The sequence below is a fragment of the Triturus cristatus genome, chromosome 11, assembly GCF_964204655.1.
Source record: "Triturus cristatus chromosome 11, aTriCri1.1, whole genome shotgun sequence".
NCBI lineage: Eukaryota > Metazoa > Chordata > Amphibia > Caudata > Salamandridae > Triturus > Triturus cristatus.
The window spans coordinates 731,812,759-732,101,116 of record NC_140594.1 but is presented as its reverse complement, the minus strand read 5'-3'; the positions used below and the strand labels follow the sequence as shown (position 1 = coordinate 732,101,116).

At 43.2% G+C, this 288,358-nt stretch overlaps 1 protein-coding gene across 1 annotated transcript; it reads left to right on the top strand.

The window, feature by feature from the left end:
- Positions 1–142,584: 142,584 nt before the first annotated feature.
- IRS1 (insulin receptor substrate 1) lies at positions 142,585–265,587 on the top strand. The gene is made up of 2 exons (XM_085634375.1): positions 142,585–146,919; positions 264,595–265,587. The coding sequence occupies exons 1-2, from the start codon at positions 142,911–142,913 to the stop codon at positions 264,597–264,599; spliced, it is 4,014 nt and encodes a 1,337-aa protein (XP_085490501.1). The 5' UTR covers positions 142,585–142,910; the 3' UTR covers positions 264,600–265,587.
- Positions 265,588–288,358: the final 22,771 nt, after the last annotated feature.

Below are 288,358 nucleotides of genomic sequence, written 5' to 3'. Positions count from 1 at the left end.
ATGGATTCCTATGGAAAGAAATACAAGTCACTGGTAAGTACGCTTAGAATTATTTTTCAGGGTCAGTGCTTGTCTAAATGATGCAGCACTGGGTTCTCTCCTGCGAACAGGTGAGTAAATCGGAATTCGTAGTTCGGCTGATTTTAGAGGAATATTTGTACGTTTCAAAAAGGATACTTAGAAACTTTTCTGCTGAAAACCACACAATGGATTCCTATGGAAATAAATACAAGTTACTGGTAAGTACGCTTAGAATTATTTTTCATGGTCAGTGCTTGGTTAAAAGATGCAGCCCTGGGCTCTCTCCTGATAACAGGTGAGTAAATTGGAATTCGTAGTTCGGCTGATTTTAGAGGAATATTTGTACGTTTCAAAAATGGACACTTAGAAACTTTTCTGCTGAAAACCCACAATGGATTCCTATTGAAAGAAATACATGTTACTGGTAAGTACGCTTAGAATTACTTTTCAGGGTCAGTGCTGGTCTAAAAGATGCAGCACTGGGTTCTCTCCTGATAACAGGTGAGTAAATTGAAATTCGTAGTTCGGCTGATTTTAGAGGAATATTTGTACATTTAAAAGATGGACACGTAGAAACTTTTCTGCTGAAAACCACACTATGGACTTCTATAGAAAGAAATACAAGTTACTGGTAAGTACGCTTAGAATTAATTTTCAGGGTCAGTGCTGGTCTAAAAGATGCAGCACTGGGTTCTCTCCTCAGAACATGTGAGTAAATCGGAATTCGTAGTTTGGCTGATTTTAGAGGAATATTTGTACATTTCAAAAATGGACACTTAGAAACTTTTCTGCTGAAAACCACACAATGGATTCCTATGGAAAGAAATACAAGTTACTGCTAAGTACGCTTAGAATTACTTTTCAGGGTCAGTGCTTGTCTAAAAGATGCAGCACTGAGTTCTCTCCTAAAAACAGGTGAGTAAATCGGAATTCGTATTTCGGCTGATTTTAGAGGAATATTTGTACATTTCAAAAATGGACAATAGAAACTTTTCTGCTGAAAACCGCGCAATGGATTCCAATGGAAGGAAATACAAGTTACTGGTAAGTACGCTTAGAATTAATTTTCAGGGTCAGTGCTGGGCTAAAAGATGCAGCCCTGGGCTCTCTCCTGATAACAGGTGAGTAAATTGCAGTTCGTAGTTTGGCTGATTTTAGAGCAATATTTGTAAGTTTAAAAAATGGACACTTAGAAACTTTTCTGCTGAAAACCACACAATGGATTCCTATGAAAGGAAATACAAGTTACTGGTAAGAACGCTTAGAATTACTTTTCAGGGTCATTGCTGGTCTAAAAGATGCAGCCCTGGGCTCTCTCCTGATAACAGGTGAGTAAATTGGAATTCGTAGTTCGGCTTATTTTAGAGGAATATTTGTACGTTTCAAAAATGGACACTTAGAAACTTTTCTGCTGAAAACCACACAATGGATTCCTATGGAAGAAAATACAAGTTACTGGTAAGTACGCTTAGAATTAATTTTCAGGGTCAGTGCTGGGCTTAAAGATGCAGCCCTGGGCACTCTCCTGATAACAGGTGAATACATTGGAATTCGTAGTTCGGCTGATTTTAGAGGAATATTTGTACATTTAAAAAACTGTACACTTAGAAACGTTTCTGCTGAAAACCACGCAATGGATTCCTATGGAAAGAAATACAGGATACTGGTAAGTACGCTTAGAATTACTTTTCAGGGTTAGTGCTGGTCTAAAAGATGCATCCTTGGGTTATCTCCTGAGAACAGGTGAGTAAATCGGAATTTGTAGTTTGGCTGATTTTAGAGGAATATTTGTATGTTTCAAAAAGGATACTTAGAAACGTTTCTGCTGAAAACCACGGAATGGATTCCTATGGAAAGAAATACAAGTTACTGGTAAGTACGCTTAGAATTACTTTTCAGGGTCAGTGCTGGTCTAAAAGATGCATTCTTGGGTTATCTCCTGAGAACAGGTGAGTAAATCGAAATTTGTAGTTTGGCAGATTTTAGAGGAATATTTGTATGTTTCAAAAAGGATACTTAGAAACTTTTCTGCTGAAAACCACACAATGGATTCCTATGGAAATAAATACAAGTTACTGGTAAGTACGCTTAGAATTATTTTTCATGGTCAGTGCTTGGTTAAAAGATGCAGCCCTGGGCTCTCTCCTGATAACAGGTGAGTAAATTGGAATTCGTAGTTTGGCTGATTTTAGAGGAATATTTGTACATTTAAAAGATGGACACTTAGAAAATTTTCTGCTGAAAACCACACAATGGACTTCTATAGAAAGAAATACAAGTTACTGGTTAGTACGCTTAGAATTATTTTTCAGGGTCAGTGCTGGTCTAAAAGATGCAGCACTGGGTTCTCTCCTGAGAACATGTGAGTAAATCGGAATTCGTAGTTTGGCTGATTTTAGAGGAATATTTGTACATTTCAAAAATGGACACTTAGAAACTTTTCTGCTGAAAACCACACAATGGATTCCTATGGAAATAAATACAAGTTACTGGTAAGTACGCTTAGAATTATTTTTCATGGTCAGTGCTTGGTTAAAAGATGCAGCCCTGGGCTCTCTCCTGATAACAGGTGAGTAAATTGGAATTCGTAGTTCGGCTGATTTTAGAGGAATATTTGTACGTTTCAAAAAGGATACTTAGAAACTTTTCTGCTGAAAACCACACAATGGACTTCTATAGAAAGAAATACAAGTTACTGGTTAGTACGCTTAGAATTATTTTTCAGGGTCAGTGCTGGTCTAAAAGATGCAGCACTGGGTTCTCTCCTGAGAACATGTGAGTAAATCGGAATTCGTAGTTTGGCTGATTTTAGAGGAATATTTGTACATTTCAAAAATGGACACTTAGAAACTTTTCTGCTGAAAACCACACAATGGATTCCTATGGAAAGAAATACAAGTTACTGCTAAGTACGCTTAGAATTACTTTTCAGGGTCAGTGCTTGTCTAAAAGACAAGGCACTGAGTTCTCTCCTAAAAACAGGTGAGTAAATCGGAATTCGTATTTCGGCTGATTTTAGAGGAATATTTGTACATTTCAAAAATGGACAATAGAAACTTTTCTGCTGAAAACCGCGCAATGGATTCCAATGGAAGGAAATACAAGTTACTGGTAAGTACGCTTAGAATTAATTTTCAGGGTCAGTGCTGGGCTAAAAGATGCAGCCCTGGGCTCTCTCCTGATAACAGGTGAGTAAATTGCAGTTCGTAGTTTGGCTGATTTTAGAGCAATATTTGTAAGTTTAAAAAATGGACACTTAGAAACTTTTCTGCTGAAAACCACACAATGGATTCCTATGGAAAGAAATACAAGTCACTGGTAAGTATGCTTAGAATTATTTTTCAGGGTCAGTGCTTGTCTAAATGATGCAGCACTGGGTTCTCTCCTGCGAACAGGTGAGTAAATCGGAATTCGTTGTTCGGCTGATTTTAGAGGAATACTTGTACGTTTAAAAAATGGACACTTAGAAACTTTTCTGCTGAAAACCACACAATGGATTCCTATGGAAGGAAATACAAATTACTGGTAAGTACGCTTAGAACTACTTTTCAGGGTCAGTGCCGGTCAAAAAGATTCAGCACTGGGTTCTCTCCTGAGAACAGGTGAGTAAATTGGAATTCGTAGTTCAGCTGATTTTAAAGGAACATTTGTATGTTTCGAAAATTGACACTTAGAAACTTTTCTGCTGAAAACCACACAATGGATTCCTATGGAAGGAAATACAAGTTACTGGTAAGAACGCTTAGAATTACTTTTCAGGGTCAGTGCTGGTCTAAAAGATGCATCCCTGGGTTCTCTCCTGAGAACAGGTGAGCAAATATGAATTCGTAGTTCGGCTGATTTTAGAGGAATATTTGTACATTTCAAAAATGGACACTTAGAAACTTTTCTGCTGAAAACCACTCAATGGATTCCTATGGAAAGAAATACAAGTTACTGGTAAGTACGCTTAGAATTATTTTTCAGGGTCAGTGTTTGTCGAAAAGAAGCAGCACTGGGTTCTCTCCTGAGAACAGGTGAGTAAATCGGAATTCGCAGTTCGGCTGATTTTAGAGGAATACTTGTACGTTTCAAAAATGGACACTTAGAAACTTTTCTGCTGAAAACCACACAATGGATTCCTATGGAAGGAAATACAAATTACTGGTAAGTACGCTTAGAATTAATTTTCAAGGTCAGTGCTGGGCTAAAAGATGCAGCCCTGGGCTCTCTCCTGATAACAGGTGAGTAAATTGGAATTCATAGTTTGGCTGATTTTAGAGGAATATTTGTACATTTAAAAAATGGACACTTAGAAACCTTTCTGCTGAAAAGCACACAATGGACTTCTATGGAAAGAAATACAAGTCACTGGTAAGAACGCTTAGAATTAATTTTCAGGGTCAGTGCTGGTTTTAAAGAAGCAGCACTGGGTTCTCTCTTGAGAACATGTGAGTAAATCGGAATTCGTAGTTTGGCTGATTTTAGAGGAATATTTGTACGTTTCAAAAATGGACACTTAGAAACTTTTCTGCTGAAAACCACACAATGGATTCCTATTGAAAGAAATACATGTTACTGGTAAGTACGCTTAGAATTACTTTTCAGGGTCAGTGCTGGTCTAAAAGATGCAGCACTGGGTTCTCTCCTGATAACAGGTGAGTAAATTGAAATTCGTAGTTCGGCTGATTTTAGAGGAATATTTGTACATTTAAAAGATGGACACGTAGAAACTTTTCTGCTGAAAACCACACTATGGACTTCAATAGAAAGAAATACAAGTTACTGGTAAGTACGCTTAGAATTAATTTTCAGGGTCAGTGCTGGTCTAAAAGATGCAGCACTGGGTTCTCTCCTCAGAACATGTGAGTAAATCGGAATTCGTAGTTTGGCTGATTTTAGAGGAATATTTGTACATTTCAAAAATGGACACTTAGAAACTTTTCTGCTGAAAACCACACAATGGATTCCCATGGAAAGAAATACAAGTTACTGCTAAGTACGCTTAGAATTACTTTTCAGGGTCAGTGCTTGTCTAAAAGATGCAGCACTGAGTTCTCTCCTAAAAACAGGTGAGTAAATCGGAATTCGTATTTCGGCTGATTTTAGAGGAATATTTGTACATTTCAAAAATGGACAATAGAAACTTTTCTGCTGAAAACCGCGCAATGGATTCCAATGGAAGGAAATACAAGTTACTGGTAAGTACGCTTAGAATTAATTTTCAGGGTCAGTTCTGGGCTAAAAGATGCAGCCCTGGGCTCTCTCCTGATAACAGGTGAGTAAATTGCAGTTCGTAGTTTGGCTGATTTTAGAGCAATATTTGTAAGTTTAAAAAATGGACACTTAGAAACTTTTCTGCTGAAAACCACACAATGGATTCCTATGGAAAGAAATACAAGTCACTGGTAAGTATGCTTAGAATTATTTTTCAGGGTCAGTGCTTGTCTAAATGATGCAGCACTGGGTTCTCTCCTGCGAACAGGTGAGTAAATCGGAATTCGTTGTTCGGCTGATTTTAGAGGAATACTTGTACGTTTAAAAAATGGACACTTAGAAACCTTTCTGCTGAAAAGCACACAATGGACTTCTATGGAAAGAAATACAAGTCACTGGTAAGAACGCTTAGAATTAATTTTCAGGGTCAGTGCTGGTTTTAAAGAAGCAGCACTGGGTTCTCTCTTGAGAACATGTGAGTAAATCGGAATTCGTAGTTTGGCTGATTTTAGAGGAATATTTGTACGTTTCAAAAATGGACACTTAGAAACTTTTCTGCTGAAAACCACACAATGGATTCCTATGGAAAGAAATATAAGTTACTAGTAAGTACGCTTAGAATTACTTTTCAGGGTCAGTGCTGGTCTAAAAGATGCAGCACTGGGTTCTCTCCTGAGAACAGGTGAGTAAATCGGAATTCGTAGTTCGGCTGATTTTAGAGGAATATTTGTACGTTTCAAAAATGGACACTTAGATATTTTTCTGCTGAAAACCACACAATGGATTCCTATGGAAGGAAATACAAGTTACTGGTAAGTACGCTTAGAATTACTTTTCAGGGTCAGTGCTGATCTAAAAGATGCAGCACTGGGTATTCTCCTGATAACAGGTGAGTAAATTGGAATTCGTAGTTCGGCTGATTTTAGACGAATATTTGTACGTTTCAAAAATGGACACTTAGAAACTTTTCTGCTGAAAACCACACAATGGATTCCTATGGAAAGAAATACAAGTTACTGGTAAGTTCGCTTAGAATTACTTTTCAGGGTCAGTGCTGGTCTAAAAGATGCAGCACTGGGTTCTCTCCTGATAACAGGTGAGTAAATTGGAATTCGTAGTTCGGCTGATTTTAGAGGAATATTTATACGTTTCAAAAATGGACACTTGGAAACTTTTCTGCTGAAAACCACACAATGGATTCCTATGGAAAGAAATACAAATTACTGGTAAGTACGCTTAGAATTACTTTTCAGGGTCAGTGCCGGTCAAAAAGATTCAGCACTGGGTTCTCTCCTGAGAACAGGTGAGTAAATTGGAATTCGTAGTTCAGCTGATTTTAAAGGAACATTTGTACGTTTCAAAAATTGACACTTAGAAACTTTTCTGCTGAAAACCACACAATGGATTCCTATGGCAGGAAATACAAGTTACTGGTAAGAACGCTTAGAATTACTTTCCAGGGTCAGTGCTGGTCTAAAAGATGCATGCCTGGGTTCTCTCCTGAGAACAGGTGATCAAATCGGAATTCGTAGTTCGGCTGATTTTAGAGGAATATTTGTACGTTTCAAAGATTGACACTTCGAAACTTTTCTGCTGAAAACCACACAATGGATTCCTATGGAAAGAAATACAAGTTACTGGTAAGTACGCTTAGAATTATTTTTCAGGGTCAGGGTTTTTCTAAAAGATGCAGCACTGGGTTCTCTCCTGATAACAGGTGAGTAAATTGGAATTCGTAGTTCGGCTGATTTTAGAGGAATATTTGTACGTTTCAAAAATGGACACTTAGAAACTTTTCTGCTGAAAACCACACAATGGATTCCTATGTAAGGAAATACAAGTTACTGGTAAGGACGCTTAGAATTAATTTTCAAGGTCAGTGCTGGGCTAAAAGATGCAGCCCTGGGCTCTCTCCTGATAACAGGTGAGTAAATTGGAATTCGTAGTTTGGCTGATTTTAGAGGAATATTTGTACATTTAAAAGATGGACACTTAGAAACTTTTCTGCTGAAAACCACACAATGGACTTCTATAGAAAGAAATACAAGTTACTGGTAAGTACGCTTAGAATTAATTTATAGGGTCAGTGCTGGTCTAAAAGATGCAGCACTGGGTTCTCTCCTGAGAACATGTGAGTAAATCGGAATTCGTAGTTTGGCTGATTTTAGAGGAATATTTGTACATTTCAAAAATGGACACTTAGAAACTTTTCTGCTGAAAACCACACAATGGATTCCTATGGAAAGAAATACAAGTTACTGCTAAGTACGCTTAGAATTACTTTTCAGGGTCAGTGCTGGTCTAAAAGATGCAGCACTGAGTTCTCTCCTGAGAACAGGTAAGTAAATCGGAATTCGTATTTCGGCTGATTTTAGAGGAATATTTGTACATTTCAAAAATGGACAATAGAAACTTTTCTGCTGAAAACCGCACAATGGATTCCAATAGAAGGAAATACAAGGTACTGGTAAGTACGCTTAGAATTAATTTTCAGGGTCTGTGCTGGGCTAAAAGATGCAGCCCTGGGCTCTCTCCTGATAACAGGTGAGTAAATTGCAGTTCGTAGTTTGGCTGATTTTACAGCAATATTTGTAAGTTTAAAAAATGGACAATTAGAAACTTTTCTGCTGAAAACCACACAATGGATTCCTATGGAAAGAAATACAAGTCACTGGTAAGTACGCTTAGAATTAATTTTCAGGGTCAGTGCTTGTCTAAATGATGCAGCACAGGGTTCTCTCCTGCGAACAGGTGAGTAAATCGGAATTCGTAGTTCGGCTGACTTTAGAGGAATATTTGTACGTTTCAAAAAGGATACTTAGAAACTTTTCTGCTGAAAACCACACAATGGATTCCTATGGAAATGAATACAAGTTACTGGTAAGTACGCTTAGAATTATTTTTCATGGTCAGTGCTTGGTTAAAAGATGCAGCACTGGGTTCTCTCCTGAGAACAGGTGAGTAAATCGGAATTCGTAGTTCAGCTGATTTGAAAGGAACATTTGTACGTTTCAAAAATTGACACTTAGAAACTTTTCTGCTGAAAACCACACAATGGATTCCTATGGAAGGAAATACAAGTTACTGGTAAGACCGCTTAGAATTACTTTTCAGGGTCATTGCTGGTCTAAAAGATGCATCCCTGGGTTCTCTCCTGAGAACAGGTGAGCAAATCGGAATTCGTAGTTCGGCTGATTTTAGAGGAATATTTGTACATTTAAAAAACTGTACACTTAGAAACGTTTCTGCTGAAAACCACGCAATGGATTCCTATGGAAAGAAATACAGGATACTGGTAAGTACGCTTAGAATTACTTTTCAGGGTTAGTGCTGGTCTAAAAGATGCATCCTTGGGTTATCTCCTGAGAACAGGTGAGTAAATCAGAATTTGTAGTTTGGCTGATTTTAGAGGAATATTTGTATGTTTCAAAAAGGATACTTAGAAACGTTTCTGCTGAAAACCACGCAATGGATTCCTATGGAAAGAAATACAAGTTACTGGTAAGTACGCTTAGAATTACTTTTCAGGGTCAGTGCTGGTCTAAAAGATGCATTCTTGGGTTATCTCCTGAGAACAGGTGAGTAAATCGAAATTTGTAGTTTGGCAGATTTTAGAGGAATATTTGTATGTTTCAAAAAGGATACTTAGAAACTTTTCTGCTGAAAACCACACAATGAATTCCTATGGAAATAAATACAAGTTACTGGTAAGTACGCTTAGAATTATTTTTCATGGTCAGTGCTTGGTTAAAAGATGCAGCCCTGGGCTCTCTCCTGATAACAGGTGAGTAAATTGGAATTCGTAGTTTGGCTGATTTTAGAGGAATATTTGTACATTTAAAAGATGGACACTTAGAAACTTTTCTGCTGAAAACCACACAATGGACTTCTATAGAAAGAAATACAAGTTACTGGTTAGTACGCTTAGAATTATTTTTCAGGGTCAGTGCTGGTCTAAAAGATGCAGCACTGGGTTCTCTCCTGAGAACATGTGAGTAAATCGGAATTCGTAGTTTGGCTGATTTTAGAGGAATATTTGTACATTTCAAAAATGGACACTTAGAAACTTTTCTGCTGAAAACCACACAATGGATTCCTATGGAAAGAAATACAAGTTACTGCTAAGTACGCTTAGAATTACTTTTCAGGGTCAGTGCTTGTCTAAAAGACAAGGCACTGAGTTCTCTCCTAAAAACAGGTGAGTAAATCAGAATTCATATTTCGGCTGATTTTAGTGGAATATTTGTACATTTCAAAAATGGACAATAGAAACTTTTCTGCTGAAAACCGCGCAATGGATTCCAATGGAAGGAAATACAAGGTACTGGTAAGTACGCTTAGAATTAATTTTCAGGGTCTGTGCTGGGCTAAAAGATGCAGCCCTGGGCTCTCTCCTGATAACAGGTGAGTAAATTGCAGTTCGTAGTTTGGCTGATTTTAGAGCAATATTTGTAAGTTTAAAAAATGGACACTTAGAAACTTTTCTGCTGAAAACCACACAATGGATTCCTATGGAAAGAAATACAAGTCACTGGTAAGTACGCTTAGAATTATTTTTCAGGGTCAGTGCTTGTCTAAATGATGCAGCACTGGGTTCTCTCCTGCGAACAGGTGAGTAAATCGGAATTCGTAGTTCGGCTGATTTTAGAGGAATATTTGTACGTTTCAAAAAGGATACTTAGAAACTTTTCTGCTGAAAACCACACAATGGATTCCTATGGAAATAAATACAAGTTACTGGTAAGTACGCTTAGAATTATTTTTCATGGTCAGTGCTTGGTTAAAAGATGCAGCCCTGGGCTCTCTCCTGATAACAGGTGAGTAAATTGGAATTCGTAGTTCGGCTGATTTTAGAGGAATATTTGTACGTTTCAAAAATGGACACTTAGAAACTTTTCTGCTGAAAACCCACAATGGATTCCTATTGAAAGAAATACATGTTACTGGTAAGTACGCTTAGAATTACTTTTCAGGGTCAGTGCTGGTCTAAAAGATGCAGCACTGGGTTCTCTCCTGATAACAGGTGAGTAAATTGAAATTCGTAGTTCGGCTGATTTTAGAGGAATATTTGTACATTTAAAAGATGGACACGTAGAAACTTTTCTGCTGAAAACCACACTATGGACTTCTATAGAAAGAAATACAAGTTACTGGTAAGTACGCTTAGAATTATTTTTCAGGGTCAGTGCTGGTCTAAAAGATGCAGCACTGGGTTCTCTCCTGAGAACATGTGAGTAAATCGGAATTCGTAGTTTGGCTGATTTTAGAGGAATATTTGTACATTTCAAAAATGGACACTTAGAAACTTTTCTGCTGAAAACCACACAATGGATTCCTATGGAAAGAAATACAAGTTACTGCTAAGTACGCTTAGAATTACTTTTCAGGGTCAGTGCTTGTCTAAAAGATGCAGCACTGAGTTCTCTCCTAAAAACAGGTGAGTAAATCGGAATTCGTATTTCGGCTGATTTTAGAGGAATATTTGTACATTTCAAAAATGGACAATAGAAACTTTTCTGCTGAAAACCGCGCAATGGATTCCAATGGAAGGAAATACAAGTTACTGGTAAGTACGCTTAGAATTAATTTTCAGGGTCAGTGCTGGGCTAAAAGATGCAGCCCTGGGCTCTCTCCTGATAACAGGTGAGTAAATTGCAGTTCGTAGTTTGGCTGATTTTAGAGCAATATTTGTAAGTTTAAAAAATGGACACTTAGAAACTTTTCTGCTGAAAACCACACAATGGATTCCTATGAAAGGAAATACAAGTTACTGGTAAGAACGCTTAGAATTACTTTTCAGGGTCATTGCTGGTCTAAAAGATGCAGCCCTGGGCTCTCTCCTGATAACAGGTGAGTAAATTGGAATTCGTAGTTCGGCTTATTTTAGAGGAATATTTGTACGTTTCAAAAATGGACACTTAGAAACTTTTCTGCTGAAAACCACACAATGGATTCCTATGGAAGAAAATACAAGTTACTGGTAAGTACGCTTAGAATTAATTTTCAGGGTCAGTGCTGGGCTTAAAGATGCAGCCCTGGGCACTCTCCTGATAACAGGTGAATACATTGGAATTCGTAGTTCGGCTGATTTTAGAGGAATATTTGTACATTTAAAAAACTGTACACTTAGAAACGTTTCTGCTGAAAACCACGCAATGGATTCCTATGGAAAGAAATACAGGATACTGGTAAGTACGCTTAGAATTACTTTTCAGGGTTAGTGCTGGTCTAAAAGATGCATCCTTGGGTTATCTCCTGAGAACAGGTGAGTAAATCGGAATTTGTAGTTTGGCTGATTTTAGAGGAATATTTGTATGTTTCAAAAAGGATACTTAGAAACGTTTCTGCTGAAAACCACGCAATGGATTCCTATGGAAAGAAATACAAGTTACTGGTAAGTACGCTTAGAATTACTTTTCAGGGTCAGTGCTGGTCTAAAAGATGCATTCTTGGGTTATCTCCTGAGAACAGGTGAGTAAATCGAAATTTGTAGTTTGGCAGATTTTAGAGGAATATTTGTATGTTTCAAAAAGGATACTTAGAAACTTTTCTGCTGAAAACCACACAATGGATTCCTATGGAAATAAATACAAGTTACTGGTAAGTACGCTTAGAATTATTTTTCATGGTCAGTGCTTGGTTAAAAGATGCAGCCCTGGGCTCTCTCCTGATAACAGGTGAGTAAATTGGAATTCGTAGTTTGGCTGATTTTAGAGGAATATTTGTACATTTAAAAGATGGACACTTAGAAAATTTTCTGCTGAAAACCACACAATGGACTTCTATAGAAAGAAATACAAGTTACTGGTTAGTACGCTTAGAATTATTTTTCAGGGTCAGTGCTGGTCTAAAAGATGCAGCACTGGGTTCTCTCCTGAGAACATGTGAGTAAATCGGAATTCGTAGTTTGGCTGATTTTAGAGGAATATTTGTACATTTCAAAAATGGACACTTAGAAACTTTTCTGCTGAAAACCACACAATGGATTCCTATGGAAATAAATACAAGTTACTGGTAAGTACGCTTAGAATTATTTTTCATGGTCAGTGCTTGGTTAAAAGATGCAGCCCTGGGCTCTCTCCTGATAACAGGTGAGTAAATTGGAATTCGTAGTTCGGCTGATTTTAGAGGAATATTTGTACGTTTCAAAAAGGATACTTAGAAACTTTTCTGCTGAAAACCACACAATGGACTTCTATAGAAAGAAATACAAGTTACTGGTTAGTACGCTTAGAATTATTTTTCAGGGTCAGTGCTGGTCTAAAAGATGCAGCACTGGGTTCTCTCCTGAGAACATGTGAGTAAATCGGAATTCGTAGTTTGGCTGATTTTAGAGGAATATTTGTACATTTCAAAAATGGACACTTAGAAACTTTTCTGCTGAAAACCACACAATGGATTCCTATGGAAAGAAATACAAGTTACTGCTAAGTACGCTTAGAATTACTTTTCAGGGTCAGTGCTTGTCTAAAAGACAAGGCACTGAGTTCTCTCCTAAAAACAGGTGAGTAAATCGGAATTCGTATTTCGGCTGATTTTAGAGGAATATTTGTACATTTCAAAAATGGACAATAGAAACTTTTCTGCTGAAAACCGCGCAATGGATTCCAATGGAAGGAAATACAAGTTACTGGTAAGTACGCTTAGAATTAATTTTCAGGGTCAGTGCTGGGCTAAAAGATGCAGCCCTGGGCTCTCTCCTGATAACAGGTGAGTAAATTGCAGTTCGTAGTTTGGCTGATTTTAGAGCAATATTTGTAAGTTTAAAAAATGGACACTTAGAAACTTTTCTGCTGAAAACCACACAATGGATTCCTATGGAAAGAAATACAAGTCACTGGTAAGTATGCTTAGAATTATTTTTCAGGGTCAGTGCTTGTCTAAATGATGCAGCACTGGGTTCTCTCCTGCGAACAGGTGAGTAAATCGGAATTCGTTGTTCGGCTGATTTTAGAGGAATACTTGTACGTTTAAAAAATGGACACTTAGAAACTTTTCTGCTGAAAACCACACAATGGATTCCTATGGAAGGAAATACAAATTACTGGTAAGTACGCTTAGAACTACTTTTCAGGGTCAGTGCCGGTCAAAAAGATTCAGCACTGGGTTCTCTCCTGAGAACAGGTGAGTAAATTGGAATTCGTAGTTCAGCTGATTTTAAAGGAACATTTGTATGTTTCGAAAATTGACACTTAGAAACTTTTCTGCTGAAAACCACACAATGGATTCCTATGGAAGGAAATACAAGTTACTGGTAAGAACGCTTAGAATTACTTTTCAGGGTCAGTGCTGGTCTAAAAGATGCATCCCTGGGTTCTCTCCTGAGAACAGGTGAGCAAATATGAATTCGTAGTTCGGCTGATTTTAGAGGAATATTTGTACATTTCAAAAATGGACACTTAGAAACTTTTCTGCTGAAAACCACTCAATGGATTCCTATGGAAAGAAATACAAGTTACTGGTAAGTACGCTTAGAATTATTTTTCAGGGTCAGTGTTTGTCGAAAAGAAGCAGCACTGGGTTCTCTCCTGAGAACAGGTGAGTAAATCGGAATTCGCAGTTCGGCTGATTTTAGAGGAATACTTGTACGTTTCAAAAATGGACACTTAGAAACTTTTCTGCTGAAAACCACACAATGGATTCCTATGGAAGGAAATACAAATTACTGGTAAGTACGCTTAGAATTAATTTTCAAGGTCAGTGCTGGGCTAAAAGATGCAGCCCTGGGCTCTCTCCTGATAACAGGTGAGTAAATTGGAATTCATAGTTTGGCTGATTTTAGAGGAATATTTGTACATTTAAAAAATGGACACTTAGAAACCTTTCTGCTGAAAAGCACACAATGGACTTCTATGGAAAGAAATACAAGTCACTGGTAAGAACGCTTAGAATTAATTTTCAGGGTCAGTGCTGGTTTTAAAGAAGCAGCACTGGGTTCTCTCTTGAGAACATGTGAGTAAATCGGAATTCGTAGTTTGGCTGATTTTAGAGGAATATTTGTACGTTTCAAAAATGGACACTTAGAAACTTTTCTGCTGAAAACCACACAATGGATTCCTATTGAAAGAAATACATGTTACTGGTAAGTACGCTTAGAATTACTTTTCAGGGTCAGTGCTGGTCTAAAAGATGCAGCACTGGGTTCTCTCCTGATAACAGGTGAGTAAATTGAAATTCGTAGTTCGGCTGATTTTAGAGGAATATTTGTACATTTAAAAGATGGACACGTAGAAACTTTTCTGCTGAAAACCACACTATGGACTTCAATAGAAAGAAATACAAGTTACTGGTAAGTACGCTTAGAATTAATTTTCAGGGTCAGTGCTGGTCTAAAAGATGCAGCACTGGGTTCTCTCCTCAGAACATGTGAGTAAATCGGAATTCGTAGTTTGGCTGATTTTAGAGGAATATTTGTACATTTCAAAAATGGACACTTAGAAACTTTTCTGCTGAAAACCACACAATGGATTCCCATGGAAAGAAATACAAGTTACTGCTAAGTACGCTTAGAATTACTTTTCAGGGTCAGTGCTTGTCTAAAAGATGCAGCACTGAGTTCTCTCCTAAAAACAGGTGAGTAAATCGGAATTCGTATTTCGGCTGATTTTAGAGGAATATTTGTACATTTCAAAAATGGACAATAGAAACTTTTCTGCTGAAAACCGCGCAATGGATTCCAATGGAAGGAAATACAAGTTACTGGTAAGTACGCTTAGAATTAATTTTCAGGGTCAGTGCTGGGCTAAAAGATGCAGCCCTGGGCTCTCTCCTGATAACAGGTGAGTAAATTGCAGTTCGTAGTTTGGCTGATTTTAGAGCAATATTTGTAAGTTTAAAAAATGGACACTTAGAAACTTTTCTGCTGAAAACCACACAATGGATTCCTATGGAAAGAAATACAAGTCACTGGTAAGTATGCTTAGAATTATTTTTCAGGGTCAGTGCTTGTCTAAATGATGCAGCACTGGGTTCTCTCCTGCGAACAGGTGAGTAAATCGGAATTCGTTGTTCGGCTGATTTTAGAGGAATACTTGTACGTTTAAAAAATGGACACTTAGAAACTTTTCTGCTGAAAACCACACAATGGATTCCTATGGAAGGAAATACAAATTACTGGTAAGTACGCTTAGAACTACTTTTCAGGGTCAGTGCCGGTCAAAAAGATTCAGCACTGGGTTCTCTCCTGAGAACAGGTGAGTAAATTGGAATTCGTAGTTCAGCTGATTTTAAAGGAACATTTGTATGTTTCGAAAATTGACACTTAGAAACTTTTCTGCTGAAAACCACACAATGGATTCCTATGGAAGGAAATACAAGTTACTGGTAAGAACGCTTAGAATTACTTTTCAGGGTCAGTGCTGGTCTAAAAGATGCATCCCTGGGTTCTCTCCTGAGAACAGGTGAGCAAATATGAATTCGTAGTTCGGCTGATTTTAGAGGAATATTTGTACATTTCAAAAATGGACACTTAGAAACTTTTCTGCTGAAAACCACTCAATGGATTCCTATGGAAAGAAATACAAGTTACTGGTAAGTACGCTTAGAATTATTTTTCAGGGTCAGTGTTTGTCGAAAAGAAGCAGCACTGGGTTCTCTCCTGAGAACAGGTGAGTAAATCGGAATTCGCAGTTCGGCTGATTTTAGAGGAATACTTGTACGTTTCAAAAATGGACACTTAGAAACTTTTCTGCTGAAAACCACACAATGGATTCCTATGGAAGGAAATACAAATTACTGGTAAGTACGCTTAGAATTAATTTTCAAGGTCAGTGCTGGGCTAAAAGATGCAGCCCTGGGCTCTCTCCTGATAACAGGTGAGTAAATTGGAATTCATAGTTTGGCTGATTTTAGAGGAATATTTGTACATTTAAAAAATGGACACTTAGAAACCTTTCTGCTGAAAAGCACACAATGGACTTCTATGGAAAGAAATACAAGTCACTGGTAAGAACGCTTAGAATTAATTTTCAGGGTCAGTGCTGGTTTTAAAGAAGCAGCACTGGGTTCTCTCTTGAGAACATGTGAGTAAATCGGAATTCGTAGTTTGGCTGATTTTAGAGGAATATTTGTACGTTTCAAAAATGGACACTTAGAAACTTTTCTGCTGAAAACCACACAATGGATTCCTATGGAAAGAAATATAAGTTACTGGTAAGTACGCTTAGAATTACTTTTCAGGGTCAGTGCTGGTCTAAAAGATGCAGCACTGGGTTCTCTCCTGAGAACAGGTGAGTAAATCGGAATTCGTAGTTCGGCTGATTTTAGAGGAATATTTGTACGTTTCAAAAATGGACACTTAGATATTTTTCTGCTGAAAACCACACAATGGATTCCTATGGAAGGAAATACAAGTTACTGGTAAGTACGCTTAGAATTACTTTTCAGGGTCAGTGCTGATCTAAAAGATGCAGCACTGGGTATTCTCCTGATAACAGGTGAGTAAATTGGAATTCGTAGTTCGGCTGATTTTAGAGGAATATTTATACGTTTCAAAAATGGACACTTGGAAACTTTTCTGCTGAAAACCACACAATGGATTCCTATGGAAAGAAATACAAATTACTGGTAAGTACGCTTAGAATTACTTTTCAGGGTCAGTGCCGGTCAAAAAGATTCAGCACTGGGTTCTCTCCTGAGAACAGGTGAGTAAATTGGAATTCGTAGTTCAGCTGATTTTAAAGGAACATTTGTACGTTTCAAAAATTGACACTTAGAAACTTTTCTGCTGAAAACCACACAATGGATTCCTATGGCAGGAAATACAAGTTACTGGTAAGAACGCTTAGAATTACTTTCCAGGGTCAGTGCTGGTCTAAAAGATGCATGCCTGGGTTCTCTCCTGAGAACAGGTGATCAAATCGGAATTCGTAGTTCGGCTGATTTTAGAGGAATATTTGTACGTTTCAAAGATTGACACTTCGAAACTTTTCTGCTGAAAACCACACAATGGATTCCTATGGAAAGAAATACAAGTTACTGGTAAGTACGCTTAGAATTATTTTTCAGGGTCAGGGTTTTTCTAAAAGATGCAGCACTGGGTTCTCTCCTGATAACAGGTGAGTAAATTGGAATTCGTAGTTCGGCTGATTTTAGAGGAATATTTGTACGTTTCAAAAATGGACACTTAGAAACTTTTCTGCTGAAAACCACACAATGGATTCCTATGTAAGGAAATACAAGTTACTGGTAAGGACGCTTAGAATTAATTTTCAAGGTCAGTGCTGGGCTAAAAGATGCAGCCCTGGGCTCTCTCCTGATAACAGGTGAGTAAATTGGAATTCGTAGTTTGGCTGATTTTAGAGGAATATTTGTACATTTAAAAGATGGACACTTAGAAACTTTTCTGCTGAAAACCACACAATGGACTTCTATAGAAAGAAATACAAGTTACTGGTAAGTACGCTTAGAATTAATTTATAGGGTCAGTGCTGGTCTAAAAGATGCAGCACTGGGTTCTCTCCTGAGAACATGTGAGTAAATCGGAATTCGTAGTTTGGCTGATTTTAGAGGAATATTTGTACATTTCAAAAATGGACAATAGAAACTTTTCTGCTGAAAACCGCACAATGGATTCCAATAGAAGGAAATACAAGGTACTGGTAAGTACGCTTAGAATTAATTTTCAGGGTCTGTGCTGGGCTAAAAGATGCAGCCCTGGGCTCTCTCCTGATAACAGGTGAGTAAATTGCAGTTCGTAGTTTGGCTGATTTTACAGCAATATTTGTAAGTTTAAAAAATGGACAATTAGAAACTTTTCTGCTGAAAACCACACAATGGATTCCTATGGAAAGAAATACAAGTCACTGGTAAGTACGCTTAGAATTAATTTTCAGGGTCAGTGCTGGTCTAAAAGATGCAGCACTGAGTTCTCTCCTGAGAACAGGTAAGTAAATCGGAATTCGTATTTCGGCTGATTTTAGAGGAATATTTGTACATTTCAAAAATGGACAATAGAAACTTTTCTGCTGAAAACCGCACAATGGATTCCAATAGAAGGAAATACAAGGTACTGGTAAGTACGCTTAGAATTAATTTTCAGGGTCTGTGCTGGGCTAAAAGATGCAGCCCTGGGCTCTCTCCTGATAACAGGTGAGTAAATTGCAGTTCGTAGTTTGGCTGATTTTACAGCAATATTTGTAAGTTTAAAAAATGGACAATTAGAAACTTTTCTGCTGAAAACCACACAATGGATTCCTATGGAAAGAAATACAAGTCACTGGTAAGTACGCTTAGAATTAATTTTCAGGGTCAGTGCTTGTCTAAATGATGCAGCACAGGGTTCTCTCCTGCGAACAGGTGAGTAAATCGGAATTCGTAGTTCGGCTGACTTTAGAGGAATATTTGTACGTTTCAAAAAGGATACTTAGAAACTTTTCTGCTGAAAACCACACAATGGATTCCTATGGAAATAAATACAAGTTACTGGTAAGTACGCTTAGAATTATTTTTCATGGTCAGTGCTTGGTTAAAAGATGCAGCCCTGGGCTCTCTCCTGATAACAGGTGAGTAAATTGGAATTCGTAGTTCGGCTGATTTTAGAGGAATATTTGTACGTTTCAAAAATGGACACTTATAAACTTTTCTGCTGAACACCACACAATGGATTCCTATGGAAAGAAATACATGTTACTGGTAAGTACGCTTAGAATTACTTTTTAGGGTCAGTGCTGGTCTAAAAGATGCAGCACTGGGTTCTCTCCTGATAACAGGTGAGTAAATTGGAATTCGTAGTTCGGCTGATTTTAGAGGAATATTTGTACGTTTCAAAAATGGACACTTAGAAACTTTTCTGCTGAAAACCACACAATGGATTCCTCTGAAAGGAAATACAAGTTACTGGTAAGAACGCTTAGAATTACTTTTCAGGGTCATTGCTGGTCTAAAAGATGCAGCCCTGGGCTCTCTCCTGATAACAGGTGAGTAAATTGGAATTCGTAGTTCGGCTTATTTTAGAGGAATATTTGTACGTTTCAAAAATGGACACTTAGAAACTTTTCTGCTGAAAACCACACAATGGATTCCTATGGAAGAAAATACAAGTTACTGGTAAGTACGCTTAGAATTAATTTTCAGGGTCAGTGCTGGGCTTAAAGATGCAGCCCTGGGCACTCTCCTGATAACAGGTGAATACATTGGAATTCGTAGTTCGGCTGATTTTAGAGGAATATTTGTATGTTTCAAAAAGGATACTTAGAAACTTTTCTGCTGAAAACCACACAATGGATTCCTATGGAAATAAATACAAGTTACTGGTAAGTACGCTTAGAATTATTTTTCATGGTCAGTGCTTGGTTAAAAGATGCAGCCCTGGGCTCTCTCCTGATAACAGGTGAGTAAATTGGAATTCGTAGTTTGGCTGATTTTAGAGGAATATTTGTACATTTAAAAGATGGACACTTAGAAACTTTTCTGCTGAAAACCACACAATGGACTTCTATAGAAAGAAATACAAGTTACTGGTAAGTACGCTTAGAATTATTTTTCAGGGTCAGTGCTGGTCTAAAAGATGCAGCACTGGGTTCTCTCCTGAGAACATGTGAGTAAATCGGAATTCGTAGTTTGGCTGATTTTAGAGGAATATTTGTACATTTCAAAAATGGACACTTAGAAACTTTTCTGCTGAAAACCACACAATGGATTCCTATGGAAAGAAATACAAGTTACTGCTAAGTACGCTTAGAATTACTTTTCAGGGTCAGTGCTTGTCTAAAAGATGCAGCACTGAGTTCTCTCCTAAAAACAGGTGAGTAAATCAGAATTCATATTTCGGCTGATTTTAGTGGAATATTTGTACATTTCAAAAATGGACAATAGAAACTTTTCTGCTGAAAACCGCGCAATGGATTCCAATGGAAGGAAATACAAGGTACTGGTAAGTACGCTTAGAATTAATTTTCAGGGTCTGTGCTGGGCTAAAAGATGCAGCCCTGGGCTCTCTCCTGATAACAGGTGAGTAAATTGCAGTTCGTAGTTTGGCTGATTTCAGAGCAATATTTGTAAGTTTAAAAAATGGACACTTAGAAACTTTTCTGCTGAAAACCACACAATGGATTCCTATGGAAAGAAATACAAGTCACTGGTAAGTACGCTTAGAATTATTATTCAGGGTCAGTGCTTGTCTAAATGATGCAGCACTGGGTTCTCTCCTGCGAACAGGTGAGTAAATCGGAATTCGTAGTTCGGCTGATTTTAGAGGAATATTTGTACGTTTCAAAAAGGATACTTAGAAACTTTTCTGCTGAAAACCACACAATGGATTCCTATGGAAATAAATACAAGTTACTGGTAAGTACGCTTAGAATTATTTTTCATGGTCAGTGCTTGGTTAAAAGATGCAGCCCTGGGCTCTCTCCTGATAACAGGTGAGTAAATTGGAATTCGTAGTTCGGCTGATTTTAGAGGAATATTTGTACGTTTCAAAAATGGACACTTAGAAACTTTTCTGCTGAAAACCCCACAATGGATTCCTATTGAAAGAAATACATGTTACTGGTAAGTACGCTTAGAATTACTTTTCAGGGTCAGTGCTGGTCTAAAAGATGCAGCACTGGGTTCTCTCCTGATAACAGGTGAGTAAATTGAAATTCGTAGTTCGGCTGATTTTAGAGGAATATTTGTACATTTAAAAGATGGACACGTAGAAACTTTTCTGCTGAAAACCACACTATGGACTTCTATAGAAAGAAATACAAGTTACTGGTAAGTACGCTTAGAATTAATTTTCAGGGTCAGTGCTGGTCTAAAAGATGCAGCACTGGGTTCTCTCCTCAAAACATGTGAGTAAATCGGAATTCGTAGTTTGGCTGATTTTTGAGGAATATTTGTACATTTCAAAAATGGACACTTAGAAACTTTTCTGCTGAAAACCACACAATGGATTCCTATGGAAAGAAATACAAGTTACTGCTAAGTACGCTTAGAATTACTTTTCAGGGTCAGTGCTTGTCTAAAAGATGCAGCACTGAGTTCTCTCCTAAAAACAGGTGAGTAAATCGGAATTCGTATTTCGGCTGATTTTAGAGGAATATTTGTACATTTCAATAATGGACAATAGAAACTTTTCTGCTGAAAACCGCGCAATGGATTCCAATGGAAGGAAATACAAGTTACTGGTAAGTACGCTTAGAATTAATTTTCAGGGTCAGTGCTGGGCTAAAAGATGCAGCCCTGGGCTCTCTCCTGATAACAGGTGAGTAAATTGCAGTTCGTAGTTTGGCTGATTTTAGAGCAATATTTGTAAGTTTAAGAAATGGACACTTAGAAACTTTTCTGCTGAAAACCACACAATGGATTCCTATGGAAAGAAATACAAGTCACTGGTAAGTACGCTTAGAATTATTTTTCAGGGTCAGTGCTTGTCTAAATGATGCAGCACTGGGTTCTCTCCTGCGAACAGGTGAGTAAATCGGAATTCGTAGTTCGGCTGATTTTAGAGGAATACTTGTACGTTTAAAAAATGGACACTTAGAAACTTTTCTGCTGAAAACCACACAATGGATTCCTATGGAAGGAAATACAAATTACTGGTAAGTACGCTTAGAATTACTTTTCAGGGTCAGTGCCGGTCAAAAAGATTCAGCACTGGGTTCTCTCCTGAGAACAGGTGAGTAAATTGGAATTCGTAGTTCAGCTGATTTTAAAGGAACATTTGTACGTTTCGAAAATTGACACTTAGAAACTTTTCTGCTGAAAACCACACAATGGATTCCTATGGAAGGAAATACAAGTTACTGGTAAGAACGCTTAGAATTACTTTTCAGGGTCAGTGCTGGTCTAAAAGATGCATCCCTGGGTTCTCTCCTGAGAACAGGTGAGCAAATCGGAATTCGTAGTTCGGCTGATTTTAGAGGAATATTTGTACGTTTCAAAAATGGACACTTAGAAACTTTTCTGCTGAAAACCACTCAATGGATTCCTATGGAAAGAAATACAAGTTACTGGTAAGTACGCTTAGAATTATTTTTCAGGGTCAGTGTTTGTCGAAAAGAAGCAGCACTGGGTTCTCTCCTGAGAACAGGTGAGTAAATCGGAATTCGCAGTTCGGCTGATTTTAGAGGAATACTTGTACGTTTCAAAAATGGACACTTAGAAACTTTTCTGCTGAAAACCACACAATGGATTCCTATGGAAGGAAATACAAATTACTGGTAAGTACGCTTAGAATTAATTTTCAAGGTCAGTGCTGGGCTAAAAGATGCAGCCCTGGGCTCTCTCCTGATAACAGGTGAGTAAATTGGAATTCATAGTTTGGCTGATTTTAGAGGAATATTTGTACATTTAAAAAATGGACACTTATAAACCTTTCTGCTGAAAAGCACACAATGGACTTCTATGGAAAGAAATACAAGTCACTGGTAAGAACGCTTAGAATTAATTTTCAGGGTCAGTGCTGGTTTTAAAGATGCAGCACTGGGTTCTCTCCTGAGAACATGTGAGTAAATCGGAATTCGTAGTTTGGCTGATTTTAGAGGAATATTTGTACGTTTCAAAAATGGACACTTAGAAACTTTTCTGCTGAAAACCACACAATGGATTCCTATGGAAAGAAATATAAGTTACTGGTAAGTACGCTTAGAATTACTTTTCAGGGTCAGTGCTGGTCTAAAAGATGCAGCACTGGGTTCTCTCCTGAGAACAGGTGAGTAAATCGGAATTCGTAGTTCGGCTGATTTTAGAGGAATATTTGTACGTTTCAAAAATGGACACTTAGATATTTTTCTGCTAAAAACCACACAATGGATTCCTATGGAAGGAAATACAAGTTACTGGTAAGTACGCTTAGAATTACTTTTCAGGGTCAGTGCTGATCTAAAAGATGCAGCACTGGGTATTCTCCTGATAACAGGTGAGTAAATTGGAATTCGTAGTTCGGCTGATTTTAGACGAATATTTGTACGTTTCAAAAATGGACACTTAGAAACTTTTCTGCTGAAAACCACACAATGGATTCCTATGGAAAGAAATACAAGTTACTGGTAAGTTCGCTTAGAATTACTTTTCAGGGTCAGTGCTGGTCTAAAAGATGCAGCACTGGGTTCTCTCCTGATAACAGGTGAGTAAATTGGAATTCGTAGTTCGGCTGATTTTAGAGGAATATTTGTACGTTTCAAAAATGGACACTTAGAAACTTTTCTGCTGAAAACCACACAATGGATTCCTATGGCAGGAAATACAAGTTACTGGTAAGAACGCTTAGAATTACTTTCCAGGGTCAGTGCTGGTCTAAAAGATGCATCCCTGGGTTCTCTCCTGAGAACAGGTGAGCAAATCGGAATTCGTAGTTCGGCTGATTTTAGAGGAATATTTGTACGTTTCAAAGATTGACACTTCGAAACTTTTCTGCTGAAAACCACACAATGGATTCCTATGGAAAGAAATACAAGTTACTGGTAAGTACGCTTAGAATTATTTTTCAGGGTCAGGGTTTTTCTAAAAGATGCAGCACTGGGTTCTCTCCTGAGAACAGGTGAATAAATCGGAATTCATAGTTCGGCTGATTTTAGAGGAATATTTTTACGTTTCAAAAATGGGCACTTAGAAACTTTTCTGCTGAAAACCACACAATGGATTCTTATGGAAGGAAATACAAGTTACTGGTAAGTACGCTTAGAATTACTTTTCAGGGTCAGTGCTGGTCTAAAAGATGCAGCCCTGGGCTCTCTCCTGATAACCGGTGAGTAAATTGGAATTCGAAGTTCGGCTGATTTTAGATGAATATTTGTACGTTTCAAAAATTGACACTTAGATACTTTTCTGCCGAAAACCACACAATGGATTCCTATGGAAAGAAACACAAGTTACTGGTAAGTACGCTTAGAATTACTTTTCAGGGTCAATGCTGGTCTAAAAAGTTGCAGCACTGGGTTCTCTCCTGAGAACAGGTGAGTAAATCGGAATTCGTAGTTCGGCTGATTTTAGAGGAATACTTGTACGTTTCAAAAATGGACACTTAGAAACTTTTCTGCTGAAAACCACACAATGGATTCCTATGGAAGGAAATACAAATTACTGGTAAGTACGCTTAGAATTAATTTTCAAGGTCAGTGCTGGGCTAAAAGATGCAGCCCTGGGCTCTCTCCTGATAACAGGTGAGTACATTGGAATTCGTAGTTCGGCTGATTTTAGAGGAATATTTGTACGTTTCAAAAATGGACAATTAGAAACTTTTCTGCTGAAAACCACACAATGGATTCCTATGGAAGGAAATACAAGTTACTGGTAAGAACGCTTAGAATTACTTTTCAGGGTCAGTGCTGGTCTAAAAGATGCATCCCTGGGTTCTCTCCTGAGAACAGGTGAGCAAATCGGAATTCGTAGTTCGGCTGATTTTAGAGGAATATTTGTACGTTTCAAAAATGGACACTTAGAAACTTTTCTGCTGAAAACCACTCAATGGATTCCTATGGAAAGAAATACAAGTTACTGGTAAGTACGCTTAGAATTATTTTTCAGGGTCAGTGTTTGTCTAAAAGATGCAGCACTGGGTTCTCTCCTGAGAACAGGTGAGTAAATCGGAATTCGCAGTTCGGCTGATTTTAGAGGAATACTTGTACGTTTCAAAAATGGACACTTAGAAACTTTTCTGCTGAAAACCACACAATGGATTCCTATGGAAGGAAATACAAATTACTGGTAAGTACGCTTAGAATTAATTTTCAAGGTCAGTGCTGGGCTAAAAGATGCAGCCCTGGGCTCTCTCCTGATAACAGGTGAGTAAATTGGAATTCATAGTTTGGCTGATTTTAGAGGAATATTTGTACATTTAAAAAATGGACACTTAGAAAACTTTCTGCTGAAAAGCACACAATGGACTTCTATGGAAAGAAATACAAGTTACTGGTAAGAACGCTTAGAATTAATTTTCAGGGTCAGTGCTGGTCTAAAAGATGCAGCACTGGGTTCTCTCCTGAGAACATGTGAGTAAATCGGAATTCGTAGTTTGGCTGATTTTAGAGGAATATTTGTACGTTTCAAAAATGGACACTTAGAAACTTTTCTGCTGAAAACCACACAATGGATTCCTATGGAAAGAAATATAAGTTACTGGTAAGTACGCTTAGAATTACTTTTCAGGGTCAGTGCTGGTCTAAAAGATGCAGCACTGGGTTCTCTCCTGAGAACAGGTGAGTAAATCGGAATTCGAAGTTCGGCTGATTTTAGATGAATATTTGTACGTTTCAAAAATTGACACTTAGATACTTTTCTGCCGAAAACCACACAATGGATTCCTATGGAAAGAAATACAAGTTACTGGTAAGTACGCTTAGAATTACTTTTCAGAGTCAGTGCTGGTCTAAAAAGTTGCAGCACTGGGTTCTCTCCTGAGAACAGGTGAGTAAATCGGAATTCGTAGTTCGGCTGATTTTAGAGGAATACTTGTACGTTTCAAAAATGGACACTTAGAAACTTTTCTGCTGAAAACCACACAATGGATTCCTATGGAAGGAAATACAAATTACTGGTAAGTACGCTTAGAATTAATTTTCAAGGTCAGTGCTGGGCTAAAAGATGCAGCCCTGGGCTCTCTCCTGATAACAGGTGAGTACATTGGAATTCGTAGTTCGGCTGATTTTAGAGGAATATTTGTACGTTTCAAAAATGGACAATTTGAAACTTTTCTACTGAAAACCACACAATGGATTCCTATGGAAGGAAATACAAGTTACTGGTAAGAACGCTTAGAATTACTTTTCAGGGTCAGTGCTGGTCTAAAAGATGCATCCCTGGGTTCTCTCCTGAGAACAGGTGAGCAAATCGGAATTGGTAGTTCGGCTGATTTTAGAGGAATATTTGTACGTTTCAAAAATGGACACTTAGAAACTTTTCTGCTGAAAACCACTCAATGGATTCCTATGGAAAGAAATACAAGTTACTGGTAAGTACGCTTAGAATTATTTTTCAGGGTCAGTGTTTGTCTAAAAGATGCAGCACTGGGTTCTCTCCTGAGAACAGGTGAGTAAATCGGAATTCGCAGTTCGGCTGATTTTAGAGGAATACTTGTACGTTTCAAAAATGGACACTTAGAAACTTTTCTGCTGAAAACCACACAATGGATTCCTATGGAAGGAAATACAAATTACTGGTAAGTACGCTTAGAATTAATTTTCAAGGTCAGTGCTGGGCTAAAAGATGCAGCCCTGGGCTCTCTCCTGATAACAGGTAAGTAAATTGGAATTCATAGTTTGGCTGATTTTAGAGGAATATTTGTACATTTAAAAAATGGACACTTAGAAACCTTTCTGCTGAAAAGCACACAATGGACTTCTATGGAAAGAAATACAAGTTACTGGTAAGAACGCTTAGAATTAATTTTCAGGGTCAGTGCTGGTCTAAAAGATGCAGCACTGGGTTCTCTCCTGAGAACATGTGAGTAAATCGGAATTCGTAGTTTGGCTGATTTTAGAGGAATATTTGTACGTTTCAAAAATGGACACTTAGAAACTTTTCTGCTGAAAACCACACAATGGATTCCTATGGAAAGAAATATAAGTTACTGGTAAGTACGCTTAGAATTACTTTTCAGGGTCAGTGCTGGTCTAAAAGATGCAGCACTGGGTTCTCTCCTGAGAACAGGTGAGTAAATCGGAATTCGTAGTTCGGCTGATTTTAGAGGAATATTTGTACGTTTCAAAAATGGACACTTAGAAACTTTTCTGCTGAAAACCACACAATGGATTCCTATGGAAGGAAATACAAGTTACTGGTAAGTACGCTTAGAATTACTTTTCAGGGTCAGTGCTGATCTAAAAGATGCAGCACTGGGTATTCTCCTGATAACAGGTGAGTAAATTGGAATTCGTAGTTCGGCTGATTTTAGAGGAATATTTGTACGTTTCAAAAATGGACACTTAGAAACTTTTCTGCTGAAAACCACACAATGGATTCCTATGGAAAGAAATACAAGTTACTGGTAAGTTCGCTTAGAATTACTTTTCAGGGTCAGTGCTGGTCTAAAAGATGCAGCACTGGGTTCTCTCCTGATAACAGGTGAGTAAATTGGAATTCGTAGTTCGGCTGATTTTAGAGGAATATTTGTACGTTTCAAAAATGGACACTTAGAAACTTTTCTGCTGAAAACCACACAATGGATTCCTATGGAAAGAAATACAAGTTACTGGTAAGTATGCTTAGAATTACTTTAAAGGGTCAGTGCCGGTCAAAAAGATTCAGCACTGGGTTCTCTCCTGAGAACAGGTGAGTAAATTGGAATTCGTAGTTCAGCTGATTTTAAAGGAACATTTGTACGTTTCAAAAATTGACACTTAGAAACTTTTCTGCTGAAAACCACACGATGGATTCCTATGGAAGGAAATACAAGTCACTGGTAAGAACGCTTAGAATTACTTTTCAGGGTCAGTGCTGGTCTAAAAGATGCATCCCTGGGTTCTCTCCTGAGAACAGGTGAGCAAATCGGAATTCGTAGTTCGGCTGATTTTAGAGGAATATTTGTACGTTTCAAAAATTGACACTTATAAACTTTTCTGCTGAAAACCACACAATGGATTCCTATGGAAAGAAATACAAGTTACTGGTAAGTACGCTTAGAATTATTTTTCAGGGTCAGGGTTTTTCTAAAAGATGCAGCACTGGGTTCTCTCCTGAGAACAGGTGAATAAATCGGAATTCGTAGTTCGGCTGATTTTAGAGGAATATTTTTACGTTTCAAAAATGGGCACTTAGAAACTTTTCTGCTGAAAACCACACAATGGATTCTTATGGAAGGAAATACAAGTTACTGGTAAGTACGCTTAGAATTACTTTTCAGGGTCAGTGCTGGTCTAAAAGATGCAGCCCTGGGCTCTCTCCTGATAACCGGTGAGTAAATTGGAATTCGAAGTTCGGCTGATTTTAGATGAATATTTGTACGTTTCAAAAATTGACACTTAGAAACTTATCTGCTGAAAACCACACAATGGATTCCTATGGAAAGAAATACAAGTTACTGGTAAGTACGCTTAGAATTATTTTTCAGGGTCAGTGCTTGGCTAAAAGATGCAGCCCTGGGCTCTCTCCTGAGAACAGGTGAGTAAATCGGAATTCGTAGTTGGGCTGATTTTAGAGGAATATTTGTACGTTTCAAAAATGGACACTTAGATACTTTTCTGCTGAAAACCACACAATGGATTCCTATGGAAAGAAATACAAGTTACTGGTAAGTACGCTGAGAATTAATTTTCAAGGTCAGTGCTGGGCTAAAAGATGCAGCCCTGGGCTCTCTCCTGATAACAGGTGAGTAAATTGGAATTCGTAGTTTGGCTGATTTTAGAGGAATATTTGTACATTTAAAAAATGGACACTTAGAAACTTTTCTGCTGAAAACCACACAATGGACTTCTATGGAAAGAAATACAAGTTACTGGTAAGTACGCTTAGAATTAATTTTCAGGGTCAGTGCTGGTCTAAAAGATGCAGCACTGGGTTCTCTCCTGAGAACAGGTGAGTAAATCGGAATTCGTAGTTTGGCTGATTTTAGAGGAATATTTGTATGCTCCAAAAATGGACACTTAGAAACTTTTCTGCTGAAAACTACACAATGGATTCCTATGGAAAGAAATATAAGTTACTGGTAAGTACGCTTAGAATTACTTTTCAAGGTCAGTGCTGGTCTAAAAGATGCAGCACTGGGTTCTCTCCTGAGAACAGGTGAGTAAATCGGAATTCGTAGTTCGGCTGATTTTAGAGGAATATTTGTACATTTCAAAAATGGACACTTAGAAACTTTTCTGCTGAAAACCGCACAATGGATTCCTATAGAAAGAAATACAAGTTACTGGTAAGTACGCTTAGAATTACTTTTCAGGGTCAGTGCTGGGCTAAAAGATGCAGCCCTGGGTTCTCTCCTGATAACAGGTGAGTAAATTGGAATTCATAGTTCGGCTGATTTTAGAGGAATATTTGTACAATGGTAAAGGAAGGAGGCGGGGCCTGAGGTGACGTGTGCAAACACGCCTAGTGGCGCGTTTTAAGTTGGGGAATTAATTCCTCTTCAATCCTGCGGTCCCCTGGGGGCCAACTAGCCCACCAGGTACCTCTAGTATGCGTCAGGGAGCTGTGTTGCAGAGCGGTGTTCAGAGGCCACGCCCCTTTTTACAACACTCTGCAACGCAGCTCCGTGGCACTTTCTGGAGGTTACTGGTGGGCTAGTTGGCCCCTAGGGGACCTCTGGCTGAAGAGGAATTAATTCCCCAACTTTAAACACGCCACAGGGCGTGTTTGCACAGTATCACCTCAGGCCCCGCCCCCAACCTCACCACTGTGCAAACGCGCCCGTGGCACATTTTAAGTTGGGGGATTAAGTCCCCTTGAATCCTGAGGTCCCCTAGCGGCCAACTAGGCCACCAGGTACCTCCAGTAAGCGCTACGGAGCTGCGTTGCAGAGAGGTGTAAAAAGGGGTGTGGCCTCATTACACCTCTCTGCAACGCAGCCCCCTGGCACATACTGGAGGTTCCTAGTGGGCAAGTTGGCCCCCAGGGACCCCCAGTATTCAAGACGAATTAGTTCCTCCTCTGCAAACGCACCAGGGGGCGCGTTTATCAGAGTGGTGTAAGGAGGGGGCGTGGCCTCCGGCACGATCCCGGTCTTTTTTTTCTTTCTTTTTTTTTTAGAAGGGGGGCTGTGTAGCCCCCCTTCTTTTTCCATTTTTTTGGCCCTGGGGACCCCATCCCCCAGGGCCTGCCCCCAATTTTTGTTTATAAAAAAAAATCGGCATGGCCCTTTTTCTTTTTTTTTTAATGGAGGGGGGCTGCGTAGCCCCCCTCCTCTGGCCACTTTAAGGCCCCGGGGACCCTATGCCCCGCGGTCGGCCATTGTTTTTCTTTATTTTTTTAATGGGGAGGGGGGCCGCGTGGCCCCCCTCCCAGGCCACTTATGGCCCCAGGGACCCCATCTCCCGGGGCCTGGCCTCTGTTGGGGGCCGTGGGGGGGTCCCCAATCCCCCCACGGTCCCAGCCAGCTCCCCGCGTTGTGCGGGAGCCGGCATTGCTTTTCCACATGGGGAGCAACTAACATCCTGCTCCCCATGTGGATCAGCTTTGCTTCATTGAAGGGAGAGCAGGTTTCCCTGCTCTCACTTCAATGAAGCAAAGCAGTTTGCAATGACAGGGCCTATTCAAGGCTCCAGGAGGGGGGCCGCGTGGCCCCCCCTCCCACACTGACAAGTGTTTTTCTACTAGCCAGGGATTTTTAAAGTAATTTTTGTATTTCGCACTTAATCCTATCACTCACACCCTTTCACTACACATAGCCTATTTATTCATAACAACAGTGCTCCCACATATTCGCAGGTAGTAGCAAGCCCCGCCCCGTAGAGGGACGGGAAGACCCCCATGATGAAGCATGACACTATGGGACTCATAGCGTGTGAGGGGTATTTTAAAAACACATAGTGACTCCCGTGACATCTCATGGATCACTAAATGCACCTTACTTATCATCACTTGAAAAATAAAGAAAAATTATATTCTTACATTTAGATAGGGTAGAATCACTTTGTTTATTAATAATCATACATGAGGTAGGTTCTATCCAGTTACCTCTCTACTCCCCCTTTTGATATTGATTTGCACTACAATATACCACAGAAACATTGGGATGCCATTAAATCCTTAAATCCAGGCATTGAAATAAAACTGTCGGACAAAGGGGACAACATGGTTGTCTTCAGTAACCAACAATACTACAGGGAGGCAATGCGACAACTGGACGAGGTAGAATGTTATGCGCCTATTCAACGAAAAGAATATGCAGTGTGTACAAACACATACCATCAACTATTAAGGGAGTGGAGGGACAATGGCATGTAAGCCAAGATGAATACTTGTTTCTCCATTGCGAAACACCTACCCTACCAGTATTCTACCATCTTCCTAAAATTCATAAAGATCCCCTCAACCCCCCAGGAAGACCTATTGTTGCCTCCATTAACAGTCTGCTAGAAAACACTGCCATTTACACAGACTCCTTCCTTGCTCCCCTGGTTAAAGACCTGACATCCTATATCCAGGACACTCAGGACTTTTTAAGGCTGATTGAAGGGGTAATATGGGAAGAAGATATGCTCCTGATAACTCTAGATATCACTAGTCTATACACGTGCATCCTACATCAAGATGGACTCAAAGCGGTCAAATGGTTCTTAGAGAAAAGACATTTGAGATTCATGAACCATAACAAAATGTTGCTTGATATGATATTGTTTTGTTTGCATAACAATAACTTTATCTTTGCAGGTCAGCTCTACCGACAGAAACGGGATACAGCTATGGGTACATGCTTCGACCCAGCTACGCAAATTTATTTGTGGGCTGGTGGGAGAACCACGTAGCCTGGGGAGAGGGAAATGAGCTGTGGATGGACAATATTATAACATGGTCACGGTATATAGATGACCTTTTTGTTGTTTGGCGCAGCAGCTGCTCCTCGGCCGAGGAGTATGTTGCCTCGCTGAACAATAATAATTTGAACTTGAAATTCACGAGTCACATTGGTGACTCTTCAGTCAGCTACCTTGATCTGGAAGTATATATTGAAGATCTGACTTTATTAACACGACTGTTTAGAAAGCCTACAGCGGGGAATGCTGTCCTGCACGCGGGCAGCCATCATCCAAAGAGCCTGATAAAAAGTATACCCTATGGGGAGCTTTTGGACCTCAAACGTAATTGTACTACGGATACTAGCTTCAAAATAACCAAAGATGAAGCGATAAAACGATTCAGAGAAAGAGGGTATAGAGATGCAGATCTAAAGCAGGCAGAAACTAAGGTCCAACAAACCAACAGAAAGGATCTTTTAGTGACTAAAAAACAAAAAACACTGCCAGCTCAGGCCCCAGCTAGAATGATTACAAAATACAATGAAAAATCAGCTAAACTCTTAGAAATTTTCAAGAAAAACTGGTATGTATTACAGACTGATAGTATCCTGAAACACCATCTTCCAGAGCATCCACTCATTACATAGAAGAGATGCCCCTCTTTAGGGGATCATCTAATACACAGCCATTTCAACCACACACCATCAGTAAAGAGTAAACTGGGAATTAATGGTTTATTTCCCTGTAAAAACTGCAAAGCATTCAAACACAGCAGCAAAATGCCCACTTTTGAGGTCAGACCAGGAGATCCTAGGCCCGTCTGAGAAATTAAACTGCAACTCTGACTTCACAGTATACTGTCTGACATGCCCCTGCCAGAAAAGATGTGTTGGTAGCACCATTGATCAAACAAAGAAGCGCATTGAAGAACATATGCGTGCCATTGCTAACAAGGATGCTACATACCATGTTGCTCGACACTTTGAAACACACCATCAAATCAACAGGGAATTGTTAAAATTCTACTGTATAGATTGGGTAGAGAGGCATGAAAGAGGTGGGGATAGGGTGAGAAAACTTCGAGCCCTAGAGTCAAGATATATCATTGACCTTCAGAGTAAAGCCCCAACAGGATTGAACAACGACGAGGAGCTGTGGACCCACTTAGAATAAACTCTAATTTTGGGACACAGTTAAAAATGAGATTCCACAAATAAAGAGGAAGGGCTATTAACATCATAACTAGTATAATTAAAGATACTTAATTAGGAGGTTGTGTTCTCTTTTACATCTCTCCTCTTTCCTCCAATCGTCCCTAATAAAGAAATGGTTAAAGATAATTAGGGAGCTTTACAATGTGATGGCCCAATCAGGGCACAATTATGGAGGACATTTGGGTGAAAATGAATTGACGTTAATTTGAATTTTGATAAAATTGTTAAGTCACCCAAAGTCCAATCACTATTATGTACGATTCTTTTTATACATGTTACATAAGCACTTTGCACTTTTGTTTGTTTGCACTATATTCACTTTAGTAGAATTAACACACTATAAGATGGCTGCCATAAATTGTACATTCAATGAGGCATAAGTCAGTTTTTTATGTCTATCTTATCATGTGACGTATGATGATTTTAAATACTTGCGCGTTTTTACAAACAAACTGACATTGACGAAGCCTTGAGGCGATACGCATCTGTTAGGGGGGGTCTGCACAATAAAAGTATCAGCTTCAAGATTTTCGCGTTTGGTTTCCATTTTTGCATCAAATTCAGTTGCTGTGTGTGTGCCAGTAGATAGTTATAGTTAGGACCTATTTTCCAAAGGAAATCCGCAACATTCTATTTGGAATAACATTGGCGCCGGTTGATGAATCCTCGCGAAATTTTCCAAAACTTTTGGCCAGCTCCGGTCCGCTCCTACCATGAAAGTTTTGCGGTGATCCGTCAAGCGGGGTCGAAAAAAAAGAGGGGTCCCAAAACGCATTTTAACCATGCAATTTCCCATAGGATCTGTTGTCGCAGCTACAGCCCAAACCGCTGAACGAAATGACACCAGATTTGGCAAAGAGGTAGTCTTCAGTTCGGACGTGTGCCTTTTGCATATATGGTGTGAATCCGTCAGTAGTTCCTGAGAAAATTAGGGTAAAAATGTTAGTGATATCTATGGCCGCAGAGGATCCGCGGACCGTACCCGCATCGTAAGCGCACCCTTCCCGAACCGAGCGCGCACCCTCCCGATCGCGCGCTGAATGCTATTTGGCTGTCGAGTGTCTCTCTACATTCGAAACCAGGAACTGTTGGCGGCCATTTTCTGCCTCGGTAGAAGCGAGGCTGAAAAAGCAAGGGGAATAAGTGTGTAAAACATATAAAGGGGGCAGAGTGGAAATACTCTGACCCTCTAGAGGTGCTTAGGGGGTCCCAGAAGGACCCCCTGGGGCCCCCCTTTTTTTAAAAAAAAATAAACGGCGAAATGCGCGCACGGTGCGCGCATCCTATCGCGTTTGATGCACGGATCCTCTCGCGGTGGGTTCCCGGATCCAAGGGAAAAAAAATGAAATTGTTGGGAGATAAAGATTAAGCTTAAGCGTTTTGTTCTTGAGTGGCTCTAAAAAGAGCTGTTGTGTTCATTGAGAGTTTTTGGTATTTATAAGTAAGTACCTAAACAGAGTCTAAAGTTGTTGAGGAAGACTCTGTTTCCTTCATCAGTAAAGTGTACTCCATCTCTCCTATACATCTCTTGCATATGAAAGCGCAGATTGTTATTGTAAATGGACCCCATTCTGTAGTCTCGGAGAAAAGCAGAAACAGATTTATTCACATGTTTCCTATCTTTCTCAATCTGTGGACAAAAATGATCGGACCAGTTCCATTTCTGCCTTTGGCATATGTTAGAGTACAGAAAGGCAGTTTTAGGGAAAAGTGAAATCAGTTCTGCAAAGGTGTCCTTCATAAGCATTTCGAGACCTACCCCAGTCAAAGTGCCTAGGTCATTGCCACCACAGTGCACTATTATAAGGTCAGGGTGTTGGATTTGCATGAAGGATTTTACAAATGGCATCAATTGGTGCCACTTTAACCCTCTCTGTCCAATCCATTTAATGTCTACATTTGGCAAACCTAGGTCTTTGTGAAAGCCTTTGTTTTCTGCATACCTTTGGCTCCAGAAAATGTAGCTGTGTCCCACAATCCACACCGTAAGCATCTTGTAAGGAGGTCTGGATGCACTCAGATGGTCTCTGTAAATGAAATGGCAGTTTGGAAAGTAAGATGTTTCTAAAATGGTGGCTACGATGCAATTTTGAAAAAAGACAAGAAATCGTTGGTTGTTTAACAATCTTCTACACTGAAAGGTAGGGTGCATATATCTGTTTTTTAAACGCATGATTCTAATTGGTTAACAAAAACTGATTGTAAGGAACATCATATATGATAAGCTGATATGTTGAGAAGTCAAGCACACTTGCTGTTTTGATTAGCAACATTGTGTGTGCTGAGCTTGTGACCTGTGTCCTCAGTATAGTGTTCCATGACCTGTTTCTATGGTAACGGGCAGAAGGCAGATTGGGGGAAGGGTTGAAGTTTATGTCATTTGGAAAGGGTTGAAATGTTTAATCAATAGAAATGTGTGTTTGCTTTTGAATTTATGTGGGAAGGAATGTGATTTGATGTTTACATGTGGAAAATGAGAGGGAAACTTTGCCATTCTTTGGTTCTGCTGACAGGTGCACAGTGCAGAGATTCTGTATAAGAAAATCTGGTGTGTGACTGATATCTGGTGTGTGACTGATATACTTCTTAATCTACAAAACATCTTGAAAGGTGAGTTATTTAATTGTGAGGGGATGTATGTAGACTATTTTTATTTTAAACAGACTAATGTATTTCTTCTGCTAAAGTGTAGGGAGTACTTTTTTTCTCTACAATCTTATTGACAGTGTGTGTGCATGTAGAAACCATTTTGTGATAAGGATTTGTTTTTTTCATGTGTTTGTAGACAGATAACTATGCAGTTTTTATATTTTGGTAGAATTAGAAACCAGTCATTGTTTATGAATTTGTGAAATGAGTTATGTTTCTGCACTAAAATGTAGTACTCCTTGTAGATGAAGAAATGTGTTTTGGTATAGTGCAAGGGATAGTGTTGTTTGTCTAGAATCACACAGAGAGCCTGTGTGCATTTTGGAACCACTGTGAGAGAAGCATTTAGTAACATCTTGTATTTGCTGACAGGTAACTCTTTTAAAACCTGTCATGTTGTCAAGTTTTAGTAGCATTAGAAGCCAGTCTTTGCTTATGCGTTGATTAAATGAGTCAGGCATTGACACTAAAGTGCAGTCGTGAAATATGTAGATTGTGTGCAGTTCCCTTACTACTTCCACTGTAGTGAATGAGTTTTGGTAATCTGCTAGGGATAGTGTTGTTTGTCTAGAATCACACTGTGAGTCTGTGTGCATTTGGGAACCACTGTGAGAGAAGCGTTTGGTAACATTGTGTATTTGCTGACAGATAACTGTTTTAAAACATGTCATGTTGTGAAGTTTTAGTAGCATTAGAAGACAGTTATGGCTTATGCTTTCATTAAATGAGTTAGGTGTTGACAGTAAAGTGTAGTCGTGAAATATGTAGATTGTGTGCAGTTCCCTTACCACTTCCAGTGTAGTGAATGATTTTTGGTAAACGCCTAGGGATAGTGGTGCTTGTCTAGAATCACACTGTGAGTCTGTGTGCATTTGGAAACCACTGTGAGAGAAGCGTTTGGTAACATCGTGTATTTGCTGACAGATAACTGTTTTAAAACCTGTCATGTTGTCAAGTTTTAGTAGTATTAGAAGCCAGTCTTTGCTTATGCGTTGATTAAATTAGTCAGGCATTGACATTAAAGTGCAGTCGTGAAATATGTAGATTGTGTGCAGTTCCTTTACCACTTCCACTGTAGTGAATGAGTTTTGGTAAATTCCTAGGGATAGTGGTGCTTGTCTAGAATCACACTGTGAGTCTGTGTGCATTTGGGAACCACTGTGAGAGAAGCGTTTAGTAACATCGTGTATTTGCTGACAGATAACTGTTTTAAAACCTGTCATGTTGTCAAGTTTTAGTAGCATTAGAAGCCAGTCTTTGCTTATGCGTTGATTAAATGAGTCAGGCATTGACACTAAAGTGCAGTCGTGAAATATGTAGATTGTGTGCAGTTCCCTTATCTCTTCCACTGTAGTGAATGAGTTTTGGTAAACTCCTAGGGATAGTGGTGCTTGTCTAGAATCACACTGTGAGTCTGTGTGCATTTGGGAACCACTGTGAGAGAAGCGTTTGGTAACATCGTGTATTTGCTGACAGATAACTGTTTTAAAACCTGTCATGTTGTCAAGTTTTAGTAGTATTAGAAGCCAGTCTTTGCATATGCGTTGATTAAATTAGTCAGGCATTGACATTAAAGTGCAGTCGTGAGATGTGTATATTGTGTGCAGTTCCTTTACCACTTCCACTGTAGTGAATGAGTTTTGGTACAGTCCTAGGGATAGTGGTGCTTGTCTAGAATCACACTGTGAGTCTGTGTGCATTTGGGAACCACTGTGAGAGAAGCGTATGGTAACATCCTGTATTTGCTGACAGATAACTGTTTTAGCCCGTTCTGTGCCCATGACGAGCTGGACTCGTCATGGAGCACAGTCGCGCTGTGCCCATGACAAGTCCAGCTCGTCATGGCACCCACCCACGGGGGAAGCAAAGGCGCTCCCCCCGTGAGTGGTCGATCTTTTTTTTTTTTACTGGGAAGGCAGGGGCCGCGCTGACGTCATTGGAGGTTTCCCCTTTGTTCTCTGAGGCGCAGGAAGCCATTTGCTTCCTGCGCGTCGGAGAGTAAAGGTGAGTTTTGGGGCTGGGGAGGGGGGATTTTTGCATCGATGGGGTTGGTTAGGGTGGGGGCACTATGGAAGGCCAAAGGCATGCCACGAGGCTCGGCTTCGTTCGTATGTGTCTGTAGTTGCTTCCCTGTGAAATGGATTCAAAAATGAAAAACGCTTGTGCTTCTAGTTGCTTCCCTGTGAAATGGATCCACAAATGAAAAACGCTCTGCCGAGAAATGCCCTTCTTTTGAAATGTTCTAATCCAAAGTGCAGCAGGATGGAGACAAATAGAATGTATTTTATGAGAATTAAATACCTAACTAAATAAAGCAAGACAGAGGGGTTGCAAAGTGGCCAGATTTTTTTTTTTACATCCAAATACACCAGCATCACTTTACAGAGTTTGCCAGTGAAGTGCTACTTTTGTTTCCTCGTCTTTCTTTGAACAGCGTTGTTGTTTCCAGGTTGGGAGAGTGTACCATTCCTGGAGGTACTGCAATAGCTGGTTGATGGGTGAATTGTAAAACACAATGTGCACCATGGCTCTGTGTTTATGGATGTCGTCTTTTTATACCATACTGCTTACGTTTTGTAAGGGTGTAAGCAATGGACAGTGAAACGGTTCCCTTCAGGGCCCTCTAGTCATGTCCATAACTTTTCAGGTGAAACCACTCTCTGATTTCTGAATAGTTAGTGAGAGATCGTTTAGGTAACCATGTTGTTTCTGCTTACATTTCACATGCGTTGCATTCCCTATGAGTGGCTGCTTTTTTTTTTTTTTTAGGCAGCGTATTACTCTTATCAAGTGCATAATTTGAATTGAGCCACATCCAAGTGTTTATCGCGGGCACAATTAGGTTATAGCTGAAGGCAGTGCGAGTTTCTCTCAGTGGGCAAGTATGGTGTTCAGTGGGGATGTGGCACTATGGCCAGAGCTGTCGAATTTGGAACTGGGGAACAGGGTTCAGCATTCATGACCAGTCCACCACACCACTGTACTGAGGGAGCACATTCCCATGCTAGACCGTAGAAGGCCCCACTAGACCTTAGGAGGCTTGATGTCTTAGCACAAGCAGGTGTACCGTAGTGGTGTTAATTGTGGGTTAACCTTGAAGACCTGTCCACCACAATCCATACTGAAGTTCATCTCCAGTCTTGCGGGCAGGCCTACGAAGCAGCACACCCTAGAGCAACAGTGATCCAGTCGCTGTGACTGTCACTTAGGTCACATGAACCTTGAGCAAGTTAGGGCGATGCGAACGGTGTGACCTCACTGGGTACCTATTTCGGGTGGGTGCATAGTGTTTGCAAGTATATTATGGTTTGAAAAAAACTTGCTGCCTCCTTCCTGGCCTCCAGCAATTTTCAGAAACATTTAAAATGTCATGATAACTTTGGTGATTAATGTTCTTCCTAGAGAGAGATGGAGTTTTGTGAAGTGGAAGGGTTGACTCCTGGAAAGGTAGCACAGAGGGTTAATGTGCCTGCTGCAAAGAACATGTACCATACAGATCACAAAGTGCACTGCTTTAATGGGGGGACCATGATGAATGGTCATTTAATGTCAGCTGTAGATGATAGATCCCTGAACAGTGTCATGTATGTGCATGTTTGCATTGTGCTGAGGGGATTACCAGGTAATTATTCACTCAGCTCTCTGATGGATGTCACATGAGGTAAAATACTGCAATGAATGGCAGACACTCTGAAAACAAGAGCAAACGTTATGTTACATGAGGCAATGGTGGTAATTGTGCATGTATCAAAAGCAAACAAAATACAAGAGGTAGCAAACAATACATTACAAGAGGAAAAGTGACATGTGTGCAAGTTACAAAAGAGTACAAAGTACAAGTAGAGGTATAAAAGTGCAATAAATGGCAGACACTCAAAACACAGGAACACACTGGGAAGGCACTTCTACGGGCATGGAGAACAGAATTTCCTATAATGTAAAGACTTCTTTCAGACAATAGAGAGGGTGTGAATTAAGTTTGGAAGTGTCTTTGCAGGAGGAGAACTTTGAGGTCAGTTTTGAGGGACTGGGAAGAGGGAGGAGGTGGTCCGGAGCTGAGGCTGAGTTCCAGATTCTCGCCGCGTTGCTCGTAAAGGATTGGGCCATCGATCTTTCCTTCTTGAAAGTGGGAGGTTCAAGTAATAAATTTTGCGCAGTCCGTGATGGTCTAGAGCATTATATGCATATGTGACAATAAAGTTTTTTTCTCCTTTTTATTCTAGTCTAAAGCTTTTGATTCCTGTTTCCGGTTTCGACAGTGGATGTTCTGCAGTTTTGTGTAGTTGCATTGTTTTGGTAAGAATTTTTTTTTTTTGTATTTACTCCAAATGAGTAATATTGTAATGTCTGAATGAATTTTTTTGTAAGTGATGTCATAATGGCGGCATATTTAGTTAGTGGTTTGAGCATGAAATTCTTTGCGATGTGTTTTGCATAGTCTTATGTGTAATTGCTTTTCTCTTTCTTTTTTTAGTGGGATATTGTTGATCCATACTGTGTCTGTACAGAGTAGGTGGTGGTGAGTAGTTTAGCTGCCTCTGGCAAGTGAGTGGTATTGTTTTGGAGTATATATGAGTTTTTGATAAAGGTGCTTTTTGTTTATTACTTATTTTACAAAGTGTTTGTTGTTGTTGACTTGTTTGACAAGTTACCTTTATTAGTAAGCAATATGGCTAGCCGTAGAATGACTGCTCAACAGGTGGTTGGTATGCTTCTTGAATCTTCCTCTGAGCATGATTATGAGACTGACAGTGCGTCTGAGGGAGAGGAGGGAGGGGAAGATTCTGGCAGTGAGTTTTCTCTCAACATGGAATCATCGGATGATGAAGGTACTCTCAGTGCAGATGAAGGTACTCTTGGTGTGGATGAAGCAACTCTCAGTGCAGATGAAGTGCCTGTCTTAGAGGAGGAAACTGCTGTGCCGATGGTGCAAGAGGCATCTGGATTGCAGTCTGAGGCTGCTAGGCTTCCTACTGGAAGTGCTGGACTTTGGGTTGATCCAAACATGGTGCAGCCGGTGTTGCCTGCCTTTAGCGGTGATGCAGGGTGTACAGTGGATTGTGAACACTTTTTGCCTATACAGTTTTTTCAGTTGTTTATGGATGATGTATTTTTGGGTGAGATTGTTGAGCAGACGAATTTGTATGCTGAACAGTTTTTGAGGGACAACAGCGACAAACTTAGGCCCCAGTCTAGAGCTACCCGGTGGACTCCCACATATCTGGAAGAGATTAAGATGTTTTTGGATTTGACTTTATTGATGGGTGTGGTAAGGAAGCCAACCTTGGCTTCATATTGGTCTACTAGCCCCTTGTTGGCAACTGCCATATTTCCTGCAGTTATGACTCGTAATCGGTATTTACTTTTGCTACGTATGCTGCATTTTGTTGATAATTCTATGGCATTGCCACGAGATCACCCTGACTGTGACCGTCTTTTTAAGATTCGGCCCATTCTTGATCACTTTGTAGATCGATTTTCTGAGATCTATACTCCAGTGAAAGAAATATCTATTGATGAGTCTTTGGTCTTGTTCAAGGGCCGTTTGGTTTTTAGGCAGTACATCCCTAGCAAGAGGGCACGCTATGGAATTAAGCCGTATATGTTGTCTGAGAGTAGGACAGGATATGTTTTTAATTTTCGTGTGTACACTGGTAGAGATTCTACTATTGACCCCCCAGGTTGTCCGTCCACTTTTGGAGTTTCAGCGAAAATTGTGTGGGATCTTGCTAGAAGACTGTTTAACAGAGGCCACCATTTGTACCTTGATAACTTCTATACTGCTGTGCAATTATTTAAGGAATTGTATAAAGTGGACACTTTTGCATGTGGCACAATCTGCTCTAACCGTAAAGGTTATCCAAAAGAGCTTGTTTGCAAAAAACTTCAGAGGGGGCAGTGCAGTTCCTTGCGTAGTGATGAAGGACTACTAGCTGTAAAATTTGTGGACAGGAGGGATGTGTACATGCTGACGACCATCCATGATGAGAGTACTTCACCTGTGGCTGTTTGGGGTCAGGTTGCTGAAGTGCGCAAACCTGTGTGCATTCTAGACTACAATAAGCACATGGGTGGTGTTGACAGAGTAGATCAGAGGTTGGAACCTTACTCGGCTATTCGGAAGGCTTATGTTTGGTATAAGAAGTTGGCCATCCATTTCTTCCAATTAGCAAATTTCAATGCTTTTATTGTGTTCAAGGAGTGTTCTCCTGCGTCAAAGTTGACATTTATTCAGTTTCAGCACTCTGTGATAGCTAGCCTTGTTGTTGTGGAACATGCAAGTGTTCCTAGATTTGGAGTGGTGGAGGATGTGGTTCAATTGAAAGATCGCCACTTTCCTGATTTCATTCCTTCCCACACTGGCAAAAGATTTTCCCACTAGGAGATGCAGAGTCTGTTGGCGAAGAGGTACGCGGAAGGAGATTCGTATGTACTGCCCCGACTGTCCTTCTAAACCTGGGCTGTGTGTCCCTGCTTGTTTTAGAGCGTACCACACGCAAAATAATTTTTGGGAGCATTCATGAGTGGTAAAGTGAACTGCCTGGTCTGTATTCTTTGAAAAATGTGATTCTGTTTCAAGGTTGGCGTTAGTGCAATGTATTTAGTTTCTGATTTTGTGTTTGTAGATTTGTATCTATTTGCGATTTGTTTGTGTTTTTATTTTTGTCTTAAAAAAATCCTAAATGTGTTGGCGGTGTGTGTGGAATGGTGCTTGGCTGGCGGTGTGCGTAGAATGGTGCTTGGCTGGCGTTGTGCGTAGAATGGTGCTTGGCTGGTGGTGTGCGTGGACTGGTACTTGGCTGCCGGTGTGCCTGGACTGGCGATTGGCTGGCGGTGTGCCTGGACTGGCGCTTGGCTAGCGGTGTGCGTGGACTGGTGTTTAGCTAGAGGTGTGCGTGGACTGGCGTTCGGCTAGCGGTGTGCGTGGACTGGCGCTTGGCTGGCTGTGTGTGAGTAGTGACTTGCTGCTGGTCACTACACACACTGCTAGCTGAGTGCCACTCCACGCAATCCATCAGCTTGTGTAGTTGCTGTGTCAGGAATGTGGGCGTGTGAAAATAATGGGCCCTTGAATGGCGCTGTGTGCTGGTGTGAGTTTTGTTATGTGATGGGCCAGCAGCTGGCGGTGTGAATGGTTTTGTATGTCTCACACGTATGAAAGGTGTATGAATGGCCTGTAAAGAGGTTGGTGCCTTGTCGTGGCTTTACAGCTCATGAGCTGTGAGTCAATGGTTCAGTTTCTCGCCATTTCAATTATTAACAGTGCATTTCATTTTTGTGAAATCACTTGCTAATACAATTGTATATACTGAACCATCACTCAGCCTCGTGCCAAATCCAACCAGCATGTGTGTGTGCTTGAGGATTAGATGGCTGTGCAGTAATATTTGCCTTTCTGAAGCAGGGTGTACCTTGTCCCTTTTGTGAATTTTGTAATGTGTTGTTTTTGTGCCTGGTGGTGCGAATGGTCTTGTGTGTATCACGTATGAAAGGTGTGTGAATGGCCTGTAAAGCGGTTGGTGCCTTGCCGTGGCTTTACAGCTCACGAGCTGCGAGTCATTGGTTCAGTTTTTTCTCCATTTAATTATTGACAGTGCATTTCATTTTTGTGAAATCTCTTGTTAATAAAATTTAATATACTGAACCATCACTCGCCCTCGTGCCAAATCCAACCAGTATGCGTGTGCGTTTGAGGAATAGATGGCTGTGCAGGAATCTTTATCTTTGTAGTTTCTCTGCCAAGGTGTGTGTTCCATGTAAGAATAACCCACCAACTGTAGATATTGTCATAAACCCACGGGAGTTCATGGTGATGTCTCTCTTGTGAATTCCAAAAAGTTATTTTATCCACAATGTCCTGCAAACCTCAAAATGTCTGTCACATTTTCCTTGCAATATTGTGCCGAAATTCTCACGCTGTAGAAAAAAACAATGTCAAAACGATCTGGTTTTGCAAGGGGGTCAACTGTCTTTTTGGCCCGTGCTCGGCAGCCATCTAGGGAAACCTACCAAACCCATACATTTCTGAAAACTAGACACCCGGGGGCTTCCAGGGAGGTATGGCTTGCGTGGATTCCCCAACGTTTCCTTACCCAGAATCCCCTGCAAACCTCAATTTTAGCTGAAAAAATCACTTTTTTCACACATTTTTGTGTGGGAAAGTTGTGGCATCACCGGGCTCACTCAAATTTCCCACCTCACAGTGTTCCCCTGGGTCTCCCGGTAAAAATGGTGCCTCACTTGTGTGGGAGGCCCAAGTACCTGCGACAGGCAAGGGCCCAAAACGTGGTGAGGTGACATCAAAATTGCCTGTCGCAGGTACTTGGGCCTCCCACACAAGTGAGGCACCATTTTTACCGGGAGACCCAGGGGAATGCTGGGAGGTGGGAAATTTGAGTAAGCCCGGTGATGCCACAACTTTCCCACACAAAAATGTGTGAAAAAAGTGATTTTTTCAGCTAAAATTGAGGTTTGCAGGGGATTCTGGGTAAGGAAACGTTGGGGGATCCACGCAAGCCATACCTCCCTGGAAGCCCCCGGGTGTCTAGTTTTCAGAAATGTATGGGTTTGGTAGGTTTCTCTAGATGGCCGCCGAGCACCGGGACAAAAACCCAGGTGACCCCCCTTGCAAAACCAGGTGGTTTTGAGATAGGCAATTTTGATATCACCTCACTACGTTTTGGGCCCTTGCCTGTCGCGGGTACTTGGGCCTCCCACACAAGTGAGGCACCATTTTTACCGGGAGACCCAGGGGATCGCTGGATGGTGGGAAATTTGAGTAAGCCCGGTGATGCCACAACTTTCCCACAAAAATGTGTGAAAAAAGTGATTTTTTCAGCTAAAATTGAGGTTTGCAGGGGATTCTGGGTAAGGAAACGTTGGGGGATCCACACAAGCCATACCTCCCTGGAAGCCCCCGGGTGTCTAGTTTTCAGAAATGTATGGTTTTGGTAGGTTTCCCTAGATGGCCGCCGAGCACTGGGCCAAAAACCCAGGTGACCCCCTTGCAAAACCAGGTGGTTTTGAGATAGGCAATTATGATGTCACCTCACTAAGTTTTGGGCCCTTGCCTGTCGCGGGTACTTGGGCCTCCCACACAAGTGAGGCACCATTTTTACCGGGAGACCCAGGGGAACGCTGAGAGGTGGGAAATTTGAGTAAGCCCGGTGATGCCACAACTTTCCCACCCAAAAATGTGTGAAAAAAGTGATTTTTTCAGCTAAAATTGAGGTTTGCAGGGGATTCTGGGTAAGGAAACGTTGGGGGATCCATGCAAGCCATACCTCCCTGGAAGCCCCCGGGTGTCTAGTTTTCAGAAATGTATGGGTTTGGTAGGTTTCCCTAGATGGCCGCCGAGCACCGGGACAAAAACCCAGGTGACCCCCCTTGCAAAACCAGGTGGTTTTGAGATAGGCAATTTTGATATCACCTCACTACGTTTTGGGCCCTTGCCTGTCGCGGGTACTTGGGCCTCCCACACAAGTGAGGCACCATTTTTACCGGGAGACCCAGGGGATCGCTGGATGGTGGGAAATTTGAGTAAGCCCGGTGATGCCACAACTTTCCCACAAAAATGTGTGAAAAAAGTGATTTTTTCAGCTAAAATTGAGGTTTGCAGGGGATTCTGGGTAAGGAAACGTTGGGGGATCCACACAAGCCATACCTCCCTGGAAGCCCCCGGGTGTCTAGTTTTCAGAAATGTATGGTTTTGGTAGGATTCCCTAGATGGCCGCCGAGCACTGGGCCAAAAACCCAGGTGACCCCCCTTGCAAAACCAGGTGGTTTTGAGATAGGCAATTATGATGTCACCTCACTAAGTTTTGGGCCCTTGCCTGTCGCGGGTACTTGGGCCTCCCACACAAGTGAAGCACCATTTTTACTGGGAGACCCAGGGGAAAGCTGGGAGGTGGAAATTTGAGTGAGCCCAGTGATGCCACAACTTTCCCACACAAAAATGAGTGAAAAATGTGATTTTTTCAGCTAAAATTGAGGTTTGCAGGGGATTCTGGGTAAGGAAACATTGGGGGATCCACGCAAGCCATACCTCCCTGGAAGCCCCCGGGTGTCTAGTTTTCAGAAATGTATGGGTTTTGTAGGTTTTCTTAGATGGCCGCCGAGCACCGGGCCAAAAACCCAAGTGACCCCCCTTGCAAAACCAGGTGGTTTTGAGATAGGCAATTTTGATGTTACCTCACTACGTTTTGCGACGTTTCCTGTCGCGGGCACTAGGCCAACCCACACAAGTGAGGTACTGTTTTTCTCGTAAGACTTTGGGGAAAGCGGGGTGGGTGGAAATTTGTGGATCCACGCAGATTTCGGAACTCTCCACCACAGAAATGTGGGGAAAATGTGTTTTTTTTGACAATTTTTTAGGTTTGCAAGGGATTCTGGGTAACAGACCCTGGTGGGAGGCAGTCAAGTCACCCCATCCTGGATTCCCCTGGGTGTCTAGTTTTCAAAAATGTATAGGTTTGCTAGGTTTCCCAAGGTGCCCGCAGAGCTAGGGTTCAAAAACTACAGCTAGACATTTTGCCAAAAAAAGGTCATTTTTCACTGCGAAATTGAGGTGTGACCACGTTGCGTTTTGCGCCGTTTCCTGTCTCTGGCACTAGGCCGACCCACACAAGTGAGGTACTGTTTTTCTCATAAGACTTTGGGGAACACGGAGTGGGTGGAAATTTGTGCATCCACAAAGATTCTGGAACTTTCCACCACAGAAATGTGGGGAAAATTGTGTTTTTTGACAACTTTTTAGGTTTGCAAAGAATTCAGGGTAACAGACCCTGGTTGGAGGCAGTCAAGTCACCCCATCCTGGATTCCCCTGGGTGTCTAGTTTTCAAAAATGTATAGGTTTGCTAGGTTTCCCAAGGTGCCCGCAGAGCTAGAGTTCAAAAACTACAGCTAGTCATTTTCCCAAAAAAGGGTCATTTTTCACTGCGAAATTGAGGCGTGACCACGTTGCGTTTTGTGCCGTTTCCTGTCGGGGGCACTAGGACGACCCATACAAGTGAGGTACCGTTTTTCTCGTAAGACTTTGGGGAACGCGGGGTTGGTGGAAATTTGTGGATCCACACAGATTCCGTAACTTTCCACTACAGAAATGTGGGGAAAATGTTTTTTTTTTTACAAGTTTTTAGGTTTGCAAGGGATTCTGGGTAACAGACCCTGGTGGGAGGCAGTCAAGTCACCCCATCCTGGATTCCCCTGGGTGTCTAGTTTTCAAAAATGTATAGGTTTGCTAGGTTTCCCAAGGTGCCCGCAGAGCTAGGGTTCAAAAACTACAGCTAGACATTTTGCCAAAAAAGGGTCATTTTTCACTGCGAAATTGAGGTGTGACCACGTTGCATTTTGCGCCATTTCTTGTCGCGGGCACTAGGCCGACCCACACAAGTGAGGTACCGTTTTTCTTGTAAGACTTTGGGGAACGTGGGGTGGGTGGAAATGTGTGGATCCACGCAGATTCCGGAACTTTCCACCACAGAAATGTGGGGAAAATGTGTTTTTTTGGACAATTTTTTAGGTTTGCAAGTGATTCTGGGTAACAGACCCTGGTGGGAGGCAGTCAAGTCACCCCATCTTGGATTCCCCTGGGTGTCTAGTTTTCAAAAATGTATAGGTTTGCTAGGTTTCTCAAGGTGCCCGCAGAGCTAGGTTTCAAAAACTACAGCTAGACATTTTGCCAAAAAAGGGTCATTTTTCACTGCGATATTGAGTTGTGACCACGTTGCGTTTTGCGCTGTTTCCTGTCGCGGGGACTATGCCTACCCACACAAGTGAGGTACTGTTTTTCTCGTAAGACTTTGGGGAACGCGGGGTGGGTAGAAATTTGTGGATCCACGCAGATTCCGGAACTTTCCACCACAGAAATGAGGGGAAAATGTGTTTTGTTTGACAAGTTTTTAGGTTTGCAAGGGATTCTGGGTAACAGACCCTGGTGGGAGGCAGTCAAGTCACCCCATCCTGGATTCCCCTGGGTGTCTAGTTTTCAAAAATGTATAGGTTTGCTAGGTTTCCCAAGGTGCCCGCAGAGCTAGGGTTCAAAAACTACAGCTAGACATTTTGCCAAAAAAGGGTCATTTTTCACTGCGAAATTGAGGTGTGACCAGGTTGCATTTTGTGCCGTTTCCTGTCGCGGGCTCTAGGCCGACCCACACAAGTGAGGTACCGTTTTTCTCGTAAGACTTTGGGGAACGCGGGGTGGGTGGAAATTTGTGGATCCACGCAGATTTCGGAACTCTCCACCACAGAAATGTGGGGAAAATGTGTTTTTTTTGACAATTTTTTAGGTTTGCAAGGGATTCTGGGTAACAGACCCTGGTGGGAGGCAGTCAAGTCACCCCATCCTGGATTCCCCTGGGTGTCTAGTTTTCAAAAATGTATAGGTTTGCTAGGTTTCCCAAGGTGCCCGCAGAGCTAGGGTTCAAAAACTACAGCTAGACATTTTGCCAAAAAAAGGTCATTTTTCACTGCGAAATTGAGGTGTGACCACGTTGCGTTTTGCCCCGTTTCCTGTCTCTGGCACTAGGCCGACCCACACAAGTGAGGTACTGTTTTTCTCATAAGACTTGGGGAACACGGGGTGGGTGGAAATTTGTGCATCCACACAGATTCTGGAACTTTCCACCACAGAAATGTGGGGAAAATTGTGTTTTTTTGACAACTTTTTAGGTTTGCAAAGAATTCAGGGTAACAGACCCTGGTTGGAGGCAGTCAAGTCACCCCATCCTGGATTCCCCTGGGTGTCTAGTTTTCAAAAATGTATAGGTTTGCTAGGTTTCCCAAGGTGCCCGCAGAGCTAGAGTTCAAAAACTACAGCTAGTCATTTTCCCCAAAAAGGGTCATTTTTCACTGCGAAATTGAGGCGTGACCACGTTGCGTTTTGCGCCGTTTCCTGTCGGGGGCACTAGGACGACCCATACAAGTGAGGTACCGTTTTTCTCGTAAGACTTTGGGGAACGCGGGGTGGGTGGAAATTTGTGGATCCACACAGATTCCGTAACTTTCCACCACAGAAATGTGGGGAAAATGTGGTTTTTTTTACAAGTTTTTAGGTTTGCAAGGGATTCTGGGTAACAGACCCTGGTGGGAGGCAGTCAAGTCACCCCATCCTGGATTCCCCTGGGTGTCTAGTTTTCAAAAATGTATAGGTTTGCTAGGTTTCCCAAGGTGCCCGCAGAGCTAGGGTTCAAAAACTACAGCTAGACATTTTGCCAAAAAAGGGTCATTTTTCACTGCGATATTGAGTTGTGACCACGTTGCGTTTTGCGCTGTTTCCTGTCGCGGGGACTATGCCTACCCACACAAGTGAGGTACTGTTTTTCTCGTAAGACTTTGGGGAACGCGGGGTGGGTAGAAATTTGTGGATCCACGCAGATTCCGGAACTTTCCACCACAGAAATGAGGGGAAAATGTGTTTTGTTTGACAAGTTTTTAGGTTTGCAAGGGATTCTGGGTAACAGACCCTGGTGGGAGGCAGTCAAGTCACCCCATCCTGGATTCCCCTGGGTGTCTAGTTTTCAAAAATGTATAGGTTTGCTAGGTTTCCCAAGGTGCCCGCAGAGCTAGGGTTCAAAAACTACAGCTAGACATTTTGCCAAAAAAGGGTCATTTTTCACTGCGAAATTGAGGTGTGACCAGGTTGCATTTTGTGCCGTTTCCTGTCGCGGGCTCTAGGCCGACCCACACAAGTGAGGTACCGTTTTTCTCGTAAGACTTTGGGGAACGCGGGGTGGGTGGAAATTTGTGGATCCACGCAGATTTCGGAACTCTCCACCACAGAAATGTGGGGAAAATGTGTTTTTTTTGACAATTTTTTAGGTTTGCAAGGGATTCTGGGTAACAGACCCTGGTGGGAGGCAGTCAAGTCACCCCATCCTGGATTCCCCTGGGTGTCTAGTTTTCAAAAATGTATAGGTTTGCTAGGTTTCCCAAGGTGCCCGCAGAGCTAGGGTTCAAAAACTACAGCTAGACATTTTGCCAAAAAAAGGTCATTTTTCACTGCGAAATTGAGGTGTGACCACGTTGCGTTTTGCCCCGTTTCCTGTCTCTGGCACTAGGCCGACCCACACAAGTGAGGTACTGTTTTTCTCATAAGACTTGGGGAACACGGGGTGGGTGGAAATTTGTGCATCCACACAGATTCTGGAACTTTCCACCACAGAAATGTGGGGAAAATTGTGTTTTTTTGACAACTTTTTAGGTTTGCAAAGAATTCAGGGTAACAGACCCTGGTTGGAGGCAGTCAAGTCACCCCATCCTGGATTCCCCTGGGTGTCTAGTTTTCAAAAATGTATAGGTTTGCTAGGTTTCCCAAGGTGCCCGCAGAGCTAGAGTTCAAAAACTACAGCTAGTCATTTTCCCCAAAAAGGGTCATTTTTCACTGCGAAATTGAGGCGTGACCACGTTGCGTTTTGCGCCGTTTCCCGTCGGGGGCACTAGGACGACCCATACAAGTGAGGTACCGTTTTTCTCGTAAGACTTTGGGGAACGCGGGGTGGGTGGAAATTTGTGGATCCACACAGATTCCGTAACTTTCCACCACAGAAATGTGGGGAAAATGTGGTTTTTTTTACAAGTTTTTAGGTTTGCAAGGGATTCTGGGTAACAGACCCTGGTGGGAGGCAGTCAAGTCACCCCATCCTGGATTCCCCTGGGTGTCTAGTTTTCAAAAATGTATAGGTTTGCTAGGTTTCCCAAGGTGCCCGCAGAGCTAGGGTTCAAAAACTACAGCTAGACATTTTGCCAAAAAAGGGTCATTTTTCACTGCGAAATTGAGGTGTGACCACGTTGCATTTTGCGCCATTTCCAGTCGCGGGCACTAGGCCGACCCACACAAGTGAGGTACCGTTTTTCTCGTAAGACTTAGGGAAACGCGGGGTGGGTGGAAATTTGTGGATCCACGCAGATTCCAGAACTTTCCACGACAGAAATGTGGGGAAAATGTGTTTTTTTAAACTATTTTTTAGGTTTGCAAGGGATTCTGGGTAACAGACCCTGGTGGGAGGCAGTCAAGTCACCCCATCCTGGATTCCCCTGGGTAACTAGTTTTCAAAAATGGATAGGTTTGCTAGGTTTCCCAAGGTGCCCGCAGAGCTAGGGTTCAAAAACTACAGCTAGACATTTTGCCAAAAAAGGGTCATTTTTCACTGCGAAATTGAGGTGTGACCACGTTGCGTTTTGCGCCGTTTCCTGACGCGGGCACTAAGCCGACCCACACAAGTGAGATACTGTTTTTCTTGTAAGACTTTGGGGAACGCGGGGTGGGTGGAAATTTGTGGATCCACGCAGATTCCGGAACTTTCCACCACAGAAATGTGGGGAAAATGTGTTTTTTTGGACAATTTTTTAGGTTTGCAAAGGATTCTGGGTAACAGACCCTGGTGGGAGGCAGTCAAGTCACCCCATCTTGGATTCCCCTGGGTGTCTAGTTTTCAAAAATGTATAGGTTTGCTAGGTTTCTCAAGGTGCCCGCAGAGCTAGGTTTCAAAAACTACAGCTAGACATTTTGCCAAAAAAGGGTCATTTTTCACTGCGATATTGAGTTGTGACCACGTTGCGTTTTGCGCTGTTTCCTGTCGCGGGCACCATGCCTACCCACACAAGTGAGGTACTGTTTTTCTCGTAAGACTTTGGGGAACCCGGGGTGGGTAGAAATTTGTGGATCCACGCAGATTCCGGAACTTTCCACCACAGAAATGAGGGGAAAATGTGGTTTTTTTGACAAGTTTTTAGGTTTGCAAGGGATTCTGGGTAACAGACCCTGGTGGGAGGCAGTCAAGTCACCCCATCCTGGATTCCCCTGGGTGTCTAGTTTTCAAAAATGTATAGGTTTGCTAGGTTTCCCAAGGTGCCCGCAGAGCTAGGGTTAAAAAACTACAGCTAGACATTTTGCCAAAAAAGGGTCATTTTTCACTGCGAAATTGAGGTGTGACCAGGTTGCATTTTGTGCCGTTTCCTGTCGCGGGCTCTAGGCCGACCCACACAAGTGAGGTACCGTTTTTCTCGTAAGACTTTGGGGAACGCGGGGTGGGTGGAAATTTGTGGATCCACGCAGATTCCGGAACTTTCCACGACAGAAATGTGGGGAAAATGTGTTTTTTTGGACAATTTTTTAGGTTTGCAAGAGATTCTGGGTAACAGACCCTGGTGGGAGGCAGTCAAGTCACCCCATCCTGGATTCCCCTGGGTATCTAGTTTTCAAAAATGTATAGGTTTGCTAGGTTTCCCAAGGTGCCCGCAGAGCTAGGGTTCAAAAACTACAGCTAGACATTTTGCCAAAAAAGGGTCATTTTTCACTGCGAAATTAAGGTGTGACCACGTTGCATTTTGTGCCGTTTCCTGTCGCGGGCTCTAGGCCGACCCACACAAGTGAGGTACCGTTTTTCTCGTAAGACTTTGGGGAACGCGGGGTGGGTGGAAATTTGTGGATCCACGCAGATTCCGGAACTTTCCACGACAGAAATGTGGGGAAAATGTGTTTTTTTGGACAATTTTTTAGGTTTGCAAGGGATTCTGGGTAACAGACCCTGGTGGGAGGCAGTCAAGTCACCCCATCCTGGATTCCCCTGGGTATCTAGTTTTCAAAAATGTATAGGTTTGCTAGGTTTCCCAAGGTGCCCGCAGAGCTAGGGTTCAAAAACTACAGCTAGACATTTTGCCAAAAAAGGGTCACTTTTCACTGCAAAATTGAGGTGTGACCAAGTTGCGTTTTGCGCCGTTTCCTGTCGCGGGCACTAAGCCGACCCACACAAGTGAGGTACCGTTTTTCTCGTAAGACTTTGGGGAATGCGGGGTGGGTGGAAATTTGTGGATCCACGCAGATTCCGGAACTTTCCACGACAGAAATGTGGGGAAAATGTGGGTTTTTTTGACAATTTTTTAGGTTTGCAAGGGGTTCTGGGTAACAGACCCTGGTGGGAGGCAGTCAAGTCATCCCATCTTGGATTCCCTGGGTGTCTAGTTTTCAAAAATGTATAGGTTTGCTAGGTTTCCCAAGGAGCCCGCAGAGCTAGGTTTCAAAAACTACAGCTAGACATTTTGCCAAAAAAGGGTCATTTTTCACTGCGATATTGAGTTGTGACCATGTTGCGTTTTGCGCTGTCTCCTGTCGCGGGCACTATGCCTATCCACACAAGTGAGGTACCATTTTTATCGGGAGACTTAGGGTAATTCAGATTTGTAAAGGAACTGTTATTATCTATTGACTTTCGATGCCTTTCTGCCTTCCAAATGAAAGATATTGTGTAAAAAAGAAGTCATTCTAAAAAATGACTGATAATTCTCATGCTAGTATGAGTATTCCTAATGTCAGAAATGTGCAAATATCTACTGTTTCTAAACTCTACATTTTGTTCCCATTTCAGAAATACATAGGTGTCTTTCATACCGATTTTTCCATGTACACATTTTTACAGAATAATTACTATGTACCCGGTACATAATAAAAAACCATTGCAAGTTGCTGCTCAGTTTTTGGCTCTGGGTTCGTCGGGTTCTTGGTGAACCTACGAGTCCTATATATCCCCACAACCAGTAATGTCCAGCAGATGCAACGGTATATTGCTTTCAAAGAGCTGTCATAATTAGAAGAAGTTACAGGTGAAAACGTTGACACAAAAGGCAGTTTTTTTCAACTAATTTTCAATTTATCCTATATTTAACTGTTTGTTTCTATAAAAAAGCCTTGATGGATCTACACAAATGACCCCTTGCTGAATTTAGATTTTTGTCTTCTTCTCGAAAATGTATAGCTTTCCAGGATCCATTATTGCTTTTGTACCCATTTCTGCTATTAACTGGAAGGAGGTCAAAAGCACTAAAAATAGCAAAAATAGGCTATTTCCCAGAAAAATGCCAAAACTGTGTAAAAAATGTTGGGTTTTTGACAAAAGTCTGGTATCCCCGAAAAGCTGGGAAAATGGTGATTTCAACCCCACAAACCCTTTTTTCATAACATTTGCAGGGAAAAACCCAGATGCTTTCATTTGCAGCCCGTTTTTCCAATTTTTCCCCCCCAAAAAAAATGTTGCTGTATTTTGGCTCATTTCTGTTACCCCTCCAGGGGAATCCACAAACCCTGAGTACCTTTCGAATCCTCATGATATTGGAAGAAAAGGACGCAAATTTGGTGTGGATACCTAATGTAGTCAAAAAGTTACAGGGGCCTAAGCGCGCACTACCCCTAATAGCCAAAAAAATGCTTGGCTCAGGAGGGGGAAAATGCCTGGCAGCGAAGAGGTTAAAACCTGTCATGTTGTCAAGTTTTAGTAGCATTAGAAGCCAGTCTTTGCTTATGCGTTGATTAAATGAGTCAGGGATTGACACTAAAGTGCAGTCGTGAAATATGTAGATTGTGTGCAGTTCCCTTACCTCTTCCACTGTAGTGAATGAGTTTTGGTAAACTTCTAGGGATAGTGGTGCTTGTCTAGAATCACACTGTGAGTCTGTGTACATTTGGGAACCACTGTGAGAGAAGCGTTTGGTAACATTGTGTATTTGCTGACAGATAACTGTTTTAAAACATGTCATGTTGTGAAGTTTTAGTAGCATTAGAAGACAGTTATGGCTTATGCTTTCATTAAATGAGTTAGGTATTGACAGTAAAGTGTAGTCGTGAAATATGTAGATTGTGTGCAGTTCCCTTACCACTTCCAGTGTAGTGAATGAGTTTTGGTAAACTCCTAGGGATAGTGGTGCTTGTTATAGAATCACACTGTGAGTCTGTGTGCATTTGGGAACCATTGTGAGAGAAGCGTTTGGTAACCTCGTGTATTTGCTGACAGATAACTGTTTTAAAACATGTCATGTTCTCAAGTTTTAGTAGCATTAGAAGACAGTTATGGCTTATGCTTTCATTAAATGAGTCAGGCATTGACAGTAAAGTGTAGTTGTGAAATATGTAGATTGTGTGCAGTTCCCTTACCACTTCCACTGTAGTGAATGAGTTTTGGTAAACTCCTAGTGATAGTGGTGCTTGTCTAGAATCACACTGTGAGTCTGTGTGCATTTGGGAACCACTGTGAGAGAAGCGTTTGGTAACATCGTGTATTTGCTGACAGATAACTGTTTTAAAACATGTCATGTTTTCAAGTTTTAGTAGCATTAGAAGACAGTTATGGCTTATGCTGTCATTAAATGAGTCAGGCATTGACAGTAAAGTGTAGTTGTGAAATATGTAGATTGTGTGCAGTTCCCTTACCACTTCCACTGTAGTGAATGAGTTTTGGAAAACTCCTAGGGATAGTGGTGCTTGTCTAGAATCACACTGTGAGTGTGTGTGCATTTGGGAACCACTGTGAGAGAAGCATTTGGTTACATCATGTATTTGCTGACAGATAACTGTTTTAAAACATGTCATGTTCTCAAGTTTTAGTAGCATTAGAAGACAGTTATGGCTTATGCTTTCATTAAATGAGTCAGGCCTTGACAGTAAAGTGTAGTTGTGAAATATGTAGATTGTGTGCAGTTCCCTTACCACTTCCACTGTAGTGAATGAGTTTTGGTAAACTCCTAGTGATAGTGGTGCTTGTCTAGAATCACACCGTGAGTCTGTGTGCATTTGGGAACCACTGTGAGAGAAGCGTTTGGTAACATCGTGTATTTGCTGACAGATAACTGTTTTAAAACATGTCATGTTCTCAAGTTTTAGTAGCATTAGAAGACAGTTATGGCTTATGCTGTCATTAAATGAGTCAGGCATTGACAGTAAAGTGTAGTTGTGAAATATGTAGATTGTGTGCAGTTCCCTTACCACTTCCACTGTAGTGAATGAGTTTTGGTAAACTCCTAGGGATAGTGGTGCTTGTCTATAATCACACTGTGAGTGTGTGTGCATTTAGGAACCACTGTGAGAGAAGCATTTGGTAACATCATGTATTTGCTGACAGATAACTGTTTTAAAACGTGGCATGTTGTCAAGTTTTACCCAGGCACTCTCCTTGCAGTAGTCTAATGATTTAGTCAGTTTCTAAGTACTTATGTTGTGAACCATTCATTACCAAATAGACTGCTTCAAATGTCTATGCAGTATGCATGTAGTGTTCTAACATACTATACACTTGTCTTTTACACCTTCAATTCCCTAGACAGTATCTACACTTCCAGGAAACATCCTGTCACTCCCATTCTGTTCTAGTGACCCATTCAGTACCAAGTACTAATCCATTCCCTGCGCCAAAAGCCTACCACTTATAAATTCACCCAGGCACTCTTCTTGCTGTACTCTAATCATTCAGTCAGTACCCAAGTACTCATTCAGCGACCCAGATCTTAGCACATGGACTGCTTCAATCCCCTATCCACTATGCATGCAGTCTTCTAACCACCTAGACACTTGTCTTTCACACTTTCAATTCCCTAGTCATTATCCATACAGTCCAGCAAACATCCTGTCACTCCCTTTGCACTCTTCTAGTGACCCATTCAGTAGCAAGTACTAATCCATTCCCTGCGCCAAAAGCCTACCACTTATAAATTCACCCAGGCAGTCTTCTTACTGTACTGCAATCATTCAGTCAGTACCCAAGTACTCATGCAGTGAGCCAGGCCTTATCACATAGACTGCTTCAAACGCCTATTCACTATGCATGTAGTTCTCTAAACACCTATACAGTTGTTTTTCACACCTTCAATTCCCTAGTCCCATACACTTCCAGGAAACACCCTGTCACTCCCTTTGCAGTCTTCTAGTGACCCATTCAGCACCATGTAGTAATCCATTCACTGTGCCAAAACCCAAACACTTATAAATTCACCAAGACACTCTCTTTCCAGTACTCTAATGATTCAGTCACTGTCTAAATATTCATGCACTGAGCCAGGCCTTAGCACATGGACTGCTTCAAACCCCTATGCACTATGCATGCAGTCTTCTAACCACCTAGAGACTTGTCTTTTACACTTTCAATTCCCTAGTCAGTATCCATATAGTCCAGCAAACATCCTGTCACTCCCTTTGCACTCTTCTAGTGACCCATTCAGTACCAAGTACTAATCCATTCCCTGTGCAAAAAGCCTACTACTTATAAATTCATCCAGGCAGTCTCCTTGCTGTAGTCTAATCATTCAGTCAGTACCCAAGTACTCATGCAGTGAGCCAGGGCTTAGCACACATTAAATGCCTATCCAGTATGCATTCAGTTCTCTTATCAGCTACACAGTTGTCTTTCGCACCTTCAATTCCCCAGTTAGTATTCATACACTTCTAGGAAACACCCTGTTACTCACCCAGTGTATCTCCTTTTAGTACTGTAATCATTCAGTCAGTTAGCATGTAGTCTTTTAGTGAGGTAGGCTTTAGGGCATGAACTGCTTCAAAGTAGTATGCACTATGTATGTAGTGTTTTAATCATCGTCACACTTGTAGTTCAGGGCTATAGTTTCTTAGTCAGTTTTTATATAAAATGTGTTTGTACAGTAATGGAATACTGTAAATTTGAAAGTTATTAATATTATTAATATACATTTATTTGTGATTCTTTTTTGCAGATACTGTTTTTCAACATTAAAATCGAGAAATGATGCCAGAAAACAAAAGAAAAAGAAAAGAACAGAGACAGGAAGATTATTTGAAGAAACGTCAACCACAAGTATAGAATGTACAAGATAATGTGGATAAAAGGAAAAAATCTTCTGGTAACATCACGAAGCAATTTATTAAAATATGTTGTAGGAGCAAACAGAATGTAGGGAATGCTGCAACTTCAGAGAATTTTTTAAGTAAGAAAAAAATCAAAATAAGAGGAAAAGTAAAGAAGCAAATGTTCAGTCAAAGGAGATAAAGTATGGTAAAAGAAGACAAAATCAGTATAAGGAATTGCGCAAAAAATATTTTACAAGAGAGTAGTGCATAATTTGCTGAAAGATTTGAAGAAATATAAAAAGAGAGCTTTATTTTATGAAAAGAAGAAGCATATTGAAAGCATTGTGGAAAAGGCTTTTGAAGTAAAAAGGAAACTGTTTATTTTAGTGTTAAACAGAATTCGATCACTAGATAAACCAATATATGTAATGAAGGCCAAAAGTAGGAGGAAAAGAGTTATTAATAAAAAAAAATGTTGTGATGTTTTTTTGGTAGAATGGAAACACAGTTCTAGTTCAGAGCCTTTTTTTAATGAAGAGAGTTATTCACTAAGTGAAAAATTATTGTATGCAGTTGACACCAGTGGTAGAGGTTATGAAGTTAGTGATGGTTGTCCAATGGAGAAAGAGAAAATGGTTGAAAGAAATGCAGAAGAAGTGATAGCTGATGAAGTTTTAGGGAGACGTGCTAAAAACCCTGTGTACACTTGGGATTGCAGTAGTGTTTGCAGTGTACGACAGGAATCTATTGAAAAATTAGGTATTTTTTTACGATCCTATACTAAAAAAAGTGTAAAACAAAAGATTAAGCTGCTGCAAGGACTAGACCCTTGCAGAGTGAGAAAACATACTGGTTTGCAAGGTCATTCTCTGGCTTGTCTTTCTAGGAAAGTTTGTGAAAGTGTTTTTCACCATTTCAGAATGCTGGCAGTACATCATACTCAAATGCGGAAGTTAGTGAGAAGGTTGTATTATGCAAAAAGTCCAGCACTAAAGTTAAGTGAGTTGAACAGTGCTCTTTTACGTGGGTCAGTTTCAGATGTGAAGCAGGTCTGTGAGGATATTGAGTTTTGTTACTTTGGGCCTCAGCAAGAGAGTGAAGAAACTGACACATTAGTAGAACAAAATGTTGAAGACAATGTAGAACCTGTAATTACTGAAAAATTTGAGGATGAAATCACAAAGTTTAAGGTAATTTCAGGTGAAAAACCAAATGTTTCTTGTATTTGTTGTCGGCGAAGTCACTATAAAAATCAGACTAGGGGTGTCAATCTGTATTTAAAAAGTGAAATAGAAGATAATGATAAGTTGATGGAATTTGCAACTTATTTGTTGGTAGAGGATTGTTTTGATTTGGGATGTGAGCAGCGTATTTGCAAATATTGTTATAATAAATTAGATGAGAATAAAATGCCTGCTAGAGCTGTTAATAATAATCTAGAGTTGGTTGCTATTCCTCCAGAGCTGATAGATTTAAATACGTATGAGTCTATTCTGATACAATGTGTTCACCCGTTTTAGGCTATTGTTCGTATGGAGCCCAAAACAAGTAAATTACCTCCATCAGAGTTGCAAAGAGGATTGAAGGGAAGAGTTGTGTATTTACCATTAGATTTAAGGAAAAATGTTGAAACTATTGGTGTAGATCATGCAGAAAATGAGCCACTAGTCATTCTAGTTAATGGTGTTCCTACTAAGAATAAGAAAATCTGGCAAGAGTTAGTGGATGTTAGAAAAGTGCAAAAGGCATCATTGTATCTGTTATAAAATAATGAGTACTATAGAAATGTGTTTATTGGAGAAGAAGAAATCGATTTAGCAGAAGATAGTGAAACATTAAGTGGACAAATTGAAAAAGTGGACATGTCCAGATGTGAAGAGATCTATGAACATTACAGTGTACACCCTTTTAATTCCAAAGAGGTGATGGGGAATACAATTGATTTGTTTCAAATGAAAAAAGCAACTGGAAGTCCCATGAGTGTATGGGAAGAGAGCTTGGAAGCTCGTTGTTTCCTGCAGTTGTTTCCAACAGGAAAAGGTGGACGATATGATGAACGTCCTGTGCAGATTCCTGCATCTGAATATCGGACAACAAGATTATATGCAGAAGATCCAAGATTTCGACAATGTATCCCTTATATGTTTCATCTTCTGTTTGAAAATGACTTGTCTGGACTTTCATATGCAGTAAATCACATTTTAAAAACTGGAATGCATCTTCAAAATGTAAGTGCAAAGGATTTTATGGATAAAGTGCATCAGAGAGATGATCATTTAGAATCTCAGTTGATTAATCTGATGGCATGTCAGCGTGGGACTAATGAATATTGGTACCGTCGACATGGAGAACTGAAATGCATGCTACGGAACTTGGGAACTCCTACATGGTTCGTTACACTAAGCTGTGCTGAGTATGCTTGGGATGATTTACTTGAATTTCTTCGAGAGGCAAATTCCAATATAAAAAATATTGAATACAAGACACCTGGAGAATTGTGCTCTTTGGATCCTGTCAATGTATGCAGATATTTCAATCATAGATTTGAAGCTATGATGTCTTTCATCTGCAATAAAAAGAATCCTCCTCTTGGAGAAGTTGTGGATTTCTTTTGGAGAAAGGAGTATCAAGCAAGAGGTGCTCCTCACATACATATGTTGTTATGGGTCAAGGACGTCCCCAAATTTGGAACAGATTCAGATGAAACTGTTTTGTCTTTCATTGAAAATTATGCTACATGTGCTCTTCCAAATAGTAGAGAAGAGAAAAACTTAAAACAACAAGTCTTACGATTTCAAAGCCATAGGTGTGGAAAATACTGTAGACGAAAGTACAAGTCAAAGGATAAGTTCTATACCAAATGTCGTTTTGGATTTCCATGTCTTGTATTAGCCAAAGAAAGAGTGAACAGTTTTATGTCAGCTGTACGACATACCATCACAAGAAAGTCTCCGAAAAACACCTACAACTTAAGAAGAAGCGAAGAATCAAAATACATAAATGACTACAATCCAGTTATTTTATCCATGTGGAACGCTAACATGGATATTCAGTATGTTGCGGACAATTCCATTGCTGTTGCTCGATATGTAAAGTCTTACATCACTAAATCAGAAAAGACTGAATTGAAAGAAATGTGGGAAGAGATTTCTCACGAGAAGACTCTAAGTAAGAAATTATACAGTTTCAGTTTGAAGATGTTATCGCACCGTGAAATTGGAGCATATGAATGTTCAGATCGGTTATCATCTGCAAGTCTATATTCCAAAAGTAGAAAAATCATTTGGGTGAGTCTAGGTCTTGCAGGAATGCGAAATCGGGTCCTGAAATCTGTTCAAGAAATTGAATATTTAGCAGAAAATGACCCTGAAAGTACAGATATTTTGAAAACCAATATGTTGGACACATACTATCCAAAGAGAAGTCATCATCTTGAGAACATGTGGGTCTATGAAGTTCTGCAAAACTACACTTTTAAACGGAATATTACAGAGAACATCAACGATGGAAAATATGGAGTGATTGGTTCCGAAGGATGTCTGGTGAAACAAAGGAAAGGAAATTTAATTAATCACAGAAAACTGAGTTGCGACACTGCTGACAAAAGGGAATTTTTTTATTCAGCCCTTTTGCAAATGTTCAAACCATGGCGTTCTGAACTGGAATTACTTGGAGATTTTCCCAGCTATGAAGATTCATTTAATGCTTGTAAAGATAGCATACAATGCCGTGCTTTCGCAAATTATGTGAAAATGTTGAATGATGAAATTGATCAAGAAGCTACAATTGCGGCTGAGATTGCTAGAGACAGTTCTCAAGACAGTCAAAGTTCTGCTGCACTGAGTCAAGATCCACTAGGACAACCAATTGTTGAAAATGAAGCAGCGATTGCAATGAATGAGGTGGAAACAGCAATGTATCAAGCACAAGAAGATGCAATACAGTTAGGAAACTTGGAAGAGCAACTAAATGTTGAACAGAAACAAATATATCAGCAAGTGAAAGAGCAGATTGACCATGGATTACTTCATGAAAAGAGAGTGTGCTCATGTACATCATTTCAACCTATCCGAATGTATGTTAGTGGTCAAGCTGGAACAGGAAAGAGTTTCTTAATTAAAGTAATTACAAGTTATCTGCAAAAAACAACGGAATCGCATTTGTCTTGTGTTGTCACTGCTCCAACTGGTTTGGCAGCACATAACATCAAAGGAATTACTTTACATTGTTTACTAATGCTGCCAGTAGAGCATGAGAACAAATTGGAATACCACAAGCTATCTGGAGAAGCTTGTTGTGAAGTTTCAAGAGTCCTGAAGAAAATTAAACTTCTCATTATTGATGAGGTGAGCATGGTCTCAAACTTGATGCTTGCCTTTGTGCATTTAAGAATGCAGCAAATTCTTAAAAAAGAGTATGACGTGTTATTTGGAGGAAAACACGTCATAGTTTTTGGAGATCTACTGCAACTGACACCGGTAAAAGGACATCCGGTATTTAAAACACTTGCCCATGAAGATACCAGAAAGTCTCTTGGCAGTGTTGGTAATGTGAACATTTGGAGTAATTTTGAATACAAAGAACTGACAACAAATATGGGCCAGGCAAATGATGCTGAATATGGAAGTATTCTTCAAGATATAAGAATTGGAATTCTTTCAAAAAAAGGGAAAGAAGCTTTGGAGAGTCGATTACTTTGCAATGTCTTTCCAAATGAAAATGCAGTTGCTGCAAAAGTGTACGTGGAAATTGCTAAAAATAAGTCAGTGATTTGCTTAATGCCAACACTGCGTGAGTGTTCAATATTCAACGAAGAATTATTAAAATTGGAAAATGAAGAAATTGTAAAAATGGAAGCCATCGATAAAATACTACATGAAGGAATCACTATTATTTTGACGGGTAAGTTGAGATCAAAACTAGATTGTTTAGAAAAAAAAATATCTAAAACTGCTGGTTTGGAAAAGACACTGTATGTGTGTGTAAACTGTTGGGTAATTTTAAGGCGTAATTTGGATGTAGAGAAAGGTTTAGTTAATGGTGCAATGGGCAAAGTGGTTGATTTTGTGAATTATCAGAAAAAAGAAGGAATTGAATTTTTAAAAATTAAATTTGATCAGATTGATGAAGTTAAAGAAATTGGTCGTTGTTCAGTTCATTTTTTGCTTGTTAAAGATTTATATGTGCGTAGGAAACAATTTCCATTTTCTCTGGCATATGCAGTGACTATTCATAAATCTCAAGGATTAAGTGTAGACAGTGCATTGGTGAACATTGGATCTACTGTATTTAAAGAGGGTATGGCATATGTTGCTTTGTCGCGAGTCAGAACATTATCTGGTTTGTTTTTGATTGATTTTGATGAGACAAAGGTTACTGCAGATGCAAACTGTGTAAAAGAGTATAATAGGTTAAGAAGGGTGTATGCTCCAAATTTAGGTCAATATCCTGTATTTGAAAAGCGTATGGTTGGTTGAAAAAGAAGGTTAGAGAATATCTGTTCTGAAGGTATCAAGAAAAGAAAAGAAGAAGATAATGGTGCCGATTACGATCCGGTAAAAACCGGGTACGAACCGTCGGTCGGAGCGTATTCTCCGTCCGACTCGTACCCGGTCGTAAAACATTACAAACATGGAATTACGATTCGCACGGAAACACCATTTCCGTACGAATCGTAAAAAACACTGACTGACGAAAATATGCATACGAATGTGATCCGGGAATGCTGCGACGTGACGTCGGGACGCTTCCAGGCAGCGTTTCACGACCCAGGAATTACGATTCGAACCGACAGCAGTCCGGACGGCAATAGTTTTACGGCACCCAAAAAGTGTCGGAAATGCGAAGTACGGCGCGAAACGACCAGAGTAGGTGGCCCGGTAAGCGCCGTACCCCCCCAGCCCCGGCATGTACGCGCCGTACCCCCCTAGCCCCCGCATGTACGTGCCGTACCCCCCCCAGCCCCCGCATGTATGCGCCGTACCCCCGTGTATGTACACCCGAGTACGTGTCGAACCCCCCCGTGTACGTACACCCGTGTACGTGTCGAACCCCCCCGTGTACGTACACCCGTGTACATGTCGAACCCCCCCGTGTACGTACACCCGTGTACGTGTCGAACCCCCCCCGTGTATGTACACCCGAGTACGTTCGAGTCGTACCCCCACCCGTGTATGTACGGTGCGTACCCCCAGCGCGACGCACTGGGGGTACGCACCGTACATACACGGGTGGGGGTACGACTCGAACGTACTCGTGTGTACATACACGGGGGGTTCGACACGTACTCGGGTGTACGTACACGGGGGGTTCGACACGTACTCAGGTGTACATACACGGGGGGTTCGACACGTACTCGGGTGTACGTACACGGGGGTTCGACATGTACTCGGGTGTACATACACGGGGGGTTCGACACGTACACGGGTGTACGTACACGGGGGGTTCGACACGTACTCGGGTGTACATACACGGGGGGTACGGCGCGTACATGCGGGGGCTGGGGGGGTACGGCGCGTACATGCGGGAGCTGGGGGGGGTACGGCGCGTACATGCGGGGGCTGGGGGGGGTACGGCGCGTACCGGGCACCTGTTTGGACGTCTCCATGGTTGCTATTAAAGTTCGGTCCGGACGGTCTTTTAACCATACGGTTGTACTATCGGACGCCCGGGACGGATCGTGATTCCCCGGTCGGACTTCGCTTTTCACGTTTGTACGGTAACTCGTCCGAGGACGTGTCGGACACTTTTTCCGACCCGAGGACGTGTGGGGAATTTTTCCCAATGCGACTCGTATGGGCTTTTTACCGTGCGAATCGTGATTGCCAGTTTGTACGGCACTTGTACGATTCGTACGGTAAAAAGACCGGATACGAGTCGTACGGGAATTTTTTTTACCGGATCGTAATTGCCACCAATGTTGTGATTGCAGGTAAAAAGAAATTGGACACTGTTGAAGAGATTGTTGGTTATCAGTTTGAAAATAGATCTGGTGTCAACTGCTATGCTAATGTAGTGGTCAATGTTGTTTTTTATCTGGAAGGTTTGCAAGCACAAATTATGCAGAATCGGGAAAAAAGATTTTGTTCTCTGTTGCATTCTGTTTATGAAAAATTGACAACAGATAGAAGTAAAATACAATCTGTTTCAGATGTTCGTAATCTTTTGGATGTGTGTTCTGGTTCTACACAATTTACACAAAATATCCAACAAGATGCTCAGGAATTTTTAATGTATATGCTTACAATTTTTGAAAATGAAGGTGTAGAGATAGAAAAAATGTTTGGCCTTTCTTACAAATGGGAATATTATTGTGAAAATTGCATGTATACATGTTTCACCAATCTAGACACTGAGAGATTTTTGTATTTAACATTACCAGACTGTAAATCAGTGTCTTTCAATAAATTAGTGAAAGGTGCAATTCAAAACATGGAGTGTAGCCAATGTAAATCAGAAATGTTATCCATATTATTATTAACAAAATATGGAAAATACATAATTTTAATGATGCAACGTTGTACAGCTGACAGAAGAAAATTGGATACTTTAATAAAACAATTTGTAGCAGCACAAATATCAATATCAGGAAGGACTTTTGTAGCAATTGCAATAATTTTCCATGATGGTCCTTCCACCACATCTGGACATTACACTTCCTATCTAAAATGTGACAAAGGCTGGACACTTTGTAATGATGCCCAGTTGGTTTTCAAACAATGTTTGCCTAGGGAATTACAAAATTCCTACCTAATATTTTTAAAGCCAAAGTTTTAGGAAGATAATTCAGTCTCTGAGGAATTTATTATTATAATTTAATAGGACTACCATTGGACAATTTACATAAAGAAGAAGTGCAAAAATACCATGTGGCCTCAAGCAAAGGTATATTTTTGAATTATGGACTTTTTGGTGGTCATTTATTCTGTGATTATTTTAATGCGGCAACATTTACAGTTTTTATAAGTTAAAGTTATAAAATTTTGTAATCTGTAAACATTTCATATATGTATGATTTGTATTTTCTGGTATTTTACTGAGAATAGTATATTGGTTTTTTTGCCCGCTGTTAAGTGATGAGTACCATTGAAATCACTATTTCTAGTGAAATTCAATATATTCTGAGAACAGCAAATAAGGCAAACAAATTACTTTGTGGAAATTATGTTGTGTTGTAAAAAATGTATTAATATTTGTTATAATTTTTTTTTCTTTTCTTTCACAGATCCAAATTTTAAAATAAGCAATTTTTAACAATTTATATTTGAATGAAAAACAGCAAAAAATGAATAATATTTTGTATTACTATTACTGTGAAGGTAAGTTTAACTAAGTCTCAATATGCAGAATGAAGAGGCCTGCAAGAACCTACTAAGTTGAAACCCGTTTCTAAAAACACACTGTTTATGTATTTTTGAAATCTGACCATAATCAGATATCATGTGACCTGCAAAAAAGAGATTTGAGGGGTTCATAATATTTCACCTTTTTAGCTGTTGAAGCACTGCAATAATTTCAATCATTCTTCTTTGAACATCTTTGCAGACAAAACTCTGTGCTTACTTTTATCATTCGCAAGGAATTTTAAAAACGGAAATATGTCACTTTTTGTAACATAGTTATTGTGTAAGATACTGTTTCATATTTAGAAAAAGAGGAAAAGGCACTCTGTGCACTTTTTATACTCCATGTAAATACAACCTCATCATGCAGACCACTTTGCGTTGATAGGGTGTTCTATAAGAGTTGTTGTGCATGATTGCACTGAATACTCATAGAACAAGACACATGTCTAGATTTATCATAAATCATAAATCTCTATATGTGTGTGAATGCTGTACCATTCTAAAATTGGTGTAGGAAAGCATAACAAGGAGAATTGTTTTCATTTCTCCACATTTTTATATCTTCAATGCATGCTGAAATGTTCAGCAGACATTGAAGGAGAAAAATGCATTTTCTCATTGTTTTTGTGCAGGAAGGTTTGTCTTCCTGCAGAAAAACAAACAGCACATGACACAGATATCCTTGCACTATGGTGCAAGGGTGCCTGTGTCACCACATGGCTGCAGTTTAAGCAGCCGTGCAGAGAGAAGCATAGATTTGCAACATATTTATGTACATATGTTGCATCCCTGTGCTTCGGGTGTACTACAGCACACTGCAGTTAACCCCTTCCATGCGGGGCGGATTCCCCCGCTGTGCTGACCGTTACCTGCGCGGGCGTGGTCATGACGGAACGGTTCCGTCATGAGCACAGCTCAACCGACGCTCATGACGGAACCGTTCCGTCATGAGCGTCGAAGGGGTTAAAGAGGTTACTGTGTGATGCTGCAGCACTTCCTCATGGTTCTGCACTTATACATTCACCATACGCTACTAATGCATTCATTCAGTCAATTACGTACTACAAATACATTCATATAAACTTTCACACACTAGCAAAGAAATTTAGCTCTTTTTTTAAACCAGGAAAGTTAGTTCTTACAAGAACTTTTTTTTTTCTTCTTTCTTCTTTTATAATTTTTTGGGGGTTTTCTAAACAGTTGTAATTTTTTTTGATTTTTCTGCAAAAAAACAAAAAAAAACAGGAGAAACCAAACAATGAACTTCAGGGAACAATAAAAAAAATAAAGAATAAAAACTTGCAAATGTGACTTACTTGGCGGCGGCAGATCAGATCGATCAACTGCTCACCATAGCACAAAGTCGCATTGCACTTAGTGCAGAGCACTTTTAAAAATTGAAATTGAGGACGGATGTTCAAGGTTTGGGCTGATGGATGCACTCCTGATGTGCTCGGCTGCGATGAGGTGGATGGCGCAGGAGCAGGAGTGTTTCTCATCCCTCGGCACTCTTCTCGTGCAAGATTGTTTGGATGAAGGGTCCTCATGTGCTTCATCATACTTGCTGTGCCGCAAGAGTATTTCTTGTTAGGATCCCCTCTCAATAGGACTCTTTTGCAAATTTTGCACGTGACCAAGGTGGCATTGGTCTTACTCTGCCCCTCGGGAAAAGTAAAAAATTTCCACACCACTGAAGAAAAATGTTTTTCAGTGGTGCCTCTGACAAAAATTCATCCTCAGAACTATGAGGTGATGCAGGTGATACCTGCTGCCCTGAAGCCATTTTTGGTTGAAAAAGGTTGAAAAAAGTTAGAGCTAAGTGTAAACTTAGTCTAAAAAATCTTCTTCTCTCCAAAGAGATGGTTCTCCAAAGAAGCTCAAAGAAGAATGATTGAAATGGGTGGGGTCTTTCAGTAGTTAGAACAGGAAGTGTTATGAACCAATCAAATCTCTTTTTTTGCAGGTCACATGGGATCCGCGCACCCTGCGCTTACGCAGCACGCACCCAGCGCGCATCCGCGAAATTGAATTAAAAAAAATTATAGGATAAGATGTAAAAATATATTAGTTTTAAGACTAGTTTAGAGTTTGTCTTCAATTAATATTCACATGAAATACATATATATGTGTTTTTTTAAATGTTAAATACTTCATGGGATCCGCGCACCTACCGCGTCATAGACGCAGATGACACATCGCGGAAGCGCGTAAACGTCGCGTTACGTACATCAAACGTGTCGCGTATAGGCTGGGAGTCGCGTACCGGTCGCATTGCGATCGCGCACTAAACACGTACCCGATGCATACCATGCACGGATGCTATCGCGTAGGGGTCGAGAACGGTGCGCCTAGGGTGCGCGGATCCAAAAACAATGAAAAAATAAATATATAAAATAAAGTTTTGCACATATAGTTAAAAAAATATTTTGAAAAATATAAAAAAATATGTTTGAAAAAGCTATTAAGTTCAAATAATATTTAATTTTTAAAAGAATTAATTGAAAAAATAAGTTTAAAAAATGGTGATAAAAAAGTTTTTAAAAAATGTAATTAATGAAATTGACACAATGATTTTGAAAAATATAGAAATCTAATCAAAATTATTAGACATGATATCTTCAGAGATAAGTTATATATAGGAATTAGCATTTAAAAAACCTTTGAAATTCACTGAAAAAACCATAGGTTTCATGTACGTTATAGTTAGGAATTAGCATTTAAAAAACCTTTGAAATTCACTGAAAAAAACCAAAGGTTTCAGGGGTGTTACAGTTAGGAATTGGCATTTAAAAAGCCTTAGAAATTCACTAAAAAAACCATAGGTTTCAGGGGTGTTATAGTTAGCTGGACATTTCCCTCGTACAAAACCCTAGAAATTCCCCTGTTATAGTTAGTTCAGCTAACTATAACTCGTGCCCCTGCAATGCACTGCTGATGACGTCACATATTACATCACTCATGACATGGTCAGTGACATCACTGATGACATCTCAAATGACATCACTGATGACATCATCCATGTGATCAATTACTGCATCTTCAAACACCCTAATTTAACCGTTGATACACCAACTCAAAATTTCAGACGGCCATTTTGACAACCATAGATACTCCAATACCAATAACTACTCACCCACTCATTGACTTTCAGGTCTACATACATGTCCACTCACTCACCTCTACAGTCACTCATACTTACAGTCACTCTGTGCATTTATACACCTATATAGACACTCACACACCGCCAATCATCCATTGAGGTACTGACACATCTAGTCAGTCATGCAAATAATTAATCACAGTCCAATTTACTCACCTATACAGTTAAACACACTCAAGTTCACTTACTCATAAAAATACTAACAAATTATGACGCTCTTATACAGTTACTGATACAAGCACACACTCATCAATACAGCCACTCCCACAATCACACACTCTCACATATAGATAGTTATATACTCTTACACACATATACACTGCGTTTCACATATGTAGTTACTGACACATGTACAACTGAGATATATATTCAATCACTAACACACCCATACATACACTCACCCAACCATACAGTCCATCACAGTTGCACTCTTATAACGTTGCATCCATAGAATCATACACTCACACATCTATGCACAGAGTCACACACACCCTACCCACACAAACACTCAGGCACCCATACAGATAGTCGGACAACCAATCAATAACCCATATAGACACTCATATAGCTATTCACAAAACCATGCAGCCACGTATCCACCACCACACAGACACATACAGACATTCACACAGTTTAGTCACTAGTCTGCAGTAAGATACATTTAATGACTCACTTATAGAGTCAGTTATGCACCTAGAAAATGATCCATTCACACACTTGTACACCCACTTATTCTTCAACAGGCCTTTCCCTATATATATTAAACATAATAAAACTGTTTAGAAACACATAATCAATGGATGATGTCATCAGTGATGTCATCAGTGATGTCATTTGAGATGTCATCAGTGATGTCATTTGAGATGTCATCAGTGATGTCATCAGTGATGTGACTGACCATGTCATGAGTGATGTAATATGTGACGTCATCAGCAGTGCATTGCGGGGGCGCGAGTTATAGTTATCTCAACTAACTATAACAGGGGAATTTCTAGGGTTTTGTACGAGGTAAATGTCCAGCTAACTATAACACCCCTGAAACCTATGTTTTTTTCAGTGAATATATATATATATATATATATATATATATATATAGATATATATTCAGTCCATTACTCACTCCACTTAAAGAATGAATCCGACACATGCAGGAGAGCGTTGCGAAGTTGTTTTTAATTCAATCGTAGGCATAAACCAGTGAGCCTCGGTAGACGCGTTTCAGCAGTTAGCTTTCATCAGTGCCGGTTTCGTAGTAGAAGTCCTTGCGCCTGCAAAGAGTTTAAATGCAGACGCTGATGTTCTCATTGGTGCTTGACCTCACCTCTGCATTAAAGGAACAGCGTCATATCTCTCGCTGCACCGCTTGCCTTGGTTAGAAAATCGCTGCTTACGATGTGTACTGCCCCCAGTGAAGGCACATTAAGTAATGTGATCTTCTTGGACCCAGTGGCGCCCCAAACATTGTTGGCTGCGGACATCACGACTTCAAAGCAGCTGGTGTTCAATTGTTTCCATAAGTATTGAATCACGCAAAGTCTCTCTTCAGTATTCAAAATAATACTCCTCTTTCCCTCAGGCGATAATGTTACCGCATAGTGCTATTTCCACCCGAGGGGGGCCACGCGCTGTGGTTCACACAAAATATCCATTATTTTGCTGGCTGTTCGCGTCGCACCAAACCAAGAGGGCGTGCCGGTAGCCAGTGCCTGCAGACCTGGCTTTATATTCAGTCCATTACTCACTCCACTTAAAGAATGAATCCGACACATGCAGGAGAGCGTTGCGAAGTTGTTTTTAATTCAATCGTAGGCATAAACCAGTGAGCCATGAAACCCCTCGGCAGACGCGTTTCAGCAGTTAGCTTTCATCAGTGCCGGTTTCGTAGTAGAAGTCCTTGCGCCTGCAAAGAGTTTAAATGCAGACGCTGATGTTCTCATTGGTGCTTGACCTCACCTCTGCATTAAAGGAACAGCGTCATATCTCTCGCTGCACCGCTTGCCTTGGTTAGAAAATCGCTGCTTACGATGTGTACTGCCCCCAGTGAAGGCACATTAAGTAATGTGATCTTCTTGGACCCAGTGGCGCCCCAAACATTGTTGGCTGCGGACATCACGACTTCAAAGCAGCTGGTGTTCAATTGTTTCCATAAGTATTGAATCACGCAAAGTCTCTCTTCAGTAGTCAAAATAATACTCCTCTTTCCCTCAGGCGATAATGTTACCGCATAGGGCTATTTCCACCCGAGGGGGGCCACGCGCTGTGGTTCACACAAAATATCCATTATTTTGCTGGCTGTTCGCGTCGCACCAAACCAAGAGGGCGTGCCGGTAGCCAGTGCCTGCAGACCTGGCTTTATATTCAGTCCATTACTCACTCCACTTAAAGAATGAATCCGACACATGCAGGAGAGCGTTGCGAAGTTGTTTTTAATTCAATCGTAGGCATAAACCAGTGAGCCATGAAACCCCTCGGCAGACGCGTTTCAGCAGTTAGCTTTCATCAGTGCCGGTTTCGTAGTAGAAGTCCTTGCGCCTGCAAAGAGTTTAAATGCAGACGCTGATGTTCTCATTGGTGCTTGACCTCACCTCTGCATTAAAGGAACAGCGTCATATCTCTCGCTGCACCGCTTGCCTTGGTTAGAAAATAGCTGCTTACGATGTGTACTGCCCCCAGTGAAGGCACATTAAGTAATGTGATCTTCTTGGACCCAGTGGTGCCCCAAACATTGTTGGCTGCGGACATCACGACTTCAAAGCAGCTGGTGTTCAATTGTTTCCATAAGTATTGAATCAAGCAAAGTCTCTCTTCAGTATTCAAAATAATACTCCTCTTTCCCTCAGGCGATAATTTTACCGCATAGTGCTATTTCCACCCGAGGGGGCCCACGCGCTGTGGTTCACACAAAATATCCATTATTTTGCTGGCTGTTCGCGTCGCACCAAACCAAGAGGGCGTGCCGGTAGCCAGTGCCTGCAGACCTGGCTTTATATTCAGTCCATTACTCACTCCACTTAAAGAATGAATCCGACACATGCAGGAGAGCGTTGCGAAGTTGTTTTTAATTCAATCGTAGGCATAAACCAGTGAGCCATGAAACCCCTCGGCAGACGCGTTTCAGCAGTTAGCTTTCATCAGTGCCGGTTTCATAGTAGAAGTCCTTGCGCCTGCAAAGAGTTTAAATGCAGACGCTGATGTTCTCATTGGTGCTTGACCTCACCTCTGCATTAAAGGAACAGCGTCATATCTCTCGCTGCACCGCTTGCCTTGGTTAGAAAATCGCTGCTTACGATGTGTACTGCCCCCAGTGAAGGCACATTAAGAAATGTGATCTTCTTAGACCCAGTGGCGCCCCAAACATTGTTGGCTGCGGACATCACGACTTCAAAGCAGCTGGTGTTCAATTGTTTCCATAAGTATTGAATCACGCAAAGTCTCTCTTCAGTATTCAAAATAATACTCCTCTTTCCCTCAGGCGATAATGTTACCGCATAGTGCTATTTCCACCCGAGGGGGGCCACGCGCTGCGGTTCACACAAAATATCCATTATTTTGCTGGCTGTTCGCGTCGCACCAAACCAAGAGGGCGTGCCGGTAGCCAGTGCCTGCAGACCTGGCTTTATATTCAGTCCATTACTCACTCCACTTAAAGAATGAATCCGACACATGCAGGAGAGCGTTGCGAAGTTGTTTTTAATTCAATAGTAGGCATAAACCAGTGAGCCATGAAACCCCTCGGCAGACGCGTTTCAGCAGTTAGCTTTCATCAGTGCCGGTTTCGTAGTAGAAGTCCTTGCGCCTGCAAAGAGTTTAAATGCAAACGCTGATGTTCTCATTGGTGCTTGACCTCTCCTCTGCATTAAAGGAACAGCGTCATATCTCTCGCTGCACCGCTTGCCTTGGTTAGAAAATCGCTGCTTACGATGTGTACTGCCCCCAGTGAAGGCACATTAAGTAATGTGATCTTCTTGGACCCAGTGGCGCCCCAAACATTGTTGGCTGCGGACATCACGACTTCAAAGCAGCTGGTGTTCAATTGTTTCCATAAGTATTGAATCACGCAAAGTCTCTCTTCAGTATTCAAAATAATACTCCTCTTTCCCTCAGGCGATAATGTTACCGCATAGTGCTATTTCCACCCGAGGGGGGCCACGCGCTGTGGTTCACACAAAATATCCATTATATATATATATATATATATATATATATATATATATATATATATATATATATATATATACATATATATATGCAGAGAACTTCGTCTTCGAACTCCCATCCACGAGGAAAGACGACCACGGACCCAGAGAAATAAAGTGCAGGTGTTATTTTTATTTCATACGTGCACCTCGAACCACCATGACGTTTCGGCCTCAACACGGAGGCCTTGATCACATGATATATATATTTATATATAAATATATATATGAAAAACTGAAACATATATAAATACTGTAGTAAGTGTTGTGTGAGATATAATGTGAAGACATAGACGTTTTGATAATGTATTTACAAGTTAATTTCTGCTTCTGTTTTATGCAATTGAGATAATTGATTATAGGATGTTCCATTTAAAGGTGCTATGTATGTTTTAACTTGATGGTATGAATGATTAGGTACGAATGGTATGTTGTAGGTTGAGTGTCTGAATAACATGCATGTGATGGGTAGGAGTTCTATATTTCAAAATGTATGTCTTTGTGGAAAAGATGTGGTTGACTAAATATGTATATGGATGAGTAATTGATAAAACAAGAAACTATGACAAATAAATACTACAGTATAAAAATAATTTAAAAAAGGAGAGGCTAGCGGTGCAGTGAAGGGCCTTTGTTGCGAAGTACTCTGTGCAAGATACAAAGGGCCTCAAACTGCATCCACTCCACTGGGAGCCAGTGTAGTTCCGCCAATCCCTTTTTAGTAGACTGGTGCCTCAGGATGTTCATGAGGAGGCAAACAGTAGCATTATGGATGACCTGTAACCTCTTTATCACATATCAGGGAGAGCCGAAGTACAAGGTGTTGCCATAGTCGAGTCGTGAGATTACCAGGACCTGGACAATCTGCTTTCTGGATAAGGGGGGGAGGAGATTGAGAACCTTCCTCAGCAGTCTAAGAATGGCATAGCAGCTAGCTGCGAGTTTCTTCAATTGGTGGTCCATGTGGAGCTAGTCATCTAGCCACATCCTCAAACAGTTTAGCGGGCTTTTTGTGTTCGGCCGGTTCCAAGACAGTAGGAGCCTGGCTTCTGATGTTGTTGCCCAACAATATGACCACAGTCTTGTTTTCGTTCAACTTCAGCCGACAGTTAGCCATCCAGTCGGCCACTTCCTGAAGACGGGGCCAATTGGAGGAGATTCGAGTGGAGTCAGGGAGGATTGACATGACTGTGTGTCATCTGCAAAGGAGACCAACAGCATCCTATAGGAATGTACAATTTCAGCCAAAGGGTGCAGATATAAGTTAAAGAGGGTGGGGCTCATGGCTGAGCCCTGCGGCCCCCCACAGCTCAAAGACAGACTGTCAGAATAGTAAAACTGGTCGAGTACATGGAAAGTTCTATTCTCCAGGAAAGAGATGAGCCATTTCAGTGCCCTACCTTCGATACCGGTATTATATATTCTCTGAATGAGCATGGTATATCAAAAGTGTTAAAGGCCGCACTGAGATCTAAGAGAATAATAGCTACGGAGCCATCTTGGTCCAGTAGCTGTCTCAATTCCTCTACTACCACCAGCAGAGCAGTTTCTGTATTGTGTTGTGGTCTCAACCCCATTTGGGTGGGGTGGAGGACTTTTTGGGATTGTAGGAAGATTCAGATATGTTAATGTACGTGCTTCTCCAGGAGCTTGGATACTCCTGGCAGCAGGGAGATAGACCTGTAGTTACCCAAACAGAGGGGGTCATGGCTTGTTTATTTTTAGAAGTGGTTTTACCACTGTGTGCTTTCATTGAGAGGGGACCAGTCCACTGATAACTGGACTGCAGAACCCCCTGCTCCTAAAGTTATTGCCTGCTGCAACAGTGCCGGTCATACCACCCTAAAGCTGGCACCAATCAGATGTCTTTTGCTCTGTTTCGAGCACATCTCACAAAATAGCATACAGGAAAGAGGGTGGGATCTAATCAGCTTGTCTGTGTCTTCTGTCACATGGCTAGACTACCTGTGTGTGCACTTTTCCCACCTTAGACTCCTCATGTATGCATGCATCTCATGTGGCATGCTTTTCACATTTGTGTATATCACACATTGTAATGAGCATTTTATATAACATGTAGTTCATTTTTGTGAGAATCTCACATATGATGTTTTTGTGCATCCCACATAATACTCATTTGTGACCTCCCACCTTCTGTATTCACTTGTAAGCTTCACAAACAAACACTATTTTCTAGTGTGTAAAAGTATCACACTCAGCCCCTCATATTTGTGTTCATCAGTAATACTCACTTCTAAGCTTCGCCCACACACGTCTCTTTCTGTGTATGGCACTATACCTATCTTCAGTGCAGGCAAATAACTTACAACACTTCTTGCGTATGTGTCTCGCACAGCAGGAACTTTCACATTTTAAGCATCCCTCTTCCACAAAAACACCGTTGATCTCATATTTGCAAACATCTCAAACATGAGGCTTATTCTTATGGTATATTTGTCTCATAGGGCTTCTCATGTTTTTGTGCAAGAAATGCAGTTTGAGTGCACTCTACACTCATGCCATCCATCTGCAGACCCTCTTCCTATAGATTATACAACAAATGTTTGAAGTTTTTCTATTGAAAGCCCTGCAAATGTGTTGAAAATAAAGCCATTGTGTCTAATGTGCTGGACAGTCTGTGTAAAAGCTGTACAAAATGTAATGAATATCTAGAACCTATTCTGGAAGCCCTAGTATAAATACCAAATACCAAGATAAGTGGCAATGTGTCTGCTTGTGCTCACAGTTTGCTGGCACAAGTTTAGAAAGAAACAAACTTTCTACTTCTGCAGATTACTCTCTAAGTACTGCAACTTCTAGAATGTTTGAATATTGCCATGCAAGGATGCCAGCAAACTATATCAGAACTACTACTAGCTGCTGTGAATATAGTAAAAAGTGCAATACCAAAGCATTGCAGTGATGGATTTTTCGAAGGTCTGCACAATTCCAATAAGCAAATTAGTGTTTATACTGCTAAATACCATCTTAATACCATTGAACTCCCATGACTGTGGTGATAGATGATGGAGCAAAAGAAATCTTCATCCTATAACTGTCATGGATTACTATCCCCCTCAGTATTTTGAAAAAACTTGAACAGCTGCTTTTAACAGGCAGTGGCATTGACACTATTTCTCAATACGAAGAAATTCACTCTTTACTGCTTTCAGCTCAATTTGCTACATTACTAAGTATATTGAAGTACTATTTAGTTGTGGAACTGGTAGACATACTCCAATAAATGCTTCCACCAGAGAAAGCTTTCTTTACACAGGTTGATAAGCTACTAAAGATTCTTTTAGATATTTCAGTATCTTCTTGTAGGCTGAGAGAGGCTTCAGTGGTCTCCACTGACTGAAAACTTGACTTAGATCAGTGTCAAGAATTCCTGTCATGCGAGGGGAGGAAAACGGTAACCAGCGTAAACGGACTACATCTCCCAGGATGCTTAGCGGTTGAGAGGTTATGTAAACAGGAGAGCTGTTACATAACTCAAGGAAAACACGCCCTTATGTAAACAGGAGAGCTGTTACATAACTCAAGGGAAAACACGCCCTTATGTAAACAGGAGAGCTGTTACATAACTCAAGGGAAAACACGCCCTTATGTAAACAGGAGAGCTGTTACATAACTCAAGGAAAACAAGCCCTATAAAGGGAGGAACCGGGAGGTACAAGGCTGTCGGATATTGTGTTTACACCGACGTACCTGCTTCGTGAAGAGCAGTGTTCCGGAGTGGTGCTCCAGTAAGGCAAGAACGGAGGTAGGTCGAGTCGTTACTCCCTGGGCCGTGTCTTGCCCCATCATCACCTGTGAAGGACCCGGAAGCTCTACCGGTCAACCATTGAGCTTCGCTTTTTGACTCGGCTGAGTCAAAGCGCAGTGGCGCTTTTGCTGGTTGGAGTCGTAACTCCCAGCCCGACCAGAGATACAGGGACTGCCAGCTGTAACGCACACCAGGAGGTGTTTGCCGCGTTACAGACTCGGAAGTCCACAGGATCGATCGAGCGGCTGCTCTCGGTTCAGTCTTCTTGCTTTTGATTGGGGTATCGGTGACGCATCACCAGGAGGTGACTCCGCGTCCCGGTGCAGTCTGAGGAAGAGGTTGAGCGGCTGCTCCCTTCAGGTAGAGACCCCGGCTGGGTGTTTCCCTGACTCCTCGATTCTCCCCAACACTCGTCGTGCCCCTCACAGCCTACCGATTGGCATTGTCGGCCATTTCATTTCTGCCCTCTGTTGGCATACGCCGGGATCGGCGTATATGCAGAGGACGGTTAGGACCATCCGTGCTGTGGGCTGGTAACGTACTTAGCCTGGAGGATTCCAGTGACTATAACTTTTGTTTATTCGTTGTATTGTTTTTGCCTTCATTAAAATAACTAACCCTTCACAAGTGGTTGCGTCCTCATTATCGTGTCTGTTAAACGATCCTGAGACGTTCAGGGCGTTACAAAATATCCGACCGTAATAACACTAACTGTCTCCCGGTCGATAACAGACATGGCAACACTTGATGATGTGCTGGCTGCTTTAGCGACCGTGCAAGTTGAAGTGGCTGCCTCTAGGCAAGAAACAGCCGATGTAAAAGCCAGACTGGATGCTATCCAATTGGACCCGCTCACGCCCAGCACCTCCCTCACGAACCAGACCCCTGCGGTAGTAGTGGAAATGCCGGTAGCCATCCCCTTGGCAACACCAGAGAGGTACAGTGGGGATCCAAACACAGTGCAGGTATTCCTCACACAAGTGGCGCTACATTTATCGTGCAAACCAAAGGCGTTCCCCACGAGTCAGGCTCGTGTGGCTTTCCTTATTTCCTATTTGGCTGGAAACGCGGCACAATGGGCCGTACCTCTGGTGAGCAGGGACGACCCCATCTTATGTGATTGGGGTGCTTTTCGCGAGGAATTCCTGAAGGTATTCGACAGAAGGGCTGACTCGTACACGGCGGACCGTGAAATGCTTGAGTTGAGACAGGGATCCAACGACCTGGTGCAGTATCTCAACGCGTTCCGACGGCTAGTTGCGGAAACCAAGTGGCCTGTTGCTAAACAGACGGCGCTCTTCCATCACGGGCTGTGCGATGAGCTCAAAGACGCCGTGGCTCATATTGACCCTCAACCCAAGACATGTGAGGGCCTTATCAACCTGGTATTACGGCTGGAACATAGGCTGAGTGAAAGAAAAGGAAAATCCCTTCCATCCTATGTGACGGTGGGAAGTCCTGAAACTTCCACCGCATCCAAGGGAGAACCCATGGACATCGGCGCAATACGAGCGAGCCTCACAGCCACGGAGAAAGAGTCACGCCGTAAACAAGGATTGTGCCTATATTGTGGCAAAAAAGGCCACTACGTACGTGAATGCCCTGCCAAACCGAAGACGTCACGTTCACGGGCCAACCGGTCGGTAACAGCTGTGGTGGACATACCGGCGGAAAACTAGAGGACTCCCAGACCAAAGAAGGGGCATCTCGGAGTCACTCATCCATCCCTTCACTCTCCAACTCGGTCACTAAGGGACACCGACACCTGTTTCTGACGGTGCACGTGGGAGTGCATGACCAGTGGATACCCGTTGGGGCCATGGTGGATTCAGGGGCCACTGGCATGTTTATGGACCACAACGAGGCATGCAGGCTAGGGCTAGTGCTTCTTCCCAAAGCTGTACCCGAAGACGTCTATGCTGTAGACGGAAGGCGATTGGTGACGGGGCCCATCGGGCAGCACACGGGGGTCCTTCCGATGAGATATGGGAGGAACCATTTGGAACAAATCGATTTTAACATCATCCGAGCGCCCCAATATGGCGTCATATTGGGATTGCCGTGGCTACAGAAACACAACCCCTCTGTGGATTGGCCAACACATCGCGTCGAAATGACGTCACCGTATTGCATCCTGCATTGTGGAATAAGAACGGAATCCCTTGACGCAGATGAGAGCGGGAGTCAGACGGTGGCTACAGCGGCAGAAAAAGATGTGGCTCTCCCCCAGGCTTATCACAGTTTTGAGGATGTATTTGATGAGGTGAAGGCGGAAGTGCTACCACCACATAGACAGTTTGACTGCCAGATCGACCTGGTGCCAGGGGCCAGCATTCCCAGCGGCAGGCTGTATGCCCTGACGGAGCCTGAAAACGTGCATCTCCGGGGGTACCTGGATAAACTCCTCAAGCTAGGATTCATCCGCCCGTCCAAGTCTCCGGCCGCCTCGCCACTCTTCTTCATCCCGAAAGCTAATGGGGAGCTGAGAGCCTGTGTGGACTTTAGGGCATTGAATGCGATAACCATAAAGAATCGGTACCCCTTGCCTCTCATCAGTGTACTGCTGGAACAGGTCAAGAAAGCTCGTATCTACACCAAGTTGGATTTGAAAGGGGCATACCATCTGGTGCGCATGAGGGACGGAGACGAGTGGAAGACCGCCTTTAAGACCAGGTTCGGCCTTTTTGAGTACCTCGTCATGCCGTTCGGTCTGTGCAACGCCCCGGCAGCCTTTCAGTACTTTTTGAATGAGGTATTCAGAGAGGAGTTGGATATCTACGTGGTCGTATATATCGACGACATCCTCATCTACTCGTCCAGTGTGGAGGAGCACTTACACCACGTCAAAGCTGTGCTCCAAAAGCTGAGGGAAAACAAGCTGTTTTGTAAACTCAGCAAGTGTGACTTCCACGTCACGTCCGTGGAATTCCTCGGAGTGATGCTGAGTCCAGAGGGACAGGAGATGGCAGAACGAAAGATCAAGGCGGTGAAAGAATGGCCGGTGCCCCAAAGCGTGAAGGACGTCCAAAGTTTAATTGGCTTCGCCAACTTTTACAGGCGGTTTATAGATGGATTTTCAGGATTGGTGGCCCCAATCACACAGCTACTGAGGAAGTCCAAGGAGTTTGTCTGGTCCCCTGAAGCGAACACAGCCTTTGAGGCCCTGAAAAGCGCCTTTGGTAAGGCGCCGGTGTTGGCTCACCCCGATCCGGATCTCCCCTACGTGGTGGAAGCGGACGCTTCGGATGTGGCGCTGGGGGCTATCTTGTCCCAACGCAACCACGACACAGGGGTGCTTCATCCCGTTGCGTACATGTCCCGCAAACTCAACGACGCCGAACGCAACTACCATATTGCGGAGAAGGAGCTTCTCGCAATCAAGGACGCCTTCACCGAATGGAGGCATTGGTTGATGGGGGCAAGACATGTGGTATCGGTGTACACGGACCATCGGAATCTACAGTTCATGACGGCCACAAGACACCTTTCTCCCAGGCAGCTGCGGTGGATGATCTTCTTTGCGGGGTTCAACTTCCGCATCACATATCGGCCGGGGACGGAAAACCGGAAGGCGGACGCCCTGTCCCGTCAATCTGCAGTTAAGGAACCATTGCCTGCGACCGAGCGTTCCATCATTTCCCCAAGGATGGTATTGGGGGTTATCCAACCGGATACTTTCCTGAGGGGAATAAAGAGAGGGATCAGGTCATTCGCATGGCGGAGGTGGCTCCTCAGTCACAGAGAATGGCAGCTGAAGGACGGGATACCCCTGAAGGGCAGGTGCCTGTTGATACCCACGCCTAGGCTAAGGAAACAAGCATTCATCTGGTGCCATGACTCTCCATGCGCAGGTCATTTGGGCTTTGAAAAAACGGTGGCTAGCATGGGACGGCATTTCTGGTGGCCAACCATGAGAGTGGATGTCAGGAGGTGGGGACAGGAGTGTCCTACGTGTGCTACCATGAAGGCCGACCATGGCCGAACCCAAGGGCTCTTACATCCACTTCCGACCCCGGATAGACCATGGGATAGCATATCACTGGACTTCGTGGTGGGCCTACCGGTAGACCAGGGGATGACGGCAATACTGGTGGTGGTGGATTACTTGACGAAAATGGGGCACTTCATCCCCTGCAAGAGAGTCCCTACGGCCGGGGAATTAGCGTCACTACTCCTAAAGAATGTGGTACGACTGCATGGATTACCTGGGGTGATCGTGTCGGACCGGGGGTCGCAGTTTACTGCGCAATTCTGGAAGACTTGGTGCACTGCGCTGCATGTTAAGACCGCCCTGTCCACCAGCTACCACCCTCAAACGGACGGCCAAACCGAGCGCCTGAACCAAACGCTCAAACAGTATCTGCGATGTTTTGTGGACCAGGGCAGGGAAGAATGGGTCGACTTGCTATGGGTTGCAGAGATAGCCTATAACAACGCCACTCACAGCTCCACACAGTCATCTCCGTTCTATAGCAACTATGGCCAACATCCCAGGTTCTTGCCATTTCTACATCCGTTCAGAGAGGACAGGATTCCCGCCACAGCGGACAGGGTGGCACACATAAAAGACACGTTGATGCGCTCAAGGGCTGTCCTAATAGAGGCCAAGAGACGATACAAGGCTGCGGCCGACAGGAAGAGAAGGCCCGGGCCACTGTACCGCACTGGAGACTACGTCTGGATATCCACAAGAAACATGAGGTTTCGAAAGAACAGTGTGTTCCATCCCAAGTACATGGGCCCATATCGCATTACCAAGTGTATGGGTCCCGTGAACGTGAAGGTGTGCTTGCCCCAGTCATTGCGGATACACCCTGTCTTTCATGTATCATTGCTCAAACCAGCACCCTCCAAGCCGTCTGGGACACCTAGGCCGGTATGCGTGGAGTCGGAGGTGGAGTATGAAGTGTCGGGCATACGGGCGTCCAAATGGCGCAGGGGGAAGCTGTGGTACCTGGTTGCGTGGAAAGGCTATGGCCCGGAGGAGCAATCATGGGAACCGGCTGAAGGGGTTCATGCTCCGCGCTTGGTCTCCTTGTTCCATCGGCGTTTTCCTGCCAGCGCTGGACCCGTGGGGAGCCGCTGAGAGGGAGGATGTACTGTCAAGAATTCCTGTCATGCGAGGGGAGGAAAACGGTAACCAGCGTAAACGGACTACATCTCCCAGGATGCTTAGCGGTTGAGAGGTTATGTAAACAGGAGAGCTGTTACATAACTCAAGGAAAACACGCCCTTATGTAAACAGGAGAGCTGTTACATAACTCAAGGGAAAACACGCCCTTATGTAAACAGGAGAGCTGTTACATAACTCAAGGGAAAACACGCCCTTATGTAAACAGGAGAGCTGTTACATAACTCAAGGAAAACACGCCCTATAAAGGGAGGAACCGGGAGGTACAAGGCTGTCGGATATTGTGTTTACACCGACGTACCTGCTTCGTGAAGAGCAGTGTTCCGGAGTGGTGCTCCAGTAAGGCAAGAACGGAGGTAGGTCGAGTCGTTACTCCCTGGGCCGTGTCTTGCCCCATCATCACCTGTGAAGGACCCGGAAGCTCTACCGGTCAACCATTGAGCTTCGCTTTTTGACTCGGCTGAGTCAAAGCGCAGTGGCGCTTTTGCTGGTTGGAGTCGTAACTCCCAGCCCGACCAGAGATACAGGGACTGCCAGCTGTAACGCACACCAGGAGGTGTTTGCCGCGTTACAGACTCGGAAGTCCACAGGATCGATCGAGCGGCTGCTCTCGGTTCAGTCTTCTTGCTTTTGATTGGGGTATCGGTGACGCATCACCAGGAGGTGACTCCGCGTCCCGGTGCAGTCTGAGGAAGAGGTTGAGCGGCTGCTCCCTTCAGGTAGAGACCCCGGCTGGGTGTTTCCCTGACTCCTCGATTCTCCCCAACACTCGTCGTGCCCCTCACAGCCTACCGATTGGCATTGTCGGCCATTTCATTTCTGCCCTCTGTTGGCATACGCCGGGATCGGCGTATATGCAGAGGACGGTTAGGACCATCCGTGCTGTGGGCTGGTAACGTACTTAGCCTGGAGGATTCCAGTGACTATAACTTTTGTTTATTCGTTGTATTGTTTTTGCCTTCATTAAAATAACTAACCCTTCACAAGTGGTTGCGTCCTCATTATCGTGTCTGTTAAACGATCCTGAGACGTTCAGGGCGTTACAATCAGCTACGTCCCAGAAAAGACTGAATCGTGTTGCCATGTGTAACATACATAAAGAGATGGTAGAATCATTTGACAAACAGATAATTGCAAAATACATTTTCCTCTGCATTAAATGGCGCAAGACAATATTTGATTTTTCGACTTGAAGTTCATGATTTTATTATAGATGCCTGCAACAAGAAAGAATGGTTTCTAACTAGCCCAGTTGCATTTTGATGTTTAGGAATGCCATTAAGAACATTTTGTTTGCTCTTTTTCTTTTTTCCCTCCTACCTTTATTTGCTTGGTGCATGAAGATACAAGGTTTATCAACATGTATTTTCACATTTGGTTTAATTACTTTGAAAATATAAATAATAATAAAAGGTAGCATCAAACTGTGAGAACATCCTACCTTTCTCCCTATTTCACTCCAAAACTATATGATTGTCTACGTTATCGGAGCCTGCAGTTCGCAAACAACGGACAACTTGTACAGGGTAAATGGAAAGTCTCCAAGGCTGTCTCTGTCCCCCCAGAAATGTATTGTCTCCTACGCCCCTGCTAACTGGAAGCGCAGCTGGTAGCTGCCGAGGGACAGCAAGCATGCAGTGCCATAGCAACTGCCACCAACGTGGGAGAAGCATTTATATGGACAAAACAACCATGATATACCTGCCATAACATGAGCGGCCACCGAAATGCCTCAACAGCCCTACAAGGGAAGGGCACACAAAGGAAGTTTGAAGGAAGGGGAGGAGTTTATACATCATGAAATTCTTTTTCATAAAAAGAGAAAATGGCTTTACAAAGGTGAGATAAGGGAGTGAATGGGCACACTCACTCCATTAGGGTTGTATGACGTTACAACGCATGCTTTTACCCCACATGCCGTTACAACGCAATGTTTTACCCAACATGCTGTAGGGGGTGGGCTGGAGTTTGGAATAGTATAATTAATATTCCAACTCCAGTCTGTGCAACAGTAGGGAAGGTGTTGAAGTTAAATCCAACACCTTATACCCCCTACAGCAAGCCATTTGCGTGGTAACAGCATGCGGGTTAAACGCATGCTTTGAAAGATTTGTGTTGTAGAGGTTGTTTCCTCTCCTTATGGAAGGAATGGAAAGAGGATGGAAAGAAGAGGAGGTAATCACTAATCTATGCATCAAAAGTTATTTTAACTAGTTGTTTTTTACGCAGGTATACATTCTTCCATTATGGGAATTTAATTAGATTCTGACCCTTGTATTTGGGAGCTCCAGAGCTAAGATTGTAATAACCTCATTGATCTGTTGGTTTCAGAAGGGTGATCAGAGATATTGCAAATAGCTGGAGAGAAAAAACAAGATGCTTTAATGAATGTGCCCATAGCATTCTTGACAGACACTATTGCCCATATTTTTCTATATATTATGGTTACATATTTATTATCAGCAGTGGTTATGCTGATTAATACTGCTTTTGTTTTTTTAACGTAAATCTCATCTATTAAAAATGTTTTACAATTTGTTCAACTAATTGATTATAATCGTTCATATGACTAGTTATTGCTGTAAACAAGCACAATAAATAAACCTTCCAAATGTTGAATCGTAATGTTATACCCAACAATCACCATGTTTTACTTTCTAAAATTGTATCACTGCCCAGAAAAAAGCCCTTTTCATTTATTTCACTGCTAGCTCCTCCAGACAAGCAATACAAATGATGACTGTATACAAGCTAGTCCTGTTAAAGTCATCTTCTTATACAGCTAAACATTATTACTCGGTTTTAGATATGAGTGACAACAAAGCAGAAGAAACGCACTGGTTTAAATATTTCATTATTTAGCTGATGAGCAGCACATGGGTTATTGATTGGGAAGCAAGGTTAATGGGTTGTGTCTCCCAATTCTCAGGTGAGAGGTTATCTGTGTGCATCGTATAATTAAAGAGTAAAACATGTCTCGCTTACTAACTAGAATGCAATGAAAGCATTGATTTTAAGCAGCCAACACAAATAGTAGCATTACTTTGATCGTTAGTAGAGTAGCTTTCAGACAGAAAAAAACTGCTGTGAGTTTGCTGATGCATTTGGTAGCTTTAACTGTCCTCTAATTGAGTATTTCTGCAAAGGCCCTTTCGGTATTATATTTCTATAACAAAGGGCCTGATTTACTGAAGTAGGTTTAAATTAATATATTCGTAAATTACATCTACGTATGTTCATAGCTTATGCCTGTGCAGGATGTTTAATAATCTTCCCTTCCCAAATTTGATTAATTTACAATTGTTGTAAGAAACAATGCTGAGTTTAAGGGATTTATCCACAAGGCTGTTTTCGTTACACTAGGCTTGCAAATATCTCGCTTGCACTAAAATATTTCAATTTATCTTAGAATATGTGACACATTTAGTCCCTCACTTAAACCATTTTTTCCCAAACCCTTCTGAAATCGCAGGTAATTTGTGCTTTTGTCCCACACATTCTACAGGAGTTTTAACTTTGCTGTATTCAGACTTTAAATGAAGACAACATCTGCTTGAAGACATCCAATTTATATTAAATGTATTCTTCTTTTGTTGCATACAAGGAGCCCGTCCTCTGACAACTTCCACCTTTGAGATTCGGCAACTGACTGGTGAAAGAAACCGACCGATCAGTACACGGAACCGCAGAACGTGGAACCTCCTTCAGAAGATGCATAATTACATTTGAATGGAGATAGACAAAGCAGCACACCAACAAGCGCGTGCAAAGTAACTCAATACAACACATCTCCCCTCCCCAACCAAAAAAAATATATATAATACAATTTTTATATAGGATAAAACATACAATGTCAAATACAAAAATCTTGCTAATACATAGTTTTTTTTTTTAATTCTGCCTCTCTTGGTTGTAACTAGTTCACTGTTTAGAGCAACAGTAATATCACTGTCCACCCCGGGGTATTCCTTATTGACAACTGAATTCCTTCCTAACAACGGATGACTACTAGATTCCACTATTAGGGATGAATTATTGTCCTGAATGGCAGGATACTCTTTACTCACATCCATGGTAGCAGAAGCCAAAGACGGAAGAAATAAGTCATTTGCCTGCTGTTATTGTAATTTGTTTCTCACTACAGTACTTTGAAGATCACTTAATAATACCAAATTTCTTCTCGCCCACCAACGCCCACCTTTCAAGAGAACAGGGGAGCGGGCAACTTTGACTACTTTAATAGGTCCATGAAAATTGAACTCTACTTTGGACCTCCTAGGTTTCATGTACTTTAAGATGACCCAAGATCCTTCATTCACAACACCCATTCCAACAGTTTTTTTTGTAAATGTATGCTGTCATTCTTTCTGTATTCTGAACCTTTGCTTCTAGTTTCTTTAAATCTACAACCTCCCCAAGTTTACCAGGTGACATAAGGCAAAAACCCTGCCCAGAAATTTGATAACAACATGTGTAGAAGTTTCTTGCACAAAATCATAATATATCCACTTTGTTATAGTCAATCATTACTACTAAAAATTTGGCATTAAAAGGTAATGCCGCAATGGGACATGCTGAATCTAGAGCCACTTTACTCCACGGACCTTGAGGTAGAGGTGTGGTAATTAAAGGGGTGTCCTGTGACTTTCAATGCTTTTTAACAGAATGCATTTGTGACAATTACTTACAAGCTTGTCAAAATCATTGTCCATAGAAGGCCAACACGATATAACATCTCAGTGTTTTCTTGGTGGCTGTTGTTCCCAAGTGCCCTTTATCGGCTTATTCCATGAATATGGATCCTAAGTACTTGTGGATCAACAATTTTTTCTGCCCTCATAAGGATATAATTTTCTACCGTGATGTTGACTAGCTAATTGTCAAAATACAAACACGTCTCCCTTGAAATTTCTTACTGGAGGCCAACCCTATTGAACAAAATGTTTGACTACCTTCAGAAAAATGTCACTATCACATGCAGCATTCCACTCAGTTTCAGTAACCGTACCGTTACGTTTATACACAACATTTGTGCTAGCCACAACACATTAATTTCCAAAAATTTCTATTCCAGCTTCCTTTCCCTGTTTTGTTACAGGCAATTTAGATAAACAATCAGCCCTAGAGTTCGTGCTCCCCGGTATGTACCTTACATTCAAATTATACTCTTGCAAGTTTGATAACATTCTGATACGCCTTGAAGATGCACATGACGTGCCCTTATCGCCCAACAAATACATTAATTGTTTATGATCTGTGCACAAAGTGAAAAAAGTGCCCCACATGTAAGTTCTGAATTTTTCTATCACCCATGCACAGGCAAGTGCCTCCCTCTCAATAGTACTATACTTCCTTTTCGGTAGGAGATAGAACTCTGGAAGCGAAACCGACAGTTGTTTCAGATGTTCCCACTTTTTGACATAAAACAGCACCGCGCTGGCATCTACAGTTATAATTCACCTGTGACCACCTACATACGTTTTTAATGCAGGGACATTTGATAGAATGTTTTTGATATCCTGGAAAACGCTTTGCTCTATTGGACCCCAACAAAAGTTTTCTTTTTTTCGCAACTTTCTTTTAAGAGGTTCCATAAGGGTAGCACATCTGGAGTTATAATCACTTAGCCCGAGGAAAGATCTCAACTCATCCTTGTTGCCGGGTGCAGGTGCCTCTTTTAGGGCTCTAATAACATCTTCCTTAGGTTTAATTCCTTGTGCGGTGATGTTCTAAATATTCAACTGTAAAAAATGTGCACTTGTCCTTTGAAACCGTCATACCATGCTTAGACAAAATTCCTAGAACTTTGTTCAATATGCAGTTGCGCTCTAATACATCTTTAGCAAAAAATCAGGATGCCGTCCTGCCAAATCCCCAGATACATCCTTGAATAACGTGGACATCAATTTCTGAAATACGTTTGCTGGCGATGCAAGACCGAACTACAACCGTAAGTACTTGAAAGCTCCAAAGGGAGTGATAAGGTACAAAGAGACTGAGACTCCTTTTTAAGTAATACCAGACTATATGTCACCTTTAAATCAATGTTGCTAAAGACTTTTGCCCCCTCTAAGGTAGAAATGAATTCATTAATTTTTGGAAGAGGGCGACAATCAAGTATAATGTTTTTGTTTAAGGAGGGTAAGTCCGCACCCAAGCGGATTTTTCCAGACTTTTTCTTGGTGATTAGAACTGAACTGACCCATTCAGCAGCATTAACCGGTTCAATAATCTTTTCCACACATAACTGACCTAAATGTTTTCTTAATTCCTTCCTGACAGAAAGTGGAACATCCCTAACTTTGTGCTTAACTGGCATGGCACCTGGTTTCAAAATTATCTAATTTTCAAAATCCTTGACAGTTCCAATGGATTCAGACAAAAAAGTGTAGAATATTTCTGGAAAATGTTGGCAACACTACCAAAATTATTCTCCAATTACATAACTGGAACAGTGGTTCCGGGCCTTAGTACTATGCCAAGTCTAGATCAATCCAACCCTATATGTCACGATGATTAACAGCAACATATATCTAGGTAAAGATAGATCTCCCAGAATATTCCAAGGTGTCTTTAAAATATCCTCTGGCGACAATCTCGGGCTCACCATATGCTACAGGTTTAATGTCAGGTGTTTTGAGCAAACAAGAACTCCAATGTATAATTAGAGGAGTTTGAGTATTAGAACTTTTTTTCAACTATAACAAAAATCCATTAGCAAATAGTCCCCACTACCATAGTGTATGTTATATACTTATAATCAAATTCAATATTGCATTTGAGACAACATGAACATTATTTTCTCAACGTTGATTTTAATTTTCCCTCATCATCGTCTGTCGATTCACCCTGCCTCACCGCGCTTACCTGAACAAGCCACTCCTGTTATCAACACCGGATAATCTATTGCCATTTCCATCATGATTGGGAACCAAGCTTGTGATCTCCAAAGCAGAGGTATAACCACTAATGTTTCCCTGAATCTGCGTATGTGCAGCAGAACTCTTGGTGACATTGCAAACGAAGTAAAAGTATACGGTGCTAATCCCCTCCAGTCTTGCAGGAAAGCACCCACGCCCCAAATTCTGGGTCTTGTCTCCAGCTGAAAAATGTTCGCAACTGTGTGTTCAGCTTGTCTGCAAGAAGATCTACACCTAAAGGTCCCCATTTCTCCTGAATGAAGAAGTTACTTACCTTCAGTAGCGCATTATCTGGTAGAGACTATCTAGCTGCAGCTTCCTTACCTTTGAATTTGCCAGGCGTCAGGCTGGACCTGGAAACTTTAGCTGAGCAATACCCCTTGTGAGCGCTGTCGGGTGGCTCCATTCGGCTCCGTGTGACGGCGTTGGCAGCGCCAGTTATGACATCGTGTACCTATGTAGGCGCCACCAAGTCGCGCGGATGTCAATTCTTTTCTTTCTGCGCCTGCTAAGTGGCGATCTTGGAAGAGCCAACCCTCTGTCTGTCACGGTCGGTCACGTTGGTTCAGCCCTCGGGATCGGATTGTTGCTAATAGGGTTCCACCTCTTGATATACCCAAGCCTGGATGCCGTAACGGCACAGGTCATTAGGAGGATCAAGTGAGGGAAGGAAAGGATGGGGACAGCAGGGAGGGAGACCTGTAAAACATAAGGAACATGATCAGTACGCTACCCAGCTTCCCTAACGTTCAGTCCCTTAACCTTCCCTGATACATAGGAACATCTCTGTACCTGTAAAGAAAATAGAACAATCGGCTTCTTTGGCGTACTCTATATGGTGGTTCTAACAGTGAGTCTCCGTGGTCTGACTACATAAATGGATACATAAACATAAAAGCATCATAGAATAATACCACAGCGTCAGCACTGAGCACAGCTACATATTTAGACATCCAACGCAACTGCGTAAATCCCCCCTTCAACACCTACCCCAATTAGGGCACAACCTTGCTTCACAGGGAGAGCGCGTAACCGCTACCTTGGGATGTATCCCTGTTCAGAAAGGAGTCAAGAACATACATACATCAAGACTGACACAGACGTGTTGACATATAGAGTTATCGCTAGAGCCCTTCCTCTAATTGAGGCCGGTGAAACTGATGGAGGACTTTCGTAATGAAGATCAAACAAGCAAAGGAAAACGCTGGGTGTCCCAGATGATAATCTGAGAATATATGAGCTCGGGTTCCTCTCGTTACCACCAGAAAGTTTTGTGGCTATTCTCTGAGGATAACGAGTCTGAGGAGGACGGGAAATGAGCCTGAATGTCTCCGTCCAATTTCTATGACTGAGGTTGCTATGATTGTAGCGGAAGAAGTAACTGCTACTCAGGAGACAATGGCTCTCCCTCCCCTACCTCCGCAAGAGCCAGCTCTGAGCTCACCAACGGAGTAGGGGCTGTGTATCACAACAATGGGTTTCACAGGGTTGGTGCACCGCACCCTTACCAGACCTTCGGGTCGATACGAGGCCTCCTCGGCAAAGGAGCGAACTTAGGCACAACTTGGAACTCCGGACGAGCAGGAATCTCCACTGGATGCGCCCGTCGATGCTGCGGTCGTTGGAAAGAATTTCCGACGCGTTGTGGTCCGGCGCTGGCGTCTAAGTAGCAGACGCGTTCCGGTGACGTTGCTGTTTCGCGCACCACGTGTACGCTCCTTGGGCTTCTGGGATACGTAGTCTTGGGGAGGGGTTTCTGACCGTAACTTCTCGAGCGCGCTCGAGTACGGTCCATAACACTGTCGCATTTTGACAGGCCTTTTCTTGACTTTTTGTTGAATTCTATTTTTTTTCTATCATGTGCGAGGATGTCTTCGAGGAAGACAGGGTTCAAGCAGTCATCGGCAGCATCAGTTATGACGTTGCGCTACCTATATAGGCGCGCGGACATCAGTACTTTTAATTTTTTTCATGCCAGAAGCGCAGAGCCACGAAGTAACTGACATAGTCGTGTGTACAGCTAGGGCCCTTAAAAGGGGAGTAACCCTAGCTCCTCAGAATTAGTCCACAAAGCTGGGAGGTATGGGTGGGACTGTAAGGAATCTGCAGCTAGATAGAGTTTCTACCAGATAATGCTTTAAGGTAAGTAACTGTTCATCTTATACAGGCTTCTAGCTGCAGATTCCTTACCTTTGAATTAGATACCCAAATCATACCATCCCGGCGGTGGGTGCAGACCAATACCTCAAACTAGGAAGTCCTGCAGGACTAAACAGGCAAAATGCCCGTCCCTGAGGACCTGACTGTCCAGGCAGAAGTGCTTGGTAAACATGTGCAAAGATGCCCACGCTGCTGCCTTACAGACGTCCAGGACTGGGACACCCTGAGCCAAGGCAGTAGTCGCAGCCTTTCCCCTGGTGGACTGGGCCCTTAATTCCTCAGGGGGCTGCTTCTTAGCCAGGGCATAGCAGATCTTATGCAGAGAATGACCCAGTGAGAGATGGTCCTTTTCTGCACTGCCCTTCCCTTCTTAGCACCCATGTACCCCACAAAACGTTGGTAGTCCACCCTTAACTCTTTTGTGCAGTCAACAACAACGCTCTTTTTGGGTCCAGGTTGTGGAGACAATCCTCTTCCTTAGTGGGATACGGGGAGCAAAGAAGGTGGGCAGCGTGATGGATTGACCCAGATGGAATGGGGTCACAACCTTTGGCAAGAATGAAGCACGGTGCGAAGCACCACTTTGTCTGGAAAAGACATCATGTAGGGAGGCGTGCAAGATAATGCCTTCAACTCGCTCACCCTCCGTGCAGATGTAATCACCACTAAAAAGGCTGTCTTGATGGTAAGCAGCAGGAGGGGACAGTTGTGTAAAGGCTCCAAGGAAGCACACATAAGATAAGTGAGGACCAAATTAAGGTCCCACTGTGGAATGACAAAGGGTGCGGGTGGAAACAAGTGAGCCAGCCCTTTTAGAAACCTATGTACAATTGGAGACCTAAAGAGAGAAGGCTGGTCTGGCAGCCGCAAAAAAGCAGACAAAGCAGAAAGATAACCCTTGAGAGTTCCCAAAGCAGAGCCCTGTGGGGGAAGGGTTAGAGTGAATAAAAAGAACAGCGGAAAGAGAAGCCTATAGACATTTTTGTACAGTATGATGCAATTTTTTGCCAACGGCAGGCATATACCTTCTTAGTGGAGAGCCACCTGGCCGCCAAAATAACGTTATATACTTCGAGAGGAAGGTCAAAAGCCATCAACTGCCACCGCTCAGTCTCCACGTATGGAGGCACAGAGTTGATAGGATCGGCTGGAGAACTCTCCCCTGCTGTTGCAACAGATCTTCCCAAAGGGACAGCCTGATCGGAGGATCGATGCTCATGTTCAGAAGCACAGGATACCAGACTCTCCTCGCGCAGTCTGGAGCCACTAGGATGACTTGGGCCTGGTCGCTGCTGATCTTCTTCAGTACCCTGGGCAGGAGTGGTATGGACGGAAAGGCGTACAGCAGGCCTGAGATCAACTTGTGACGAAAGGCATAGCTGAGCGAGAGCCACCTTGGAAACTCCTGCGGGTTGTATTTGAAGGCGAAAAATCTAACCAGGGTTCTCCCCGATGATAATAGAGGCCCTGTCCACCTCCGACTAAAGACGCCATGCGTGATCTTCTAGGCATCGATGACTGAGTTCCTCGGCCCTGGCGTTCAGAGAACCTGTCAGGTGTTGAGCCACCAGGATTATGCCCTGCTGTTCCAGCCATGTTCAGAGACTCAGGGTCTCTCGACAAAGGGTACACGACCCCACCCCGCCCTGTTTGTTGCAGCACCACATCGGTGGTGTTGTCCCTGAATACCTGCATTAACTTCCCCTTGACAGAAAGAAGAAATGCTTTCAATGCCAATCGAATCGCTTGGAGCTCCAGCAAATTGATGTGGAGCCCCAACTCCGCCTGAGACCAGTGCCCCCTGATCACCACCTCTCCCAGATGGCCGCCCCATCCCAGAAGAGATGCATCTGTCACAACTGTGAGATCTGGTTGGGGAAGGGAGAGGAGTCTGCCTTGACCAAATCGCGGCTCGTCAACCACCACTGTAGATCTTTCACAGTTTCTTCCGATATCTGAACCACGTCGGTGAGATTTCCCCAATGCTGTGCCCACTGGAACTTCAAGTCCCACTACAGAGCCCACATATGCCACCTGTCATGCTTTACCAACATGATGGAGGAGGCCATGAGGCCCAACAGGTTCAGAGTGAGTCTCACCGAACTCCAGGATAGAGGCTGAAACATCGGAATCATAACCTGAATATCCTAGACTCACTGCTCGGAAGGATAGGCCCGAAACTGCACTGTGTCCAGAACAGCTCTAATGAAAGGGAGCGTCAAAAAAGGAGTCAGGTGTGACTTCGGCACATTTATAGAGAACCTCAGCGAATGCAGGAGGTCCCCCGTAGTCTGAAGGTGGAAGCCTACAGCCTGGGGCGAGGATGCCTTCAACAGCCAGTAATCAAGGTAGGGGAAGACTGACACCCGTAACCTGCGCAGATGAGCTGCGACTACCGCCATCACCTTGGTGAACACCCGAGGAGCACTGGTAAGGCCGAAGGGGCACACAGTGAAGTGCTTGGGCCTACCTTTAACCGCAGGTAATGGCAGTGGCCCGGCAGGATGGCGATATGAAAATACGCATCCCGCAGGTCCAACCCTACCATCCAGTCTTCTTGATCTAGGGCAGACAAGATCTGAGCTAGAGTGACCATCTTGAATTTCTCCTTCTTTCGTCGAAGAGGTTGACGGTCCGAAGATCTAAAATGGGCTGCAACCCTTTGTTCTTCTTCGGAATCAGAAAGCAGGGGGAAAAACAGCCTCTGCCTACTTCTGAAACCAGGACCCTTTCTATAGCTCCCTTAGCCAAGAGAACTGTAACTTTCTCCTGGTGCAATTTTAAATGATCCTCCATCAGCTGTTACTGATTTGGCAGAATAGGAGGAGGAAAAGAAAGGAAAGGCAGAGAATAGCCCTCCTGAATGATCTGCAAGACCCACTTGTCCGATGTCATGGTCCCCAGTGAGGGAGATGATTATGGATTGTCCCACCATCTGCAGTGGTGTGGTCTTGCAGAGTCAGATCAAGAGTGCTTGGAGGCTGCGGCTGCCAAGGGGAGGGTGGCCAACAACTTCTGGCTTCCATTCACAGGTTGGAATGAACCATGTCCCGCACGGCTTGGAAAGCCTGCACAGGGCGGTGGCTAGGATTGGGCTGGCACAATTGGAAACCCCTTTGGTTGCCACAAAAGGGGTGAAAGGTAGACTGACAACGAGAATAGAGGTCCAAGCATCTGCCCATAGAGTCCTTGAACTGCACTAGGGCCGAATCTGCCTTTTCCCTAAAAAGACGGGTTCCATCAAAGGGCATGTCCATCAAATTTGCTTGGACATCAACTGAGAAGCCAGTTGTCCTAAGCCAGGTGTGGTGCCTAAAGGCCACTGTCGTGGAAATCCATCTGCCCAGCGAATCCGTCGTATCAAGGCCACACCTTATGGTGAATTTTGCTGCATCTCTCCTGTCCATAAATGCCTGAAGAGTTTTGCCCGGACCTTCTCCGGTTCTTGTGGCAGCACTTGTGCAACCATCTCCCACAGGAATAGGAGAAACACCCCAATAAGCATGTAGTATTCACCAATTGCAATGCCAGGCTGAAGGAAGAAAACATTTTCTTACCAAATGAATCCAGGCTCTTAGATTCCCTATCCGGAGAGGCAGAAGGGAACGCACCCTCTGATGTAAAGGCCTGCACCACCAACTATCTGGGGTGGGGTGTTGGCTGAGGAACTTTGGGTCGCCCGGAGCTGGGCAATGGTGGCATGCAATTGTCCTATTCACAGGAGCCCCTGTGCTAGGCTTGGACCAAGTGTCTAGAAGGACATCAGTTAGTGCTTCATTAAATGGCAAAAGGGGTTCTGAAGTGAAAGCCCCAGCTGAAGCACTTCAGTCAGGAGATTAGTCCTGACCTCCATGGAGGGCAACTCCAGTCCAAGGACCTCGGCTGCCCTCTTGATCACCATGGCATAAGATACCCCCTCCTCTGTAGCCACAGTTGGCAGAGAGAGAATGCCAGTATCTGGAGAAATATCCAGTCCACTGGCTTCCCCAACATCCCCATACCAGTCCAATTGCTCTGCAGAATCATCTTGGTGTTTCCAAGGGTCCATAAACCCCTCGCATTCCTCTCCTGAGCCTAAATTGTCATCGAGTGATGTCTTTCCGACTCCGTGTAATTGAGGATAAGGATGGGGCTGGTACCGCCGATGGGCACCGGCGGCACCGACGTCGCGTCCGACACCGGGGGAGGTCGCAGTGGCACGAACAGGGTCAACCCGGATCCGTGACCGGATCTCTGAGGCCCACCATCTCTGTGGCCAGAGCTGATGGCATTGAGTCCTGTGGGGCCCCTTGCCATCCCACGTGCCTAAGGGCTCACCAGGGGTGTCGACCCGTCACAAATACGCAGCACATGGCCTCGTAGATTTCTTTGATTTGAGCGGGGGTCACTCTGGCTCCTGGAAATGGAGGTAGGCGCAAATTCAACCCTCGGTCCAGCTCCGCAGAAACGTGCTTAAAACATCGGTGCTCCTTACCTCCTTCGTTGATGGACGGAGTCGAGGTGAAGATGAAATTTGTTTTGACCTCATTTTCTTGTGCCTCTTCCCCGAGTGCTCTGAAGACCTTGAGTGGGAAGAAGAGGACTGTGGGCTCCGGGAGCTGTCCCGCGACCTCCTCTTGCTCAATCGGGACCATGACCTCAGCGGAGTCTCGCTGGATTGTGTCAACTGCGGGCATGCAGGGAGCTTTATAGCCCGTTCCCACAAGGCCTTTGGAGCCATAGCCCGAAGGTCCGACTTCGGATCGTGGTCACACTTGAGACACCAGAGGCAGACGAGGTGGGGGTTGGTACCAGACATCGTGCGGGAAAGGCTCCTCACGGCTTGAACACTATCTTCCTCAAAAACATCTTAGCACATGACAGAGGTTTTTTAATTCAACAAAAAGTCAAGAAAAGGCATGTCAAAAAGTGGCAGAATATTAGCTCTTCCCAGATCGGCGCTTAGCTGGCGCAGAAAGAAAGGAACTGATGTTCGCGCGTCTGGGTGGCGCCTACATAGGTATTGCAACGTCATAACTGGTGCTGCCAACGCTGTCACACGGAGCCAAATGGAGCCAACGGACAGTGCGCACAAGGGGTATTGCTCAGCAAACGTTTCTGTAACCAGCCTGACACCTGGGAAATTCAAAGGAAAGGAATCTGCAGCTAGAAGTCTCTATCAGATTCCCAGAAATATATCTCTTTTCAATCTCCATTTGCTTTCATCTTTGAAATTCCTCAAAAACCCATCTGCTACACCATTGTTTAAAACAGGAATATGGTCTGCCACAACTGAAATTCCCGTGCTCAAACAGTATTCCCAAAAGCCTTTAAATTCGCTAGGACCATTGACCGTGGGCTGTCCATCTTGCTGACATATCTCACTGCTGATACGTTGTTCATGAGAAGCAGTACACAACATTTCATCATTCCCTGAGTAAAACAACGCATTGCAAATGAACCTACCAACAATTTCAAACAATTGAAATGTAATTTCTTCTCTTGAACTGTCCAATGTCCACCTGTGGATGAGTTTCCACATCTTGCTCCCCATCCTCCAAACTCACATCTGACTCTATCACCGCCTCCGGGTCCTCTCCAAAAATAGCCCTGCCATTCAATGCCTCTACATTCCTGAGCCACAATTTTATCTCATTGTGAGACTTCTGATTTAGTCCTACTATTTGAGAATATGATCAACTGATTTGCAAGCTCCTAATTTTCAGTCTCTGCAGGGCCCAATAGTACAGTGGTCCAGGGAATGATGCCTGAATTGTTGAATTTAGAAGGCCTACAATCCTTGTCAAGATCCTCAAAGGTGTCACCTTCATTCCTAACCCCTTCCTCAACTGCATTCATAGCTTCTTCAACTTTTTCCTCAGTAACTTCAATTCTGCCTAAATCATGTCCACAACAAAACCCAGAAACTGAGTTTCCTGATTTAGAATCAAAGAAGATTTAGTTCTGTTTTTCACAAAGCCCAAAAATTCTAGCAACCACATAGCCATCACGGTATGGCTCAAAACAACTTCCTTGTCCTGACCCATTATTAAAATGTCATCCAGATAAATAACTAACCTTATTCCTCTCCTCCAAAACCATGCTACTACTGGACGAAGCGCCTTCATAAAGCACCAAGGTGCTGAGGATAGTTCAAATGGGAGACTTCTGAATTGCCATAGCTTCCCTATCCATCTGAACTGAAGTTATCTCGGATTTGGTGCCCAGATCAGGACAGTCATTTAAGCATGCTTCAGATCTAACCTTGTGTTAGAAATAGGGGGTCTCTAGTTGGCAGGTTGTTACCCTATCCAAGTAGGGACCATACTTCCTAGTCAGGATAAGGGGGATACACTACTAAAATAAAACCCCTTCTCACCCCCTTGGTAGCTTGGCACTAGCATTCAGGCTTATCTCAGAGGCAGTGTGTAAATCATTTGGACATAACCAACAGTAAATACTACAAAAGGACACCACACCAATTTTAGAAAAATAACCAATATTGTATCTGTACCAACAAGACCAAAAATAATAAACATCCACCATAAAGTTCTCATAAATCTCAATAATCAAAGATAGGCTCAAAAGTCAGTTCCTTGAAGTCAATAGCTCTTTCCGGGGCTATCACGGAGTCGTGAACAGCAAATCCAAAACATTTCTTGCCGACCGCAGCATTGTGGGCCAACTACGGTGCCGGGAGACCCGCAAAACAGTACCGTTAGAAATTTAGGGCTTTGCCGACCCCTTGTTGAGCTTCAAAGAGCCAGTGTCGGCAGGCATCGGTTCCGGAGGTCGGTGCAGGAGTCGTCGGGACTTTGAAGTCACATGCGTTGCAGATCGAACTTCTCGCGGTTGGAGTCAGGAGTGCTGGGGTCGGCGGGGCTGTGAGGCGAATTGCAGCGGTGTGGCCTGTTGTGCCCTCAGGTCACGGTGCAGGCAGCGGCTCGATGACGGTCACCCAGCGGCATCGGTGAGACCAGGGCTGCGGTGGGAAGAGATGCGATGCTCATCATGGTGCTGGCAGGTCACGGTGCCAGCAGCGTCGTCGTCGCTGAAGCGCTGCAGTCGACTGACGAACTGGAATCGATGGTGCGGAATGAGAGCGGTGTGTCGTGTGACTTACGAGTGGTGCCCTCGAACCACAGTGCAAGGAGCGGCGTCTATGTCGCGTGGAGCAGCATCGTCAGGGATACCAGGGCGGCGTTGGGAAGCGAGTTAGTGCGAAGTGCCGTGCCCACAGGTAGTTTTGCAAGCAGAGGCTTGATGGCATCGTCGAACGGCATCATTCAATAAAGTATTTGATTTACAGGCCCTGGCACTCTCAGTGCACTTTACTAGGGACTTACCAATAAATCACACATGTCAATCCTGGAAACTCCGAATCCATACCATAATTTACAGTAGGAGCAGCTGTACTTTAACAATGAACAGCAGAGACACTAAACCAGCAAAAACAGGGTCAAAACTAGGCGGTCAGAAAGGAAAAAGACAGGGGAAACATGCCAAAATATGCCAGGTTTCACACCTTGTTAGTCAGTCTCCTTTCCTTAACACATCTCTTAACAGATGAATACCCTCCATCTCGTGGTGATATACAACCCATTTGTTGAACCCCTTTAAGTTTATCACTGGCCGCATGCCTCTGTCTTATTTCTTGAACACAATTAGTTTGATGATAAACTCTAGACCGCCATTTGTGACTTCTTCTATGGCTTCCTTCTCTAGAACCCAAGGATCCTGTGTCACTAACTTTGAGGTTCCCACAAAACTAGGCCAACCTACCACCCACTTTTATTAGAGTATCTGAATGGTCTTTTGAAATTCTTACCTGCTGACATTCCTTTTTGTCGCCTATCTCCTCTGGATGATCTACCTTAAAACCTCTGATGGGATCCATACCCTGTCTGGGTGTATTTTACACCACACCCCAAATAGGGTCTTGATCCAGATTATCCTCGGCTAGGGGCCCGACCCCTCATTTTCCCGGCCCTACCAAAAACTCTGTCAGCCTTTTTAGTTGTCGCAAACAGGAAATCGGCCCGTTTGCGACCGCTAAAAAGGGTTGTGGTATGTACAAACCCTATTTTGTGAGTCGGTAACCTAATGCCGACTTGCAAAATCGGGTTTATGACTCGCTATTAGGAAGATGGCCGCCGACTGACCTCAGTGAGAGCAGCAGCAGCTTTCACTCCTCCTGAGGCACCAAAGGATGTTTAAGCGGATGACATAACATGGTTTTGCGCACTCACATGCTCTGTTCGGTGGCTCGATAGGTGGGACCCTGCATCAGCGGACATCTGTCTCTGTCAAGGGGATTCGGCTTGACCCTCTGTCTTCTTTCATTGTTTCTACGGAGGTGGTGCAGGTATCCCTGGCAAGTCATGGCTCCCAAAGCAAGCAAACCGATTAAAGAGTCTGTCAAGGATGCCACACTGGATGCGGTACGAGGATCAAGCCAAGTTGGGCGAGGGGGGCCGGCGAAGAAAGGGGATGACAGCGTGACGAAGATGAAGGAAATTGGTGTGGCGGGAGGCACTCACCTCCGGGCAGTGGCCTTGGAGGGCTCTCTATGGCAGCCGACTGTTGTAGAGGCTTTCATGTCTGCAACGGCCTCATGCACCCCCTCCATCGTTCAGAAATCCCCCAGCGTCATGGAGACTGCTGCACCTAATATTGGACATGTTTTGATAGCTGCAGTACCGGCCGGGGACGAGAGCTTGAGTCAGCTCACTCCACCACACCAGCATGCTGCAGGGATGGCTGCACAACCAGGACCGGAGTCAGATTTTACCACGGATCAAGAGACCGAAAATGCTGGTAATGCTGAGAATGCTGAGGAGGGTCTACAGCCACAGCTGCTACCTGGGGAATTGGCTGAGATTGCGAGCGGAGAGGGAAGCCCTGGGGTATTTGGGGGAAGCTCATCCCAGGTCAGTGTCAATTTATTGGTTAGCGGGAGAACTGGCAGGACTGTCGACAGCGAGTCTGCACTCTCAGTGGCTGGAGGTCTGAATGTCAATGTCTGTTCTGCCATACTATCGGATGCCTTGCCCGTGGTTATGGATATTCCTGGGGGAAACGCTGCTTGCAATACTACCGGCCAGATTGCGACCCCACTGTGGTCTAATGCACCCTTATTGTCTCCAGAGGGGGATAAGTTTTACTCATTGGATGATGACTCCGAATCATCTGGGCCCAGCAATTTTAATGTGTCTGACAAGACTGATTTGGGGGAGCCGTCTGCCACGCAAAAAACACATTGCAGCAGATTCTCCAACTAAAAGCGACAGGCTAGGTCCAGAGCTAGACCCTCTAAATCAGACTCAGCCACTGCTCGCAAGCTCGAATGGTATTATTCTGCTACAGCTATGACCACGAGTATGGCTTATAGATCTGACTCAGTAAATATCGGGCAAGGCAGCTCTAATGATACTGAATCAGTGGCAGTCTCAGCCTCACCCACACTCGAGCTATTGCATGCCACTCTTAAGCAGATGCAGGGGGAGGCCATACTAGAGAGCCGAAGGTCACTCCATGCTACCAAAAAACTACAGGGGTCTATCCGCAAAGTTAACAAGTTGTGCACTGATATGGCTGAAAGGGTAACCCATGTGGAAGAGAGAACTGTTGCCTTGGAGGGGGAAGTCGACAAGCTTCAGGTATTCAAGGAATCACAGGAAAAGCAATCCTTGGATATGTGCTGGAAGGTCGAAGACTTTGAAAATCGGCAACGCCGAAACAACGTACGGTTACTTGGCCTGGCAGAAAATGTGGAAGGGGCTAATATTATGTCCTTTGTTGTTTCTTTGCTGAAAGGTGCCTTCCCCGACCTTGCCCACTGGAACTGGGAGATGGAGGTTCAGCGAGCACATCGCTTTCCAATGACTCGGAGGACCAACGCTGCCAGTCAAGGGGAGCGACCCAAAGCAATCTTAATTTATTTCGGGAACTTTCTTCTAAGACAGGCCATTATTGATCAGGCAAGATCAGATTCGAAACGGACTCACGAGGGCCATACCTTCTTCGCTCGGCCTGACTTTTGCCACGCTACGGTCGAGCAGAGGTGGAGACTTCAGCAGCTGATAACTCCATTTCAGGGGCTGGGCTGTGGGGCATTTTTGTTATTCCCCGCCTGGCTCAAAGTTATCCTGAATAGGAGGGTGCGAATGTTTTTTTACGAAATTAAAGCACAAGAATATATTACTGAGCTTAAGGAAGCAAGGGGGAGGAGCAGTACGGGTCGCACACCGCATGGAGGTCCAATTGATGAATGACTATGATTTTGAATTCGATTTTTGAGTTGTGGTGACCTGAAGCTTATATCCGTGTAGGTCTATCACCCTATCCTTTTCTATATATTTAGTGGTAGTTGGTTTAGATGGCAAACGGGGGTGGGTTCTCACGGGGTTAGGAGCCTTGGGGGGGTGGGAGGACTGCTGCGACTTGAGATGTGGGATCGGCTCCTATACATAGGTCATGCCGGACCTATCTGCCTGTAAGGGTTGTAGGGGTGAGAGGGACAAGCCGGGGGTGTGAGAAAGGGTACAGCACAACACTGCATAGGACAACACGTGAGGGAAATCTTGGTGAAGAGACGAGGAATGGGAAGAAAATGAGCTCTGTAAGATCAATCTCTGATGTATTAAATGGAAAATATGTTGGAAATGTTGGTGGCTACGCGTAGGAACTGTCAAAACATAGCATAATGAGCCTGCAAATTGCTTCAATTAACATTTGTGGGTTACATGATCAAGGCAAAAGGCTGCAATCCTGTTTAAAACATTACGGATCGATATACTATGTGTTCAAGAAACTCACATAGAGGGTATTAGAGGCAGTATCCTTGAACAGCTAGGATATAAGCTTATGGTGAATACTAAGTAAGGTACCCGTACTAGAGGGGTTGCGATTCTTACTCGAAGAAGCGATATAAAGGTGAAAAGAAAATTAGCTGATAGATGGGGTCGCTGGGCTATCGCTGAATGCTCAGGGGGTGGTGAGATATTCATAATCTGCTCTGTGTACGGATCAACTGGTGATGATCCGGAGGCTCTTGAATTCTTAGATACTGAACTAGCAACTTGGCCCATGCCTGTAATAGTCTGTGGGGATCTTAATATTAATGGGTTGGGTCTGCGTTGGGGTAATTTGGGAAGTGGATATTCTGGTAGGAAAAGAAGGGTCTCCACAGCTCTTACGAATTTAGTTAGGAATAATGGTCTTACTGATGCAGGGGCTTATCTAAAACCCGAAGATCCCGGTAGTATGTTTTTTTCGGCACCCCATAAGGTTATTTCACGACTTGATAATTTTTTTGTGTGGCATCATTTTATCTCAAAGCTTAGGATAGAGAAATATCCCCGAATACTCTTGGATCATAATCCATTAATCCTTACAGCCGTTCTCACTGGGGGGGTAAGGCAAGAAAGGGGTTGGACCTTCGAACGGGGCTCCGAAAAGATCCAGAATACGTGCTTCATATGAGGGGGTGGATTAAAGAATTTTGGAATTTTAATAGGGAGAGCGCACCCACAAGGATAGTTTGGGATGCTTTTAAAGTGGGGGTCAGAGGAGAAACAATGAGCTATAGCCTGCATAAGCAGAAGAAGGCGGCACAACAAGAGGAAGCAACTAGGAAAACTCTGATTAAGATAGAGGTGGATCTTGCTATAGCTATCAATATGGGCAGACCAATCGAGGATATTTTGCTTCGGTTGGCCTCAGTTATGGCTGATGTCAAAGATACCGGATTGCTGTTAAGGCTGCGGAAACCTTCTTTGCAAAAAGAGAGCACTGCCACAAGTTTAGTGAGCGGGTGGGGCATACCCTCGCAGTAAGATTAAGACAAAAGAGCACTGCTGGAGAGATAACTGAAATCTTGAATGACAACGGGAGTATAATAGCTGACTGTTCTGGAATACGGGAGGTGTTCTGGTAGCTTTATCAACGGCTGTATAGCAAGGAACCCCCGAATGCGCTGAATTTAATTCAAGAGTATTTAAACAAGATACCCTTACAGGGGGTTGACTTAGCAGATAAGGAGCCTCTTGAGGCCGCCCTGACGCATGACGAGATAATGGATGCATTGCGAAGCTTACCATCTAGTAGGGCTGCTGGTCCAGATCAGATCCCGCTAGAGTTCTATAAAACCTTTGCAGATATAATTGGACCTGACTTGACTGAGGTTATCTGCCAAGCTCAGAAGGGTGGCTCTGCTCCTGAGTCATGGGCAAGGGCAGACATTGTAATTTTTAATAAAAAAGATAAACCACCCAGGGAGCCAGGTTCATATAGGCCAATAACCCTTTTAAATAGTGATGTGAAAATTTTCTCTAAAGCAATGGCAACTAGACTCAACTGTATTATTAGGAATATAATTCATCCCTCTCCCTAACACTTTTTAATGTAACAGAGGTCTCGGGGTCCCTATGGTGCCCATGCTTTTGGATGCTGAAAAGGCATTTGATAGGGTCTCCTGGGACTTCTTGTGGGAGGCTTTGAAATGGTTTGGTCTCGGGGGAGGTTTTATCAAAGCCATCCAGGTTTTGTATAGAGCACCCACAGTTTGCTTAAGATTGAATGGGGGTTATACGCAGCACCTTTTTCTATTGAGCGTGGGACAGACAGGGCTGCCTGTGCTCACCCCTCCTTTTTGCCATATATATAGATCCCCTAATACGATTACTGGAGGCCAATAACGGAGTTAAGCCTATTGTGTGTCATGGTCTCGAAACTAAAGTATTGGCCTACGCGGATGATGTTGCCATCATCACTGCGAATCCCTCAATTGTGCTTGCCATAGTGGAGGAGGTAGCACAGGACTTTGGCAGATTACCTGGGTACAAATTAAACAAATTAAAAACTCAGATAATTAAGAATAGGCATGTTTTTATGACCGATCCACGAGTTACTGACACAGGTTTGTATCATGGTATTGCTATCACACCGGAACTGGGGAACCTAGTCGCTAGGAACATGGAGTCGCAGACTGCTAATGACCCATGAATTAGACCTTTAGTGGGGCTGGGGAATCTATGTGTTTCAACAGATTTATTAAATAACGCAACTGGTATACTGTGATGTGAGAATTGATAGATGGTTGAGCTCTTCCTGAATTGTTATTTGAAGTATGATGAATTATTGCTTATTGCTTATTCTTTTTGGTTGTTAAAAAAGACTGGATTTAACCTCATGGTTCAATATGTCATCTAATTGTGTGCTGTTTATATATTTTTTTAAAAATCTGAATAAATATATTTTTTTTAATAAAAGGAAGGAAGGGCTGTGACAAGGGCGTCCCTTCCTAATAGCGAATCGCACTCGTAGGTACGATTGTTTTGTGGCTGCAAATGCGGTTGCCAAACAGTAAGCCAGTCGCAAAAAGGAAGGGTGCCCAGGGGACCCCTTTCCCTTTGTGTTGGGCAGCGAAAATATTTTTTGAGAACAGGCAGTGGTCCCACGGATCACTGCCTACTCTTACAAAATGAAACAGAAAAGTTTCATTTTTCTTTTTTAAATGCATCCCATTTTTCTTTACGGAAAACGAGCTGCATTAAAAAAACCTGCTTTATTTAAATAGCAGTCACCAACAGGGTGGTCTGCTGACCCCAGCAGGCCATCATCCAAGCGAGTGCTGGCCATTCCCAATGGGTTGTAAATTGCGTCCTGCCTCATGAATATTGACGAGGCAGGTCATTTGGGACCCCATTAGAAATCACAAACAGTGTCTGAGACATTGTTGTACATTTTGTTGTACATTCCATTATGTGAGTCGCGACTCGCAAAATGGAATGGTCCTACACCTGGCCCGTAGTCCGTTATCTGCCAACAAGTTAAGATGGCCGACTGTATTGTAAAGTGTATTTTTATGGCAATATGTTCAAATGGTCGCTGCCCGATCACATTACCAGCGCGGCCAGGTGTTGCCCAGTGCTTTTCTCAGAGATCAGAGCCTGTTCTGGCTGCCCAAAACAAAAGTTCTGTCCCCCGGCCGCACCGCATCCAAAAAGCAGCTCAGCATGACCTCTCTTTGAAAATCACCTCCTGAATTGCTTAAGCGCATCAATACAAGGCACGCGACAGCCACAGATAGCGCATCTCTCTCTTGAGGAACCGGCTCGCTCATGGCTATAATGGCTGAGAATTGCTTAAACTCCAGTGCTGGTGTGTTGAAGAAAAATGTTTAAAACACACACCTGCAGCACACAGGACACCCCCGCAAAACAACGGCTAAATAGTAGAAGTAAGCTCACTTTTATAAAACTCAGTTTGTTCATCAAAATGAAACATCACTCTAGTTTGACTGAGAATTACCAAATAAAATGACAGTCAACGGCATACATCAATTACTAGATACTAGTTACTAGAAAATCATCATACACACACGTATTATGATATTTGTCTAAATGACTTATTGAGATAAGAATGATACTTATCTTGTGAGCAGCAGGAACGAAAGGACAACAATAGCTGTGTGTTGCTGGACTTTATAGCCTTATGGAATGTTTTAAAGTCGTTTTTTTTTTAGTTCAAAATATTTTATTGAATTTTGTTTATAGATAATAAAGATAGACAATACAGAAAAAATATTATAGAGCGAAAATACCTATTTACAATTTATAAATTACAAAACCAGCAAATTTATTACAATAGGTCAGAAAATGGTACATATTCATCTGAAACATAAAAGGGGGAAGGAAGGGCGGGAACAGTTACAAAAAACTAATGCACTTACTATAAATAGAGCTACTATATCTTATAATTGCAATAAAAAGAAAGCCAAGCTATAAATATACCATTAACATGATAAATAAACATCAACAGGTATCCAAAAAGAGTGATAAGAGTTAGAATTATGAATAATCCCATTCATGGACAACTGAGCACCTCTTCTCGTAAAAATAACCCAGGACCACCAAGCATTAACAGATAATATAGAAACATCTTTCCAACAGAAAGTAATGGATTTCAATGCAGCTGAAATTGAAAAGTTTACCTTCTAAATCATTTAAGTTCTGTGACAAAATAGCAGATTTGCATATTAACATTTGGTAGGAGACATCAACATGAATCTTTAAAATATTTTTTATAATATCCCAAACTTCAGTCCAAAATTTTAAAACTAAAGGGCAATCAAAAAGCATATGTTGTAACGTACCTGGTTGCAATTTACAATGGCAACAATTTGCAGATGGAAGAAGTTTAGCTTGGAACAAACGTAACGGAGTCCATAAACAATTGAATGAAATATAAGAATTGGTTTGGTAGAGTGAAACGGGTAACCATCCAGATATACTACTAAGCCAAATATTTTTCCATGTGTCAGTAGACAAGGAAAGTGAAAGTTCATTATTCCAAAAAGTTGAAATCATATCTATGTTGTTACCTAAAGTATTTGATCATTTTTTATATAGAATAGAAACACCATGAGATGATTTTGAAACAGTTTGAATATAAATTGATAAATCAGCTATAACATTAGAGGGAATAGCATGAGGGAAAGAATCTAAGATCGAATTGCACAAATATTGACATTTAATAAGGTCGGACTGAGATAAACCAAATCTTGTTTGTAACGCTTCAAATGAAATGAAAGTGTTGTTGGAATAAACATCTTTAAGATAATAAATACCAGCCTTAATCCATGAACACCAGAAACTAATATTTATATTCAATTTAATGACATTGCTATACCATAGTGACAAGTCTTCAGTATTATTCATGGGGGAAAAAAAATGAATCTATGCCATTAAAAATAATTTTAATGGATTTAAGAATAACCAATTTACGAAAAAATTATGCATTGTTAGACATGGTTAACAAAGTGGGTCATGGAAATGGATTTATTATTGATTTCTCAATATATAGCCAAGCAGGTGGATTAATTAAAAAGGAGTGATTAAACCATATGGAACTTTGTTTTAAAATAAAGGCTTTATGATAAAGAAAAAAGTCAGTGATACCAAACCCAGCATTATATTTGGGCACTTTTAATTTTTTTATAACTAATACGAGGTGACTTGTTGTTCCAAAGAAACTTGGAGAGAAGTTTATCAACATCTTTGTAAACCTTTAATGGAAATCGAGTCGGAATCATGGCAGGCAAGGGTGTAGAAGATTTTAGGAGCTATAGCCATTTTGATAGAATCCATTCTACCCCACCATGAAAGATGTAATGGTGACCATTTGGACGTTTTGTCTTTAATATAATTTAACATGAATTCACAGTTTAAAGTAATTGTTGATTTTATGGATGAAGAAAATAAAATACCAAAATATTTTAATTTACTCTTTTGCGAAATAATTTCATTCATGGGAATCATATCAGGAGTACAATAAATATTTAAGGGAAAAAATTCAGTTTTGTTAGTATTTAAATTGTATCCAGAAACTGCAGAAAATGTTGCTATAATTTCCAATAAGGAGGGGAATGAGGATATAGGATCACTAATAAATATAAGGACATAATCGGCATAAGCTAAGGTTTTAACAATAACAACCTTAATATTGGTTCCTTTAATATTATCACATTTTCCTATAGAAGTAAGGAAAGGTTTAATGCCAATTTAAAACAAAAGTGGAGAAAGGGGACAACCTTGTCTTGTACCTCTAAAAAGGGAAAATTGATTCAAAACTTGGCCATTGATAAATAAACAAGCAGTGGGAGCAAAATATAGAGCTGAAATCATGCGGATAAAAGAATCACCAAAATTGAATGATGACAATGTATGAAATAAAAATTGCCACTGGATTTTATCAAAAGCTTTTTCAGCATCTAAGGCCAACATTCCTGAGGGTAAAGTTAAAGTAGAACTTTGTTCAATAATATGTAGCAGAGTACTTGTATTATTTGCAGAATATCTATTCTTCATAAAACCAGATTGGTCAGGGTGTATAATACAATCTAATAAAGGGCCTAATCTAGTAGCAAGTATTTTAGCATATAACTTACAATCTTGATTAATTAAAGATATAGGACGATAATTAGACACATGAGTGGGATCTTTATCCGCCTTGGGAAGTACAATAATTAAAGCTTCAGTAAAAGAACCAGAGGTACTTCCTGTAGAACCAAAAAATGTAAAAAGTTGAAATAAAAAAGGTAAAAGTTGGGATTGAAATTCTTTGTAGAATTTCGCCGGAATCCCATCGAGACCAGGAGATTTATTTTTTTTGAAGAGATTTTATGGCTAATAAGATTTCATCCTTAGTAATGGGTGCATCAAGCCCAATTTTATCTGATTGTGATATCTTAGGCAATCCACATGTAGTTAAAAAAGAATCAATTAAAGAAACATCCTGAAAGTCAGGCTTAGTATATAAATTAGAATAGAAATTCAAAAATTCATTAACGATTTCTTTCTGAGATAAAGCGATTTTACCATTAGGACGATGAATTGAATTGATTTGAGTTTTATGCGTAAATAATTAGCTAAAAGTCTTCCAGATCTGTTGGCATTAAAGCTAAATCTGGCTTTAGCATAAGAAATTTGAATGCCAGCTCTTTTACTAAGAATTGAGTTAAACTCATAGCAAAGTTTTTGCAGTTTAAATCTATACCGAGGATCATTAGATGTAATAAAAAGTCGTTCAAATTTCGCAATTTGTTTTTGTAGGTTTTTAACATTTGCGTTAAAGGTTTCATTTTTGTGGGCCATAATAGAGATCGCTACACCTCAATATAGGCTTTAAAACCATCCCATCTATTCATCATAGAAGTACAACCTTCAGGGTTGAGTACAAAATAATCTTGAATGGCGAATAATAGTTTTGGCTTGTTATATTCATTTAAAGCTATGCCTGTATTCATTCGCCATCTAGATTGCTTAGTAAAAGTTGAATCTAAATTCAAAACAAAAGAAATCAAAGCATGATCCGAGACATCAATGTTACTAATCTTAGGAGTAATTACAGAGTTAATTAGTTGCCTGGAAACCAATAAATAAACAATTCTAGAATGGGAATTATGAGGGTTTGAAAAAAATGTAAAACTTTTTTCTGTAGGGAAATATAACCGCCAAATATCAACTAACTTAGTGGTTTGAATAAATGATTTGAAAGCATAATAAACTTTAGAACGGTGAAATTTAGTAAGAGATAATCTATCTAATAAAGGATCAGATATTACATTAAAATTACCTCCAACAATTAAAGGAACTTTACCAAACTTTAGAACCTCTGTTGTAAGATTAGCCCAAAAAACAGGGTCATCCGCAGTAGGACCATAAACATTTAATAAAAATAAGAATGAATCATAAACTTTAATTTTAACGATTATATATCTACCATCAGCATCTGAATTTTTACTCAAAATTTGACAATGTAATTTTTTTGCAAAAAGAATAGCCACACCATTTTTTTCCATTAGCAGGAGAAGAGACAATAATATCAACCCACTTTTTCTTCATATAATCTAAGATTTTGTCATCTATATGAGTCTCTTGTATAAAACAAATATCCGCTTTGCAACTACCTAAGTAATCTAAAATGTTTGTACGTTTAACTGGATGGCACAAACCTTTAACATTTAATTAAACTACTTTAAGATTATGAACATTAGCCATAATAGGAGGGAAAGAGAAAAGAGATCAAGAAGAGGAAAGCAAGAAAAGGTAAAGAGAATGAGAAAAAAGTAGCTCCAGAACAAGCAGAAGGGAAGGAGAAAAGAAAACATGAAAAAAACGACAAGCAGAAGACATAAATGTAAAACGTGAAACTCACACACGCTTTACAAGCATGACCGGAACCGTTGGAGCTCAATGTAAGAAAATATTAGTGGTTTGTCAGAAAAGGCATAACTGGCAGTAATCAAGTAGCAGAGTCATGAGTATCCATTGAATGTTGTGACTGTTGATCTGTAAAGCGTCTCAGTTCTTAAGGGCAATGAAAGGATTTCGAGAAATTATCTTTCCAAATGCGCATCGTCGATGGATCAAAAAGACCATATTTGAAGCCAAGACTTCTTAACTGAGGACGAAGAGCAGTGAATTCCTTGCGAATTGAAACAGTTTCTTTGGCAAAATCTTGATGAATAAATATTTTACTCCCATTAACCCCTTGAGTGCCCCGCCCTTTCCCCCTCCTGTGCCGGGCATTGTATTAGCGGGCGGGGTCCATGACGAGATAGTCTCGTCATGGGCACAGCGCAACCGCGCTCCATGACGAGACTATCTCGTCATGGGCACAGAAGGGGTTAACCATCAGTGAAGGGATTTCTCGTGCTGCTTTTCTGATTAAAACCAAGTGGTGGTGACGAAGAACTTTAAAGATCAATTGTCGCGGTTTTGTGTGCTGAGGGTTTCGATGGGAGGGAATTCTGTGAGCCTTATCAATTTCAAATTTTTCTGGAAATTTGATTTGTAAGAGGCCAGGAATTAGATTCTCCAAATATAATCTACAGTTAGCTCCCCCAACATCTTCTGGTGAATTAAATATGCGTAGATTATTTTGTCTATTGTGATATTCCATGTCCAACAGTAGCAAACACATAGGTGAAACTTTCGCTACAAGTGGAGTGAATGCGTCGACTTTAACCTTATTATCTTGTATTTTAATTGAATTGTAAGATATTTTCATTGACAAACTAGCCATTTCTTTGCGTATGTTTTTAACCTCAGATGCAATTGTATCTGTATTAGCACGAAGAGCCTGAATTTCCTCCAGTATTAAAGACGAGGAAGGTTCAGATGACTCTGCCACTTTTGATTTAATTGGTGGAGGAGAAACCTGCTGTCTCCTTTTAGTGTGAAGAGAATTTTTATTATCCATTTTCTTGAAAAAAGAATTAAATTTATAAATAAATAAGCAGTTTATAAGAAAATAGAATGAAAGTTGTGGAGATATCCTAAGAAAGACTGGTGCAGCAGCTAAAGTGGGCTGTGGCAGTGGCTAGGCCCAAGCCAGGCCCTTTCTTGAATGATCACTCCGCCCCTTGACAGAAAAGCCTGGCTGTACCTGAAGGCAGAGCTGGGAGCAGGAAGCAGGAGCTGAAAAACACCTCTTCCGTCGCACAAAATCGAAGGAATCTACACCACAACACAGGTATGGTCCTTATACACGCAGCAACTTCCTTTTACTAAGTTTTCTGACAAGAATTCGTCGTCATAAAATAAAAACGGGTAAAAAACGCACTAGAGCTCACTGGGAGGTGGCCATTTTGAATTGCGCGCTCGTGCTTTTCTCAATGTTTTAAAGTTCTATGGTCTCTTTATAGTTGCTGCTGTGAGTGGGCAATAAAAGGAGTATGGGCAATAAGAGAAGTATTGCATAATATTAGCCTCTGTGTCCTGACTTAAGAGCTGAACAACACCTTTCTGCTTACCCTTATGGTGAGTGTAGAGAAGACGGCACTCCAATGCGATGTAAGATGGGTTTATTCAAGATACAGGTTACAAGGGAGAGCACAGATGGAGGCCCTTTACAGAGGACAATCTTTCCCCATCTGACCACTACGCTAGATTCCATACTGGAACCCAGCTGTGTAGCATCCTATGTCATAATACCTATGACACTAGGATACCACACACCTTCCCCCTTGACACATTTAGAACAAACAAGATCATGACTTCAAAGAACATAAGAACAACAGTAAAGAACCACTAATACCAAAAAGAAATAACAATTATAATAAAACGGAGAGTTACTCTGCTACCACACAGTCATTTAATTTTGCAGGCATGGTAACTATTCTCCCAGACTTAGTAGTCTTACCATATCTCACCACAATGAGTACTCCAACTTCCTCTGAACCACCCACCGGATGCAAGTTCCCAGAATCTCCGGGCAATTCAGTGGAAGAAGAAGGTGCTTTATTTGATTCAACTTGGAATGATTCATCCCAAAACCAGCGTTTGGATGAAACTCCACCCTTATCCTTCCAAGACAAAATACTGTTACACTTGGAAAGTTTACTAAGCTGCCAAATTCTTCCATCACTTAACTTAGCAGAACACTTGTACATTTCTAGAACCTTGTAAGGCGAGGAAAACTGGCAATCACCTTTGCGTAATTTACCAGTGATCTTCACGCATACCAGATCACCTTAACATAACATGTGTATTTGTAAAGTGCATGGTCACCCCAAAAGGGGCATCTTGGCGCTGAATAACAGATGTTTATTGTCACCCAACTCAATGGTACTCATTTTATCGACCTCAGAAAGGATGAAAGGCTGAGTAAACCCTGCGGTAATTGAACCTGTGACCATGAGGCCGAACACAGGCCCCTGCAGGGGATGCATTAGTCCACTAAGCCACCAGACCCTTCTTTAAGGACAATTTCCCTAACACTATTCCTCTTGTCACAATATGATTTATATATTTTCGGAGCCTTTTCCAAATTACACCTAACAACAACAGGTGACCATTCAGGCTGATACTCCTGGGACATCCACACAGTATTATCCTTGGTGTAAGGCTCTCTCCCTCTCAAAATCTTGAAAGGACTGTACCCCGTTACAGTAGGAGTGATTATGTAAACCCAAATCAACTTGTCAACTCCACTTTCCAATTCTTCCCTGCATTAATGGCACTCTGCACACTACACGTAATTACCCTGTTAAAACGTTCAACTGCACTATTGCAAGGCAGATGCTAAACAGGAGTTTTCTTTTCCTATATTCCGTTCCTTGACAAAAAATTACGATATTTCTTGGCAGAGAATTGTGGACCATTATCACTTAAGAGTGATTTAGGAATGCCTTCCCTCATGAAAGTCTTTTTTTTAAACTTCACTACACCTGCAGAATCAACCCTCTACAGTACCTCCACCTCTGGCCATTTGGAACATAAATAAAAAAAAAAACTAAAACACTCTTAGGAACTCCATTTTTATCCAAAATGGGTCCTAGAACATCAATAGACAAATTACACCAAGGCTCTGAAGGTTACACTACAACCCCTAAGGGAGGTTAAAGCATGTTGCAGGACTTGTCATTCAAAGCACACTGACCACAATTCCGCACAGATTTTTCATCTCCAAATCAACTCCAGGCCACAAATAGAACAACTTCACTCTCTGCTTTGACTTAACAATACACTTCATGAGTAAGTTCTAAAATATTATAACGTTACTTAGACGGAGGGATTAATTTATTGCCTCTCATGATAAACTCCAAATTAGAAACGGACAACTCTTCTCTCAACTCCCAAAATTTCTTACACTCCCCAGTAAGATCGCACTTACTAAGCCATTCCCCTCAAGAAATACCTCTCGATTTCCATCAAACATACATCCTCAGCATACCCAGGCTGCCAATATCCTTCAGGAATAGCAGGATTATCTAAATTCTCAATAAAACCCATACCACACTGTGGTCATCCCATTCATCTTCACTCACAATGGTGTCACCATCCAGAATGGGGTATCTACTCGGGTAATCCGCTACATTGTTTTTTCCAGGCGAGTATACAACCTCGTATGCATATTCCAATAATTTGAGAGACATTCTTTCAATGGGTGTTCCCTCACTGGTTAGTACCTTAACCTCTTCAATGCCTATGACGAGCTGGACTCGTCATGGGCCGCGGTTGTGCTGTGCCCATGACGAGTCCAGCTCGTCATAGACCCCGCCCGCTAATGAAAGCGCCGGCACTGGGCGGGGAAAGGGGCGGGCACTGAAGGGGTTAACCAAGGGTTTGTGATCAGTACCAATGGTAAACACAGTTCCCCATAATTATTGTCTACATTTTTTGGTAGCCCACACACATGCCAACATTTCTCTCTCAATCACCGAATATTGGTCTCAGGCAAAGTAAAGGACTGTGAAGCAAACGAGATAGTACTTTCTGTTCCATCTTCAGATAGTTGGCACATCTTTTGGACAATTGACTCTCCTTAACCAATACAATAATTTGGGTTGGATGAAACCCAGATCAGTTGACTGGGGATGAGTGTTTGATTTGCTCAAACGCTCCGTCCATCATTCCCTTTGGTATCACTTTGTTTGCCCTAAGTTGGCAGGGTATGCCCAGATGTGTGTCCCTTAATCACTTTGCCACTGGATTCAAGATAGCCTGGCTGATGAGGGTTATGAACCCGAAACCGGTCCCAGAATGCTTTTTTCCGATCCAGGGAAGACATGGCTTGGCAGTTCGGGCTGGACTGTTCCCAAGAGGCACAGGGTCAGACTGATTTGCATAGGGCCATGTCTGAACTGGGGTGGTGGAGTGAGCTAAAGAATTATGATGGATTAAACCCAGATCAGTTGTCTGGGGGTGAGTGTTTGATTTGCTCAAACGCTCCGTCCATCATCCCCTTTGGTATCGCTATGCTCTAACACCAACTGTCCTAATAGCTATAAAACTCGAACCTTAATTTCTCAAAATCTACTGAATGGTTGTACACCAAATCTCAAAAAGCAGACTTTCTGGACCAAGATCTAGCTTCCTGCCACATTTGGTGTAATTCCGTTCAGCAGTTTTTGCTGTAGTGCTTCTTTAAAAAGTATATGGAAAATGCATAGAGATTTCGCATTTTGGGACACCCCCCCCCCCCCACCCTTTTCTTGGCTTCTGCTAGATAGATACCCTGAAACCTTCCATGGACAAACTAGTCAAAAAGGAGCATTTTTAATAAAAGTTTAGTGAAGATTCGCCAAAATGGAGCAAAAGTTATTAGCAAAACAAAAAAGGCATTTCCAATGGAAGTGCTAGCCTAACTATAACTACATAGTGATGACTGCCACTGTGTAATATGTTTGTGTGTGTATTTTTTTCACTGAAAATTCCAAAGGTTAACGTAACGTTATTGTTAGGAGTGATATTTAAAATAGCAAAATGATCTGAAAACCTTCATAATTCACTGAAAAAGTCAATGGTTACACTGACGTTGCCGTTAAGTGAACATGTCAGTCACAAAATTAACGCTTTGATCTAAAAAAAACACAGAAAGTTGAGTTATATTTAGCAGAGCTAACTATAACTTGTGCCACCACCATGCATTGCTAATGACCTCACATATTACATTACACATGACATGTTCTATGACTTCATTTATGACATGACTTATGACAACTAACATGATATAATTGATGACATCATCCAAGCTTCTTTTATACACATTGCTTTACAAATGGGCTTGGCATTAGAGCTATGAAAGTAAGTGCAACATAGCTCAGAATAATATGAAGTATCATTACTGCTATCATACTTACAACCCCCATAGGTGAAGCAAGCTTGTGTTATGTGCAACATTGACCCAATACCATACGCTTCATGGGTAGTCAAGTTCATGTTGACTATCAAACACAGATAAAAGGGTAATCTGTACTGCACATGGTATACACGCTGTATACAAGTGTTCAGGACAAAATAAGTTCCTTCAGATACTCAAGCCATCTCACATAACTAATGCCTACTATGGACAGTCATTACCTGTATCAAACCCCTCTCAGTCCATGAATCTACATTGAGAAATTAAGTGCATATGAGTAGAAAAGTGGTTAATGTAAACAGTGTTTACTCTATGGAGAGAGTTTAATCTGTACCACACTGTTTGCAGACAGTAAAACTCTTGTGAGAAATACACCAAAGAGTATTAAAAAGTACATAATAAGACCAGTGTACACTCTATGCAAAACGTGTCCAAGGAGAGACTATTCACTTAAAATAACCCTGGTCTGAAGGTGCTAAAGATCATAATACTTATGGCCTTCATTCTGGATAGAAAACTTTACAGCTAACCCATCTTCTGAATCAAAACTAGTACATGTACATAAGTTAGTTCCAGGTATACACAGTCTTTTATGTTATGTAGAAATAGTCATGCTGAGACGATTCTGTAGGCTGCTTACTATATTTAGAACGTACTATGTAGAATATTTTCCCTGTTGGAAACTTTTCTGCAGAGCCAAAAAACGTGTGTGGAACATGCTGAACACAAGTCGTCAACTGTCACCTGCACGCAGGGTTATTCTTCAATACAAAGATTTATAATGTGTTCCATATCTCTACATACTTATGATGCATTAGGAGCACATACGTTTTGTAACACCTATACCTATTAGCTGGACACAGGCTATACAATATTAGGTAGAAAAGTAATATGGTAGTTACCCACCAGTATGTAAACCAGAAAATAAACTCATACCATCTTTAGATTATGTCATCTGTGATGCCATAAGTGATGTCATCAATTACTTCATTTGAGATGTCATCGGTCATGTCATAAGGGATGTCAAAGAACATGTCATAAGTGCTGTATTAGGTGAGGCCATAAGCAGTGCATGGTGGTGGCGCAAGTTATAGTTACCTCTACTTACTAAAGCTGGATGAAGTTTTGTGTTTATTTAAAAATGTTAATGTTGTAACTGAGATATTCACCTAACTATAACATTACTTTACGTTTTTTTTCAGTGATGTTTTTTAAGTAAAGTAATATTTTATTACCATATGTGAAGTTAACCCAAAGCCGTGCAGGGCCTCCAGTCATGCGCAGTGGGGGGGGGGGGGTTGGCAGCAGGACCTGGCTTATGGCGAGACCCTGCCACAAAGCCCCCACAGACAGCCAACCCCACCCCGTGCACAGCCTATCACATGCGCAGCATAGGGTTGACCTTCAGGCCCCAGGGACCCCATCCCCGAGGTCAAAACACATATATTTAGGGGAAGGAAGCCCCAGACCCTTAATTGGACCCAGAGACCACATTCCTTGGGGCCAGCTCCAATAAAAATGGGAGGTGGGCAGTGTGGCCCCCTTCCCAAAGCCTTAAAAGGCCCCAGGGACCCCATGAGCCCAAATACAATTAAATGTGGGGCGTGCAGTGCCCCTCCCAACCCAGATGGGTGTCCCCCCATCTCCTGGGCCCAAACCAATAAAAAAGAGATGGGGGCCATATGGCCCCCCTTTCCAAGACTTTATAGGCCCTGGGGACACCATCTCGAGCCCTTTTATATTTAGAGAGAGAGAACGGGACTGCACAGCCTCTCTTCCCAAGCCTTATCAGGCACCGGGGACACATCCTTCTGGGCCAAAGCCAATTAAAAAGGGGAGTGAGGCTTGTGTCCACCTCCCTGACCCTTATTAGGCTAGGGGGATCCAAAACCCTTGGGCAGAGTAATCATTAAAGGGAATGGGCGTGTGGCCCCCTCACTGAGCCTAATTAGGCTCCAGGGACCCCATCACCGGTGCCAAAATGTAACTGAAAGAGAAGTCCATGCAGTCCCCCCTTCCTGAGCCTTTATAGGCCCAGGGGACCCCCATACCCCAGGACCATACCTTTTTTAAGTGGAGGAGGGAATGAGGCACCTCTACCTGAGCCATTTTTGGCCCCATGGATCCCATCTTCCAGAGCCAATACAATTAATAAGACGAGGAGGGGCACGCCTCCACACTCCCCAAGACGTTTTTAGACATGGCGACCCTATCCTCCTGGGCCCAATGTATATATTAAGGAGAGGGGGCCACAGGAGTGCCGGCAGTGAAACAGGACACAAGTCTGCTCCCAGCTGGTGGGAGAATTTTTAAAGTTCCCCCTGGATGGGAGCAGACTTAGTGTTTGCTCCTGTTTGGCTGGAGGTTTGGAAATGTTCCCGCCAGACAGACGGGAGCAAACACATTTTCCTGTCCGTGGTTGTGTGGGCAGGGAAACTTATGTGTCCTGAGGTGGACTTCCTGGGACACCGTAAGTGAGTCGGCCCTGGCAATGGGGCTCCAGGGGGCATTAAAGGCTCAGAGAGGGGTCACGCCCCCCCATTAGTTTAAAGCCACCGCTCTGGGGGATGGGTTCCCAGGGCATTTTTAAGGCTCGGAGGAGGGGGACACGCAGCCCCGCTCCCCTTAATGAAAACATTGGCCCTGGGGAATGGCATCCCTGGACCCGAAAACAGCTCAAGAGGGCGCCATCCGCCTAAATATATACCCGGTCCCATGGGATGGGTTACGCGGGCCATAAATGAGACTCCTGATGCCCCCTCATAAATATATTTGAAAAAAGGCAGCTGGTATTTTGTATGTTTTTGTTTTTTGACACGATCCTGCGGGACTCCCATGGGATCGTGGCCAGATTTGCTGACTTCTTTTTATTTTGGCTCCAGGGCTGTTCCCTCCCCCCCACCCATTGGACATAAGGGGGGATGGTATCCATATCCTGCCCCCTTATATCATTTTTTTTTACTGCAGGACAGGGTACTACGTCCTCAAGTCCTGTAATGCCTGCCAGCAACATTTTTCTCATGTTGCTGGCAGCAAATGAGAGCGCTTGCTCCTGTGGGAGTCTGACTCCGTTGTGTGCGAGAAGGCCCAAGGGGAAAAAAAGCTCCCTGGACCAATCAGAACACTCTATTTTTAAACTGGCGCTTCTACAAATCTTTCGCAAGACTCTTGCAGGCCCAATCGACCTGATATACAAATATTTTTGAACCCTAATTTCTCAAAAACTACTGAACAGTTTTACACCAAATCAGAAAAACTACAATCTGTGGACCAAGATCTAGCCTCCTGATAAATCCGGTGTAATTGCGTTCAGCAGTTTTTGCGATAGTTCTTTTTAAAGAAGTCTATGAAAAATGCACAGGGATTTTGTATTTTAGGATCCCACATTTCTCTTGACCCCCCACTTGATGGATCACCCCGAAACCTTCCATGGTCATACTAGGCAAACAGGAATACTTTTTAAAGCATTTTTGTGAAGATTCGTCAACCTGTGCCAAAGTTATTAGCAACACAAAAAACACATTTTCTATGGAAACGTTGATCTAACTATAACTGCCCTTGATATATAGAGCACCATATTATCAAATGTATAGAATATTTTGAGGACCTTTTAGCATAATCTATATACAATGAAACATAAAATACCTACCTGAAGCATACTTTTACACCTCTTTCTTGATGTAAATTCATTTGTGCTGCACACTCCAACTCTTGAACTTCTCCGCTGTCAGTCATCTAAAGGAGCATGTGTGGGGAAAATTCAATATTTTCCATAAAGCACATCTGTTAAACATAAGTTCTTGCACGTACCAGTGGGTCCCTTACAGTGAATGCTTGGAGTGCTTTAAGATGGTGTACAGGTCTAACCTCCCTCCCACATTGTCTAGATCTTCTAGGTAGTTCATGAAGTTTGCCATCTGATTCATTAGTGTATGACTAGACTCGTTAGACAGTTCATCTGATTTTGAGCTTGACCCCCTTCCAACTTCCATCTACCCCTGCACTTCTAGAGAATACAGGTGCTATTTAAACATGGATGTTTCCGTACTAATGGTATGAGAACTTTTGAGTGATCATAGCCATATAGGTGATCAAAGTTCCAATCAGACTAACCAAAAGGAGTTCTCACTGTCTTTCTAATTCTCATCAAATTTCTCACCTACACGTTGTTGACGTTAAGGCAATTTGGTTTTCATCTTAGACCATGTTCCTCTTCTAACCTTCTTCCTCTACTAGCACCACAACACAATAGTCACCATTGACCGATAACAGTCAAGACTATAATGGAATTTGTTGAGCTACCCTCACCAAAAAAGTGTGGAACAGTTCCAATTAAGCACAAAAAACAGAACAGTATTTGGTTATAGACTTGTCAAAGAATTTGGGGGCATATTATCAAGCCAGGGGATAAAATTATCGCTGCTTTAGCGACAGAAAACTGCCGCTAAAACGGCGATAATGGGCTTGATAATATGCTCTATGGAATTTGAAAAGAAGATGCGAGGTTGGTGAAGTAGAGCTTCTTTATTCCGGTGCAGACACTCTGATACCCCGGCAGCAACTGCCATCCCCGACCGCTCCACATTCCCTGCACGGAACCTTCATTCCAGGTTCCGTGCAAAGAACCCGAACGCGGTAAGAACCCCAACACAACCCCCTTCCTTCGCAAAAAAAACACAAACCACTAATAACCTAAAAACAAACACAACCCACATGTAAACACATTAATCACCAAATACAGAAAGTCAAAATCTAACATAATCCTGTAATTTAACAGGAGATGACCTGGTTCTGGCAGGAAGAAACTTAGTTCTCAAAGGACCCTGTTGAGGAGCAAGGTTGCTCTCCGAAGAGCAACCACCATGCGTATCAGTGCTGGAAGGTAGAATTGTACCCTGAGTATCAACACCAAATTTGGTTCTCACAAACTCCACTTTGGACTTAGGCACCACAGAAACAGCAGACTTATTCCAGACCTTGCCATTTTCCAGAACAACCACATGATCTCTCACCTTACTGACCTTAACAGGAGCAGAAAACCGAGAGAAACCCTTATGAACAAAAACAGGTTTCTTAATCCTTACCCAATCCCCTTCACACACAGAAGACTGCTTAGGACAATCAGAACCATACTTGGCTTGAGTGGCAGCTCTAACATCCGCCACCGCACCCAACCTTAGAGGATCCACTACCTTCCTTAGCATCCAATCCTTGTTGAGCTTTGAACCCGCAACTCTCCCCCTTAACAAGGAAAATGGAGACATTCCAGTACTACAGTGTGGAGTTGTCCTCATAGCCCACAACACATCCGAAATCACAACCTTCCAATCAAGACCATTAACGGAGGCCAACTGTAGCTGTTCCTTGATGACACGATTAAAACGCTCAACCAACCCATTACTACGTGGATGGTAAAGGGAGGTAAGTGTGTGTTTGATGCCATGCTTGCTCAGAAAACTTTGCATCTCAGTAGACACCAACTGCGTACCATTGTCTGTCACCAATTCTTCCGGAAATCCCTCCCGAAGGAAAACCTCCATCAGAAATTTAATAATCACACTTGAGTTGATACCATCCACAAATTTAACTTCCGGCCACTTGGACATATAGTCAATCAAAACTAGCACGTATTTAGGAGAAACCCCTAAGCCACTGAATGGACCAGCCACATCAAAAGCCAGTTTAAACCATGGTGTCTCCTTGACTGCAATGGGACTGACGGAGGACGGACAAGTTACCTGAGATTTGTCACTCAGCACATACGCACCACAATCCCTGACGCAATGCTCGATGGACCTATCGACACCTGGCCACCAAAAATCTTCCCTCACCCTCCGCTTCATAGCTCGAATACCCAAATGACCTTCATGGGCTAGGTCTAAAACTTTCTTGCGTAATGACAAGGGAACAACCAGCAACCCACCCCTGCGCAAAATCCCATCAACCAGGGACAACTCGTCACTAATTCTCGAGTAGGGAATCAATTCCTCAGGAATAGCAGTACTGTTGGGCCAACCCTGAATTACCAAATCAACTACCCTGCAAAGCTCCTCATCTTCAGAAATGGCCAGTTTCCAATCCCCTTCAGATAAGGCAGCTCCCGTATCAGCAACAGTACTGACTGCACACACCATTTCCACAAAGTCAATAGCAGGTTCAGTAACACTTCCAGAAAGAGGCAGCCTGGACAAACAATCAGCCACACAGTTCTTCACACCAGCAACATACTCCAGGGAATAATTGAATTCATTCAGTCTGTACTGCCATTTAGCAATGCGAGGCGTAGCTCTACCACCACCTTTGGTGGTAAACAGGTCTACCAAAGGTTTATGATCAGTTCTGAGAATAAAATTGTTTCCCCACAGAAATTACGAAAATACTGTACACCCCACCATAGCGCTAACGCTTCCTTTTCGATGGTAGAATAGGTTCCTTCAGCACCACGAAGTGTTCTGGATGCAAAAGCAATAATTTCTTCCTTATTGTCCGATCTCCTCTGCATTAAAACAGCACCTAGACCCACATTGCTGGCGTCGATGGTGACAATGCATTTGTCATTGATGTCAAAAAGTTTAAGTGGCTGTGCCTGTACTATAGCCTCCTTGAGTAACCTAAAATCAGACGCACATTGCTCAGACCAGGTATACTTCACATTTTTCTTAAGAAGACTACGCAAACATACAGTTCTGTCTGAAAAGTTGGGTACAAATTTAGCGTAATATTCAACTAGCCCCAGAAAAGAGCGTAACTGGTCTTTGTTTATGGGTTCAGGTGCATCCTTAATGGCATCCAGTAACTTCATCTTTGGTTCTACACCCTTAGCAGAGATATGGTGACCAAGATAATCTACCCCATCTTGCAGAAACTTGCATTTATCCCTTCTTAACGTCAGACCACTAGATTTGACTATGTCCAACACGTGCTTAACTCTGACATCGTGCTCCTGTATGGTCTTCCCGTGAATAAGAATGTCATCCTGGAAAAACACCACTCCCACAGTGTTCCTGAACAAGTTTCCCATGAGACGCTGGAACACTGCGGAAGCTGATGCCAACCCAAACGGCATGCGTAAATATCGGAAAGCTCCATCAGGAGTCACAAATGACGTAAGATGTCTGGAGTCCTTGCACAGTTCGACTTGGTGGTACGCAGAAGATATGTCAAGAGAAGTAAAATACTTGGCACCCTCCAAAGTCGACAACATCTCATTAATGTTGGATAGAGGTTGCCGATCCACCCAGATGCACGCATTCAGATCGTGCAAGTCCACACACATCCTAAGGGACTTATCGGCCTTGCGCGCTAAAACAATGGGTGACAACCACTCAGACCCTTCAATAGCTTCAATCACCCCCAATGCGCATAACCGTTCTAACTCAAGCCTCAATTCCCCACGCATACTGAGTGGTACTTTCCGTACCTTGTGCGCCACAGCCGTTGCACCATCTCTGAGGACAATGCGGTGTTGAAAACCCTTAAGTTTGCCCAACTTCCCACTAAAAACCTCAGGATAACTTTTAATCCAATCACTCTCAACGCACACATCCGTCGTGATAGTATGTACTGGAGGAGCTTCTGAAAGACTAGCATAGTATTGTATAGCCTCCCGTTTGGATAACACCATGTCGGCGTGATTAGGATCAAGGATGATCCCAAGTTCGCCTTGTTCATGCCATCCTAACAAATTCGCACCTTCTTCCACTAAAAATACAGTACCGAAAATACACTCGCCCTTGAATTCTAACTTTCCCTTGAATTTGCCTAGTACCTTCACCCTTTTACCACCATACGCAAAAATTCTTATACTGGAGTGGACTACCGGAATACTGCCCAAACCTTTAAAATCCTTGACATTAACCAGAGTAAAAGGGGAACCGGAATCAGCAAGAAACTTCATGCCGTTCCCGTTCACATTTATAATACACACAGGACTTTTCCTTCTTTGACCCTCTCCGATAGAAGCTATTTCTACAACCCCTTCTTCTTGTATAGATGATGAAGACAACATTAATAATTCGTAGCGCTCATCATCTTCATACACGCAGTCCTCTTCTATGACCCTCACAGTACGAGGAGGTACTCTCTGCGGTACAGTTGCCTTGCACATCCGCGCTAAGTGTCCTTTCTTCCCGCACTTGAAACAAGTCTGATTTATGGCATAACAAAACTTGAAGTTTCCCAGATGAGAGGTGCTACCACAACGATAACACGAAGGATGTTGTTCAACTCTCGTTTTGGGGAAATTAGACACGGATGGTGTCCGGGAAGCATTGACGTTAATACTCTTGGCTGGTTTAACAGAAGCTTTTGTGGTGACCAGCTTGACCTGAGATGCAGAAATGGTTTCGGATGACGATACAGGTGTATTTAACTCTTTCATGCAGAGTTGAGAATGTTCAACACTCTTTGCTAAGATAAGAGCAGTCTCAAGATCAGGATCGTCAGAGGATAGAAGCTTCTGCTGGACTTTCTTGTCACACGTACGCTCAATTAGCTGATCACGAATTATTTCATCACGAAATTCTCTATAATTACATTTGAGAGCCAAAATTCTGAGAGCAGCAACAAAGTCGTCAATGGATTCACCAGGCATCTGCGCACGCTGTAAAAATGTGTGCCGTTCCAGAACTACATTGCGCTTGGGATTAAACCTTTTATCAAGAGTTTTTACCAGGGAAGCATAATCATCGACAATTAGTGCATCCCCATCTTCACCACCACTGGTGCACGTCCACACCGACTCCAGAGGTAAAGTTTGCAAAATTGACCTTGCCTCAGCACCTACATTGTACATTAGTAAGGCCTTCTTTTTCTTGGATGTGAAAGTATCACCATCGATTGCTTCCAAATAAGCCTCAAAAGTGGCCTTCCATTGTGGCCATAGCATAGGAGGAGGACCAGGTAACTGTAAAAATGGAGGTAGAGCAGCAATGTTATCCATTGTCAATCTTGCGTGGGTGAGTTGCTGCCACTAAGATTAACACTATGCTGCAAATGTCACTTAGGAATCCTTCTACTGCTACAAAAAGTGTCTTTTAGCGAGAAAAAAAAAAAATATATATATAATACACTAATTAAACTTCGCAATTGCTCTCTTAAGCTTAAGAATGATTATATGTGCACATAACTGTATATAGTCATTTCCTGCATAGGCAAAAGTGCTTTCCCGTGAACAAGACTGTACGTTTCCCCAAGGTTAAAGAATTGTGGTTAAAAAATATTCCTTCTGAATTGCTCCAAATGCCATCTCAACAAAAAAACACAGCAAGGATTAACGCTGAACTCCAAGCACAGCCTTTATCTAAAGCGCATGCTTCAGAACGCCCAGTTGCCAAGGTTACAGTACACAAGGAGGCGAGGAACGTCAGAGCGTGACGCTCGCGCTTATGCCGCGCGCCGATCTACGCGCCGAGCAAACACCAGAAGAAGGGGGAAAAAAAACCAAACACTCTCACCGCCGACGATCAAGGCTGGAGGAAGAGCAGCAGAGAAAGCAGCAGAGGAAGACTCCAAATCCGGCAATCCCCAAGCTCGACGACGCTCAATTTCCTCTAATTCTCGCCGTCTCAACAGCAGTGCAGGCAGAAAACGGAACCACAGAACCGATGAAGGGGAACCGAGAGCCGGACCAGCCCGTCGCCAATGAAAAGAAGATGCGAGGTTGGTGAAGTAGAGCTTCTTTATTCCGGTCCAGACACTCTGATACCCCGGCAGCAACTGCCATCCCCGACCGCTCCACATTCCCTGCACGGAACCTTCATTCCAGGTTCCGTGCAAAGAACACGAACGCGGTAAGAACCCCAACAGAATTCCAATTGAAGCCCATGTTAGATGTCCTTCACATTTAACATGAGCTTCAATTGGAATTCCATAGAGCATATTATCAAGCCCATTATCGCCGTTTTAGCGGCAGTTTTCTGCCGCTAAAGCGGCGATAATTTTATCGCCTGGCTTGATAATATGCCCCTAGATGCCTTTGAATTGGAATCCAATAGCCGGGAATCAGCTGGGCGCACTGGCAGCAACCTGAAGTTTAAATGTCATAATTTGCCGGGCCGGATAGCCCTCCCCGAGCCTCTGAGCTTGGTAGTGCTTGGGCCAATGGCACCCACCCATCTGAGCAATGACTGGATGCAATGGCATCCCTCAAGGATCCACTCCTCGGTTTGGACAAATTATGGATTAGGCTGAAAGTTTCTTAGCTACTATATACCGAAAGGAGGAAGATAAAACAAAACGGATGGTCTGCATAGGGGGCTGCTATCGTGGCAAACCCCCTTTCTATGTCTTTTTTCTGCTGGCCACATGCAAGTTTGCCATCAAAAACAGCTGGGTGTGAATGATGCAGCACCCTCTGTCAAACTTATAATATAATAGGGAGACGACCAAATAGTCCGTGGATGGGTGTGGATTTGTTTACATTTAACAGAAATGCAGATTTATTATTATTTTTAAAATTGTTGTAATTATTATAATTGTAATTTGTACGGTACGAAAGGTAGATTTATTATCGTTATTTGTATTATTATATAATTATTAATGTAGTTTCTAAGGGATAAAAGATTTATGCATTATTATTAGTAATGGAATCTTTAAGGTATGGCACCACGCTCTAGTAAATTGGATGTATTCAAGACAGCTTTCAGCAGTGGTAGGTTGATCTGGTTGGTTTCCATACACTAACTAGCCAGTAGTTCGGTTTCATTTACAAGTTTTCTCTTATAATGAATCTTGTAAAAAATACAGCTTTTACTCAAAGACTAGGGTTTTTTTTTACCCATATCTCTAGTGTGTCTGGTTTTTGGAAATATTGATAATACCTCATTTCAGCTGAGCTTATTGATGTAAACAAAACCTTCATATAGAGACATAGGCTGCAGTGTTTATGGCGAGTACCACTAAAGCCCTATAGATGTCGCCATTGAGCAAGCTATTTATTTCAAGAAAATTGGATTCAAAACACAGTTGCCCTTTGCCCTGTTTTCCTGTTCAAGATACACTAGCAGTTGAGCATTTTGTATCGCACTGACATACCATGGACTAACAATAAATGTTCGTGGAAAACGGGACATAGCCGCGGCGTGAGGCTGCGTACAAATCTTTCTGTTTTAAAATAGTTAGCCATGCGGCATTCTCCATTGGCAGGGGGATGAGTGAATGGCGGGGAAACACTACAGACACAAAAAAACGTGATGCTGTTTTGGTCAAAACACTATTTGGACTTATGTGAACGATATGACGGAAGCAGATGGCTGTGTGATTATGCAGTCTTGCTTTGTTTAATCATAACGCAATATAACGAAGCCTTTCAAAATTGCAACGAAGACCCTGTCACTCTTACTGGCTCAACCTTAACTTTCCCAAAAAAATGCATCTGACAGAGCAATTAACAGACTTTGGCAACGCAGTACTAGACCGAGAGATTGCATCTGGGGCGATTTTTTAAAAACAATTCTTGCAACCATTTGCCTCAAAAATAAAAGGCTTTTTTTTAAAGACATGCCATCGCCTAAAAGTGGGGGGCCATCTGCTTGTCATGAAAATCTAAAACTTAAAAATAAATTAACCATTGTATATAATTTTAATAGAAAACTATGGATGTTGTCTAGGAGGCAGGTATGCTTGGAATAGGTATAGAAACCCATCTTAGTTTCAAACACGTCACAGAAAAATGTAACCCTTAAAGTGTACCATTGTCTTTTAATCACTGTAATATGAAGATATAGTTCAAACACACAAGGATGACAAAAAGAAAAAAAGATAAAGAATGGAAAAAGAAAAGAAGTGACATATAGTATTGCCCAACTAGTTCTTCTTTTTAGGTGCATGTAATCAGGGAAGATTCCACTACTACAGTACAAAAGAGCCATTGGCTGAATTAGGCTAACCCATTGCCATATGCTGCATGCTTTGGTGGCGGAATCAAAATGTAAATGACAGTTGTATAGCCCCATGGATGAAGCGTCCTCTCCCAAACCCACCTATGCTTGTTTATATGTATGTATTTTTTATTTCTTTCTCTATACTAACCTAAGAAGCTTCAACAAGGGCCAATAGTTCTAGCCTTAGCGAGCCTGCAGTTTATTTTTATGTATTTCTTTTTTTTCAAACCTGTAAAACACACCAGAAGTGTAAAAGTAATATAAGAACAATAAATACAAAATTGTAAAAATGTATATATCGCAAAAAAAGTTTATAAACAATCCCATCTTTAAATGAAAGCAGCAATTAAAACAGAGCTTAGCCTATGAGCCTTGACGCTGAAGCGGACTACTTTCTAGGTGAATGTGCTCAAGTGAAAGTGCACAATATCATCACTCACAGTGAATAAAGCCAATGACTGAAGTAGGCTGACCCCTTTCCCCATGCTGTAGGCTGTGGTGGTTGTAAGCAAAAAGTGAATGACACTTGAACAATCCAATGGATGGAGTGGGGTGACCAAGGTCCACTCTATGTATTTCTATTGGTAGATAATGTTTCTGCTTTTTGGGGTGGGAAACAGGTTGGTGAGACTGCTAAAACTGTCTCTAGGGCAGACCTAAAAATTAGGTTTGTTTTTGTTTACTCTCTGTTAAATACTGATTAACAACAAAACACGTAAAAGGTTAAAAAAGCAATGATAACATACTGGGCAAAATAAGGAGCAATAGTCAAATCAGGAAACCATTGTGAAACTGAGACCTTCCCATTGCCCACTCTCTCAAAAATTGTGCTAACAGCCACACATAGGCAGGAGCATGCACACTCAAACACCCAGGCATATGGATAGATAATCAGACTAAGACAGGTACACACACAGATAAAACAAACAAATATGTAGACACAAAATCAGACGCACGCTGAAACAAGCAGCCACTCGTACAAAGACAGGGAAGTTAGGAGATGAGTACTTTGGACCTATATGATTGCTGTGTTGTTCGCATTTATTTAGGGCATATTCTGCTCCTGGTATAGTCACTATAACCATCCGAGGTCCAGAGACTTTCCAAATGGTTCTGGTCTGATCTGCACAGGCTGGACTCCTGAGTTAACTTGTGAGCATGGCTATATCTTTTACAGTGAGCTCTGGGTGTATTCTTTTAACATTGAAATGGGAAGTTTAACTAATCACTACTTTGGAATTCGCTTCTATTGCAACTTCAGTCGCATTTTTCCAACATTAACAACTGATAACCCATGCTTCACAGCTGCCATCATGTTCACTCTTTGCTATGCTATGACATTTTCCGGTGAAAGAGAGACAAATAGTACTATGTAACTGTATGGGGAGCGCTTATATTATAATTCCAAAACAAGCGCACACACAAGTACATACACACACTGAAGACAAGCATCTTCCCAACTCACCATCATTTGGAATGTGGCATCTGCTCTCAAATCATCTTCACCCTACCAACAAGCCAAATGTTCCCTACAGAATTTAACACATCATTCTCAAAGCTGGTATAGGAATGGAGGCAGAAATTGTCAATGCAATCTATACTTTCATCCTAAAGCTATTTTACCCACATACTGATCGCTGAGTCTGATAATACAACAGAGCATCAGAGCGTATTTTTCCTTATTCACTCAGGCATGTCCTCTGTGCAAAAATGTTCTGTGGTGTGAACTTGAGGAGCCCCATCCCTAGGCACTGACCAAAACAATTACACGGTTTCACTCTCAAGTGCCTTTTCAACTAGCTTATAGTGCCTTGTGCATGCTGTTGTAAAACCAGCACTGAGTGTCCGGTCCTCAGAAAGGCACAAACATGATACGTTTAACTTCGTCATGAACCTTAGACCTGGTTTCTGTTTCAAAATGCAGTGCTGTTGGACTGGTGACTATATGACAAGCGTCTTAGACCAGGCACTTTCCAGATACAATTTTTTTTTTTTAATGAACTGGTTGGCATTGCAAAGGTCTTACAGATGTACATAGAGACTCCTTTCTTCACTTCACTTTGAATAGAAATTGTAAAGGACTGTTAATTTATTGCCCAATAGTTGCTTTACAAATAGAGCATTTTTTAACCACTTGAACTACCTGCAACCTGTACCTCAATTTCAAAGCTTGACTATCACTTTATCAAGTGTTAAATGAATGTAGAATACATGGGGCCTCTCCATCCATGTATAACAGCCCATGACTAATTTCCTCATCACACATCTTTAGTCACCTGCAATAATGAAATAACGAAGCTGCTCATTTCTAAAAAGTTATTACGGTTTGAATGTGATATAATGATGCCTCCCGGCATGCCAAAACCAGCAGCAATAATGAAAGGTAGAACACAGAGCATAACCTGCAGTTTAAACAACGAAAACAAAAAGTGGCTTTCTGTTCATCTGATCTGTTTTTCTAAAGTGTACAATGATCAGCAGAAGGAAGACATTTATCGCAACATGTTTATTTTTTGTATGCTGTGGATCTTTGTGAATGGGTAAGGACGAGCTTAGAGGCGATGTGCTGTGACAAAGGGTTTATTTCTAAGTATTCAACAGTACACTGGTATAACGTGTTTGGCTTTTGCTCCCGTCTTGACTTCATAGGAAGAACTTAGCTCAGGACCTTATCTTCGTCCCAACAGAAAATGGCCAGTGGACATGCAAAACGACAAAATGAGAAGGAAATACCTGTTTTAGTGGGGGCGTCCAGTTTGGACCTAGCCTTTTTAGGGAGAGGAGTGATGGAGTAACACCTAGAACCGCCACCAGGTGATTGCTAGAGCTCCTGTAATTTACGCTATGAGCCCAAGTGGTTGTTGCCTGTTTTAAGCCCCCCGGCCCCCGCTGTCGGCTCCCTCCCGGTGAGGCTCCCTTTAGTGAAACACCCCCGTACTCAAGCGCGTACCTCAGGTAGCCACGCTCCTCCTGGAGCGTGGCTGGCAGACACGTTGTACCGGATATGGTCCGGCTCCCGCCTCTGGATCCCTGCGAAAGGCGTCACAGGCTGCTCGGCGTACACAACCGATTCTTCTCCGTAGTCTGGTTGGTCGCGGTCTTCTCTTCTCGTGGTTCCGATTCGTAAATCCTCTGTCCCTCGTAGGTCCTGGCTTCTCTCTCCACTTCCTGTTAAATGGCCCACCTCCTCAGCGTCTTCGTTTGCCATAGGTCCATGTGACTCCACCACGAGTCGTTCCGGCCTCCCGGGAACCTGAGTTGTTAAAGGGGCTGTGATCGGTCTCCAAGTCTTGTTCCCTCGGCGACTGTAAACAGAATACAGGAGAGACGTAAGGGGGCAAAAGATCAGCTTTTTCACCCTCCTCCTCGTCCCGTACAGGCGCATCGTGACACCCCCCCCCTTTCCCCCCCCTTTGACAGTTCACAGGCGGGGAACTGGGTGACACGGGTCAGGAAGTCTGCATTCTCATTGCACTTTCCTCGCCGGTATCGGATTTCACCACAAGACACAGGGATTGTTCCCTTTGTTGCGGCTCAACCATTGAAGGGGGGCGTGGTCCGTGTATAAGACAAAGGGCGAGCCCTGTAGGTAGTAGCGAAGCTTGTCTATTGCTCATTTAACCACCAGTCACTCCTTTTCAATGATGGGGTAGTTCTTCTCACGGGGAAACAGCTTTCTGCTGATGTATACTACCGGGAGTTCCAGGCCTTCATCTGACAGCTGGGACAGGACTGCCCCTAGACCGGATTTAGAGGCGTCCGTTTGGAGGATGAATGGCCTCATAAAGTCGGGGGATGCCAGGACAGGGCTGGCGGTGATGGCTTTTTGAGTTCCTGAAAGGCCTGGTGGGCTTGAAGGGAGGCAGAGAGATGGTCTTTTGCCCTAACGTCTTTTTTCAAGAAGGTCAGTCAATGGGGAGACTATTTCGGAATAATGGGAACAAACCTCCGGTGGTACCCCAATAGCCCCAAGAATGCCCGTCTTGTTTGGTTGTGGGAAATGGTGTATTGGTGATCATTTTACTTTCTCATGTTGTGGTTCGATCACCCCGTTCCCGAGGAGGTACCCTAAGTAGCGAACCTTCTAATATCCAACTCTGGACTTCTTTGAGTTTATAAGGAGTCCAGCCTCTATAAGGGCCTGGAGTACCCCTTCTCAATGCTTTAGGTGTTGTTCTCAGTTGGAGCTGTCTATTACGATATCCTTGACGTATGCAGAGGAATACACTTGGTGTTCCTGTAATACTAGGTCCATGAGTCTTTGAACAGTGGCTGGTGCCCCGTGGAGACCAAAGGGTAGGACCGTAAATTCATACAGACCTGAAGGGGTTATGAATGCTGTCTTGACCTGATCTTGTGGGGATAAGGGAACCTGTCAATAGCCCCTGGTGAGGTCTAGTGTTGTGATGTATTGGGCCTCACCCAGCTGTTCGATTAATCATCGACCCGGGGTAGGGGATAAGAGTCGAATTTTGTGATGGCATTCAAGGCCCACTGAGCCATCGGGCTTGGGGACTAGGACCACTGGGGAGGACCAGTCACTCTGGGAGGGACGAATGACCACCATCACAAGCATGTTCTGGATCTCATCTTCAATGGCCTTCCTGCAGGCTGCGGCAATATGGTAGGGATGTTGGCTCACTACCTTCCCAGGTGTTGAAGGGATGAAGTATCCTATCAATGTAGTTCATCCTGGTATCTCAGTGAATATAGGAGAAAAAGGTGCCAGCATTGTTTCCAGCGCCTTCTTTTGTGGTTCGAGGAGGGCCTCATTTACATCCAGATGGTGTAGAGTGGAGGGGTTTTTGCTCGATCCTCGGGTCAGTACGAGATTGTCTTTGGGAGGGGGACCTAACCACTTATTCAGGAGGTTAATATGAAAGATTTGTGTCTTGTTCTTACTGAGGCGTAGACGGTAGGTGGTTAGACTGATTTTTTCTACCACCTCGTAAGGTTGTTTCCACTCTGCTCGGGTTTTTGGACAAAAGGACAAACACCCAGTCGTGTAGTTGGAGGTGGCGCCATCTCTTTCCTTTATCATAGAAGACCTGTTGCCGTCTTTGGGCTTTTTCGAGGTTGGTGGGGGCAAACTCATGCAGCTTCTGTAAGCGGGACAGTAACCCCTGGGAGTATTCCAGAAGGGTTTGGTTCTCTTCTGGTTTTTCTTGCTCCCAGGCCTCCTTGGTCATTTCAAGAAGGGTGCGTGGTTGCCGCCCATATAGGAGTTCAAAGAGGGAACATCCTAAGCTGCTTTGTTTCTGGCAGCGGATGACGATAAGGGCTAAGAGCAATAATGCGTCCCAATCAGCGCCTTTGGCTGTCATCATTTTCTTTAAAGTCAGCTTGATGATGCCGTTGTAACGTTCACATAATCCATCCGTCTGCGGATGATACACGGAGGTCCGGATCTGTGTAATGTGTTGGGATTTGCAGACTTGGCCCATTAATCGTGAAACAAACGGAGTGTCCTGATCCGTGAGGATTTCCCGAGGGAAATCTACACCAGAGAACAACTCTAGGAGTTTCTCACAGATGTTAGTGGTATTTGGAGTTCGCAACGGAAAGGATTTGGGATATCTAGTGGCGTAGTCGATATGGACAAGGGTGTATTGGTTCCCTTTCCTGGATTTAGGTAGCGGTCATATGAGATCCATTCCCACCGCTCAAAGGGTTTCCCAATGATTGGCAGGGGTTGTAGGGGTACCTGAGGGGGGACGATAGGGAATTTTTTTGGCACACTTCACATTCTTGGCAGTACTTATTAATGTGTGCGTATATACCAGGCCAATAAAAATGTTCAAGGATGTTTTGGCTGTTTTTTTGTGCTCTGGTGTGGCTGGCTACCAGATGGCTATGTGCAAAGAAGATTACCTGTTCCCGGAACCCCTGAGGAACAAGCAATTGTTTAGGACTGGAAGGGCTCCCCTTCCTGTAGAGCAGGTCCTGTTCAATCAGGAAGGCTGGGTAAGTATCAGGGGAGGAGTATGCCTGCTGCCATGGTGTTCTAAGTGTGGGGTCATTCTTTTGGGCATATCTGAAGTGTTTCTCATTCTGCCAAGGTGCATGAGGGTAGAGGATTGGGGACATATTCGGGATACCCTTTACCTTACTTCGGAGGAGCTACATGAACTCGGAGTTGTCAATCCCTAAGATGAGCCTCTCTGAGAGATTTGGCAGCACCCCTGCTTTTACTTGCACGTTCTTCCCGTCTGGTACCCTCTCCCCCACCTTGGCCATTGGGTATGTTTTGACATCACCATGCACACATTGGATGGGCACTTGTCGATGCCTGAGGATGTTTTCTGGTCAAACCAGGGCCTTCTGGATAACCGACTGCCTGCAACCGGAGTCGAGAAGTGATTTTACACATATGCCATCTATTACTAGACTTACATAAAAACAGGTGCCCATTTCCTCGGTGTACAGGACGTGTCGGGGAGGTAACTGACATCCATGGGCTCTTCCGTAGTTTTCCTCTGTGGACAGAATCGGGCTATATGGGCCCAGGTCCCGCAGTCAAAGCATTGGGGTCCCTTGGTCGTGATGGGTTCGGGCTTAGGATAGCGTGTTTTCAGGGGCTCTACCATGGGTCTGATGTACTTCTTATCTGGTTTCCCTATAGTTGGGCGTAAGTTCTTTTCCCTTTCCCAGGCGGATGGTCTCGGTTGTGCTCTGGCATAGGTGGTGGCCATCTCTACCGCTTGCTCTACTGAGAGATGGGTATGTTGTTTAAGCCATCTCTGCATGGAAAAGGGTAGGGCTACCAGAAATTGTTTCAAATATATCAAGGATATTATCTCCTCTTAAGTATGGACCTGAGATTTTAGCCATTTATCTGCGGACGCCTTTAGTTTATAGGATAAGGTTTTGGGTGTATCCCCGGTGCTTCCTTTCTCTTTCCGGAAGCGCACCCTGTACGCTTCTGCATCCATGTCTAGGTGGTCCAGGATGATCTCTTTCACTACTTTGTAGGGGGTATTGCCCATTGGGTTGGCTACTTGGTAGGCTCCCTGGGCCTCACCACTCAACAATGGAGCCAGAAAGAGAGGCCATTTTTGTTCGGGCCACCCGGATGCTCTGGCTGCTCATGCGAAATTTATGAGGAAGGCATCCGGGTCTTCCCCTGAGGTGTATTTCTGCAGGGTGATAGTGGGGAAACCAGACTGAGTTCCCTGTCGGACAGGTGTTGGTGCTGTTCTTAGGATAATTTGTGGAGGCTTTCTAGATGATGATTGATGCAGGTACTGAAGAGCTCTCTATCGGCTTGTGCCGAAGTGATCTGCCTCTCAACTGCCCATTCCAGTTTTTCCTGGCCACAAATGAGTTGCTGTATAAGGGCTTCCATGTCTGTTATCCAATGGAAGTGATCCCACTTCTGACACCACATGTGAATGGGTAAGGACGAGCTGAGAGGCGATGTGCTGTGACAAAGGGTTTATTTCTAAGTATTCAACAGTACACTGGTATAACGTATTTGGCTTTTGCTCCCGTCTTGACGTCAGAGGAAGAACTCCGCTCAGGACCTCATCTTGGTCCCAACAGAAAATGTCCAGTGGACATGGACAATGACAAAATGAGAAAGAAAAACACGTTTTAGTGGGGGCGTCCGGTTTGGACCCAGAGTTTTTAGGGAGAGGAGTGAGGAAATAACACCTAGAACCGCCACCAGGTGATTGCTAGCGCTCCTGTAATTTACGCTATGAGTCCAAGTGGTTGTTGCCCGTTTTAAGACCCCCGGACGCTGCTGTCGGCTCCCTTTAGTGAACCACCCCCAGACTCGAGCGCGTACCTCAGGTAGCCATGCTCCTCCTGGAGCATGGCTGGCAGACGTGTGGTACCGGATAAGGTCCGGCTCCCTCCTCTGGATCCCTGGAAACAGCGGCGTCACGAGCTGCTCGGTGTACACAACCGATTCTTCTCTGTAGTCTGGTTGATCGTGGCCTTCTCATCTCGTGGTTCTGATTCGTAAATCCTCTGTCCCTCGTAGGTTCCGGCTTCTCTCTCCACTGTCCGCTGTTCCTGTTAAATGGCCCACCTCCTCAGCGTCTTCATTTGCCATAGGTCCATGTGACTATGTCTCATGCAGGCCCGGACTGGTGCTTTCAGGCACCGGGCAATCCCCCGGTAGGCTGGATGGGGTGGGGGCTGGTTTTCCGACAGGGGGCCGGTTTTCTGGCTGGGGGGCCGATTTTCAGTCCGACCGTTGTCGGACCGTGAGACTGTCTGACTGACTGTCTGACTCTCAGTCCGACAGACAGTCAGTCAGACTTCCAAGTTCCTAGCAAAAGCAAGACTACTTCTCCGACCGAGTCCGCTCTCTGAGTGCAGCGGCAGGGAAGACAGCAGCAAGCCTGATTGACCCCTGCAGTGTGCAAGTGGAACCGAACTTTCAGGAGGAGGAGGTGCCTCTGCGCAGCGCGCAGAATGATGCACTGACTCCTCCTCCGCCACGTCTGCGCGCTTCTCTAGGGTGCGGCTGATGTCATCCCCGCATGCGCATTGGGCCTCACGCGGTTTAAACTGCGCGACTGCCTGCAGCATCAGGAGTGACGACGAGCAGAGGTCCGCACTTCTTGATCTTGGGCGGCCATAATTTAATTATTCTTTCCTAGGCTAGCCCGCCGACGTAGCCCTCCTGTGTCTGCAGACTGCCACCAACAGCAGGTGAGTACGTAACGTTTTTCTGGCACCAAATCAATTAATATGACATTGATTCATCATGGTGGGTGGCACAAACAGTTGGGGGACGTCGCACCTCGTGCAGTGGTGGTGACGGGTGGTGGTTTGGAGATTCCATTACCGTGTATGCACGCACAGCTCTGTCCTCTGTGTACATGCTGAGGCCTCTCGCCTGCTAGTGCCTTGTTTAACCTTCACTGAGCTACCCATTCCTGAGCTGAGCGCACAACTCAGGCTCAGCCTGAGTTGTGCGCTCAGCCACTCACGGGACCTTCGCGGGTGCAGGCAATAAATCAAAATGTGTAATTATGATGATGAATCAATCATCATCATGATTACAATTTTTGATTTGGTGGCGCGCATGGTGCGGGCGGCCAGGCCGCGATTAAAGTAGGAGAATTTACCTAAGCTAATGCAACAGGCTGGCTGACTGCTTTTTTCATTCTCCTACTTTAATCACGGCCTAGGCATGGGTTTGATTAATGTATAGATATGCTTAACAGTGGATATGCTATGAGGACCTGCACATCGTAAAGTATACGCTGTAATGCAATAAGTTATTCTTAACAGTTGTATTGGGTGCTAGCAAATCACCACATACTCATCCACCAAGAGTAATAGTCATCTCCAAGAATACAGGATTCCAAAGATGTTGAAATTTGTCAAAAAGGCAATGCAGCACACCCCAAAAGTCACATACACCCCTAAATCAATCTTATCTCCGGGTGTAGTCCATAAGTTGTAAATTTCATTCAAAGAACACAATCGATATCCGTTCTTGATATAACTGGATATGTTATATTTATTCGTTAGTAATCATACAGGTGTCCAATTTTCACAGCGCAGCCGACGCGCGTTTCGCCCAACGGGCTTTCTCAAGGCTTGTAAAGTTCAATGTCTCGTTCGTATTTGGTGTAAAAAGCTTGAAATGCAATCTAATCTCAACCAAATGGTCACGTATATTTCATATAAAGTGCCTCAAGTTAGACACTATCGACGTTTTCCGTTGCTGTAATGTTTTAAGCGATAAGAAGGACCAGGATCCGTCCCCTCTTGCTAATGTCACTAGTTCTCCCACAGTTTCTGGGCGTTTGGGTTTGATTAATATTAGTGATCAGCATTTGCTGTAACTTTAAGGGATTGGGCATGAAATCTGTAGGCTGCACCGAGCTATTTTTGATCTTAGTTTGAGAAACTATTCAGTAAGATGCAGACACACTTTATTGTGGTAAATCACTGGCAGAGCTACGCATGAAACCTTTTTCATGGGCATTTAATCTCACTGCTTTCCTTTTATCCATACCCCATGTCTAAACCTTTCCCATGTCAACTCCTCCTTTCTGTCCCTCAAAACTTACACCTGTTTGTATCTCTTCATATTTTTGTCTCCCTTTCTCTCCTTTGCCAAGTCTGTCTTACTCTCCCCTATTCAGTCTCTTCCCCCTTTTTTTTTCTTTTTTTTTTCTCTCTTTCTACGCTCAGTTGCTTTTCTTAATTCTCTTCCTCTTGAATTTATAGGGGTTCTTTTGTCTCTTTTCCCCATCTTCACCTCTCACTGCCTCCTGCTTCTGCATCACTGTACCTTCCTTCCATCTCATTGGCGACTGGTGGCTCGGAATTTCGTAGCTATTTGTTTCTGTTTTTACACGAATACAATGAACAAAATCGTGTTTATGTGCCATTACAATACTTTTGCAATGTCTTCTCTCCCTCTTTTGAGCGGTATGTCAAGTCATACATTTCCCTATCTCGTTTACAATTGAACAGGGAACTCGCTGGCCGCACACAATAAATTAACTGATTGGTAAGATTGGCAGCGTGTGATCGTGCACCAGAGCTTGCTCTCGGTTTGCCAAACAAGTGACCTACTGTATAATCATGGCCCAGGAGGAGCGCTTGCACTGCTGCTGGAACCCTGTGAGCACCGGTATTCTCCCTGTCTAAGGAGAAGCTCCAGTCCTCCAGGAGAGAAAACTGAGAAATGCTGGAATTCCATAACGACGAGTACCGGCCCATTTAAAACACAGGTCATGATGACCAGTCGGCAGGGTTTCTTGACCCTAGAGCCAGAAAGGCCATCATTGTAGTACAACTGTACCCAGCGGTGCATCCTGTAAACCTGACCCCATGGTGTCCATTGAAATTGCCATATCAATCATGTGCCTTAGTGATAACTCCTAACAGTGAAATCTACTTATTTTTGACTGAAAACCGGAGGTAATCGTATGATCACACATTTGTTTTGCACTTTGAGGAGCAAAGGAAAGTGAGGCTGACAAACGTGATGTAAAAAAAGTTGTCTGTTACTTTGGATCTGCTGCAGTTTACAACAAGTTTTAAAATGCTGACTCGGAGGCGTCCAAGTTTGGTCCAGGAAGGCTGGATCCTTGGCTGGTGTTGGGATAAGCACAGACTGTGTAATGTGTTTCATTTCAGACTCGGTGGATGTGCATTTATCTCATGTCCATAACCTTAAAACGTCCCTATGACTTTGGACCTTTTCGGTTAAGTGTTGCCTGCTGTCAATATTGGGACGTGCTTTGTCTGGCATGCATGTTGCCCCATAGGTGGCTGAAGTGGAGCCAGTCGGGGTGGAGAGCCTACTTGAGTGTGGCTAGCAGTGACTTTGTTTGGAGAGCCGATCATGCAGAGAATGAGACGGCTACTGTGATTGCTGCCTCAGCCTCTCGGGACTTCAGGGGGATGGGGGGGGGGGGCGGCCGGGGCCACCGAAAGTAAATCACAGGCCCAATTAAAAAATGTTTAGATGTTTAGATTACTCCTCTCAAAATCGGAATGGTTGTATTAAAAATGCAGAAATGGCTGCTGTGTGTTGTGGTCGCAAATTATACATTCTTTAATGTTCAACAATTAAACTCAGAAACCACATAAACGTAATTTGCCTCAGTAGTTCAGCCAGTGGGGAAGAAAGATGCGTGTGCGATCAGATACTGTCCTTGCGACACTGGGTCTGGTTTGATCTGTGCAGATATCACGAGCATTACCGTACGGTGGCTGTAATAATGGCAGGCCAGGCTTAGACATACAGGTGTTTCATTGCGTAGAAGGGGTGGGGAATGAGAGATTGGGAGGTGATGTGTTTTTGTTAGTGTGTGAGAGCGAGACAGAGGTGCAAATCTGTTTGTGTGTGTGTGACAGCGAGACAAAGTATGTATGTATTTACATGTGTGCAAAAGCCATATTGTTTCTGTTCGTCTGTTTGAGTGGGAAGCAGAAACACGCATACACAGTGGGGGTGTGTGCGTGCAAGCGAGAGTGTGGGTGTGAGAGAGAAGATTAAGGGGAGACTATGTGTGAGAGGGTGAAACAGAGAAATACGAATGGATTTTTTTTCATTCTTTGGCTAGGGGGTTAGTTTACCTCTGTAAATACCCTTATATTCACCTTCCACATTCTGCCTAAAGTGGTATTGAAAAGTGTGGCCATGCCCTTAAAATAGTGCAGCACATGAACCTACAAGCAGTGTTTTTTTTATAGTTACACACGGTTACATGAAACGCTTCAACAGCCACAGTCCCCAAATGTGAAGTGTATGTGTGTGGGTCTTCCTGGGAGGTTGTGCCACTAGACAATGCACACACTGCAGGAGTGAAAGCGACCAGAGAATGTTTACTAACATGGTGCACTCCATGAGACTGCATGCAGTGTTCACTATTTTGATATGAAAACGTTTAGCAGCCAGACATGCCCCCACACATGCAGTCATGAGTTGTCTCTTCAAAGCAGCTGAACATATGTACTTATCCTTCCTTCTAGAACAACTATGCCATAACAGAGTGGCCATGCATGTGATAGCCCATGTATGTAGTCTTTGTGACATGTCTTGTTTGCTGTGGGTACCCGTTTCTATCAGAGAAACCACAAAATGTTACTGGCTGGCAGGCATATGGGAGAGAGAACTGCCTTCCCAGCAATTCTAGCGCCTACACATTCTAACTTCTACCTGCTGCAAGTGCTTTTTTTGCTGAGAACGCCGCCCAACCAAACTCCTGGTGAAAGAGCACACTGGGGGAGTAGGTGGAGGGGGAGCTCTTTCGCACTGCCTTCTACATCTATAGAAACGCAGGGGCCATGCCCTGCTGCAGGCTGGAAGGTCTGCTGTCACGCGCATCGGTTGGGCACACGGTACTGCGGACGCATTCAAAGGTGTAAACTGTACACAAGCACTCTCGCGCCTGCCAGTACAAATCCCCGTGCCAGGGACTCTGCTCACTACAGAAGATGGCTTGAAATGCCGCACCTCCAGCCTGCGCAAGATCTGACTGACCCATCCACCTTTCGATGTCTGTAATTGTGGCATGGGAGGGGGGGGGGGCACTCTCTCCCTGCCGCATATCTGATGGAACCTTGTGCATGTAACGAACACCCCAGCGTGCCCCGTCCTTACTGCAGGGGTGAGCCTGTTTTTGCCAATTCACTCTGATCCGACGAGGCACACAAGTCAAACTGTGATCGCTTTGGCAATTCCGACAAAATAAAATAAATGGCTTGTATTTTTCCTTCTTTTTTTTCTTCTTGCATTGTGAGCAGCCCTTTTTTTAAATGTACCTTTTTAGAGAGTGGCTGCCTGACTGTAAACCCAGTAGGTACAAGCAAATCTCCTTAAAAAGGGAGGGGGGGGGGTCCCGCTATTACCACATTGCCACTAATTAATCTCCGAAACGCCTCTCGCAAGAGTAGTAACGCAAGATCTGGGCTTGGCGCGTGTGCTCGCCGTTGTGTTCAACCAGGACTTCTCTGTGATGCAGACGTGACCTCAATTTCCTATTATCACAGGTGCATTACATATCTTATAAAAGGTGGCTCCAAGCTTATGGGAGGCGCCACCGGATACACCCATCGCACAATAACGCACTAGCTGGAGTTTGTGAGCCCACGGTTGTGCCGATTCCAGTGTATAAAACATCTGTATGGTCTAGAGCGCCTTATTCGTTTTTATAGCAGCTTTATATTTCCTTGTCATATGAATGCATTTTTAATGCCGGCGTTCCTGGAATATTGAAAACCTAAAACACAATAAAGAACTATGTTTTGGAAGGCCCACCTCTTATATTTCGTAGCACTGTCCCTGGACAGCATGAAAAGATCTCATCATCGGTTTATTTTGATTGCAAGTTTCATCTACATTCAGAGGAAGAAACCACAAAAAGGCAAGTACAAAAGAGTCAGAGACAAAGAGAAGGGACCGAGAGTGAAACAAAAAGTGAAAAACAAGGTGGAAGAGAAATGAAAGTAAGAAGAAAAGACAAATGCGGATAGAAAAGGGAACAGTGTAATCGCTCTCGGCTCTCTCTCTCTCTAGCGCTCTCTCTCGCGCTCTCTCGCTCTCTCCCTCTCTCTGGCTCCCTCACGCGCTCTCTATTTATCCCTCTCAATCTCTCTCTATACCTGTTCCCCAACCGCTCGGTCACTCTCTCCCCCTCTCTCTCCCTCCCTCGTCCTGATGTTCTTTAAGGTCATCATCTACTATTTACTGTGCTTTGAAAGTTGATACAATTTGAATATGTAATGAAAAATGTGCTGTAAAATTCACCATTTTGGTCTGTCGTTTTCCAAAATTTTCTTGGGGGAGACCCCCCCCCCCCCCCCCCCGTGGCGGTCGGGCGCGCTCGCTATGCGCCGGACGGGGGCTGGTCTGGCAAAATTTGCCAGGGCTGCTTTCAGTTCCCAGTCCGGCCCTGGTCTAATGAGTCGGTCCGGCCTCCCGGGAACCTGAGTTGTTAAAGGGGCCGTGGTTGGTCTCCAAGTCTTGTTCCCACGGCGACTGTAAACAGAATACAGGAGAGAAGTAAGGGGGCAAAAGATCCTTGTTTTCACCCTCCTCCTCGTTCCGTACAGGCGCATCTTGACAGCCTTATAGAAAGATAGAAATTCTTCATGTTTCTACACATTCTGGGACACAACATTTTTAAAATGCCTTACATTAAATTGATTCTGATGTATTTTTGCAACAAATTACTAGCTGGTTTTCATGTGCCTAATTTCACACAACAGTTAGTGCTTTTATGATGCCTGCAACCCTTTTAACTCTTTCATCTGTAAAAGCAAAACACCTAGGATTTAAGTCGTTTGGGGGAAGGGTGATGGTGTGACCGTGTTTTTTAAGGTATAAAATACCCTCTTCTTTTGAAAGGATATTGCAAGCCATCTTAGAGTTCTAGGACCTTTTATATGAACTCCGATTCCGGCCTTTTTTCTATGTGAGGTCACAGAAATCCTTGTTGAGTTGCAATTCCTTATAATTTACTCTGGGGGTACTTTATCCCATATATAATAACCTCATTATTCTCTAAACTCTAGATATCTGAAAAGATACTACGGAAACAGACTTCTGCTAAAATTGTATACCCAATGTTCAGGATTTTAATGTGACCAAGGAGGGCAGAAGGCTACTAGCGATTCTTAGTACTACTTCTTTATTGTGACGGACGGGTACGGTTTTTCCGAGGAAAACTGTTCGGACGCGTAGTCGGGGTGTAGAAAGGTTATTTATTAAATAAATAACAAGAACAAGGCCCACACAAACAGGTGGAAGTAAAACGAACCGCTCCTGTCCAAGACCAATTCAAATCTGAACCAACATTCCATTACATCATATAAATACACATGAACAGGTATGATGTGACATAATAATGAGGGTGATGTGTGATTGGACAATCCTGTGTGTTAAACAAGAACTTGTGTAATTGTCCAAGTACTTATCTTGGTTGGCTTTTGGAAGATATGCAGAAACAATTCCAGGGGCAGAAACCAACCCTGGCAGTATTTAAAATGCCTGGGAGAATTAAATATGGAGACATGGGTGCATATAGCAAATAAAGATTACATATAGCAGATAAAGATGCACCCCAGAGCACACGGAGGCCGGAACACCTCCCTTACTACAGGGTTCCTGCTCACAACAGAGACTCCAAGCCTTCGCTTTATAAATAACACGCCGCTGAATGGCGTCTGTGTTTTTTTTATCTGTTTTTTTTTCTTTACTACACCGCTTCCACCCTTCAACCTAGCCTGTCAAAATCCTTGAGTAGGAAAAAACGATAGCTTCAAAGGAGGGCGTGGGGAAAGTAACGGGGTTGGCCTACCTCAGCCTATGGAAGGCCGAGGCAGCAGGAGGCGAGCAGAGTGCGTAGGTGGATTGGAACGCCACGGCTGGCAGCAGCATGTTAGGGTGCCTCCCCCTGGCGGCCGCACGCGCTGCTTCCGTTGCCCAGTCACGTGTTGTTGCCGTGGAGCGGCCGAGGCGGTCGCTGCTGCTGGCAGCGGCGGCGGCTGGAGACGGGCCGGTCTCGCTTGCACCCTGCACCGCCGCTTGTTTTGGCTCTGCATGGCGAAGAAGAAGCCGCTACAGCTGATATTTACTCCAGTCGCCGCTTCTCCTTGGATGCACCTTTATTTATTCCTCTATTTATACCCTTCACCTGAGGAGCAGTGCAGGGGCCGCCCCCTTTGGTGCGGGGCAGGAAGAGCGCCCCTGTAGCGGGATGAGGCTCCCTCTGGAGTAATAGCAAAGCCTCCCTCCCGAGCACCGCTTCCAGCAGCATGGCTAGTCCCCCGGAGCCAATACCGCCCTCGGACATCGGCAGCGGCTTCTCGGACGTGCGGAGGGTGGGCTACCTGCGCAAACCGAAGAGCATGCACAAACGCTTCTTCGTTCTGCGGGGCTCCAGCGCCGCCGGGCCCGCCCGTCTGGAGTACTACGAAAGCGAAAAGAAGTGGCGACACAAGGCGGCCGCCCCCAAGCGCTGCATCCGCTTAGACGGCTGTCTCAACATTCACAAGCGCGCCGACGCCAAGCACAAGCACCTCTTGGCGCTCTACACCCGCGAGGAGTGCTTCTCCCTGGTCGCCGAGAGCCCGCAGGAGCAGGAAGGCTGGTACCGCAGCCTGCTGCAGGAGCTACGAGACGACAGCCCCGAGCCCGAGCACCGTTCGGCCTCTTCAATTAGCGGCCCGGCCTTCCGCGAGGTGTGGCAGGTGATCCTGAAGCCCAAGGGGCTGGGGCAGAGCCGCAACCTGACGGGCGTGTACCGGCTGTGCCTGGGCCCACGCACCCTCAGCCTGGTGAAGCTGCACGCTGAGGCGGCGGCGCTGGTGCTCCAGCTCATGAACATCCGTCGCTGCGGCCACTCGGAGGGCTTCTTCTTCGTGGAGTTGGGGCGCTCGGCGGCCACGGGCCCCGGCGAGCTCTGGATGCAGGTGGACGACGCGGTGGTGGCGCAGAGCATGCACGAGACCATTCTGGAGGCCATGCGGGCGCTGAGCGATGAGTTCCGGCCGCGCAGCAAGAGCCAGAGCGCCAAGCTCTGCTCCAACCCGATCTCGGTGCCCATGCGCCGCCCGCAGCCGCCCCCCAGCCAGTCCGGCCTGAGTCGCCAAGCGAAGCCTGGCCCGTTCCGAGTGCGTGCTTCCAGTGACGGCGAGGGCAGCCGGCCGGCCTCAGGGGATGGCAGCCCGGCCAGTCCCGGTCGGGCGCACTCGTCGGCCTCGTGCTGCCCGCGGCCGCAGCGCCTGCACCCGCCCCTCAGCCACAGCCGCTCCATCCCGGCGTCGGCCTGCAGATGCTCTCCCTCGGCCGCCGCCAGCCCTGCCAGCCTGTCATCCAGCAGCACCAGCGGCCACGGCTCCACGTCCGACGGGCTCTGCCCCCGGCGCTCCAGCGCCTCGGTGTCCGGCTCCCCCAGTGACGGCGGCTTCATATCGTCGGATGAGTACGGATCCAGCCCCAGCGACTTTAGGGGTTCCTTTCGCAGCGTGACACCGGACTCCCCCGGCCACACTCCGCCCGCCGACGGGCTGGCCTACATCTGCATGGGCCGCGGGGTCCAACCGCTTCGCCGGCCCCCACCACCCCAAGATCCGAGTTACAGGAAGCGGACACACTCGACCGGCACCTCCCCACCGCCTCCCGTCGGCCAGCAGCGACCCCCGTGCCCGGCCTGCAACGAGGACTACACTGCCATGGCACAACCCTGCCGGCTGCCTGCCTTCCTACCCCCGCACTGTTACCCCACAGAGCAGCCGCAGGACGACGGCTACATGCCAATGAGTCCAGGGGTGGCGCCCGCCCGGCCGAGCGATTATATGCCCATGAGCCCCACCAGTGTGTCTGCCCCGCAGCAGATCCTGCGACCACGCCGGCCCCGCACCGACCCCAGCGGCTACATGATGATGTCTCCGAGTGACAGTTGCTCCCCTGATGGCTGCGGTGCCCGACTGTCATTGGAAAGCGGCGATGGCAAGCTGCCCTGCGGAGACTATATGAACATGAGTCCGGCCAGCGGCTCTAGCACCAGCACGCCGCCAGACGGCTACTTGCCAGCCGAGGTAGCCACTCAGCCAGCCTGCGCCTACTACTCCCTGCCGCGCTCCTTCAAGCATCTGCACCGCCCTGGCGGCGAGGACTCGTCGTCCTCCGCCAGCAGCGACAGCCTGGGTGGCCAGGACCAAACAAGCAAGTCAGACCCTCCAGCGCAGACAGCCACCCGCCTGCCCAGGCCTACCCGCCTCTCCTTGGACAAAGCCAGCACCCTGCCCCGTGTCCGCGAGCCTCCTGAACCCAAGAGCCCCGGCGAGTATGTCAACATAGACTTCAGCAGCACCAACTCCCTCTGCTCGCCCCCCTATATTGAAGGACGCATCATTCCTCAGCGAGAGAATTTATCCGAGTACATGAACATGGACCTGGGGGCCCGGCTGGGCAGGGATTACATGTGCATGCAGCCAGGCACCATCACTTCGGACAGTGCTCGGGTGCCTACTACCTCTGGGGCGCAAACTGTTGACATTTATGGGGCACCTTCTGTTGAGTCAAGAAGTGAAACTGGGAACTGTGTGCAGATGCCACCTACCTCCAGTGTACAAAGTATTAACTGTGGGGCTATCTCCTCGCAAACAAGGACTGTGAGTGACGGCTGCGGGGAGATGCTTCCTACCTCACGGACGCAGGCTACTAGCACCTTTTGGGCTAACTCGTCAGAGTCTAGGGCTGACAATGACAACTACGTGGAGATGCCTCCTACCTCAAGATCGCATATTACTAGTAAATGTGGTATTTCCGTAGATTTAGCATTTAAGAACTATGTGCAGAGGTCTCCTGCTTCTAGAGTGCAAGTTACTGGCAACTATGTGGAAAGCTCCGATTCAAGGACAGAGAGTGATGGAGACTATGTGGAGATGCCTGCTACCTCCAAGACACAAAGTATTATCTCCTGTGGTGGGGCCTCGTCTGAATCGAGGACACGGAATGACGGCAAATTTGTGGAGGTACCTGCTACCTCCAGAGTGCAAATTAATGGGAGATCTGGCGGAATTTATGAACAGTTAAGAAGTAATAACCGTGGGGAAAGCTCTCCTGATTCAAGAACTGAAAACAACTATGTTGAGATGCCTTCTGCTTCCAGAGTGGAAAGTATTAGGAAGCATGCCGGGGTCTCTGCAGAATCGAGGATTAACAGTATCCACCTGGAAATGTCTCCTTCCTCCAGGGTCAAAGTCACTGGCAATCGCGTGAAGACTTCACCCGAATCCAGGACTGAGAACGAGTGCCAGTATGGAAAAGAGCAAAGTATTAGCAAATTCAGTGGCATTTCATCCGATTCAAGGATGCCGAGCAACCAGATCACCCGCGAGGTCCCCCCTTCCTCATTGATAAATGTCAGTTCCTATGCCGACGTGTCTCCTGAATCCAGGCAGCAAGCTAATGGAAACTACGCAGAGATTCCTTCCGCTCCCAAGAGTCCGAGTGCTGGTAACTACGCGGAGATAGCAGCAGAAGCAAGAGCAAAGAAAGCGAGCTGCAGCACTTACATGGGGAGACCTCCTGTAGCTAGGGTGCAGAAGGTCTCCCCGCTGGTCTCTGTGCTACATAATGACAACTATGCGGAGATTCCGGCGAGCCTTGGCAGTACACGCAGCATCTATGCAGAGCAGGCACGGGGCCACGCCACCTGCTGCACCGAGGCGTTATCAGGCCGCACAAACAGGGGATTTGTGGAGCCTTCCAGAGTACCGAGTTGCAACGATGGGCCACCCGGAGTCCGGGCGCACAGCACTTATGCCGATATGGCTTTCGGAAGATGTTCAGAGAACCTGCTCTTTCCCAAGCCTGCAGCCCCCCAGGACCATCCAGGTCTCGTCGCTCCTGCCCCGCTGCCAGGCCAGGGCTCTGGCCTCAGCGCCTTCACCAGGGTCAGCCTGAGCCCCGGCAACGCCAGGGTAGTACGGGTGGACCCGCAGGGTCGGCGGCGGCACAGCTCTGAAACTTTCTCCAGCACCCCCAGTACCGCCCGCGCACCCGCCCCACTGCCCTGCGGCGAAGATGGCAAGCGCCACAGCTCAGCCTCCTTCGAGAACGTGAGCCTGCCAAAGGATCCTCCTGGGGACACCCCCCTGAATTACATAGACTTGGACCTGGGCGTGGAGCAGTCCCCTCTGCACCACAAGACCTCTGGGCCACCCTGCGCGGCCAGCTCCAACGAGGACCTGAGTCCATATGCAAGGATCACTTTCCAGAAGTCTGGAGACCTTCGAAGCACTTCAGCGAAAGAAGGTGAGTCACGGGGTGCGCCCCTCTTTCTCTCAGTGCTTTGTCCTCAGTATGATCACTGTGGTTATACCTTGAGCAAATTAAATGCTTTTTTGGAAAGGGGCTCTTCCCCCTGATTTCAGATGAATGCAAACTAGATGGATTTACAAAAAAAAACCTGACCCCAAAGGTGAGGAGCATGTCACTGAGTAGTAGACACGGCAAACGTGTATTTAGGACAAAAGGGGGTAATTTCACTCATGCACGAAACATTTTCTGAAATAGTATCTCGGTGGTCTGGCTAATGTTTTTAAATAGGGTGTTAGCATCTACGGACCCGTGGGCTTGCGGTCTTTTACACGCCTGGTAGAACTTTTTTTTTCGCTGATCGGGGAGTACAAACATTCGATTTGTAAGAACGAACTGACTGTTGTAAGGAGGCGGGATTATGTTTACCATGTCAGTGATCACTGGTGCTCAACAAGCGTGTTTATACTGACGTCGAGTCATGTGGCCATCGTTCACTAGAGTAATCGATCCCACGTGGCTCTATGTTGTAAATACCAGAACAGCTGCCACAAGAGTTTTTGCCTTTTCTCATTCATTTTGTCTAGTTGCAGTAAAACGGAAATCCTAACTTGAATGTGAACTTGATTTAGGCACGTGTACGTTATTTATCCACATTGTAAATGTAGACTAGGCTGGCTCAAGGCAACAAACACTGCAGTGTGGATATTAATTATGGACCATACTCTTTATTTCTGCTACCAGTTTATGGTAATTTCAAACCCACCATGTACTGTGCACACTTTCTATTTAGTATGTTTCTATTGGCCGTAGCACGTCATCAGGCCTTACAGGCGCTTTTAATCACATGTCTGGTTTTATGTGTACATTGACTTCCTAGTCGGCATCTGTTTGTGTCTAGTGGTTGTGCAGTTAATATTTCTTGAAAACTTGTGGAAATCTTCTAAAACGTTTGTGAAAGTAAAGTGAAATTTGAGGGGTGTTAGGCTCACCCTGTGCACCAGCCTCTTTCCAAAAACTTAGTATTCCTTTATGAGTAACAGAGCAAAAGCAGTATTAAGTCAATCTAAGACCGCAACACTGGAAATATTTTTGAATCTTGTGATATTTTTTGTCACCTGGATATTGTTTTTCCACCTATGAATTAAAACTACCTGCTTCTGAACTTCCTGATCCATTATGAACCGTTTCATCCTCACTTTGATTATTGTACCCATTGCTGCTTAAAGAAACTGCTCCCACATTTTCAAAGCTGCACCCATTTCCTTATGGAACTACATATTCACCACTTTTTCTACTCAATTGACTGTCACTTCATCGGAAAGTCACATTGTTACTAATTTGCGTTTCACCACTATTCTTTCAACCTCTCCTTGCTCCTCTAAGAATCCTTCTGCAGTTTAACTGACCCCTTACTGTAACACTATAGCAACATTAAAAAAAGTGGACCCCGTTTTGCTCCCTCCATATGGCTCACAAATCTTAACCATATCACACACTTTAACATCAAGGTCTTTATTGTGATGAGGAATCTTGGTATCTTACATTCATTGAGCCTCAGCAACTCTATCCTCGACAACTTGCAGATCTGCTAGGCTCTCCTAACTATCCAATCCTGATAGTATTTAGGACTACCTTTGAAAACTGGATCCTTGAAATGTTGGAATAGACACACACCAGTAGTTGAATGTGGGGTAATAATCTTTATTATATTATCTGACACCAAAACCAGTGGCTGACTTTCCACTGTAAACATTCCAAAAAAGCCAATAACCACTGTTTGGATCTTTTTCACAAAGTAAAAATGCACTCATTTTGAATGATAAAGCACTAACACAAGAATGAACTCATTGCCATGTGGTAAACTTAAAACAAGACCCACCAAATAAATTGCCAAGCATTCTCTGGAAACTCAAGACGTCCCAGTTGTTAATTCCTAGAAATCAATTCTTTGTTGGTACTCTGACGTGTCTAGATGCTGTATGTAACTCACAGCATTATGCATGGCTGTCCCCCTATATTAGTCACACAGATTTGTCTTAGTTGCTTGCTGTCATTCACTGAGGGCCACCATGTGTCAAATGTAACAATTTATCCTGCAAGTCAATGGAACAATCTTCTCCTTCCTTAATACATGGCCACCCTCCAGGCTTAACTCCTTGAATTTACGAAAATCTTTCAGTTGTCCCTCCAACTACCCATCTAAATTGATGCGAGAGCCAACCCATCACATTTTTTTTCTTTAATCTGCAGGGGCTGAGAACATGAGGACTCATTCCAGTCTTCCATGACTAGATAGTGTTCTTTTCCCACAACGCCCAATAACTCGCACTACACATATAATTACATCTTGCAAAAATTCACCTTTATCCCCAGTATCAATGAGAAATCTGAACAAAATAGCCCTTGCCCTGTCTTTTCCCCAGAACACACACACCACCTCAAAATTAAACTCATGTCTTTGGGACAGTAATCTGACTAATCTCAGAGATGCCTTCTCCATGCCCCTCTCACTCAGAGTCTGAAGTGATTTATAATCATAACAAGGATCTTGTTCCCCAGATATGTTTCAAAATGTTCTGCTGCTCAAACAAATGCTAGTGTTTCACGCTCTGTGGCCTTGTAGTGCAGTTCAGTATTACATTGACTACTCAAAACAAAGGGCACTTTGACTTATTTCTACTCATCGTTTTAAAACTGCCCTAATGCCAATAGTGCAGGCATTTACGGTAACTAAGCATTCCTCCCCATCTTCATATGTATTTAAAGCTGCAGTAGAATCTGCTAACTTTTAGTTTTTTCAAATGCTCCACTTTATTGAAATCCCGAGGAAAAAAGCTTCTCCTTTTTGTAGTGATCTTTTTAAAGGTTCAGTAACTACTGCATACCCTTCCTAAAATTATGAGTATTATTCACTTTATCCTAGAAAGGACCTGACTTATTCTACATTAGGTGGCGGCACATCGGTAATGGCCATAGCCGGGTCTCCTTTGAGCTTGATACCCTTCATAAGTTAAGGGTTCCCAATACTCAACTTGTTCATTTGGGAGTTTCCACTTTTTCAGCATGAGTCATTCCATGCTTTCCCAGTATTCCAAACACTTGATCTGTGACTTAGTCATATTCTTTCTAACCTTCATGGACCAATAGATAATCCAGGAAGGCATTTACCCCACTCACACCTTGAAAAAGATTAAACATCAACTTTTGGAATACAGAGGCTGCTGGTGCTAACCCAAAGTTTATTTAGATATCTGTATACTCCAAAATGTTTATCCATAATAGTTAAAGATCTTGATTATTTGCATAACTTGATCTGGTGATACGCTGAGCTCAGGTCTATGGTGGGAAAGAATTGAGCATTTCCCAACGGTGAAAACATTTCTAAGATCTTGGGTAAGGGACTGCAATCAACCAGAATGTTTTTAACAATTAATGACCGCACAGAACTAAATTTCTCGATTTTTATTTTGGTTTTTGGTGCTTCAACTGTGGTGAAAAACCTCACTCTGAGGAATTGACTTGCTCAAGGACTCCATCCATTTTCAACTGTTGAAAGATGCGCTTGCACCTGTGGCCTTAGTCTAATGCATACATTTCTTAACCCAATCCACCCTGTTTTCAGATATATTCTTATGAACATCCATTATCTCGTGCACTTCACTGCTGTGCAAAGATACAAGTGATATTGGTCATGGTATGCCTAATTTTAAAACCATTCCCAAGGTACCATTGTCCTTCCAACCAAGATTGTCAAACCCGTTCTTAGCCACATGCTTTGGTATGAATTATACGGTCCTTGTTGTGAACAACTTCCCAAAAGTATCCCAGCATATCAATTATGCTACACCCCTAAACCCCAATTGGTCAACATCATATGGAATTAAACTGTGGTTGACCATTTGTCTTAAAACATGATCAAAATAAAAGTAATTAGTGAAGAACAGCCTTCTGTTAACAATTGAGGGAGTACTACCAATTACGATCTCTCATGAGGATCGCCACTTATATTGTTTTGACATTGAGTTTATATTGTCTGGACGAGTTTACATCCTGCATAAATGGTTCTGACTGGTTCACTAGAAGAATCTGTTTTAATGGTTTGCTTAATCTCTGAAAACTAACGCCCTCCTGCTTAGGATACAGTTTTTTTTCTTGTTAGACAGTTCAAAAGATTTTGCCCAAGCTTCTCCAATGGGTTACTCATGAGCTACTGGTAGCTCTCCAGCTACCTGTCAGCTGCTTGTGTGAATCGCCACCTTCCGAACTGTAGCTTTTTGCTAGCTTAAATGAACATATGGATGGCAAAACTGTAGTCTGTGACAAAAGTATATGCATTTTCAGAACTCATAAACTGATGTTTGGTGAAAAAATGGCTTGAATTTACAAAATGTTTAATGAATGTTCAGTGATAAATCATGTCCAGACAGTTATTCCTGATATGATTACTGTTGTGCCAGGTGCACTGCAGCTGTTGCTGGCATGCATTACCTGAGTATATGCATTCCACATTGACAACCTTTTTTACATAACTTCTGGCACCCTTCTGATGCACTGAGGTGATCACTGATAGTAATCGTGGACGTGGTGGCCAGTAATCTTGCCTGATGTGGTCTCTTACTACAACACTAATAATAGTAGCATGCAATGATTTTCGTTTGACGAAAGTAGCTCTTATTACTCAAAAGATTGAAGATCCCTGATATAGCAATATGGAAACGTGAACCACATCTGAAATGCTCACTTTGTTTCAGGCTGGACTTTTAATTTTTTTGAAGCTCTTCATTTCGCAGTTGCTTCGAGTAATAACCATGCCAGTGGAGTTTGAAGAAATTGATGCCTTAAGTTTAGTAAGTCCTCTTGTTGCAATGGCTCAACTCTCCCTCCCTTTGGAAATCTAAAACGCTAAAGTAGGATTTCGACTACACAATAATTACTCTTGCACCTTTTAATCGAAACATCCAAAGATGATCTGACACAACAATATTCAACTGATCCTTCAAAGTTACAAGATAAAGCCAAAATATCTAACACTACAACATAATTGTCAATTGTTTAACGCATAAGGTATATTGTTGTGAAAAAAAGTATTTTGATGATGCTAGCTTGTCAACAGTGTTACTTATTCATCTGCCTTTTTGTATTCATTCAACTGACAAACTCATTGCTGTTGGCGTCAACCTTGGGAAGATGGGCAAACATTTTTTGCTCATCAGTTCCTAAACTGTGTAATAAAATACATTTTGTTAATCCTCAATTTTCCATCCATGTACCTTTCAAAACTTTTGTACCAGCGTTTCCAACCAATATTTGGTCCTCCTGGAACTTTAAAAAAACACCTGGTTGTATTATACATCTTGCACCTTGACACGTTTTGAAACTATAAATGCTTAGCTGGCGCATACAAAACACAATTTGTTTAATGGTATTATACTGTGACCCCAATTGTAGCGTTGAAGTAATCAATAGAATCTTTTCCGAATGTATTAATAGAATTGTTCAGAACTTTGATTACCTTAATTTCCTGCAAATTAATTGCAGCCAAGTTCTGTAGAATTAAATTGAGCTCAAGAATAACTACTTTCAGTGAGCGTGGACTCTCTTTAAACACTACTGTTTACTACTCTTCAACATTAAACATGTGGCACTGGATAAACCAATAAGAAATTCTCCACGTTGCAAGACATAACCTTCGAACAGTAGGTACTCGCCTGACTTGGCTGACCCTGACTTGATGCAATTAGTGTAGCGCATATATATTGAGCCAGGCCGCTTATCTTGCCAGGAGAAATCTTTGCCTAAAAGAGGTACACCACCTTAATAATGCAGTAGTGCATTGAAAGGACAGTTCCAGCCAACGGAGAACACAATCGATCTGCAGTGGTAGTAAAGTACGTACCTCCGCAGCTTAGTGTTCTCTAGGTTATTATGGCAGTGATTTTGGATCATTGCCATTGTTAAATGGAATTTGGAGCCTGTAAAGTCAAGATAATATTTATTGGACGAGTAACAAGCATAAGCGTCACCTAAACATCCTGTTACCACACGTAAATGTGATCCCCATTTGAAAACCACCATTCTTACATGATTGTCCATATACCATCAGTGTAAAAAAGAACACATGGGGGTAGCATCTGGCAGTGCCAGCCGTCCCCTTAGTAGCTACCGCCACTACAAATTACAACACTCAACATTACCAGCTCCCAGTCTGCATTCTAATTCTAAACTCACTGTCCTGCTCTTCACATGGGAGAGGTACCGCTAAAATTTACAGTATTGTTTCTAGTCTCAGTGGTCAAAACAGCAGGCATCCGCAAAGCTAATCAGTCTTGCCGTTGGGAATAATTGACTTTACCAATGGAATTTGGTGACGCTGTACAGCATCGTCTTATATTCTGTGCAACATGGCTAAAGAGGAATGCTAAAAAAAAAAGTTAATTACCCAGCCTCCTGTCATTTTCTAGGTGTGCATCTACAAAATGACGTGGGTGCTTTTTATTTTTATTTACCTATCTGAAATTTGGTGACGGGTGTCAAAAGCAGCACAAAGGGAGCTGGTAGGGGAACAAAATAACGAAGAGGGACAAAGCAATATGGAGCATGGGGGTGAAAAGGCAGATGGTTCAGGTGGAGGGAAGCAAGCAATGGTTAGATACCAACTGGTGCGAGGGAAGGAAAGCAAGTGGACAAGAGAACTTTGTGGAGCTGTGGGAGACGCACTAAAGCTAGAAAGCAACATGGGGAGTGGGCGGGGGAGTACATGAGGGCTACCGCAGCACGGGTGAGAAGTAGCAATATGGAGAGGTGATGTGGGGGAGAGAGTGAAGTATGTTAGGGAGACAGCTGTAAAACACATGACTTTCTATAGAATGCTTCACCAAAAAAACAAAACACAGTTTTACCTGAAAAGTGAGCAATGCAAGGACGCTAGTGATGCGGCAAGGCTCCAGGGGAGGACAAACACAATAACTAGTAAATCCCACATAAGCTAACCAATAAGCAGCTAGCAAATGACTGACTATAAACCTAAGTATTGATAAGCAGTGGGCGATCTCGAAGCCCACGTAAAGGAAGATAACAGGTCTTTTCACTAGGAAAGCTTTCATTGTTTGGTAGACAAGAACTAAACTGCACTTGCTGTATTCCTCTTAGTCTTCACGTTGTCAACTGTTTGTGGAGCATCTTATCACCCATTCCCCCTCCCACCACTCCACACACCTCTTCCTGGAGTGCCATATTTAAAGCTAGTATGCACTATCTTTCTTCAGTGTTTGGATACCCTGAAAGCACGTGTACCTGACACTCTGCATAGGAGCTAAGGGAGAACCTTCGGCACATGAGTGGTGTGGGTTGGCACATTCTGTGTACACTATCTATACAAGTGCTCATTCCAGCTGTAAAGTGTAGTACATGCTCAATGTTCTCTATGCTGTTGGAATGCTATGTTCTCTATTGCCTGGTGAATTCTAGGTTCTCTTCCTAGGCAGTTGCTGTTGGCTTCTGTCGTGGAGAGTCCGCTCTTGTGTTTGCTCCTTACCTAATAAACCACTCTACAAGAAGATGCCTGTCTACGTCCGTCTATTTACAACAATTTTGGCGACTACTACTGGTTAACAACCCACGCTGCATACCTAAGGCATACAGCAGTTCCATCACAAGAGCGGAAGATCTTCACCCTCCACACCCACGTTTATTCTTTCGAAATCTACTTCTGGGTCTTCTGATTTATGCCCTCATCGGTCAAGGCATGAATTTACTGCAGTTTGTCGGCGCAAAGGCAGCTGATTTGCCAACCCTGACCTCAAGGTTCGTTAAACAGCATTTAGTCGCTTGAAGTACGATTTACTGGTGTGTGAGGCTGAGCCAAGTTCTAGGGATCTCCAGCTGCAAGTCGCTACTCACCGTTGCCTTCTGCTTGGTCTGCTGTTCTGCCTGGCGTTCAGATGGCAGTTGGTGCGGGTGGAGCTCTGTCGCTCTCGATGGTTGCAGTCTGAATGGTGACGTCGTAGAACTCTTCTGTAGCGGCGTAGCGGAACCTTCGTCGTTCAGAATCTAATGTCCGGTGAGATGTGCTCTAGCGTCTCCACGCTCTGACGTCCACATGTCCTGTACGTGGCGGCCATCTTGGTTGATCAACACTGTTGCCTTGACTACGGCCACAGCTCATCGTCTGTCTGCGATCTTTCTTCGTACAGCGTGCTTGTAACAGCGGCGATAAACACGCCTTTGTGTATCGTTAAAAGACACACAGGTACTGTCGTTTCTCCTGTTTGTATTCTTTTCTGGTACTTGAATTTACACGCGCGCAAATTCTCTTGTTAAAATGACCAATGAAAATCCGTCGATAGTTCTTCCCCCAAGTTTTCTAGCTAGTCCTGGTCAACCCAGCATCTCTTGGGTTGATTGGTTCCCAATGTTTGAGAACTATCTAGACGCTTTGGATGCACAAGATTATTCTGCGAAAAGGAAGAAAGCGCTGTTACTAGGTTCTTTGGGCAAGGAAGGTCAACGCGTTTTTCGCTATTTACCACAAGCCTTACAGGCAAACGGCCAACCTGTCCCGGATGAGTATAAGGAAGCAATTTGTCGCTTGGAAGTCAGATATGCCAAAGAAGAGAATTTGGTCATGAATAGGTATAGATTTTATACCAAGGGTCAAAAGATGGGTGAATCAATTGATAATTTTGTGGAAAGACTAAGAGAAATGTCTGTGAAATGTAAGTTTGGCAATATGACTGATGAGCTCATTAGAGACCAACTTATTGTGCAATGTAACAATAAGTCCAAGAGCGTCTTTGGGCGGCTAAAAATCCTAACTTACAAACCGCTATTGAGTTAGCAAAAATAGTAGAAGAGTCACAAGGATATATGAAAGAATTGGAGAAGAAGCCTTCTAGTGACGTTAATGAAATTTCGACTCAAGAGTACTCGGAACAAACTTGTTTCTGGTGAACTGTCTGACGTTGCTGCAGTGAAGAACAAAAATGTTTTAAAAAAGAACTTTACTCTCAAACCTCCTAGTACACAAAGGTTGTCTTCACCTCGCATGTGTAACAGATGTGGTAACTGTCCATTCATCTGACTCAAAATTTTGTTTTGCAGCTAAACAAGAGTGTCTAAAGTGTGGTAAAATGGGCCATTATGCGAGAGTCTGTCGCGGCAAACCGCGCTCTTCGGTCACTACTGTCGAATACTCTATCGTGTTTGATGAGGAGGGTCATAAAATTTTGGTCATTGATGATGACTCTGCAGGGAAAGTTGATGATAGGCGCAAAGCTAGGCCTAAAGCGCTTTTCACCATTGATAGTAAAGAGGTGTACTTAATGGTGGATACGGGTTCGAGGTACACAATTATTCCTGATTAACTTTTCAAGGACAAATGGGGTTCCAGGTGTCTTTTACCCAAGGACATCTCCCCGGGTGGTTATCAAGGCGAGACCATTGACATTGTGGGGTATTTCACAGCGAACATTGTTTTTTCATATAGGAATATACATGGCAAGGTTTATGTGTCAAAGGTGGGTCCAGCGATACTCGGGTGGGTCCATCAGTATGATTTAGGGATAATTGTCAGCCCTCGTGCTTCTCCACAAGTAATGGTTGTTGAGGACAGCGGTTTACAAGATATTCTAGAGAAGGCCAATTCGGTATTCAGGGAGGGTTTGGGCCAGCTCAAGGGATATTCCCATCGTATTGTTTTGAAGGAGAATTCTGTTCCAGTACAACACAAAGCCAGGCGCATTCCAATAGTTGTCAGGCAAGAGGTTAAAAATATGATTGATGACATGCTTGTTTCTGGGGTTATTGAACCTGTGGAAGCTTCACCATGGGTTTCTCCCATTGTCGTTACAAAAAAATCGGATGGCAAACTCCGCTTCTGTGTTGATTTGAGGTCCTTGAATGACTGTATTATTGCGGACACTTTTCCCCTCCCTAATATTTCGGAACTGGTCACTACTCTGCATGGTGCTAGGGTGTTTTCTAAGTTGGATCTTTAGAAGTGCTTATCACCAAATTAATCTTCACAAGGACTCTAAACACTTGACAGCATTCATTAAACCTTTTGGCACGTTCCAATTCACACGCTTGCCCTTTGGTCTCATTTCAGCTGCCAGTGTGTTTCAAAGGATGGTGACTGATCTTTTTGAAGGTGTGGGCAATACCGTGTTTTTTCAAGACGATATTTTGATCTATGGTAACTCTGAGGAGCAACATAATGTTACTGTCAGGATTGTTTTGGATAGACTTTCGTCAGCTGGGCTGACGTTGCGCAGAGACAAGTGTAAGTTTTTGACTGAACAGATAGATTATCTAGGATACACTATTAGTGCAAGTGGTGTACGTCCAAAACAAGACTTATGTTGTGCTATTCACTCTGCTCCTCGGCCTAAAGTCAAAGATCAGTTGCGTTCCTTTATGGGACTTATTGAATACTACTCCAAGTTTGTAAAAAAAAATTCTGATAAGACTGTCTATGAGGTCACTTTTAAAGAGGGGTGTTAGTTTTGTATGGTCTTCTCAGTTGCAAGAGTCTTTTGAGGCCATCAAAAGAGAGATTCGTGATGCAAAAGTGCTTACTCCTTTTGACATTAAAAAGAGTTCGGTGGTGACTGTGGATGCCAGTGCTACTGGTTTGGGAGCTATGCCATCTCAAATTTATGATCGGTCTGAGTGTACGGTTGCTTTTGCCTCTAGAACCTTGACTGATGCGGAAAAAAATTACTCGGTGATTGAGAGAGAGGCTCTAGCTGCTGCTTGGGCGGTGGAGTATTTTAGAACTTATTTGTGGGGTGTGAAGTTTGTGCTGAAAACTGACCATAAACCTCTCATAAAAGTTCTCTCTCCTGGGGGCACGGGCAAGGGTTCTGCTAGACTGGCTAGGCTTGCCTCTAAGCTCCAAGAATTCCAATACACTGTCCAACACATCCAGGGGTGGAAAAACACCCAAGCTGATTGTCTTTCAAGGTTGTCTTTAGATTGGAGGTCAGTTATTGATTCTTCGACTTCCAGTGCCTCTAATGATATTGCGGTAGCTTCAGTGCAAGATGCTGTGTTTGTTGGTGAAGGGGCTTTCCAAACTTGTGATTGGGAGCGAGAAATGGTTGTGGATACAATGTTGCAAGAGGTTATCAAACTTATTTCGCTTGGCTCTAGAAGGGAGAGTGCGGTGTCAGTTTCTGTGCGTCCTTTTCTCAAGGTATTAGATGACCTCTCGCTTGTTGGTAACAATCTTATTGCAAAAGGGGAAAAATTCATACCTCCTTGTGGCCTAAGAAGCAAACTTTTGGCCTTGGCACATGAAGGGCATTTGGGTCAAACTCTCACTCAACGTCGTCTTAAAGATCATTTCTGGTGGCCTGGTATGGATTCTCAGGTTGTGGATTGGGTGGAGAACTGTCCAACATGTAGAGAGGGGGGAAAAGAGACTCAAGATTTGTCCTGGTACTTCGCAGGGGCATCTACCTAATCCAGGTTCACCGTGGCATACACTTTGTTTAGATTTTATTGGTCCCATGGGTGAACTACATGAGAGAGATAGATTTGCCATAGTGGTGGTTGATGTGTACTCAAGATGGTTAGTTGTAGAATTTACCAACAATATTACTACTGACACCACTATCAGATTTTTGGGAAACTTGTTCAAGGATGAGGGTCTTCCTTCTATAATCATTACTGATAATGGTACCCAACTCATCTCTTCTGATATGCAATCTTTTCTCATGGGGTGTGGAATATCTCCTCATCGCACATCCTTATACAACCCACAGGGCAATGGAATCTGTGAAAGGGCCAATAGGGTGGTGAAGGGCATCATACAAATGGCTTTTACTGATGGATCTATTGTAAGGAAAATGGTGAATGAAATGTTGTGGGCATATCGTACCACACCACTAATTGATGGTCAGCTGTCTCCTTTTCAAATCATGAGGGGGCGAGTCCCTGGTTCTAAATTGATTCCTGCTTGGATGAAGAGGGTGGTTTCTGGGCAAAATAATCTTTCTGCGCTGCTGCCTACTTCTCCTGTGCGTCCTTTTTGTGTGGGGGATTTGGTCAAGGTAAAAAGGGGCAGGATAATCAAAGGGTTATCGAAATTCCAGGGACCTTTTACAGTAAAGAAGGTTTTGGACCATTGTGTTATTCTTAATAATGGGGAGTGTTGGAATTTCAGGCGTGTAGCTCTCTATAGAAGAGGTGTTTCTCTGGAAAGTCTTGGAGAATCTCCTTCTTCGGAGGAAGAAAGCAGTGGATATCTTTTGGCTTCACTGCCTTTGGAGTCTAACTCTGTTGTTGCTGCACCTCAGGTGGTTGGGGGTGCTGGAGATTCGTGTACATCTTATCCTATTTCCTTACCCATGCCTTTGGTCTCTAATCGCACCCCACGATTTAGAAGGGCTCCAGCTTACTTGCAAGATTTTGTACGTTGATGGATTTTTTTTTTGTTGTTTTTTTTGTTTTTGCTCTGTTTTGTTTGTTCTCTTTAGAAAGGAAGAAGATGTGTAGTACATGCTCAATGTTCTCTATGCTGTTGGAATGTTTATGCTTCTATGTTCTCTATTGCCTGGTGAATTCTAGGTTCTCTTCCTAGGCAGTTGCTGTTGGCTTCTGTTGTGGAGAGTCCGCTCTTGTGTTTGCTCCTTGCCTAATAAACCACTCTACAAGAAGATGCCTGTCTACGTCCGTCTATTTACAACATAAAGCTGAACTGTGGAGGGGTATTTCAGTCGTAATCCGCAGTGTTGATGTTTAAAAATCTGGCCCTGCAGGTCCTCTTCCTTCACCCCAGTCTTTCCTCTTTTCTTTCTTCCCCTGAATATAGTCCCTTAAAATTCAGGAGAGATGCAGAATATGCAGTTCATAAAATCTGCTGCAGATGTCCGAATCTTCTTATTCTGAGCATCTTGGGCATGGATTTAGTTAGCTCTCAGGTACACCGGAATAAGCCCACTGACATCTGCAAAGTGTGGCCTGTACTTGGGTAAGAAAACCTATTCTGCTGAATGTGAAAAAGAAAGCAGCATTGCAGATTTATGGCAGTTCACCTCTCTGGCCGTTATCATGTCCCAGTAAGGAAAAGGTGTGAAGGTGCACATTACCACCAGATAGTAAAAAAGTAGAGAATATAGGCACAACAGCTCCACATATCCTTAGACCACAGACCTCTAAAATCTGGTGTATTCCGACAAAGAAGTTGCATCTAGGTTCTACGTCTATAATTCCTTACACGCAACACCGACAGTACAACAGGCCTTAAACTTAACAACAAACTTGCAAATATGCTGCATCTGACACCAAGCTGCTTGCTCTCAATTCCCTAAGAAAACACAATGAGCCTGCGAGAGAAATCAAGATTGCAGCTTCTAGTTACCACCCAACTTTTCCCCCTCCCAAATTCAAACCACTCAACTCGCTCACACCCCTCACTCTCGATAACCTCTTCTGGATCAATGTTTCTTTCTAAACCATTCTACAACTCTTTTCTGACTATATCCAAACAACTCCTTTCCTTCGTCGTGGCCAAAACGTACATTTCTCAGCAACTTGAACCTAGACATAGATTCCCATTTAGATAACTCTTCAATTTCACCGAATTGTGCCAAACCACCATTAATTCTGTGGATCTGACCACATGATTTACTACTACCATGTTAAATGTGGTTGCTACTTTCAAATTCGTTTTTCAATCTTAGAACCACACGTGGGCGAGAACCTCTACAAATACCATTCTCCTGTTGATGTTGCTTCTTGTCATTCTTAACCCTCAGTAACCCTATTCTAGAAGCGCCACAATGGTCACTAATTTCCTTGGTTTGATATCCAAGATAAACACATAGTGATGACGACCTACGTACACAATCCAAAAGGAGTCACTGCTGCTAGTGTGGCATAGTATACTGAGTGTTGATTGCAGATGTGTCTTTATTGAAGACCTGATCTGTCAGTTTCTTCAACTTTATTACCCTATTTATTCTCTCAACCAGGTCATAGGGCTAACTCAACACAAATGTAAAGCAGGGTACTTGACTGTAAATAAAAATACAAATTTGACGAAACTCAGAGCTCTGCCTTACAATATTTCTCAACTGATCTGTGATATAATTAAACATTTTCAGATAAGGAGGCTTAAACATGCCAGTTACGGGAATGTAGATGAACTAAATGTTTGTACACATAAGAATTGATGGACATAACTGAGTAAATGGATTGCAGCTTACTTTTGTGACGCAGTGAGATGCATGGGAAGCCAAAAGATGGTGGAATGAAGTCAATTGTGACAGAGGATTTTCAATTCCCGATAAGTCAACAAGCTGAATAAAACAGCAAATATTTGGTTATGCACACTTTTGGGCTGTCAGTGCCAACTGTGTGAGCCTTTCTGTGAATGGAAGTGTCAAGTTACATTTTCACTGCAGTAGTTTAGTGATTATGATTATAATACGTTTTTGAAAACATCTGTTGGGGCATGATAGTTGTTTATTTTTATACAGCAAATTGATCAGATTTCCCAAAGACGGATACGTAATTGCCCTAAAACTCCTCAAATGAATTTGTGACCATCTAGCAGGAGAGAGAATAATTTGAAATCGGAGTGAATATAGTCGAACACAATTTCAGGAAGAACTCTCTTATGAGTGCCATTAATGCAAGTTCAGATTAGCATGGTGGTATTTTTTTCATTATTTTTTGGTCTATGAAATTTAAGGAGCTCTGAGAGACCATCTAAAATTGATATTAAAGTGATTAATGGACATTCACAATTACCCTTTCCTGCCAGTAGGTAGATCCCTACTAGTAGGAGCCCACCCCCCCCCCACCCCCCCACAGATTCAAGAACGTCCATGTTGTATTTTGTAAAACTCAATTTATGGAGTATGCTCATCGAGACAACACAGACTGTCCAGGGGTGAAATGAGATCGTTTCGATTTGCTAATATAGGGTCACCAGATTTGATTATGTGATGTTCATATTTGGAGATTGTTGTCCTTTCATTCGATGTGGCTGCTGTTAGAATATTTGTTATTGAAAGTCCTCAAATTTGCTGGCGCTGCTGTGTGACCATTTATTTGCACATATCCTGCGCAATTTGACTTGGCTAAGAAATCTTCCGTACTTTTCATGGTTTCTTTGAAATATAGATGTAGGTAAATTTAGTCAGTTGGGCATTATTTACTTCATTGCGATTTATTGCTAGTATTTTTCCATGTGACTCTCATACACTGAGATGGCTATGCAGCAGGTTCTTTATTTACAAGTTCCCTATCCACTTAACAGCAACCATGTGACCGAGAATAGAACAATCGTACGAATGACTGTATAATGCGATACATATATATATATATTTTACCTACTGGCAGTCGCCAGTAGGTAGTTAGGACCTATTTTCCATAGGAAATCCGCAACATTCTATTTGGAATAACGTTGGCGCCGATTGACGGATCTTCGCAAAATTTTCCAAACTTTTGGCCAGCTCCAGTCCGCTCCTATCCTGAAAATTTCACGGTGATTCGTCAAGCAGGGGCCGAGAAAAAAGGGGGGGTCCCAAAACGCGTTTTCCCCATGCATTTTCCCATAGTACCTGTTTACGCAGCTACAGCCCGAACTGCTGAACGGAATTACACCAAATTTGGCAAAGAGGTAGTCCTCAGTTCAGACTCGTGCCTTTTGCTTAAATAGTGTAAATCCGTTCAGTAGCTCCTGAGAAAATTAGAGTTAAAAAGATAGATATATCTGGGCGGAGCCTAACCACACATCTCATCGTGAGATCTGATTGGCTGTCAGTACTTCAGCCAAGAAGTGTTGGCAGCCATCTTGGGACCAATATACATGGCACCTCATTAAAAAGCATTGCAGTTAATAGAAGGTTTTAAGACTTTAGTTACATTATAAATCATTTGTTGATGGTACCATACTCATTTTTGGAATTGTGGTGTGTTCTAAGGTGATTTTACCATGTGAAAAAGCATTCTGCTGTGATATCATGAATCATGTTTGAGAGAACTATTTTCTCATGCTTTTCCCACAAAGGTTTGAAAGGTGATCTATAAGCTAAACTGAGAGCATATTTTCTGTAAATTCACATCATCTTTCTCAGTCATGTGAGAATGAAGTCTGACATTCTCAGTAAAACATGTACATCCAACAAGGGCAGAGACTGTCAGTTGATTCATTTGTGTTCTACTGCAGCTTCCCAGAGTGTTCTACAGAACAACTAGAGCGCTAACAGTCTTACTTATGACAAAAGTATGGCAGACCTGAAGCCATCTTGATTGGAATAAAGTGGTAACACTTAAAACATTTAATTTACAAAGGAACAAAATGAGGTGGTTCGTTTTGCCATAGAAATTCTGATTAGTGCTGCAGAAAGAAAAATTAGGGCACATTTTGACTTCTCAAATCCTCTTCTATTTCATAAAAAAATTCTGACTTGCAGACAAACATGCACTTTTAATACCAGCAGCAGACTTCCGTGGTGAGCAGTAGCTTTACTACAGTGATCTAATGAGCAACAAGAGTGCTAACATTCTGAATTTATGGCAAATGTGTGACACATCTGAAAGCCTTCTTGATGGAATCAAAGTAAAAAACTGAAAGTATTTCCTACTGAGGAGACTGCAGTAAATGAGGAAATTAGGAAACTTCATAACAAATCTCCCAAGATGGCCACCAGAGACAAAAGAGCCCAAATGCAGCACAAATATCACCCAGATGTAGCCCACATGTAGCCCAATACAGAAGTGTGAAAAACACTTATTTTTTGTGTATTTGCAGTTTTATATAGTGCAGACTTGTCAGGTATTGGAGTGCTTTACATGAGCATTGGTTACATCACACAAGATCAAATTAATTTTGGTTGTAGACATGGGGAGATTAAGTGATTTTGACCAGAATCACAGAATGTTGAGCTGAAGCAGAAACTCCAACCTGGTTCGTCAGTTGCAAAGTCTGCAGCTCTGGAAGTAACACCACATCCTCTCCCCTAGGTGCAACATTTAATCAAGTGGTCAAATGGATAAACAAACATAAAGATTACAAATAACTTAAAAGTTCTTTGTCGCTATTTGAAAACTCAGAAAATATGTTCTCGTTTTAGTTTTTTAGAGCACTAACCATAATTTTGATGCAAATAAGACCCTCTCATATATGTAATTTCTGAAGGAAATGCTCTAGGTATTAGTTTTGATTACATCAAGATGACTTCAGGCGTTCCACACTTTTGTAATAAATATAGAATATTAGCAATATAGTTGTTCATTGGGATACTGTTGAGAGGCAGAGGCCAGGGGAACGGACTCTGAAAATTGAAGGCAGGTAGGAGAGTGCAGAGGAAACTATTTGGCCACACTGGGCAGGCAGGAAGGGCAGTGGCAGCACAACAGACTATGGAGGGCAGTGGAAAGGGGGGCAGGGGCAACAAACCAACAATACAGGACTGGCAAGAGAGGCTGTGGCAATATAATAGACCATTGTGGGCAGAAGGAAGAGGCAGTGGTAGTACAACCATACATACCAACAGACCCGTTTCAACCAGGAAACGTCCAATGTTTTTAAGCTCAAATGGGCTTTATTTGATCTGTCTCCTGTCTACAATCTCCTCTTTTTCAATGTAACTCAAAGGGGAAAATCAATACCCCAGTTTTTTTTCAAAATCTCCCCTTTACCAAGTTCAAAATGTTCGCAAGTATGGTACATTGGATCAGGGCATGCGGGACGGGAGTGCAGCACAACAATCCATAGAAAGCAATAGGGAGGGTACAGGACCATGCACATGGACAACAGAGAACAGAGGGGAAAGAGGCAATGGTAGCTAGCTGACCATAATGGGCAGACAGGAGAGAAAGCTGCAGCATAACAGACCATAAAGGGCAGGAGGGACTGATCAGGGGCATTACAATAGAACAGACAAACCAGGAGGGAGGGAATAGGGGTCTGCACATGGAAACCGAGGGCTGGGGGCATGGGGGCAGGGCAGGAACAGCCAGATGATCATGGAGGTCAGGCAGGATGGGCACTAGAAACAAGACACACCATGGAGAGCAACAGTGAGACTATGATGGCATACAGACCATGGAGGGAAGGTGGGAGGGGGTCAGGGGCAGCTAGCTGACCACACAGGGATGGTGGGAGGGGCCATGGCAGCACAGAAGACCATGCATGGCAAGCGGGAGGGTTAGTGGCAGAAAAATGGCTATGATTGGCAAGAAGGAGGGTGCAGGGGCATGCACAAAGGACCATGGAGGATAGAAGGGAGGGTCAGGACCTGGGCACAGACAAGAGAGTTCAGGGGAAGGGGCCTCACAACAGACCTCGCGGGGCAGGCAAGAGGAGCAGTTGCAGCACAACAGACCAGGGAGGGCAGAAGGGTGTGGCAGTGAAATGGACCATGGAGGACAGGAGGAAGGGGATAGGGGCATGGCATGTGGACAGGCAGGGACAGGTTACAGTCATCTGACAATGCTAGGCAGGTGGGAGGGGAGTGGGAGATTAACAGAACACTCAGAGTAGATAGGAGTGGCAGGTCCATGGAACATGGTGGGCAAAAAGGATGCCCTTGCCCTTTAAATAGTGGAATTAGTTGCCGGAGCTGCCAGCGTTTTTCGACTGTCTGATGGCAAAAGTCGGGTCTGACGAAAAACCCATTCCACTTCCCTGCCCTCTTCTCATCCGGTTGTGCCAGGCGCGCCAAAAAATGATTTAAACATATCAAAATTGCCCTGGGTCTAAGAGTAATTTGTCCCGGTCTCCGCTGTTGTTTAAAAGAGAATCAATGTGCCCTCTGTATTTCTTGCACCCAGTTCCACTGTGAAAGTTCTAGAAAGTATTTGTCAAAGAGGCAGGGGTGTGGAATTTTATAAAATATCTACTTGTCCATGGGGCAGGTTGCTTCATAAATCTACTTGTCCTGTAACAAACTCCACTTGTCCCTTTGGTGCCATGTAGTGTTTCCCATAATCTTATTGAAACTGGTTATACTGATTTTGGGGAAATTCTAGTATGCATCAACACATATTACTAAATGATGCTGAAAAGAAATAGTACTCGAAAGTTTATAGTTTAGCAAAATAATTTTTTTCCTGCTTTTATTTTTTTATGAACATTGTTTTTTTGAAAGAAAAGAATCATCAATTTTGCTTTCAAGATTCTGCAAATGTTTGCATCAAATTAGAGAGCATTCTGGGAGCATTATACATAGCCTCATACTGCTAAACTTTGAAAACGTGTGTACACATTTTTTTTTTACTGGAACCAGTGTCAGTAGTGCAGTCAGAGCTTACAACATTTACTTAGAGCACTCACCCTAATAATAAAGGCTTTCGATTAATGAACCATAAATACAAGTCTGAATGGCATTAACATATGACCAAAATATTACCTTAACTGCAGACAGTGCCCTACCTTGATTCATAATGTGGTACTGCAAACGGGCAACCAAAGGGTTTGTGCTGCAGGGGGTTGGGCCTACTTGTCCCAAGGAGAAAATACACATGAAAACCTGTTGCCCTTGACCCCAAACAATATGTCCTGGGCGTTGGGCTATAAGAATTCCACATCCCTGAAGAGGTCAGAAATACATATTCGGACTTCTTCAGTGCCCTCCGATATACCCAAGACTCTGAAGTTATTCCGTCGTAGGTGATTCTCCAGATTCGTTAGTTTCCATTGTGTCTTCTTTCTCAGGGCGTATCTCCTCGGTTATAGATCTCTGAGCAGCAAGTTTGTCTTCCAAGGTTAAAATCCGCTCTGCTTCAGACTCTGCTTCAGCAATCCTGTCTGCAAATTCTGAGCATTGCTTTAGCAATGCGCCTTATGGAGTTCTGACGTGTTCTACATGCTCCCTGCATCCTTTGGCTCTGTGTCTCCTTTCTGTGTGCCATAATACTTTGGTAAATCACGGCCAGGGATATCTCCTCAGGTTTTTCTAGCAGTCTCTCTTCCGGATGTTTAGATGCGGGCCCTCCGACGGCTCCATGCCCTGTTGTAAAAGACTCGCCATTGCAGTGCACCTGTATCTCTGGTTTGACAACTCCCTCAAGCATCTCGTGCCTCTTCCGCACCGTTGTTAAGCCACTTCTGGAATTGCCAGCAGTTTCATCCTCAAGGTGTATGCTACTAGTTTCACTCCAGCAGCTGCCGGGTGATTCTCCTCCAGGCCTTGGACTAAGGATAGAAGGGATCTCATATCCTGATGAGTTAGATGGATCCGACATCGAAAGGAAATGACCCCATAATCTATCTTTTACAGTGTCTTGGTTGCCGATGTTGCCCTTTGCCCTGCTTATCATAGATCGATGCTTTGGCCATCTTTAATTACCTCCTAGATTATCTTTGTGGAGTTGTACTACTTGGCCAGCTTGGCTCAGTGCGATCACTGGGGATACCCGCCCCCATTAAAGCGGGTGAGATACTTGTCCTAATCCAAAATTCCCCTAGCCTCCATTAGTAGTTAAAGCCCCCAAACCAAATGTCAGTTTGTCCTGTTTGCCTGGAATCTCCTTGTCCAGAAGGGCAACATCAGCCTCCACAGGGAGGTTCTGCTGAGTACCAGCATCGCTATCCTGATAGGATAGGACGCTATCCAGATCAGTTTTTTTGGGGGGCGGCTGGAACTTTCTAATCTTAGAAGACAGATGAAAACAGTAAGGGAATGCCATTTCCTCCCCCACCCCCCCCGACTCACCTGCGTGATTTTTGTCCAGTTTTTCAGCAGTACTTTCGAGGGTGGCGGTACTGCTGCGAAGCGAGCAAAGACCTCCCTTCGCTATCCCGGAAGTATCGGCCAATACATGAGGTTTCCCAGCTCTCGTAGCTTTTGGAGCCATCGCGTCCGTGGGAGCTGCCGGGGTAAAGCACCGCGAGGATCGCTGATGCAGCAAGAGCGTGAATCCAGAAACACACCAGGCAAAATGTGGGCTCAGAGGAGATCGCAGTTGGTGGATAGCGCAGACAATCCAAATCATTCCAAGGTGCGGCGCTGTTAGGACATAGCAGTGGGGCAGGGCATTCTGTATAATCAAAATTAAATTGCACCCCCAAGAGATAGGAGGGGTCCAGGAGCAGCAGTTTACGTCTCCAACACAGCGGGCGCCATCTTCCCTCCATCCAAGTCCTAATCCAACTTTCAGTGAAGTCATTCAATTATTCTATCATTCTATGACCTTGAGATTGGGGACTCACTGAGAAGCGACCATAAGTGCCTTTATTTTATACCATGAAGTTGGGGGAAATTTGAGTATTGGCCAACAAATACATTGTAATGATAATTGAAGGATCGTATGGTCTTCAGAAGTGAAAAGGTCAAAAGCTATAATGATGGACAACCTTTTGATTCCCTTTAGTGGCATGAGCTAAAAAAAAAAAAAACCCTTGAAAGAATATGGATAATTAATACGTGTGATTAGTCCAATTGTGTCCTCATCACACAAAGTACACTGAAGGATCGAAAGGGGTCTATAAAAGAATAAGCAAACATGCAGTTGAGCAAGAGCATATGCGAGGCTTTTAAAAGTGAGAGAAAAATGAGTACACCTCATTAAACAATGTAGGAGGATTGCAAGAACAAACTTAAAATGATTACCGGATCAGAAAACAGAACATATGGTTCGAAGCAGTAGCAGCTCCCAGATTCAGGAGTACCAAATCGTTCTGTAATGTTGAATATAAAACATGGAGCGGATGGAAGAAAATTGAAACCCCTCCAGTTGTTGAGGAGGAATGGTCCAACTACATCACTGAGCTCTGTGGAGTAAAAAAATAAATAAATAACCAAGCATACTGTCATTTATGCAACTTTTAGTGTCTTATTACTAAGGCTGACTTGAAAGACTTAATACCATTTGTAAAAGAAGTAGAGCTAATCAAAAGCTATGCGGACATATTGAGGTCTGCACCCTGGGAATGGGCCTTAATTCTAACCCACTCTTTGCACCTCTAGTTAAGGGTCACGATAACTAAAGTCTCGGAAGAGGAGCGTAAGAGTTCCTATATATGAAAAGGTGTTATGTCCAAAACATTCTTGTATGAGCACATTATTGGATATACCCGGTAAAATACATGATAAACATCTGCTGCAATCCCTAGCCATATAGGTTGGATAAGAAACAGTTTTACCGATGACCAAGCTGGGTTTTTAGGAAAGGCTATTCTACGGTGGATGGATGTTTTGCCTTAAAATTAATCCTCGAAGACTAGGTTAAGAGGAGGGTACCCATTTATCGTGACCTCCTATGGGAAAATACGATAAACTGAAATATCTCATTAGCTGTATTGAAACTGATAATGCAACTACATGAAGGTGCCTGGACAAGAGTGGTAGTGGATCTCTAACTCAATACTCGCATACCCACTGAGCTATGTCAAGGTTGTATGTTGGTACCCCCCTTCTTATTTATATCAATCTCTCTAGCAAATGCCTTTGCAGACTATTGTGAAATAAATGATTTAATGTTTCAAAAACAAATTGTATTTTTAAATCCTACAAATCGGATATTTTAAATGCACTTGTGGCTTAGGAGTGAATTTGGAGATTGTGCTTGAGTAAATGTATTTTGGTCTGATTTTTAAGTACAAATTTAATGTCAACTCTTACAGTGGTCAACAAGAACAGAGCGTACGCAGTTACAGGAACATTAAAGAAGATGAACTCTGCACTGGTTCACACATCAATTGAAGCCCTCAGTGAGGCTTATAATGCAAAAATAACTCGTTTCTTGTTGTGTGGATGTGAGATTCTTCCCGAACAATGCATAAAATTAATCAAAAAAAGAAACTAGTATTTAGAAAAAATAACTTGGTTTAACAAAAGGTTCTGTGAATAGTGCACTAAAACTTGAGCTTGGGATAATAATGAATATCCGTTCCAGATATCAGCGAAGAGCATTGAACTACTGGTATGGTATCTTGAAAGCGGCAGATGCAAATAAAGGAGTTTCTCGACAAGGAAACGTGTATTTATTTATTTTTTTGGTGGAAAGAAAGATTTGCTTTGTGTAAATGTGTAGCTCGGCCAAACTCTGCACATTGCAGCTGCTTTGGACCGTCCTCTGGACAGGCCGTAGGAGTGGATCAGCTGAGGAATAGGCATTGACACCTACCTGCTCAGAATGTGGCACAGACTTCTGGCTTCCCCCGGAACTGGCTTCATAGTGCCTAATGCTGTCGTGCCCCACTCCCCCCCCCCCCCCCCCCCCCCTCGAAGCGTCGTTGAACATGGGCATGAGGTACAGGGAGGAGCAAGGCATGAGCAGCTGCTGCATGTGGGCTGCTCGCAATGCTGGTGCCATGTGTCCAGCAGAAAAGCCAAATTATAGTTTTACTTGTGAAATGCAAATGTTTACAGAAAAAAAATGTAGTGCATCATACTATTAAGATTAAAGTACGCTGATTTAAAAGACATGTTTGGGCCATGAAAGAGTCGACACTAAATGCTGGCTGCCAGCAGCACGGGCAGAGGTGTAACTAGGCTGCTGTGGACCCTACTGCAAAGCCAGTTCCAGCAGGACATCCTTGTTACCCATGTTCATGGTGGCTCCTTATTGGGTAATCTTTCTGACCCAGGACTTGAAAAGCACAACAGTCTGCTCAAAGCTGGGGAGGTGCCTGGTTGGGGAGGAAGAGGCTCTCTGGGAGGTAGGCGGGAGAACTGCTAAAGGCAGGAGGACACTTTTCGGGCTGGGGAGAAGCGGTCGCTATGCCCTAGTAGGAGAGACTCGAGGAGGAGAGTCAGTGGTGAGAACGAAAGGGGAGTGAGTCAATAGTTAGAAACCAGATAGAGGTTCAACGGTGAAAGTGAAAGCAGGGGGCATAAATAAAGGCATCTCAAGCAAATTGTGGCGTCCCTGTAGGCTCCGGGCTTCTACACAGCCGAGGCAAACAAGAAGAGTGCACAAAGGACCATAAATTTAATACAAGCATTGAAAATGCAACAGGTTCAGCCTTTGATTAAGTTAAAGCTATTTGCTTTGCTAATGGTATTGTATAGCAAAGCAAATGGCTTTAACTTAATGAAAGCTCTTAATCCGGGCTACTTCCCATCTTCTTCCTCACACACCCCGAGTTAGTTTTTTTTATTTACCAGACTCAGCACCAGCCCGCCCCCTCCTTATCTTCCTCACACAGGGCCTTCCTCCTCTTCCTGATACACTCTAGCTCTTCCCTCCTTTGTCGCAGACTAGTACTCCCTCCCTCACACTCTTGTTTCACTTGCACCCCTTTGCCCCTCACACGGCCCCTACCTCTCCTCCCTCCAGATCCTCCTCCTACCTCCTTGTTGTACTCCAGCAGGGCCTGTTGCACCAGCTCCTGGTCTCCGGACTCTAGCTGGTCCAGGATAGGTCCTAGGTCCATCCTGGGCTGAGGGTCAGTGGTCCTCGGGTGAACAATGTGCCCGGTGGCGGAGGAGGGTAGGGAGCACGGGGCTGTTTAGAGGCTGTGCCCGAGCATAGCTAATGCAAATGCCCTGTTTAAAGCTCATTCACTTACAGTGCGTGATGTCAGAGGGAGGAGGAGGAACGAGTAGGGGAGGAAAGGAAAGGGGAGGGAACGGGGAGGGGCGCGATTAGGAAGGCTCAAAGAGAGTAGAGAGGGCGATACTTGCGGTAGGCAAAGCAAGAGTTTATTATATATTATCTACAAGAGGAAGGAAGAAGACTGACATTCAACCGGATGCAATGTGCTTGATTGGCGTGAGGATTCAGATACATATTTTTTTATGTAAATACAAGGAATGGATAACGATCCAAGACATATGCGCTTGTTTACACGACATATGCACTGTTTTACACGGTCATTCCAGCAGACAGGGGCCTCGCCCCAGCGCCCGACAGTCCCACATGTGCTGCGCCTGTTCCCACTGTCCGTTACTGCCGAGTGATCCCAGTGTGCCTGCGAGGCATTACCCATTCCGGACTAAAAATAGCAGCGCATACGAAAAATGGCGACGGCGCAAGCAAGGAGTGACTCACTCGGTTTTCCATGAAGGGCACCAGGGGTTTCCCGCGGAAAAGTTATTGTTACTTGGCGGTCATTGTTAGTCGGCGAAGGGCTTTGCTGAGTTGGGCCCAGGCTCCCCGAAGTCTGGCTGCATTTCAAATGCATTACAACAAATAAATGATGGACGGAATGCTGACAATGCAGACATTCTCCCCCAGTCAAGAGATCTGGGTTAAATCCATCGTTTTTTTGCCCACTACGCCACCCCAGTTTAGACATGGCCATATGCAAATCAGTCTTGACCCTGTGCCTCATGGGAACAGTCCAGCCCGAACTGCCAAGCCATGTCTTCCCTGGACCGGAATCAAGCATCCTAGGACTGGTTTCTGGCTATCAGCCGTCATCAGCCAGGATAGCTTGACTCCAGTGGCGTAGTGAGCACGGGTCCCACGTCTGGGAATACCCATCCCACTTAGGGCGAAAAGCGTTACAACAAACAAATGATGGACGGAATGCTGACAATGCAGACATTCTCCCCCAGTCAAGAGATCTGGGTTAAATCCATCGTTTTTTTGCCCACTACGCCACCCCAGTTTAGACATGGCCATATGCAAATCAGTCTTGACCCTGTGCCTCATGGGAACAGTCCAGCCCGAACTGCCAAGCCATGTCTTCCCTGGACCGGAATCAAGCATCCTAGGACCGGTTTCTGGCTATCAGCCGTCATCAGCCAGGATAGCTTGACTCCAGTGGCGTAGTGAGCACGGGTCCCACGTCTGGGAATACCCATCCCACTTAGGGCGAAAAGCGTTAAAATGGGGCACAGGGTCAAGACTGATTTGCATATGGCTGGGTTCAAACTGGAATGGCATGGTGAGCACAAAAACGATGGATTTAGGCCCAGATCTCTGTACTGGGGTGAATGTATGACATTGTTCTGCATTCTGTCCATCAATTGTTGTTTTTGCATTTGTCACCCCGAGTGGGAAGGGTATGCTCAGACGTGAGTCCCTTGCTCTCCATGCCACTGGAATCAAGCTATCCTGGCTGATGAGGGCTGAAAGCCCGAAACCGGTCCTAGGATGCTTGTTTCCAGTCCAGGGAGGACCTGGCTTGGCAGTTCGGGCTGGACTGTTCCCATGGGGCACAGGGTCAAGACTGATTTGCATATGGCTGGGTTCAAACTGGAATGGCATGGTGAGCACAAAAACGATGGATTTAGGCCCAGATCTCTGTACTGGGGTGAATGTATGACATTGTTCTGCATTCTGTCCATCAATTGTTGTTTTTGCATTTCAAATGCATGGCGCTATTTTTAATATTGCTGTGCACTGCCAGCTGCGATTCCTAAGATGAGAACATTGTGCGGGTTTGCAGACAGCAACCGGATGCGGGGGTGTGCATGAAGCTGTGCAAATGTCAGGCACCGGAAACTTGATGGCAAAGATAGACAAGGAAACGCGCATGAAGCCCTGAGGTGAGGGGCAGTGAGAGGTGCCAATGGGGGGGGGGGGGCAAGGCAAAGCGTGTGAAGCACTGAGGTGAGCGGTGGTGAGAGGTGCCAATTTGTGGTGTGTGTGTGTGTGATGAGGGCTTTGCTTTGCTTTGTCGCGCTTCCCATTTTGACTTGTGTTGGCTGCAGAATGTTAAGACTAAATGTTTGTTTTAGTAAAACTGTGGCCTTGCTGCTTACTTTTCACTAGCTGGGCAGGCAGAGGAGACTTTGCATGTGTAGTTAATTTTCTGACCATAACTTTTACTGTGTGCATTTCCTTTGACCCTGGATTGAGCTCATCTTTGCAAAGTGTTGCCAAAGGACCCAGATTACAGACTATAAAAACGTAAATATTTCTTAGTGAATTCAGTAAGTACTTTGGGGAGAAACCGCGTGCGCCAGTATTAAGCCAATACGAATCGATGTTCCCCAAAGAAGTCTAAACTACAGCCTGTCTTGTGCGCTACAGTTTATTTTGTGTTTCGGCTAGTAATGCGGATTCAATGCCTACGAGATTGCAATTCGTTCAATATACAAGCCGCGTCCAAAATGAGTTATATTTTTCTTTGAAATGTACAAACTTGTTTCCGAATGAATTACTTCCCATTTGAACAACAAGCAATTGTCGTGGGAAGCCTTGCGCCAGCTTCTGGGGTCGAGCGATGGCTGCGCGTGCCGTTGGGGATTCCTGCGCACTGCCGCCGGTCCCTTCAGACTGTCTGGGGAAGCGAAAGCCGCCATGGACGCGTAGGGACAAAATAATGCTCGGGCTGTTCACGTGCGCGTGCATTCTTTTGTCCCTACGCGTGCATGTTTAGCTTTGCGGATGGCGAGAGCAGCCATCTTTGTCCATTTGGACGCACGTGCATTCAGCTTTGGCTGAATCGATTCCAAAAGGTCCTCTCCATGGCGAGAGCAGCGCATGCGCTGCTTTCGCCAGGCAAGACCTAAAAAGAGTAAGGCCACCTTAACGGGGTCAGTCGCCTGGGAGGGACAGCATCACCAAAAGGTGGAACTTACTAAGCATATCCACTAAATAAAAGCAGCCCTTTACGAAGGGCAGTAACAGGAGCCCATTGAAAACATGGGCGGTGCTTTAAGCCCATGTTCAGATACTGCATGCCTCTCAGAGCTGTGCATGCGCGCTGCTAGGCTCTACCGAAAAAATTATGCAGATCAGTAGTCGAGAGGATTTAGAAGATTGTAGTGAGAGACCTCAACTTTTGGTCAGACCATACATGTGCTCTACAGGCCGTATTTGGAAAAATATGGAAAGGTGTATGCTAATAAGATAGATACTGATGCTTAGAGTGGGCCTTGTTCCAGCATTAATGATGTGAAAGCTGATGGTTGAAAAGCATGTGATTATGAACGGAACACCAAATACATGTCCTATCTACCAACTAAATATGCTATCACTTTCATCTTTGATTATATTTTGCACCATGTTTCGTCAAGTAAGGACAAAAATATTGTTTCCAGTTTTTAGAGAACTGCAGGTTCACTGAGAAAAGTAACTGATGATCCTAGTGCAGAGATGCAATATAAGACTTGGTTATCGTCTTGGTGCATTTGATATTTAAATTGATAAATTGGTTTATTTAAAATAGAATGTTTATGTATAGCCCTTTACACTATAAAGTGTCGTGGCTATGTAAAGGTCTATGAAATTGAGGCATAAACTGAATATAAAGAGTTCACACATGGCATTTTGCACTTGCAAGCAAAGCCTTGTTTTACTGTTATGCAATATTTTTAACCTTTAAATTGGGTTCTATTGATGTGATCGATAAATGATTGAATGAGTTGACACGTTAATCAGGTACTGCTGCTTTAACCTAAACATAAGTTATAGGCACTTGTATCTCACACTTATCAATTAACATCGTATAATCACAGAATTCTGGTGTTATTACTTCTTATCTAAGTCAAAAACATGTTAAAATGGAAGATTGTAGAAGGAATTCTATTAGAAATGAATCTGGTGTCTGGATGGAAATTCATCCCAAAGGCCTCATGCTTATAACTGCTGGTATATTGGGCTCAATTACGATGTAGGACGGAAAGCCTCCAATCAGCGGCCGGAGCATTTCCGGATGACGTGGTAGGTTTAAAGTTCGACCGCTGTTTTAGGATGGCGGCGGTCAGAGTTTAAACCTGTGGGGAAATCCTATGTGATTATTAGGGGTCAAGGTGCAGAGGTGTTTACAAACTTCAATTTTTCAATGTGTGCTTGTGCGGCCTCAGTTTTCAGCCCGCCGTACAAGCTCCCATTGAAAAATTGAACTTTCTGACCGCACTATGTGCAGTCTCATCCCAATTGGGATTGTGGAATTGGCGACCCATGATCGGGCGGTTCCTTTCCCGCAATGGTTTCGCCTGCCCAACATCGTAATCCGGCCCATAGTATCTAATTGGTGGGTAGACAATTTACATGATTTTAAGAATGCAATAGGTTCGTTTTCTCTTATTAACCTTTTTAGAAAAAAGAACGTGATTTGAAACCAAGCTATTTTGTGATTTGACTTTTTTTTTTTTTTTTTTTTTTTTTTTTAGATCCATAGAATTTGATTCTTTACTTTTAAATTTTTTTTTAATAGTATTTTGTTATGATTTTGATCTGCAATATATCAAACAAATAAGCTTGAACATTTATTCTGTCACCCATCAGAACTTTGCCTTACCGTCAGATTTTCTACTTCTAAAACTCGGTACTAGGCTCAACATAATCATTCGTTAGCATATCCTGGCGGAAATCCTTCCTATTTTTTGCTAAGTTAGTTTAGCTAAACTTATTAAAAAGGCGCCCTGATAAATTGTTAGCCTTGACCAAAAGGTTGTCAAGTTAAAGCCTCAGTCCGCCTGACTTTTCAGTGGGATAACCTTGAACACTTTCCTTAACTTGCAATACAATTTAATTACGTCCATTGCATACCTTTACTGTTTTATTATCCTGCCACTCCCACAGTATGTAGAAAATTTCCCCTTCATACTACAATTATCACACACTGATCTTGCAGCTGAGCAATCCCTATTGCCTACTGTCTTCAAATGTCGCACAAGAGAAAAACAGTTCAGTGTTGATTTTCTGTATGTTATTCTATTTTATTATGCTCTTAAATAAGACCCGAAGGGATATCTCGGCGCAAAACCAGGGCAGTAAGGACCGGCTGGAATTAAACCTAAAATAGGTGGGTCTTAAGCGGCTTCCGAAAAAGGAAACTATTTTCACAGAGACAAAGTTGCGTGGGCAGATTATTCGAGATATGGCGGGCAAGGAATGAGAAAGATCTGCAGCTTGCCCTGGCCGCCTTAAACCTGGGGACTTTGAGCAGGGCTTTATCGCAAGATCTAAGAAGTCTCAATGGAATATAGGGCATAAGCTTAGATGCTAGGTTAAAAAGGCGCTCGGCCGTGGAGAGCACGGCGGGTTAGACCGCATGATTTATAAATAATTCTCTTTTTCACCGGAAGCCAGTCTAGAGACTACAAAAGTGGGGATGTGGCCGAGCGCTGGGATAGGTTGCAAACCAGGTCCACTGCAGTGTTTTGGACAACCTGAAGTTTAGCGAGTAAATTCTCATTGATAAGGGCCAGGAGTGAGTTGGCGTAATCAAGGCGACTGATTACCAAGGCTTGTACCAAGGTTTTCTTTGAGGAAAGTGGTAAGAAGGAAGACTCGTCTCAGCAGACCTAGATTATGGAAACAAGACCCGGTGGTGACCGATGTGTGTTCTCTCATAGAAAGAGATTGGTCTAAGCGGACTCTCAAAGTTTTTTTACTACCAATTTGGGTACAGGGCCGGAGTCCAGCTCAGCTGGCCACCAGTCAGGAAAGCAAAGAAGTTGGGCTCATCCAAATAGCATAATTTCTGTTTTCGTCTGGTTGAGCTGCAGTCTGTTTTCCAACATTTAGGTGGCTATGGCCTTCATCCCGGAGGAGAAAAAGGCTTTGGATCTGGACAGGTTGGAGCCAAAAGAGAAAAGTAGCTGCGTGTCGTCAGCGTATGAAATCTCAAACCCAGAGCCTCTGACTATTTTAGCAAGGTGGACCATATAAATATTAAAGAGCGTAGGGCTCAGACAGGAGCCCTGCTGTACTCCATAGTCCAGTCACATAGTTCTAGACTTGTAGGGGCCAAGGAAGACCGTTTGGGATCTCTGGGACAGGAAATCTGCTAACCATTTAAGGGCCATTCCTTGGATCCCGTAACTCCCAGAGTCTGCCAAGAAGACACAGATGATACACCGTATCAAATGCTGCTGACCAGTCTAATAAAACCAGTATGGTAGGGACATTGGCATTAAAAGAGCATTTAATATGGTCTGTGACCACGAGCAAGGCTGTTGCGGTACTGTGGAGAGGTCTAAAGCCAGACGGAGAGCTGTTGAATAGCCTGTTAATCTCAAGGTAGGTTATCAGTTGAAGATTGATATGTTTTTCCAATAACTTAGCTAATGAAGGGAGGAGGGAAATAAGATGGTAGTTAGCGATGGGCCGCCTTCCAGTCTAAATCTACTTTCTTAGACTTATTGATAAATTGATTAAGGAACAGATTTGCAGGGCCAGTTCAGAAGCAAGTTTTGACAGAACTGTGGGAGGGCAATCATCTGAAGGAGAGCCGGATTTCACAGAGCTCAGAAGATTGAAGGTAATTTCTGAGGAGATTACTTTGAAATGACATAATCTGATGTTAGTCAGTGAGAGGAGATGGGGCTGCAGGCCTCTCATGTGGCCCAGGAATAATAGAAGGGAAGTTTAGATAAATCTCTTTGATTTTGCCATCAAAATGAACAGCCAAAACGTCACAGAGATTGAGATGGGATTGTATCTGAGGCGCAAGCTTCTGTAAAGCGTTTTTTAGGAGTTCCCTGCTGCATCAATTGTTTTTGCGATCTGGATTTTACGGGCTGACGTGATGTTTCGATGGAAAACAGTTGGGGCCAGTTTATAGGTATTTTTGTCTGCGGGTAGATTAGTCTAACGCCATCTCCTTTCCAATCTTTTGCCAGAAGCTTTCTCAGTCTTAGGTCGGGCGTATACCAAGGGGCATGGGGGTATGAGAGCATTTTTTGCCACGGCTGTAAGGGGCAACTTCGTCAAAGGTAATATTTACCTTTTCGATTTTCTGGCTTTCCGTCATATGTATTCAGATTTCTCTGTTTTCGTATCTCAGAGCATGCCATTTTGTGTTCCACAATTTGTAACTAATATACTTTATTCAAAAGAAAAATGTCCTTTAAAACAGAATTCCTCCCTCTGTCATTTTTGCTTTTTTAACATGGACTGGACGTGAATTCTTTCTTGATTTCGCTTTCCAAAGTTGCACAAGCAAGCTAAATGTCGGTTTCTGGCAAATTCTTCGGTTTCTCCTGGCTTCTGTGCTTTCATAAGTGATAACATTCTAGTACAGTACTCTTATTTAAGAAAGGAGTATCTATCTTTTTTCCTTTCCCCTCAAATTCAGTAAGGCCTCTCGTCTGAGACTGCTGGATAGTTTTAAGTACATTCAGACATTCCCCCCCCCCCCCCCACAAACACACACTTTTTTTTTTATTTGTATCTATCCGTTTATCCTATTCTATAATGTGTTGCCTAAGTACACTCAAGAATAAAGGGAGGATAGAATCCATAGTCGACCATTCTTGTCATTTGTAACCAACTTTGGTTTAAACCTCAAAACACCCCCATAATTTGTCAGAATGTTATTCAATCTTCTCAATTTTTGCTTGCACTTCATAACGGTTGCAACATTGCTCTTGTGTGTTTTAGTAATTTCTACTGGCTTGTGACTCAGCCAATATCTATCGTCCCACTCCAATATTGTCAATAATGTGGAATCTAGTACCTTACTAAATCTATGGCTAGTGAATAAATTCTGAAAGTCTTTAAACCCTCAGAGTGGCATCCTACCATATGCATAATTACTTGGCAGTGATTAACCACATCACACACACATATCGTCTAATCTGTGACTGTGGGGTTTCTAGACTAGACCAATGTGTTTTAGTTGGTAGCTGTTAAAATATATATTTTTCTCCATTGCTTCCAAAGAAAGCAACCAATGTGGCGAGTTAATCTTTTTCTCATTTGGGTACACTAGAGAATCTGATTCCTTTAGACAGTAATTCGTTTTTCTAACATTGGGGGACTGGTAGTTGAAGAGATGGTTCCTACACTGTTCTGTAAAAGGCAAATTATGCGACACGTTTTGTGTTAGTATTGCTTCTGTTTTTTTTGTCCATGCAAAGATGTTACCTAATTAGTACCAGTTGTACGCACAAAAAACAGCAATAAGCACCAGAAAGGTATCCAGTCATACTTTTCAAAGGAATCTGTAAAAGCAGAGGGGGACCCCACAATCCAAAGAAACAGGGTGCCTCACATAGACTATCCAGTCATATTAAAAAGCTCCCTTTGGGTATGTCTCACTCAACCTCACACCCAAATCATACTTTGCTTATTACCATCATCATATCAAACTTTTCCCTAGAGACATCAAGGTAGGACCCAATGACTTTACAATTCTTTTCTTCATTCATAAAAAATTGTATCTATATTCAATAAAAAAGCTTTCTGTGCACCAAATATAAAACTCATTTAAAAAACAAACTGTAGTAGTGGAGAATTTCATTCACATATAGTTAAAAAAAAAAAAGCTATTAATCCTCAGTGCATAGACAATTAATGAAACGTGAAAAGTGTTTCAAAGTAGTAGTGGGCGATCACACATCTCAAGACATAAACGTATACAAACACAACAGAGAGGATACAATAGACAAACGCTTCTGTCTCAATCACTAATCTATTAGGTCATGATATTAGGTACATGGTATCTGTAATTCGATTACACCAATCGTATCACTCGCCGCCTTTTATTTTAAATATTGCATCAATGCGTTTCGGTGGGTTCCCAATATTTATAGCCACCTTCTTCAGGATGGAATAGTTCTCTCCTAAAGTTTCAAAATACTTAATATCTATACAAAAATCATAAAAAATGTACATTCACACCATACAAACTCTGCCCACCTTCACAAGAATACTTCATTAGTTCATTGGGCGTCCCATTGATGTCGCAGGGTTTTCTTATAGCCTTATTCTTCCTCCCACTTCATTCAGAACCTAACCACCATTCTTCCATTTATTCTAATTCATAACCAAACTTCCTATTTTAATTCAACAAAAATGATTGTTTATAATAATACATCTTTTACAGGATTAAAATCTTTGATCTCGTGTGTTTTTCTACTGTTAGCTGGTGTTACATCCATCAACTCACTGTTCTTTGCAAAGGGTTAGACTCGCATGACGCTGTATTAGAAAACCCTTTTGCGTCATCCTCATGATCGTCCTAAATTTTGCAGAGATTTACTAGCAGGATAAACCTTTATCTGTAAGGTAAGAGAGGGTATTAGACGATGGCTCACATCTATCCCTCATTTCTACACCTATATTGCAGGGTTTATGTGTACACCTATATATCTCTATAATTAAAAAAATCTATGCATCTGTGTGTGTGTGTATATATATATATTTGTATAAAAGCTCTTGCTGTTGTTTTACACCCACTTACGTAATCTTTTTCTTCCTACCTTAGATCTTTCTCCAGTTATTCTTTAATCTTAAGTTGTTCTGAGAAATATAGGGTGCAGTTCCCTATGGTATTTTCTTTCCAGTAATCGCACCTCAGCAAAGTTTTTTCATTTAATTGCAGTGCAGTACTGGGCTCCTTACCACATATTTGTTCTGAGCTCCCAAGCCTGGAAATAAAGGAAAATATAACCATATTATGATTCCCCTGTTTCATGTGAGGCCAGGCACTAATACTAATGGCATATGTTAAATTTTTCTCTGAGGTTCCGGTGTCCCTATATATATCTTTTAATTTTATTTTGTCTACCTCGCTCCAGTTTACAAAACCTTGTCATTGCCCTTATTTGAGTCGATGCATTTCATCATACCCCTCTTATGAGTAAATTAATTTCGGGCAGGGACATCTTCGAACCCCCTTAATGGAAGTGCTCGTATAGGGGTGAAGGTATATCTAGAGGTCTATCCCTCGTACTCAGGGACACTCCGACTCCTATGTGGCCCTCCCTAAAAACAAGGCACTCCTCTTCACAGTCTTTATGTAACGAGTGGTAAGTTTGCCCACTCTTTTTTGCAGTCACATTGTGGGTACGATACTATCTGTATTTGCCTCACCTCGGTTTAAAGACCTGGCCAATGCCCTAATTTGTGGGTGGGGCCCCATCGGCCCTCAATAACTCCAGTGAAGCCCCCTAGAATACAAGGAACTCCTCTTCACAATCTATACAGAACTACGGGTGAGAAACGCCTGGTTCGAGGCATGTGGGCTGCTGAATTCATATCTGTGCATAGATCGCCGCCTAGTGTTGGGTCCGGATGTTTGCACGTTGTTGTCCTGGAAGAGTCTTCGAAGTATCCTGGGATAGGTGACTCCTCCCCTGGACTACAGTGCGCATGGGCATCCTCTCCATCCTCAGATTGTTTTTTTCCGCCATTGGGTTCGGATGTGCTATCTTGACTCAAGTTAGGAAAATCGTTTTTCAGGCCAAAAGGCCTTTAGTTCGCGTTGGTACTGTTCTCGATCGGTATCGATATTATCTTTGTTAGTTTACTAACTTCCAGAACAAACTTTCGCATCTTACCCGACCGTCGATTCGACATCAACGATGGAATCGAGGACACCATTCAAGAGGTGTCCGGTATGCAATGCGAAATATCCCCACGTCGACGTCCATCCGGTGTGCAACAAATGCCTTTCACCGGATCACGACGAATCTACATGCATGGCCTGTGCCAGATTTCGATCCAAGAAGACTCTACGGAATCGACGAGCGGCGAGACTCGAGGCGCAGCAAGCGGCACCGGCCCCGGCCGACATCTTCAACGCCGAGACCGAAGATGTCGAAGAAGTGGAGAACCTACCCTCCAGTCCCGTTTCCGAACATGACTCCGGATCGGAAGACGTCGACGAAACACTCTTTCGCAGAGATGAAGACGACACCGAGGTAGGAGACTACAATGAGGCCTTAGGGGCCGAAGAGAGTAGCTCCGGTGACGAGCAAGGCCTACCCGTTCAGACTGAAGAAAGCCCAGTGCAACAGTCTATGGCTCCGGTCGAGGGATCGCCTTCGGGCCTTACCCAAGACCTATCCCGCAGTTCTTCGGCCCCGCTCTCGGGCCCGGCCTCGGACATTCAGCGGCAGCCATTAATGCCCAAAACGGCTGGTTTCCCTTCTTCAAAACCGAAAGCTGTATTGGTTCAATTGAAACCGAAACCGAAAGTGGCGCTGGTCGGATCGAGGCCCTCCACACCTTCGACGCCAGCAAAACACATCGGCACCGAGCGCACCAAACGAGACTTCGGTGCCGAACTCGAAGCGGCCGACGTCGGAGTCGACATAAGGAAGAAGACCTTCGGTACCACCAAACCTGCTCGGCTCCCGGCACCGACGCAATCGACTCCGACCCCAAAGGTCAAACAGCCTGCTGCGTCTCACACCGCTTCCACGGCGACAACAAAGCCACACTCATCGAAGAAGTCGACGGCCATTCCCGCCCCTCGACTCGATGACCCACCGGCGCCGAAAAAATCCACGACCGCCTCAACAGAACCGGTCGGTGCAAAAGACTCGAGGGCGCTCCAGACGCGACCCATTGCTGCGCAAAGCACCAAAAAGAAAATGGTCCTCCAGGACACGTCGGGCTCCGAACCAATTAAAGCTCCAGCAGCCTCTTCGACACCAGCCAACATTACTTTTGGCCTGCCACCATCCACGGCCCCGAAACTGTTCCAAATCAGGACACGGGTGACCCATACCACGCCTGCCGAACGCTCTGCGGAGACGTCTCCATCGCATCTAATCGACGCCGACACCGGCAGGATGATTATCCACAAACTGAAAATAACTTCGGAGCCGGCTTTGGACTCCTTCAGGATTCCACTTAAAAGAAAGCTGCCTGTGGCTTCAGAACCAGTTCTTTACGAACCTTTCCACTCACCCTACCAGGATCCACAATCCTTCTCTCCCACACACTCCGACACGGATGCGTTGGTGGACTACATGGGTGACCAAGTCCCCTACCCCGGAGACATGGACCCTGACGGCCAACAGGACCCTGATCAAACTTGGGATGACCCTGTGGACCCAGGTGCACCTATGGATGCACAAGACCTGCAACTCTATGGAGCAAAAACATCTCCCACAGAGGACACGGCAGCGTTTAACGCTCTAATTGAACGTGCTGCGGCCAATCATGGGGTGCAACTTCACTCGGACACCGTCGAGGACGACTTTCTTATGGATACTTTTGCATCCTCCGAAAGGAATATAAAAACTCTACCCATGTTGAAGGGTGTCCTCAAACCAGCCAAGGACATCTTCAAGGAACCCACCAGGGCAAGAGTGATAAACCCCAGGATCGACAAGAAATACAGATCAGCGCCTGGGGACCCTACTTACATCAGAGGCCAATTACCTCTGGATTCCATTGTCGTTGCGAATGCTCGCAAGAGGGCACACTCACAAACAGGTGACGCTCCTCCCCCAGACAAAGAGTCCAAGGTGTTAGAGACCTCTGGCAAACGGGTTGCCGCCCAGGCAGCCAACATATGGCGCATTGCCAATACTCAAGCACTCCTCGCTCGCTACGATAGAGCGCACTACGACACATTAGAGCAACTAATCCAACATCTCCCTGACCAATACAGAGAAGGTGCAGAGATCCTCATCAGGGAGGGACAGCTCCTCACAAACGCATCCATCAAGTGCGCGCTGGATGCCGCAGACACAGCTGCCAGGGCCATAAACACTAGCGTCATGCTGCGACGACATGCCTGGTTACGAATCTCCGGATTCAAACCTGAGGTGCAAAACAACATACTCAACCAGCCTGTCAACCCCGACTATTTATTCGGCCCGGAGGTTGACACCACCCTAGAGAAAATAAAGAAGGACACTGACACTGCAAAGTCCATGGGGGCTCTCCAGACTCAGTCCTTTCGGAGCGGCTCCTTTCGTCGCCCCGGAAATAGAGGAGCAGGTAGAGGACAGGGTCACAGCAAACATACAACAAGGGCAATACACAAACCACCTACGATAAAAACACCCGGGGTGGATATCGTGGCTCCAGTACAAAGGGCAGAGGACGCGGCTACGGCAACACCAGGTCCTCCCCCAAGAACAAGCAGTGACGCCCTCTCCCTTCCTCCCGACCACATAACACCTGTCGGGGGAAGGCTACAAAGGTTCCTGTCCACGTGGAACTCCATCACCACGGACAGGTGGGTCAAAGATATTGTCAAATACGGTTACTGTCTAGAACTAACCTCCACTCCACCCACAATACCTCCAAAAAACCGTCCTATGTCCTCAGAGCACTTAACGCTCTTACAGCAGGAGGTGCAAAGTATGCTTCTAAAAGGCGCAATAGAGGTCGTACCCGTCCACGAGCAAGGTACGGGGGTGTACTCCCTGTACTTTTTAATACCGAAAAAGGACGGGTCACTCAGACCTATATTAGACCTGAGACCCCTAAACAGATACATTCTTTCCGAGCATTTTCACATGCTCACTCTACAGCAAGTCCTCCCGCTGCTCAAGCATGGAGACTTTCTAGCCACACTGGACCTCAAGGATGCGTATTTCCACATACCCATTCACCCATCACACAAAAAATACCTCAGGTTCACTGTTCAAGGGCAGCACTACCAATTCAAAGTCCTTCCCTTCGGCGTGACAACGGCACCAAGGGTGTTTACAAAGTGCCTAGCTACTGTGGCGGCACATCTACGGAGGCAGCACATACACGTCTACCCTTACCTGGACGACTGGCTCGTTCAAGCGAAGTCAGCCCAGCAATGTGCCAGCCACATGTCCCGCACCATTCACCTCCTTCACAGTCTGGGGTTCTCACTAAATTACCCAAAATCCCATCTACAGCCCGCACACGTACAACAGTACCTAGGTGCGACTATAGACACTCTGGCGGCCACAGCTCAGCCAAATTTGGTGAGAATCAACCGCATGCAAATGCTGATTTCAAAGTTCAAACCACAACACTCCCTTCCCGCGCGAGTGTTCATGCAGTTGATAGGCATGATGGCCTCCTGCATCTTCATAGTACCCCACGCGAGATTACATATGCGCCCGCTTCAGGAGTGCTTAGCACGTCAGTGGAATCAGGCTCAAGGACAGTTGAAAGACTTAGTGTTGGTGAGCGGTCGGGCATACAACTCTCTGCATTGGTGGAATCCACAAAACCTTTGCAAGGGCCGACCGTTCCAAGAGCCTGTCCCACAGATAATACTGACGGCGGACGCGTCTCTCCAGGGATGGGGAGCTCATGTACTCCATTACACAGTGCAGGGACTATGGACACAACAACAAAAGAAGATGCACATCAACCTTCTAGAGCTGATGGCAATCTTCCTCGCTATGAAAGCATTCAAAGTACACTTGTGCAACAAAGTCGTGTTGATCCGGACGGACAACATGACTGCCATGTACTACATACAGAAGCAGGGAGGAACACACTCTCCACAGTTGTCTCATCTGGCTCAGAGCATGTGGAAGTGGGCCATTCAAAGGAACATGTTCCTCATGGCAGAACACCTCCCCGGCAAGGACAACCAGATGGCGGACCTGCTCAGCAGACACAGCCACCAGATGCACGAGTGGGAGTTACACCCATCAGTACTCCAACCGTACTTCCAGCAGTGGGGTCATCCAGAGATAGACCTATTCGCGACAAGCGAAAACGCAAAATGCCAAAGCTTTGCCGCCAGGTTCCCACATCCGCAGTCGCAGGGCAATGCGATATGGATGAACTGGTCCGGCAGATTTGCGTACGCTTTTCCCCCAGCACCACTGATACCGCTGGTGGCACGCAAACTGCGTCAACACTCACTGACGCTCGTCCTGGTTGCTCCAACGTGGGCACGCCAGCCGTGGTACACCACCTTTCTCGAACTTTCTGTGGTGCCGCATCAAAGGCTGCGGGTCAAACCCGAGCATTTGACGCAGAACCATGGAGAGATTCAGCACCCAGATCCGCAACAGCTGAAGCTGGCAATCTGGCTCCTGAAGTCCTAGAGTTTGGCTACCTAAACCTGCCACCTGACTGTATGGACATCATTAAGGAGGCCAGGAGACCCACTACCAGAGCTTGCTATGCAGCAAAATGGAAGAGGTTCGTCATTTATTGCAATAATAATGACATTAACCCGCTAGATGCATCCATCCAAAACATTATTTGTTACCTATTACACCTATACCGATGCAATCTGGCGTACACCTCTATACGTGTCCATTTGACCGCAATATCAGCCTATCTACAGACCAGGCAGCACCTCTCTCTATTCAGAGTGCCTGCCATCAAAGCAGTCTTGGAAGGACTCAAACGAGTCATTCCACCAAGCCACCCACCGGCTCCGATGTGGAACCTCAACTTGGTCCTCACACGCCTGATGGGTCCACCCTTTGAACCTCTACACTCATGCGAGATTCAATTCCTTACCTGGAAAGTAGCTTTACTAGTAGCGATCACTTCTTTGAGAAGAGTTAGTGAACTCCAGGCACTAACCGTTCAAGAGCCATTTATACAGGTTCACGCCAACAGGGTCGTACTACGTACCAACCCCAAATTCATGCCAAAGGTGGTATCGCAGTTCCACATGAATCAAACCATTGAACTGCCCGTTTTCTTCCAAAACCCACAAACTGTCGCAGAAAGGGCACTCCATACACTAGATGTCAAAAGGGCCCTCATGTATTATATCGACAGGACCAAACCCTTTAGGAAAACAACAACTTTTCGTTGCCTTTGCCCCACACCACAAAGGTAACGCTATCTCCAAAGCAGGAATAGCCAGATGGATCGTTAAATATATTCAAATTTGCTATCAAAAGGCTAAACGCACTTTAACGATTCCCCCACGAGCCCACTCAACACGTAAGTTAGGGGCCTCAATGGCTTTCCTAGGAAACATTCCTTTGCATGACATATGTAGAGCAGCCACCTGGTCCACTACACATACATTTACCAAACACTATTGTGTAGATGTGCAATCAAAACAGCAGGCAGCTGTAGGACAGGCTGTTCTCAAAACTCTTTTTCAGACCGCTGCAGCTGACACTGGTAGCCGCCGCTAATAAGAGGGCACTGCTATATATATTCTATGCACAGATATGAATTCAGCAGCCCACATGCCTCGAACTGAATATGCTACTTACCAGTATGCATCTGTTCTTGGCATGTAGGGCTGCTGACATTCATATCGCCCTCCCTCCTCCCCGGCGCCTGTAGCAGCTGCAGCTCTCAGAATTACTGTAAGCATGGTCATCACTTTCTAGATCTACTCCATCACTGCCATAATGGTGAAAAACAATCTGAGGATGGAGAGGATGCCCATGCGCACTGTAGTCCAGGGGAGGAGTCACCTATCCCAGGATACTTCGAAGACTCTTCCAGGACAACAACGTGCAAACATCCGGACCCAACACTAGGCGGCGATCTATGCACAGATATGAATGTCAGCAGCCCTACATGCCAAGAACAGATGCATACTGGTAAGTAGCATATTCATTTTGCGTGGTCGAATTGCAGAGATAATAGTGTCTATATTTGCCTCGTCTCAGCTTACCTCTGTTTCGAATACAGTCATGTGAGTCTAACCCCTTGCAAAGAACTGTGTGAGTTGATGGATGTAACACCAGCTAAGAGTAGGAAAAAAGACATGAGATCTAAGATTTTTTAATCCTGTAAAAGATGTATTATAATCAATTTTTATCGAATGTAAGCAGGAAGTGTGGTTATGAATTAGAATAATGGGAAGAATGATGGTTAGATCCTAAATGAAGTGGGAGGAGGAATAAGGCTATGAGAAAACCCTGCGATATCAATGGGACTTCCAATGAGCTCTAGGGCAGAGTAAAATAAGTATTCTAGTGAAGCTGGACTGAGTTTTTATGGTGTGAATGTACTAGTTTTTTGTAGAGGTATTACATATTTTGAAACTGTAGGAGAGAGCTATTCCATCATGAAGAAGGTGGCTATATACATTGGGAACCCACCCAAACGCTTCAATGCAATATTTTCGACTAAATCTAAAAGGAACTTAGTGATACGATTAGAGTAATTGAATTACAGATACCTTGTACCTCATATCCTGACTGAATAGATTAGTGATTTTGAGACAAAAGTGTTTATCTATTGTATTCTCTCTGTTCTGTTTGTGTTCTCTATTCTGTTTGTGTATGTCTTTATTTCGAGATATGTGATCTCCCGCTGTATTTCTATGAAATATGTTTCTAATTACTGTTTTATTTATTGTCTATGCAATTAGAGGATTAATTGCTGTTTAACTATATGTGAATGAAATTCCCAACTATTATGGTTTGTCTTTAAATGAGTTTTATATTTGGTGCCCAGTTTTTTTTTTGTGTGAGTATATTTACTATTTTTTTTTATAAATGAAAAAAGAATCAAAGTCGGGGGGGGTCGTACCTCGAGGTCTCGAAGGGAAACATGGTATGATGAATGTAATAAGCAAAGTATGATTTGGGTGTGAGGTTGAGTGAGACATACCCAAAGGGAGCTTTTTATTATATGAAGGGATAATCCTTTTCAAAGGGCCTTCCTTTGTGGAGCTACTTGATTTGTTTGAGCTAGAAATAATTTTTGTAAAAAACTTGCAGATTGTGGCGGATCCATAAACACATGAAAAACGCGGTTGTAAAATGTAATAATTCCAGTGTCTGGCCGATAAGTAAACACCACAACCAGTTTGCTGCTCCTGTACATAGTTTTGAGTGAATGTGCCCATTGCTCTTGTTGCAGACTGCTTAGAATACTTATTTGTTGCCTTTGTTAAATATTTTAAACATCACTCATTGACATAAATGTGTTAATCTCTGAAGGCACCTTCTCAAATGAGCTGCAGATATTGCCACGTTTACATGGCATATCCTGACTACAAGCAGTGTATTCTTGAAACAATGTTTATTTGTACGTTTTCAGTCTGATTTTAACTATTAAAATTCTTTTGTTTTTAAACTTTACATCGTACACAGTATTCCAACAGTATTTTATAAGTAGTAGTTCCTCTTGAGACACAGTGAGCACAGATGACTTGGATTGTGAATAAGCTTTGATAATATAAGAGCGTGAAAACATGTCTTGATGTGAGATCTTCTAATAAAGTTTGACAGATCTGGGTCACACATTCACTACAGATTATCTTTTGAGATATAACGTCGGCTGGATAAAGTGCCCTGTTTTACCATTGTTTTAGACTTGTGGTTAGGAGCAATTTGAAATTTGCAATGTGATTTTTCTCATTGTAAACCCAATATTTCACTTTATCTCCTGATTTGGTGTCCGCTAATAGGATAGAGAAATTTTATTTAGTTGCATATAAGTAATACTTTATCCACGTCGGCTGTAGCAGCAAAAACGCATCTTTAACGCACATTCAGGGACTTGTCCACAAAATAAGTGTTTTCTAGCAACTCCCGGCTGCCTCGCTTTGTCGAATCTGCATTTTTTCGCCATACCTTCAAGTTGGTTGGTTTGTTTAGTCTTAGTGTTTGAAGGCTTTAGAAGTACATTTATGTGACGCACTGAATGGCCATTACACTACTCATAGCCATTTAACTCGCTTCATACCTTCTTTCTGTTTAAATGAAAATAAGATGTATAAAGCTCTCTAATATCCGGGAGGGGGGAGAGAATCTTGACGCTAATCCCCGAAAAAGCTACCCTGCTGAACAAAGAAGGATACAGAACAAGTTATTGGGTGAAAAACCATGTCTTAAGGGCTTTTCTGAAAGCTAGCAGATCTGTTTTTGTTTTCAGTTTGAGGAGGAGAAACCAGAGTCTAGTTGTGACCATGACAAAGCTTCTCCCACCTTAGAAAGATTTTTTTGAATTTGGGAACTATAAGATTGTGGGTGGAGGCAGATCGAAGTGGTCTAGATGTAGTATACCTTTGAAAGCTTTGCCTGAAGAAGTCGGTCAATGCCATAGTGTCCTAAAGGCAGTGCACAGGGCTCTGAAGTAAATTGCGCTTCTTGACTGGGAACCAATGAAGAAGATTAAGTGCAGAGGAAGCAGGCTCTTATTTAGGAATGGCCAAGAGTAGGCACGGAAGATTTTCCTGCGGAGCTTCATAGTGTAGAAGGTGGAAGAGTTAATGGTGTTAACGTGGCCCTCAAAGGATAGTTTGCCTTCAAAAACTACTCCTAAGTTTGTAACCTTATTGGCAGGGGTAGAGAGGGCCAAGTTCCTGTGGCCACCTGGCTGGGGAACAAAAAAGCGTTATTGCTGGAAAGTAAGATCTGTTTTAATTTACCAGAGATGGTCTGGTTGACATTAGTATTTTTATTTTCATGGGGCTTTGTGAGTTTTTGTACTATTGCAATCCGTTCTTTGGATGAGTTTTTAAAGTATTCAATATTGCAGGTACAGAAGCAGCTTTTCTCTTTGAGAATCCGTTTTTTGTAGACTGTTGAGGAATGCTTGTATGATTCTTTCTATGGATCCGTAGCTGAGCCTCCATTTGCTTGTCTGCTTCTGTAGTCTAAGACTCGCAGTGAACAATGATTCAGAGGGCGAGTTTCTATGGCTCTTATATTTTTTGACAGGTGCTATGTAATTAAGAGGGGAATCATTCCAGTGATGATGGGAGTCGGCGGCCACGTCGAAGTCAATCTGAAGTGCGGGGGAGGATTATGAGCTAAAGACTATTAAGAGATTCATTTGTAATAGTGAGCCAGGGGTAAGAATGTTGTCTGTACAGGGACTGGTACGTCAACTTTAAGTTTGAGTAAACATGACTGCCAGGTAGTCCGATCATACCAGAGGGAGGGAAGGGAAGAATTTGGAGTTGAAGGTTGTCCGAGAAGATTTAGTCTAGCGGGTGGCCAGCCAAATGAGTGGCTCCCTTAACGTGCTTCACTAGGCCCATACTATCCATCACGTCTGAGTTAGACGTCGTCGTACGTGCATTTTCTAAATGGAGATTAAAATCACCAAGGATTGGTGAAATCAGATGAGTCGACTTTGGTATCCAAGAGTAGAGGCAACCCTAGGGCCAGGCAGTCGATTTATAAGAGGACTGTTGAAGGAGTAGTGATTGGTAAACTTGATTTTAAATTATGGCAATTCGAGCTCCTGGGAACCTTTGTGGCCTACAAGTGAATTTTTGAACCAGCTACAGTAGATGACCGCTATACCGCCATCTTTTTTCCCGGCGGTTTTGTCTTAAAATGGAGTACCCTGCAGGAACTGCAGGGGACAGTTGAATGTGCCAAGCGTGTTCTCTGCTTTAAAACAAAGACATTTTAATTGATTCAGAACTATTAATTTTACCTGCAAGTTTAGAGAATTTCTATTGCAGCAGGTTGAATAAAGTATTGTTAATCGAATGGCAAATCAGTTCTCCAGGTGTGTTTTGGCCTCCTTCGTATCACCCATTCAAGACTTAAGTCTCTTTGACCTGATAAAGAGGCTAAAACCATAGTATGCTGGACCGAACTCTGGCATTCCACCCCTCTGTCACTGCATACCACTATTTGGAAAAACCTGATGTAAGTCTGCCACAGGTTCATTTCATTTTATCATTTGATTAGGTTGGCCAAACGCAAAACCTTGCTGGCTTTTTGGCTTAATTCTTTTATAAGTTTAAATCAAACTGGGTTATAAACCTACTCTCACCTAAAAGAAAAATCTGTATAGCAATATCAATTTTACTTAAGTTTTATTGTAAGTGCAGGTTCAAATATATATATATATATATATATATATATATATATATATATATATATATATATATATATATATATATATATATATATATTCACTGAAAAAAACCATAGGTTTCACACACGTTATAGTTAGGAAATAGCATTTAAAAAACCTTGCTAATTCACTGAAAAAACCATAGGTTTCACACATGTTATAGTTAGCTGGACATTTTACTGATAAAAAACCAATGAAATTCCCCCGTTATAGTTACTGTAGGCAACTATAACTCACGCGACCGTAATCCTCTGCTGATGCTAATACTGTATTTAGACACTTATTTGCCCATATCTTCTTCCATTAAATTTTAGCTATACATATATTACAAATATTTTTTTTTCATAAAGACACATATGTCATCAGCAGAGGATTACGGTCGCGTGAGTTATAGTTGCCTACAGTAACTATAACGGGGGAATTTCATTGTTTTTTTTATCAGTAAAATGTCCAGCTAACTATAACATGTGTGAAACCTATGGTTTTTTCAGTGAATTAGCAAGGTTTTTTAAATGCTATTTCCTAACTATAACGTGTGTGAAACCTATGGTTTTTTCAGTGAATTTGTACGGTTTTTTAAATGCTAAGTTACTTTACGCCATTTGTGGCGTGCGCGCCCACTTAACGCAGTTCGTTCCGTGCACGGTTTTTATCAACTTTAATAAGCCCTGTACATTTGGTGGCCTTCGGCCACCAAAAGCACAGGGGGTGAGGTCAATGTGGATAGTGTTTTTTTTATTTCGATTTTATAATTTCATGTTGCCAAAATTACGTTTTTTTTCTCTATTAATAAGCCCTGCACATTTGGTGGCCTGCGGCCACCAAAAGCACAGGGGGTGGGGTAAGTGTGGATAGTGTTTTTTTTATTTTTATTTTTTTACCGTAAGCGTACGGTAAGCGTACGGTAAGCGTACCCCGCGAAATTGCCGAAAAAAAAATAAAACCGTTTTTGCTCTTGGGGGATGTTTGGGGACTCCCTCAACATGACTATGTGGGAGGGAGTTGTCAAAACAGCCCCGTAACATGTTTTTGGCCATCATGTTTGATAAACAACACTCAGTGCGAGAGACAAAATGGCGGACGCCGCTTCCTGGTTTCGGCCGATTCGAATGTTTACTAAGATCTAAGAGCCAATCAGAATCGCGCTCGCGCACGCCACCGTAAGCTTACGGTAAGCGTACGGTAAGCGTACGGTAAGCGTACCGTAAGCGGGCTCAGATATATATATTGATTTAAAGGCTATTTTCTCAGAATCTACTGAACAGATTTACACCAAACCTACAAAAGGCACTTCCTTGACCTAGGGACTACCTCTCTGCCAAATTTCTAGTAATTCTGTTCAGCCGTTCGGGCTGTAGCTCGTTCTAAAGGTCCTATGGAAAAATGCATGGGAAAAACGCGTTTTGGGACCCCCCTTTTATCTCAGCCCCCGCTTGACGAATCCCCCCGAGACTTTCAGGGTAGGAGCGGAGCGTAGCGCCCCACCTATTTTGAGAAATTCGCGAGGATTCGTCGACCGGCGCCAAAGTTATTCAAAATAGAATGTTGAGGTTTTCCTATGGAAACGTGGTCCTAACTATAACTACCTACTGGCGACCGCCAGTAGGTAATATATATATCTATATATATATATATATATATATATATATATATATATATATATATATCCTATGCTATTGCCCACTGAGGTGTATTGAGAAGTAAATTACAGCCTCATTAAATCAGGTGTAAATTCATTTTGCAGAGAGGCATAAACAGTAGGGAGTAGGTAGATTATCGCACATTTTCCCAACCATGGTCCCTAACGTCTGGTGAAGGACATTTAAGTGTGGGCCAGGAATTAATGGTAACTAACAAGTTCACTGGTTAACCGTACAAAAATCAATGACATTTCTTTCTAAACTGTCAACTGGGTGTGCTGCAAGTTTCCCTCTGGTAATTTGTGTGTTGTAGCAATTCAAGTGAGTTATTGTCAACCCCGAAGCTTGGAAGTGAGGCCTAGGGTTTTCTGGTGCTGCTAGACCAGTCTTCAAACTATTTTTTTTAAAAAATTTTTATAGGGGAGCCTAGGCTGCGCTTGTGCTGTCTGGAAGATCTGTTTGTACTTTGTGGGCTCTGGAGATCAGCCCCAGGACTTGTCTGCTTCTGCTTAGGGACTTTTTTTGTCTGTTCACTGCCTCTATTTAACTGTCTTGATAGAAAGCGACCAGTAGAGGTCAGAAAAATACCAGAATTGCTTTCTGCTTAGGTACTTTCTTTTTTTTTTTTTCTGGCAACTGCCTCTATTGAACTTTCTTGATAGAAAACGACTAGCAGAGGTCAGTAAAATACCAGAATCACTTTAGCATTCCCTAGATTCCAGGCCGTAGAAACTAGTCTTCCACGAGCACCCATAGACAATGGTATTGTTTTTCAAAGCTTGTATTTTCAGTGATCTGACCGCAGAAGGCCCTGATTGTATATTAAAAACAGAGCTTTGGGCAATACCATTTCCAGATGATTGGTAGTATGTGTTCCCGAACCTGGCATGTTCCTCTCCCAATGCAAACCGTAGATGGACATTTTGCTCTGTTAGCATCCCTTGTTAAGCCCTCTTAGGGAAGATATTCAATTGCTTTGACTTTAATTATGTATATATTTGTCATTTTGACTTGTTTTGCCTTGTGGGAAGATGAAGCTCAGTACAGTGGATCTCGGGTGGATATGGTGACAAGCCAGAGATGCCACCTGTCAGCCTGACTGGTGCGTATGGAAACAGTACACCAGATGCCATGGGTCTATTCTGTTTATAACGAAAGATTGTGGTGAAAATAGCAGCGTGGCTTTTTTGTTGTGAACCGCGTTTTTGGAGTTGATCATTCATTCAGAGTAAATCTTTTCTGATAGTTCTTCTTAGGCCCGATTGAAAAGGGCGTACCTATATTGTTTTACCAACTCAAATTATGTACATGTTTTGTAATTGTATAACCGTATGAATGATGGTTGCCAGCTTGTGCGCACTTCAGTAGGCCAGTATTGGTTATATTGTCGAGCCAGTGGTAAAGGCATTAGGCCTAGTGGTAAAGTGGGAAAGATTGTCAGATTCCTTAAGAGTGATGTTATAATATAACGTTGTGAAAAGCTAGGACTCCTTATTTGGTTATTGTGAAATACAAATACTTCATTTGGCACAGTATTTTTGCAGGAAATGCAGCAGGTTATTTGAGAGGACATTTTTGTGTTTGAAAGCTGTATGAAGAAAAGTGTTGCAAATAACCACCTGGTTTCTGTTAATGTGCTTTATTTCCATGCTATAACTTTGCCCCCAACAGCAGCGTAATTGCACAACATGGTTGAACATTTTCAGCACTCCATCTATAATCTTGTCGTAATTACTTAAGGAGAGCATATCTTTTACTTCTGTATAGTGGAAATTTACACTTTGTTCTTTCCTGATGTTTGTTCCCTTCAGGCACCCGTTCCCCACTCCCTCGTGCATGTGTGTTGTGATGCAATCAGATGGCATTCTACAATGCCAGCTGATTCTTGTCAGTTATTGCCAGATGGAGAGTCGACGCGTTGTGCCTCCAGCGCTGTTCTCTTTTATATAGGTGTGCTCTACTTTTACTGCTGTACTTTATAACTTGAATAACGCCTTCTTACCGTTACACGAGTCCTCGTCTTTACAATTTTTCCTTTGCATGATAACTTGACATTTGTTCCAAAAAATACATTTTAAAAGTACGGAAAGCGTTAGAACACTGTAGTAACGTAGTAAGTATATCTTTATGTGGAGTGTGTTAGTTATGTTAATGAGAGAACTTGCATTGTAAATTCCATGTTCTGAATTCTATGTGACCGAGTGGAATCTGAACGGCAGATTCAACCTGGGGCTTGAAGTATTACGACCTGTGGTGTACGTTGGAATAAACGTTAAACCAACGAAGCTGTCTGCAATTCATTATTATGATACTACAGAAATTGGCGACGATCTGACGGATTATTCGAATCTCACGTTGGCTTTTCCTGCGAGACGAGAGTTTTGGAAATTCAAGATATTTTTTTTCTACTCTCCTCGGCGAAAAGAAATTTAACGAACTGTTCAACCTTTCTAGCAAGTATCGTGAGTGCTTTCTTCTACGATTAGACTAACGTTTCTAGCTGTATTTCATGTTAAAAATTGATTACAGTTAAACTAGTTACCGTTGCTGGTCTCGAGCGCTCTCACTTGCATTCTTCAAACGCGGCGTTCTGTGGCAATAGTCATACGCAACGAAGCGACGCAAGGCATTGTGGGGCATTATCCGGGTCACGCTGCGTGACCTCTACGTGCCGCCATATTGTTTCCAGTCGAGCAAATCTTTGTTGTCTTTGGTTCCCTAGCAACATCGGATCGGGAATCTGCGAATTTAAAGCGCTTTTCTTCATGCTGAAATGGATTTCTTCATGGTTGAATAGTAAGCGTTTCATTTCCATCAAGCTCCAGGATTTCTGGTTAGTTTTGTTTTTCTTTTCTTGTTTCATTTTAAAAATAAAGAGAAATGGAAAGGAATGCAGAAACCTCGTCTGCTGTCTCCAATGTAGTGAACAATTTGGTAGTTGGAGTTAACTTAAATACTCCAAAAGAGTTTCTCACAAGTCCTGGTGAACCAGCTGTTAAATGGATTGATTGGAAAGAGTATTTACTCAATTACATCGCAACATTGGAAGATAATAGTGGTATTCTCTCGCCTGAAAGAAGAAAAAGAATCCTTATGCATTGTCTTGGGCCTGAAGGTTTAAGAATTTATAATCGGATGTAAAAAACAGAAAGGGCTGGAGATGTTGATATTTTTAAGTGTGCTATTCTGGATTTAGATAATTACTTCGCACCCATTGTTTGTTGCAATCTCCAGACGTACATTCTATAAAAAGAAACAACAACAAAACGAAACCATTGAGGATTACATCTCTTCACTTAAAATTTTAGCGATTCCGTGCAAATTTGGCACTCTTCATGATGACACGATTAGAGATCAATTGGTTGTCTGTCAAAAAAATAAAAATATTCAAGATAAACTATGGATTGAAGGAGACTCCAGTTTGAAGGATATAACTACTTTAATAAAAAAAGCAGAGTTGTCGGAAAGAAGTGCAAAGGCAATTACTGAAAGTACGGAAAAACCCGCTGTTAATTTGATTTCTTCAAAGCAAAAAGAGAAGAGCAATTCTTATGAAAAACATTCTGTAAACCACAAGCCTTCTAAAAAGAGTACTTCTAAATACCAAGGGAATTTTGCTTGTTATAGATGTGGTAGCTCTAAACATAATGCTAGTTCTGAGAAGTGCTACGCTAGATCTTCAAAATGCTTAAATTGTGGAATTGTTGGTAATTTAGCCAAAGTTTGTAATAGAAAAAAATTTAATAAGAACTCTAATCAAATTGCTTGCCTTACAGAAAATTCGGATTCTTCAGATAGTGATGTTGATGAGGATCAATTTTCTCATAATTCTTCTACTAATCAAAAAAAAAAACAATTGTTATCAACATTACAAGCTCCGATAAGAGTAAACCTTTGTGTTATTAACTTTGGGGGTATACCTTTACAGGTGGCTGCTGACTCAGGTTCCCCGTTCACAATTATAGCTAAACCTATTTGGGAAGAGAAGTTTATTAAAGTTCTGGGTCCACATTTAGAACCTCCGGACATTTCTCCTGAAAGTTTTACAGGGGAGAAAATAAATATATTAGGTTTCAGAAAACTTAAATTTCAATTCAAAGGAAGACACGCAGTTTGCAAACTATACATTGCATTTGATGATCCTTCAGTGTTAGGTTGGAAGGATCAAAAAGCACTTAGTATAATCCTTAATCCCAATAGTCCAGAACAAGTGTTGGTGGCTGGCGATAGTTCAGACACTAAATCTTGGGTGATTAATGAATTTGAGGTCTTTAATGGGAAAATTGGCAAACTTGAGGGGTTTACACACCTTATCAGATTAAAACCCTCTGCAGTTCCTAAAATTTTTAAGGCACGTAACATACCCTTAATTGTTAGAGATGAGGTTAAGCTTGAATTGAACAAGTTACTTGGCGCTGGAATTATTGAACCTATAGAGGCTTCTGAGTGGGTTTCTCCATTGGTAGTTGCCAGGCGTGCCAATGGAAAAATTTGTTTGTGTGTTGATCTGAGAAACTTAAATGAAAATATTATTGTAGATCAGTTTCCATTGCCAAGAATTGATGAAATGCTTTCATTGACTAGGGGTTCCAAGTGGTTTCCCACGATCGATCTTTCTGCAGCATATCACCAAATTGAACTTCATTCTTCTTGCAGAATTCTTACTTCGTTTTCCACTCCCTTTGGGTGTTTCCAATTTTGCAGAATGCCATTTGGTCTGGCTTCTGCAGCCGCTGTTTTTCAGAGACTAATGAATCCGTTATTTGGTGATATGTCTGGCATTACGTTTTTTCAAGATGATATTCTTATTATGGGCAGAAACCAAATGGAACATGATGAGAGATTAAGATGTGTTTTGAAAATTTTAATGTCAAAAGGTTTAACGGGTGAAATTTCTAAATGTAAATTCGCTGAACGAAGTGTAACTTACTTAGGGCATGAAGTGAGTGATCATGGAATTAAACCTAAACCCAAACTTATCAGTGCTATTGTTGATGCCCCTTCTCCTAACTCCAAGGATGACTTGAGGTCATTTTTGGGGTTAGCTGAGTTTTATTCTAAGTTTGTTCAAAATTTTTCAGAAAAAACACATCCTATGAGGCTTCTTTTGAAAAACAATGTTAGTTTTGAGTGGTCACCTGAGTGTCAAAAGGCATTTTTGTCTATTAAGGAAGCCATTGGCAAAGCTCCGTGTTTGCAAGGTTTTGATCCTTCAGCAGATACGATAGTCACCACCGATGCAAGCGCTAAGGGGTTAGGTGCTGTACTTACCCAGATTGCTGAAAACAACAAAGAGGTAGTTATTGCTTTCGCCTCTAGGTCTTTGTCCCCATCGGAAGAAAAGTATTCCGTTATTGAGAGGGAAACACTAGCGTGTGTTTGGGCTTTAGAACACTTTAGAAAATTCTTGTGGGGTAGGAGTTTTACATTAAGATCTGACCATAAACCTTTGACCAAACTTCTTACTACGGAAGGGTTATCTAGAGCTACTGCTAGGATTGCCAGACTCTCTGAGGTTACAAGATTTTTCGTATACTATTAAGTATCTTCCTGGTGTTCAAAATAGAACTGCTGATTTTCTAAGTAGAATGTCTCTACCTTTAACTGAACTGGATAGCAATCCTTGGAATGAATTTTCGGTAGCCAGTGTTTCTTTTGTAGATATTTTTCAGGGGTGTATTGAACAATCGGATTGGTCCGCAGCTGAGAATGATGATACTATTCTTCAAGAAATCAAAGCAAAAGTTGTTGCGGCTTGGCACACTGTGGACAAAAAGAATATTACTAATGAAATCAGAGGATTCTGGGAAGTCAGGAATGAGTTGAGTATTAATGATGCATTTTTGTTGAGAGGTGATAGTTGTGCCTCCTTCATCGTTAAGAGAAAGGATTATCAAATTGTGCCATGAAGGTCACTCTGGTATCACTAGAACTAAACAAAGAGTTAAAGCTTTGTATTGGTGGCCTGGAGTGAACGTTGCTGTAGAACATTTGGTCAGAGATTGTGTACATTGTGAAGTTGCAGCTAAAACTCAAACGCTTAATCCTCCTTCTTTTCCTGTACATTGTCCAAGGGCTCCTTGGCAAGAACTTAGTTTAGATTTTATGGGGCCTCTTTCATGGCATGATGGTTCCACTAAATATGTAATTGTACTAGTGGATATATTTTCAAAGTGGTTTGAGTTAACTTTGGAAGATCGCATAAACTCAAAGTCTGTAATTACATTTTTGGATTCTGTATTCATTAGGAAAGGTTTTCCTGCCTGCATTTTGACGGATAACGGTGTGCAATTTAAATCTGATGAAATGAAGCAATATTTACGTGCTTCTGCAATTGAACAAAAATTTGCTGCACTATATAATCCTACTGGAAATAGTGTTGTGGAGAGAATTAACAGAGTAATTAAAGGTATTATTCAGTTGTCTAACAAATCTAATTTATCCTTGGAAAATGAGTTAAAGAAAATGTTATGGTCCTATAGAGTTACTAATCATCCTTCGATAGGGTGTAGTCCTTTTTCTATTATGAGGAGTAGAATTCCATTTTCAAAGGAGAATCCAAGTTGGATGAATAGAAATTCATGTATTCATTTAGATTGGGATGATATCAAACAGCATATTGAGTTGTCTCAACGTAAAAATAAGTCTTATTTTGATTCAAAACATGGGTGTAAACCGTGTAATCTTTGTGTTGGTCAGTGGGTACGTGTTAAACTTGCTAAAAAAACTCCTAAAGGAAGTAGTAAGTTTAGCCAACCACATCAAATTGTTAAAATTAACAATAATACAGTTGTTCTTGACAACAATGAAATTTGGCATATGAATAGTTTAGCTGTGAGTAAAAGTTCAACTAATAAGATTGATGTCATACCAGATCAGAAATTATTTTGGTGGATGTTGGATTGTGATTCTTGTTCAACTTTTTGTTCTCAAACTGTCATGAATGATGGTTCTTTGCAAAATCTTAATGATTCAATTGTTGATAATTTCACTCCGAATGTATTTCAACCTTCTTCTTTTGGGGAGGTTTCTTCTAATGGTCATGTTGATTCTAGTAGTTTGACTCAACATGAGTGCATTAGAACCCCTTTAACAACAGAGGGGTGTGTTACATCTGATAGTGTAAGAACTGCGTGTGGTAGAGTTATTAAGAAACCATCGCATTTGAGTGATTTTGTTTGTGATTAATTTCTTTGTTTTTTTTGTGTTTTCTTCAATTTTTGAAGGGGAAAGATGTGTAGTAACGTAGTAAGTATATCTTTATGTGGAGTGTGTTAGTTATGTTAATGAGAGAACTTGCATTGTAAATTCCATGTTCTGAATTCTATGTGACCGAGTGGAATCTGAACAGCAGATTCAACCTGGGGCTTGAAGTATTACGACCTGTGGTGTACGTTGGAATAAACGTTAAACCAACGAAGCTGTCTGCAATTCATTATTATGATACACCGGGACAGTCGCCTGAAAACCGGGACTGTCCAGGAAAATCTTGGACGTCTGATCACCCTATTTTATGGATGCCAGATCAAAAAATAAAGCTTCATACTAGTACAGGTTCTTGACACAAGATCTGAGGGGAGCATCTCAGATTTTATTCACCTCTAGCCTTCCCCCACACTACTCCACAAAATTCACAAGCCCTTATGATCAACTAGTGAACTTTAATTGGCGATAAAAATATATTTTAAAAACTCTGCCCCATTACAATGGATTTCTGTTTTTTGTGTTTCTTTAACTGACACCTTCCAGCGCCGACACAGAAAACATTTTCTTACTCTCAGTGAACATACAAACCCTTTTCGGGGGGAAGGGGAGAAAGGGTCCATTCTTAATTACCACAGTCAGAACAGTGAGGCATTTGTCACGTGCAGTATCGTATATCACACTAACAAGTAATTTCTTCAAAGAAGATATTTATTTCCGCAGGTACATAGGATGCATACACCTTCTCCACCGCAGTCCAGGAAACAACAGCCTCTGAAGTTCTAAACCAAATGCTAGGCAACATGGAATCTAAAGTACGGATGCCCTTTCTTGCATTGAGATTCCTAACAGGTGTGAAAAAATGGTTCATAAGGTGCATGTAGGATTTTGGGGAAACCAGATGAATGTAAAGAGTACAGATGTGAAGCAGGAGGAAACTAGGACATCCCTGGCTAATGCGAACAGTTTTTTTTTTTCTAGATAGCCGATACTGAGCATCCGAATTGCATCAATAAATGTGTGAGGCCTGAATGACCCAAATAAAAGGCAAAGAATTGCAATAGAACTGAAAAGGCTGAGGGCAGATATTTTGTGTTTACAGGAGACATCGAGGGCTCAAGGGGTAAATTAATGAAGCAGCTTGGATATACTTTGGTGGCCAACCCGACACAGGGTGCTAGGACTAGAGGTGTTGCTATTCTAGCCCGTAGGAGTGACCTAAGGTGGAAGAACTGTCAGGCAGATAAACTTGGAAGGTGGGTGTTGGCAGACTGTTGCCGTTACAGACATAGCTTTACCCTCTGTTCCGTGTCTGGGTCTACGGATGGTGATCCAGAGGTCTTGGAGGAGGTGAACCCAGTTATATTATGTGGCGATTTAAACATCAATGGCCTGGGCATTAGGTGGGGGCGCACTGGCAAAACCACTGGTCGTAAGACCAAGGTGTGCAGGGCTTTAGCGCTCGCTGATCCAAGATAACGGATTAGTGGATATTTGGACCCAGACCAAAGCGTCTGATCCCGGGAGCACATATTATTCTGCGCCACATAAAATGGTAGCAAGATAAGATTATTTTTGTACTTCATATCATTTAGCCAAAGACCGCGCCATAGAAAAGTATCCCTGTGTGATATCCGATCACAATCCATTAGTATTGACGGTTAATTTCAGGGGGTTGAAAGAAAAGAGTCAGTCTGGACATTTGAGAGAGGTTTGTTGAAAGACCCAAACTACATTGCTCCCATGAATTCCTGGATCAAGGGTTTTTGGGAAATTAATAGGGACAGTGCTAGCAGTGAAATGGTCTGGGATGCATTTAAAGCTGTGGTCAGGGGGGAGACACTCCGCTACAGTGCCCAACAGCGAAAAAATGAATTCGAACGAGCAGATACTTATATAATGCACTGGCAGACTTGGAAGGGGGACCAAGGCAATAGCGCGAGGGGCGCCCCTAGAGAGCTGGATACATAAAATAGCAGTAACTAAAGCAGAAATCGGGGGAATCAACAACCAAGGCAGCCGAGAAATATCTGGCATGGTGCCAGGGGTCCTATGAACTTAGCGAGCAAGTGGGACATATGTTGGCAATACGGACGAGGCAGAGGAGGGTGATGGGGGAGATAGCCGAGATACAGGACAAAGGTGGGAATCTGGTCCGAGAACCTCTGGGTATACGGGAGGAATTTCAAAATATTAATGTGAACTTTATCAGGAGGAACTCACCCCGCTATGAAACCCCGACGGGGAGTATTTGAATGATATCAAAATAGAGCAATTCACCACTAATGATATAGAAGCCTTGGAGGTGAGCTTGTCGGAAGAGGAAATGTATAATGCCCTGAAGAAGCTTCCATCGGGAAGGCGGTGGGGCCAGATCAGATCCCCCCCCCCCCCCCCTAAAATTTTATAAAACGTTTGACCATTTATTAAAACAGAACATGCAAAAAACTTTCAGGCAGGTGCAAGGGGGGAGCTCTATACCGGAGTCCTGGGCCCAGGCAGCAATAGTCGATTTTTAAATAAAGGCAAACCTCCGCAGGAACCAGGCCCATACAGACCTATGACTCTTATGAACAGTGATTACAAAATCTTCTCGAAAGTATTTGCTACACGACTAAGCTCAATCATTAGCAAAGTGATTCATCCTCAACAGCACAGGTTTATTCCCGACTGAGGAACTACCGAGCATGTGCGCAGGGTAATAACATGATTTGACGCCCCAGCCGTCTCAGTAGTGCCTATAGAACTGATACTTCTCGACACTGAGAAAGTGTTTGATAGGGTCTCCTGGGACTGTTTGTGGGGCACCCTCGAACGGAATGTGGCAGGAAAAGGATTCATCAAAGCAATCATGTGTTTATAAGAATCCAGTGGCCCGAGTTAGAATAAATGGAGGTACACGGAACCAATACAGATCACAAGGGGAACCAGGCAGCGGTGTTCCTGTTCCCTGTTACTCTTTGCTATATATATTGACCCACTGATCCGAAGAAATGAAGAAAATGACACAATCAAACCGATGAGATTCTGGAGCTGGAGACAAAAATTCTTGTATATGCGGACGACTTGGTGGTTGTTACACCTGATCCCCAGACTGCAGTTACTGCAATAGGTAAAGAAGCTGAAGCATTTGGGTTAAATTCGGGGTATAAGCTTAACCAGCAGAAAACTCAAATAGTTGCTAACAGTTTGGTCGTCTTGAAGGATACACGGGTCACAAATATGGCTACATATTTGGGGATAAATATTTAATCTTACCTCGAGCAAATAGTGGAGGTAAATACCGCCCCAGTAATAAGGAAAGGGAAAAATGACTTTGACAGGTGGCACAATCTTCATCTCTCGATTGTAGGTAGATGTAACGCAATTAAGATGTTATTTCTTCCCATGGTATTATATCTCTTTAGGGCCATCCCCATCGAGTTTGGGAAGTGCCGGTTCAAATGGATGGAAAACATGCTCAATAAGTTTATCTGGTCTCGTGGTCAGACTAGAATGGCACTAACATTTTTGACATTGGCAAGGGAGAAAGGAGGATGGGCAGGGGTTCCCGATCTAAGATTGTATTATTGAACCACTGCTTTACAATACATGCGGGTACTGCTGTGTGGAAAAAGTGAAGAGCAGAGGAACCTGTATGGGACTGAAGACGTATATGAACTACTGATAGGTGACACCTCTCAGGGCTGCTTTTTGAATTGCACTGAGACAAGCTACTACAAAAAGGTCAGATTTAAAACTTTGCATGCTGCTTTTAAGATCTGGGTGGCCGTTGAAAGAAAAATCGGGTTTGGTAGGCTGAATTATTATACACAACTTCTAAAAAATAAAATCCAACCATGCCAGATGTTTAGGCATATGTCAAGATGGGAGGATGCAGTAATTTTTTTGATGGGAGACTTGCTAGACACATTGGGGATGCTATCATTGAGTAATATTCATTTCAGATCCGGGATACACACTAGGGATGGGGGGCTTTAACAGTAAGTGTTGTGGATGCGGTTCGGTGCGATGAAGGGTGCACAATCAGCCAAATTCACTCAATTGATTTTGCTTACAAGCCCCCCGTTACCTCGAAATTTTCGTCTAAATGGGAACAGAAGCTGGGCCTAGCGCAGGATCTATTTTTAGATTCACTGGAACTTGAAAGGACTGTGCTCCTTTCTGCAGGATTACACAACACTACAAAACGCTGTTTTTATTATATTATACCCCGGCTAGACTTGCAGGTTGGGACCACATGCCCCTGCTGCAGTAATACCAATGCCAACACTGTACACATGTCCACGACGTGTCCTTTATTAGGTACCTGGTTAGATGAAATTGAAAAGTTCCTGAAGTTATCGCTGACTAATAAAAAAAAAAAAAAAAAAACGAACCTTGCTGCACAACTTGTATTGCTTGGAGTCAGTAAAGATGATGCACCAGAGGACCACCGTTATTTTCTTTTTATAGCTATGGCAGTGGTCAGAATGCCCAGCTTGGTTGGATCGTTTGGCACCCGGATTTCAGCAATGGCTAGGGAGGCTTTTAGCTACCTATAATTTAGACAAGCATTGGCATAGCCAATAGGTCTCGCCTTTGGGACCTTATAAGTGTTTAGCCATACAACAGTTGCATAACTAAATACTTAAAAGGTCCCAAAAGCGAGACCTCTTGGCTATGCCAATGCTTGTTTTTTTTAAACGGTCGTGACATACAAACACCAGCCGTGTCGATACAATACTGGCCAGAAAAGTAACACTATGCCGTATTAACTTCTATGTTGTCTATAGTAAGTAGCTTCCATATACAATGTGGGAACACCACCACCTTGTGGACAGTTGTAGTAACAAAGAGCAACAAGGAAGCTATCGACTTCAGGAATGTGAAAGAAAGCTCTCGTATCCTAAAAGCTGATGACCCATGACAAGAGAGGAAAGCCATATGGCGCCTCTGCTCGTAAGCGCGTGCCTGCGCACATGCACGCAAGCTCTAGGCCACAGTTTAGCACTTTGAAAATCCCCTTACTAAAAGTCGAGCAGCAGTGCATGCGCTGCTCTAGGCTCGACCTAAAAAAGGGGTATATGGAAAAAAGGCCCAGAGAGCAAGAAGACTGGGGGAAAACAGCTGGGCCCCCATTAAAAGATGGGAGGAAGGAAACTAAATGTTTAGTACACTACCGGTACTCTATCGACTATTGGATAGATAGATGCTCAGTCTCTGGTTATTCCTAATTGTTTCCTATACTAATGAATTAGTTATTCTGTAACCTGTTTAATTTGCAGTCTTTTATGTCATATGTTCAACCCTAAGGTTGCTGTTTATTTTCTTCTCTATTCTCATGAAATTTTTATGTACTCAAGTTGCTGGTGATAAAATGAAAAAAATATTTAAAAAAAAAGAGATTCCACTTAAAGGAAACTTACCAAGATATACTACACACACACCTCGAGACCTTCAAGTACAAGTAATATCACATTTCCCTTCTTAAAAGACAAAAGCAAAACACTGCAAGGGAAATGTCCAGGTTAGTTTAAACATAAGATTTAAATGCAATAAAGAAAAGCACAAGTAATGGTAACCTGCAAAATAATGAAACATATTAGCTCAGGACATAATCCTTGAATTTGTCAGGTAATTTTCTCAAGTGAACACTACTTGTGTCACATATCATTCACAGGAAGAAGTCACAGGGGAGTGTGACTTGTGAGAAGGAAGGGTTGGACCGGACAAAGTGAAATCCACAGGTGGCATGGAAGCCAACGTATCTTGTAGCCAACTATAAGACTGTGTGCAATCTGTATTTAAAGCAGGATTATTCAAGATGTCAGCTTCGGTGTTAGTGAGGAGACCCAGATTTCACGTGTTCCACCATCCTTTGTTTGCTAAAAGAGTTGAACCTCTACTCACCTGACTAACTTGCACGGGTAAAGAGAATCCTTACTTTCAGTGAACATACAAACCCCTTTCGAGGGTACCATAATCGGAACAGTAAGGCATTCGTCACCCTGTATACTGAATAATCATGATTAAGTCTTAAAATATTACCCTCCATAACTTCATTACATTGCTTGAGATCCCGAAGGGCTAAAAATTACTTCTATGCCAAGGTATGTTAACACCGATGCTTTGCTTACGACATCCGATCACAGCACTGCTAGCTGACTCCTTATTCCCATCCCCCTGTTCCTTTCAGGGAATGAAACCAGACAGTCTAATGTCAGCACTAGTCATGGTATTCTGAGCCAAAAACAGGAACTAAATTGCTCTTGCGCTGACTGATCCCGATAAGGACCAAATCCCATAGCCCTTCAGAAAATAACTCTTCATACATGAAAACAATCCGGGCAGCTGAAATTTTGCAATAGGGAGGGACAAATTGTACGCCAGGGTTTTAATACATTGAGGGGAGGAAAAAACGACATGCGGTGCACTGTGGCAAATTTTTACACTTTTTAACAGTCTGGGCATTGGTTGCAGCTCATTTTAACGCTCACAGATAGCAATAAGCAACCAGTGAACTTTTTTTAAACGGCTTTCCACTGTGCGATAAAACGCGTTGCTGCGTTTTTAGTTACTTTTGAATCGTTTGAGCTAGAAACAAACCTGCAGCTTATCTATAATTATGCAAAAATCACCGCGGCCGCACAATTCCAGTAGCCCTGACAATAATACACTGATTTAAGCTGAAGAATTCAACCACTCGTGCATGATTCATATGTGGTGTGATTACTTGCCTAATGTTTCATTGCAGCCACCTAATACTGACCAGAGCACAACTTCCGTATTTGATACCACTGTTTGACCTCAGACTGACACAGGATTTTCTGCATGTGATGATACCTCCCAGGGGCTGCGCTACCGGACCCAATTACACCACACTCTACTCACACATCTGAATAATCCAACATTTGTATACAAATCCCAGTGCTTTAGAGCATTCCTCCTAGCACGTAATGCACTCAACAAAGCTAAAGACTGATCTGATCCCACAACCTTTCCTTTTACCACAGTCCTCCAGAGTTGGAAATAGTAGACACTTGTCACTCGTTAGACTGCTTGGCTTGTTCAGAATACTGAAACACCACCTATTTTAGTCCCGTTCTTTGAAGTTAAATAGTGAACAGTTCAAAAGAGTTTTTTGCAGTAAGCATCCAGAAATGTGTACTATAAATTTAAAACCAACAAACTTTAGATTTGGAGATGTGGGGAAAAATGATATTTAGAATGCAAGAACACACAAAAATACTTTGATCTCCAGATAGGCGTGAAATTCAGTCCATTCCTGAAGAAGTCCTCCTTCCTACCAGTATGTGTATATGTGTGTGTGTGTGCGTGTGTCTGTCTGTGTGTGTGTGTGTGTGTGTGTGTGTGTGTGTGTGTGTGTATGTGTATATATATACGTGTGTGTGTGCAGTGCTTTAAATGGAAAAAAATAAGTGCAGGTACTCACCAAAAGGAGCAGTGGGCGGAGTTAAGGGAGGTGCTAAGGTGGGAGAAGGGGCGGGGTAAACTTTTTGACTTTGCCAAGGTTGTATGCACAAAATCTGCATTCATTGTAAGAATGTCGGATGTATGTGTCCATTAGTTATCTCACTAATAACTATATATATATATATCACTTACTGATAAGTGTTTATTACTACCCAAAGTAGCCTTTTTTAGCATCCTTAAAATAAGAAAAGATTGAGGAAATAACAACGGGGCTCTAAACATATGCCTTCTTGTTTGCAGGCAGGTCCTTGCTGCAGGGTCATAACTCACTAAGCTATATTACAAGGATCTTAACTTTTGACCTACAGGTAACACAAGGCTCTATGCAACAAAAACAGTAATGTTTTGATTTGTTCTGCATTCCGTCCATCAATTGTGTGTCTTTTGCTCAGTTTGTACAGCACTCACTATAGGTGATTGTTATTTATTAAGATAACCATAAAGAAAATGTGACGCCATCAAATGTTATGCTGTGAAGAAAGGCGCAGCAAGATACTGTAAGGTGACCAGTAAAAGCTTCATAGTTTCTTTTGGGAGTTCGTATGCGTTTGGTATGTGTGCATGTTGTATGTGTGTGTCTACCAATGGAATAGGTGTACTGGGTGTCCGTGCTTGTGGTTTTCGCAAGCGTTTGCATGTGCGTGCTTGGGCATAAATCTTTGGTGCATGTACATCTGTGCAGTATGTACTCATCCGTGTCTGTGCATTATGGTTTGTGTGCATGTATCCGTTATTGTGTTGTGTGCGTCACTACTGTGTTTGCCTACGGTGCGTGTCTATTTGTGGAGTGTGTTTTATTTGTGCAACAGTGAAATCGAGCATTTCATGAGCATTTGTTTTAAAAACAAAATGTTAGTAAAATCGAAGGGTATCCGAAGAGTGTGCAATTCCTGTGACTCATTCTGAAACAGCAGCCAGAGTTCAGTGCCTTCCTCCAGCACCTACTTGTTTTCTCAACCACGTACATAAACACTTGGCACTTATCCGATATAAAGAAACCCGTTTTGTAATTTCGAAAGCCGTGCCTCGTCGTCCCTCTACGTGAGTGTACTTATTCTGGAAGGAGTTACTGTTACTCGTATGAGGCATTATTATACTTACAGAAAGAACACATTTCACAACAAGATAGAGTTTTAGAATGAAGAGGGACTCTGGAAAGATAGATCAAGTTGTAATTGTAACCTGAAGAACGGTGCCCTCTGGTGGATCATACACCCAGGGCAGGCCAGCGAGGCCTGTACCCGGGAGGGGTCCGAGGCCGAGACGGGCAGGCCAGCTGGCGCCTGTCCCCAGGTGCGCTTAATGTGCCGCTGTTAAATAACACTCAGTGGACATCACTCCCACAGCCATAACCCCACTTTTAAATTAAACACTGCTGGTCAGTGATAAGTAACATTTTAAACAACAGAAAAACACAGAAAGCAGCAGCAGGCAAGTAGGCATTTCAGATGTGTGCCGATGGTGAAAGCATTAGCAAATGTTCTTTTGTTCTGTCTTCAGTATATTCAATCCTGAACAGTGCGTCCCACCGCCATCCATTTGATTGTACAGCCCCCTCTCAGCCCCACTGTGAAAGAACAATGGATCCGATAACCACTCTGCAGATTCCCCCCCCCCGACTTCCACAGCAGCTCACGCTGGTTCCTGGTGACAAGAGCTCCCGCGATTAATTCCGTGCAGTGCTTGTTAAAGGTGCTGCAGAGGTATCAGTGGAGGGATGGAGGAAGCGCTGCCTGGGTTGAAGTCAGGTCCCATGAGTACCGGTACTGTCTTCATTCTAGGAAAAGTGCCGGTACTCAAGGGAAGAAAATAAAAAAGTGCCGGTACTCAGTACCGGTGAGTACCGGCCCATTTAAAGCACTGTGTGTGTGTGTATATATTAGATATATTTTCGAAAAATCTTACATTTTTTACTAGAACTGCAGGTCTAGTGACTCCAATAATCATCTTGACCTAGTTGTGATGCTATTGACCCATAAACTGGTTTCATATGATGTGATCGTGGTCAAATATTTTAATTCATTGAGCCGCCATTTCCTTTCATATCACATATGAGAGAGCACCTGCAAATGTGAGTTGAGCATGCTGCTGTACAAAAATCTTTTGTTTGAGTTATCAGACTAAACATGTTTCCGTATAATACAAATCTAGCCACTTATAGAATACACATGACCCCTGACTTGCCTCTTAATTCATTAACAGCATTGTCATTTGGGCAGGGCAAGAATGTTTCCCGTGTTTAAAAACCTACTTTTAATAAATACATAACTAAAGCATGAAGTGGTAGCACACTGTCGGTTGTAATCAGCAGATTTTACATTGAAGTGGCCACAAACTTTCCCCAATGACATGCACCTTTACTACTAAAACTATAGAGATTACAAACAATGTTTGTTTATTTAAATGTTGTGTTAGAGAAAAATAACTGCCATCTTCAGACCGCTCACTCCACAAAAACCTCTAAATCTATTGAGAGAAAAAATAAACCTAATTTTCTAAGCAGCAATTAGTTAAGACAAACTGACATTTGACCTCTTTCCTTGAACAGACCGCAAATGTGTCAAGATAAAACAAGATTAAATGGTATCTTTATTGCTCATTCATTTTCTGAATAGAACACCTGTTTCTTTCCAGCATACCTTTACTCCCCACCCCAGATGGGACTAGTAGGGGCTAAAAATAGCTTGACCTGATCAGTTTACTCGCAGTTTGATTTTTTTTATATATATATATATATATTTCACTTAAAAAACCATAGGTTTCACACATGTTATAGTTAGCTGTACATTTCACTCGTAAAAAACCAATGAAATTCCACGTTATAGTTAGATCAGGTAACTATAACTTGCGCGCCCACAATGAACTGCTGATGACGTCACATATTACATCACTCATGACATGGTCAGTGACATCACTCATCACATCAATGATGACATCTGAAATGACACATTGTGGATTGCGGTCGCGCAAGTTATAGTTACCTGATCTAACTATAACGTGGAATTTCATTGGTTTTTTACGAGTGAAATGTACAGCTAACTATAACATGTGTGAAACCTATGGTTTTTTCAGTGAATTTGCAAGGTTTTTTAAATGCTAATTCCTAACTATAACGTGTGTGAAACCTATGGTTTTTTTCAGTGAATTTGTACGGTTTTTTAAATGCTAAGTTATGTATTTTTTTTTTTTTCTGGTTTTTCACCGTGCGCACAACCTGCGCGCACCGTGCGCGCGCTGTGGGCACTCGGTGTGCTTCGCGCACCGAGCGCCCACGTTGCGCAGTTCAGACCGTGCGCGCCTCGCCTTTTTTTACACAGTAACAATTTTTTTTTTTTCCCTTGCGGGTCCTTCAATTTATTTAATAAATGTGATTGTTATTTCGTTTTTTTTTTTTTTTTTTTTGCCGTGTGCGTACGGTAAGCTTACCGTACGCGCACTCGGCGATTTAAAAAAAAAAAAAAAATTATTACATGTATTTTTCGGACTTTTTGGTCCTTCGTGGACGCCCTGACAAACGCTAGGGGGTCTGCAACTCTCTCCGTTGCCCCCTTTTCACGTTATCCACCTTTGTTTTTCAGTGCGAGAGACAGAAAATGGCGGCCGACACTTTCTGATTTCGACCGATTCGAATGTTTACAGTCATGTAACCACCAATCAGAATTGAGCTCGCGCACGGCACCGTACGCGTACGGTAAGCTTACCGTAAGCGGATATATATATATATTGATTTAAATGCTATTTTCTCAGTACCTACTGAATAGATTTACACCAGACCTGCAAAAGGCACATCTCTGACCTGAGGACTACCTCTCTGCCAAATTTCAAGTAATTCTGTTCAGCCGTTTGGGCTGTAGCTCGGACTAAAGGTCCTATGGGAAAATGCATGGGGAAAACGTGTTTTGGGACCCCCCTTTTTTCTCAGCCCCCGCTTGACGAATCCCCCCCGAGACTTTCAGGGTAGGAGCGGAGCGGAGCGCCCCACCTATTTTGAAAATTTCGCGAGGATTCGTCAACCGGCGCCAAAGTTATTCCAAATAGAATGTTGCGGATTTCCTATTTGCGCCATTTTCTCTCTCGCACTCTGACAGGGGGTTGAAAAACAAAGTGCAAATCATGTAAAGGGGCTGTTTACACAGCTCCCAAGCACCTAGCCATGTCGAGGGAGTCCCCAAAGATCCCCCAATGTGAAAAAAGGCAATTTTAATTTTTTCGAAAATTTCGCCGATTACGCTTACCGTACGCGTACGGTAAGAAATAATAAAAAAATAAAAAAAAAATATCCACATTCTCCCCACCCCGTGTGCAAAAGGTGCCTGAACGGCACCTTTTGTGCATGGCTTATCAGAGATAAACAAAACATATATTTTACCTGTCACAACGATGCTTATCATATGACCTCCATGTGCGCACGGTGCGCGAAGCGCATCGTGCGTTCGTGGCCCATCTAGCGTAACGTGGGCACGCGGTGCGCGAAGCGCACCGCGTGCTCACTGTGCGCGCACGGTGCGCGAAGCTCACTGTGCGCGCACGGTGCGCGAAGCTCACTGTGCGCGCACGGTGCGCGAAGCGCACTGTGCGCGCACGGAACGAACTGCGTTAAGTGGGCGCACACGCCACAAATGGCGTAAAGTAACTTAGCATTTAAAAAACCGTACAAATTCACTGAAAAAACCATAGGTTTCACACACGTTATAGTTAGGAATTAGCATTTAAAAAAACCTTGCAAATTCACTGAAAAAACCATAGGTTTCACACATGTTATAGTTAGCTGGACATTTTACTGATAAAAAACCAATGAAATTCCCCCGTTATAGTTACTGTAGGCAACTATAACTCACGCAACCGTAATCCTCTGCTGATGACATATGTGTCTTTATGAAAAAAAAATATTTGTAATATATGTATAGCTAAAATTTAATGGAAGAAGACATGGGCAAATAAGTGTCTAAATACAGTATTAGCATCAGCAGAGGATTACGGTTGCGTGAGTTATAGTTGCCTACAGTAACTATAACGGGGGAATTTCATTGGTTTTTTTATCAGTAAAATGTCCAGCTAACTATAACATGTGTGAAACCTATGGTTTTTTTCAGTGAATTTTATATATATATATACACACACATATATATATATATATATATATATATATATATATATATATATATATATATATATATATATATATATATATACACACACAATTTCTAGCGTTTCAGAAAAAAAGCAAGGACACCTTGGAAATGCAGTACAAAGAGAATACTGACTGCACCAGCAATGCGTTCAGCTTACGCCTTGGAGATATATATATATATATCTATCTATCTACTGGCGGTCGCCAGTAGGTAGTTCTAGTTAGGACCCTGTTTCCATAGGAAAACCGCAACATTCTATTTTGAATAACTTTGGCGCCGGTCGACGAATCCTCGCGAAATTTTCAAAACTAATGGGGCGCTACGCTCCGCTCCTACCCTGAAAGTCTCGGGGGGGATTCGTCAAGCGGGGGCTGAGATAAAAGGGGGGTCCCAAAACGCGTTTTTCCCATGCATTTTTCCATAGGACCTTTAGACACAGCTACAGCCCGAACGGCTGAACAGAGTTCCTTGAAATTTGGCAGAGAGGTAGTCTACAGGTCAAGTGCCTTTTGTAGGTTTGGTATAAATCTGTTCAGTAGATTCTGAGAAAATAGCCTTTAAATCAATATATATATCTGAGCCAGCTTACGGTGCGCTTACCGTACGCGTACGGTGACGAGCGCGATTCTGATTGGCTGTTAGATCTTAGTAAACATTCGAATCGGTCGAAACCAGGAAGCGTCGGACGCCATTTTCTCTCTCGCACTCTTAAGGGGTGATGAAAAACAAAGGCCAAAAACATGTAATGGGACTGTTTAGACAGCTCCTTACCACCTAGCCTTGATTAATGGGTCCCCACAATTCCCCTATGGGCAAAAACCCTTTTTTTTGTTTTTTTTTTACGAAAAATCGCCGATTACGCTTACCGTACGTGTATGGTAAAAAAAAAAAATATAAAGAAAAAAACAATCCACACTCTCCCCACCCTGATATTCAATATCAGTTGAAAATGAAAAAGCTTACCTTTCACAGCGAAGCGCATAATATGTCCATGTGCGCACGGTGCGCGAAGCGCATCGTGCGTACATGTCCCATCCAGCGTAACGTGGGCACGCGGTGCGCGTAGCGCACCGCGTGCCCACCCTGCGTGCACGGCACTAACTGCGTAAAGTGGGCGCACGGTGCGCGAAGCGCACCGCGTGCTCACTGTGCGCGCACGGTGCGCAAAGCGCACCGTGCGCGCACGGAACGAACTGCGTTAAGTGGGCGCGCACGCCACGAATGCCGTAAAGTAACTTAGCATTTAAAAAAACGTACAAATTCACTGAAAAAACCATAGGTTTCACACATGTTATAGTTAGCTGGACATTTTACTGATTAAAAACCAATGAAATTCCCCCGTTATAGTTAATGCAGGCAACTATAACTCACGCAACCGCAATCCTCTGCTGATGACATATGTGTCTTTATGAAAAAAAAATATTTGCAATATATGTATAGCTAAAATTTAATGGAAGAAGACATGGGCAAATAAGTGTCTAAATACAGTATTAGCATCAGCAGAGGATTGCGGTTGCGTGAGTTATAGTTGCCTGCATTAACTATAACATTGGTTTTTTATCAGTAAAATGTCCAGCTAACTATAACATGTGTGAAACCTATGGTTTTTTCAGTGAATATATATATATATATATATATATATATATATATATATATATATATATATATATATATATATACACATACACATATATGTGTGTGTGTGTGTGTGTGTGTGTGTGTGTATATCTCCAAGGCGTAAGCTGGACGCGTTGCTGGTGTAGTCCGTATTCTCTTTGTACTGCATTCCAAGGTGTCCTTGCTTTTTTTCTGAAACGCTAGAAATTTGTGTGTGTGTGTGTATATATATATATATATATATTACACTCACTGAAAAAAACCATAGGTTTCAGGCCTGACTATATTTACCTACTGGCGACCGTCAGTAGGTAATATATATCTAAGGTTACAGGGATGTTCTATTTAGGCATTTGACCCGTACAAAACCAGAGAAATACAGCAGTTATAGTTAACTGAGCTAACTATAACTCGTGCCCCTGCAATGCACTGCTTATGACCACACATTACATCAATGCTGACATGGTCAGTGACATCTCAAATGACATTGCTGATGACCTCATCCAGTGACTGTTATTAAAAAAAGTTTGAGTGTTAAATTTATACACCAAGGTGTATTTGTCCAACAGCTAATAGCTCTATCCTTTCACATTGGTGAAATCCCACAGAAATGGAAGCAAACTATGGTACTCCCTTTGCAGAAAAACCTCTGCTGACCCTATGTTAGAAGCTTACGTACAATCTCTTTGCTACCATTCCTCTCCAAAATTGCGGAATAAGTGATGAATTATCAACTTGTAAATCCTATCAATCGGAATGATTATTTCATCCCTCGTAATCCGGTTTAAGAGTGTCTTACTCAACACAGTCAGCCTTATTCTTCACAACTGAAACTGAGAAAATGTGCTGAGGAAGGAAAAACTGCAGAGCAGGTCCTATTGGACCCAAACGCGGTGTTGAAAACAGTATCGCATAACCTACTCTGAAGACTAAGGGGATGCGGGGTTAGGGGCTCAGCTCTACACTGGATAACCTCTTTCCTCCTAGCTCGTAGCTTCCAAATCGCCCAGCACTTGCATATGACCGATTATCCCCCTTCTACAGGGGGTCCCACAGGGCTCTATACTGAGCCCCACCGTACTCAATCTTTATATTGGCCCCCTTGCAGAAATTATGCTAAAACACAATGTAACAATCGTGTCGTATGCGCATGATATGCAATTTATTGTTACTATAGCTCAAGACAGCCGCAAATCAGTTCTCTTTGTCTAGAGGAGCTTGCCTCACAGATGTCCAATAACTGCCTAAAACTAAATGGCAATAAAACCGAAGTGATGATGGTTGGGAAAGCACCTTCGATCTGGTCATATGTCTGGTGACCTGAAGACCTGGGGCAAACCCCTGTTCCTAAAGAAGAAACTTAAAATCTGGGGGTCTAGTGTGAGCCCAAAGTTTTGTGTGAGTCAAATCAGGAAGTTAGCTGGAAAATGCTTCGGGACTCTCAAAGTCCTAAGAAAACGTATTGCAGCTAGAAAAACCATTGTGCACTCTCTGGTCACATCTCAGATTATGGTAATATTCTCTATCTGGGAGTCTTCCAAAAGAAGTCTAACAAAGCTCAACATATCCAAAATGCTGCCTCACGATTGGTCCTGAACCTCCCAAGAAGAGCATCTACTTCTAAAGCTCTGTCTACTCTTCACTGGCTGCCAGCGGAGAAGAGGATTACCTACAAAGCCATGTGGTACTGCCACAGAATTCTGTGGAATAAAGTGCTGCGCTACCTCCACTCTATGATGACCTCTTGCATACCAGCACTCAATCTGAAATCTACAGGAGCCTATCTGGTCAATGTGCCTAAAATCCTAAGAGCCAGGATGGGAGCCTGATAGTTTGGCTATCTCTCAGCCAAAAGGTGAAACAATTTGCCACTGACTGAGAGCCAAACCTATTGAAAGCACTTTTCGCAAGTGTCTAAAAACCGGGGAGTTTCACCCTTAAATAGGGAATATCTAGAAGTCTTTTCAGCGCTCCTACTCTTTAGCCTAGGCATAGTTCTCCTTTTCTTCTCTTTTCTCGTCAGGGGGCTTAATCCTAGTGCGGGAGCACATCGTTGGGTGTACCCAGGTGCTTTACAAAATGAAAATAAATATGGTGTATTGGGGAATCAGTGGGTGTATGAGAGCCTGTATGGATGATTCAGTGGATGTGTGACTGTATAAGTGAGTGATTAGGTGCCTCGGTGAATGCAAGAATGAGTGACTAGTTGTGAATGTCTCTATCAATTGGTGTCTAAGTGGCTGTATGGGTGTATGAGTATGTGACTGGCTATATGGATGAGTGAGTCGATGCGTCAGTGGCTGTATGGGTTAGTGAGTGTGTGTGGGTGTGTATGGCTGTGTGGTTGAGTTAATTGAATGTATAAGTGGTATTTGGGTGAGTAACTGGGTATGTGAAATGCAGTATAGTTCGAGTGATGGGATATATGAGTGATTGTATGGGTGAGTGAATGTATGAGTGATAGTATGGGTGAGTATTTTGTGAGTGACTATAGGTGAGTGATTGTGTCCGTATCTGTATGAGTGAGTGGGGGTGTGTGTATTTATGGGTAAGTGGGTGGGTGATTAACTGAATGGGTGAATGACTAGGTGGTGTGTGAGGAGCTGTATGGGTGACTGTGTGAGTGACTGTGGGTGTATGAATGGATGTCAGTGGCTGTATTAGTGAGTTGGTGTATGCGTGGCTTTATAGGTCAGTGAGGGGATGTGTATGTAGCTCTATGAATCAGTGAGTGGGTGTGTAAGTACTGGTATGGGTCTGTGAACGGTTCTGTGGGTATATGAAAGGTTCTATGTGGTGTGAGTAGGTGTCAGTGATTCTGGGGATGTTGTCATCAGTGATGTCATTTGAGATTTCATCAGTGATGTCACAGACCACATCTTGAGCAATGCAGTATTTTAGATCATAAGCAGTGCATTGCTAAGGCACGAGTTCTAGTTGGCTCAGTTAACGAGAACTACTGAATTTCACTGGTTTTGTACGAGTGAAACCTGAGCCTTAATTTCTAAGGCTTTTTTAATGCCATTTCCTAACTATAACGTCAATGTACCATTTTTTTTTTTCCCCAGTGATTTTTTTCTTTTCTTCTAGTAGTAGCGTTTGTAGAGGGGTGGAGAAAGGGGTGGGGCCTCTGACTAGCTCTCCGCAATCCCACTGTCTGGGACTTACTGGAGGTTACAGAAGGGGTTCCTAGCCCCCCAAGTATCCTTTGCATCCAAGGGGGACTTCAGCCCCTAACAAGTAGTGCCCCCGGAGGCGCGTTTGCAGAGTGGTGAAGAAAAAGGACGGGCCTCCGGTGACTTGCCCACGTTTCTTTTTTTTAATTATTATTTTTTTAAAATTATTATTAAATCTTTTTTTTGTTGGGGAAGGTGGGACCTTGCTGAGCCACCCCTTCCCCATGCCGCTTTTGGGCTTGGGGACACCAGGGCTCTTTCGAATAGGGGAGGGTGGCAGTGAGGCCCCTCCTTCCCAGTCAGATTTCAGCCCTGGGGACCCAATCTCACGAGGCCCGGCCTCACTTGTGGGTGCACTGGTACCACCCAGGCCGCCCACTCTGTTGGGGACCACCGGTGGAACCTCAAGGCCCCCACGATCTCGTCAGTCTCCCTCCTGTGGAAGCCAGCATTGCTTAGAGGGAGCTGCTGAACATTCATCTCCCTTTCTTTAAGCAAGCAAGAGCAAAATACTCTTGCTTGCTCAAAGCAGAGCACAGTTTGCTATGGCTTGGCGGGAGTAGTAAAGCTCCCACCAAGCCATAACAAACCGCTGTGTCCCGGGAGTGGGCATGCCGTGGCATAGCAGGATCTGGATCTAGGGGGTGGCTATCCCTAGGCCTATGTATGGCTTCACAAGGGGGCCCGCGTGCCTTCTCCTTTCTTCTATTAGGTAGGGCCTGTACCTGGGAGGTGGTGGTCCCCAGGGTCGAGAATGGCTGCATCGTCCGTTCCCTCTCCCACCAAATATTAAAAACCTTTCGGGTTCCCTCGTTTCTTTACAATTAGCCCCAGGGAGGTGGTGGTCATTTGGGCTGCGAGGGAGGCCATACAGGCATCCCATGCACACATTTTAAAAATAGCCCCAGGGGAGGTGGTGATCCCTAGGGCTGCTGGGGGAGCATGTGGGCCCCCATGCATCTATTTTAATATTAGCCCTAGGGATGAGGAAGGGCACCACATAATTTAAATACACTGCCCCTGAGATATGACCCACTCGGGGCTTCCTATAAATGGCACACCCTTTTTTTTTTTTTTCTTCAATTTTGCTGCAGGTCCACCCCTGAATTTGCATCATAATTGAATTAAAAAAATGTTTTTATCCCCTGGCTTTAAGCAGAGTCCCAAGATGGGTGCCAGCACTTCCTGGTTCAAGTGTTGGTAGCCTATCAAATTTTAACACTGGTACTGTGGATCCACGAGTCCACTACAAGGATCTGCGTCCCCAGATATCTGTTTTTAAACTTTAATATTTCATACTATTGAACAGATTTACACAATCACAAAAAGCACGCTTTCTGGACCAACATCTAGCTAGCTGTCAAATTTGAAGTATTTCCTTTCTTGCTGTAGTTTTGTTCAAAATTCCTATGGGGAAAACTCGTTTTGGGACCCCTTTCTTTTTAGTAGCCCCGCTTGACGGATCATCCCAAAACTGTAAACCCAGCCGCTTAACTGACTGTAGCAAAAGGTTTGAAAATTTCTTGAAGATTGTTCAAGCGTTGCCAAAGTTATTTGCAAAGCAAAATACGCTTTTTCCAAAAGGCGGTGATTTCACATCCAAAATAGTCATAGAAATATTACGTTTAAATAGAAATCGAAGGGTGTACGTCGGATTTCGAATAATACAAAACTCCAGCCAATCTGATGAGTAGCCTTGTACTGAGAAAATAAACTACATCAAACAAATAAGCGTCCTTTACCCACATAACTTACTAAACTGTCTGACCCTTGTTATGCTTCTGAGACAGTTTCTACCACATGGTGTATATTTAATATAAATTTACGTCGAAGGGTGTATACCTTGTTAGATCAGGCAGTAGATCATCTTATCTTTTTGCTAAAATGATCTCAGTGGCTAATGCTTTTATGTGCTTTGAATTTGAATAGTTAAGGATAATGTAGCTGTTTTTTGTTTTGTTTTTTTAAACTGCCAATAACAGTAGGTTCGAACCCCTCACTGAAAATATTTTTCTGCCAGCTAACCTTGAGTTAAAAGATAAAATAAATGCACCATTCGTTCTGTACTAAAGTATCGTCTGAAGAGTGGTCCAGTGCATCTTAGTTTTTATTTTTTCGTCTTGCGGTCATGTTACTGTTTCCCGGTTACCGGTTGCAATGTAATTTAATACATATGCGTTTCCTGCATACACATTTATTTTTGATGGTGCTCATTTCTTTTTCCAAATATAGCTTTGCATAAACAACTCCCAGCGGAGCTTGAAGGTGTCGTATTTTCGTAGCTGGGAGGAAAACCTTAGTAACTGAGGGCCCTGCATACATGGACCTGTATGTGGTTGCAGTGATGAAGCTGGTTTTGTTTCAAGAAATTTGGTTTTAGATGTTCAGATCGCAAGATCTACTCGTATTGAATAAAATCCCCAGTTCAGATGAAGTACTGGAATATTTAATTGGGCTCAGCATTGTTGTACGAATTACTTTGCTGCTCAACACTTGCTTGCAGTGCAGACCTCTTCAGAAAGACAAAATACAATTGTCCTTAAACCTATATGCATCTGTTAAAAGGTGCAGGTTTTTCATCTTAACCTTTGTATAGTCTTTTACTGGCAGAGGGATTGCATAGCATGTGCTCTATATGATCCCGAATGTTGATAGTTTTTTTTCCTTTTCTAAGCCCCAAGTTATACCTAATAGCATTTCCAGGCTGCCATACATCTCAAAACTGGTGACGTACCCTAAAAATTCGGACTGCTACAGCTTTCTTGCATAGGATCACTTGGTAGATCTGTATTAAACTTCATAGGGCTTTTCATTCAGCTCTCTTCATCCACTGGTCTGTTCTCATGCACATTTTATTTCCGCCCATTACAGCATAGGGAACTCTGACAGCCCAGGGGATAAAATCTGAATAAGCACAGACCAGTGGATGAAGAGAGCTGAATGAAAAGTTCTGTAAGAATATACATAATTTTCTCAACATTAAAAGGTCTTTGCTAAAGCTATACCTAAAAAATAAGCTTTGTATAAATTAAGGCTTCTCCTGTCCTAAATATCTTAGTTCGCAAAAACTGAAGCCATGAGAATTATAGAACTGGCCAGTTTGCATGAAGGACACTGTCATTACAGTGGTACTGCAAATAATATATGGGATCAGAGGAAGTTTCTGTTTTTATCTGCAAGCCTTTTTAGTTAACTATTAATTACTGCAAGCTGTCTGGTTACTAAAGACCCAATGTGCACTTTGTGGACTTACTAACCACGTTAGAGAGACTAATGGACCAACCACTGCATTGCCGTGTCATACTCATTAGCTTGCTTCTTATTCAATATTTTCTTTGTCCCTGCTTGCCCATCTTGATTGCCCTTCCCCTGGAGTATAACCACTTGACCATCTTTCTTATTGGTAGGTTTCTATCCTTAACTGTTCCATTTCCCAAAACGTTTTTTTATCTTTTTTTGTTTAAGCATTACATGGGAGTGCAGGTGTTTTCCAACTCTCTCACTTTCTCCTCATTGTGCCACCCAAATGCCCGACCCAGGTGCTTGGTGTTTCCCTCTGTAGTTCTCCCCAGGCCTGGCTCAGGCTCCTTTTTAGGCTTGACCTGCATAGCACTTGTGCTGTGCTTGTGAAATCTATCAACGTTTAATATTAAAAGGGGCTTATATCCTGCCATTACTCCTCATTTGTCCGTGGGCATAATTTTAGTTTTCCTTCGTTTCTATTGGTTTTGCTTTGTATTTCTTTTTTTTTTTTAATGTTTTTCTTTTCAGTTTGCCGAGGCCTAATTAATCATTCTGTGACAGCCGGGGCCAGGCAGTTATCCACCATAGATAACACATGAAACACTGCGTTGTTTCTTTATCTTATCAATGGCCAATAGCCAAAGAACACCTTTTGCCTACTTTTTCGAAAACTGGTTTTCTGTGACTTGAACATTGTGCCAGGTTTGGACCCATAGCTCCGAAGGGTATTCAAAATATGTACATTGGTGCAGTGCTTAGGTGTGGAGAGATTTAGGAGAGTGAAGGTGCAGATTTGCTCTCTATTAAGTTCAGATTGGTCTGGAGTACCTGGATGCTAGTCTAACTCTAGATGGGTGTCCGTCAAAGTGCATTGAGCTGTATTTTGTCTTTTGTGTTAATATAAATGATCAGCTGTACATATGTGCTTTGCTCTCTGAATCTCAACTCTTTGCAAACTGGATGCCACTTAATGTTGAGTCCGGACTCTACTAGTGCTTTTAAAAGCTGAAGTTGTGTGACTGTTTCTGCTCACGCCTATAATTTTACACACACATGTGCATCTCCACGTCTGGGGACCCTGTTTACACTGAACTTTGTGAATGGAACCCTGATCTGCTTTGTATGTGGGAGTCGTACATCTAAAGAAGGCAACTTGAGCTTCTGGGCGTGTTCTTATGGACATGTTCTCTAAGCAGCCAGCTGGTCCTCCCAATAATTGGTACCTATTTAGACTACAACAGTTAAATAATTTCTGCTTTTTTATGTTGACTTTGTGGTAAGGTCCTGAAATGGTCTGCAATGCATGTTTGGTAGCGTGTACTGCTCTGATCTCTGCGTATTGATGGCTATAGTGGTCCTGGCGCAGTAGGCAAACTAGCACACAAACCTGGAGCACTGCTGTAGGCATTGTGAGGTATTGTATTTAGCAGTGAGACTACGCAGTACTGCCATAGCTGTTTTTGAGAGCAGCTGCCCAAGTCATTGGGCTATAGATCATTGCAATGGTGTTGCAGAAGGCAGTGTGTGGCAGTTCTAGAGCTGTAGTAAATCAGTGGCTTGCAAGGGGCCTATTACTGAGAGTTGTCAGCAAGAGTCCGTTTCTCTGAAAGATACTTTCGTAAAGGTATAATCCAGTCCCCAGGACATGTAACCTGGACCCAACCCATGCCAAACAGTGTTGGTTCTGTGAAATAGACATAACTAGATTGCATATGCTCCTTATCCGTGTACTTCCTTTTAGGCCTGCCGTTTTGTGATTTTGCATAATGGTCTGATTGGGACGAGTTAGTCTACTTGATCATGTGCTTTACTTGTATACAAAGGTAGAATTCTGGACAGTTTGGGAGATCAAAATGTAATGCTGTTTACTGCTTTGCCTTTGGTTCATAACCGTTTTGATTACCTTCACGCTTAAGTAATGCAGTTGACCTTTGTAATATTCCTTGTATGGCTATAGGTATGCATGGGGTGGGCACAGTTGCTTTAGTATTTTATTGTAGTGTGTATATATGGAGAGGAAGGCTAGAGATGGTTCATGTCAGATCACCTATTTTATTTATCTGGCCAAATTAGAGTAGGGCAGCCAATTTTACGTCTCATCTAAGACTGCGCATGATTGTTATGAGATATTGTTCCTTTACAGTGTGCTTATTGCCTGCCCCTTGCTTACCATTGGCTGGCTTCATTATAGTCATTTGCTTGCCAGTCGGCTTCCAAAGACTTTTCTTCCTCTTGTTTCACTCCCCTGGAGCATGAATGCATTACCCGTGTACTTTCAGTGGTCGGTTGAGGCACTACATTTTTCTTTGTTTAAGCTCTCTGAGAGTTCATGTATTTCCCAGCAGTTTCCTTCATGTACTTATCTCATTGTTCCAATTTCTTGCCCTCAGTTAACGTTCTAACTTGCTCCTTGCCTACCTTCACTTGCTGTTCTTGCCTTGCTTCCCCATCACCCCTTGTCACTTTGCTCCCCCAGCCCTTTCTGCCCACTCTACGTTGTCCAGGTTTCCTCCTATCTCCCGCCAGCCATTGTCTGTGTGCTTCCCTAGCCCCCTCCTTTCCATTATTCGTGTGGAGACCCAGCACCGCCTACCCACTCTCTGTTGTTAGCTTGCCGTTTCATCTTGTCCCCTCCCACCCTCTCATTTCAGCTTCCTGGCCCACCCTCTCACCCTTTGTCGGCTTGCTCACTGACCTTCCTGTCTACCCTGCGTTGTTAGTGTGCTTTTCCATTCTCATGCATGCTCTCCCATCCACATGTCGCCATGTTCCTCGTTCCCAACCCACACCCCAGTTTGTTTTTGTGCCTTATTAAACCTCTGAGTTGGCAGTGTTATAGTGCTGTTTTTTCAACATTTCTTTAGCCATGCTGCATTCAGCCGCACTGCTGTACAGTATGGCAAAAAAATCATAGGCAATAGTTCTTAGGCCAGACCTAGTGGAGCAGAATGGGCAGTCAAGGCATGCGATTTTATCTCATGGAGCTGTAAAAAGCTGCCTGGTCTGAACTTGAATGCCGGTAAGGGTAGTTCTGAATTTGGTGGTCAGTATAGATGTGTACTATTTGTGATTTAAGCCAATATTAATTAGTTGACCCTTTTTATTGCCTCTGTTTGAGGTGATTAAAGGTTTCAGATTTGCTCTGTGCCCGCATCACAGTCCCTTTGATTCTGGGTTGGGTGATTGATACTGACAGTCTTGTTATAGGATTGAATCGCGCAGCACAACCAATCAGTATTTCTTACTTTAGGCCAAGGCCTGAATTTAGAGTTGGGCAGTTTTCACCTCACAAAATCTGCAATCCCACTTACCTAATCGAGATGTCCTCATGGTGGACCTGCAATTCGTTTTGTCTATCTCCACTTGTTTGTCAGGACTGGGTAGCATTTTTTAAAGGTAGACTGTGCACAGGACCAGTGGCGTTCCGTTTTGGCTTATTCCCCGGCATGGAGTGATTTCTGATTGTATGTTGAACTGTGAGAAAGCCCTTGTGGGCATTTTGTCAGCCATTTTGAAACCAGTACGGATTTTGCTTGAACAGTCCGATCTTGAAGGCTTTTGGACATTTTGGCGTCAATCTTAAGAACATTGCTATTTCTGGCATAAATGCTGGCTTGATAAAGAACCTAGAATAAAGATGTCCTATAACGACTCTTACGTGACCATGTTGTATCTCTCTGGTGGTTATAATTAAAACTGTGCGTGATACTCTGTATTTGTATCTAAACGCTGCTATTGGAATAAAGTGAAGAAAGAAGGCATAATCCTCGCCTCCAGTCCTGACATAGAGTTGTCTTTTAGGGGAACACATTTTGCAGTGCCCCAAGTCAGATTAGAGACCTAAAATATAGAATTTCTTACTCCCAAGTCCAGTGTATTTAGTCAATGTTGAAACCTAAGGTCTGATACAGGCAGATATTCTATAAAGTCTTTGGGCTGTTTTCAAACCGGTTATGAATTTGTGCTGTATATCGTACACATGGAAAAATTATTATTAATGGTGAGGTAAGAATAATTAATGGTATCTGTCCTATGAGATCCAGGCTAGTTTTGGGTGCATCTTCCCCTCCAGACACGCCCAGCGATACCTGGGATCCAGAAGCGGCTTCATGGGCAGCAGTAACCAGTAACGGTAAGTTTGATTTCTTCCCACTTAAGGGTAGGGGCAGGTTGTCAGACTGTCTGCCCATGTGGCAGATGATCACCTCGGACGCCTGTGTCCTACAGATGTTATAGGGGATTCCACAGTTCTATGACTCTTCGGTACAACCTTCTCACCCCGCCAATCATGCTGTTTGACAAAAATGCCCCTCTGGTTGAAAGGGATATAGTAAACCTATTGGTTAAGGGGAAATCACTCCAACTGGGACACGTTCAACATTTCTTAATCAATGTCTTCCTAGTGAAAAAGATGGAGTTGGGACAGCGTCCTGTCCTAAATCTTGTGGAGTTCAGTGGGTGGCTGGTCTAAAGCCACTTCATGATGGAGGGCATCCATCTCTTGCGAGACATTCTGAGATCAAACGACTGTCTAGTCCATCTCAATCTGAAAGACTCGTAACTCTCGATCCCAGTGTATCCTCTCCAATGATCATTTGTGTAATTCTGATGGGGCCTTCAGACATTGGAGTTCACAACTCTCCCTTTCAGTCTGTCCTTGAGCACTTGCTGTTTACCAAGGTCATGTAGCCGGTGATGGAGCATCTCTGATCTAGGGACATCTGCTTGTAAACTTGGACGATATCCATCTCATGGATGGTGCAAGAGGAGACGGTTGGAACAACTCCAAATGACCGTGGATCTCTTTGAATGCTTGGTGCTTGTGATAAACTGACAAAAATCGGTCCTGTCCCCAGCACTTTAAATCCCGTTTCTGGGCTTCGTGATGGGCTCCACCTAGGCGACCATGACCCTCTTGTTTCGGAAGATTAACAAAATCAATTACTAGTTACGCAAGACACTCTGAAAAACAAACGTATCCCTGGATCTGCTGTCGTTGTCCTTAGAGGCAATTTTCCTGGGTCCACTTAATCTCCGAGACCTACAACATCTACAAATTTCCCAACTCCAGAGCAGTCACAAGCATTTTGAAATAGTTCTCATTTCATAGGGGCAAAGAGGTGATACTATTTTTTTTCTGTCTCAAAGGGCCTTATGAAACCCACACTGGCAGCTGAGCCTATCACTTCCAACATCCAATGTGAGGAATTGGCCAAGTATTTAATTGGATATGTAGAACTTATCTATGCTAACTTTAGCCCAGATACCAGTGACTCTAATTTAGAGGGGCCTATCGGCTACCCCTGCCACTCATACACTCCTTTTCCCTGTTGTCCTTCATAGAGCTCTAAACTCTTATATATCAAAGTAAAATATGGTTCCCCCTGATGACCCCCTCAGGCCCAACTTGTTCCCGAAGTTTCAGGACTGCCTTTTCCCCACCTGTCTTGAACTGATAAATCTTTCTCTGACGGCAGCTTCGGTACCTATTGCGTGGAGACATGCCAAAGTTATTCCGCTACTGAAGAAACCTGCTTTGGATGCTTCCAAATCAGAAAATGTTGCCCCATCTCCCCGTTAACTTTTCTTGATAAAAACGAAGAGTCTCACATTGATGCTATTCTAGCAATTTTTGAGGAGTTAACCCATATTTTGGCCTCCTCTCAGAATGGCTTCAGACATCAACCTAGTACTGAATCCTCGCTGATGGCGATAACTGAGCACCCGCCTGGCTCCCTAGATGAGGGCAGATCCTCGACTCTGATTCTGCTTGATTTAAGCGTCGCATTTGGTACCTTATCCTGTTGCGATGTCTACACGAAATTGGTATTGGCAGTGTGGCTCTAACTTGGTTCACTTCCTTTTTAACTGAAAGAATCTTTCAGGTTGTTTCCTCTCCAGACAATTCCCAGTTTAACCCACTATGCCATGGTGTCCTCCAGGGCTCCGTGTTGAGCCCAACCCTGTTTAATATCTACATTATACCATTAGCTCAAGTGGCTTAAACACGTGGGGATCACACTGGTATCCTATGCCAATGATATGCTGCTTGTGATCTTTCTCCAACAACTCTACACAGAACCTAGTGAAATTCCAAGATGACATGGTAGTTATTGTGGAGTGAATGGTGGCCAATTGCCTTTAGTTGAACTCTAGATCAATTGGGCCCCCCTTTAGGACCATCCCCGAGCCCAAAACGGTGGTTAAAAATCTGGGTGACTGGGTCATCAGTGCCTTGCCCTTTGAAGTTCAGACAAAATCGGTGGTAGGTGTCTGCTTGGGACTCCTATGAGGGCTAAAACCCATCCTGGGATTTTTCGACTCTCATACTCTCCAAATGATTATCCAGTGTATTCTACTTTCTAGGCTGGGCAACTGTAATGTGCTGTATTTGTATTCCAATAAGACGGTGACTAAAAGAATTCAAATAGCCGAAAATGCTGCAGCATGGCTTCTATTTGCCCTCCTTAAGTCCTGTCCAGTTTCCATCTACACTGGCTCCCTGTGGAGAAGAGAATTATTTTCAAGGCTCTATGCATTACTCATAAAATTACCTTTCAAGGGCCTTCCATCATATCTAATCTGCTCCATCCTTCTGTCCCGCCGCGGGCCTTGCACTCATTTAAGCTCTTTCTAGCCTGTGTTTCTCGGGTTACAAGAGCGAGACCAGGAGGGCGCTCTATTTGTGCCAAAGCTCCCGCCCTCTGGAACGCTTCACTTTTGTCCATTAGGAGCATCCAGAATCACTGGGCCTTCAGAAGAGCCATGAAGACCTGGCTTTTGTCCATCTAACCCTGTGTATATCTCTGTGGACATCTTGTCTGAAATTATCGCGGCTGGGGCAGCCATGCGCTTAAAAAAAAAAAAAAAAAAACACAGGTGAGTCTCCAACATGAAGAAGACCTGGAATGGGTGAGTAATTTTCGGCTCTCAACCAGGTCTGCCATCAGAAGAGGTACAATTCGTGGTTCAGTGTTCGTCCAAAGAAAGGGTCCATGGCTTGACCCTCCTGAAAATAGAATGGACGAGGTTGCAGCTCCTCCTTGGATTTAGACTGGTATTTCTGGCAACACTGCTTGAAGAACTACATAGCAGTTTTGGCGGAATATGCAACCAGGCAGCCGATTTTAGCATTCATGTCAGATTTTGAGTCTCTGAAGACTGGATCCAAAAGCGTTCATATTGATCTCAGACAAGTGGGGTTCATTCATGACAGAACTGTTTGTCATGTCTGGATCACTAACTGGACAGTTAATTCAGTTGGAGACTGGCCTTGTAAGCAGCGGCAATGGATGCCATCCTACAGGATTAATGCAAGGAGGCCGAGTACTTGTTTCCCCCCTGTTCTCGATAGTGTTTTTCAGGTGAGTAGTATTTAATGATGAAAGCAGGGGAGAATGCATGGCATAGAAATGATGATACAACAATGTGGGCCTAATTGCAGCGTGGAAATCTCAAGTCTGCTATCCATTTCTGATGGAACTTTCTTAGGGTTATCCTATCTGCTCTCCCCCCCCCCCCCCCCCCCCCCCCCCCAATTTATAGATCTCACTTTGCGATCCGTTGGGGAAACATCCAGACTGCTGGAGGGCACTTTGCATCTTATTGCTTGGCAGATTACATGGTAAGATGGAAAATGAAATGTCTTGAGTGAAAACTAAAAGCTTACTCTCGAAGTCTGGGGCCAAGGAGTCCATTAAGCGTTACAAGTCTGCTTGGTCGAATTGGTTGGGCTGGTGTCAGTTAAGGGACCTGGATCTCATTGGGGCAGACATTGTCAATTTATTGAATTTCCTGGCGGGTGTGACTTCTAAGGGGAAGGGATTCAGTCTGTGAACACATTCCGGTCAGTGATTTTTGGTGAAACATGCTCCTATAGAGGGCCTTACTGTAGGGGGGACATTCCTAGTTAGGAACTTGTTGCGAGGTATTCTCCTTTATTTCCCTTCAAAACAGAGATTCTCCTTTCTATGAGATGTCAATTGGGTTTTGAACTTACTTCTGTTGTGGCTGAGTAATGAGTATCCATGAAGAAATAGTTGGGGAAGCTGGTCATGTTATAAACCTGGTTTCCTGTGAATGTGTCTCAGATGTCAGGGCTCCGGACGTTACAGGCAGAGTATTTATCCCAAAGAGGATTTGTCTTTCACATTTGAAGGAGGAATAAATGTAATTCTAAGATTGTGATGTACTTCTATTTTCAGGATGTGCCAAAACTGTTTGTGGTGAGGTTTTTAAAGGCACACAAAAACATGACTGAGGAAATTTGCCTTTTGTGGGAGAGAAAATTGTTTATTACCGTTTGCAAACCACCCCTTTCATGAGTATCTCTTATAGATCTTTTAGGAAGAAATTAGAAAACTGAACTGTTTATCTAACTGCAGGTTGCCGATTGGAACCTCTATATATTGTTGTATGAATTGTTTAACTGAGAGCACCTAAATGAATCCCATGTAGGCACTTTTATCTGTTAATAACTGTTACAGTTGAGGTTGTTCACTATTTAATTGCTGGTCTAGCTAGTGGGGCAAAGGGCACGATGACCTCCTGATGAAGTTCTACAAAGAATACACTGATTTTACCACCTAGATTATTGGATGCATACAATGAGGTCATGGCCGTACTGCCTCCATCAGTGATGGAAGCAATAATAACTAATCTATGGTTATGCTCCTCATATTTGCCACTTTTGCTATTCAACAGATAATTAGATCTTGGCCAAAGTATTAGCAGACTCTGCAGCCCCTAATGCAGCTTCTGGTGCTTCCTGAAGAATCTGCCTTTATGCCCCAACAGTCAACAGCTTTTAACTGGATAGGCTTGCGGCTGCTTTACACAGGGTATAGCACAGTCTACCTGCGGTGGCCGTTATGCTAGATGCTGAAAAAGTGTTTAATGTACTGGAATGGCCATTTATGAGGTGGTGTGCTACATTCGGCTTGGTAAGTATTTTTTAAATTTGATCAACCTTTCTATGTGGGACCCGTAGCTTGTCTAAGGTGTATTAATATTTGTTCTGTGGATGATGCACACGGGTACCTGCTTAGGATGCCCTCTCACCTTTAATATATGGTTTAGCTATTGAACCCTTGGCATGCCTTTCACTGTTGCATCTATTTAAGAGAAAGATTACTGGCAATATGAAATGTTGATGATATCCTACTCGGTTTGCAATACAACAGAAGTTCTAGAACTAGAGATGTAGTCTAATATGGTCATTATTCAGCTTCTCGATTACATTTGGATAAGTCAGAGGTATATCCGCTTACAGATAGTACACAAAGGTTTGCTCCCTGAAATGGATAGTTGACTAAGTGAAATATCTGAGAATGCATGTAACCAGGGATACAACAGGGCTATTCAGAAGAAATTTTGGGAAAGTCCTAGAACACTTGAAAATACAGGAAGACCATTGGCTAGTAATACATCTCATTAACGGATTAAGTATTGCTAACTAAAAGGGTGGTTTATACCTCTGCGAAAATTCCTATCAATATCCCGACTTTTTTTTTTCTTCAGACAACTTGGACAATTACTATTAAGGTTGATATGGGGTGGTAAGCATCTGCATGTGCGATTAGAGGGGCCTGTACAACCAATGGTGAAGGTGGGGGGCCTAGCAATGTGACCCAATTTTAGATTATCTAGTGGACCATGCACGCTATGCTAGGTACTAGGTCACTGAATAGTTATCTCTGATTCATGTCCAGGTTGAACGTAGGAATGCTGAACCCAATGTGTTAGGGTCTGTACTATGCAAAAAGCCTGTTTTTCGAAGGGGAGATGTGGATGTACTCAGGATAACTAGATGGGCCAGGAAGGAATTGGCCAAGACAGTTGGAGATGAGACCATATTTCCCTTGTCTTGACCATAGTTCGCAATCCCTTATTGGCACCCACTCTCAAAATCCTCTGGAGACCAATTGAGAGACCTGGGTATCAAAGTGGTATGTGACTTTTTTCCACACTGTATGCTCATGGTTAAAGGAGTATAGAATAAAAGATGGAAGGTTGCCCCCGACGTGAATGCTTTACCATAGAAAATCCTTGGCCACCTGTTTAACTTGACTCTCTCACCAAGATGATTAATCGAGGACACATGAGAGACTCTGGAATTGTAAACTATGGAGTGACGCAACAAGCGAACCTGAGAGCGCGAACTGGCACAGTCGTCCAATAGTTACTAGATATAATGTTGGGCTTTGGTTAAAAGAATACCCTTCAATTTAAGGCATATAGTTTTTGTTCATCACCTTTATTCTAGCCCAGAAACACGGCTAAATTTACCCCATGGGGATTTTAAAAAAAACAGCTTTTCAGGTTTTCTTTTTCATCATGTCTGTGTGTGTCTGAAAGTGTTAGAATTGTGACATTAGGTATTTGAAATAAGGGAAATGACGGTAATCCCTTTAGGCTCAGTGACCTTTCTGGCCATCCTGAGACATACAGAAGCTATAGTTAACAAGCATTTGCAATGCAATAGGTCTCGCATTATTAAAGTTTGAGCTATTGGCATTGCTAAATAATGCAACACCAATAGCTCAAACTTTAATAATGCGAGACCTATTGCATTGCAAATGCTTGTTAGAATTACTGGTGCTGTGCACCGGCAGGACCCGGCCCACTTAAAGCCCTGATTATGAGTTACTGAAACCATCTTGAACTTAATTCACCGGGTTGGAATGGTACCTTTCGCTGGAATTCTCCATGCCTCGTTAAAGCTCCTCCGGGAGTGCTGACTCCTCCAAGCGCTGGAATGGGCGTGCTCATACTTGTTACTTCTTGCCACCGTGATGCACACGTCCAGGAATGCACACAGCCGAGCAAGCCGGTGGGACGATTCCTCGCTTGCAACTTATTGCAACTCCTACAAACTGCAATTATCACAATGCAATTCAGTGGCCGGGAGCTCGCTCAGTGTCAAGTGGTTTCAGAGCAGCGAGACGCACGTGCCTGTGATCCGGCGGTTTTGCTGGAAAATCTGTAGAGATCAATTTTTCTTCGTCAGTCAGAAGAGTGGAACACGAATGCGATGGTAAAATTCTTGTGGATTTTCTAGGTACACATTAAACAGCTAAATGCACAAAACATTAACGCAGAAGAGCCGGGAGGAAACTGTGATGTCTCCCAGCAGCCTTCCCCGCGCTTCACTCTGCGTCTCTCCCCCTCTTCAAGGCGCTCATTGCCCCGTGGCTGTAAAATAAAATTCATGCAAAAATGTGTAAACGTATGCAAATAATGAGGGGGGAAACGGAGAGACATGAGAGAGGACTGGAGCGACAGGGAGAGGGAACAGGAAGAAAGCGGTCCGACCGAAAGACAAAGGAACACATGATTGTTAACAATAGAACGGGGAGGGGGAGTACAGGGGGGAGTGAGGTGGGGGGAGGGATGGGCATGCCAGGAAGTGGATTGAGACGCAGGAACAAAAAGCAAGACGCGCGGACGCCATTGTTTACTGGTAAAGAGTACATAGTCAGAGACATATGTTATAGCAAGCAAAACAGAAAGCTGCTCCACGCCCGGGCTGGGGGGGCGGCGCGTGCAGACAGCGCCTGTCCCCTTCCGGGGCTCCTGTGGTGAAGAGGGAGCCCCGGCGCCACAGAGGAAGTGCAGGAGCTGAAGTCCCGGCTCCCAGGAGGGGGCCCGGGTGAGGAGTGGCAGATAGCAGTGCGGGGCTCCCATGCCTACGGAGAGAGCCCCGCGTTGTGCTGGCAGTAGTGGAGCTGGAGTGCTCCGGAAGCACCGCAGCCAGCCGCCGTTCAGGAGGATTCCCCCCGCAGACCGGGTGAGTGGGGCATTCTCTATTTGTTCAGTGGTTGTGCTGATGAAGGCACAGTGTCAACGCAAGGGAGAGTTTTAAAAAAACAAAAAAAACAAGCGAAAGTGAAACTGCATGCTGGCTTGCGAGGGAAGGGGGACAGGAGATGTGCACGCCGCGTGGCTGTAAGCGCGTACACAGGCTCCAATCCGCCAAAAGCCTGCGCGTGCCCATCTCCTGTCCCACTTCCGAGGCAAGTCAGCAACAATAGATCTCGCTGGCGACAGCAGCGCTTCGTTCGCCAGGCGAGACCTAAAAACGAGAGAAAAATCTGAATTTGTTTTCCAGATACCTGCTGTTAGCAAAGAGGAGGACTGCAGGTGATTGGATGAGCTCCAAGCAGCCTAAGCAGTAAATGTGGGTTAAATATTTATTGTATTACAATGACTGGATGACTAAATACGCAGACACTGCACACCCTACTGCTTGCCTAAAGGAAGTCTGGGAACCGAATCCTGTGCTGAGAACCAAATGCAGATGTGTAAGAATATGCTTGAATCGGTTTGATATGTGGATGCAAGTCATATGTACCTATGTATTAGGCCAATTAACCTTACTGTAATTGCACTTAGAGATTGTATTTGCATGTAATATTCTGAAGTATGTACAGGACGTTGGGCTACAATGTTTGTATGTAGGTCACCCTCTCCAGTGTCACAGCTATTTAAGGTTAAGTATTGGAAAATATTAAACTGAAAAAGAAATAGGTGTAACACTAACCCTGTACGTGAAATGTTAATTTGGTCATGGTAAATTGTAATCTTTATTTGTTAATATAATCCTCCTTCTCTTTAGATTCTGTAGATGTTTGCTTGCATTTGAAAAGTACAATTCTGGTTATGAATGGTTCATGCATATGCAGTTCGTGGACACCTCCCCTTTACATTCCCACTGACAGTCAACACTTTTGGGGTACTCTTATTGGTTATGCCAACTCAATAGCTAGACTATAGGGATCTGAGCTCAAGATTGGGATGGTGTGTGGGTATGACTAAATATTTCTTCCATGTCTTGTAGCTACCTATATTTACCTCCTGATTTTTGGCCAAGGCTACAAGTATTTTCAAATGTTTCATGTCAATTATCCTTAACTCAGGTGGTTCCTCAAACCACACTGAAAAACCGACAGTAGTCCACTTTTTTAAGTGGTGGAGAAATTAGTTTCATCTTGGTGTGCTCAGTTTGCAAAAATCTGATTTAGTTTACATGTCTGGCCATAGAAAGCATAGTCACATTGATGCTTAACCTTTCCTTCTTTAAGTGAGAAGGCTTTTAACCTCCGTGTCTCCCAAACTTTAAAGCTACGTCTGTCGGTCAGCGGGCTTCATAATTTATTAGTTCTGTGTACAAGGTCGGTCTAAAAAGTGGTAGTTTTGGGGTTCTGTTTATCCCTACCTTACTAACCCCAGTCCCTTTATATACCTCTGTCTGTAAAAAAAATTGTTGTCCAGAGGTATTCATTTTTGATTTGTGTCTATCAGATTAGAGAAGTAATTTAGTTTGGGTAGACATTGCTGATCTGGGCCGAATTCTTCTGGATGACATTTTTAAGAATGGCAGATGTTACATTGATGTACTATTTCAGGAACCATGAGACCTATATATTTCTTTTTGGTGTCTAACCATGTGTTTTGGGGGTTAAGTAGTCTTATAGAGAAAGAACTCTTCATTGTAACCCTTCCGCTATTTTCCGAAATGGTGGCTGTAATGGAGGAAGAAGACATGTATAGAAATGAAACCAATGTTTTTTTAATCCTTTTATGTATATAGCAAACTAGGTTTATGATCTGAATATGGAAAAACTGTTTATCACTCCTGTTTGACACATTTTCATAGTCCACTTTGAACATTTGAGAAGAGCATATCGACGGGGACATCTTTTTGTAGCACAGGTTTTGCAAGTACTTGTATGTGTAAGTTCTGTGGGTTGAGGCTTTACAAATTTCATAGGTTTTAGCACTCAATCTACATCTTCCCATCCAAATTCACACTGATCTTTCTCTACATATGCAGGATCCAAAACATTTACACCTTCTTATCAAGTAGAACGCTCTTTTAATGTGTCCACACATAGCATAGGACGTCAGTGGAAGGTCACTTAGCAGTACTGATCTCTTTAACTCACTGTACCGAAGAATGTCAGTCAGAGCTCATTTTCCACACGTGCACAACTTATTTTTCTGCGTCTTTAAAGTCACATTCTTCTGTCTCTGCAAATCCTTTGAGACTTCACAGGTTCAGCAGTTAAAGACGCACCAAGCTTTGTTTCAATTTTGCTCATAGTGTCATCCCCTGTAAGAATGTGCCTTGTTAAGAACATTAGGCATCTCGGGGTCCAGTTTCTTGCACAGAACATGAAGCAGGATTAAGTGTCTTTTCTCGCCTGTTCCATAATGTATCCATAACTGACAATCCTTGACTTATGAACATTGCAACAAATCTAAGTAGCACAATAATGTGTTAATTTTGACAGTACTGTGACTCGATTGGAACCATTTCAAATAACCCACTCGGCGTGTGGCACAACACGAAGGTCGGCTTCTTCCAATTTGCAGTTGAGTGCTTGAACAATATGGCCTGTACATTTTGAATACATCTCTGCAGGCACCATCTCCTCGTTGACCATCATTCCACTTGCAATAATTAGAAATTCAGTGTTCCCTGAAGCATCAACAATGTCTGGCAAGTTAACATCTCCAAGTTAATCTTGTTTGATGTTGATGACCTGCACTTATCAAGTTGTACAGGTATAGGTGCCACATTTTTGACGCAGGCAAGGTCAATAGTTCTCCTTGTAGCCATTCTTCTCATTCCCTCAAATTCTTTGACCAATAGTTCAAAATAACTGTCAAAGACTATGCGCAGTTCTTGAAAGGTGCACACTGACTTAGATATATGTAGAACAGTCTGAAAGACCTCTTGAAGTTTTGCATGGATGAAATCTTGACCATTCTCAATTGTGACGTATAGTCCACAACAACAGCAGTCTTCAATGAGGACACCTTTTCGAATTGAAATTATTCGAGTTTGTGCCTTACTGGTTTGGTTGAAGCATCTCCATCAAATAATACGTTTGTTGGAAGATCATGCTACAGAATATCTTCATCACTTTCCTTTGCTACATCCATCTCACTGTGCTTGCGAAAGTTGTTTTTTTTGTAACCTGTTTTTTAGTGGCTGGTTGGATGAAACTCCTACTATGACAATTAAAGCTTGGAAGTTTAGCTTTAGTGATTATGTCAAGCATCATTTTCTCTTTCAATACAACTCTCTCCTGCTTCAGTTCTGCTTAGTTTCGATCCATGTTCCAGAACATCTAGTAGACTTCTTTATATCATCCACATATTTGGTCATGAAGTTGTATATTTGCTTAGGCTCAGTCATTTCAAAGGGGTTTCCTTGCTGCTGCATAAAATGAATAAGGCTGTCAATATGTTTATTAAAACGTTCCCCTCTGTCCCACAATTTTGTATTGAACAGTTTCACGATGGTCTATTCGTTTTGAATTTGTCTTCTCTCTGAAAGCATTGCAAATAGAAAAGACTTCATGGTAAGCTAGCTGCCATTGAGCAACATACTCACTTTTTTACATGTCTGACCGACAATTTTCTTGAAGCTTTTCTGTGATCTCTGGATTGTCTGTTCCAGTTTCATATCTGGAGCTGCAGCATTAAACCTTTCCTCTCTTTCACCATAAAATGTCTTTGGATGAATGTACTATAGAGGTATGGTTTTTCCACCTCTAGCTCCTTCTCTCTTCCCAAATACCAGGACCATTATCTCAAGTAGTTTATGCAGTCAAATTAACGAAACCCAGTAATCGGTGGCTCGACAGTCTTCACGTGCAGCTCCCAATCACCTTCCTGATCACCATGTACCAAGTTTTTCACTAGATCTATTATTTATTTGATTTTTAAACTTTATTTCTCATTTTGCACAGTAAACAATAAACGGGGCCCATCAAATATACTTCATAATTAAAACAATTTACATTGCACAGGAATGTTATCAAGCAAGAAAAATACAGTAGTTACATGCCAAAGTTCAGTATCCATGATACATTAATTCTGCAGTACATTCCAATCTTGCCCTTTGACGTCATCCACTTCTGTTTATTTGACTAAAATGATCTTAGCAGTTATTAATTTAACATCGAGGAGACAGTTATCCGGTGGCACCTGGACCTACAGATTTCTCACCCCAAGAGCTATTATCTGTAGAACATTTCCCCAGTACTTGCAAAATTCAGATTTATTTATTTTCACATTCTTTGACAAACTCTACAAACTTAGTTTTCAGGGTTTCAGATTTTGAACTGAATGTATTGAACATTGCCTGGCTTTGCATTGTCTATTGACTGAAGTGCACCCTGGGCCTTATTCACTTCTGAGATAAGATATGGAAAACCACATTTTGCCGTTCTTGTTCCAGAAAGCATTCCAATGCAATGTTTCTATAACCTCAAATATGATAAGCATACCTTGTAACAAGCTAACATGAGTTCTGCTCAATACTGACTGAACTGTTTTGCTTTCAAATATTTCAGCCTCAGTAAGTGCATCCTCTATGCCACATCCACTGAGGTAACTTCCTGTGCACGGCAACTTAACTTTTGTCATGTGGAAAATGCCCATCATTGAATAAAGATCACCAAATTCTACTGGATTGCTCATAAAGATGCAAGCTACAATATGGAAAACACCATTGCATAAAATTGGCAGGATAGACTGTTCTTTTTTAGAGCTGTGTATACTTTTGCGTAGTTTGTGACTGGAGATGGTATTACTGGGACAAACACAGCATTCCTCAGTGGGACGGTATTCTGGTAGATCAGAGTATTAGTTAAAGCCCACAAGGAGCTGGCTTGCTCTTCGTCCTTCAGTCTGCACCAAATAGGCAACACGATGCATTCAGTTAAATCAGATTTGTGGACTGTAGCATCAGGTAGAAGATCCATTTCCTCAGCCACTTTGAAACCTTCTGGTAGACTGACGTTGACGTGTTCATGGCTTGTAGTGATTTTGCACACATTGGCAAGGCAGTTGGTTTATAAGTTTCCAGCTTTGCATTGTGTGCTGGATGTTCCAGACAAAGAAGAGCAATCTTAAATCCTCAAGAACAACAATTGTAAATCCTTTCCTGGTAAAGTGACTTGGAAGTGGTGTGCTGTCGGATTCACAAGATTTTACAACATGAGCTGCTAACAAGTTCCTGCTCCGTACTATGTCATTAGAACTTGATACACCAATCCTATTCATTGAAGTGACTAGCTCTCTTCTTTTGTAATTTTCATAGATTGCATGGCAGTCATGTGTAGCTGAATTTTCTTTTTTCTGTGAAGTAATTCATAAAACATGATTTAGAAAAGACAATACACATGCATAATATACGCCTGTCCGTTCATGGGATTGTCACCCACTTTGCTTACTTTCAAAACCATCATCAATGTTGTCTGCTTCTGTTCCAAACTTTGGTTTGTAAAGGTTTTACGTTGCTGATATTAAACAATGATGTAAAAATGTTAAGGCATTCTCGTTGACTCACATGATTAGCGGAGCTCTGGGCCATCACAAAATTTGTCATTGCGCCTAAATTTCAAATCTTCCAGGACTATCCCTAAAGTGGTTCCAGTTGATTTTACTGCATATTGAGGTCTTATTTTGGCAGCAAGAACTTCATGATTCAAATCCGCTGAGAACACCGCAAGCGGCTAATTCTTTTTGTTAGACTAAGAGAATTAATTCTGTTGTACATTCTTACCAGAAAAATCTTAATTTCATTATTATGGATCAATTCAGTTTTATCAATGTTGACCATTATTTCTCTGATCTCACGGAGTGTGAATTTGTAGCCAGCATTAGAGTGGCTTTTAAACTTAATTTGCTTTTGCAAAGAATGCAAACTTAACTGAAGGCTGGCGGTTACGTTGCTACTTGGAGCTCATTGTACATTCATATTTTCAAATGTATGCACAAATACAGTTCAGGTGGGCATACAAATCTGCTGCAAATACATTCACCTCGCTGTTTAGATCAGCTACTCGGATGAAAACTTAATCCTGGAAGAAGCTAACTGCAGATAAAAACATGTTTGCCCTTTGCGACTACCATACCTTGTACTTAGTTCTTTCGTCAATCTAGTTTGCCCTTTTTCTGGCTAAACCACAGATAACGGGAGACATCCATTACCATGCGGGCATTGCATCGCGGGTATTACAACGCAAGTTGTTACAACGATTTGTGCTGGATGGCGCTCTAACCTAAGGAATAGTATGATTTTACTATTCCAACACCTTCCCTACTGTGCGTAGACTGATGTTAGTAAATCATACTATTCCTAAGTCCAGCGCCCTAATTGCGATGTAACATACCGTTATCATTTTGATCGCGTTGTAACATCACATATTCCAGATAACACATTGAAGAGCCTCTGCTTTCTGATCAGTAGTTGGAAGTGGACGAGGGGTAGCCATCGATTTTCTAAGTGTATGGGCATTTGGTTTGGTTGTTGTCGCTTTCTCAGAAGACTGATTCTTGTGATTCACTGGTTTGGGATACTTTTTGACAAACTTGTTCCAGGCTTTTTTTTCATTGTATAAGAGTTGTAGCACTTGTTACAGTGAGAAACTAGCATTGGCATAGCCAATAGGTCTCGCCTTTCGGACCTTATAAGTGTTTAGTTATCCAGCACAATATCCTTGGTGCAACAACATTAACTGTTGCATGGCTAAACACTTATAAAGTCCCAAAGGCGAGACCTGTTGGCTATGCCAAAGCTCGTTTCTTCTCTAGCCAGATCTTTCACATAACTGAAGGGTTCATATCTCTCTCAAAAGCAGGCTTGGATGCTGGATTGCATCTAGACATAAACAGCTCTTATGTAGTAGTCAGTAAAGACGTTTCTACCAATGTAGAACAGGACTGCACTCGCAAAATGTCTCCATGTTCAGGAAAGTTGGAGTGGGTGCAATGTACGGGTACATCGCCTTGATTGAGGGCCCCCTCACCATACATCCTAAAAATTAAACTTCAATTTGCCCAAGGGCCTGAAATCAGGCCCTTGTTTTCTGCCAAGCCTTGATAGACCACAAAGACCTTCGGGCTCTAGGGCAAACTAAAGTTTCATTTTCAGGATGTATTCCAAATGTCTTTCCAAGAATCACATGGAGGAGTGACACACAAAAAAACAGAATTAAAATGCTGTCCTATTGGCAAATTGCACGCCTACCCTCCTCAAGGGCACATATCCGTTATACGAGACATGGAAGATGTAAGAAGAACCCAACACCTCTTGAGGTAAAGGGGAGAGAATCCCCACTGTCAATGAAGACTTCAAAGACCTCCGGATTCAGGAACTCTTCCTTGTAAACTATGTATGAAAAGTGGGAAGGCTGCATGAATAATGGTATTTCTGTAGAGTATTTACCTGTGATACAACTGCTTGATTACAAAATATGCCATAAGAAGGGCAGGCAGAACAGTCTTCTCCACTGAACCCTCACCCATGGACAGAGGGGATGGGGTTGGAGGTAGGCGATGAGACAATTCAAGGGAAGGCTGAAGAGGCCAGCTTGGGACAAATATCCAATGGAGGAGATGCTATATGGGTTAACATCTCAAGGGCAAAAAGACTTACTACAAATGTTCATGTTATCGATCTGCTCCCGATAAATCAATGGAAATCACTCATGGGTGTTAATACTTTTAAGTGTTATGTACTACAGAAGTCTTTTAGTATTACATTAAGGGCAATGCAGAAGCTATAACAGGGTTGCTTGTCAAGCAAGACTGTGGTGCATTATTCAGATGCAAAGTGATAAGTGAGTTAAGAAGCCTTAGATTTGGAGGACCACTTCTCGTGCCTGTACTTTTATCTTGATTAAGTGCAAGGCTATATGTTAGATTTTCCAGTCGGTGCATCAATATCGGGTACCACAGGGACTTTTCTTTGACTCGATTTTTCATGACTCAATTTGAAGAAATGGAGGTGCCAAACTTAACCCATCGGTATCCACCTCCCAATCAATGAGAAGGAGATGAAACTAGCTACAAGATTAATAAGTCACAATCTTGAGTAATTTAGCTGAGGCTTCATCGAACCCAAGGGACATGGACAAAGGGGGAAGACATGAACCTGCTGAAAAGTGATTAAAATGTAAGGAGTACACTTCTAGGTGGGACACTGAACTCGATACAAATTTCTGGATGATCGAAAACACTATGCGATATGTTGTTTCCCACAGTTGACGGTGTGCGTCACTAGATATTGTAGGAAAAACAAAAAAATAAATGCTTATTTCTGCTCTTGTTGAACACAATTTCTCAACTATTCAGTGACAGGTCAGTAAAATGTCAGTGGTGCTGAGTAGCAGAGGTTAAGATGGAGGAGGACATATAATGTCCTGACATGAAGGAAACTACACAAGTAAAAAAAAAATGGCTCGTGCATTTGTAAGAGGACTGCTGAACTCACATTTGACAATGAACCAGATTCCTCAACTTTTGCCACCTAAAAAATAGAAGAAGCCAAGGCACCATTAGAGATTACTGCACGATTCCATGGATTTAGGAAAGCTTTGATTGTAACCACCAGGTGGCGCTGCTTTCCAAAGCTGGAAAAAGACTCGTACACGACGGAGGTATCCCCTAAAATAGAATAATTTTAATAACTAGGGCGACTTCAGTTTAAAAATACTAAGGTTAAAAAAGCGACAGGCTTAAAAGCACCATCGTCTTTCCGTCTTTTAAGATGTATCAAGTTTGGACAAGAGTGGTAATGAAACCACATTTAAATTCAGCAGAGGTTTATGCTGAGCAGTACATACTTCTGAGAATGCAGAAGATTTGAGGCAGGGTATCTAGAGGTTGAGTAAATGTATGGTTAATGAAAATTAAATCTTGCAGAACTGCACCCCTGCCTTATGTCTTCCAACGAAGATTGCATTGCGTCAAGGCACTTAACTGGTTGTCTGAAGCTCCCCTAGCACACCAAGAGGAATGCCACTGACATCCCTATGATCGTTTATAGCCAGCGTTTAAAATTAATCAACTGTGACCAAAATTATGTCAGCGATAGGATGGGGGCTATGAGGAGGGTGGAGATCCAAAGCAATCACGGAGGATGGAATAATAGTTGAAATACGACGAGCAACAGTGAAAGTAATGGCCCGGAGAAGTCATTTCAGAAGGAGTTTGGCGGCTGCAAAAGTGAAAGTAATGGCCCGGTAGAAGAGATAAGAAAGGCAGATGGCGCATGCACTCGAGCGTGCACGCAAGCTTCAGACCAAAAAAAGCTTGTGGGTAGCACCTTTTTTTTTTTTTTTTTTTTTACCCTTACTAAAAGTCGAGCAAGCAGCGCATGCGCTGCTCTAGGCTCGACCTAAAAATGTGATCCTCTTCTTTAATCCGTTTTAATCTTTTGTGAACTTCATCATGCCATATTTCTGCAGCATCTCAAACTCTCCTCTTCATGGTTCCTGAAATATTACATCATCACTGCAACACATCCGCCATTTTTAAAAATGTCGTCCAGAAAAACTTGGTCCAGATTAGCAATGTCTACCCAAGCTAAATTATTTCTCTAATGATAAAAAAACACAAGTCGAAAATAAATCTCAAGACTATTTCTTTACGGAGGCATATCAAGGGACCAGGACTATATATTCCGAATTCAAACAGATTGAATGTCTCGTGCTAGTGGCTTGAACTTGCTGCAGAGCATTTTTTTTTACACCGTTTGGCCCAGTCATTTTTAGGTACGCTTGCTTGCTTAGTGAGTCATCACTGCACATTGCTGTATTATAAGTAAATAAACAAAATAAAGGTATTTGATGGGGTGGTGAATAAATTATGCAGCCAAAGCAGTCTGTCTATTTATGCACGCATCCGGTGTAGTTAGCCGGTCTATTTGGAAGTTATTTTAACCGGAAAATGCAGAAGGCTTTTTACTAGCATAGTCTTGAAGACATGGACCATACTCTGAAAATAATGCAACTCTAGTTTGCTTAGGCATGTACACAGCATATAACTGGAATAGTACTAGTCATGAGTTTCCCTTGCATGTACTTATCGTATCGACTTAATCACAAAAATGTGTGCAGCACAGACTTGCAGAAGCAACATGTTTATTGCACCTTTAAACCCACTTCTTCCTTACTAGGTCTTGCTTAGACAACTTAATGCACTCTCTCTGTGAGACGTATTGTTTTCTAACAGTGCGCTTGGAAGCTGCCTATTACTTACCATTGATTGGTTTAATTGTCACTCATTTCCTTGCTTCTTATTGGTCAGCTGCCGTAGGCATCCTTCCTCTTCATATTTGTCCCTTCCTGGAGCATAGACACATTACTTGTGTCCTTTCACTGCTAACTTTTTTTTAGGCACTGCTTTATTTGTGTTAAAACGCTCTACCAGTGTGTGGCTTCTAGTGTTCCTCATGTGCTTGCTTTCCCACTGTTACTTTTGCCTAATGACCCTCCACAGCATGACTGCTTCCCCCAGCTCCTCCCACCCTCAGTTGTAGTCACCTTGCACTGATTCTCTCCCTTCTTCCTTTATTAGCTTGCCCAGCCCCCCCTCCCCCAATCCTCTGTTAACTTGCTGGAGCCCCTCCTTCCACCATCTGTCATCTGTTTGGCCCTAGCTCCACCCTCACTTATTTTGTTTTCCGTGTTTCCCGAGACTCCGCACCCCCCACCCCCCCTTTCCGTATATCCACCCCTCCCGCATTAAACAAAAATACACTAGGATGCCACCAGCGCTGGCCACATCATAGTGCTTTATTCGCCTTGCCTTCCTTTCCCGTTGTGCCTGACCTCACGCCCTCCCATGTTGCTTTCCGACCCGTCAGCGCTAATAAAAAAAAAAGTGCTGTGACGTGGCCAACTCTAGTGCTTTTTAAATATATATATTATATATGCTGTACAGCATGGCTAAAAAAATTACTTCGCCAATAGCTCTCGCATTGGTGAGACCTATTGGCTTTGGCAATGCTTGTAGAGGTTGGAGTGAGGGGAGTTGAAGGCCCCAGCAAATGTATCAAATGCAGACTCTTCAGTCGAATTCAGGAGTCTATCATAATTCTGGCAGTTTTATATTGTACAAGGGACATAATGAGTTACAGAAATTTCTTTAGTGCTAAATATAGGCCTGCCTTGTTATATACTTGATACAATTCAGAAAATTACGTTGCTGCAACTTGTTGACGTGGAACCTATGACATTTATTAAAGATGCTAGCCAATTCTTTACTATTAGCAACGAAATGCACAGCAGAGTAACCTGATAAGGGCTTAACGGGGTCTACAAATTGCACTTTTCATTAGAAATAGACCATACTCCAATGTGGCTTCTGATAGTCACGTGTTAACAACTTGCTTTGACATTTCAAACCGTTGTAGTTTCTTAGCCCTAAAAATACTAGGTATTAATATTACTCGGATAGTGCAATGGCTTCGCCAGATCGTAAGAAAGTGAGCAAAGTGGCACAGCTCACCATCTGAGAGATAAACTGAGTAGTTAGCCAGGCAAAAAGGGGTCTCACAGTGCAGGTCCGGGAATAAATGAAGTGCACTGACCTCTTGCTTTATGCCTATTCCATTATAGGGACCAGATTGGTATGTAGCTTAGAACAATTATCTTGACAGGCAAAAGTGCAACACAACCTGGCAAGTCTTACCTTAAATATAATCTTTATTCTCCAGTATTCAATCTTTCATAGATTCACATGCTTGTATCTTCCCCGTTGTCATGGTGGGAGTTTCACGGTAACAGAATGACCACAGCAGTACTAGAAAAAACTGCATAGCAAAATCCCATAGGCAATCCTATTTGGTAACCAAACCTCATCATTATTTGGTCCAAAACTCAGCCAATCAGCTGCCAGCCCTGAGACCACACTCCCCAGCAGAGCCATGCTACCTCAGATTTCCAACCGCCTTCGTGTGAGGGGGAGTCTCCCTGAGCCTTGCTCAGTTTTGTTCCTGTGTGAACTTTTGACCTTGTTTATCTGGAAATCTTTTCTGTTTACTGGATTTGAGGTGCTGTGCTTCATATTTTTGTTTACTATGGCTGAAAGCTCTAAAAAGTGGCTTTCCATGCCCTGCAGATCCTGTGGAAAACCTAGACTGTTTTCAGAAGATCCCCACAAGGACTGCTTGTATTGTTTGCACCCTAAGCATGTGCCTAAGGACTGTAAAGATTGCAGAACCTTTTCTGCGAAAACCCTGCGTGACGGGGAGGCACGGCTACTGTTGTGGCTTCAAAAGGTGGTCACTTCAGATTCTGACTATGAAGAGGATTCCAGATCTTCTAAAAAGAGGAAATCTTCTGCTTCTGAGGAAAAGATTGAGTTTAAAAAGCAGAAAACGAAAGACAAAGAGACTCCTTCGTCTTCGCTTCCTCATACTCCTCTTAAAAAATCTACAGAGTCCAGAGAAGTCTCCTCAGCTCCGTCGACGAAAATTGGGGCGTTGCCGGCTTTGATGTCAATAAAACCGTCAACAGCTCCGTCGATGACGACTACCATATCGACGGCGACGACTAAGACATCGTCGTCTAAGAAAGGCCCGTCGACGACCCAGTCGACGGGGAGGCCGGTTTCGACCTCGTCAACGACTTCAGCGACGACGACTCCGTCGATGACCATCTTGTCGACGATAATTCATCTTTCCTCGTCGACGGGAGCTCCGTCGACAGCATCTTTTGAGTCTCCCAAGGCAACGTCAATTTCATTAAAATCTATTCCATCGTCGGCGATGAAGAAATCTTCAGCTTTTACTGGCTGGACAAAGATTTCTCCACTGCCTCCATCTAATCTGCTGGAATTACAGTCAGAAGATGAAGAGTCATCAGGAGTGGCATACAGTCCGTCTCAACTTCAAATAAAGAGCCAGAAGACTGACGATGATGAATATAAGGAGGTTCAGGAAGTATTCTCTTTCCAGGATCGTCCTGCACAAGAATCAAGAAGGTATGAGTCGTTTCAGCAGTCAAATGACTACCAGGAGGAGGAAGAACCTCAATCTGTTTTGAGAGAGGACACTATCTCAATCTCTCTAGTAACAGACTTAAGATAAACGATTATTATTTACGTTTTCCTGACGCTAACACTCAAACCTCTAAAACTTCATCTACGCCTGCTCAAGTTCCACCTCCTCATTCCTCTCCAAAGAGTTCAGCTCAGAAAATACAATCTCCCCCTATTGTTACAATTAGGGATGATTTAGAGGAGAGTGACGCGGATCAACCGGAAGAAGGGGAACTTCTTCAAGATCCTCAGGTTGGGGATGAATGGGATCGGTACATCTTTCCAACCACTCCGTCTCCATCTCCTTCACCGGTGAGCTCTCCGCCACAAGATATTGGAGGTATCCATGATATCATGGAGAAAGCGTAAAAAAGATTTGAGCTTCCGCTTCCAGTACAAGAAGCTGAGTGTTTCCTCTATGATTTCAGAGGATTCACGGAAATCCATTATATCTATTCCAATTATCGCTCACAACTGGGATGAAGAATTAAAAATGAGGAACCCGGCTTCGGTAGCTTCCTCAGTGCCCCGGATAGAAAAGAAATATAGAGCCCCAGAATCCTCTCCTGCTTGTTTAATTGGACATTCGCGGCCGGAGTCTGTAGTGATTCAAGCCGCTCAAAGACACTCCAAAAATCCGGTTTCCACTTCTGCAGTTCCCCCGGATAAAGAAGGGCAGGCGAATGGATGGTGCGGGGAAGCGCTTTGCTGTGATGGCAGCGTCTTCCATAAAGGCCTCAAATGCGTTAGCACTCATCAGCAGATACAATAGGCAGATGTGGTCAGATATAGCACCTTTACTGGATCATCTGCCAGAGGATAAGAAAGAGGAAGCGGCCGCTATTTTACAGGATGGAGCTAGGGCGGCCTCGGGATCCATAGACATTGCGATGGATTTGTCTTCAGTGGCGTTAAGGCAAATGGCAGGTGCAGTGGCCCTACGAAGGCAAGGATGGCTTAAAGGCCACTTCTTTTAGACCAAAAGTGCAAGCAAAAATAGTGGACATGCCATTTGACGGAGAGAACCTATTTGGAAAACGTGTGGATGATGCCCTCCAAAGTATCAAAACTGACACGGATACAGCGCGTGCGTTGGGGTCTCTTCAGCAGGGCAGGTTCCAGTCCTTTCGGAGGAGAGGATCCAGAGGGCAATATATGCAAAGATCTTCTTTCCAATCCAATAGATATCAGCCGTACAATCAGCAGGGATATCGACAATTTTCCAGTAATCAACAATTTTGTTCCTCAAACACATACCAGCAACAGTCCAGAGGGAGATCTGCGAGAGGTAAATCGCAACAATCCAATAGACGATAGGGACTTTGTCAAGGCACCCATCACATGTTCAAACATTAACAATCATTACCTGACAGATGGGTTTTGGATGTGATTCAACAAGGCCATACCCTGGAGTTCATACAAAAGCCACCATATCATCCTCCTATATGCAGGAGACAAGAACATCTTTCAGCCCTCAAGGCGGAAATTTTATTTCTTCTACAAAAGAAAGCAATAGAAAAAGTTCCGCGCCTTCAACGAGGGAAAGGCTTTTATTCGCATTTCTTCTTAATAAAGAAAAGACACATCAAAATGGAGGCGGGTAATGGACCTGAGAGATTTGAACAAATTCATCAAAAAAATCTTTTGAAATGTTATCCCTGCAGGAAATACTCCTTCTGATTTGCAAGGGAGATTATTTGGCATCCCTGGACCTCTTAGAAGCTTATTTTCATGTCCCAATTCATATACATCACAGAAAGTTTCTTTGTTTCATGGTGGCGGGGAGCCATTATCAATTCAAAGTATTGCCATTCGGTCTAAAGTCGGCGCCAAGAATCTTTACAAAATGTATGGCGCCAGTAGCAGCACATCTAAGACTTCAAGGTCACCAAATTTTCCCTTATCTAGACGATTGGCTCATAAAAGGTTGTTCGTTCAGAGAAACCCAACATTCTCTACAAGTGTGCATGGACCTTTTCAGTCAACTAGGTCTGAGAGTCAACCTAGAAAAATCACATCTCATGCCATCGCAGTCCCTTCAATTTCTGGTTGCTATAATTCGCACAAAGTAGGCGAAAGCTTATCCTTCAGAGGAGCATATTAAAAAAATCATAAATCTGACATCCCATTTGCAGATAAAGTACGTTTCAGTGAGAATCTACAAATAATTGCTGGGGATGATGTCTTCCTGTATTCCCCTACTTCCCAATTGCAGACTTCACATGAGGCCTATTCAAGAACTGCTAGACAAGCAATGGATTCAGTCTCAGGGATCCTTCGAAGATCGAATAGTTATCACTCCTCAGATCCTAAAGGCCATGTCATGGTGGAAGATCAGAGATCATTTAACGGAAGGACTTTCGAACCACAGAACTACAGTTTTGTGATGATGGACGCTTCGCTACAAGGTTGGGGAGCGCATCTCCAGGAGCTCGAAATTCAGGGTCACTGGTCAAAGGGCGAAGCTTATCTCCACATCAACTTGCTGGAACTAAAGGCTATTTTCTTGGGTCTAAAAGCGTTTCTCCCCAGGATTCACGATTCAACAGTACTTGTCAAGACAGACAGCTCAACATCCATGTTTTACCTTCTAAAACAAGGGGGTACAAGATCAAAAATATTGTCGAAGCAAGCGCAAGAAATTTGGAAGTGGCTTCTGATTCACAACATATCACTTCAAGTCCAACACGTTCCAGGGGTGGACAACACAAGAGCAGATGTTCGGAGCAGATCGTCCAAGGTTTCCCATGGGTGGGAATTGGACCAAAGACCGTTTCTCAAAGTATTCCAGCAATGGGGCACTCCCAACGCTAGATCTGTTCGCGGATCGCCACAATTCAAAATGCAAACACTTTGCAATCCGGTTTGCACAAAGAGGGTCGCGGGGCAATGCTCTGCAGATGTGCTGGACAGGGGTGTTTGCGTATGCATTTCCGCTAATATCAAAAGTCTTGAGAGAGATGAAATCGGAGCCGTGCCATCTGATTCTAGTTGCCCCAGCATGGCCGAGACAATCGTGGTTCTCAGAACTTCTCAAATTATCAGTGACACCCAGGATACAGTTTCCATTAGTGCAGGGTCTAATCACTATGAACAGTGGCCAAATACTGCATCCAAATTTGAAATCGCTGAACTTGTCAGCATGGAACCTCACGAACATGAGTTCCAACTTTTGAATATCCCTCAAGAATACCGGGAGATTCTGTCACGATCTCGAGCAATCTCTACATATAAAACCTATTCGGCTAAATGGAAGAGATTTTGTTATTGGTGTGCATCTAAAAGTCTACATCCTTTTCACGTCTCCGCTGAACAAATTCTTCCATATCTATTCATTTTGGCCAAATCTGGACTTTCTCATAGGTCTATAAAAGTACATTTGGCCGCTATTTCAAGGTACAGAAGAGTTCCTGATCGCCCATCTCTTTGGTCTCAGAGTTATTAAAGAATTTCTCAAAGGTCTTTTCAGGATGTTTTCCCCCAGTACAAAGACCAGTGGTTACTTGGCAGCTTAATACGGTTCTTGCACAGCTCATGAAACCGCCATTTGAACCAATACATAAGGCGGATTTACAGTTTATCTCATGGAAAACGGCATTATTATTAGCGCTCACGTTGACAAGAAGGGTCAGCGAGATCCAAGCCTTCTCAATTGCAGAACCATTTCTATAATTCAGACGAGACAGTTATTCTGAGAACGAACCCAAAGTTCATTCCTAAGGTGCCCTCCAACTTTCATCTGAATGAACCGGTGGTTTTACCTACATTTTTTAAAGATCCTTAATCATCTGCAGAAAGAGCACTACACTCTTTAGATATTAAACGATGTCTGAAATTTTACATCGATAAAACAAAATCATTTAGAAAAACAAATCGGCTCTTTGTAGCCTTTTCCTGGTCCCAGGAAAGGTTTAGCACTTTCCATAGCCAGTATTTCAAGGTGGATAACTTCGGCGATCTCCTTGTGTGATGTCAAAGCTGGAAAACCTTTACAAGCCAAGGTACGTGTGCATTCCACAAGAAAGATGGCAACTTCTACAGCTCTATTCACAGGGGTGTCGTTGCCAGACACTTGCAGAGCTGCGACATGGAAAAATACGCACACCTTCACTAGACACTATTGTCTAGACACAGCATGGAAAAAGGATGCAGCGGTGGGACAGGCAGTTCTACGGCATCTTTTACAATAAGGTATTTATTAAAATATATGTGTGTGTGTGTGTGTGTATATATGTATGTATATATGTGTGTATGTGTGTGTATATATATGTATGTGTGTGTGTATATTATCTACTGGCGGTCGCCAGTAGATAGTTATAGTTAGGATCGTGTTTCCATAGGAAATCTGCAACATTCTATTTGGAATAACTTTGGCGCCGATTGACGAATCCTCGTGAAATTTTCAAAATAGGTGGGGATTCGTCAAGCGGGGGCTGAGAAAAAGGGAGGGTCCCAAAACGCGTTTTCCCCATGCATTTTTACATAGGACCTTTAGTCCAAGCTACAGCCCGAACGGCTGAACAGAATTACTTGAAATTTGGCAGAGAGGTAGTCCTCAGGTCAGGAATGTGCCTTTTGCAGGTCTGGTGTAAATCTGTTCAGTATTTCCTGAGAAAATAGCATTTAAAAGCATATATATCTATAAGCGCGCACCGTGCGCGTACGGTAAAACTTACCGTACGCGCACGCTGCCGTGCGCGAGCGCGATTCTGATTTGTTGTTAGATCTTAGTAAACATTCGAATCGGTCGAAACCAGGAAGTGTCGGCCGCCATTTTGTCTCTCGCAGTCTGAGGGGGTGAAAAAGAAAGGTGGAGAACGTGAAAAGGGGGTAGGGTGGACAGTTCCTGACCCCCTAGCTTTTGTCAGGGGGTCCCAGAAGGACCCCCAAGGGCCAAAATTTCCTTTTTTTTTTTTTGCGAAAAATCGCGGAGTACGCGTAGCGTGCGCGTACGGTAGAAACAGAAAAATTCCGCGAACTGCGTAACGTGGGCGCGCGGTGCACAAAGTGCACCGTGCGCGTACGGTACGCGCACGGTGAAAAACCTTAAAAGAAAAAATACATAACTTAGCATTTAAAAAACCGTACAAATTCACTGAAAAAACCATAGGTTTCACACACGTTATAGTTAGGAATTAGCATTTAAAAAACCTTGCAAATTCACTTAAAAAACCATAGGTTTTACACATGTTATAGCTAGCAGGACATTTCACTCGTGAAAAACCATTGAAATTCCCCCGTTATAGTTGGTGCAGGCAACTATAACTCACGTGACCGCAATCCTCTGCTGATGACGTCAGATATTACATCACTGATGATATATGTGTCTTTCTGGAAAAAAAATATTTGTAATATATGTATAGCTAAAAATTAATGGAAGAAGACATGGGTAAATAAGTGTCTAAATACAGTTATGTAATATCTGACGTCATCAGCAGAGGATTGCGGTCGCGTGAGTTATAGTTGCCTGCACTAACTATAACGGGGGAATTTCAATGGTTTTTCACGAGTGAAATGTCCTGCTAACTATAACATGTGTGAAACCTATGGTTTTTTAAGTGTGTGTGTGTGTGTGTGTGTGTGTGTGCGTGTGTGTGTGTGTGTGTGTATGTATATATATATATATATATATATATATATATATATGTGTGTTTTGGTCCACATATTACAAATGTTTATATGTCTTCTCAAATAATAATTTTCTGATATATTTTGAAAACTGAAATGTATGTTAATATTCTGCACAGAAGAGCAGAGCCCACAGACTATTTGGGGTTCTATCCTGGAAATGCAGTTTGGGATAAGTACTGCTCGCTATTCTGATACAAGCATGTGAATCTATGAAAGATTGAATACTGGAGAAAAACCTAGTTACTTACCTGTACACTATAGTTCTCCAGTATTATCTTTCATAGATTCACATGCGGCCCGCCCACCCCATTTCTCAGGTAGAACCTCTTTCTCTAGATATATCCTTGTCTCTCACTCGGGGCTGGAAATCTGAGGTAGGATGGCTCTGCTCTGGAGTGTGATGTCAGGTCTGGCAGCTGATTGGCTGAGTTTTGGACCAAATAATGATTAGGTTTGGTTACCAAATAATAGGATTCCCTATGGGATTTTGCTATGCAGTTTTGTCTAGTACTGCTGTGGTCATTCTGTTACTGTGAGACTCCCACCATGACGACGGGGAAGATACAAGCATGTGAATCTATGAAAGATAATACTGGAGAACCATAGTGTACAGGTAAGTAACTAGTTTTATCTCCTAGTTCCAGGCTAGCAATAGAATCAAAATAATTGAATGCACCTGTGCCATCCATACTCTGTGTGGTGGTTCTGTCCTGTCTGCGTATGATGATCTAGTACACAAAATTCCACGCCATTGTGTGAAATGCAAATCATCATTTCGTACTATATTTTAGCATGAAATGCATCCTTGCGTCAATTTTTCTCTCAAGGATGCTTTCCACTCTTGCTTTTTTAGTGTCCATTGACACTTCACCAGTTCCAGTGTAATGTGCCTGCGAAGTAGAGCGATTTTGTGACTAATTATTTGTGCTCCAGTGTGCTTTCACTCCAACCACCACTTCAGGGACAGCTCTTTGAGATGTCTGTCTTCTACATCGGCTTCGGATCGGTGTGCTTCTGCGTGATTGAATGGCAAATTAAGCTCTGAACATGCTTTCCAATTTATGCTCTTGATGCCTAGCCAGCATGCTTATATCTGAATTTCGTAGTTAATCAATTGTGAGGGAGATAGAAGGAAAAGTGATCCATTCACCTTCCAGTCAAGAGTTCATAATCAAAATAGAATGGACCACTTGTACCTGTTATCCAGGGTTATATCGTTTTCCAGTTATTCTTTAAAAAACCCTCATACACGTTTTAGGTGGTTCGTACGGCGGTATATCTTGATTCTCCGCCTAAAAAACGTGACCGCATCATCATTGGGTTTAGTTTTATGCTACCTCCACCCGGAGGAAACCACTGGATGAATGTGCAACAGGAAGACCGCGTCAGCACAAGTCGTGCCTTAAGCGAAAATTCACCTAACCGCGCCTAAAACCTTCCGTTGAAGCCTCAAGTGGAGTGCTAAAAGGTAATAACCTACAATCAGGAGTTCGACTAATTTAAGTCCGAACTCCTCACTTAGAAAGTGGCTCATACCCACATTGACCATCACCACTCACCCCTAAGGTCCTGATGAAAGCCCACCTGATCCTGAGGGGCAGATAAGGGGCTGAAACATGTCGACCCACTTCCTGGACTGAATGTGCAGCGGACACATTACACGCCCATTCTGCACAGCTTCCTCCCATTTTATTCTGTTCCCATGCACCAGACAACAATAAAAATCATAGTCTAGGTTGCACGAGGAAATTTCCCCTTTTTTAACACACTGATTCACAATACACGAGCACTTTTTCCATTTTTATCTCTGACCACTACTGCAAATATCCAGTGGTTTCCTCTGGGTGGAGGTAGCATAAAACTAAACCCAATGATGATGCTGTCACGTTTTTTAGGCGGAGAATCAAGATATACCGCCGTACGAACCACCTAAAACGTGTATGAGGGTTTTTTAAAGAATAACTGGAAAACGATATAACCCTGGATAACCGGTACAAGAGGTCCATTCTATTTTGATTATGAACTATTTCTGAATTTCGTCATCAAATGGCAATTAAAGTAGGTGTGCATGCATGCTATTGATCCCTGTGTAATTTGAAAGTCAGAGACTCTAATTCTGGGTCTTGCATCTTCGAGGATGATAAGTTAAGTACAATTTGGGTGAGGGTATTATGCACCTGTTTATAGTGTTATAAAGGTGTTTTTTTAACTGAATCTCCCACACACCACCTGTTGCAATATCTACACGTAATGGGCAAAGGGGGACACTTGATATGCTGGTTCGCCTCCTCACTCCACCAACACACTGAGATATCACTGTCCCCCCTGAGGCAATACTAGGAGGAAGACCTAGGTCGCCCCCTATCCGAGAAGGAATGGATGGCTATTCTAGAAAGTCCTACAAGTGTCCCTCGCAACCAGCGCTTCCGGCAGATCCAATATTTTATTCTTTATCGCGCATACCTCTCCCCAGATAAATAATTATTTTGTAGGGATGACTGTATGACCCAGGTGTCGCATGACCAACACAGACCTCCAACACATGCTCTAGCATTGCCCTGCCCTAGGGGAATACTGGATAGATGTGGCGGCCACCTTGTTCTGCTGCACCAGGCGTGTAGTTCCCTTCCAATGGGAGGTGTATATATTACAGCTCTTCAAGAGGAGCAAGAAACACAAGGCTACTGCACGATTCTTAGATTTGGGTTTAATCACTGCAAAGCCCCTGATCACCAAAAGATGGAAAACCCCGGCGGCGACTCAGGTGCTGGCCTGGCACCATTCTATGCTCAATAGGCCAAGGCAGAGGGCATGGGGCCGCAAAGGGAGGACTGACTGGGACTTCGCAAGTTCTGTCTTGCTGCAGATTGGGGAGCTATGGTGATTGAATTGCAGAAGTCAGCCACAGCAGACACGCAGGAGGAGGCGGAGGTTGCTTCAGTGCCAAGAGGGTACTCTACTCCCACTAATGCAACACCATAAAGGGGGCTGCCTCACGCAATCCTTATACACACCGCCGAAGCATGATGTCTTCATGCACGCCACATGCAGTTACTTAGCCGTTGCTACACTTCAGGGCCTTGGGTCACGGTCAGTTCCCCCCTTACACTTAGTCAAGTTATTTTGTCCTCATTTTGTTGTACCCGCCACCCACCTTTCGTTACTACGCAATATCACACGTAGTACAGCATCACAATATGCAGCTCACACTTTATCTCAAGTGATCCGATGTTGTGGATAACCTCACTATGCCATATCCGACACAGTGCACTCATGCCATCGCTGATAAGGACATGTCATATGTTCGCTGCCGTATCCTCACTTGGCAGTTGTGGTCATTTGAATATTTTACTGTACTGTTAAAACATAAATGTTAATAAAAAAAATTTAAAAGGCGTTTTTAAGAAGAGCCAAATGTTTCATGTGAATGTTTTTCTGGTGTTTGTGGAGATAGTTTATTTGTAAGATCTTTCCATAACATGAAATTGACGGCCAGTCTGACCCTTGTTCGTTGTTTTGATTGCCAATGGAATTGTTTACAGTGCCTTATTTCAGTAGTCTGCACCAGTACTGCTTGTGTTTTTTTTGTTTTTTTTTTATTTACAAATCTCTACTTTGTCATTGCTCTTCCACCACCCCTCAGTTCTGCCTCTTCATAGTTGTCAAGTTGTCAGTACTGCTTCAAGCCCTATTTAGGCTCCTGAAAGGATCCCTTCGGCAATAATGTTAATTCACATTTAAAATAATGAACATGACCATCAGGGAAAGAAAAATGTATAGGTCGGGAGCAATACCCCAGAATTAAATGTTCTAAAATTAGTAAAACTGTTTTAAAATGTACACCTTTGATGGGTTACATTTATCAAGTTAAATAACATTTGTTTGACTCTGTACAGGTCTTATATTAACACTGTTTCTATGAAGTGACCCACAAACCATTTTAGAACTATAAAGTTAACACTTGTAGTTTGCCACGGTGATATGTAGTAATTATAGTTGTCACCTTATTTACATGTACCTTTAAATATTAGAATGTTGTAGAGTTTATGATTCTAGAGTATAGAATGAAAGGTTTGTAAGTAATCATTCTGACCGGTAACTTGTGTATGGAAAGTCGTGGGTTTATTTACCTCTGGAATAAAACTTCATGTTTTGACCTACAAAGCCTCTTGGATTACATCTGACTTCTAATATATTTGGAATACCTTACTACAATTATTGGCGACGACGATGGGGAGATGTAAAGGTCTCCAAAATGGCTGTCATGCTACAAGATATGGGGTGGTGGAATCGGAATGCTGTAGCTAAATTCAAAGAAGAACAAGCAAAGATTATTTGTGATAAAATGAGATCTCAATTTAAATATTCAGATCATTCAGATTGGTTCAATCTTGGTGATCTGGATTGTAAGGGTGACAACGTAGTTCTCCAGTATTGGGGTGTCTTTCATAGATTCACATGCTTGAATATTCCCCGTCGTCGGAGTGGGAGTCCCACGGTAAATAATATAGCAATATATACAGCCATTATATATATATATATATATATATATATATATATATATATGTAATCATATAAAAACAGAGATATAAGTAAGTGATAACATCAAGAATGTCCCTATATGAAATCTCCATAGAGATACATGGAAAGAGAAAAAAGACATTCGCAGTCTATCTCTGTCATTATGTTAGTCCAAACTACGGCCAATCAGGCGCCAGCTCCTCTCTAGAACCTTCTCCTCAGAGCTCCTCACCTCAGATTTTCTACCGCACGTCATGTGAAAGGGAGTCTCCCTGAGCTCTGCTCAGTTTTTTCTCTTCAGGATGACTTCAAGTAAGAAGTCTTTGTTTAGACCTTGTTCTTTTGTGGAAAGCTACGTTATTCTCAGAAGATCCACACAGTAAGTGTATTTACTGTCTTTACCCTAACCATGAAGTGGGTGAATGTAATTTCTGTAGAATTTTCTACAAAAACTCTGAAAGACAGGGAAGGCCGTCTCTTGTTGTGGCTCCAGAGACTGAAGGATAAAGATGAAGTAATTTTCTGAGGTAGAAAACTTTACTTCTGGCCGTTCCCTCACAGCCTCAAAACGCAGTAGTGTACAGGAGTTACCTGCTCCTTTCCTTAAAAAGAAGAAAATGTCTCTGACTATGACATCTGCCACTTCTTCTTCATTGAATACTGCTGTGTCGCCCACGAGACTTGGTTCTCAGGCTAGTGAGGTTTTCAACTTTCCAGTTTAAAAAAGTTTCCGACCTTCTACGATGGCTCCGTCGACGATGGCTCCGTCGACGATGGCTCCGTCGACGATGGCTCCGTCGACGATGGCTCCGTCGGCGATGGTTCTGTCGGCAATGATTCTTTCGATGGTGGTTCCGTCGACGATGGTTCCGTCGACGATTCCGTCTACGAAGATGTCTTCAATAGCCTTCTATGCCTCAGAGCCAGTCGACTGCAGTCTCATCGGTGAAAAAAAAAAAAAAAAAAAGTTTAAAAAAGACGACTTCTGCACAGTGGTCATTAAAAATCCAAATCTCTTCCACATATACAGCAACTACTTCGTCCTTTGCTGCTGTTCCTTTATTACCATTACCACCGAGTACTTGACAAGATATGTCAGGTGAGGTTTTATCGGTGGAGGATTCCCGCCTTCCTTCACCATTGTTTTACCACTGACTCAGATCAAGATTCAGAAGAAGGTTTAGCTGAATCGGTTGGGACGGCACACAGTCCCTTAGATTTAGTAATAAGATGCCAGGAAGAGAATAGTGATGATGAGGAACAATTTTATCAGGAAGAAAGTCCTAGGGAAGACAAACTGCGACGCTACCATTGTCACTGATAATTAATCTGCAACTCATGTTGGACGACTATAATCGGCTTTTTTTTTTTTTTTCCTTTATCACCACAAGTGTCTGTGGTTGCGCTTATTCCAGTGGTGCCAACAACTATATCGGAACCGGTACCGGCTCCAATACTTTCTGTGGTAATACCTACAGTACCGCTGAGACATTCTTCAACTCGGACAGTACCTCCTCATGATACTGAAGAAGAAGAAGAAATTCCTCAGGACAGGGAGGATGGTGAGATTCTCGATGATGGTGGCGATGCTGATGATGATGATGATGGTATGGCGGAGTGGGATAACTATCATGCCCAAACACCATCTCTCTCTCCGGTGCTACCTGGTGACTCACCACCTGTTTATATGCAAGTTCCACCAGTTAAGGGATAGGACAGCACAAAGGTTCAAATTAACGAAGGATTATTTCCTGTACGATTTCAAAGATCAGCCTGTTAAACAAACACATACAATCCCTATAATCGCATTTATTTGGGAGGAAGGCAAAAAGATTATGAAGGCCTAAAATAGTTTTCCAGCACGGGTGCCTAGATTGGAGAAAAAGTACAAATCACCATTAGGAGCACCAGCGTGCCTCACTGGTCAAGTGAAGCCAGATTCTGTAGTCACACAGGCAGCGCAACGCCGGGCTAGAAACCCTGCATCTACGATCACTGCACCACCTGATCGTGGTGGATGTCGTTTGGATGCCATAGGGTGAAAATTCTCTTCGATGGCTTCCACCATGGTGAGAGCGGCTAATGCTTTAGCCGTCCTGGGTCGTTAGGACCGTCAAGTATGGGCGGATATGTCAACACTAGTTGAGCAACTGCCGGAACCGTCAAAGACCATGGCATATGACGAAGAGGCTTTACTCGGAGATCATGTGGATGAAGCTCTCCAATCGATAAAGAAAGATACAGACACTGCTCGCTCTCTGGGCACATTGCAATTTCGAAAACAGCCCTTTCGGGGTGCACGCGGACGCGGCACCTCCTCTAATTTTCGAAGAGGAAACAATCAATTTCGACCTTATAACCAGGGTTCAAACCGATATTCCTCTAACCAACAGCAAACTTCTCGACAGCAGTCTTCCAAGATTTACAGAGGAAAATCCTCTTACAAGGGTTCCACTCCTAAGAGACATGACTTGTATCAGTCCCAGAAAATTGGAGGTCGAATCTATCGGTACTATTTTCAATGGTCCTCCATACAAGGAACCGGTGGGTTTTGGAAATTATAGAAAGAGGTCACACTTTGGAGTTCATCGAATTCCCTCCACCCATACCACCTACCGGACTACCACCGGCTCATATCAAAGAACTGTTACAACAAGTTCAACTTCTATAATACAAGGGAGCCATAGGAGTAGTACCAAGATCTCAGAAGAGGGAAAGGATTTATTCCTGATTCTTCCTTATCACCAAGAGGAAGGGGGAATGGAAGCCCATTCTAGATCTGAGGGCTCTCAGCAGGTATCTAAAGAAACAATTTTTTTCATAGGCGAACGCTTGTAGAGATCTTGCGATTATTTTCACAAGATTTCATGGAAACAATCGACCTCCAAGATGCATATTTGCATATCTCCACACTACGACAACATCGGAAATTTCTTCGTGTTCGAGTGGGTCGAGAGGATTTTCCAGTTAAAAGTATAACCAATTGGACTACGCTCGGCCCCTCAAGTGCTTACAAGGGTGCTAGCCCCTGTGGTAGAGTCCTACGTTTCCAGGGTGTTCAGATCTTTCTATATCTGGACGACTATCTCCTAAGATCACGATCGAAAGTTCAACTTATACAACACACACATCTTTGCCAGGAGGTGTTTTCGCGCCTTATGGCTCTCCATAAATACCACAAAGTCCCATCTACAGCCTTCTCATCGCACGGATTTTCTGGGAGCAACTTTAGACACAGTGTCAGCAAGGGCACTTCTCTCCCAAGACCGTCTTCAAAAAATTCTCCGACTGGTAACCCTTATCAGATCAAAAAGATCCGTTTCTGTAAGAATATTGAAGTCATTTCTGAAAATGGCGTCATCATGCATTGCATTGATCCCTCATTACAGATTACAGACACGCCCCATCCAAGGAGAACGATGTCCAAAAACGCCAGGTTACAGGTTCTTTAAACAATGTTGTAAACGTCACAGATCGGATGAGGGTGGCGCTAAAGTGGTGGACACAACCGTTAAATCAAACGGAAGGCATTTCTTTTCTGACAATGATACCAGACATGACAATAACAGACGCCTCTCTGGAAGGATGGGGTGCTCATTTGGAGGATTTATCAATAAAAGTAAAATGGTCTATGTCGAGAAAAAAAATAATAATAATAAATAAATAAAAACCTGCCACGTCAACAGGTTGGAACTCATGGCTATATATTTCTGGCTCTCAAAGCTTTTCATCCTTTAATCCAAGGAGAATCAGTCCTGATACAGACAGACAATACAACCTGCATGCACTATATAAACAAGCAGGGCGGAACAAAATCTCAAACTGTCTCGACTAGCTCAGTCGATTTGGGATTGGTCTGTCAACCATCGCATCATGATTGCAACAGTTCATCGACCGGGGGTATCCAATATCCTGGCGGATTCCCTGAGCAGGTCCTCCTCTTCGACCCACGAATGGGCGTTGCATCAACCAACTCTAGAGAGGATATTTCAACGATAGGGTCGCCCACAGCTGGATCTCTTTGCCACACTAGAGAACCGGAAATGCCGAGATTACGCAAGCTGGCATCCCCACAAAGGATCTCTGGGCAATGCCTTATTGATGAACTGGTACAATCTGTTTGACTACGTTTGTTCTTCCCCCAATCCCACTCATACCTCGAGTTTCTGTGGAAGATGCGGAGGCAACCTTGCCATCTACTTCTATAGCCCCCCGTTGGCCTCGACAGGCATGGTTCTCACAACTACTCCTACTGTCTCAATGCGAACCAATCCTTCTACATCCTCGTGCAGATCTCTGACGATGGACAAGAAAAAAAATTTAAAAATTTGTCATCCGAATCCCTCCTCACTGAGCTTCAGCTTGGAACCTGAGCACTGTGAATTTGCCCATTTAGACATTCCACAGGACTGTAGAGACATTTTGGCTCAGGCGAGGGCTCTTTCTACGGTGAAAACGTACAAATTAAAGTGGAAAAGGTTCTCCACTGGTGTGCATCTAATGGGGCGCATCCGTTTTCACTCCAATCCAGAACAATTGTTACCGTTTTTTCTTGCATTTCGCTAACTCCGGATTCTCTCATGCAACCTTTAGGGTTTTTTTCTGGCGGCAATTTCCCGTTTCCGTCAGGATGGTTCAACTTCCCTTTGTTCTTCAAGGATTATCCATCAATTCTTCTAGGGGTTATTTTGCAAATTTCCTCCTGTTAGACGCCCTCCTCCATTGTGGCATCTGAACATCGTATTGGCTCAACTAATGAGACCACCGTACGAACCGATTCACAAGGTCGAGTTGAAGTATCTAACATGGAAGGTGGCTCTTCTTTGGGCGCTAACGTCTTCACGTCGCGTCCGTGACATTCATGCATTTACAGTAAATCCACCTTTTTCCTACAGTTCAAACCAGATTCTGTAGTATTGAGTACAAATCCAACTTTCTTGCCGAAGGTGCCTTCAGACTTTCATATTAATGAACCAGTGATTTTAAGAACTTTCTTTGCTAATCCGCAAACTCCTGCGGAGCAGAGATTACATTCCCTGGATGTGTAACGATGTTTAACATTCTACATCAGCAGAGCGGCTGCTTTACGAAAGACTGATCAACTATTCATAGCGTTTGGACGCTTTCACAAGGGTCGTCCAGTGACGAAACCAACTATTGCACGTTGAGTTTCAGCTGCCATAGTCTTCTGCCATAAAAAGGCAAACAAGCCATTGCAGTCACCAGTGAGGGCTCACTCCACCAGAGCAATGTCTTCCTCAACTGCTTTATTTGCTGGAGTGCCTTTGCATCAGATCTGCAGAGCAGCCACGTGGTCGAGCAGACACACGTTTACAAGACACTATTGCTTGACAATCTTTAAACGAGGAGTATGCTGCAGTTGGGCAGGCAGTGCTTCGCAATCTTTTTAAATAAGATGAGCCTCTTCCTTCCCTCCTCCATATTGTTTCCATTTATAATTGACATAATGATGCATTTATACTGTTAGTTATTCAGTACTGTCATATGCATAAGAAGATTGATTGTCATTACAATTTCGAAGCTGTGTGATCATGGAAACAATGATGATTGTTACTGCTAGCTATTCTATATTCAAGCATGTGAATCTATGAAAGACACCCCAATACTGGAGAAGAACAATTGTTACTTACCTGTAAACAGGTGGTTCTCCAGTATTGGTGTCTTTCATAGATTCACATGCGACCCTCCCTCCTCCCTTCAGAGGCTCTCTTCTCCTCATACACTCTAAAAGTCACTTTGGTGCTACGAAAATCTGAGGTGAGGAGCTCTGAGGAGAAGGTTCTAGAGAGGAGCTGGCGCCTGATTGGCCGTAGTTTGGACTAACATAATGACAGAGATAGACTGCGAATGTCTTTTTTCTCTTTCCATGTATCTCTATGGAGATTTCATATAGGGACATTCTTGACATCACTTACTTATATCTCTGTTTTTATATGATTACTTATGTATATGTATATATATTATGGCTGTATATATTGCTATATTATTTACCGTGGGACTCCCACTCCGACGACGGGGAATATTTAAGCATGTGAATCTATGAAAGACACCAATACTGGAGAACCACCTGTTTACAGGTAAGTAACAATTGTTCTTATGTCTTCGCATGATTCAATTCCATTGTTAAATGAGGGAGAAGGTGACAATAATTCCATGTCTACTCATTCTTCTCGTCCGAGTAACAGAGTTGTTCCAGAGAATATTGGAGGATCAGGTGACAACAAGAATGTTAGGCATAGTTCTAGGATTAGAGCTCCACCAATTCTAAATGAAGACTTTGTTTACTATTCATGAATAGTCATGTTTACTTCTGTGTAACTTTGTTTTGTTTTTATTATGTAAGAAAGGGGGATGTGTGATATGTAGTAATTATAGTTGTCACCTTATTTACATGTACCTTTTAAATATTAGAATGTTGTAGAGTTTGATTTTAGCGTATAGAATGAAAGGTTTGTAAGTAATCATTCTGACCGGTAGCTTGTGTATGGAAAGTCGTGGGTTTATTTACCTCTGAAATAAAACTTCATGTTTTGACCTACAAAGCCTCTTCGATTACATCTGACTTCTAATATATTTGAAATACCTTACTACAGCCACTTGCTGTTGACCAAGCACTCACTAGTACTAATTATTTTGTGTAGTTTAGTGACATGTTAATTTCAAACCAAAAATACAAGCTAATGTGTTGTACGGAGGAAGGTTTGCCACCCACTCTTCAGTTGCCTTTGGACCACACAGTTTCCTTTAGAACACGCTTTAGAGTCTCGCGTAATTATGACGCTGTGGGTCAGTGCCCACTGTCAGTGGCACACTACGCAGAACGCCACTGAGGACGTGCAGTTACAAGCACATTTAATAGCGCCAAATGACAGTGAACGGATTTCCCTAACTCTTTATACCAAATGGGAGCTGCCATGACATGTAAGCAGCATTTATTGTTAATGTACCTTATACCACTTCATTTTATTCTGTAGCTTAGTTTCTTCTACTTCTGCATTCCATGAATGAGTTTGGAATGTAGGTTTAATGCGTTTGGATGATAGGTTTTTTTCAAGTGGTGCAAATTACATTTTGCAAGGAATTGTTTTTTCGGAGATTAGCTAGTGATGTTAATTAACTGGTGAGCAATATTGTCCTTTCTGTAAAAGGCCGAGATGGCCCCACTTAACCTTCGAACGTCTGTACCGCGGTGAAGCGGTATCCTTGCATTGAATTGATAGCAAAAAAACAAATGTAAACAAGTTGACGTACGTAGTACTCTATCATGTGATCTAAACCTTGCCTTTTGAAATATATATCTTGTTTTTAGTCTGTTCCTTTGATTTAGTATTGCATAACTGTCGTTCAGTTCAGCCGCATGTAGATATTCATGTGAACATTCCAGTTGATTTGACTAGAGATTCAACTGAAGGTTACAAGTAAATGTGTTGTCTATAGATTTGCCTTGCATACCTCCCAGGATTTGCTTATTTTAGTATTTTTGATGGACCACACAAAGTAGATTCTGTTTTCCAGGCAATTAGAGGCCGTGGAACAGGAGGCCCTTTCAGTTATTTTATTTTAGTGAGCCTGTGAAAAATGTGTGGGTAACTGGAAAGTACACATAATTGCTGTCATTTGACAGCATGCTACATTCACGTTTTTGTTTATAAATTCGTATAAATAATCATATTTGATAGAAATACCAACAAGGGAAATTCTGTATTTGAGTTTATTTTGAATAATTTCCCCAAAGTTTTAGAGGTACTAGCGCAATTAATTTATTTCCTCTTTTGCTTGCTTAAGTTTATGCTTCTATTTGACCTATCCATAGTCCTTTGCCATTTACTGAGTTTGCCAATTGGAAGTACAACTTGCATTATCAATAAATCTAGTCAAAATTGTGACCTAATGTGTCCATTTTTTTTCTTTCAGAATGACCTTTATAACCTCAGCTGCCAGTGAAATGGCGATTTCTGGACTCTTAAGTATTTCATACATCACAACTTGGACCTCATAATGTGTTCCTCAGTACGTGGTACGAAGCATCCATTTCCATTTGTTTACTTTACACAGAAACCTCAGGAGTTCGTTGACTGAACTGCACATTGTATGTTGTGCCAATCAAAAAAGCACTGTGACACCTGGACAAATGAGTCTTCTGCTTTACTCTTCTACCATATGGACTTTAATGGCCTCAAATGATTGTGCCCACCAGTGTCATGGTGAAGATGGTAAAGGTATACTGCTGGCTCATTTATACATTACATAACATTTCATTTGCTGCTGAAAAAACGTTACAAATCACTGTTGTAAATTATTGCATACAGAACTGTTAATGTCGGTTGGCGAGTATTACATATTTAACATAGGTTTTCATTTCTACCTGTACTTTTGTAATAAAATGTAATGTTAATCACATTTTTTTTTTTATGTGGTTGAGAGGTGTGCATCATGTTCTCTTGTAAACAGCGTGGGGGAAGGAGTTGCCTAAATTGAGGTAATAAGAATAGAGTAGGGTACTATTCTTATTTTAAGATTGTACTTCAGAATATAGTATTTGAATCTTGGGCCGGTGAAGGCGTTCTTGTACAGCCCTATTTACTGTTAATGTCACTTGTAACATAGCCCTCATATTATGCTAAATGTGCTCCAAAAATAAGTCTTTCAAATTGGCTTTATGATGTAAAATTATTGTACATGGTACTTGCAAATGTCAACTTCAGACTCATCAGTTGCACAAGAATGTGAAAAAAACACTAATCAAAGTCTTCCTCTGTGTATATATAAGTATATTGTAAAACAAAAGTGAGAGGTGGGTGAGCTTTCGAAATCAATTCTCCCTGGAATGAGCAATGTGGTTGTTTGTAAATTCTGAAACATTTCTATATGTAATAAACTAGATGCTGTTTAATTTTTTTTCTGGTACTTTGTTGTGCTCCAGTTTATTTTTAATCTTGTTCTCTTATATGCAGTAAAGAAGTTGCTTAAAGGTATTATGGCTATTTCTAAAAATCAGTGTCCAGGCTTAAATGTATCTAGTTACGCATTACTGCCCCTTACTGTTCACTTGGAGTACCCACCCTGATATTGTGATGAGTTTACTTTTAAATATAGGATTTGTACTATGTTGCATAAACTTGGATTTTAAAGTGTGAATCAAACGTTATCTCCCTTTCTAACCTGCCCCTGATTGTAAATGTTCATCTTGCTTCTCCTTAGTTTGTTTTCAGCAATTGGAAAGGAATAGGAATGATTATAGGATTCACACTAAACTTGTTCAGCAGTTAAAGGGCCACCCCATGATGTTTCCTTACTAGGTATTTTGGTTTGTTAGTTAATTTCAGTTGTAAGTCCAGCTTCATTTTTTGGTTTTACCCTCTCTGCTCTTAAACGGTTAGTGGTACTAGGACTTCCCTATGTTTCCTGTATTCTCTCTGTTCATTGTTTTGGGGGTTATGGCAGCATCCTTATTTGAGGCTGCTTGGCTCACACCTTGGCACACAATTTCACTGACTGTATGATGTCTAGAACCATTCAGTGAAATTGCATGCCCATTAAGCCACTATCAAGACATGTAACCATTAAGGTGTTTAACCACATTTCTGTAGTATGGGATCTTTCATGGATTCACATGCTTGAATCATCCCAGTCATCAAGCTGCGAGTTCTAAGGTTTCATTCAAAAGCATCACAATTGAAAACATATCGTGTCTTTAAACTGTTGCTTTAGCAGCATAATCCTCTCATTGAAAAAATCTGAATTCAGTCAGTGAGGCGAGACCACAATCTTCACTGCTTCTCCTAGAGCAGTTGTTCTCAACCTTTTGACCTTTGGAGAAAAGGTTTCAATTTCTGTCACCAGCAACAACATTGTAAAACAAACATTAGGGACACGGAAGAGCAGGGCACCTTCTATAGCAGCTATGCTGTTGTCAAACACACAACTTGTCTATGGTAGCCCTGTCCATGAAGTCTCTGATAACTTCAACGTTCCTTCCATCAACAGATCAGTCAATGGCATGGCCTGCCAACTAATTAGCAAGGTAAGCCCGTCATCGACAAACCCTTTTGTTGAAGGTTTTCTCACAGATGACTTCAATGATAACTGAATTTTCTCAGCATACTCCCGCAAGAAAATAATCAGTTGTTGCCAAAACTGCACCTGAAGTAGTTTTAAATAGAGCATCCCCCCACACCCCCAAGTAGTCACTTCTGTACAACTTCAGAGGCTTCTGCACTCAGTCTGATGACCAGGGTTATGACGGACTGGTCTACAGTAAAAAAACAACGTGGACGTAACCACTGGTGAATCCTTAAACAAGGACGACTCTGCTATAAATATTGGAGTGCCAGGGACTAATAGGGTTTTTTCTGTAATATCTGTTTATTGAACAGAAGCAAATAGAAAACTACATATGCCACAAGTATTGAAGGGTGGGGAGGGTAAACAAATAGACATCAACAAAATAAACCATCAGTCTAAAGACCCGGCAATAAAGAAAGATAGAGTTCGGGAATGTTCAACACATATGAGAGGGGGGCATAGCGAGAGTCCAAAACTTAAAGTCCGCATTCAGGAGAGTTCTCGTAAGTTTTCTGGGAAAGGCCATGCAGGGGGCCAAGAGACAAAGGTCCAGCGAGGACAACATTGTCCAACATTGAAGGACCACAGCTGCAACCAGGGAAGCAAACGGTGGACCAAAGCTAGCAAAATCTAGGCAGAGCAGGGCCCCCGCCCAAGCGAAAGGCACAGGTCATACTGTGATAGCATCAATACGTTTTGAAGCAAAGAACATAAGAACCATCATATAACGAGAGAAAGAAAAGGAGACCGAGAAAGGAGAGGGGAGAGGGAACAGATAAAGGCAAGGACAGGGAAGAAAGTGACAGAAAATGCGGTTGCGCCAAGGGAATGAGGAGAAGGGAACAAAGCCAAGATCCAGAGTGGAAGCCGGCGGTCCTAGGGCTCGGAGGGCCCGCCCAGCAGGTATTGCAGTCTATTCCGAGGGGTCTGGTCTCTTGCCTCTAGTGTAAAGCTCCAAGGGATCGTCAAACAGTTGCAGAGCCTGCAATCTAGGAGGCATCAGACAGGAATGTTCGGTTTTTAGTAAGGTGGTGTATGAGTGGACGCCAGATGCGATCAAAGCGTGTGTCAGAATGAGCAATACGGGCAGTAAGCAGTTCCAGGAAAAGGACGTCCCTTAATCTGAGAAACCATGCAGCAATAGGCGGGGGGGTGGTCTGCTTCCAGCAGGAGGCAATGGACTGTCGAGCTACACCTAGTAAGTGAAGGATGAGATGCCTGTGTGCCGAAGTCATGGCTTTTAGTGTGTTGGGCCGGATGCCCAGGAGCACCAGGGACTGGGCAGCAGGGATCGGGAATCCCACCACCTCTTTAATGTGGCTGAGGACCTCCGCCCAGAACACTGAGCTCCGAGCAAGACCACCTAATGTGCAAAAAGTCCCTCCCATCAGTCTGGCATCTCCAGCAGATCGGAGAAGTGTTATGGAACATCTGGTGGAGGCGAGTAGGAGTATAATACCGCAGAGTCATCAATTTGTAGGCAGATTCACGCTAAGCAATGCTACGGTATACCTTAGGAATGTCCTTCCACAGGCAGTCTCATTCCTCCAGGGGGTGGGGGGCGGGGCGTGGCGTCAGCAGCCAGATCAGATGCCCAGCAAGGTTGATAGCCGTGGAGTGGTAGATGCCCAGAGTGTTGGTGAACCGAATAGGTTTTAGAGGTTAGGCCTTTAGACCCATCAAATCTACGGACCAGGGACTCGAAGGGGGTGAGTTTTCTAGTCACTTCCCGAGAGTACCCGGGAGAAGACAGCCAGTGACGTGTCTGGCAATGCTGTAGGCGCACAGTGTCAGTAAGGTGGAAGAATTGTTTGCATTGATCAAAAGAGCGGAGGGCAGAACCCTGAAAGAAGTCCTGGAGAACACGTCGACCCTCTGTGGTCCAAGCCTCAAATGCCCGAGGCTGAAAAGCAAGGGGGGAATGCAAGATTGCGTGTGAGCGAGGTGTTGGGAAGGTCGTGAGGCCTCGGGGGAGCGCCAATCTATCCCATATGTCCAAGATCGTTCTTGTTGGCATTGCTAAGTAGGCACTGCGTGGGCGTGCCTCACACTGAAGCCAGACGAGGTCCCATAGCTGTCTGCAAGCCACCGCATGGTCCATGTGGAACCAATGTTTCTCTCTTTCTGGAACGATCCACTCCGATATAAAACTGAGGTGGCAAGCCCAGTAGTATTCCAGCAAGTTGGAACAGGCCAGGCCACCTCGAGATCTGGGAAGCATGAGTATTCTGTGGGAGAAGTTTGGGACGTGATTTCCCCCATATGAAATTAGTAAAATCTCGTTGTAGGGCCTGAATATCCGCATGCGGAATAGGGGTAGGGAGCGACTGGAACAAATAGAGGATTTTAGAAAGAAGAGACATCTTAACAGCGTGGAGACGACCTAGCCATGCCAAGGGAAGACTGTCCCACCAATGCATTTCTTCATGGACAGGGTTGCGGAATCTAAGCCAATTAGAGGAGGTCCAAGAAGAGGGTGTAGGGGTGAAGTCTAAGCCCAAGTAACAAATCGACTCGTCAGTCCACAGCACCAGGTGCAGGTCCCGCAAGCTCTGGACCTCCGATGCCGAAAGCGTGAGATTGAGAGCATGGGAGTTTTCCAGATTACTTCGATAACCTGAAGCAGCCTCAAAGGATCCCAAAAGTTCAGCCACTGCAGGAAGGGAAGACGACTGAGAGGACAAGGACAGCAGCAAATCGGCAGAGAGAGAAGCCTTATGTTCTGAATCCCCCCATACGGATACCTTGAATATCCCGATTGCGGCGTATAGCGATAGCCAGGGGCTCGACAGCCAACGCAAAAAGTAGGGGAGAATTCAGGTACCCCTGACGAGTGCCCCGGTGGACAGAAATAGGGGCGATGGTAGAGCCGTGAAAACGAATACGAGTGGTAGGTTTCGCATAGGGGCCCATCAATTTAGAAATAATGCCCAGTTCCAAGCCAATCTTCCGAAGAACTGCTCGAAGGAAATCCCAGTCCACGTGGTCAAACGTAATTAAAGACCACAACCTCTTTTACACAGGGCCAAAACCGGGGGAGAACATACAGATTGAAAAGTAAGGGTGAAAGGGAAGAGCTCTGCGGGGCCCCGCAGGTCAATTTTTGTTTTGCTCTGCCCTGAAGCTAGCAAGGCGCACCGATTGTGAGCGGTTGCTAAGAAAGGAAGTGGTCCATTTCAAAGACAGGCCCTGAATTCCAGCGCGGCCGACACGGTCGATCAGAAGATGGTGATCAACCATGTCGAAAGCAGCCGACAGATCGAGAAGCACCAGGGCCTGGGTGGAGCCCTGATCAGCCCCCCTTCTCAGTTCATCCATAACTGCCAAAATAACGGACTCAGAGTGTCCAGGTCTAAAACCGGCTTGGTGAGAACCAGCTAATGGGTCTGCTCTACAAAGGAGCTAAAACAGGTGGCAGCATGGGGTTCTAAAACCTTGTTCAGATAGGGCAACAGGATAATGGGGCGGTAGCTGCCGGGTGCTAATGGGTCTAGACTGGGTTTTTTAAGAATATGGACAACTTCCGCCATCTTGAATAGATTGGGTACAGTCCCTTGGGCAAGAGAGTTGTTAAGAAGCAGTAAAGGAGGATCCGGACAGCGCGAAAAAGTGTCCCGCAGGATATGTGGAGAACAGCTGTCTGGGACAGCCCGATCCCACTTTTTTGAGTAGGGCAAGGAAAGCATCTCTAGTAATGGGTGGAATGTGATCTAAAAGCACTGAATTTGTGTGAAAGTGAGTATTAGCCGGGGGAGTAGAGGATTTAGGGATGCTAGCTTTGATGGTAACAATTTTCTCGATTTAAAAAGAAAAAAAAAACAAGTATTGAGCGAGTCACATCGGGATTGCGATGGAGCAGGTTTAGCAATGACTGTCTAATTTGGAAAGTTTGTGCACTATGGAGAAAATAGCCTTAGCTTTTTTGGTGAAATTTAATATTTTAGCAGAAAAATATTCTGCCTTAGTTTGAAGGATAGTTGTTTGGTAGTCTTTTAATAAGGACACAAAAACGCCGTTTTCATTAGGGCTATAGTCACGTCGCCATTTGGCTTCTGCTTCAAGGTTCATCAAGTAACTCCTTGAAGTAGGGATCGTTCAGGTCCCAGGGGCAGGTATCGAGGAACTTCTCAACCGCCTCCAAGGGGCAAGGAACATGGGCATAAAGATCTGTGTAAAAGGCCATAAGGGTACGACTTGTCCTTCTCCGAGGTAGACCAGGAGCCATCGGGGCACTTGAGCTTTGCAATGTGAGAGCGAGCAACCTGAGCCCGAAGACTGCATGCTAAACACGCTCCAACCTTGTCGCGACCGACGTCGAATTTTTGCTTAAGGTTGACAAGCAGCCGTTCAGCCTTATTAGTATGTTGCAAGAGTAGTTGACCGCGCAGGGCAGCCAGATGGTGTTTGTTAGCAAGAGGAGAGGCATGGTTTTCGCGTTCCAAATCTTTAATATCGTGGGAAAGGGTGGATTCCACCAAGCGTGCCTCGTGGGACTGGGCAATGGATATGGAGGTGATGACCCCCCAAACAGTAGCCTTGAAGGCATTCCTCAGGCGTATCAGCAAGAGTATTAGTTGCAAAGAAGGATTCGATCTCCTTACAGATGTCCGCCATGTCCACCGGGTCTCGGAGGGCTTGAGGGGGCAAACGCCACCGTGGAAGGGGGTCATCCCAGATAGTGGGAAGTTGAAGTGTAAGCAAAACACACGCAGGATCAGAGATGGAGATGTCTGCTGTACAAAGGACGTGGCCAGAGAAAGCGAAAGAAAAAAATTATCAATGCCCAAATAGGAATGGTGGACGTGAGAATAAAAAGAATAGTCCCGGGAGTCCGGGTGTAGATATCTCCAGGTATCAACCAAAGTCAGTACTGGCATTCTTCAATAGTGCCGACATCGCCCCAGTGACATGGTGTGCCTGCGCAGTGCAATCCCGCTCGGGATCCCAGACCAGATTAAAATCGCCTCCAAGGACAATAGGGGTGGATGACTGAGTGTAATAGTGTCCCTAGATGCTGGCGCAAGTACACATCCGGTTTCTTATTGGGGGCGTATGTATTAACAAAAGTGCAGGAGCCCCAACCCCAAACCATGTCAATCTTGAGAAACCTCCCGTCGTCGTCCGCTATGCACTGGGAGGAGGCCGCTCGCCAGCCAGGCTTAAAAAGGATCGCCACACCACCAGTCTTAGATGGGGAACTTGGCCAAAATTGGGTGGGGTATTTGCGGTGGGCAAAAGGGGAGTGTCATAGGAAAGCAGATGGGTCTCCTGTAGAAAAACCACATCAGGATCATGCTGGGATAGATCACGCCAAACCTGTCGGCGCTTAGTGGGAGAGTTGAGGCCCTTTACATTAAGGGAAAGGAATGTGACTGTGTGGGTCATAGTGTGGGAGAGAAGGGGGGGGGTGTGGGTGCTTCAGCAGCAGCAATTCGCAGGAAGTAGCAACCCAAATCCAGCCAGGGACATACCAAGGAAGCTAAAGGAGACAGACCCCAGGACTGGGAGATCAAAAGCCCCACCCCCACCCCTACCCCAATCGCTCTTCAACCCAAAAGTAAGACTGCAGCCCAGCCGCTGGGTAAGGCGCATGAGGAAAGAATACAGAGAAGGGGGGGCAGAGAGAAGAAGAGGAATAAAGAATAAACAGGCCAACTGGGCCAATGCAATGTAGAGTTTAATCTGGATAGTCCGGGCTCCCGAGGTGGACTCTCCTATAGGACTCCAAAGAGGGGGGTCGGCAGGTACACGCTAGGTGGTGAGCCTCCGCCAGCAGCGTCCCGTGCATAGATGTAGGAAAAGCATAGTTGGATCCAGCCACCAGGTCCAAGTCGGGAGACGCCCAGGGCGAAGCGCAAGGTGAAAACCTAGCCAGGCATGTCGTAATATCGAAGACGACTAGATTGTGAGAGACTGAGAGGCACTCAAGAAACGAACTTGGTTGTGGCTTCCTGTTTAGCTTGAGACAATTCAAGGTCCCTGGAGAGGTGTCTAGAGCGGGTAGGAGGAACAGTGGACCATTCCGGCCAGAGTGGGTCCATAGGACGTGTACGTGAGGATGGGAGGTCATCGTTAACAGTCAACAGGAAGATGGAGGAGACTCTGCGCCTCCTGCAGGGACCAGACAACTCACCTCCTACCCTCCCAGGAAAACATCAAAGCAAAAGGGTGGCCCCATTGATAATTAACCTCAAGATCTTAGTTTGTCCGTCACGGGTTTGAAGCCTTTCCTCCGTCGGAGCGTGGAAGGTGCGAGGCCCTTGAAAAATTTGGATAGTGAGACCATTATAGGAAACAGTTTGAACCCCCTGTACCTTGTGGAGGATAGCTTCCTTGTCAGCAAAGAAGTGGATCCTCCAGAATCCTATGGGGCTATTTGCTAGTATGACGAGCGGTGTGCGACCCACTTTGCATTTTGTATTTAAAGCTCCCTGAGCTATGGGTTGACGAGCCCGGATCCCGCACCCGCGCGCCGTGAGAGGTACTAGACCTGATAATTTTTTGGCAGTCTACAGCACCCCGCATACGTACCTGCTCCCTGCTGACGAGAGGCAATTACCTCGAAACACGTGTCCAGGGATGGCATTTTAAACTTTTTACTCGTGGCATAGGTGTACCCGCCGCTGTCACTACATCCTCCAGAATCCTATGGGGCTATTTGCTAGTATGACGAGCGGTGTGCGACCCACTTTGCATTTTGTATTTAAAGCTCCCTGAGCTATGGGTTGACGAGCCCGGATCCCGCACCCGCGCGCCGTGAGAGGTACTAGACCTGATAATTTTTTGGCAGTCTACAGCACCCCGCATACGTACCTGCTCCCTGCTGACGAGAGGCAATTACCTCGAAACACGTGTCCAGGGATGGCATTTTAAACTTTTTACTCGTGGCATAGGTGTACCCGCCGCTGTCACTACATCCTCCAGAATCCTATGGGGCTATTTGCTAGTATGACGAGCGGTGTGCGACCCACTTTGCATTTTGTATTTAAAGCTCCCTGAGCTATGGGTTGACGAGCCCGGATCCCGCACCCGCGCGCCGTGAGAGGTACTAGACCTGATAATTTTTTGGCAGTCTACAGCACCCCGCATACGTACCTGCTCCCTGCTGACGAGAGGCAATTACCTCGAAACACGTGTCCAGGGATGGCATTTTAAACTTTTTACTCGTGGCATAGGTGTACCCGCCGCTGTCACTACATCCTCCAGAATCCTATGGGGCTATTTGCTAGTATGACGAGCGGTGTGCGACCCACTTTGCATTTTGTATTTAAAGCTCCCTGAGCTATGGGTTGACGAGCCCGGATCCCGCACCCGCGCGCCGTGAGAGGTACTAGACCTGATAATTTTTTGGCAGTCTACAGCACCCCGCATACGTACCTGCTCCCTGCTGACGAGAGGCAATTACCTCGAAACACGTGTCCAGGGATGGCATTTTAAACTTTTTACTCGTGGCATAGGTGTACCCGCCGCTGTCACTACATCCTCCAGAATCCTATGGGGCTATTTGCTAGTATGACGAGCGGTGTGCGACCCACTTTGCATTTTGTATTTAAAGCTCCCTGAGCTATGGGTTGACGAGCCCGGATCCCGCACCCGCGCGCCGTGAGAGGTACTAGACCTGATAATTTTTTGGCAGTCTACAGCACCCCGCATACGTACCTGCTCCCTGCTGACGAGAGGCAATTACCTCGAAACACGTGTCCAGGGATGGCATTTTAAACTTTTTACTCGTGGCATAGGTGTACCCGCCGCTGTCACTACATCCTCCAGAATCCTATGGGGCTATTTGCTAGTATGACGAGCGGTGTGCGACCCACTTTGCATTTTGTATTTAAAGCTCCCTGAGCTATGGGTTGACGAGCCCGGATCCCGCACCCGCGCGCCGTGAGAGGTACTAGACCTGATAATTTTTTGGCAGTCTACAGCACCCCGCATACGTACCTGCTCCCTGCTGACGAGAGGCAATTACCTCGAAACACGTGTCCAGGGATGGCATTTTAAACTTTTTACTCGTGGCATAGGTGTACCCGCCGCTGTCACTACATCCTCCAGAATCCTATGGGGCTATTTGCTAGTATGACGAGCGGTGTGCGACCCACTTTGCATTTTGTATTTAAAGCTCCCTGAGCTATGGGTTGACGAGCCCGGATCCCGCACCCGCGCGCCGTGAGAGGTACTAGACCTGATAATTTTTTGGCAGTCTACAGCACCCCGCATACGTACCTGCTCCCTGCTGACGAGAGGCAATTACCTCGAAACACGTGTCCAGGGATGGCATTTTAAACTTTTTACTCGTGGCATAGGTGTACCCGCCGCTGTCACTACATCCTCCAGAATCCTATGGGGCTATTTGCTAGTATGACGAGCGGTGTGCGACCCACTTTGCATTTTGTATTTAAAGCTCCCTGAGCTATGGGTTGACGAGCCCGGATCCCGCACCCGCGCGCCGTGAGAGGTACTAGACCTGATAATTTTTTGGCAGTCTACAGCACCCCGCATACGTACCTGCTCCCTGCTGACGAGAGGCAATTACCTCGAAACACGTGTCCAGGGATGGCATTTTAAACTTTTTACTCGTGGCATAGGTGTACCCGCCGCTGTCACTACATCCTCCAGAATCCTATGGGGCTATTTGCTAGTATGACGAGCGGTGTGCGACCCACTTTGCATTTTGTATTTAAAGCTCCCTGAGCTATGGGTTGACGAGCCCGGATCCCGCACCCGCGCGCCGTGAGAGGTACTAGACCTGATAATTTTTTGGCAGTCTACAGCACCCCGCATACGTACCTGCTCCCTGCTGACGAGAGGCAATTACCTCGAAACACGTGTCCAGGGATGGCATTTTAAACTTTTTACTCGTGGCATAGGTGTACCCGCCGCTGTCACTACATCCTCCAGAATCCTATGGGGCTATTTGCTAGTATGACGAGCGGTGTGCGACCCACTTTGCATTTTGTATTTAAAGCTCCCTGAGCTATGGGTTGACGAGCCCGGATCCCGCACCCGCGCGCCGTGAGAGGTACTAGACCTGATAATTTTTTGGCAGTCTACAGCACCCCGCATACGTACCTGCTCCCTGCTGACGAGAGGCAATTACCTCGAAACACGTGTCCAGGGATGGCATTTTAAACTTTTTACTCGTGGCATAGGTGTACCCGCCGCTGTCACTACATCCTCCAGAATCCTATGGGGCTATTTGCTAGTATGACGAGCGGTGTGCGACCCACTTTGCATTTTGTATTTAAAGCTCCCTGAGCTATGGGTTGACGAGCCCGGATCCCGCACCCGCGCGCCGTGAGAGGTACTAGACCTGATAATTTTTTGGCAGTCTACAGCACCCCGCATACGTACCTGCTCCCTGCTGACGAGAGGCAATTACCTCGAAACACGTGTCCAGGGATGGCATTTTAAACTTTTTACTCGTGGCATAGGTGTACCCGCCGCTGTCACTACATCCTCCAGAATCCTATGGGGCTATTTGCTAGTATGACGAGCGGTGTGCGACCCACTTTGCATTTTGTATTTAAAGCTCCCTGAGCTATGGGTTGACGAGCCCGGATCCCGCACCCGCGCGCCGTGAGAGGTACTAGACCTGATAATTTTTTGGCAGTCTACAGCACCCCGCATACGTACCTGCTCCCTGCTGACGAGAGGCAATTACCTCGAAACACGTGTCCAGGGATGGCATTTTAAACTTTTTACTCGTGGCATAGGTGTACCCGCCGCTGTCACTACATCCTCCAGAATCCTATGGGGCTATTTGCTAGTATGACGAGCGGTGTGCGACCCACTTTGCATTTTGTATTTAAAGCTCCCTGAGCTATGGGTTGACGAGCCCGGATCCCGCACCCGCGCGCCGTGAGAGGTACTAGACCTGATAATTTTTTGGCAGTCTACAGCACCCCGCATACGTACCTGCTCCCTGCTGACGAGAGGCAATTACCTCGAAACACGTGTCCAGGGATGGCATTTTAAACTTTTTACTCGTGGCATAGGTGTACCCGCCGCTGTCACTACATCCTCCAGAATCCTATGGGGCTATTTGCTAGTATGACGAGCGGTGTGCGACCCACTTTGCATTTAATAAAGAAGTGGACCCGCGCTATGATGTCTGGTGCAAAGTTAGGGCAATTGCGAGGACCAGGTATCCGGTGGGCTCTATCGAGCATAGGTGGTGAAGAGCCCTCGCCTTCACGGATGGCATGAAGGAGGTCTGCCGTGTACGCCAGGATATCTTTTCCCTTCCGCTCCTAATGGGACACCTCAGATGCGGAGGTTGTTCTGCCTACTACGGTTATCCAGGCCCTCCTGCTTCAGCCGAAGGGTGATATTCTGGTCTTCAAGTTGACACCTTTTTCCAGAGTCCGTCAATATCTTCCATCCTAGCTTCCAGTGTTCGCTGGAGACCATCAACCCTACCGCCAATCTCAGTGACCTCTCTGCGAATATCTTGTAGACCAGCCTTGAAGTCCTGGCGAAGGGAGCCAATTTCAGACTTGATTTCCTGTAGGAATGTCGACATATAGGCCTGGGTGATGGGCACCCCAGAAGAAGGCAAACCAGAGGACGCCAAGTAGGAAGCAGAATACTCCTGTGCATGAGGAAGTGTTTTGGACCACAAGGAGGTCACCCGGTTCTCACGGGAGGCTGCAGCGTCGCGATCCTTAGGGCCTCGGTGCTTAGGCGGCATATCTGCAAGGATCGGAGGAGCTGGGGGCTCAGTGCTAGGAAGAGAACAGCAATCCAGCCCGGGAGTAGACCAGGGAAGAACAGAGGAGAGTCAGCAAGGCAGCAGAGGATTGCGTAGCACAGACGGCGTGCTCCCTGGGCGAAAACAAGGGCCAGTAGTTCCTAAGTGTGTAGGTAGACGTGTTCCTTAAGGCCGACGAGGGATGTCCAGTGACCAGCCAAGCAGAGCCAGTGAAGTAGAGAGCACCCCCAAGGCAGGGCTGCAGGCCCAGAGCAGTGACGAGGTCGTTGGACCAAGAAGAGGCGAAATAGGTCAGTAGAGGGGACACCAGACCAAGGAGGAAGTCCCTGGGAGCCCACCAAGGGTTTCGGAGTTAGCAAGGCCGCACTTGATGCCGAGCAGTTCCCCACAGGAATCAGAAGGCCTCCAGGGGCCACACAAAGCAGGAGCAGGGCCCAGAGAGCAGAAGAGGCCAAGGCGAGCAAGTTGGGGGGGGGGGTCCGCAGCGCACGTTCCCACTCGAACTGTCCTCCACAGCCAAGGACTCGGAGCAGGCACCGGTGTTGTGCCGGTGGGGGGGTTGGTGCAGGCCGCAGGGGATGACAAAATGGTGGGCACAGCACCGGGGAGCGCACTGGAAGCCACCCAGGCCGACCGCTCCTTCAAAGGTGCACCCCCCTTCCCCGGTACCTCTTATCCCAGATCAGACGAGCGTAGTCAGACCTGTCCGTCGGGCACAGCGGTGGGGCCAGTTACCCACGCAGCAAAGTTCGGCAAGCCACAGGAACGGTCGCCGCCCTCCCACCAGAGCAAGGGTCCAGCTGGGGAAAAGCAGGCTGCACACAGGGCCCCAGGTAGTGCGTGGGAGTTCCGGACACTCGGGACCTCTCCGCAGCAGAGGTGCTATGCCGGAGCAGCAAGGGAAGGCGTCCTGCACCTCTCAAGGCTCCAACGCAGGCAAAATGGCGCAGGGAGCAGAGCTGATGGTCGTTGGGCTAGAGCGCTGCCAAACAACCTCTGTGGCGGCAGATGGCACCAGCAAGCTCCCGCAAAGGAATCTGGGCTCTATAGGCGGCATAGCGGACCCGATGACCGGTAAGAAGGCTTATACTGGAAGCGCCGGAGTGGATTCTCGATGGCACACGTCTCACTCCATGCGCACCCAAGCCGCGCCCCCTCCCAATAGGGTTTTTAAGAAGTACTCACCCACCAACCTAGTTGGTGGCATGCTTCATCATCTGGTTCCCGGCTGGGCAGCCGAATGCAGCCCAGCTCTGCTTCGACGCCTGAATTACAGCGGGCGGGTTTTTGTTTTTGTGTGAATGGTGCTCAAAAAAAGTAGTGAGGTTAAAAATGCCTCTGGGACTCCTTGCTGACAATTTGTTTTATTCCCAGCAGCCCAGGACATGTTTAAAAGAAAACTGGGATAAAATGAAGACTGGCAATCGGTCTTTGTTATGCTTCAGGTGCTGGTTGCCATGTTTCAGCCACATGAAACAATTTAGAGGCTTTCTTCAGGACTATGCAATGTGAGAAAATGGTGCTGTGGCAAAAATAAGCCACATGTATTTTTTCAGCACACACGCTAAGGTGTGCTGTGCATGCAGTGGTGTAACCATACTTACGGACACGCAGTCTGGTTTAAAACACAAGTTACGTGTTTGTAGTAGCTTTCATAGATTCTGAAAGGGTGTTTTGGAGTATTAACCAGAGTAAAGTGACCTATCCCGTTTACAGCCCATCACAACTTATTCAAGATTCAGATAGTGAGGACTGTGAAAAGCCTGCACTGTGAGCCGGCGCTGAAACACAGGATCACGGTTGACTATTTCATATGCCATTTCAACCTTTTGATGAGTACCAACCAATGACAATATGGCTTGAACTCCATATGAAGAGGGTGATGTGCCCATGTACGCACTCTGTAATTCAGGTTCCTGTTTCCCTAGCTAAGGATTTAAAGTATAACCATTTATTATTTGTGTTTTTCTGAGCAGGTGAGCAGTGTTACTCCACAAGACAAGATTCACCTGATCCTCATTGGATCCATACATATATATATATATATATTTTGCAACTTTGTTTAAAAAAAAAAACCACACAACCCTACTAGCAAGCAATATTGCAAATTAAATAAGCAACACAATTCTATTAAGCAAAATTACAATATTTACTCAGATTATATTGGATACAAACAAATATGCCTCAAATAGTGACAGCCTCATGACTTACACAATCATTACATTATCAGTAAAGGGCATTTTATTAAACACCGCCACCTTTGTGTAACCTACTAAAGCAATGTCTAAAAATCATACTAGCAAACAGAAGAGGATGGACCGAGTGCTGTACCTTTTCAGCTGCCCTGCACCCCGTCACAAGATTTTGGTTTAATCCATCGTTGTTTTGCTCACTATGCCACCCCAGTTTGGACCCAGCCATATGCAAATCAGTTGTGACCCTGCTCCTCATGGGAACAGACCAGCCCAAACTGCCAGGCCAGGTGCTCCTGTTGCGGGGGTTCTGCACATTCACAGAACTATGCGCAGGAAAACATTATCTCAGTGTATAGGGGCTGAACCTTCCTATCACCTTAGTGCAGAAAATCCCAAAACCAAGTGGCTATAGTGTCTCATATGTTCTCCTACATAATCACAAAGCTAAAAGACCACCCAGAGCACAACACACCCGACTTTGAGGAATCGCGGTAGCAAGACCTACCCTTTGCTCGCTCACTTGTACTTGTCTACAATAAGAATTGACAGTCACTGTTCTAGTTCAAAATGTTTATTTTAACTATTGTGCTCTATATGCAGTATACGAGCCATTATCAGCAGCATAACGCATAACCCAAAAACAGTTGGCATTGTTTCAATTCCATAGATTATAAAGGGATGTCATCGTATACAGACAGTGGATAAAGGACTATAGCGCCTAACCACCCTCCCCTTGGTAAGAAGAAATGTTATTATATAAAGGAAGATCTCTGGGCTTTGTCAACGGACCCCATACCTTAGTGCCTAGATGGTAGTTTTACATCATAGGAACAGCATAGCTCTTCTCCCTGGAAAGGTCCCTCTCCAAGTGTTTTAGAACATGCATCACCCTAATATCAAAGCACGTGTTTCCAGCAGCCCAGCTGTGTTGGCATGTTTTGTCTGGGTGCTAGGGACTGACCAGAATAGAATAACAAGGGGCATTATTTATTGATCTTGCACATCCTGTTCAGACTAAACTCCAGGAACAGGCAAAGAACGCAGAAAGCAGACAGTTCTCACGTGAAAGGCACAGAGTCTTGCAAAATATTCGTGTAGTAACGTGCGCAAAAGCATCATCATGGCAGCAGAGCTCATGCTAACTTAGCAATGTCGACAATGACCCTAATGGCCATATAAACACACTCCCCTTGGTAAGTTCGTAGTAAATAGACAAAAGATTCAAACAGTTTTCAAAGGTAAGCAAAGTCCATATGCGCTTGGAAAAAAACAAATTGGAAAATGAAAAAAAAAATGGTATCGTTAAAAAGGTGCAAATCCATAAAAGTACGTGAATTTAAGAATGCAATCTGTTCCAAAAAGCCATCCCTAACGTTAGGAGCAAAAAAGGGATGCTGTCCAATCAAGTAGGCCGAAGGAACAGACGTGCTCCTCATAATACGATGCTTCTAAGAGCATATTTGGGCTACTTGCGTGATATTCGATGAAAATCTGTCGCAAGAGGTTCTGCGCAACTGTACAGATATTCCACGCTGCCAAGACTACAAGTGCAGTCCCACGCGCCATACAGCCATCCCGAGAACAGGCCTGCTCATGGGCCACTAAGGGATCCATCAACTAGTCCTAATCCGTGTCCGAACATGATGTATTGGAGAGGCATAAATCCAAAGCCCACTAGAAAGGGCACTGCTGACAGTAGAACACAGGCTGCACGCAAGTGAAGTAAGCAAAGCGAAAAGTTAGTCCATAACTCGTCGCTAATGGGCAGCCATTGCGTAACTGGGGAAGAACCAGGACACCACCCGCCAATGCTAGAATTAATGGTAATCCTCCAAAGGCACTGGAAAAAATAGAATGAATAAAGGGCGGTATTGCTCCAAATATCGTCTGAAAAGAAGTCACAAGGCCGGATCCCACAAGTTCAAAAAAAAAACAAAAACCATGATCTAGGCCTTCTGTGTGAGACGCATTAAATATTTGATGTATCAGTTCCTCAAAATATAGTGGGAGATTCGTGTTCAGAAGTGACTGAACCTCTCTAGATGTTCTAGCCACCTGCAGTTTGAAGGTCTCTCGAGCCACTTCTTGTTGAAACAATAGCACTTTGAGTCTGCTTCATTTTTTGAAATCTGTTTTCAAAGTTGGAATGGAAGGCCAAATGGAACTATCTACATTCCCATGAGGGGGTGGAAAAAGCACCTAGCTACAACAAATAACCTGTTGTGAAACGTACTTTATACGGGATTCCTGCCCGTCAACCACAACAGTCGTGGTTATTCAGAATAAGATAACTGCCGTTAGAAAGCAACGTTAAAGTTGGAATTATTGCTGGGGCGGGAGTTCCTTTCAGAAAACAAGCCAGATTAGGCGCGGACACATTACAAGCGCCGTGCAACGTAACGTGTTTACATACTAGGGAATGTTTTACTGTGGAATCACAGTCCTCCCCTGTTAGGAAATTTTCCTTATCCTCCCGTTGACATCTGTAGGAGAAAGATAGGGACCATAATTCATGGAGAAACTTACTACCCATGGGTTCAAAGCGGCCAATTGGGAAATGTTTCATACAACTGAAACAGCAAAAATGGGAGCGAGATAACGCCATCAATTAAGCATACAGCTGAATATATCTCTGCCACAAAAAATGGCAAGTGTTCTAATTGTTCAATGTGTAATAGCGTGTATGTAGCATCTTTTATGGACATAAACCTCTGTTATCAGTTCAATTAAATGATGAAAACAAAGCAGAAGCTTTCAAATAATCCCACGGTACTTTTCCCATTTTGAGAGTCTGTAACGTCCAAACGAACTGCATCACAGATCGCAATTGATTTTGACCATGTCGGTGGAAGTGCCAAAGAGGTAGATTCATAACAGAAGCTCGTACGGTCCCCAAAATAACCACTTGCTCCCATGTTCATTAACGGTGGTAGCGCAGCATCAGCTTGATGTTGTAGAGGACTGTTTGAGACTTCAATGTGGGACTCATTTGCCGGATAAGCATACTAGGCTTCTATGTTGGAAGAGGCGGGAGGCAGAACAGGCAAAAGGTCAATAGTAGTTTCCATCTCGCCCTCAACGACACGGGGATTAGTCGAAGAGGCTGAATGCACCGGATTCAAAGAGATAGCGTTGCATGAAACTACAGGAGTTACACTATACAGAATCGGCCAGACGGTGTAGTTTGACATTGTCCACTGAAATTTATCTGTTTTCTTTGCGACCAGGCAAAGGTTGTAGTATTACTGTACGAGTACATTTCGGTTGCTTGCACAAATAGGTTTGCACCCCTTTTAGATCTACATGAACATGAAGGGGTGGGTGTTTGCTCTAATAATTCTCTGCTGTCGCCATGTAGCACTCCTCTCCTAGCCCTCCCAGACAATACCAATGATCTCCAGGGGTTGCCCTCTTATTAGTGAACTAAAAATAGAGGTAGCATTAATGCGTGTCAAGTTGGTAGAATTCACCGTAAAGGTTGATTTCTTGACTCAAAGGATGCCTTGTCCCACAGAAAATCCAAATTGTAGGGTAAAGCAGCCTTAACCACCTAAGTTGACATCTAGACATGAGAGTTGCCCAGATACATCATCTAAGGGTGTACGGAGGGAGCATAATACTCTACACTGCCAGTTGGTGGGAGAAGAAAATAGACCTACCGTAGAAGTAGACTGCCCCTCTTACGTAAATGTTTTAAAACCACAGTTTCCACAGTTGAAAGCTAGACGTCCCATCAATTTAGGTGTAGGGATCCCTTTAAACAAAGGCACCAAGGTTCTGGATTGTTGGGTATTGATTTGCACCAGGAGCCAAAAATGTACATAATTAATGTCCCTGAATACGATACTGGGAAAAATAGAGAGTGCAGACTCCCTCACAAATAAAGTAATCCATTGGATTCGCCATGTTAGGGGTTGTCGTTCTATCATTAGGGAAGATATTTCGAGAGCCCGTAGACTTTCTTCGAGGACAAACCCTTGGGTTTCCATAGAGCGAACACTAAGGGATCATGCCTTGGTTGAGAATTTGTTAGCCTTGGAGTTTCGCACATCTGCCCCAGACTATTCTCCAATACAATTTAGACGTTTTCCTTTTGCAACTGGGCAGGGCTGTCCCGCGGGCTAGGTGATCGCCCACTAGATGGACCCTCAAATCTAGATACTAATGATTGACCGTTAAATGTGTTGCAGAATGTCATACATCCCCCGAGGGCCCTTTCTGACACTATTCACTATTTTAATGAGGTGGAATGTATCATGAGCTCTCCTTCCATCGATATCAGTGTGCCTGTTTTTAATGAAGTTAAAGAGGTAGCTATTGATTATGGTATTTCACCCTGTATCGTCTCTCCTGCTAATAGCATACCAACATCAAAGAGAGCTATTGAGTTAGCTAATTTCCATGGTAGCCCATTGAACAATGTGAGATCTTCGTGCCCTGCTAGAATTCTAAAGACCAGATTATCTGTGCTATCATGGAATATAGCTGGACTAAGTTCTAAGATTGTCGCCAGAGTGGCAATCATTTGTTGGACAATATGATGTTTGCCTGTTTCAGGAAACCTGGGCAATGGATTCAATCCATTGCGCAGGGTTTCTAAATTATTATGTTTCCACAATTGCTGGAGGAAAGGGCAGACCGTCAGGAGGCTTGACATCTTGGGTGCGCCAGGATGCTTGCTTTGAGATTCAGGTCCTTGAGTCCAGTAATAAGGACATATTAGTGATTAGGCTGATGTGGGCAAAAAATTGGATGTTTAGAACATCTATGCAAGGGGGACTAAGGGAAGGAAATCTGAGGTGTTAGTAGCTCTGAGTATTCTCCTCGATCAACATTCTAGGGGTACTGAGTAATCTTAGGCGATTTTAATATGACCTTTGAACCCCTTTTTAAATGGTAATTTTAATTTCTACGATACTGAAGATGATTTTTGGAGAATTCCGAAACTAGATTTAAAACCGGTAAAGAAATGGACAGATGTAGTGGTCCAGATGAACTCCCTCTGTATGGAGAAAGGACTAAGGGCCACAAATGGCAGAACTCAGTCAGATAGAGATGGCGCATGTATTTTTAATAATGGCTACAGCCATAGCCGTATTGACTATATATTAATTAACTGCCAGTTTTGGTATGCGCTAAAGGACAAGAAGGTAGTTGATCGGGTCGAAAGCGACCACAACCCATTATCTTTAGTTTTTGAGGTAGTGGTCGAAAAAGGGCCCTTCAATCTAGTAGGGAACTGATAACTCTAGATTTAGTTCCCACAAGTAATATGAGATGATTGAAATGGGCAAATCTACTAGTAATGCCAGAAATCCTAGATAGGATTTCTCTAGATGTAGATAAGGCAGTAGTAGATTTGGAGGATCTTGTAGCTAATTCGACACCTCCAGAAATGATTATTGGGTTTCACGTTGTTTTTTTACCCAACTTCGTTCTTACTTTTATAAAACCACTAAAAATAAGGGTACCAATCAAAAGAGGGGAAGTAAATGGTTTAACACAGATTGTAAGGAGGCTCGTAAGTCATTGGGGATAGCCATTAAGGAAGGTGGCATGCCTAAGATCCGGCTTGCTAGACAGAAATATAAGAAAGCCCAGGTTTTAGCAAAAAAACGATGGGACGAAAATAGATGGCAGGATTTAAAAAGGGCATGTGAAAACAAAAATCAAAAAGTATTTTGGGATGTGGTCAAATGGGGCAGAGAGAGTTGTCCCCTAGAGCCGATAAACCATGTAAGCCAAGACCAATGGGTAAAGCATTTTCAATCCCAATACGCTGGTGGTTTAGATGATAGGGAGACGTCTGAGCTCTCATACACCTATTATGATGGTCCGGCTTTTAATGAAGCTGATGTCAACACTGCTTTGTGCACTTTATCGGGTGGTAAAGCGTCCGGTCCTGACGGAATTCCAGCTGATGTATTCCTTTCCAATAAAGACAAATGGAACCGATATATCCTGACTTTAATGAACGAAATTGCTAAAGGTCTCTCGGTACCAGAGTCGTGGAAAGGAGCTGAGATAATCCCAATATACAAAAAGGGTGATAAGTCATTACCTGGGAACTACAGATTAATCGATTCATCCCAGAAGATCATGGGACGCCTGGTGTTAAATAAAATCCAGGATTGGATTAGCGAACAAGATATTTTATCATCCTCTCAGGCTGGTTTCCGGCCATGGACAAGTGCTATTGATCAAACCTTTCGTTTTACATTACTTTATTGGAAAACGGTGGTATTGGAAAAAGGCAGCCTGTATGCTGCCTTTGTAGACCTGAAATCAGCCTTTGATCTTGTTTCCCAGAATAGATTGTGGAGAGTATTGCAAGACCTGAAGATGCCCCATACTCCATTGTCCCTCATAGCTAGACTCCACCAGGACACTTATGCAAAGATTAGGTGGGGAAGTCAGGGTCAGGTTACCCCTCCTTTTAGAGTAGAAAGAGGAGTGAGACAAGGCTGTGTGATGGCCCCTACTTTTTTTTCCATCTTTATTAATGGGGTTGTAAAATTCCTGGAGCAGGTAAAAGAATACACATACCTCGGGGTCGTCATACAGAGGGATATGAAATGGGGTAAGCAACTGGATATGGCCACATTGAAACATCGTCAGCTATCTGGTACCCTTGTAGCCGAGTTTAATACATCTTTTACAAAATGGGTTAGCCCAGTCTTGACTATTTACAATAGGAAAGTTGTCAGTGCAGTCCTTTATGGGGCAGAGTTATGGGGATATAAAAACCTCTCTAAATTGACTGTATTTGAAAATAACTTTTTACGGAAAATTACTAATCTTCCGCAAAGTACACCAGCGTTGCCATTACCTAGTGACTTGGGTAGGAAGGCATTGGCCGACAGTGCCAGACTACGTCCTCTATTGTACTGGCGAAGAATTTGGTCAACCCCAGAATTGTCTTCATATGCTGAGGGTTTTAAAGACCTAATAAGAGCTGACTAATTTAAGAAAAATGGTTACAGTACGTCAGATCGATGTTAGGAAACATTGGCATGGTCGCACTTTGGGAGATTCCTGAAAATATTCGGTTTCCATCGAAAGTCCAGCTGAAGGAAAGATACTGGGGGATGAGTGGAAGCCAACGCTTTCAGGAATAGTGACCCATCGACCTTGACATGCCAATTTTTGATGGCTAAACCATCACAAAGGCTAGAAGTTTACTGGGATACTATTACAAAGCCTTTTCATAGAAAGCTGTTGTTCCAATTAAGAGTGGGTACATTGCCCGTTAAGTCCTTCACAGCAAATCGGGGGACAATAGTTGACACGTACTGCCCCTTTTGCCATGTACCCACAGAATCTTTGGCCCATTTGCTATTTGTGTGTCCAGCATACATAATTCCGCGGCGCATTTGGCTGGCTCCTATCTGCCGTGCTCTGGGCACTCGTAAATGTGAGGTGGCACTTAGATTAATTTGCGCCGAAACATGGTTACGCTGCTTATAGCTACAGCCACATTTTTAGGATGGGCATGGATAATTAGATCAAAGGTGATTGTGGCATTATAATTCAAGAATATTGCACTGTTTATTTTCCCTTTTCATCTTTTGCACATTGGTATATATTTAAGAGAAAAAGTAATTGCGGCTCTGCAGTGATTGAAAATGGTTTGTTACATTTTCTATTATTTGTACATTGGTATATAGTCTCGAGAGGAGTCTATGAATTTTACTATTGTTTTTATTCTTTTTATGGTCCTTATATTTGAGGGAAAAATGTCCCGCTTTTTAACAATTTTTTATAATTGGTTATTTATTGTGCAATGGATCTTGCTTTTATGACTAATCGTCGAATAAAGCATTTCATGAACTGAACTGTACGAGTACCCTTCAATTCAAGTACTGGGACCGGTGCACGATAAGAGGGACCAAATTCTTTTTTGTTCTCCAGCTTTTCTCGTACCAGATCTCCAATCTTAGAAAGCCAGCCGGCGACTGGAATTAGCATTGCAGTGTTATTGTTAGAGTGCAAATGTTCAGTTGCTTAGCTGTCACGGGTCTTTTGTAGGTCCTGTAACATAGAAGATTTTCTACGTCAAAGGTTGCGGCAGCTGCCACAACGTCTAGACCATCAAGGTCTGGCACAAACATTTTAATGCCAAAGAGCGTTTCATATGGGGTCCGCCCACCCACAGATCTTCTAGGGAGATTGAGTGCACATTGAACTCCATACAAATGGGGCTGCCAGTACCTAAGACCCTAGCTGTCAAAGATTGCTTTAAGTCACGGTTCATTTGCTCCACTATAGAATTGCCCTCAGGCGTGTATGGAGACGAAAACTGCACCAGCACCGCCATCGACTACATCGCGTCCTTGTACGCCTTAGAGGCGAATGCTGGACCTTGGTCAGAATGGAAGGTGCCACAGGAAAACGTCCCGACAAAGACACGCAAATCTCTAATGACATTTCGAGCGTCAGCGCTACGTTGTGGCCAAACCCATAGGAATCTAGTGCACAAATCAACTGCAACAAAAATATATTTACATGCAGTATCAGAAGACAATGAACCACAGTGATCAAGATATACACAGCCAAACGGCTGATTGGAAATACATAGCTGTGTTTGCAGTGGTCGTGAAACCGTAGATGGTTTGATTTGCTGACAAACGTCACAAGAAAGCACATAATTACAGGTTTGTTTATATAAACCACGCCACCAGTAACGTTTTTGTAAAATAGAGAAAGT

Bases quoted from the DNA above. Each gene is read 5' to 3' on its own strand.
- IRS1 (XM_085634375.1), top strand. From the start codon at position 142,911: ATGGCTAGTCCCCCGGAGCCAATACCGCCCTCGGACATCGGCAGCGGC.